The sequence below is a fragment of the Pogona vitticeps genome, chromosome 2 (assembly GCF_051106095.1).
Source record: "Pogona vitticeps strain Pit_001003342236 chromosome 2, PviZW2.1, whole genome shotgun sequence".
Lineage (NCBI taxonomy): Eukaryota > Metazoa > Chordata > Lepidosauria > Squamata > Agamidae > Pogona > Pogona vitticeps.
The window spans coordinates 65,281,835-65,506,190 of NC_135784.1; the positions used below are offsets into that span (position 1 = coordinate 65,281,835).

Here is a 224,356-nt window from a genome sequence, read left to right on the forward strand (position 1 = left end):
AGACACTGCATTTCATATCTCCGTGACCTTTGTCATCTGATCATCAACTGTCTCTGCAGCTTTTTCCGCTCAGTACAGATATTATACAAATATCTCCTGAACAATTATCTTTGTTTTCAACAGCTCTATCAGTTTGCTTTGATGGACTCTGTGAAAGGCCTTCTCTTAGCTAGTAAAGCTTGTACTTTCAAAATGCAATTTTAATTTATTTTATTTATTTATTTACAATATTTTTTAGCCGCACCATTGCCAGTAGCTTCTGGGCGGTGGCGGTTCTGTGTGGTTCTTTTGGATTTAGATCATTTCTTTTAGGTTGAGCAAATCAAGCCTGAAGCAAAAATGATGAAATGGAGGCTATACTAATTTGGGCAGATAACAAGAAGGCAAGACTCGTTGGGAAAACAATAATGCTGGGAAAACCTGAAGGCACCAAGAAATGAGGAAGACCAAGTATGAGATGGATTGGCTCCATCAAGAAAGCCATAGCCTTAAGTTTGCAAGAACTGAGCAATGTGATGAAGTTATCAGGTTCAGGTCCCATTCAAGTCACTCAGACACATTACCCCATTTGTCCTGGAGTGGATGAACCCAGGAAAGTCAAATGTGGTAATAACTAGAAAACCTGCCTGCTTGGTACCTCCCAGCACTCTCGTCTATCCAGAATGGGAGTGCTTCCAGGGAGTTCAGAAACCTACAAAGCGCTCAGAACCACTGCGCCCACCTTGCAAGGTAGAACTGTCACCATACTCACAAAACACCCAAAAACCCCAGTAGGTGGTCAAGGCAAAACCTGGTTGTGGTACCACAAATCCTCTGAGCTAAACAAAATAAAACAAAAACCAAACGGTTGGAGAGATTTTTATATTTTATTAAAGACAGAGAAAAACAAAAAGACAGAAGTTCCAAAAGTTTCAAAAAGCACTTGGAGCGAAAAGGACACTTTGAAACAAAAGCTGAGGCAAAGAAAAGAACACACACAAAAAATGACAAACTTAAGCTAATTTACCTAATACACACTAGTGTAGAGTCAGCATACTTCTAAAGCATACACAGAGTGCATCCTTCCAGGCACAGCATAACAGGTCAGCAGATAAGAATAGCACCCTCTGAGGGGTAAGCTAAGCCAACTAAAGCCACTTCTGAACCCCTTTTTATACATTAAGCATCATATTCTCAATCCTTCCAGACAGTCTGCCCAGCAGGCTTCAAGTTCCCTTGAACGTTCACAATGCCAAGAGCTCTTTCTGCCCCCTCCCATCACACAGCTGAAGTCATTTTCCAATTAGCACAATATCAGGGAACAAGTCAGTTTTACAGCCCCCCTGGCAAAAGATAAGCTGCAGGTGTTACTCCCTGCTTGTGACACTGCCCCTCACATTCCCAGCCAGCTGTTCCAGAAAAGCCTGAGTTTTCCAAATGAATTCCATGTCCCATGTTCCCCCAAGTTCTCAGTTTCTTCACAAACATGACATGATGTTTTGGAAACCACTCATTTCTAGGGTGCCATAAATCAACGGTGACTTGATAGTACTTAAAAACACCATATTTAGGTATCAAAGGACACCATCCTGTTTCGCAGATATGCCAGTTGATATTCATTTACCACCATTCCCCTTAAAACATATAGAATCAAGATCCTTTCTCATACAAAAGCATTTCCAATTGTCAGTGAATATATCCTTATTAGCTTACAAATAAAACAGAAACTTTTAATTTGTTTATCCCCAATGATCTCGAGCGTGGCAAGAACTAAATACATAACATTACTGAGGTTCCAGCTTAAATAATTGGATGGGTTGCATCTAGAAGGTTATAGGATTTGTAGTCTTCAATTTTAAATTATCAGATATCAAAAAATGTAACAAGTAGACACACACATTTTCATATGGATAATACTGAAGTCTCAGCTTACAGTATATAACTGGATAGGTTATCTATTGCTTTATTTATGATTGGAGGATTCTGGAAATTGCTGTCCACTTATCATTATAGTCAGAGCAAGAAATATTAACATTTTAATGAACAGAATTAATTTCCCAACTGATATAACTGGAGAGGTGATATCTCCACAGGCCATGCTGGCAGTGGATGGTGAGAACTGCAGTCCAGAGACATTTACCTGAGGGTAACCAAACTGCTCAGAACTAGGAACATGAAAACGTGCATAGATACTACTGATATTCTGACTTACATCACTGGACAGGTTATGTTACCACTTGCCATAATGTGTGGGAGATTGTGGAATTTGCAGTGCAGAAATATTACATTTCTATACCGTGAATACTAGGCTAAGCGCAGGGGTGAGTCCTGTGCTGCATGATTACTGAGGTAGAAGTGAGGGGTGGGGGAGAGATAAGTCAGAATGGGGCATGTGGTAAAGGAATGGGAAGCAGAATGACACACTGCTGAGGCAGGGTGAAACCAATTTTTTCTAAACCTCTGCCTTTTACAACTGTAAACTGATTGTCTTTTTTTATATTTTGTCCTTCAGTTCTTGCACCAAAATATAGAATGCTGCATGAAGAACATTGTTCAGGCCGCTATCCTAAGCACCTACGAAGTCCAATTGAACTCTACAGTTTACTTCTGATCCCTGTACATGTTTAAGAAATGTACTGTTAGTGACTGAACTTCCTCAGAAATTGGATTAGCTCATTCCACAAGCAAGGGCAGGTGTCAGGTGAGACCTCAATCCATGGTAGCCAAAGATTCTCCTACAATAAAATGTACTGAGTGCATATTGAATAAGAGCCCTCTACGGGAAGTTTTCATTTTATACTGCTGCATTTCCAACTTCAGTTATTCAAACAGAAGATTAACGTTGGCTAAAATGTACATGAGATTAAGAATCTTCTCTTTCTTTTTTACGTCCTTTTTGTCACAATGTTTAAAAGGAACACAATACAGATTAAAAAGCATTATTTATTTTCTCTGTAAAAGTGTCAGTAGAATATGTGATAGTATTCTAGACTGCACAGGAAGACGGTATAAGAGAGTGCTTGAAGGCATTACAATGAAGTCAAGACTACACATAATCTAATTAATTTTGATCTAGGTAATTAACATCAGAACATAATTAATATTTATAGAATGTTTTGCGTTGCCAGCACCATTAATCCACAACAAGAAGAAAAGGAGGCCACTATGAAACAGAGGATGGTGTGCAAGTCATTTCCTGGGTTTTCTGATGCATATTTTGGTTAATGGGAAATGTGCCAAAGATCTTTAATTTAAGACATGTGAATATAAAACAATCCCTTGATTCTCTGGAGTCTTTCTTAAAGTTTAATTATAAGAAAAACTATTTTTAATTTAAATACCCACAATATATGTGTAATCTCTGAACCTTCAAATGTAAATTCTATAATGTGGATTGTAGAATTTGCATTAGCTAATGTAGAATTTAAAATTGGTTTTGTGAAATATGGCTGGATAAAAATATCTTTGTAGACTCTCATAGAATCATAGAAAAGTGAAGTTGGAAGGGGCCTACAAGTCCATCAAGTCCAACCCCCTACTCAATCCAGGAATACAATCAAAGCATGTCTGACAGATGATTATCTAAGTTTTTCTTGAATGCCTCCAATGTTGGAGCACTCATCAACTCCCAAGGTAACTGGTTCTACTGTCGTACTGCTCTAACAGTTAGGAAGTTTTTCCTGATATTCAACCAAAATCTGGCTTCCTGTAAGTTGAGCCCATTGTCTCATGTCCTGCACCCTGTGATGATAGAGAACAGATCTTGCCCCTCCTCTGTATGATAGCCTTTTAAATATTTGAAAAGTGCTATCATATCACCCCTTGGTCTTCTTTTCTCAAGGCTAAACATGCCAATTTCTTTCAACCTTTCCTCATAAGGCTTGGTTTCTAGCCCCCTGTTCATCCTTGTTACGCTCCTCTGAACTTGTTCCAATTTGTTAATATCCTTCTTGATTGTGGTGCCCAGAATTGGACACAATATTCAAGATGAGACTTAACCAGTGCTGAATAGAGCGGAACTAGCATCTCATAGGATTTGGAAACTATACTTCTGTTAATGCAGCCTAAAATAGCATTAGCCTTTTTTGTAGCCACATCACACTGTTGGCTCATATTTAGCTTGTAATCTATGACAATTCCAAGATCCTTCTCATCTGTGGTTTTGCTGAGCCAGGTATCCCCCATCTTGTAATTGTGTAATTCTTTTTCTGAAGTGCAGGACTTTGCACTTATCCCTGTTGAATTTCATTCTGTTGCTTTCAGTCCAGTGCTCCATCCTATCAAGGTCATTTTGAATTTTGTTTCTGTCGTCTAGGGTATTAGCTACTGTATTCCAATTTGTTATGAACTGCAAATTTGACAATCATTCCCTGCACTCCCTCATCCAAGTCATTAATAAAAATATTGAAGAGCACCGGGCCCAGGACTGAGCCTTGGGGAACCCCACTAGTTACCTCCACTAGTTAGAGAAGGACCCATTAATCATCACCCTCTGAGTACGATTCTGTAGCCCAATGGTTCTTAACCTTTGTTACTCAGATGTTTTTGAACTACAACTCCCAGAAACCCCAGCCAGCACAGCTGGTGGTGAAGGCTTCTGGGAGTTGCAGTCCAAAACTCCTGAGTAACCCAAGGTTAAGAACCAGTGCTGTAGCCAATTGTGTATCCGTCTGACACTTGATCTGTCCAGCCCACAGGCTAATCAGGGTATCATGGGGCACTTTGTCAAAAGCTTTACTGAAGTCAATATATACTAAGTCAACAGCATTCCCTCTGTCTATCAAGGAGGTGACCTGATCAAAAAACGAGATCAAATTAGTTTGGCAGGATTGTTCTTGACAAATCTGTGTTGGCTTCTAGTTATTACTGCCTGGTTTTTTAGGTGCTTACACAATTACCGCTTTACGATCTGTTCCAGAATCGTGCCTGGGATTGATGTCAGGCTAACTGGCCTGTAGTTCCCAGGTTTCTCTTTTTTGCCATTTTTGAAGATAGGGACAACATTGGCCAATCCTCTGGCACCTCACCCATTTCCCATGATTTCAAGAAAATAATGGATAGTGGTTCTGAGAGTTCTTCAGACAGTTGTTTCAGTACTCTCAGATGCAGTTCATTTGGAGAGTACTGAACTCATTCAAGGTGGTAAGGTAGTCCTTGACTTTTTGTTTATCTATCTCCAGCTGCAATCCTGTCCCGTCCACTTGCACTTTCAATTTGTTTGAGTGTTCATAGTCTGTCTTATGAGAGAAGACTGAACTAAAGTAGGAATTGAGCACCTCTGGCTTTTCTTTGTCCTTTGTTATCATTTTTCCATCTCCATTGCGGAGCTGTGCCACTATGTCTTTTGTTTGTCTTTTGCTACTCAAATACCTGTCGGTACGACTAGATGGGTGAGCTATAAATGTAATAAATACCTGAAGCGTGTTTTTTAAATTGCTTTTGGTGTCTCTAGCTAACCTCAGCTCATTCTCAGCTTCTGCCCTCTTAATGCCATCCCTGCATTTCTTTGCTGCTTGTCTGTACTCATCCTTGGTGGCCTGGCCTTCTTTCCATTTCCTGTGCATGTCTTTTTTGGTTTTTAGGTTCTCCCTGAGCTTTTTGTGAAGACACACTGGCCTTTTTTGCCACCTCTCATCTTTTTTTCTTGTTGGTGTTGTTTGTAGTTGTGCCTTTAGAATTTATTTTTTTAGAAGCTCCCACCCTTCTTGGACTCCTTTCCTTGTTAGGCTCTCCTGCCATGGGGCCTTACTTACTTATCCTTGTCCTGAGATTATTATATAACCAGTTTTTTTTTAGTCCAGCAGACTGTGTGGCTACACTCTGCTTTCGTTTCCTTTGAAATCAAGAACTCTAGAAGGACATGGTCACTCTCACCTAGAGTTCCCCTTACTGCCACTTCCTCCAACAAGTCACCTCTGTTGGTGAGAATCATGTAGTCAAGGATAGCAAATCCTCTAGTTTCTTTCTCCACCTTTTGTAGAAGAAAATTATAAGCCACACAAGCCAGGAATTTCTTGGAAGGGCCATACTTGGTAGAAATTGCCTCCCAACATATATCTGGATAATAGAACTCTCCCATCACTCTTTGAAAACCCTGTAATTTGTTTCATCCACTTCCTTTCTTTGGTTGGGCAGTCGGTAGTAAACTCCAACTACCAAGTTCCCTTTTTTTGCCCCAACTTGATTGATCCAGATGCTCTTGATGGGACAGTCACTCTCCTCCTCTTGTATTTCTGTGCAGGAATGTGCATATTTGACATATACTGCAACTCCACCTCCCTTTTTATTCTCTCTGTTCTATTTGATCAGTTTATATCCCTCAATTGCTGTATTCCAGCCGTGGGAGTCATCCCACCAAGTTTCAGTTATTCCTATCAAGTCATACTTCCCCTCCTGAATTAAAATTTCCAGTTCTTCTTGTTTCCCATACTCCTGGCATTTGTATACAGGCACAAGAAGGTGTGTGATTTGTGGCCTGTTTGTCTTTGTACATTTTACAGGAGGCAGCAACAAAAACCATCCCAAAGAAAAGGAAATGCAAGAAAGCAAATTGGCTATCCAATGAGGACTGGATATGGAACAACTGATTGGTTCAAAATTGGGAAAGGAGTACAACAAAGCTGTATATTGTCCCCTGGCTTATTTAATTTATATGTAGAATACATCATGCGAAATGCTGGGCTGGAAGAATACCAAGCGGGAATTAAGATTGCCGGAAGAAATATCAACAACCTCAGATATGCAGATGATACCACTCTGATGACAGAAAGTGAGGAGGAATTAAAGAACCTCTTAATGAGGGTGAAAGAGGAGAGTGCAAAAAATGGTTTGAAACTCAACATCAAAAAAACTAAGATCATGGCCACCGGTCCCATCACCTCCTGGCAAATAGAAGGGGAAGATACAGTGGCAGTGATAGATTTAACTTTCTTAGGCTCCATGATCACTGCAGATGTGACAGCAGCCACAAAATCAAAAGACTTCTGCTTCTTGGGAGGAAAGCGATGACAAACCTCGACAGCATCTTAAAAAGCAGAGGCACCACCTTGTTGACAAAGGTCCGCATAGTCAAAGCTATGGTTTTTCCAGTAGTGATGTATGGAAGTGAGAGTTTGACCATAAAGAAAGCTGACCGCTGAAGAACTGAGGCTTTTGAATTGTGGTGCTGGAGGAGGCTCTTGACACTTTGTGAATGGACTGCAAGCAGATAAAACCTATCCATTCTGAAAGAAATCAACCCTGAGTGCTCACTGGAAGGACAGATCCTGAAGCCGAGGTTTCAATATTTTGGCCATCTCATGAGAAGAGAAAACTCCCTGGAAATTGGGAAAGAGTGAAGGCTTGAGGAGAAGGGGACAACAGAGGACGAAATGGTTGGACATTGTCACCGAAGCTACCAACATGAATTTGACCAAACTCATGTGAAGGCAGTGGAAGACAAGGGGGCCTGGCATGCTCTGGTCCATGGAGTCACGAAGAGTTGGACACGACTTAACGACTAAACAGCAACAACACATCATTTTGCAGAAATTATGGTTTCCCAAATCCATACCTAAAATGGACTTTCCACGACTCCACAATAAGCCACTCAGGAAGCTTAGACAGTTATAAAATGCATTCCTCTGTGTGTATTTTTTTAAATTCTGTATCCTGTGCAGGGAAGAGTCCCTCAAGGGATGAGTAAAATGCTCTTAAGTAAATAACTGCCAATTTCAGTACTTGTGAATCATGCATGTGCCATACTGCAGTTATTCTCGATTTATCAAAATTAAATTATTTTAAAAACCTATGGTTTGTGAATGTGAGATATTGTGCTTCTGTATCTATGATTCAAAATGCCAGGAAATGGCCCTCTATATCACGCCCACATTGCCAGCAGGAAAAAGGATGCCAAACTATACATAGCAAAGGGCAGTCTGAATGTTGACAGCAGCAGTCAAGATTGTCTACAGGATACTATTCACACTTGTTGAAAAAGAGATCTGACAATTGCTTTGTGCTTAGGTAAGAAGTGCTTAACTGATGAAAAAAGGAGTTAGCTTCTAGAATTTTCTCCTGTTTGGTGACACTGTGAATGGCAGTGCTATCTGCAGCAAGAAAGACTTGCACTTGATCAATGTGTGCAAAATTTGAAGGCTTTGGCTCTATTTTGAGACTGCCTAGTGTCCAAGTTAACTGGGAAAGCTCTGCAGATGTGCAAAACATAAAACTTTTTCACAGAGAGAAGAGCTGGAAGATGTAAGAAGAGTGAGCAGAGTTGTGATGCTGGCTTGACATTAGTACAAGAAACACATAGAGAAAACCTGGAAGCAATTGATCAGCGTAAGGCACAACTTCCAAAATGACGAGTACAGATAAATACGCTTCACCAACTATTTGCTTTCCTGCAGATCCAGAGATTGTTTGATACTGAAAAAGACGATTTTATCAATTAGCAAATTCAGCACACATATGCTAAGTACAGTATATAGAGCTGAATGTTGCAGGTATGATTGCCGAAATAAATCACCTTTGGCACCATATTTTCTCATATGAGGAAGTGAATCCCAGTAAGCGGATTGCTAAATGGACAGCTTTAGATTTGCTTTGGTCAGTGTTAAAGTGAAAACTGGAAAAAAAGTTTGATTAACTTTGTTGCAACATTAAGAATCTTTTTAACTGACAGTTGTGAAAGAAGTTTCTCAAAACTTAAATGAGAAAGTATCAGAGACCTACAATGAACCACAAAAGATTGAGTAACCTAGCAATACTGTAAATTGAGAGAGATATTTCAATGTAGATTTCAATACTGTTTTGAAAAAAATCCACAAATTAAAACTAGGTGTTTTTAAATAAATTTGAGTATACTAGCATTAAATGCATTTTTTTAATTACATCGGCATTTTCTTAAAATCCAACACAGGTGCTTGGGGGTAAGGGGTTAAATACTGGACTGCTAGGAGGGAGTGCTAATGGTCCACAGGTTAGGGAGCACAATTCTTACCTTGCCCCAGGTGCTGGCAACCCATGCTATGCCACTGCCTAAGCAGAACTTACTGAAAAAGATAATATTGCTAGGAAGTGAAGGGCAGTATGGAAAACAGCCTAATATGAGATGTTATTGATCAGAAAGATGTGAGTAGAGCTATTAATTATAAGACATTTTGTAGGTAATTAACTCATATAGTCACCACACATGAGAAGTGACTTGATGGCTCATAACATAATTGGAGATTAATTACCAGGCAGTTATATACTGATGAATGGAATGGTTGAAACTAATTACAGGATACATGCACCAAAGTTCAATTAACACCGCGGAAGACCATTCCCAGCCACAAAACAAAAAAACAGCAATTTCACAGTTTAAACAATTGAGAATATATATTCTCTGTTTTTTTAAAATATATTTTAAAATATTATTACAACCAGGCACAGAATCCCCTTTGCCAGCACAAATGCCTATTTGTTCAAGAAAGAGTTAAAAAGTTATCCTCCTGAAAGTCAGCTAATTGGGTCCTGACTAACTAGGTCAAATGTTTAGATTTCCCCTTTGAAGACATGTGTTGGGAGGCTTGTTTCAGAAATCATGAGAATGATTACTGGAAGCACTCAGGACTGGGAAAAACATAACTCCTCTGTGCTTTTGTAATTCATAAATGCTTTGAATATGCCTTACAAAACTATATCTGTGAAGATTCTCAGCCATCCAGATGATGTTATCTGGAAGGTGAGTCATGGAAACTGGACTTTTTTTTATTAGGTTGAAACGTTTTACTACTCATCCAAGTAGAAGAATCTACTTGGATGAGTAGTGAAACGTTTCAACCTAATAAGAAGTCCAGTTGCCATGACTCAACTTCCAATTCCCTGGAGATAACTGGTAAAATGTCCCTTTCTGGAAGACTGTTACTCCATTACTTCCTTTAAAAGCAAGCCTGTTATTTTTTTTTTAATTTAAAAATACTCCTTGTCTTTTGAGGATCAATATTTCAGACTCTATAGCCTGGATTCTTCCCCAATTAAAAAAAAGTGGATGAGACAAACCGTTATCTTTCCAGATAAGCAAGACTGGTCTTCTCAATTTGTATAGCTATGTTAAATCTGGAGATATTTACGGTAGCTTGTTTCTATGAGGGAGACCATGAGGGACATGGTCCTATGAGGGAATTGTAACTCAAAAAACTTTTGCCCAAGCTTCTCCAAATATGGTACATCAAGACCATATTGTCTGTGACATGTGTGCCAAATTTCATGTGGATCCGAAGTCCAGTTTAAAGTTGATTTTTTTGTTTGGGTTGCCCCCATTTTTAGAATTGTCTTGCAGAATGTTGGTTTGCTCTGCTACCATGCAGTCATTTGTTGTTGTTGTTTAGTCGTTAAGTCATGTCCAACTCTTTGTGACCCCATGGACAAGAGCACGCCAGGCCCTCCTGTCTTCCACTGGCTCCTGGAGTTTGGTCAAATTCATGTTGATAGCTTCAATGACACCGTCCAACCATCTCATCCTCTGTCATCCCCTTCTCCTCTTGCCCTCACACTTTCCCAATATCAGGGTCTTTTCCAGGGAGTCCTCTTCTCATGAGATGGCCAAAGTATTGGAGCACTCAGGGTTGATTCACTTCAAAATGAATAGGTTGCAGTCCAGGGGACTCTCAAGTGTCTCCTCCAGCACCACAATTCAAAAGCATCAATTCTCCGGTGGTCAACCTTCTTTATGGTCCAGACTATGCAGCTATAATAGAGTGCAATTCTTGACATAATGTACTGTATTGACATTATTTTAGACGATGACAAGCAAGTCTTTCCTCGGTGCAGAGGGCTGGGCCAAAAGCCACGACCTTCAAAACCTTCCCAGGCTTATCCCGAGATGTTTTTTTTAAAAGCTGTGTTCTTTACGTAAGAGGAGAAGCGGCAGGAAGTCCTCTGAGTCCGAACAGGCCAGTGACAAGAGTCGAGCAGACATGATCCCTCTCTCTCTCTTCCCCCCCCCCCACATCTTCCAGTACTATCACACTCTTTAGCCGCAGCGGAGAAAGTCCGGCGAGACTCTTTCGGTTAAGTTTTCTATATTGCACCGTCCTGGCCTGCAGCTTTGGCTCCCTTCTCCCAGCACTCCTCGCTTTGTCTCTCTACACCCCCCCTCCACTCCCCGCTTGGACTCTTCCGTCTCCCTCCTCTCGGGATGCTGTGGATTTTCCCACAGCGGGAGTTGGGGGGGTGAGGTGACGGCGCGGGCCCTAGAGAAATGTGTCACGTGGTCTTTCCTTCCTCCGGGTTGGGGCCAGAACCGGCTCGACCAGCGGCTCAAGGCGAGGAGGAATTCCGGCGGCCGGGCGGCGGCGGCGGGAGCGGCGGCTGCAGCCCGGTCGCTCGCCATGTCTACGAGGAAGCCGGTCGAAGGCGGAAGCGCGAAGCTGGCCGGTTCCCCGGAGGCGGAGGAGCCCGAGGAGTGCGCGCCCGGCCGGGGTTTGCCGCCGCCGCCGACGTCGCCGCTGCTGCCCTGGGACCGCTTCTCGGCCTGGTTGCACTGCGTGTGCGTGGTGGGCTTCGACCTGGAGCTGGGGCAGGCTGTGGAGGTGAGCGGGAGGTCCCCCGAGGGCCAGGTCGGGCAGCCCGCCCGGGGGAGCCCCTCCGAGGGCCCGGCGGGATGTCCTCCGGCGCCACCGCTCCCGCTTCGCAGCGGGGCAGGAAAGTCAGTGAGGTTGAGGAGGGGGAGCTCTGCTTTCTGCTCTCTCTCTCTCTCCACACAAGGCAGCCGCTTCCCCTAACTTTTGGGGCGCGCGGGGCCTGGGATGGAGCCGAGAGACCTTCGGGGCATCCGCCTGGGCGAGTGGACGGAGCCGGCTTGGTCCCTTGGTCCCCTGTGTGGGTTTCTCGCCCAGGGTGCTTGCGCTTGGATGCAAGGGGGCGCCGCCAAGCTATCGGTCGGCCTGGCAGGACCTGGATGACAGCCGCACATACTGTATCTGCTCTCGGCGGTGAGGGGGGCTTCGCTTCCTCCCTTTGTTTCCCTCCGTGGGAAGACAAGCAGGGCAGACCCAGGGGACGCCGCCTTTCCGAATCCGCAGCCCGTGGCGGGAAGGAGGAGGAGGAGGAGGCTCCGCCGGGGCCCTTGCTCGCTTGCTTGCTTGCTTGTTCAGCTGCCGTTTGCAAAGGCGCGGCGGTTCCGAGGAGAGAAGTCGCCTCGTTTCGAAAACGGAAAAGGCGGTGATTAGCAGTGAGGGCCACTTACTTCATCGAGAAATTGATAGTAAAAACAAACAAAAACGGTCTTGTAAGAAAAGGTCCTAAAAATTGCCTGAGAAGACACTGCTCCACCTGGTCCTCTCACCCACATTATCTTTCACTTTGACGTTTTCAGATTGATGGTTGAAATCCTGTTGCTTAGGGTAGTGTCTCCTTAGAGTAGGGCTGGTTGAACTCCTGGGGCTTTGGCAAGCCAACTCCTCCATAAATTTCATTGATTCAAATGAGCCGACTCTGGCTGTAGCATGCTTTAGCATACTGTACTGTACTGCACTAAGCAAGAAGATTCCGGCCAATGAATTGTAACATAAACTTATTAATATATTCTCGAAGGCTTTCACGGCCGGGATCTAATGGTTGTTGTGGGTTTTTCGGGCTCTTTGGCCGTGTTCTGAAGGTTGTTCTTCCTGACCTTTCGCCAGTCTCTGTGGCCAGCATCTTCAGAGGACAGCAACCTGTGCTCTGGTGTAGTTGGCTTGGGAGTGCAGTATTTATGGCTGTGATATAAGCTTTTGTCTTTTTCTGTAGATGGGTGATTAGTGTGTATTGTTGTGGGTGTATTGTTGTGCTAAGGGGAAGAGATTATCTGTTCCTGTGGTTGATGGGTGTCATTAGCTGGTCTTTTGTGTGTAGTGATCCCCTAGTTGCAGATTCGAGCATTAGGTCAGATACAATTTAATACATAAGTAGTTAATCCTAAATTTAATTATCCTGCTCTGTCTAAATATATAGAACAGAGCTGAGAATGTATTCTGATAATTTAGGGATCATGACTGTGTATTAACCATGCTTCTCATTCTTCCTGTAAGGTGCTCAATGTGACTTGTAGAGTTACTTAATAGTATTTTAACATCCCTGTCATTAAAGTTAACCTGAGAGTTAGGGTGACTTGACTGGTACAAGGCCCCACAATGAGATTCCTTCCTGAATCAACATAACATCTACAGTTGATGTAGCATTATAGGAGTACAGCAGGCCTGAAAATTTGAAAGTGATATGTATCAAATCTTCTGATACAAAAAGTGCAGGGGCAGCAGCTTGCAGATGGCCATGATTCTTTCCCATATCATTACTTATGTCTGCAGATATGTGTCTCCACACTCTCCGTGTTTACTGCAGAAAAAAAGGCCTGAAGAAGACACAAGTCTGAATAGCGTTCATGGATCAGAGTGGATCAAAGATGGAAGAGAAACAAATCTAGATTAAAACATTGCAGCTGAATTGTGGAGTAAATTAATTAGAGATACTGTAGTGTTTTTGGAAATTAGGTTTGAATGAAACAAATTAACTTTTGTAAGCCATTTTGATTGGACTAAAGTACCGCTTGAGTATAAGTGATTTAAATAAATATTTTAAAAAGCCAGTGTTATGTGGCATGAGCTGGAGTTTATTACAGCTAAACCAACCTATGATTTGTATAGCAGACGGAAGGATATGTTGGGAAGAATGAAAAGGATACCAATCTGTGTTTTTTATTTGTTACAGACCATGAAGGAAAATAGGGCAGTGAATCAGTCTATGCTGTGCAGCGATTTCAGTTGGGGTTAGGTTTCTTTGCAATACACATCTGACCTTGCTGTCCACATACTGTATGTCTTTTTGTTTCACACATTCTGTTTCTGCCCACCCTCCCCCCTTTACATTACCCATGAGAGTAATTTATAGGCCATACAGTCTCTGTGACCTAATCTATCATACTGGCATGGAATTTTCCCATGGTAATCTGTGGCACTTTATCATTATATCAGCAGACTAGAAATGAAGGACATTCTCATGCAGACGCTACTGGTTCTGAACTCCAGATATGTACGAGGCATACTTAAGAAATTATAGTTGGCCTCAGATTTTTCACTTTAAAGGGAAGATATCTAGTAAAAAATGGTCATTCAGTATTGAATATTGTTCTAGCTCTTGAAAGTTGTTCAGAGTGTGCAGAATTCTGACATGAGCCTACTAAATATGATGAACTAATATGAAAAACTTGTGAGTGTCTTGTGACTGTGCATTACATTTCCGAAGACCAAATCTATCCACGAAACAGGCTGTTTTCTGTAGTCTTCCATAGGAAAGTAAATAAGTGTTTCCCTTCTCTCATTGGAGCCTGCTGTTGTGTCAGTTTCCTTAGTATGATAAGAGTGGCTAATGTCACATCTGAATATATGAAATCAGGATTCAAATCCCTGGCCAGTTGTGAAGGTCACCGAGTAGCCTTTACATAACCCCACTCCCTGGCTCAGCCTAACCTCCCATATAGGGTTGTAGTGATAATTTTTTTTAAAGGGGAGAATTGCATGGATCCATTCTATTTCCTTGGACTACAATAGTAGGTGGAGATATAAATGCAGTAAATTAATAAGTATGCCAAATGTTGTGCATTGGGCTAAATCCAGTACTGCGTCAGTGCTAGGACACCACTGTGATGGAACTTCTTGTCTCTACCTGTTGGCCTTCATCTCTGTGTCACTTGAAAACTGTCTAATTCAGAGCTGAGTTTGAGGCACATGAGAGTGGAGTGGAGTGAGGAGATCATCACTGCCTGTTTCTTTGTGAAAAGCAGAAGCCTAACACTGTACTCTGCCTCTCATAGTTATGGACAGGCCTGAAAGTAATGCGTGTTTATCCAGTCATATGGTAGAGACAGACAGTGTTTAGAGAGAATGACATTTCCATGGATTCCCACCTCAGAGAAACATTTATATGGTCCTTGGGAGGTGTGCAAAGCTCAGCCCTCTGCTTGGGAAAGATCATATTGGTCATATTGGAGATACTGTACGGGGGAATTGTAGCTTAGTGGTAGTCGTTTGCTTAAGACCATTGTTCTAAAAAATGCAGTTCAAACTGAGGGATGCCTGATAAGCAGCTTTTCATCTCTTAACGGGAGGGAATTGCAAATTTTTAGCACCAAGTCAGTAAAATATTTAAATGACATCCTATATGAAACAGTTTTGTATCATTCTTTGTGGGCAAGAGCAAGGTTTCTGTATATGGACATACTGTATATACACAATAGGTTGGATTCAGAGCTGTCCATCCACAATTGAAAGGGCTCCTGTCACTTATGGGGGAGGGGGATAGGATCCTGTTGAATTCCCTTTTCAAAAACGAGAGAGGAACAGTGATTCTCAGTATCCCTGCCTTACCTGCTGCCGCCAAACTTCAGAGTATTTTTTAAAGGAGAACAGGGGCAGCTGGGGGATCCCTGTAGAATCATTCTTTCCTCTATAAATTGTAACAGGTTACTTATAATTCATACATATTTAGAAAAGTATATTCCTGTATTAATTGGAATAACAAAACTGTTAAGTGTATGGATCTTTTCACTGCAATTTTATTGTAGAAAAGTTAATGTATAAACTTTCCTCATATGTACAGTCGTGCCCTGCTTTACGATTGCCCTGCATTACGATGAATCAGCTTCACGACGACGTTTTTGCAATCGCTTTTGCGATCGCAAAATGATGGTCTAAATAGGGTTTTTTCGCTTTGTGATGATCGGTTCCCTGCTTCGGGAACCGATTCTTCGCAAAATGATGTTTTTTTAACAGCTGATCGGCGGTTTCAAAATGACCGCCAGATAATTAAAATGGCTCCCCGCTGTGTTTAGAGACGGATTCCTCGCTATACAGGCACCGGAAATGGCCGCCGTATGGAGGATCTTCGCTGGACAGTGAGTTTTTAGCCCATTGGAACGCATTGAACGGTTTTCAGTGTGTTTTAATGAACTTTCAATTTTTACTTTACGACATTTTCACTTAACAGCGATTTTCCTGGAACGGATTATCGCCATTAAGTGAGGCAGCATTGTGCAGTTAAAACTGAGGTTGTATCCCACATGTACAGTATATTTACTAGAATGGGTATCTTTAAAAAAATGGTTCTGTTCTGCTTTTTTTTTTCTCTATAACTACAGATCTAGGTGTTGGATTTTCACACATGACAGTAGATATGAAGATTTTACGTGTACAGTACAGGATAATGGGATATTCAGCTAAATACTAGTGGAAGGCACAGCTGTGCTGCCATAGTAAGGCAGGGGTGTCTGCTCACCATGGTGCAAATTGGGATTGCCACTGAGGAAATTGTGACATTTGCTAGTACTACAAAGGTCTGGATGCTTTGGAATGCAAGCAGAGAAACTATTAAAGTGCTCACGTTACGAATGACTGTGTGAGCATTTTGATGAAATAGATTACTGGTTAATACCTGTAGTTTCATATGTGAGTGTTCTTTTCTGGAAAATTTTGAATCACAAAATTTTCTGAAAATGACATGTAATTCCCTCAAACTGTTTAAATGTAAAATTTAAACGCACTGTAAATAGTTGACACATGCATTTTAGCAAATAATCATGCATATTACATGGTGACTGTTTACTTATCTACTTAGTGGTTTAACTTTCTTTCCACTAAAGTAGTTAGTTGTTAGCTCTTTAAAGATTCAGATGTTTTGCACAGTGATATTTCCTTTATATGCTGGATTCTTGTTAGATCTCTTTGTTAAAATAGGGAGCTGTCAGTTTTCAAAGTAAATACATTTAGCTGTAGCTGGCATAGATACATCTGGTTCTTTATCTAGGATTTCGTAGAATAATAGTATATCATGTAATGAGAACCTTATTTGTAAAATAAAATTCTTTTCAATAGTTATCCTCACTGGAATATTAAAATGCGGTAAAATCCATGGCTCACTTCGGACATTCTTTCAAATTTTGGAGGACTGAAATATGCTGTGTGCTTGTGTTTGTTATGTCATATGCCATCAAGTTGCTCTGAACAGATGATAACCCTAACAGAGTTCTGAAGGTGAGAGAGATGTTCAGGGAATGGTTTGCCATTGCCACCCCCATGAGGTTCCACGACTAAATGGGAATTTGAGCATAAGTCTCCTGAGAGTTAGTCTGACGCTAGTATACTAGGTCTTGCTTGTATGCTTCCACTTTTACTGTGTGTCCCTCCCTTACTTCTGTTCTAGTATTAGCTGTGATATGTGAATCAAGCAAACTTATCTCTAAAGCAGTGTCTAAATTATGATGTGTAAACATGGTTTGAAAGGATTTGCAAAACATTTATTGGAAGGGGGCACCAACCATTGTTACCTGACCTGAGGCGTTATGGCCAAGTATTGTTTAAAGCAGCGGTCCCCAACCTTTTAAGCCCCGCGGACTGGCCGGGGGAGGCGGGGCACTCCCCTGCACTCGTGTGCATGCGTGAAGGCATGTGTGTATGTGCTTGTGCGCATGCGCAAAGGGTGGCGCAGTGCTCATGTGGGCATGTGTGCTCTTGCGCAAAGGGCAGCGCAGCGCTCGTGCGGGTGCTTGTGCGGTTGCACACAGGCGCAAACAGGCTGTGAGGGGGGTGAGTGTGTGCGGGGATGGGGTGGGAGCTCTCTCTCCGCGGCCCAGTCCGGCTCAGGCCATGGACCGGCACAGGGCTGCGGACTGGGGGTTGGGGGGCCTCTGGTTTAAAGAGTTTAGAAGAGAACTGGCATGTGAAGACAAAACAGAGGAGGCTTTAATGCACTTATTCTTCTGTGATCTGCCTTTCCCCAGCATGATGCCATCCAGATGATTTGGCTTCATACCCCTCCCATCCCAGCAACACTAGCCATTATTTGGAAGTGATGAGAGTGTAATCTGTTTCATCAGGAATGTGCTATACTGGAAAAGCTCTTCTAGTTATGTTTTTTAGTTTGTTTTCTGGCTTGCCCATTCTGGGACAGAGAAGATGATTTTATGCAATGTGTGTAACCTACTTGAAGTCTTTGGGTTTGTGTGTGTTTCTCTTTTCCTCCTCTTGTGTGGCATCCACCCAGGTCATGAATATTAATGTGCTACCTGCATGTACCAATGAGAGTGCTAGAGAGGCGGAGTCACGAGATGTAAGGGTCTCAGCATGAGGAGGAGACTGGAGGATGGTGGATGTGGATTTGTGAAGGAGACAGATTGCTAAGCAAGGGCTGATGTGTAGTGAACCGATGAAGACCATTAAGTTCACAGCAAACGATGTTGGCTTAACCTTTATTCTTTGTTACAATAAACTTATTTCTGCTTTATATAAAATGACACATTGTCTGGACCTCTGTTATTAACATTGAAAGTTGTGAACCACTGGTGGCAGGTGAACAGCTTGTGGCGCGAGCCTTTGTTTGGTGAAACAAGCAAGGGACGCATGGGGAACGCAATCTCTTGCTTCAGTTTTTACTCGATAAAGCTATGGCTGTCCCAACCAGGATTTATAGTTAACATTACTTAATGGTTAATTAAAAGCTAACTTTGAAAATGACATTTTCATAATTGTTTGATATTAAGTAATTTGAAAGTATAGTTCAAGAAAACTCTTTTTTTCCTTGCAGTGCAGGGAGAGTAGAGGAAAGGAGGTATGTGCAAGCCCAGTGTTCTTTATGGCATGTTACAATCAAAACCATGAGTTGCCGTAAGGATGGCATAGCATCAGTTGAAAGTAAATCACAATATGAGAAAGGCTAAATTAGCTATAACATACAGTTCATCTGGTTCAAGTTGCCTGAATACTCTCCCGGATTTGAAAATGTTCAAGTAGCATATAACAAAATAAAATGGGCAGTGCACAAATATGCAGTACAATATACTCGTTGAGTAAATACAGCACAATAATTAACATCCTGTATTTACATGATCAGTGAACAGGTAATTTATAAGGAAAGACTTGCATGTGCCTAAAATTAAAAGTTGCAGGAATGTGTCGTATCTCTGAGAGATGTATGTTCCAGGCACCACAATGGTTCCTAAGAATTATTTATGTTTCAGGTATTATTTACAAGAGCAAGGCATTCTGATACATTGATCTTTACTGTGGATAATGTATGCAGGAGGAAAGAGCTTTCCGTAAAAATCAAATATTACTTAAGTAGTGGGGTTTGTTCCAGAAGTTTCCAACATGTTGTTGCTACTGTTCTGTATCAGACTGGGCTTGAATTTTGCAAATTCTTATAAATATTCAACAGGATGAAGTTTAGGGACCATTGGTCAGAAAAAACGCCTTGGATGGATGGATGCAAATAATCTAAAGTGTGATATGTATTGTTTGTGAAGTTTGTGGATTATAACTGCTGATTACAAATACAGTATAACCATCACCATATGAGAATAATTAAAATGCATGCAAGCGAGTGCCTAGCACTTCATAGAACTTACAATTATCAAATTACTGTACTTTTCCCAACTAATGCAAGCTTTATAATTTTCAGGTAATATACCCTCAGCATGCAAAGCTTACAGATAAAGAGGTGAGTACAAGTTTCAAGAGACTTTTATAAAGTACCTTTCCCTTTCAAAATATAACTTTTATTTTTCTTCCCTAGAAAACCAATATTTGCTATTTGTCTTTCCCAGATTCCAATTCAGGTAATTATTTATTAGATATGCATGTTGTGTATTGATGTAAAATGAAATACTGCTGCTTAAGTTGTGTGCCATTAGTATTTTTATTCCGGTTAATGTTATGTATTAATAAGTGGAATAGGAGGCGTATGATAAAAAATATGCTGTATATATACCTGTTTGTCCCACCTGAGGCATGTAGAGAATTGAGAATAACAATGTGCCGTATGTACAAACAACAGTTGAGGGAGAATTAGGTCGTTGAATTGCTGGAAATGATTATTCCTCTGCTTAGATTTAGAAGTGCTGCACCTGGTATATATTAAAAGAAATTTCTTTAAATATTGGGAACATGGAATTATAAATGGTGACAGAAATTATGTACATGGTGTGTATCTTCTGATGTTTTGTTTCCTAGAACATGTAAAGTTTACTGGAGTCATGTTTTCTCAAAGAAATTCAAAGCCCTTTTCCTAAATTTTTAGTTTATTTTAAAGAAATAGACTTTTAGCCTTTTAATTTATCGAAGTATGCATAAAAGTCATATTACTGCTTCTGTTACGAAGGGATGGCCAAGTTTCTATGATGTGTGCATCTACAGTATTCTCAACTTAATTAACATTCTGCAACCAAAAGAGAAAACAGGTAGTGCATTGAATTATAATTTTGCTACAGATAGTGACCAAAATCTTGTTGCTGAGCATAGTACTGTAAATCATACAAAGGTAGATCCTACAGTGGGGATTTAGTGATTCTGGTCCTCTATAAACTTGGTTGATTCAGTGGGCCCATATTAGTGCTGTTTACTACACTAACAGGATTTTGGCCAGTAAATGAGAAGTAAGTTGAGCCTGAATGATGAGAAGGTTGATAGTATTGCATTTCACACCAAAAAACAGCATCTACCATCACAGTGCTTACACTTGCAGCCAAATAAGGTTGGTTTCTTCCTTTTCCCTTCCTTTTAAAGATAAGATTGTATCTGTACCTTTTTTTCGTCTCCCTCCCATTAAGGTTCTCTTGGTTCTAGAATGCTCCAAACAACCTTTCAAGAGGGTTGGGGGAAGCTACTGAACTTTTTCATCGTGCTGTAGGCTTGCTGGAATTTGGAACATTGTGCAACCACTGCAAGATTTCTCTGTCTAACTTTCAGCTGTTCCTTTCCACTTTATAAGTCCTATAAGACACAACCTACAGTGTTCAGTAGCTGTCTCCACAGTACCCCAAATAAACTTTTCAGAGGACATGCAAACGTTGAAGAAATGAGGAAGGGAAGAGCTTGTTCTGCTGGCTGTATGCAACAATGGTTGTTGCTAATGAATGTTATGAAACAATACACTTACTGACATTTTAAAAATTTGAAAAGAAACAAAACAATGGGAATTTTTTCAGCTCACATTGTTGTTTCAGTGTGCTTAACACTGGTTGGATTGTCCCCAACATGTTAAGTTTTGTATGTAGGGGGTGAACTACTTTCCCAGTATAAATTTATCAATGGAGATTTATGCCAGGCTATCCAATATGTTTTCATCCCATGGCTTTTCATAAAGTAATCAAATAACTTAATTGCTGCATTTGACTACAAAACATCAAGGTGTATTGAAAACATTTTAGACTAGAAGAAAAAAGTGGGATCTGTCACCTTCTGTTCAGATAAAGCCGGGACTGGTACATACTCTGTATGTGCATTGGTTCACACATAACAAGAAGGCAGGATTGATGCTGGTTGCCTGATTGTTTCCTGCTGGATGCTCTTGCCATCGGGAGTGACTAAATAAACTAGGAAGCTCCCTTTTGTGCTTTGTTTAGTGTCGTATCTGAATCAGGATCTCCAGTGTTGTTGTCCTAACAAGCCATAAGCCAAGAACAAATATTTCTTCACTTGCTTGTTTTCAATAAGAATTCTCCAGAATCCTCTCTTACTGTTACATACAAACCAGCAAATTCTTTTTCTGCCCAGAGAGAAAAGTAATATTGGTAATATTTGCTATGGTATGTTGCAGCCCGTGCCCAGTAGGAAATCATGCGGTTGTGCTCAGGCTACCCCAGCAGAAAATAGCAAGCCTACAGCATCCTTTCAAAGCCCTTGGTTTTTCTCCAAGGGCTGTGATTACTCTGCATGTATCATCCCCAAATGATGGTACAATGCTTGATCTCTTCAGTTGGGATTAGTTTAGTTTTTAAAATCCTCAGTATGTCCTGGCAAGTGCCTGCTGAGAACACAGAGGTTATAATATTTTCATCAGACATATTTTGAGTTCAACATAATATATGTTTTTTTCCCCTCCTCTTTCCTTTTTTGGCCTAGGATGCCTTGGAGACACACAGTTTTGTTTTAGGTTTCGGCAATCTTCTAGCAGAAAGCTTTCGTGGCATTGTCTCCTGGACCAGTTTGACAGAGATCTACCCATTTGCTTGAAGGTTGGAAAAGTAATTTGTGGTCGTTTCGACCAGATAGGCGGGGTATAAATAGAATAAATAAATAATAAATAATTTGTTCTCTTTTGGCCAAAGATGGCAGTGTTTTTTTCCCCTCTTTCTGATATATTTGGATCTCTTGTCTTCAGGGAACATTGTCGGCCAGTCAGCCTTTGGTTATTGCAAAGAATTCGAGAAAGACACTAGGGTTAACATTAGTTTGCGTCTCAGTTGGACATAGAACATTACTGAAATTTACCAATGGCAGCAAAATATGGAAGCTTATATGAAAATTTTGCAGCTGTTGCTGTTGACTATTGGTAAATAGCCCAGTAAGAAACTCGGTATTAAAATCTTAGTGGTTTGAATACTGAATGTAATAATTTGGAAGATTTTTTAAAATTTTAAATACATATAAAACATCAAGCTAGATGGGGAGAAAAACATCAATTTTAGTTTGAATCAAATAATGTTATTTATTTCTTAGTAAGCTTGCTAACAAATTTAAGTAGAATGGTCTTTATTCATAGTACATCAGAATTGCTACAGTACAGAAGTCAGAATCCTATTAGGGCTTAAGGGCATGAATGTAATTGCATAAATTGTGATGGAAAATTGTTACTAATTAACAAGTTGCCACTTGCATTTCTGGTTGTGTGGCAGCCACACAATTTGGTGTGCAGTAAATATTAGCCACCATGATGTATGCAGTTATGCTTTTGGTGGCATAAATCTACAGTAGAATTCTGATAAGAGATTGTGTAAAATAAAGCATAATTAAGCAGCAGTTCTACTAAACCACACACACTTTCTTTCCGTCATTTGTTCGATGCAACATCTAGGTGTTGGGAGCTGAATTTACACTGACATAGATAATAGTAATGAAAATTATAATTATCAGGAACTGACAATTTTTTTGAGAACATGTGATAAAGGCATTCATAAGGAACAAATGTGCGATCATCTAAATTTTCAGCCTTGTCCTATAAGTATGAAGCATTATGGAATATTTTTGCTTTTCTTTACAGAGGGATCCTGCATATTATTATGGTTATGTGTATTTCAGACAAGTGCAAGACAAAGCATTAAAAAGAGGTTACTTCCAAAAGGTAATTTTCATTTTAGGAAGAGTAATTATAGTGGCTTAGAACAATATTCAGAAGTAATAGTAATACTTGCAGTACAGCATGGCTGAAATTGTGTTAATACATAAGTAAAAACAAGTAAAAAAATCAGTTTAAATGCAGATTGTGTTATTAGTTGGCAGTTTTACTGTTGGTACATTTTTAAAGCCACCAACATACAAAGTTCCAGGCAAAAGTTAGCAAAAAAAAAAAGGATCTGGAACACTGCAGGAGGAAAAAGCATATGGAAGGGAGTTCAACTAGCTTTCAGAGACACTTTTCATTGCAACCTTGTATGAATTTCACCTTGTGCCCTGCTGAATGATTATAGAAATATTGCGCCATCCAGTTTTTGAATTTTTATGAGTTGACTCTATCTTTGTCATTTTCACTGTTTTTGTCTTGGTTTGTCTGATTTTATCAATTGTTCACAGCCCAGAATAGTGCATTACACTAATGGGGAGGTGTATAAATCAATTCAATTCAATCAAGCAATCAATAATTAAACATGGATTTATTTATTTGTTTCTCCTGTCCAAGTCTTTAGTTCTCATCAGCAAGCTGCCTTATATCCACTTTTTTCATACTGTGCTTGGACAAATTGCACCTGAATATTTTGAGAAGAATGATCCTTATTTGGAAGCAGGTTCGTAATAACTGACTGTGTATTTTTCAAAGGTTCATATTGTTAAATGTATAGTACATTTGTACTAACCTAGAATTTCTGGTAAAAGAAGAATGCCATGAATCTGTGGTTTCCAAATCAGAACATCAGTAAAGATTTGTAGGTCTTTAGGGTACTTGTATGTAGGCTGGCAGGGAGTAATTGGGTAGCAAATAGAGGGAGTGGCCTAGTTGGTTTGATATCATCAGATGGATAAGATTAAACATGGTGACAGTTTATTGTGTGACAGTGATGCTGGTAAAGAGATCTTTCTTCTCTACTCCTGTTGGATCCACTCATCATCCTCCAGAGCTCTCTTGCATGGTTAAAGCCTCTTGTTTATAAGCCCTGGAATGCAGCAGCTTGAATCCTGTTAGTTATCTGCTGTGGATGATCTGTTTGGAGATTATGCAGATTAAGCAGTTTTTTGTATCTGTGACGACATAGATGCTGCTTTTGACAGAGTCTGGCCGTGCTGTTACCTTTCACTTTGTAGACTTAAAGGACATGGACAAAGTGCTTACTTGTAGTCCTGGCTTGTGGACATTAATAAGAGTTTGCCATCCTTGGGCAAGATGTTGGATTATGTGGTAGCCCCTTTCTTCCAGGAAATGTTGGATGCTGCTAATTTCAGACCAAGTTATGAGTCTTTGTTAACATGATTGATGATGTATGTGAAGGAACACGTCATCAATCATGTTAACAATCGTGTGTTGGTTTTTCTGTACTTCTCAGTAGCTTTTGATACCACTCCTCATGGTATGCTCTTGGATCACTTATCTGGGTTGGATTTAAATGGCATGGTCTTACAGCGAGTGGTTCTTGTCCCTATCTGGAGTGGATTGATATTGTGCTAGGAACATGCAGTTTGGACTATTGCACAGTGTTTTATGTGTTAGTGGGGAAAAATGATTGGGCCATATGATACCCGTTCCACATTTGTTCCTGGTTTCAGAGTTCATTTTAAGGTGCTGGCTTAAAAAAATTTAATGTATACCTTACCTTTGTTGGTTTTATATCTCTAGAAAGAAAAGGCACTTTACAATAAATTACAAATACAATACAGTGGTGCCTCGCATAGCGAGGTTAATCCGTTCCGGATTAACCTTCGCTATAGCGAAACATCGCTGAACGGGACAGGGAAAGCCATTGGAACGCATTAAACATCGTTTAATGCGTTCCAAAAGGCTCCTTTACTCACCGTTCAGCGAAGTTTCCTATGGTCGGCAGCCATTTTCGCGCCCTCGTTAAGCGAGGGGAGGGCGCGAAAACGCTGCGCGCGGCCATTTTGGGGCTTCCGGCGGCCATTTTGTCCACCGAACAGCTGATCGTCGGGGCTTCGTTTTGCGAAGATCGGTAAGTGAAACGCTTACCGATCTTCGCAAAGTGAGTTTCGCCCTATCTAAAAGTCGTTGAGCGATCGCATTAGCGATCCCAAAAAAGGGATCGCTATGCGATTTCGCCGTTGTATGGTGCGCTCGTTAAGCGAGGCACCACTGTATAGAACAAGTATAATTAAAAACACATCAGTAAAAAGGAACAACATCTCTGTAGGAAAATTTAAGTGCCAGAGTCCTGCTTGAATTAAACTCTCTTTGTGCCTAGGATTTTACTACAGTCTGGGCTTGAAATGTTTATTGTTGGTTTATATTAATATTATTTTTGTTGTTTTATTAATAGTATATTATTGTGTATGTTTCTATTGCATCAGTTGCCTTGTAAATGGATGTTTTATCTTTTTGGGCAGCTCAGATGTTTACAAACAAAAACAGATTGAATTTTGTTGGTAGAGCTCTTTAACCCTCCTCCATTCTGCTGGGTCATCTTGGCCCACCAAAGTCATGCTTTTTCCATAATTGTATTCAGAACTAGACAGCATAGATGCTTCACAACATTGTCACCTGAAGAGTTGAAAATAAGGTCCTTGGGTTTCAAGCATCATATACTTTTTAAAAAATAAAATAAAAACAGACAAGTAAGAGCTGAGAGCTGCACTTGCACAGGGGGCATGTTGCGCCCCCCCATGAGCGTGGGGGGTATCCCTGCCCCCCTGTGCACAGAGTGCACCCCCCAAACCAGTCCACGGTCTCAAAAATGCCCTCACATAGAGAGCATTACCGTAGTCTATTCTTTAGATTACAAGCACATGGACCAGCGTGGTGAGCGCCCCCACATCTAGATAGGGACGCAGCTGGGAGATCCGCCAAAGATGTAAATGGGCAGATCAAACCACGGATGCTACCTGGATCTCCATGGTAAGCACCAGTTCAAGATGGACCCCCAAACTGTGAACCACATTTTTTGTGGTGAGAGTCGTTCCCCACTGAAGAGAGGGAGTTCCCCAAACCACTGACATTGGGAACACCCACCCGCAAGACCTCTGTCTTATCAGGGTTCAACCTCATACCATTCAACTTCATCCATTGTAGGACAGTCTCCAGGCAGCGTTCAAGGGATGGAACAGCATCCACTGTAGATGGAATAAAGGAGGTGTAGAGCTGGGTGTCATCAGCATATTTGTGACATGAAGCTCCACATCCCTGGATGACACACACACGCACAGACACACAGACACAAACAGACACAGAGAGCCTCATATATATGTTAAACAGCATTAGGGAGATGATCGAACCCTGCAGTACCCTGCAATTGAGGGACCATAGGGCTGATACATTCTCCCCAAGCTGAACTCTCTGGAGCCAACTCTCCAAGAAGGACCAGAGCCAAGCGAGAGCAAGGACACCAGTCCCCAACTCGGAGAGCCTTTCCAGGAGGATACCGTGGTCAACGGTATCAAAGGCAGCCGCGATATCAAGGAGAACCAACAAGGATGTTCCCCCCCCTGTCAGCTTCCCTAAGTAGGTCATCCAGCAGGGCAACCAATGCCATCTCCGTGCCATGGCAGAGCCTGAAGCTGATTGGCCGCCACCCTCTCAACTAACTTGCTGAGGAAAAAAACATTGGTGAACGGGCCTATAATTGCCAGTGTTGTCCTCTGCCAAGCTGGAGTTGCATTTTGGTTCCAGCCAAAACTATCTACAAAATGTCCTGTGCAATTTTGGGGTGGACCATCATGCCAAGAAGCCAAAGTGATGCACTCTGGTTGTCATTAGTTTGGTTCCATTTGAAGGTTGGGTGGGAGATACTGGCATTTGCAGTGAGTTTAGGAAATATAAGACATGTAAATGTAGCATTATAGTTTTTTTGACTGTGGTGTTTTATGTTCAAAACTGGTTAATACTGATAACTGTTTTTAAGCTTGCAGTGATATTGATCGATGGCCACCACCAATCCCAGGGAAAACACTACTTTTGCCCATTATGGGCATTGTAATTAAGGTAAAATTAAAACTCCTGGTTTTGTTGTTTGAGTTCAGACAATTGTTCCTTGATTTTATTGTTTATCTTGTGTGTAACAGTGTCAAGGACCTCTTATTCAAAACCATAGTCCTATACATATACCTCAGCCAGAATCTTGTTAATCTTCACTTAAGGTTTAAGTACCTTATTGCAGCTAATTTTTGGCTGACTGATCAGATGCCAAGACATGGCTCAGTTGTGCACCCCACCACCTCATCAGTTAGTTGGAATTAGCTGTAGCAAGTAATGTAAGCCTCCTTCAACTGTTCATAGGATTCTGGTCATTGATTTCATACTTATAAGAGAAGGAAGAAACAAATATTTCCAAAGAGAGAGTGAGTGAGTGAATGTTTGTGTGTATAAAATTTGCAGTGCTAAGACGGTCAACAACTTGATATTTTTCTGTTTGACTCTTCAATTAAAAGTAGCATTGTTTCCCCTTCTTCCTCAAATGGAGCCAACCACTGTAGGGTGAGCTAAATTTTAGCACATTTAAAATTCAGTTCATTCAAGTGCAGATTATTTAAATGCATGCTTTATACCACTGGTTCTTAACCTTGGGTTACTCAGGAGTTTTGGACTGCAACTCCCAGAAGCCTTCACCACCAACTGTGCTGGCTGGGGTTTCTGGGAGTTGCAGTTCAAAAACATCCGAGTAACAAAGGTTAAGAACCACTGCTTTATATTGTCTGACAGTGAAGTTTGGCTGGATCATGTTGTACACTGTCATTTGTATTCATACTAACAGCATGGTCCAGTATTGGAATTGCTGATTTGGGCTAAGCTCTGCAGGTCTTTTTCCATAAGGGGATGAAGCAGCTGTGTTTTTCCTTTACTTTCCCCCAAAAGTTTGTTTCACAGAAGATAAAAGCTGTCTCTCATTTTAAAGAGTTGAATGGAAAAAAAGTTACACCAACTCCAAGTTCTTCTTTGCGGGCTGACCTGGGCTGATTAATAACACAGATAAGTTTTGTGCCTGCACAGAACTCATTGCAGGATCTTCTAGAGCTGAACAGCTTTGGGAAGGCACCCTGTCTCTCCCCTCTCCTATGTGCAAAAGTGTGCCTTAGCACCTGTTGTAGTCAGTTGCTTTTCATCCACCATACAAGCAGCTTTGAAGGAAGGCTTCTCTGAAGATTTCTGGGTGTTTGCTGAACAATGTGGTTTCTTTGATTTTTTCCATATTTTTCCTCTGGTTCTCAGCTTCTTTCTTGTTATCCTAAAAAAAGTCCCTCCATGCTATTCTCATTGTTTTTGGTCTATATGACTCTTTTCAAAAAAGACTATCATCTGTGGGGAGAATATCCCCTTCTTAGACAGGCACACTTTCTTGAGTGAGGGATGTTCCTCTCTTCAGCACCAAGCCGACATTCTGACACTCAGACATGAAAAGACTGTTCATCACATTCTGGTGTTTGATATTATATCTTGGTACCATCATGATTGCTTGTGTCTCTTGTTATGTACCAACTCATACAACTGGTACACACGGAGGGATACAAGGAACAATGTATTAACGAATGGCAATTCACTGCTGCACTTTATATTGACCCAGCCAACTAGTATGATTCTGGCCAATGTTTAATTCTATCTAGGCTACTAATCTGAAGTATTATGTCTCTTCCATAAGGTGCGGATTCCTACATGCCATGACAAGCCTGGAACAACCCAAGTGTTACAGTCCACACACCAGGTAATTCACCAGCCATGTACTACTTCCTTGAAACAAGAGACTGGCATTAATGTTTCATTTCTAGACATGTCAGTCTATACTTGCAAGGGAGTGTGTATTCTGTGGAGTCACAGTAAAGCAGCATGTACGAAAAAATAGCAGGCCAATCTGAAAGTGGAAACTTTGGCAAATGCTTTTGCAAAAGTAACTTACAGTAAGCATTATTTCATGTTGCCTTCTTTACCAAAACAAAATCCCTGTTGAGCTATACTGTAAAAGGTGCGGAGGAGCATGTTAGCCCTGCCCCTTCCATCTTCTCTTAAAAACTCACCCCTTTCCACATCTTTCTTTTTGCCTGCTTTTTCCCACTCTCTTCTTGCTGCTTTTCTTCTTCCCTGTCTCATTGCTGTACAAGACATCCTATCTTAGTAACATTTAACTTACCAAACCATTTTTACATGCATTCCACTAGTTTTGGATGCCAGTTAATTTACCAGTAGGACAGGAATGGTGAAATTCTGTAGCTTGTTCCTTTCGTATTCCCAGATAGTTTTCTGTATTGCTTTGTCAAATCAAGTATAATTGGGTTCGTTGTGTACCATCAAATAAGACGTACTGTAACTTACAACGTCCGTAAAGGGTTTTCAATGTAATTGAGATATTTAAGGAGTTTTTTGCCAATTCCAACCTCCAGTGAGTTTGTATGGCAGAGCCAGGGAATCAAGCACAGGTCTCTTGAGTCCTAAGCTATTATTCTATCCACTGTACTACACTTGGTAATTAGATTTTCCCTCCCCCAAGCGTGCACTGTGTGGGGATTCAGACATTTCTCTGGAATTAGAAATGTAGACAATGTAGGAAGATACAGTTATGATAGCTATAAAGGCAGCCAGGCATTTTTGTAAACAAATATTACTCTCTGTGGAGAACCAAGTGATTGGCAACCTACATTGTTCTTTCATAGGTTCAGCATAAGAGGTCATAGTTGTTAAATTTGCCTGGTGCACACTGTTTTGGGGTAAATTAGTTCTAGTTTTATTTTTGGTAGAAACCAGTTTTTACCAGCTGGAGCCCGATATAGGAGTTAGAATTTAAAAATTTAGAGCAAAGTCATTTGTTTTAAACACAAGCACTGAACAGGGTTTACAGTACCCTCCATACAAAATTTACCTTCTGCTTGCTTCTAGTTCACTCAGCTTTTTACTTTGTTGTCTGCCAGTGTTCCAATCAAAAGCTGTTGTTTTTTCAGGTGGATACACAGGTTTCCATTGCTTTACCTACAGTCCATGAAGTAGATCTCTTCAGGTAAAAATTTTTAACCATCTTTCCAAAATTCTGAAGCTGACACAGCCCATCCGAGCTGGTTTCAGGAGGGTTTTAATTGCTGAGCTTGCAAAGATGTATTAAATATAAGAGACATATTTGCTGACAGTCTCTTATCAAACATGTTGATGGAGTGTGTGTTTATAGCCATTATTGTAAGTTATGCAATCTCTGTAAGTTATGGATGACAATAATGTCAAGATACTGTTTTAAGGAAAAAAGGAGTGGAGTGGTCATTCCTTCTGAGTAAGCAGAGAAAGTACAGTAGATGCCCATAGATAGTAAAAGAGACCTTTCAACACGTAATTGTAAAATAAACACCTGTTGCAGGCTACCATTGTAGGGTTTGGAAATTGCATTGTACTTGTGCTCTCCTCATGTCTGTGGTCCACACTCTTTGAGTCATATGCAAAGAGCTTTTTACTTCGTTTATAAACTCTTCATGTTGCTGCCAGTGATTCGAATATTTCTGTTTGTGGCTATGGCCTCACCAAAGCAGGAGTGCTGGTGTTTGGCTGGCCTTTGACTCTTAATTCTGCACACAGTTCTGTCTCCATAGTGCTTCCATTCCTGCCTTTTTCACCCTTCAAGAAAGGCATGGTAATCTTGCAAATGTTAGACCTACAAGATGGCGTGACTCAAGGTCACATTTTCAGTTGCACATTTTCTTCTCTCCATGTTTGCTCTTCTTTTCTTTACACAGAGAGCAGGAGCAGAGGGGGGGGGTGAAAATTAAAAGTATTGGTTTTGTCAATCTGTTTCAGATGTTTCTTGCCAGTGTTCTTTCACATCCAGATGCTGTGGGAGCTTGTATTGTTAGGGGAACCGCTTGTTGTCATGGCACCATCTCCATCCGAGTCTTCAGAAACTGTGTTGGCACTTGTAAGGTAAGCATATGGAGGAATTTTAAAAGCTACATGACTCTGATCTCACTATGAATCACAGAATGAGAAGGCTGTAGCAGAATCTTTAATTTTGAGGCTCTTTTTTTAAAAAAAGCTATCCCACAGAATTGAAGGAAGACTTAAACATGTAGGTGGCTTCGTCCTTGTGTTATTGGGAGGAGGAGAGCTGCTGATGGACAGAGGAAACATCTTCCTCGGCTTCCTTGCCCAAATCACTTCACTACTTGCCACCTGTCCCAGAATGGTACTTGCTTCCTCCAAAGGTTTTCCTTCACTGGAAAATAAAAGAATGACGTAGACATTCAGGAAGCTGTAATGTTACCTTCTTTATACTGAGCGAAGTAATCCTTTCTTTTGAATTGTTAAACATAGGCTTTTTAGCACATGTGCATTTTTCCTTTACAGATAATACAGTCAAATGTTATGTAATCGAAGTAGCTGGACTCTCTTTCACCACCAGTATCTGGTAGCCTTAATAAGCTATACTTACTATAGCCATTTTAAATGAAGCTTTTTCAATAATAATATAGCTATCCATGGATGAAGATGATTTAGGATATCTTTTAACTAATTAATTAATTATATTTACATATTACCACATATCTTTCAAGATATGGGGTTAGTTAATGTAATGATAAGTATTTGTCTTCAGTACTTAATAACTGAAGCGAAATATTTATAATTATGTGGCTGAAGTCCAATAGTGAGCTACAGCTGGTGAATCAATGGGGATTTGGTGAGTCAAACCCTCTGTAAGTTCCATTGACTTAAATAGGCCAACTCTAGTAGTGGCTTACTACTGGATTGCAGCCAATAACTGAAAGCTAGCAGCTGTGTGGAAGAGGAAAAGTTACTATGAGCATTTTTAATTACCTAATTACAATCATGTGTCAAAATAATCTGAAAAAAGATAGTTTGTAAGTTTAACTTTCAGTTCTGCTAATTAAAATTGCCACACACTGGTTAATCATCTAAGTCAGATAGTTTATGTTAAAGTATTTATATCTCAGTCCTTCAAGAACAGTGTTCAAAAATAGTACAGTGGACCCTTGACTTACAGACGGCTTGACTTACAGACTTTTTGAGTTACAGACTTCTCTGGCTGCAAAATTTAGGTTTGACTTGCAGACTGAGATTTGACTTAAAGACCAGAAAAAAACCAATATGGAACAAAAACGGCCTGTTACGGGATTAATCGGTTTTCAATGCACTGTAGGTCAATGGAGACTTGACTTACAGACTTTTTGACTTGAGAACCGCCTTCCAATACGGATTAAGTTCTCAAGTCAAGACCCCACTGTACTAAAACAACAAGTGAGGCCAGCGACAGAACACTGCAGTGTGGATTGTTTTTGTTCAGGGCTTTCAGCTAGCTAGCCATCTTCCTTTCGAGGAAAATCCATTCTGATTAAAGATAGGGGTACAGTGGTGCCTCGCAAGACGATGTTAATTTGTTCCGCGAAAATCGCTGTTAAGCGAAAACATCGTCTTGCGAAACACGTTTTCCCATTGAAATGCATTGAAAACCTGATAATCTGTTTCAATGGGAACGGATTGTCATCGTAAAGCAAAAATTGCCATTGGAAACATTGTTAAGCGAAACGCGGTTCCCAAGCGAAGACAGCCGTCTAACGAAACAGAGATCATTAAAAGACTCGTATAGCGAAGCAAGACCAATCTGTCAAAAACATCATAAAGCGAAAAACAGGGACCTAAAATTTAACCGTCTTGCGAGGCAAGGTCCCTAACATCGTTAAGCGAAAATCGCCCATAGGAAACATCATTAAATGAAGCGCAAGATTGTTCCGAAAACCTCATCGTAAAGCGAATTCATTGTCATGCGAAGCAATCGTCTTGCGAGGCAGCACTGTATTCGTATTGTCCACACAGCTGGATGGACTTAACGAGGGTCCACTCACACATCTGGCGGCACTGGTGGCCCCTCTCTTCCTCCCAATCGCGCCCAGAGCGCTGCTTGGCTAGTGACTCAGCAGCCTTGCAGAGGGACTCATCCTCCCTCCTATTGCCAGGAGTGGGGCTAGCTGAGCGGGGCTCTGGGAGCAATTGGAAGCAAGAGAGGGGCTGCTGCTGCCACCGGACATGTGAGTGAATGGTCGAGTGCCAGGGGGCCGGACCCTTGTTAAGTCCAGCTGTGTGGGGGTATTTGTATACAAATAATTCCGATCTCTTCCCTGTAAAGCCCCCCCCCCCCAGTTTTCCATGCATTCCCACTGTATAGGTTAGTTCAGTGGTTCTTAACCTTTGTTACTCGGATGTTTTTGAACTGCAACTCCCAGAAACCCCAGCCAGCACAGTTGGTGGTGAAGGCTTTTGGGAGTTGCAGTCCAAAACTCCTGAGTAACCCAAGGTTAAGAACCGGTGGGTTAGTTGACATTTCGTGGCCACTGCGCATGTGGAAGCCTCTTATTCGGAATGCCAGATTTTCTTCAGTTTCTGTGAACCTTAATTACCCAAAGCCAGTTGGTGACTTTTTTGTGGTGTATGGATGTTTAAAGATGCTTACTTTGAGAATGAGTGTAATAGGTTGACTAGTTCAGCACATCTGTTTTAAAAGATGACAAATAAAACAACCACAGTATAACAGGACTTACCTGGATCAACAGTGTAAGCATCATACAGATGACTTGATTTGACTTCCTGTGTCTTTTCTTCACAGCTGTATCTCACCTTTGAAGTACTACAGTGATTTTAGGCCTTATTTTACAATACATGACAGTGAATTCAAAGAATATACCACTCGTACACAAACCCCGTAAGTAAGGTGAACTACAATTACTGGTTCATTTAGAGTAATTTTTCAGTCATAATTCTGACTTGAGAGAGTATTGTGTGCATCTCTACTAAGATGGATGTCTCATTAGGTTCAATGGGACTTAATCCTGATCAAGTGCATGAAGGACTGCAGCCTTAAAGGAACCAAGGATATGCTAGATACTTTGGCTTTGGAAATCTTAACCAAAGGCTTTGTCCTTCAGTTCTACAGCTCTGCAGCAGTTGACTACATTGAGTCCAGTGTTCAAAAACAGGAAATAGAAAGCAGCTGATTTCTTGATATAACTTTATTATCTTCTACTGTACAGAACTTACAATAATGGGAGTTCTGTGTACATGGCTACTGTGAAATCCTTTATTTAGATCAGGGATACACAATCTCAACAGGACTGAGAAACACTTATCAGATTTATCTGTAGCCTGAGGGCTGCATTCTGAAGAGTATAGAGGTGAGGGGCCATGAACCTCATCAAACTAATATGCTTTTTTAAAAAAAAAAAATAGAAATGTGTGTGGTGGTTATCTACCATGAAGGTTGCAACAATTGATTATTGTTAACTGAAAAAACCTTTCAATTAAAAAGGTGGTTTTTCAGTGAATTTTTTAAAAAAATAAAAATAAAAATTTGAGAATCTTTAGGGGTGCCGGGGTGCCAGAGCAAACTGTTCCCTAGAACAGTGGTGCCCAACCTTTCCTGAGTCGCAGACTGTGGGGGTGGGGTGGGGTCTGTTCACGGGGTGACCCCCCCATGCTCGTGGAGGGGCAGGGCACAGGGGTGGAGCGTGTTCATGGAGGGGCTGGGTGTGCTTGCGCGCATGTATAAAGGGGTGGAATGCGCTTGTGTGCTTGAGTGAAGGGGCAGGGTGCGCTCATGGGTGGGCAGGGCACCCATGCATGCAGGTGGCAGGCTGTGCATGTGGGGTGGGGGGAGAATGTGCACAGGGGGGAGATCTGTCTCCGCAGCCCGGTCCTCCCATGGCCATGGACGCTCACCAGGCCGCAGACCAGGGGTTGGGGACCCATGCCCTAGAGAAGGCCAATGGAGGACTTCTGAGCAAAAAAAATATTATGTGGGGAGGGCTCAGGAATGCTAGGAGGTTATAAATGGACTTACGGCTACATGAAATCTATCCTGATTTTAAGTAAAAATTCTTACCTATAATAAAAGTTAGAATGTCGGTAATGACACCTTGGGCCCTTTTTAAAGAGAAAAGTAGGGTAAAAATTTTGCGTACACATATACATATATGTACTCTCTCTCTCTCTCTCTCTGTCTCTGTGTGTGTGTTCATGTATAGTTATAGAGGGGCATGATAATGCATTAACCCTGTGTTTTTGCTGCAGTATTTCCTTCCCCTATAGTAAATTGATGAGTAAGACTGACTGCCTGAGCTTGACTGGTCCGTCTCAAAAATGTGCAGCAGCTTATGTTGCAACTGTGCCATTTTAAATTCCCATTTTAGCAAGAACATAATGTGCGTGGGGGTGGGGACATCCAAACATAGGAAATAAACCATCTTTGTGAGCAATTTATTTTTAGAATTTAAATGGTGTTATCCCAAACAAGTCTTGCCGAAACAAAGCAGTGTTTGGAATGATGACCCATTCTGGTGCAAAAGATCAGTTTATCATATTTCAGATAGTTTGCTGCCCTCCTCTGTGAATTCTATTGAATATTTTATATTTGGGTCTAAGTTTCCCTGTTTTATAAGCAAAATTCTTTAGCAGTGTCTGTTTTAAGCTTCACTAACCTAAAAGTCAGAAAAATTTTTATGCTTTTATTTGGATCTCTTTGGAATGCTGTCACTTTAAAAAGTTTACAGTAATGTAGTCTTTCCAAACATGGTCTCTTTCAGAGAACTTGGTCTTAGTTGCCACCTGTCTCCCCAGTTGGTATGGCCAGTTGTGGGGAATGTTGGCTGTTCAAAACACCTGAAGAGCAGTAGGTGGGGTAATATTAGAGCAGTGAACTGAGAGATTTAAGAAAGACATGTTAAAGTTCTAAAAATCTAAGAGGGAAAAACAAATCAGAACTTGAAGGATACATGGCCAAACATAAATTCATAAGCGACAGTTCAACATTTTGGAGCTATATACTAGTGTATATATGCGCATGTTTGTTTTGTCCTCTGGTCCTGGTTGTTCCCCAATTTTGCTTGGTCCTTTAGAAATCCCAAACAGTCCCCTAACCTCCATAGGGTTAGGAGACTGTCTAGGAGAGCATAAGAAATTACCCAGAAAGTTGCAAGGGGAAATTAAAAAACCTCTCATTTTCATGAGCATGAGAATTTTTCTGGGTCACAGATCCTTATAGGAATGAAAGGGACCCTAGTGTGCACCACAATCCTCAGTATGCCATGAAAACACCTCTTTGTATTCTTTTTTCCCAGCAGAATTCTTCCTGAATTTAGTAATGTTGAATCTATGGCTAGATTACAGATCTCACGAAAGCGTCTTCTACATTTCAGGCCTTCTGTCATTCTGGGAGTAACAAATCCTTTTTTTGCTAAAACACTGCAGCACTGGCCACACATCATCCGAATAGGAGACCTCAAATTGTCAGGTAAAACAGCAGTTCTAAAGTTGACAGAGAATAATAAAATATAGGTGGTTGCAGATAGCAATATGAGCAGAAGCCCTTCATCAGACTCACATCTTTATAATGTGAAAGAGTGAGTATTTATACCATTATCCAATTTAAGGCAGCACCATATGTAGGTGCTGGGAATCCATCCTGAGGCTTAGGCTGTGGCGTTCTTTGTCCCCCTGCAATGGGGTAAATGGTAACAAATACCATTGATCTGTCGAGCCAAGTATTGTCTGCTCCTGTCTTCTCTGTCTTGTTGCCCTACAGATATGCTAGGCTGCAACTCCCATTGTTGCAAGACTGCATAGGTATGTGAAGGCTGCTCAGTCTTGGGTAGAGTTTCAGCCCTCCTGCCTCAGAACCCTTCATGAAGAATAAGGCAACTTCAGAGGGCCTGCAGTCAGTTTTCTATACCCATAACCTCCTGAAGGCCACACGAGTCCACAAAGTCAGGAAAATTACAAATAAACTAAAACCAAATGTTGCTGTAAGTCCACTTCCACTCTGTTCTTTCATGGATTAGGTGAGGGTTCTTGTGACCCAAACTGCACCTCATTTTGTTGCAGATTTATTGAAGGTTGTTTTGTGTTTGTGTTTTTGGTTGGGGCTCATCTTGGGTTCACAAAAGCAGCTTTGAGGGCTGTGTGTCCCTCTTTGTCCTTCTCCTGCTTTAACTGGAGATAACCAAGGGTTAAAACTATGGCCTCATAGATAAAGTGTTCATGGCCTACTATTGATAAGTGAGGTATGTGTGAAGTTTGCCATGAGAAGTCCTTGGATGGCGGGGACCTCCTCCCACCCAGGCTTGCCATTCTGTTAGGTCTTTAGTGTGTAGGCAGTGAAAAAAGGAAAGTGATTGATGCAAGTTAGTAAATTGCCTTGCTGAGCGAACAGTTATATAAGGCTGCATTCTTAGAGATAACAAACTGGAACTGTAAAATATGTTTGCTTTTTAAAATCCTGGGCTTTTTGAGACAGATGTTTGTTCTGAGATATAGAAACAATGGTTAAAAAACAATCTTTCATTGTTTTAGACAATATTGAAAATTTTTAACTTTCTGTAACTTGCTATTTAAGTAGCACACTGCATTTTAAAACTTCATATACTCAGTCTTATAGTTTTTTGGAGACAGAATCTGTTCACTATATGCTTACATGTGTGTGAATGAATATATTGACACTCCTGCTCCACTGTGTACATGCAAAAGCGTTTTAGGCCTAGGATTTTAAGGCCATGTGCTGGCCTCTTAAGATCCTAGTACCTGTCTCATGTGCCATCTCTTTATTATGGCAGGTGAAATTCCAAAGCAGGTGAAAGTGAAAAAGCTGAAAAACCTAAAGACTTTGGATTCAAAACCTGGTAATAACTTTCATCCTTGCAAACTTACTAGTTGCTATATATTCTTGTGGGTCAAAATTAGAGAAAACCCCTATTTTCTTTTTAGGTGTTTATACATCTTATAAGCCATACTTGAACAGAGATGATGAAATCATAAAACAGTTACAAAAGGTAATATTTGAGAATATTTGTTGAGGCACTGTATTAACAGAGCTAGGGAGGGGGAAGGAAATTTATGGAATGTACTTCTAAAAAAAGCCCACAGATTTTTATCCTCTTCTTTAAGGGAAACCATTTTCTTCTTCCTGTTCTCTTTTGTGCAAAATGGTCTTTCTACTTAATTCTCATACATGATACTTATAAACCTTAAACATGCTCAGTATAAGTCCAGAGAAGGCGACTAACCTATGCTGTGTACCCTGTTACCTGCATATTGGTACACTTCTTTGGATTTATTCACTGGCATTGGTACTGGTATGGTATAGTTGAGTATTGAGTTATCCCATGTTTTCTCGTAACAGTCTTGATGAAGCAGGCGACCATAAGCAGAAACTGGTTAGAATCCTGTGGCTAAGCCTAGTTAATTGAACTAAAGTAGACCCATTGAATTGATAGGGAGTTGGTGAGTCAGTTTCTCCATATGTTCCATGGATCAAAAAAACCCAGCTCTACTTTACTTGCAACTTTTAGTTGTAGGAAGTTGTAATTATAGTAGGAGCATTTGAATCAATGGAAATTAGGGCAGAGTTGAATCATCAAATGTCCACTGATTCAGTGGGCTTACTCTAGTGGAACTTACTAGGCTTAGCCACAAGATTTCATCCACTGTTTTCACTGTGCTGCACCATGTTTCAAGAAAGATATGTTCTGTAAATGCATTTTTTGTTCTATAGGTTTAATGTTAAATAGGTTTCATGATTCCAAATAAGCTGTTGTTACTGATGGAGATTAGTAAAGGAATCATTAAGAGAAAGCCTATTACATCTTGTATGCAGTAATTCATGGAGTGTGACTACAACATGTAGTTTTCAAGAAAGTCAGTTACTTTTTCCAATGTTTTTTTTTTTAAAAAGGGAATACAGCAGAAGCGCCCTGCAGAAGCCCAAAGTATAATCCTTCGCCGTTACTTCTTGGAACTGACTCAGAGCTTCATTATTCCTCTTGTAAGCTACCATGAAATTTGCAGATCTTTGTAATTTAAATGTGATTAATATTAAAAGCTTAGTGGTGTTAGTATATTGTTTTTTAAAATAGGAATTTAGTGTCGAATCTGTTTAAGAAGCAGAATAGTTCCATTAGCGTAGTCTAGTGTAATGAACAACTAGGTATTTTTCGCTCTATAACCAATCATTGTAGTCTGCCCCACATTTCTGCTGCATCTACCTTGTTTTCTTGTCCCAGTGTGCATCACTTTCCTGTCTCTAAGGTATTTGAACCATTTGAAAATTCTGAATATGTTTATATATTTCCTCCAGTTCTCTTGCTTAGTTCTGGATGAGTCTACTGATGAAATATAGAAAGAGCAAGCGGCAGGGACAAGCATCTGCACGCAACATCATTGGTTAATGACACTGATGTTGTCCTTTTTAAGGGGCAGATTTGTTTCAGAGGCTTTTGGCTGCTGATCAGTGATATGTCACATATTACTCTTCTTTGTATCACTACCCTAATTTCCTCTCTTGCTGCTACCACCATGTGTCAGACAAGGCTAATTTTTTATTAGCTAAGTTTAAACTTTTTATTTTGGAAGTTTTAAGGTAATTTCAGATGTCTGAAGTTTTATTTTCATTTTAAGAGTAGTTAGACAACACTTATCTTAGTGTCAAGACATTAACTCACTATAGCAAAAATCCATATAGAAGGCAATCAGAAAGGAAGCATATACTTACTTGGGTCATATTGAAATGGTGCAAAAGTATATATGCTTTTAAGATTCTGCTGAGTGGAAAGTCCTGATAGCATAGAAATACAGGATTGTGCCACTTGCACAAGCGGTACTATTGTACAAGTGGCAATTTCATGAAGAAAACCCACCATCCACTTGTACAACAGTAATGCTTGCGCAGACAAGTAACTCCCTGTTACTACACTAATGAGTCATTCTATTCAGTGGAAGCTCAGTAGAATATTGTCTGCTATTTTTAAAAAAATGCTTTTATTGGGTTGATAACCATCTGTTGCAAGTTGTGCATTGGCAGTGAGGTCAGGCATTAATACATGAGACGTACACATTTGTCGGAGCACAGGGTCCATTTTGAAGTTGTAGGTCTTTTGAAGGAGAAATCTGCAAAGGGTATCAGTTGGGGAGTGAGTGCTGTTTCTCGATTCCAGCAATGAAAGGTGATATGAGAATTCAGAGCTGCTACATTCACCTGTAGCAGTTCGGGCACTCACAGACCCTCCAGTTAAAAGCCAGTGGGAGTTGTGTAATATAGATGTACGTCAGCATAATAAAAAAGATTCTTCTAATCGGTTTACTTTTAAATGCCAAATGGATTGTAATTTTGGGCTTGTCTGGTACTGTACAAGATTTCGTTTGTATATGTGAGTGTGTTTAATCTGTCATTTTTCAGGAACGATATGTGGCAAGTTTGATGCCTTTGCAAAAGAGCATATCACCCTGGAAGGTGAGAGTATCTTTCAACAGAGCATTTGTTTAAGAAACAATTTGACTCTTTTACTAACAGCTATATTTTTTTTGCAGAGTCCACCACAGTTGAAATCATTTAACCAAGAAGAATTTATGAAAACACTTGAGAAAACAGGGCCTCAGCTTACATCTAGATTAAAAGGAGACTGGATAGGACTGTACCGGTAATTTATCTTAAGATACCTGTATTTCTGAGCTTTTTTTTTTTTAAATACATTAAAACCACCAAAACAATCAACCCCCCAAAAAAACTTCCTGTATGCTAACAGAACTGGTATGCAGGGCTATTATTTTATGGTTGCCCTAGCTCATGGAAAGAACAGGTAACTTCCACTGTTCTATGTTTTCATAGAATATTGCTCATCTGTGCTTCTTTTTTTAAAAAAAGATCATTGGTGTTTTTATGATAATATTAATAACATTACATTTTATCATGTGCTATGCTACACAGCTGGAAATTCAAGTCATCCACTCTCTCTCAAACTTCTACATGGCAGGCTTTCCTTGTTTATAATTTGGGAATGAGATCAGCCAGTGACTTTGCAAAAAATAAAATAAAAAACCCCCAATGAATCCAAAGCTGACCTAACATACAGGTGTCCCAAATTTAAGTTAAACATTATTAATCTATGCTAATACATCTGACTCTATGCATTTGTGGCTTATAGTTTCATGTAAATTTCACATAGTAGCCAGTTGTGACATTTATGCTCAGAATGAAAGCAGACAGTTATGGATATGAAAGAATTAATTTTGTCCCTGTCAGAAAGAACTATTTTAATACTGAAAGTAACAAATTGGTGTATTTTTATTTATCTTTAGTAATTGCATACTCATGACTGACAACCTATTGACATGAGACAGAATAGACATACAATGTTTTAACATAAAGATTTTAAAATAAATGTTTGTGGCTAATTACAATGCCTCACTATTAGTACTGGTTACATTTATTTTTAAAATATGTTTTTCTAGAAAGCAACGAATTCCCACAAGATTCCAGTGCATTCTGCTAATATAACTTATTTTTCTTTTTTATCTTAAAGGCATTTTTTGAAATCTCATAACTTTGATGGTTGGTTCAGGACACGTCGCAAAGAAATGACTCAGAAGCTGGAGGCACTGCATTTAGAAGCATTGTGTAATGAGGTTAGAATGATGACTTTGCCCTAAATCTTGCTTTTTAAACTTCCCTTTGGATTTTTAAAATATGAAACTCAATTTATATCTGAAAGCAAAGTATATGAGATGCTCAAAGAGTAGCTTACCATTGCTGCCTCCTAGGGAGTTTCTGTGGCTAAACAGGAATTAGAACCCCGGTCTTTTGAGTCCTAATTTGACACTTTATCTGCATCACCCTGCAATGGTTAGGATATATCAGGGATTTTTCAGTTCATATTGTGAACAGGGATGGTCACAAATTGGCAGCTTATGCCATTTCATTTTTTTCTTTGCAGAACAGGGTGTGGTGCTTCTGAGCCCTGCCTCCTCTGGCAAGCACTCGCTCAAGAGGCAATGCCTGGAAGAGGGAGGGCCAGGAAGCCAGAGTGCTCTCTCTTTCTGAGTGGCTGTCCGCTGGAGGAAGTGGGGCTGGGAAGCACCGAACACCTGTTTGGCAGAAAAACAAACCAGCATGAACTGCCAAGCCAACAGTTCGTGCCTATCTCTAATTGTGAGTAATAGCGACTTTACTTTTCCATCCTGTTTTCTTGTTTCACTGTTTTGTTTTTACTTTTTAAATATTGTTTTCTGGGATGTTTCTGAAGGGCAGTATATAAGTAGTAAGAACGAATAAATAAAGTACAGTGGTGCCTCGCTTAATGGGCGCCCTGTTTAACGACGAATCCGCATAGCGAAGAAGATTTTGTGATTGCTTTTGCGATTGCATTGCGATGTTCCCTATGGACCTTCCGAAGCTCCCGCCGGTCAGCTGGGGAAAATGCTGGCGGGCACTCGGGAGGAGGGCGGGGGAGCCTTCCCCCGCCCTCCTGCCTGAGTACTGGCCCCATTTTCGGCCAGCTGATCGGCAGTTCCAAAATGGCCGCCACAACCATTTTCGCGCGATTTCCTCGCTTACCGAGGGCGCGAAAATGGCAGCGCTATGGAGGATCTTCGCATAACTGAGTTTTCACCCCATAGGAACGTATTAAGTTTAATGCATGGGGGTTTCCCACCCGCATTGCGATGTTTCCGGATAGTGACGATTAATCCGGAACGGGTTAATGTCGCTATGCGAGGTACCACTGTAATTAGTAACCCGATAACAGTCAAACATATTCACTCTGAAAGTTCTGATGTTTGCTTATGTAAAATGTACTATTTTTATTTTATTTTGAGAGCCATATACTGTATAATGCATTGAAGAAATTTGCATGAAGATCCAGGAATATGACATTTGCTTTCTGTGTTAAGTCACAATTAGTTACAGTTCTGACTAATTGTTAGGTGTATTCTTTCTTTAAAAAAATAGGACTTGCTTCTCTGGAGTCAAGAACACACTGAAGTGGAAACAGTGGACCTAGTATTAAAATTAAAGGATAAATTGGTATGTTGATAAGAGTACTCAGAACATTGTTTTTTTTCCCCCTTACCAATGCTTGCATGTCTTCTGTCATTCTAATGACTCTGGGTGAGGACCATCTACTGTTGCTCTCGTTCTGAAACTCAGGGTAACCCCCTTCCAGGGTGTATAAAGAGATTCCAAGGAGGCCTCAAGGCTGGGAGATTTTCTTTGTCTCACTAAATTCATTTTGTCTCTATTGTTTCTTAAGGAAAATTACATTTAATAAAGTTTTGCCGCAAGAGAAATATGTGCTTATTTTTAGTTTAAAATACTTTTAGTATATGTTTGTCTTTATGTTTCATTTTAAATGGCAAGTTTTTGTTAAAGGAGATATTTTGCAGGTACAAGGGAGGTGAGGAGACATTTCTCAAAAATCAAGAGGGGTGTGTGATGCTGAAAAGCACTGGGAAGTGTTGTGCTGATGGGAGCATTTCAGTTTTCTAGAAGGATTTTGAGATGCTTCCCTTTCTCCCCAAGTTTTATTGCTTAGCCTATGCTTCGAAAAAGGACATATTTGGCCATTCTTCAAAAGAATTCTAAGGTGGTCAAAAGCTGATACTCAAAGTGGCCAAAATCTTTTGAGCGCCCCTAGTATTAAGGGAAAATAGCTATTTAAGTAAGTTCAAGTGTAGCTTTTCTAGGAGGTAGGATTGCCCTTCACAGAGAACCTTGGAAACTATAAGCATCTGTAGGGTTCATGCTGTGATTAAAGCTGGGGGAATGTCCAAGAGGCAATCTAGAATATTTCCAGACAGATAGGATGAGTGTGAATCTTACTAAGGTTTTTCCTTAGCTGGACCGCAGGACTACCGTATTTTTCACTCCATAAGAAGCACTCTCCCCCCAAAAAAGTGGGGCAAAAAGTATGTGCATTTTATGGAGCGAATACACTTCTGCAAGGGCTTCTTTCCCCAAGCCATCAGAGACCTCCTCGGGGTCCCCTGCTGCCGCGATTGGACCCCCAGGAGGTCTCTAAGGGCTTTGCCCCGACATCAGAGGGAGCCCTTGCAGACCTCCGAAGGCAAAAAAGCAGGGGGAAAGGATGGGAGATTCTAATTTTTATAGGCTAATGTAGAATTGCCATATTTTTCGCTCCGTAATTAGGTGCTTCTTATGGTCAGGTGCATCTTATGGAGCTAAAAATACGATAGTTTGGCATGAGGACAAATACCCATGGATGGTCTCTCCCTGCCTACCAGGTAGAAGAGAGGAATAACATACTTAGCCAAAATTATTGGGGCGTGCCATGGAAGTCTTAAATTGCTGCACATGTGCATACACTCCTCATATTTTACTAGAAAAGGGTAACAATAGTAAATAGAGTGCTGAGAATCTCTGTTCTGTTCCCCACTGAGACTGGGAGAACTATGACTACAAAGAGAAATTATGCTTGTCCTGATAGTCCATATCCCAAGAGGTTCAGTCTCCTTCCTATTCATCATTGTTACTATAATCCTATACACCTTTCTTCCTGGCATCTTCTTGTGTTTATATAAGGCTTCTTTTGTATGTGGTGGCTCATTCTGATTGGCCTATGAATATACTTGTTGCATTCCAGCTGTTCTAGATAACTTTTTTTGACACATTAAAATAGGAGGGTGTATCACCATTGTACTACGAGCATTTTCTTTAATCTGTAGGTGATATTCAGGAAAGTTGATTCCAGAATAATATGTTTGTTATTAGCTCCCTCTGCTGCTTCTATGCAGATATGGATGGTTTCTTTTGTCAACATTCTTGAGGGAAATACAGTGGTGCCCCGTATAGCGGGGTTAATCCGTTCCGGATTAACCTTCGCTATACGAAAACATCGCTGTGCGGGGCAGGAAAACCTATTGGAACGCATTAAACTTAGTTTAATGCGTTCCAATAAGTGTGTAAACTTACCCCCTCCAGCGATGTTTTCGCTCCGGCGGCCATTTTGGAGCCGCCGATCAGCTGTTCGGCGGCTCCAAAATGGCCGCCGGAGCCCCAATCGTCGCAAAGCGAGTGTGGCGATTGGGGCTGATCCGTATAGCGATCCCCAAAAAGGGATCGCTATACGGATTTTTCGTTAAACGGTGCACTCGTTAAGCGAGGCACCACTGTATTGTAATTGGGGATTTTTCCCAAAATATTTAATGGAACTGAGGAAGCGGTAGTATGGTGTCAGTGTCCAGGGAAGAAGAAACCCAACTTTGGTTGAAGTGAATGAAGTAGAAATTTCAGACAGTAACTGAGCCTGGGGATGTTAGGTATTATGTCTGGGACCTTTTGCTTAGGTTCATTTCTACTACTGAATTATGGCAATTTCCCAATTAGATGACCTATATACAGATACTACTTTTGCAGTATTTGTGACAGCAGTAGCCTTGTTGCTATGTGCTATCAATTTGTTTCAGAGTTATAGTAACCCTATAAATTGATACCCTCCTAAAGGTCCTATTCTTAACAATTCAGATTAGGTCTTCTGCAGTAAAAGCTGTGGCTGTATTTACTGACTCAATCCATCTCATGTTTGGTCTTCCTCTTTTTCTACTACCTTCAGGTCTTCCCAGGATTATTGTCTTTTCCAGTGGGTTTTGTCTTCATATGATACACCCAAACTACAACACCCTTAGTTTAGTCATTTTAGCTTTTAGTGAACATCCAGGCTTACGTATATCTACCAACGTATTTCTGAGTGTCCACTATTGATTCATTTTGAATGAATCCGTTTTTTTCTGGAAGCTTTCTTCATTGTCCAGCTTTCGTGTCTGTGCATGATAATCTAGAACACTGTACCATTGAACAGTATCCCAATGACACATCCTTAACTTGAGGATCTTGTTTAGTTCTTTCATACCTGTCCTTCCAAGTCTCAGTCTTGTTTGGATTTGTTTGTTGTTTCAGTTTCAAAATATGATAGAACTATAAAAACATAGAAGACTATTAACAATTGAAATTGCTTCATTGTCAACGTTAAAGTTATGTACTCTGTTTTCATAATTTTTGTCTAATATTCAACTGCAGTTCCGCTTTTTGAGTGTTCTTTCGTCTTCTTCAGTTGTCATTTCAAATAATTGTTGCATTCTTCCATTCATAAGGTGTAATTTGCATAGCTTAAATTACTTATATTCCACCAATTTTCATTCCTCCTCCACTTGTATTTAACACAGGTTTTCACATGATATTTTGTACGTAGAGGTGAAGCAGATAGAGAGATAAAATATACCTTTGTCTTGCACTTTTATGAATGGAAAACCATTCAGTTTCTTCATGTTCTGTCATAACAGTAGCTTTTTATAGAGTGCAGGTTGTGCATCAGTTGAATGTTGTGGAACACTCATGTTTTTTGAAACAGTTGATCCTTTTCATGATCCCACAGTCAAAGTCTTTAATATAAACTACAAAGCAGAAACTAGTTTTCTTCTAAAATTCTTCTTCTGCTCTAAGTAGATCCAACATATATATGCAATATGGTCTCTGGTGCTTCTTAATTGAATCCAGTTAGTATCTGGTATTTTTTGGTATACATATGGTGCAAATTATTGTAAAATCCTGAGTATCATTGTGCTTATATGCAAAATTAATGTAAAAGTTGTAGTTATGGCCTCCTTTCTTTAGGACTGTATGTTTAAGGTTTCAGTCTATAGCTCATTAATTTGTTGGTTTCATATCATTCCATGGATTGTTCCCCTATTTAATTTCTGACTCCCAGGCAAAGTTCTCTGATGATGTTTGGTTCTGCTTTATTTCCTACCTTTGCATTCCAGTTGCCTATGATTATTAGCACATTCTTTTTGGTGTGTGATTAGTTTCCCCCTAGACACCTACCTAAAGGCTAAGGCTTAAGTTATGTTGGAACTGGTGCATTTGGTGAGGGCTTGAGAGAGGGCCTTCTCTGTTACTGCTCTCTGGCTGTGGAACTCCCTCCCAAAGGATGCCAAGCTGGCCCTGTCTTTGTTATCCTTCTGCAAGCAGACAAATACCTTTCTCTTCAGGCATGCTTTTTCTCAGTAACTGGCTGCTGAAGAGGATGTTCTTTAAAATGGGACTGGTTTTTTTTAATATAGTTTGTTTTAATATTGTAAGCTGCCTTGGGTCCTATTGGGGAGAAAGATGGGATATATTTTACATAACTAACTGATGATAAATAATTATTGGTCTTATCATGAAGGCTAATTAATATTACTCTTTGATCAGATTTTGCCATGGGCCCCTGACTTCTAGCTTCAGTAATAGTCATGGTGCTCCTGGGTTTGTCATTTTCAGTGTGAAACACTTTGTAGTTATCTGATTGGAAATGTCCTGTTGCAGTTCACTTCAGTTTACTCACCCCAAATGCTACTGTATTTAAATATTTCATTTTTTCCTTTGTGATTTCAAGCCTGCTTTGATTCATATTTCTCACATTTTATGTTCCAGCTGCATATGTTGTGCAGTACTGAACCTTACTTTTGCCTCTGAGCACATCAGCAAACCAGATGTCCTTCTGGCTTTAATCCAGTTGCTTTTTAGCAACAGCAGGAGTCATGCACATCCTTTGCTCTCCCTCAGTAGCTGACTGAGGGCAGTCCAACTTGGAGTTTAACTTTTGAGCATTATTTCTTGTTTTGTTTTGGATTGTCTCATCATAGGGTTTCAAAGTGTACCTACTATGGAATGTTTACCAACATCTTTTTCTGTGCCATACTAATGAAAGTTAGTTTGCGTGTCAGTTGTGTTATCTAAGAAAGATCCTCTGACAATATTCTCCCTGTAGTTGCCCTTGAAGAATTTATCTGCTGCCCATCACCATTCAACCTTTTGGTTCTCTTTTGCTGCGTCTTAGTCCGGTACTTTACTTGGATCATTCCATCTAATGTGAACCTGCTGGACTCTAGCTTCCTAACAGTATTGTTCTCAGCTTCTCTGATCCACACATACCCCACTCCCCCTGTTAAGATGTCCATCCGAAACTTTAGAATTGTGGCCTCATTTCTGTGTTTAAAAAACAACAACTCCTCTTTGTTGTCTGCATACATGCCAGATATGGAGCAGAAGAGCAGTTGTGTAGCAGTGATATTTACTTGTACATTTGGTCATCTTACTTTGAGTTTTCATACTGCCACTTTTTTAGTTACCATTTTTATTACTGCTTTATTTATTTATTTATTTATATTTATTTATTTATTGGACTTATATACCGCCCCATAGCGCTACAAGCACTCTCCGGGCGGTTTACAATTTTAATTATACAGGCTACACATTGCCCCCCCAGCAACCTGGGTACTCATTTTACCGACCTCGGAAGGATGGAAGGCTGAGTCAACCTTGAGCCGGCTACCTGGGATTTGAACCCCAGGTCGTGAGCACAGTTTTAGCTGCAGTACAGCGTTTTAACCACTGCGCCACGAGGCTCTTCTTTATTCCTACTCCTTTTTGCTTTTTTGTGTTTTCTGAGGGAGTATTTTTCATCTTTATGTTCTTGGTTTTATTATTTAAGTACAATTTAAAAAAAAATATTAAAAGAGATTATCCTGTACCAGGCAGACAATTTAACACCGATATTGTCATCACCTCCATCTTTGTTAGCACCTTTCTGTCCGTGAGATCCTTGGGTCTGATTGGAATTTCTCATATAATTCCAGGAAAAACAATAAAATATAATAAAAATTTCTCCATGAGAAAATAGTCATGGTCAGTTTAGAAATTCAGAGTAGCTGTAAAAGTTCCTGTAGGGAGAGTAAATAATCTGCTGTATGAACAATAACCAGCATTAAGAGATGGCAATGTGGAGCATACTGGCGGAATAAGATTCCAACTTAAACATTTGCTAAACTCAGCTTGTATGAATTCTAAAAGTAAAGAGATGGTTGTTAATCTCAGTTATGGTATGTAAGAACTAGATGGTTGTACTAACAATGTGTCTGATATATGAATGATCTGTTTTCGATTCTCTCCTGGTGACTTCTCAATGAATGTTGAATTCTCATAGATGCTTCAGAACTTCCACAGATGTTTAATAGCACTTTCTATGATTACAGGCTGATGGAGAAAATTTACCAGTGAAACCTGGCACTATGAAAAAGTTACAGATGCACATTGATGCCATTATACTTGCACAGCCAGAAGATTTACAGGGTATACTGACAAATACTGGTTCAACATAACTAAATTGATTTTTAACACAACTATACGGATTGCATCACACTTTTCAAACATACACAGAAGACCGTTGGAGAATCAAAGAACAGCCGCTGTAAAACATATATTGTAATGGAAATAGACCATGTTAGTATCTCTGAAAACTTTTAAAGATATCTTGACGTTCAGCTTGAACAATAGGAGAATCTGAATGATTTTTTGTCAATTATGTTTTAAACTAAGTGCTCTTATTGTGAATCTGCATGCCTCTTGAAGGAACCCCTGCGTACAAGCCCATAATGCAGTGCAGGCACTGCAGAGCTTTGTTGACATTATGTCCAGCTGTATGAAACTCAGGGGAAGTAATGTTCCTGTTGGTTTCAAAGACTATCCTACTGCAGGTAGCAGCTAGTATCTCTCCAGCAATTTTCTTTTCTTTTGCCTCCCCACCCGCCATCAAAACGCAGTCTACTAAACACTTTCAACTTACTTAAAATATCATGGGCCCGAATTGCCGAGCAGTTGTTCAGCAATTAGAGCACCCTGGTGAGCCAGTGTACTCCTCCTCCTCTTCTTCTTGCTCCTTTGGTTCAAATGGTACCCGTAGTCTTTCTGCTCTCTCTGTGGTTGCTGCCGGTAGAACATTTTCTTTAAATCAAAGATGGAAGTTATTGGTTGAATCCCAGTAGCCATAGCTTGTCCAGTTCAGAGATCATGGCAGGCCACCGTTGTCTTAATTTTGAGTTGCAGTGAGGAAGGAATGGGACACCCGGACCCAAAAGATTAGGACAGTTGTACTCCTATGAGGGTGTTCTTGATCACATCCTCTCTTAACAGTCCGCAAAGTGAGCAGATGGCTTGAGTTGTTTACAGTACAATGGTCCCTAAACTATTTATATAATAGATACTGATTAATTTAAGTATCAAATAATAAATACATTGACTTATGCTTTTTATTCAGATCGTCTGGTTTTTACTAGTTATTAGAAATGAAAACAATCAGTATAAATTCCTTGGGAGAAATTTGTCTTGATTCTCCCACCAACCAGCATATGTACTTTCAAAAATTTAGAATCAGATTAAAGAGTCTTATTAAACATCTGAAATGTATCTGATCATGTTCAATTCATATTTTAATTTCTACTGTACTAAAATAAATAACTAAAACTTTTTATAAAATGGTGAAGTTCCTTCTAGAATATCTCCACTTCTCATTTCTTCTAAACCTCTCCTCAAAATTTACTTTTTTGGGATGGCTTTGGATCACCCCATAGTTCATATATTTTATTGTAACTCAGCCAAAGTATGTGTAATTGAAATAATGGTGTATTTTTCCCCTGCTTCCCATTTCCCTTGTGTTCCTTTGTCTATGTGTTTATTTTACAGTCCCTTAGAATAAACATCTGCCATACTATTTCTTTGTAAAGAGCCATGAACAGCGATGGTACTATATAAATAACAATAAACAATAGTGATAATTCAAAAAAATATCCATAGGCCATGCTGTTAAGATTTTTACAATAGAGCAGACTTCTATATTGAAACATATATGTGTCATGAGGGAACAGAGAAGATGTGTACCCATCTCTTGGGACATCATTAATAAATGTTTGGAGACAGGGTTTCCTCATGTTACATTTTTAAAATTGGGCCACCCATCCACCTTACATGTGAAAAAATGGGAGTTTCTTTTTCATGCACTGTTTCAAATACATGGGGCTGACCTGAAACAACAAGCTATGTCTTTTTGATTTTAGTGTGCTGGCTTAATACCAATTTACTCCAAAATAACATCTATCCCATACTTGCTGTGGGAACATTAACTAGCATTAAACTGTTGTCTGTCCCAATTTTATAAAGCTTTGTCATGTTTTATTTTAATTGCTTTTAATATACAAAGAAGAAAGAGGCTGTCTACTTGTCTGGAGAGTTTTTGCAGATCACAACAATATGTATATTAAAAGCATGCATTAATGAGCCATTTCTCAATAGCAATGAATCATTGTAACTAAATGTGTAACAATTCTAGAACCCAAGAATTGTATAATAAGATTTGGAGGAATCGTTCCAAGCACATTATACCAGCTCTACTGTGTATCAGTATTGTGTATATTACCACAAGGAATGTAAATGGAAAAGAGGGGCCAAGAGTGTAAGAGTGATCAGTAAGAAGGCGTCTTGTGATATCTTAGAGTTTTATTTGGCAGAAGTTGGCTACAGGTTAATGAAAGCTTATGCTGCATAAAACTTTTTGGTTTTTTAAAAGTGCCACAACGCTGTTCTCACTACAGTAGATAAATGCAGGTAGCCTCCAGGAAATGTCTGCTGTATTACTAAACATTTGCTTCATTTGGAGAAATGCATTGTTGTGAAAAATTGCCTTTGTATGATATTTTGTACCAATATTTAGAGTCCTTAATTTTAGCTATAAACTGTCATTTGTATTTTTAAGATGTATTTTTAATACTCATATGAATTCCAAATCAGAAGCTGAAATTAAAAACTGACTTCTGCAATTATGCCACTATTGCATTAATATCTAACACATATTGTTTTGCACAGCTGATATTATGTTTAAAATGAGGCCACTAAATCTTCATTATCTGAAGTGTTGCCTAGTACATCTGAATTAGCTACATTAGCTTATTTTTAAAATGTATTTTTTTAAAATAGAAAATAAAAGTTCATTTTTACAGATACTTTGTTCCTGTTTATTCATTAAATCATATGAGTACAGTGGGGTCTTGACTTAAGAACGGCTTGAGTTAAGAACATTTTGACTTAAGAACCACTCTCATAGGAAAATATTGACTTGACTTACATACTTAGATTTGAGTTAAGAACTGAAAAAAAAACCACATGGGAGGCAGGGAAAGTGCAAAATTTGAACTTTCAGTTAACTGTTGGCCAGTGAAAAGGGTGCCTGTCTGCTTCCTCACTCCTCCCAGCGTTTAGAGAGTGGATTGGGAGACAGTCTTCGGACTGCCTGGTACTGCCTGGACTGTATCTTCCCTGCCTTCCCTGAACCTTTCTTGACCTAAGAAAAAAAGAAACAAAATATTCCCCTCTAGTGGTCAAAGGCGGAATAGCAGCTTCCCATTAGTTTCTATGGACGGAAAAGAGCAAATACGGATCAAATGGTTTTCAATGCATTCCTATGGGAAATGCAGATTTGACCTGAGAACTTTTTGACTTGAGAACCACCTTCCAATACGGATTAAGTTCTCAAGTCAAGACCCCACTTTGTAATGGGATTCTTGAAGCTGTTCAATACCTTATAGAAGTGTGTTCTTGTTGATAATCATTAAGTGCAATCAAATCAATTCTGAATTATGGTGACCCTTTTCAGAGTTTTCCAGAGTATTCAGAAGTGGTTTACCATTTCCTTTTCTGGGGTGCCCTGGGACTTTGCAGCTTGCCCATGACTACATAGGCTGGTTCTACTTGCAGGAGGCACAGTGGGGAAGTCAAACTCCCATCCTCTGGATCCCCAGGCAGATGCCTAAACCATTGAGCTGTCTGGCAAGCATTAATGCTCCACATTCTCATATTTTCTATGCACTGATAAGATGAAACCCTGTGTATATCTGTGTTGGACTCACTTCCTATATACCTACATGCTTATGTAGGTATTTATTTTTCAGTACATTCAGTAAATAGTATGATCCTGAAAAAAATGTGGCATAGGGCACAGATGACTGCAGTGGAAAGGAGTAGATAATGTATTCTTCTATCAGTTTTCTTAAACTTATCCTAGCTGTCTCCAGCTTACAGTTTACCTCCTTTTTCTTTAACAACCAACAAGGATCCATAGAGAATTCCCACTCTCTCATAATAGTATTGATTTTGTGTCTATGGATTTGAATGTTGCCATGGTGATCGCACTGAAATCTGAACAGCACTTAATAAAAAGTCAGTCCCAATAAACACAATACCTTTTGTGATCGGATTCTTTGTTGGTATCTGACAGTTCCTTGTTTTTGGCGCGAAACAACAGGAGATTCTTTGAATAAATTTCTATTAACAAGACTAACAGGTTTTTCTATCACAACGTCAACAGGATCAATAGATTCACCATTAACTGGTAGGTCAGCCCACAACAAGGGCAACGTGGTCTCGTAATTGTCTCTTTTAACAGGACTGACTGAAATGCTCCTGATCTGTCAGCCTTCTCAGATAGCCATTCCTTACCGCACAGATCATCCGGCAGCAAGGATGACGTGACCATTCTCCCTTGGAGGGCTTCTCGTGCGGTTGGACTGGTCCTGGTGGAATCACCCTCTTCCAGTGACCTCTTCCTTGTGGGTATACTAAAACTGTCCATTCCTCCAGTCCCAGCCCTTCAATTATTGGTTTCCCTTCTTCCACCTTTTTCTCTGTCTCTTTCGGACCACGGCTTTCAAAACACCTATTCCCTTTTGCTGGATTTGGAATGCTCTCGGTTCTCCTTCCCCTTTTATTCATTATTCTTCTAACACCACCACCTTTCTTGTCTCCCCTGATTCCTTTCCCTCCTCCAAAGTTAAGAAAAAGTCTATGTCCTTTCTCTCTTTTCTGACTCCTCCCCCTTTTCCCACCTTTAACCCTTTCATCTTATAATTTTTGCAATCTCCTTTTTCAACTTCTCTTTTTCCTCTTTTACAAATGTTTAAGGGGACAGCTCACTCTCACTTTTATATTTTCTTGCTCACACCTTTGCTTACATGTCATTACCGGTTTCTTCCAAAAAGCTGCATTGCCATCCCTGATTAATACATCGATGTGCACCAATTACTCCCAATACAGTGGTGGCAACTAAACAAAACCATGGACAAATGGCGTTCCATGTCTAGTCACACTGGCCACGTGACCATGAAGGATTGTCTGTGGACAAACGCTAGCTCTATGGGTTGGAAATGGGGATGAGTACCGCTGCCTAGAGTTGGACACGACTGGACAAAATTGTCAAGGGGAACCTTTACCTTTACCTTTGTTTAGCATGACAACCAAACGCAGCAGCAGCATTCTGGTTTGATTCCCTCCCAGCAAGCCAGGAAAAACAAGCTCCAAACTGTATATTCTTCTCTCTTGGGCTTGTTAGGGGAGAAGTAATCTATGTCACTGGGCCTTAATCAACAAAATAAAGACCAAAGATCTGTAATTTGTTCAGTCACTCTTGCAGAAAATTGCATGGCAGCTCTCCATAAGTCAGAATCCTTGAGAATTCCAGCTAGTCATGACATGCTGAAACTTTCGTATGAATCTGTTTTGAAGTTATTTTCTTTATGGCAGACCTGAGCAAAGTGCAGCCCGAGGGCCACATACGGCCCGTGAGCTGCTCCTGTCCGGCCCGCCCATCGTCGCTCCAGTCCGGTGTTCAAGCACTTGTTCAAGCCCAAGACAGACTGGATTTCTCTCAGTGAACAAGCTGAGCATCAAAACCATTTATAGCTTTTTGTTTAAAGTTGATCAGTTACTTATCTTTAACATACCGCAAAAAAAAACTCTTTAATATTTGTGAAGATTAACAAGTTTAAAATAAAAACAATCATAACATCACAGTTTCACTTTATTTTTAAGTAAAGTTGGTTCGGCCCCCGAACACAGTTCAGATTTTTTCATGTGGCCCCCTATAGAAATTAATTGCTCACCCCTGCTTTATGGCATATGAGTTGCCCCCTCTTGGATGTACACCATAATGGGAGCGGCTGGGAACAACACTAAACTGTGTTGCAAGTCCAGATTCTTTACAGGGCCACTGAAGATGAAATGTCCAAGCTAAGACACCAGAAGATGCATCCAAACTCTTCAGGAATTGATGGTACAGAAAACAAATAATAGTTCCAATGGTGATGGCAGAGAAATAGAAGCGCAGCTGTTGGGTAGCAACAGCAATGGAAGATAACTCTGGCAGAGGATATTTTCACGGACAATGGCAATGACTCTCAAGCTAATTTTTGCTGGTACTGCACACAAAAAGGCAATGGTAAGCCATTTTTGAAAACTTGATACCAAAGCTGTAACTACGATGGGGCAGAGATCTGAACCAGGATGCCAAAATATAGCGGGTGCAAAAATTTGCCGATGGAAGATGGCAAACATGCCTGTTAACATTTGCTGAAGAAAGGATGTGAACGCAGCTACCATTTCCAGCCTTGCCTACCTAGACAGACAGATATAGAGAACAGGTAGAGGCTCTGGGTGGAATTATTATGGCTGGTCACACAGGCAAACTCACCAGGCCTCCCATTCCCCCGTTCCTCTCCCTCTGTATGTCTGTCTACATGACCCCCGCTTAATCAAACAGGGCCTGTTACCTTGTCTTAGTTCTAACATCTCTGCAACAGCAATTCTGGGCACTGTGTCTGGCCTAATTTAATAGACGATGTTAGAGGGCGATTGGAAAGAATTGTGCAAATTACAAATTCTTCCAGATGAACAAAACTAACATTTTGCAAGGAGCAGAAATTTGGGGCTTTGACATGTAATTTCTACATTACATTTCTCCAGCCACCAAGAAAGCAGAATGAAGTAAGGTCCTAATTTGACGTTATTCTCACAAGACCGATCGAGTCTAACGGCAATGTCTCCATCCAGGCACACTTTCGATACCATCTCTTCACGCCTGGGAGAAAACAGGTCTAGAGCTCTGGCAGTCATAAAGCCATTGTACAGTAAAAGTAGGCCTCGTCCTTCGCGTGGGGCGCATGTGCCTCCCAGAACCCTTCGCAGCATAAAAGGCGGAAGGAAAGCTCAACAATAAGAAGGGGAGGGAAGGTTACTCGTCTTCCCAGCAGCCTGCGCGCCTCCCTCCCCGTTCTCGAGGCGCCGCGTCCTTGCGGGACTACGTTTCCCGTCGTGCCACTCGGCTTCAGCACTTAGGCGCCCAAGGCTGCTGCTCACACTTGGCCCGCTGGGAGTCGTAGTCTTCCGCCCTGTCGGGCGCTGTTCAGCGTTCGTGAGGGTGGTGCCACGGTGAGGATGTGGCGGGCGTGACGCGATTTTGTCCGCGTTGGAGCCGGGGCGGCTGTGACGTGGCAGAGAGAAAGCTCAAGAGCGAAGGCGAGAGCAGCGAGGCCGGGCCCTGTCGGACTTAAAACCAGCCCGCCTGCTGGAGGAAGAGGACGCCGCCGCCGTTGCCTTCCTCCGCGCTCGCTCAGTGGTTTGGGCGTTTCCGCGGCACCGAAAGTCGGCGGGAGAGGAAGGGAAGGGAAGGGAAGAGAAGAGAGAGACCGGGGCCCACGTCGCTGCTTCTGCCTCCCCTTCTCCCCTCACACCGCGCTCGGCCCGCTCTCGCTGCCTCCGCCTCGCCCGGAGCCGCCATGGGCCTCACCATCTCCTCGCTCTTCTCGCGCCTCTTCGGCAAGAAGCAGATGCGCATCCTCATGGGTGAGACCGGCAGGGCACGGACACAGACACAGACACCCACACCCCCCCACACAGAAAGAGAGCAAGAGAGAGGGAGGGAGGGGGGACCCAGAAGGATGGGCGCCTGCCTGCTCTCCCGCCCGCTTCCTTTTTTCCCCCTTCCCGGCCACCCGGCCTGCGGCGACCGCTCCCCGGGCCGAGCCGACGGGCAAAGGGCGGCGGGGGTGAGGCTGCTGAGCGCCGCCCTTTAAAAGAGGGTCCTCTGTCAGGCATAGAAATGGCCTTTTGTTGGGAGGGGGTGGGGTGATGATGATTATGATGATAGCACATCATCATCATCAAACGGGAGCCGAGCGGCGGAGCTGTGGCGAGCAGGCGGGTTCCCCCGCGAGGCCTGCGTGGCCGGGTCTCCCTCCCTCCCCCCTTTCCCGGCCGGCGCTTCTCCCTGCACGACGTGGGCCGGTCGCGTCCACCTCGGAGGAAGTGGCGGGGCCCCGGCGGGTTATCTCGACGAGGCCGGCGGCCTCTTTTCTCAGGATGTGGTTTCGTTTCCCGTGCGATGGGTCGGGGCTTCCTCCCCTCCAAAACAAGCCCCGGAGCCTCCGCTCCGTCTGATCGCCTTTGAGGGTGGCTTTGGGTTTTCCATGTTCTGTTACTCTTTGAGTTTTTAAAAATGCGAGTCTCCCTTCAGAGCAGGGACCACAAACAAGGCGATTTATAAGGACTGCTATAATAAAAATAAGCTAGAGGAAGGGTTCCTCTGGAGGAGTGTGCCCCAAGTGTTCTTACAATTAACGTCATTTATTTATTTTTTTGTGCCCTCAATGCCCCATCTGTTCTGTGCAAGTATCCATGTTGCTTCATTAGTCTTTCAGACAGGATACAGCAGGGCCTTCAGCATGGAGACTGCATCGTTTTAATTGTTTCTAGTGAGGGCAAAGTATTAACTAGGGATATAAAATTATTTTAATGTTATTCATACTACATTTCAGATAATATGGTACTGGAAATTACCAGAGGATATGTATAATACTTATCTGTTAATTGTTGATAGCCTAGTATGTTAATCTAGGGTCTTGCATTGATTACATGTTTATGAAGTATCATTGGCTTTGAATTATCTTTTTTTTCAGCTCACTTAAATTAGCAAAACACGTATTTATAATTTTTTAGTCAGTCACCCTGTGAAGGATGAGTGTAACGCTTTGTCTTTACATTATTTTGCTTATTCCCATCTTGTTTAATTAGATTATAAGGTGATGTGTGCCTCCAGTCCACTAGTCTAGACATAACTTTTTAAAAATTCAGAATTTTAAAAATACTTTGCTTTTCAGCAGTACACAGGGGATTATTTCTGATTAATCAGTTCCTTGCCTTTTCCCCATAGTCATCTATGCTAACGAGACCTGAGATCTGAAATGTTTTCTTGTTATAAAACAAATGTATACACTACATATACAAAGTATCTGTGCATTACTGTTGCTGAAGCTTTCTTCCCCACTCCCAAACATAATTTCAGCATACTGTATACTCAGTGTTTTCACAAACTGTTCTCTGTGTGTGACTATCTTGGTTCCATATAGCATCTGTTCCATTACCTTCTGTATGCCTCTAGAATAGTGTCTTCTGAAGTGACACACTTGAGTACTACCCGAGGAATATATTTATTGCTGCTCAGATTAATGGGCTGAGCAAGGAGGCAGGGGGATACTGTGACATTATTTTCATTTTTTTTCTTCAGTGCTGTCCTGTTCCTTTCCCTCACCATGTGCAAAACTGCCTCCCCCAACAGTCCCTTCTATTTTCCTTCACCAGGATTATTCTTCTGGCTGCAGAGTAGCAAATGCCAGGCTCCATCGCTCATCTTTCAAATGCACACCTTGGAAATAATGCTCTGACAACAAGCCCTGGCCTCACTTTACTCTAATTGTAGTTATATGTTCTAAGAAACAAGGAGGGCTTGCATTGCAAGTTGGTTGGTTGACTGGGTGGGAGAAGTTGGAGCCTTTCTCTGTTCCTCAGCCACACTTTTCAACTGGTTTGTCAGTCTCACTCCTCCTCAATAACAAGAGAAATGCCAGCCCCCTTTATGTCCTCTGCGAATTGATTAAAAATCAAAATAACAGTAACTAAATACTGATTTATGAAGGGAAGCTGCAACAGAGAAGGAGGAAAAATCTGCAGTTGGTGCCATTAGAGGAGCCAGAAAGATAGTCTCAAAATATTAATTTGTAAGGGAAAATGTATATATTATAGGGAACAATACAATCTTTGCTGTATTAAGAATCCCTAATTTTTGCAGGCTGTTATTTGCTGAATAGAAATGAGAAGTTGCCGTGCCTGTATTCAGAGGCACTTTTACTAGATTTTTACTGGCAAATAGAATTAATGTTGGACTACCAAATCCAAGTCTGCTTTTGTCTCCCCTTTTCCTTTGCTCTCATTCAGCCCAACACAACAGTGTTTACAAACTTTCTTATGTAGATGTGTTGAACATTTAAAACCTTTGAAATACGGCAGCTTGCTTACCCCCTACTGATCCAATTTCTGTACTTTCCTATGAAGATTTTATAAGATAAATTGTTCACCTAGTATTGGTTTCTGTGTGTGATGTAATTATTAAATTTACAGCTACTGTCTGCTAGAAAAATTGTGTAACCTTGTCTTGCCTCTGGAATACATGTAGATTAAATCTAGCTTTTCAAAGCAGTTGGAGCTTTCAGATTTTTAACACACATTAAGATGGTTTTCTCACTATGAGAGAATGTATTTACAGGTCACAAGAAGATTAGCATAGGTGTGACTATACTTAATTTTTCTCTCTAAACCTCCCCCCCCCTCAGTTATTATGCTGATTCTCATCTTTGGTCACCTTTTTTCCTGTCCGCTTTCAGAATATATCATTGTCCTAAAAGGCAGGAAAATAAAACAAATATTTTATTTATTTAAAATATTTGTATGCCACTTTTGCCTAATGAATCCAAGGCAGCTTACAATATTAAAAAAACAAAGTTAAAAGTTAAATAATTAATTATTACAATATTATAAAAGCATTAAACAGAAGAAGCTGTAGATTTTTATGTATTTTCTCATGCAAACATGCTGATTTTTCACAAAAATAAAGATGTCATTAATACATGACATTCTTTAGATAACTTCATAGGAAAGCATGTTCAAAGATTAAAGTGCACATGAGCAAAGAGACTCAGGTCTTAAAGGTTTGGTGAATATTGGTTCAGTATCATTCAAGTGTTCTTTGGTTCTTAATGTTTAACTGGGATAGACTATTAAAATATTATTTTTGTATAGTGTACTAATGTTCAGTTCCATATGCATTTCAAAATTTATGCAGTGGCTGAAATTTATAAGGAAGGTTTATGTTTTATTCTAGGTCAGACTTTGCATTTGAATATCTCTTAATTATTACTATTTTGAATGCCAAATACATCCAATGTATGTTGATCTGGTAGTCATCCATGAAATTTCGGGAGGGCATTTTTGCTTTCAACTTGCAGAAGGCTCCTGTACCATTACACTTTGATTTAAGAAGTGGCTGTTAAAAAATGTTGAACTTAATCACCAAATTAACTATATACAGTGGTGCCTCGCTTAACGAGTGCCTCGCTGAGCGATGAAATCGCTTAACGAGGCACTCTGGGCCATCGCCGGAGCATTCGCTCAGCGATGGCCCCTATGGGGTTTTTTCGCTTTGCGAAGATCGCTAAGCGATTCGCTTAGCGATCTTCGCATAACGAAGCCGGGGAGAACAGCTGATCGACGGTTCCAAAATGGCCGCCGGAAGGTCCGCGCCGCATTTTCGCGCCCTGCCCTCGCTTAACGAGGGCGTGAAAATGGCGGCGCTATGAAGAAACATCGCTGAACGGTGAGTTTTCAAGCCATAGGAACGCATTGAACAAAGTTCAATGCGTTTCTATGGCTTTTTTTATTCCGTTTAGCGAAGTTTCGCTATAGCGAAGGTTAATCCGGAACGGATTAACCTCGCTATGCGAGGCACCACTGTATTTTGTTGGTTGGTGGACTAGCAAATCTTAACTTATTACTGTGGAGTGCAAACCTTTGCCATGCCAGATTTTTTGGACTACCACTCCTACCGTTCTTTAACATTGGGAATACAGACTTGGAATTCTGAGAGTTGTAGTCCGCCCATCTGGAGTTCCAAAGGTTTGCCACCTCTGCCCAACAGCACATAAATAATGAGCTTTCTGATAACAGCTGCAACTTAAAGCAAACAGAGTTTTATGTTTAGGAAAAAGCTGTAGCTCACTTTCTTGGTTTTCTTAGCTTTATCAGTGGTGAAAACCCGAGCTTTGAAAATCACTTTAGCAATAAGAATAATATAATTGCTAGGGATGGGATGTCTGGATTTATTTGGACTTAAATTCATTATTAGGTATTCTAGAATTGCTCAGGATTAACAAAGGCAGAATTGGGGAAGCTGCAGCCAAAAAATGAAAAGTCCACAGAGCAGTTTTCTTAACGTACACATGGGCCTCTGTTGCCCTTTTTGGCCTCTGAAGATGGAGGCAACTGCCCTATGTTACAGTATTTGAGAGTGGCAAAGCTGCAGTGATTAATGTGGTGGATAGTTCTTTAAGAGGCACCTTCTATTGAGTCTAATGGCTATTGAGACCACTCATCCTACAAATCATTGTGGCTCCCGTGGAACCTTGCCATTCCTAGGGATTTTTCCTTCTTTGTCAGAGGCAAAAAAATGGGGACAAAGGCTCATGTGTAAGTAAATTTTAGGCTGCATCTCCCACAATTCTGTCTGTGGGAATCCTTAATGAATTCTGGGAATTGCAGTAAAAAGAACCCTGAACGTCCGTCCGTAATAGTTGCCAGACACATGGTTATTGTACTCTGCTGGGATTGACAGTTTCTGTGCTCCCTGAAGATGACTGCGTTGCAACTCCTGCCAACTTTAGCCAATACCCCCAATCTTGAGGTAATCACAGGAGTTGAAGTCCAGCACCATCCCAAGTTGCTCACTCTGTTCTGAATTCCAAACTGGAACATTATTTGGGATTAAGTTAGGAATACATATAACAAATGAAAACTACAATAATATGCCCTTGGGACAAGTGGCCTAAAATAAAGCCTAAAGAGTGCTCCTGTTTCAGTCAAACAAACATTCCTGTACTTCAAAGGCTACTATAGTCTTTCTGATTTCTCCCCTATTCCAGCTAACATCTTTCCATGCTTCCTAAACATTCTTATTGGACTGCTTTGTGAGGGTTATCCCTCTAACTTTAATTTTTATAAAACGTACTTTTGCAGCCATTGCAATTCCCATAAAAGTGGTGGCAAACTCTCTTGTATGCCCCCGCTGAGGTATCACAGCTGTTGGCACTCACCATTTGAATTTGTTCTTCCAGAGGAATTATTTGGAGACCAGACTTTCCCCCGATTAAATCACAACATTTCTTTTTGCTGTTAATGACTATGTGTTTACATCTGCCTTTCCTTTATTCTTATCGACTGACTTGTTCATAGGGTATTAAGGAAGCTACTGAAGATTTTCTGTTTGTTCTACCAGGCATAAGGCTCAGGATGCTAGTCTGTTATTTTGGAAAACACTTCCATGATGACTAGTCCAGAACATCACTGATAGGATTTTGCAGAAATTTAGTTGGATCAAAATGTTATGAAGTCAGAAATTGCAAATTTCAGCTGAATTAATATATTGCTCATCACAGAGAGTGAAAACCTCTGTTGTAAGAAGAACCATGCCTAATCATGATCAAAAAGTATTAAAAAATCCGCAAGTCAGACTAGCAAGATTCTTCCACAAAACAACGGCGGTCAGAACATACAATGTGTCTAGTTTGCTTTGCTTAATTCAAGCTGCCTTGGGTCCCACTTCTGGGAGAAAAATTACATATTAAAAATTTAATGATTAATTTAATTATTAACTTAAATAAATGAATAAAATAGTTTAGTGAGAGATCTGGACCAGTCCTGACAAATAAGATTTATTAGGGTAGAAATTCTAATTTATAGAAAGCAAGTTTAAAGCTGGAGAGTAAATCTTGCTTGAAGGGCAGAACATGTGTTACTTGGTTTCTTGTTTTTTTAATTGATGCTCTATAAGCCAGTGTTTGGATTTGTAATCCTAATAATAAACTTTATTTTTCTAGTTGGTTTGGATGCTGCTGGAAAAACCACCATTCTATATAAACTGAAGTTAGGAGAGATTGTCACTACAATTCCCACAATTGGTAAGAATATAGAGTTATATTAATGTTCTAATGTTATTATAGAAATACTTCATTTAAACTACTTAGGAAAAAATTATATAGAAGCACAAGAGAGATTAGTTCTCCTCAGAGTATGCTGAAATGTAGTCCCTAAGGTTTGTTTCCACTGTAGGTTTATAGTACATGTGGTTGAATTTGCAGACTTTAATGAGAGGGAGATGCTTGTTTTAGATTTTGTTTGCCACGGACACGGATCTCCTACCCCCCCACAAGCGCCATTGCGCACATGCGCACAAGCGTGTTCCGCCCCCTGCGAGTGCAATGTGCACATGCACACAAGTGTGTTCTGCCTCCTGCGAGCGTGCTGTGCGCATGCACACAAGCGCCCCCCCAAGAGCACCACATGCATGCATGTGAGCTCTCCCCCCCCCCGCAGGTGCGCCCCCCCATCGGTCCACGGTTGGGAAAAGGTTGGGGACCACTGATAAAGCCTATCGAATTTGAGGATTTAACCACAGGTTTAATACTCTATTTGCCTAATAAAGAGTTTTGAAGAACTTGAATGCTCATAATATTTAACCTTTGATAGCGATCCAGTAAAAGTATTGCCTTGAAGGCCAGACTCCAACTATTGTTCATGTACGATTTGAGTAACCTGCCACAGATAATTGATGAGGTCCTGGGTTTTGTCTCAGTGTGTTCCTGCTCTTGCCCAGCTTCATTATACAACCAGCATCACTTCAGTTATCCCCAAGTTACACCAACCTTATGTGAACACCAATGGGACTCAGCTCTTGGAAATATATATTTTATTTACTAGGTTTGCATTATGTTTATTCAGTTTTCATTCATATAGGCATTGATTGATTTCATATTTGTGTAGCTTGAACAGTATTGGCCCTGACTTTTATGATAACTATTTCCTATTTCTCTCTAGGTTTTAATGTGGAAACAGTAGAGTATAAAAACATCTGTTTCACTGTTTGGGATGTTGGTGGCCAAGACAAAATTAGACCACTCTGGAGGCATTATTTTCAGAACACACAGGTAATCCTCTGACATATTCCAATCAAGATCTGTTTTAACTCCTATGATAGATTGATATACAGCAGTAATACCCTGTTTCCCCGCAAATAAGACCTAGCCCTAGTATGATTTTTGATGCTTATAATATAAGCCCTACCCCAAAAATAAGCCCTAGTTAAGTGAAACCCCACGCTTCACCATTCTGCAGCAACCAGAAGACATGACTGTGTTTAAATAAATGTAGATTGTTGAACATAAAAAAATAAAACATCCCCTGAAAATAAGCCTAATGCATTTTTGGAGCAAAAATTAATATAAGACCCTGTCTTATATTCGGTAAAATGTGTATACTGTAACCTTCCTTTTTCAATGTGATTGCCTGAGTCCCAACACGTCTTGTCAGTCCTACTTCATAATATTGGAAGTTTCAATGAACAAGTGTAGTGGATTTTGTAATGTCGTTTTACTTTGGACTTAGATAGTAGTGTTCAGAAAAGGCACAGTGTTGCATGCTGTCCCCAGGTCTTGTCTTGTGTCCTCCGGTGTTTCCCAGAATGTTGTTGCTGTAGTTTTAAAGGAAGTGTTACAGTTTAGTACTACAACTTGTTCACATACTACTAAATTAGTTGCTTACCTCAGTAAGGCCAGTATTTACTGAAAGTTTTGCCAATGTTGATTGAAAAATAAAAAAAATTATTACAAGCTTCTTACTCAATATTATTCTTCCATTTTTAAGCAACCAGATATGTTGTGCAAATGTCAAACAAATGGTTTTTGAGGTTAATTTGAAATTATTCTATAATTAATTAACTTCCAGGTTCTTGTACTTTTATTTTTCCCCAGTTAACACAGTCACAGTGAAAGATGCATTAAAAATGGAAGCAAAATTCTCAAGCTTGCCAGTACAGTAGCCTCATCCCCCTTGATCAAAGTCTCAGAACAGGCATATGACTCCTGTTCTTATGCAAAACAATTAGCAGGACTCTGTCAGACACAACTGCATGTATCAAATGCAGGCTTCAGTCCAATTCGAACAATATGCACCCACCACTTCAACCCCTTTTTGATGGGCAACAATGGGCAAAATCTAGCTGGCATAAATTCATGCTGAATAGGGCACCAGAAATATTTAATCTAAACTAATAGACAGCTTCATATCTCCCCCCCTACACACACCGCTTTCAGATTCTGGAGCTCCCTTTTGCCTTAGGAAGACTTTGAAAGCTTCGGGATTGAGATGAACCTTTAATCATCATCACTGCTGCATCACCTGTGCTGGGATCAGGCACACACTGCTAGTGATATGCCAATAATTTTTGATTATTAAAGGCTCCCCTCCTCTGTCCTGCACCCCCAAGGTTTCCCTGGAGCAAAGGGAACCCTAGGGAGCCTTGGAACCTGAAGATAGGAAGTTTTCTGTTAGTTTAAATTAAATATTTATATTCCCCAATCTGCGATATACAGCATAAAATTAGGCAAAGGGATTTTACTCAGTGGTGGGCGGCTTGCAAGAAATCTCTTATTGGGGGTTCTCCTTTACTTATTATTACAATAAGTGAATGCAAGTGGTTCTTGCAGATGTATATGACTTTACTCTCCTTTCCTGAGCACTCCCTCCTTGTCCCTATCTGTCCTCATGGCTTTCTTGCCTGATTTCTTTACTGGGGTCCAATCAGCTCTTTGTACAGCTTCCTGCTCCTGGATAGACACGGGCTATTTTGTATCTCTTGGGATACAAATACATTCCATCCCTCCCCCCCCTCCCCGAACTGGCCAGTCCATTCACTGTGCGGTGCTCAGCTCCATCCTTCTTGTGCCAGTTATGGAAGGAGCCTGGCCGACTCTTCCCCACTTCTCTGCGCAGCCAACCACTACAGCATGGAGGGAGAAAAAAGGAGTCTCCTTGCTCAGCTAATGAGTGGTCGGCCACACGGGGAGGCAGAGAAGAGATGGCTGGGCTCCTTTCACAATTGGTGCAGTGACGATGGAGCCGAGCACTGTGAGGCGAATGGTGAGTGGAATGTTCTTGTTCCCCTCTTTCATTAATACTAATTCATAGGATTCCAGAGGTTCACTATCAGGAATGGACAAAAGAACACACAGGAGCCTGTTTCATTTGTGTTAACCATGGAAATCCCATCCCTAGTATGGACAATATATATTGCCTCTGATACTGAATGATATAGCCATTTTGATCAGCTACTGATAGCTTTCTTGTTATGTGTCGCTGAAGTTGCTAATGATCACCCTAATGATCTCCAGAGAGTCTTGTCATTAACAGCCCTCTCATAGCCTTATCTTCCACAAATTTCTCTCATCCACTTTTGAAAGAGTTCAAGTGAAAGGTTGTGGTAGCATTTTATTGTATCATTTTGTGATAGTAAATTCTGTAGTTCAGCTGTGCAGTGAATAACTGTCTTCGTATTTGTTCTGATTTTTCCATCGTTCAGCATCATTGGCTGCTCTTCTGCATCCTTTCTGGATCTGTAATACCCTTTTTTAGGTGCAGAGAACAACATTGTACACAGTATTGTCATTGTGACATTTAGTTCCTTTTCTGATTATGTGGAGCATCAGATACAGCTGGTATACAAATGAGTGTAATGCCTTAGTTGGATACTGACATTATCTAATTAGGAAGCAGATCTTTGAGGCCCGGGCCAGGGTGAAGAGCCTTCTAGAATTGTACACGCTAGGAGATTAAAGGTTCCTATCTGCTTTGAGGTGCTTGTGGGTTGAGGGAAATTGTGGGCCATCCTCTCTTTGACCTGTTGTTCCAGGCTCCTGACACAGTTCTTCCTATATGCTCTCTGACCAAATTATAGAAGTGCTTCTCTTTCTGTGTAATTAAGAGAAAATGTGTTACTGTTGCATTAATAATAAACACCAATGGTGCATGTTGTTGCTGACATTCCTGGCTATTTTGAGGTGTTGGTCTAGTATGACAGAAGTATGGAACTATGATCTTTGAAGTCAAGCATACAACTTCTTTTTATTCCTTATATATACTCTCATACTATAAATTGTGTTGTGAGGTACAGTCTTTAATGTATCTTGGTAGTAGTTATTTCAAATTTAATTTGAATTATGTGCAAATGTATTTCTTTCCAACTATGTGCAATAATTTCTTTCCAGGGTCTCATTTTTGTGGTAGATAGCAATGACAGGGAGAGAATTCAAGAAGCTGCAGAAGAACTGCAAAAAATGGTAACTGTCTTACTTTTGACCTGAATATTAATACTTTCAATGTCTGTCAGTTGATTTATCTTCCTCTAATAACGAAGTAAGAGCTTACAAAAAAACATAGGGAAACCTAAGTGCTAAATGTCCAGGTGCATTATATCTTTGTAAGCCATCAAACGTGAAGTGCAGTTTTTCAAAAACCTTGTCTGTTCATCTGCAATAAAATTATTCTTGTAGTTGTCATTTTAATTTAACATGCTGTTTCTTTTCTGCAGTACATAAATGCACAGATAGGAACTCAGTGAATTTATGTATCTTAGCATTTAGGTGCCCAACTTTTGAGAATTATTTGGGGAAAGCAGAAAAAATATAGCTAGCCCTGCTGTCTCTTTACAGCTTTGGTTGTGGCAGCTGTAAAAAGGGAAATTAACTGAATGTGATTTCTTCCTTCAGCTCCAAGAAGATGAATTGAGAGACGCAGTGCTGCTTCTCTTTGCTAACAAACAAGACTTGCCAAATGCCATGGCAATCAGTGAAATGACAGACAAACTAGGCCTTCAGTCTCTGCGTAACAGAACTGTAAGTTCTAAGGTTTTCTATGCTTGGTTGAGCTTTACACATTTCCCTAGCTCTGATTTTAATGGGTTTGATCATATAAACAGCAACTGGAGTTGAGCTTTCCTTGTTTGCCCAGAAGCATCAGTGCCTGGAGGTTAGAGATCCTATAAGTTGGCAGGTAAACTTGCAAGAGGGGAGATGGCAAAAAGTGGCCTCCATGCAAGCACTGTGTCCATTTATACAGGGTATCACTAATCTAAGTTTTTGAGTTCCTTTATCAAGATTGCCCTTTAACAAATCTTCCAAGTTGTTCCTAGTGCCTCGCATTGTGATACATTTGATTGGTCTGAAGCATCATTGTTCTGTAAACATGTAGGTAATTTCTGGAGATAACATCTTTCAACATTTTAAAACTTTATTTGGGGTGAAGAAAGTACTACTCAGTTTTGTTCCTCTCCCTTCCTGATCTTTCAGCTAGCAGTCTGATATTTTGGTTAGCAGTTGAGTATGCCTGTATAGCCCTTCAGGAGCCTTTCCTCCACCCACACAAATGTGCCATGAGCCAATCCATCCCTTGCTGAGAGATCAGTACTATATGTCTTTGTGAAACCTGCTTCACTATCCTATCCTGCATTTAGAATTGCCTTACAATGATGAGAGGCATGGAAGTACTTTTTGATTGCCTATAGCAATTCAGCAGGTTGTAACATGTTTTAAAATGAATTGTTTAGTATTAAATTTTTTGTTTCCTTTTATCAACAGTGGTATGTTCAAGCTACCTGTGCTACACAAGGAACTGGCCTGTATGAGGGACTTGACTGGCTGTCAAATGAGCTATCAAAGCGTTAACTGAAACTGGATGACTTTCACACCAGGGACATGTTTGATATAAGTGGTCTAGGCTTGTTACATCAAAATTAGTTTGCATTTTGGTTACTATACAGTATCTGGAGCTGGTTTGGGCAGGATATTACAGCATTTTGACTTATTTTGTTGCCAATTATTGTTCACCAAGCTACATGTTGCCAGGGTAACTTAAGCTTGGGTTTAAAAAAAACTCCTTAATTTGGAAAAAGTGTATCTTCTGATTTTTACCTCTGTTGTTAGCCTAAATGCCTGAAAATAGTTGTGACTTCTGAAATCTGTTTGAATGCTTCTTGAGCCCCAATTAAATTATGTTTTAAAAATTTCCCCTTTTCTTTAAGTTACTGATATCTTATTTCATTCCTTAAGACAGTCTGCTGATGTAATCTAGCATTCCAGTTCTATTTATTTTCTCTTCGTAATGAAACACTTCCAAATAATGTTCATCTGGAAAATGCTCTAAAACACTATTCAGATCTTCTGCACTGAGGAACATTTTATTAACCCATTGGGTTCTGTCAGCCAACTTTTGCCTTTCTCTAAACCGAACCTGGTTGATAGAATACTTCTGTGCTAGTTACAAGAAGTTTCAAGAAGTTTTTAATATCCAGCAGATTGTCTTCCTTTATATTGTATTTTTTGTTGCATGTTGCTTTTTGGTATAGGCCTGTTTTGCCCAGTGTATAATAGTTCTGCTAAAGTTTTACTGTTTATTGGTGAACATATCTTCATGAAAACAAACTTTGGAAATTCTTCAGACTCAATGGATTAATTTCTTCATAACCTATACAGAATTATTCCTAATAAAAATGATACAGATGTATAGCTTTGTGTATGCTCCTTGAATCTTAAGTTTGTGGAACTGATAATATGAATGTGTGACAAATTATTCTTTTTCAATAAACAGGAGTTTTTTCTGTACCTTGGAACACAAACACAAATCTAGATAGCCTTTGAATTGTTTTCAATTTGGCAAAAAATGTGGGCAGTTAAATTTGTGTACAGTGGTTAATCAAGGCTAAAATCCTGTAAAAGTGTTTTGAAGCTGTAAATCTGAACCTTTTAAAGATGCCCAGATATGTGAGCGCTAACAGTTTAAAATTGTAATAAAGTACAAACTGCCCAGAGAATGTCTTTGTTCTTAATTTTACAGAGCATGTGTGTTTGCTGGAAACAATGATTTTTTTTCCATTTAAATTATCATTTTTACAAAAATTTAATTTTGTTAATTTTCTTTTACTTGCATTTACTCTGAGGTTTGGAACCGACGTGTCTCAAATGTTATGTTGGAATTAATATTTCAAATTTATTGAATTAGAATTTTGACTGCCACATAGAATTGACCCAACCTACCTTTTGACATGGGATGTGGTGGTGCTGTGGGTTAAACTGCAGAAGCTTCTATGCTGCAAGGTCAGAAGACCAGCAGTTGTGAGATTGAATCCACGTGACAGAGTGAGCTCCCGTCGCTTGCCCCAGCTCCTTCCAACCTAGCAGTTCGAAAGCATGTAAAAATGAGTACTGTAGATAAATAGGTACAACCAGAGTGGGAAGGTAACAGTGTTCCATGTCTAGTTGTGCTGGCCACGTGACCATGGAAACTGTCTATGGACAAACGCTGGCTCTACAGCTTGGAAACGGGGATGAGCACCATCACCTAGTCAGACATGACTGGACTAAATGTCAAGGGGAAACTTTACCTTACCCTGAGGCAGGTCATGGATTCTTTTGATCAGGAATATTTCATCGTCCATTAGCTTGAGTAACTGTGATTGAATTTGTTGAAGGAATCAGTGTACTTAGGACATAGGCTCTTGCTATGCAAGTATATTGGACATTTGACATTGTTAAAGTTAGCATGCTTTAAAAGCAAAGATATTTATAGCACCTCATGATGGTGTAGTCTAATATATACACTATCAGGCTCCCCACCAACAGAAGATGTAAGTGTGAAGGCAACATCCTCTAATATTTGTCACACTTGAATTGTGCACTCTTTCTAAATGAGGGGAGGACCACCTGTTGAGTCATTTATTCTTACAAAAACTCTGTAGTGCCATGTTCATACTAATGCAGCCATGTGCCTCAACAAGAATGTCATTTTCTGTTCCTCTGTGGTAATCTCTTGAACTTCCACAACAGTTTTTGCATATTATAATCCCAATTACTGCCACTGATGTTGTTAATATTTGCTTCTGTGAAAGTAGATGCCATGTCTTCTGCTCTAGAAACTGCAGAGTACTCTTCATATTTTTAACTTCATCTGCACCCCTTGTAATTACAGTTCATGTTGTACGGTATAAATAACATACTGTAGCCCTCTATGAAAACTGCATTGATGCATGAGAAATGTTAACGTACTAAATTAGGATTTCACCAATTAGAGGATTACGCAAATTTTAAAAGGAGAAGATGGACAATGAAAATTAAAGGTTAGGTATTTATATTAATGTTTATCCCATTTACACTGGGGAAATAAGTCTTGGAAAGAAATATTCTGATAGGCTTGTAACATCAGTTGATACTAGTGATGAGCATGAACTGACAGTTTGTTTCCTGGCCAAAGCTGATTAGATGTTTGGTGCCCTGCCTCCTCCAGCAGGTACCCACTCAGAGGCAGCACCCAGAGGAGGTGGGGCAGGGCACCAAACTGCATCACACCAAACTGGATGTTTATGCCCATATCTAGTTGATGTTCTCCAGCTGGCTTTTTTCAAATAAAAGGAGTATAAAATAAAATCTGTGTTGAAAGTGGTAACAATGTTTAAATTTATGTGACTTGAACAACTTTGATGCTTGCCAATGTGAAGAAAACAAAGTCAAAGGAACATAATGGATGAGGAACATAATGGATGATAAAATTAAAAAATACATTTGTCATTAGAATGAGTGATTGGAATTCGTTTCTCTGAGTTATAACTTTTCTTTGATAGATCTTGAAATGTATCAGTACTATACTGCAGTGGTCCCCAACCATTCCACACTTGTGGAGATGTGGTACGCTTGCATGCGTCGGTGCTCGCATGCACATGTGCGCAGTGCACTTACAGGGGTTGGGGCGTCTTGCGTGCAGCAGTGCTCATGGGGGACCGCTCATGTGCATACGTGCAGCACACTTGCAGGGGGCAGAGCATCCTCACGTACATATGCATGGCTGTGCTCACGGGAGGAGATCTGTGTCTATGGCCTGGTCCTCCCTAGGCCACAGACTGCTGCCGGGTCACGGACCAGGGGGTGGGGACACCTTATATATTGATAAAACTAGTTCCTGTGAACAAACGGCTATCATAGCACCAAACAGCTGAAATCCTGTGGTGCAACAGCAATGTCACCAGCGTTGGCAAATCACCTCCAATTAAGGCTTTCTTTGGCAATTTCAGAGTGCGGGCAACTTCACTCTACTGAGTACGAGTCGTGTGCAGTGCAAAATTCTCTTTAATCGGCAGCAATTTGCTGCCACCATCAATGTTGTGTATACAGAGCTGTGGAACAAAGTTTCAGCCAATATATGGATTTACAAGTAACTCAATACAGAATATGGTATTGGAAATCTGCAGATACCATGAACCACCAGAAAGACATTTAGAGTTGCAGATCAATACCAAATTCACTACAAGCTAAAACAACTATAATGATAATGCTAGGAAAAGTGAAAGGCAGTAAGAAAAGACAACCTACGTTAAGAAGTCAATAAAGGAAATCATGGGCTCTTGTTTCCAATACCTGTATAAGGCTGTAAGTAATACGTGTCTGGAAGTTATTAATCCATAGGTTCATAATTAGTCAAAAGAGAATGCAGTTTTGCTTTCTAGGTAAGAATGCTGCTGGACCTTCCCTTCAAGGAATGGTGACACCTCTTCATACTAGCTCTCTCTCTACAAGTTTACACTAGTAAGAGACAGGGAGAAATCAGCAAATTATCTTTCATGAATGGAGGAAATCCACAAAGGGAGTAATCTTTTGTTACTGGCAAAGTTATCCACATACTGTCGCTTTTCATCCTGCATTTCTTATGCAGTATTCATTTTAACATGCATTTAAAATATGGTTTTCCAAAGCACAGGTTACTTGGCATAGAATAGCCTAAACCTATCATTAAATCTGGTCAGTTAAACTGGATTGGAACCATATCAACAGAAAAGAACTTCCACTTGTGCAAAACAGCCTTTCATATTTCAGAACTTCCTCTCACCTACTGTAGCACCAAACGCCCATCCTGTTATTTCAAAGTATCTGAAAGAAGCTTTAAAATATGCAGTAGGAAATACATCAGGAAGCAATGTTTGCAGGTGGAATGCATCTTATACTTCTCTGGATCCAATCCAAACAGGTTTCTCCAATGGTCAGAGAAATTCTACAGTGCATGTTTCAAGATCTGCACATTTTCTAGTCCAAATGGAACAAAGGTGTTCCTTATGCTATATCGTGGAAATGTGGCGTGGAAATGGGCATTTACCGCATTTTGGTGTGATTTGCAGGATTGGGCCCAAAGATTTTGCATGGGCAACCCAGGATCCACATCCTGCCTCCTCCCACAGGTACTCTCTAAGAGGAGGGGCCACGCAGAGAAGCTCATGGTCACGGCGCTGCTTCTGAAAGGGCATCTGCAGGACGAGAGAGGTGCAGAATATGGGGTGTCCATGCAACACCTGAGGCCCCGATCCTCCAAACCACAGTAACTAGTAGGAAAGAGAAGCCTTTTTATATCTCCCTGAATATTTTTGTAAGTGAAGTACACAACATGAGAAAAAAACAGCCAAACCTAACGAATCCATTGGAAAGGACAAATGTTAAAATGGTGCATACTAAACTAGTACTGGTGAGTACAGTGCAAAACACTTGATTTGAAACTGCAGAGCTCAAATACTTTCACACCCTGAAGCTAAGAGCCCAATATTCTAAGACAAGATTATATTGAATGTGTTTTATGTGTTGATTACAATAATCAGAAGGGCAATGCGATTTTAAACTGTAGCTAAAACATATGTAAACACATTTCTCCTTTCATCAAATGTTTGTTCCAAAGGCAGACAAATTTCATTGGCCAGTAACTATGATTGTAATCAGATCTCGAGCAAACTACAATCTTTGAAGTACTGACAGAGCCAAACCAGCCCATTTGTCCTGCCTACCTTCTTGGTGTATTGAGCAGAAATTTTGAAGGGAAACTTTGTATATGCAGCTATATGTTTCAGGGTTAGGCAAATTATATTTTTCAAACAAAAAACCATAGTTCTCCATATTTAATGAGAAGCTGTTAGTTCATTTGTTAATGGGCTCCACTTTTTAATGTTCTACTTGCTGGGGGGGGGCAATGTGTAGCCTGTATAATTAAAATTGTAAACCGCCCGGAGAGTGCTTGTAGCGCTATGGGGCGGTATATAAGTCCAATAAATAAATAAATAAATAAATATAAATAACTTAATATGCTTCTACACTTACCCACTATTGATTAGTCCATGCTCTAGCCATCTCATCTAGACTTGTTAACTTTTTCTTCCTGATTTACGATCACCTTTTTCAAAATATATATTTAAATTGATGTTGTGTGTACAGACATCTGTCATCCCCACCAGGCTTTATAACAGATAACTAGTACCCAAACAAGTCAATTTTTACAATTTAGACAACATTTTACAGGGACAAGACTTCTGTTTATTTTATGAAACACAGAGTATTTTCTCTGTGTGTTTCAAGACACCTATAAAACTTGTTAATTTACAACATTAATGAGTAAATTAGGAAATCAAAATATATTTTAAATTCCGTTTACATAGCTCTAGATTACAAAATACCAGGACAGATTCTTTACCAACTTTTTGCACATCTCTGTTTCGTATTTGGAAGAAATAGTACATCAGATCCAGTCATGATTTTTACTTTATTTAAACACAATGATTTTGGTTTACATGGACAAGATTTCCCACCCACAGAATACCTGAGAGCAGGTCACTTGCCAAATTACTTTTGGAATGGTTTTATAGGGGTGGCATACATTTACACAATTTTGGCAGGTTGTGCCTTCTCAGAAGACCAATAGCAAGACATTAAAGAGAATGCTCACCACCACAAGACTCTTGGTTGTCAAAACTGTTTCAATTTTTGTATTCATTAAGAAAATACTTTTAGTCACCATTTTAAAACCACCTGAAAAAGGAACACAATCATTCAACTATAAAAGAGCATTCAATGTTGACAGCTTTGCATATTAGAATAGAAAAATGGAACACTGGCTATAAGGCCATTCTGGTTATGAGAATTATGACCATTTGGAAAGAACAAAAACTATGGTATGTAACTAAAAGGCGTGTAACCCTTTTTTATCCAAGACCCCTTTGTAAAAATTTGTGATCAAGTTTCCTCTTAAAGCAAGCAAAGTGCCTTAACTGAAGAGCAAGAGACAGATGCAAGATGTCTTCAGTCTATTTCCATTTTAAGTCACATATTAAAGCTATATGATCTGAGGGGTGTGAAACACTGGGTAAGGCTTGATGAGTAGTTACTTCTTCATGACTCGGCAGTGGAATTACTTGTTCAACCTCCAAAGCATTTGCATCAATAAAAATGTAGTCCAAACATCCATGAAAGCCTCCCACATAATTTGTGTATGCCGGTTCTCCACAAGCACTTTTAAGTTTGAATGGATGTGTTAAAGACATAGAGCAGCACGATTCTTCTCCATCTGAGACCCAATCCTCGTGATCTTCAGCGATGCTGCCATTACTGATAAAACTATACATCCCAGTGGATGGTGTGCTATTGAAATCCCCACAGAATATAAGAGGTGCATCAGGATACATGTCATGCACTACATGCCTAATATGGGCCAATGATATTGCAGTTTGGATTAGACGAATGTTTGGACCTAAAGACAGAAGGGGGAAAAGGCCTGTTGTTAGCATGTTTAGGCAATCATTCAGAAAACTACAGTAGAAAAACTTCAATGTCCTATGAAATTGCTAATTCAACTATTCCTGGAACTCCTTCCCTACCACCTCCAAATTCCATAGGCAACTCAAAGAAACCAAATAGTTACTCTGCTTACAGCTCAGCAGAAATAGTTTCAATATACAGTGGTGCCTCGCATAGCGATCGCTCCATTGAGTGATGAAATCGCTTTGCGATGATGTTTTTGCGCTCGCAAAAGCAATCGCTTTGCAGTGGTCCCTATGGGCTATTTTTGCTTTGCGATGATCGCAGGGAAGCGATCATCACAAAGCCCCCATTTTCGGCCAGCTGATCGGCGGTTTCAAAATGGCCACCGGGTAAACAAAATGGCCACCCACTGTTTTCAGGCACGGATGCCTCGCTTTAGAGGCACCAAAAATGGTGGCACTATGGAGGATTTTTGCTCAAAGGTGAGTTTTAAGCCCATAGGAGTGCATTAATCGCATTTTAATGCGTTTCTATGGGCTTTTTTATTTCGGTTAGCGATGTTATCATTTAGCAGCGATTTTTTCAGAACAAATTAACGAATTAACGAATTAAGGGCCCAAAAGCAAGATCTCAGAATGGCTCACAAACAGTTGTAACAGAATTACCTTTTGGGTGCCAGTAGAGGTGGGTGTTGGCAACACAAATTTTCCTTGAAGGATCACTTGCAGACTGAAGAACAGAGACCTACAAGAAACATTCTATGAATGTTCAAGTAATTGTATCTGCAGTATTAAAAATGGCATCTCAGAACAATTCTCTGGTAAGCAAAGAGCAAGCTAGTACTGCAAAACTAGGTCACATTTTATATTCTCAAAGGCTTTCATGGCTGGGATCTGATGGCTGTTGTAGGTTTTTCGGGCTGTTTGGCCATGTTTTTGAGGTTTTTCTTTCTAACTGCCAGTCTTTGTGGCTGGCATCTTCAGAGGGCAGGAGCTAGAGCTCTGTCTGTGTTCTGGCATAGTGTGTGGGATTGTTGAGTATTTGTAGCTGTGGGATTCAAACACAGTAACAGATCATCTCCTTCCCTTATCACAACAATACACCCATAACAAAAATCACCCTGATTACAGGAATCACCCAGTCTCCTGAAAGAACAAGAACCTGATCTCACAGGTACAGATACTCAACTATCCCACACACTACACCAGAACACAGACAAGCTCCTCTCCTCTGAAGATGCCAGCCACATAGACTGGCAAAATGTTAGGAAGAAAAACTTCAAGAACATGGCCAAACAGCCCAAAAACCCCACAACCACAGGTCACATTTGCTCTTTATTTCATCTTTTATTCAACTGTGTTAATGCCAACCAGCCAAAGAGCATTAAATTTTATTCCTTTTTCCTTCTCCTGGTATCAAGTCCCAAGGGAAAGTCTTCTTTTAAATTAAGTGCTACTCCATTTGATACTGCTAACTGTAACTCAAATCTATCAATTCTTCATCTGACACACACTTACCATGAAACAGGGAACATCTCAGCCTAGAACGCTATGACATGTGATTGCCACCCCAGCTTCTGTCCCCAAGCAGGACCCTTGTGAAGGAGGGCTATACAGGGCTATACTCCTCCTCAGCACAACTCTCAACCACTAATCCTGTCTCTCTCAACATTTAACAGTGGTGGCCCTACCAAACTTCCCAAGCTCATTACCGACCACCCCACCCCCAATGGTCAGTGGCCAAAAACAGATTCTCCCGTAGGTATATTCTCACCTGCAGCACGGAGGAGCGCTGGAGCACTTTCTCCTGCACCTGAGGATGAGAGGCCAGCTTGCCTCGCAGGTCTTCATGCAAGGGATCTTCCAGCAGGGCCTGGTTTAGGGCAATGTCGTGCTGGCTGAGGAGGCGGAACTTGTCCCGTCGATAGAAGGTGGCCAGGCCCTCGTGCTGCTTCTCTTTCAGCTTGAAGAGGCCCTCCAGGCCGAAGGCGTCCAGCGCAGGGCCCAGGCTATCCGTAAAGACCGACTTGTCCACCTCCTGCAGGCAGATGATGTCCGCGTTGTAGCCGGCCAGCTCCTTCTTGAGCAGGTTTTGCCGGTAGTCGAGTTCCAGCGAGTAGGGAGCGCAGTAGGGGTAGAGGACCGTCCGGGAGAGCTCCGTCTGGGCGTAGATGTCGGCCAGGATGTTGTAGGTGACGGTGCGGACGAGGCCCGGGCCGGTCACCCTCTTGGTGTAGAGGTGGCGGGCGTCGAAGGTGCAGGCGCCCGGGCCGGCCTCCACGGGGCCGCTGCTCTCTGCCTCCCGGGGCGGCCCGTGGCGTCCCTGGCGGTCGCTCGGCGTGCAGACCAGCTTGAGGCGGAGCCCGACCAGCGCGTTGCTGGGCGTGAAGACCCGCTCGGAACCGCCGGGGGCTTCCACCCAGCCGCCGCCGCCCCCGCCACCCCCCGAGGTCCCCGCCGCGGCGCCGGGCTCGCCCCTGCGCTCCTGGTACCAGCGGAAGAGGCAGTCGCGGGGGGAGCCGAACTCGACGTGGACCTTGGGGCACACCGGGAAGCCGGCCAGGAGCGAGCGGGGCAGCTGGAGGTGGGTGAGGGAGGGCGGGTTGCGCTCCACGCGGTAGCGGGCCTCGCCGATCTGCAGCACCGTCCCGTCCTGCCAGGCCTCCTCGTTGGGCACGTCCTCGGCCACCGCCCGCCCGTCCGGCGAGTACAGGCACACGGCGGGGAGAGGGAGAGGCGGCGGCAGGAGCGCCGGGTCCGGCCCGGGCTCGGCCCGCCGTGCCTTCTTGCTGCTCTTCTTAGCCGCTTTGCGGCCCCTGCTGGCGTTGAAGGCGATGCGGGCGAGGGCCCGGCCGAGAGGCTCCGCCTGGTCCCGCTGCACTTGCCGGGTGCTGCCGTCGCCCACCGCGAAGGAGACGCTGAGCTTCGGCTCGGACGGGACGCAGCGCACCACGGCCCGCTCCATGGCGGGAAGCGCCACGCCTGCCAGTGCCCCGTCCCCGTTCAGCCCCTTCCTGGTCCTCCGCAGCCCCGGAAGGGCTCGCAACGTTCCCCAGAGCCAGCGCCACATGAACCCGCCGCCGCCGCCGCCGTCAGGTCTCCGCCACCATTCAATCCTTCAATCCCGCCTCCCTCTCCGCTCTTCTTCCGCGGGCAGGCGGCGGTCCGGAGCCACTTTGCCGGCACCGCCCCGCAAAGGCCGATGGGAGACGCCGCGGCGGCGAGAAAAGGAACGCGGGGCCTGCTGGGAAATGAGGGCCTCCCCTTCCTCCGGAGGAGGGAGCACAGAGACAAGAAATAACTCGAGAAGGGGAAAGGTGATGGTTTGGAACGCAAAAGTAACCGGAAGTTGTTTAGGACGGCCGGAAGTCCTAAGTCATTCATCCGACTCACTATTGTTTGCGGGGAAAATACTGAGCAAATTGGGCGTGTACATATAAGCATTTTTTTTTTTTGCAAAACAGATCAGGAAGCCTAAGTGATTAGGTTTCCCAATCACAGGAGCCGTGTGAGCACCTTAAGTCAAAAAAGGCATCAGGCTAACTGCACAAAAGACTTTGGAGAGGATGGCAACATGGGAGGACGGGACTAATGGACCCGCCTCCACCCAAATCAAGACATTTAAGCAACTACTGTAGTTGCTTTTAAGAGCAATGCCTGAATTAGCAGGCATGCATGAAGCGGTACATTAAAGGACTAAAAAACAAATGGACATGTACGGGACGGGTGACACGTGGCTTGAAAGTTGTAAACTGAAAAGGATCGAGGGGGTCTTTGTAAACTGCAAGCTGAACACAAGTTAACAATACAGAAAAAAGATAATGCCGTTCTAGGTTGTATGAATAGAAACGTAATATCCAGATTAAGGGAAGTAGCAGTTGCACTCTGTCCAATTCTGGGCACCATAATTTAAGAGGGATAGCCGGAACACGTCTAGAGGAGGACAACCAAGATGGTAATAAAAGGTCTGGAAACGAAACTTTATCTGCAGTAGGAATTAGGTAAATTTAATTTGAAGCAAAGACTTGAGAGGTAATACGACAGACCTTTTCAAATATCTGATCAAATGGAGGACGGAGCAAGTTTGTTTTCTGTGGTTTCAGAGTATAGATTCAAATTGGGAAGAAGAAGAAGCTTCTGACGAAACATTAGGAAGAACTGTGTGTGTTCTGTGCCATCGAGTCAGAACTGACTCATACTAGGGTTCGCAAGGTGAGAAATTTCAGGAGTGGTTTTACCAATCCGTTCCCCCAGTGAATTTCTGTGGCGAAGTGGGGATTCGAAACCAGTTTCCATCACTCTATCCACACCACCACACTGGAAATCCCTTGAAGAACTACTTGACAATAAAACAAAACAAAACAAAACAGCGCGGTGTGTTGAATACAGTGGGATCCGGGAGTTCAATTTCCTGCTTGGTTATGGAGACTTACTGGGGGATGCTACTGATAAAACCATCCCTTAAAATATCTCACACAGTTTGGAAATCCCACTAGGGTCACACACCACAACTGGGAAGCACACAGCATGTTGATAAGAGCCGTTCGGCAGGGGACCGTTCCCCTTCAGGCGGCGCTGGACTATCGTTCAGTGGAGAAGGGATGCTTGAATCGTCGCTTTCCTCCACCCGGGAGTTGGGCTCGCCGCGACCCTGGAGGTCCCTTCCTGGCCTGCTGTTACTCCACGCGCAGCGAGCGCTTCCACCGGGAAATAATTGCACGGCTTTGTCTGCAGCGTGCCCCTGGGAGTCGCAACACAAGCCGACGCTGCCGGCCTTTGGCACCGCCATTTGGGGCAGCAGCAGCAGCAGCGGCTCCCTTCAGCCAGTCATCTTCCCACAGGGGATGATGCCTGCGCTGCGCCGCGCTGCGCCGCGCCCCACCAGCGCCCGCCCCCAGGCTTCGCCCGCTCTCCTCGCCCCTTCGCCGAGCCCCGCCTCCTCTTTGCGCGGGACGGTGCCGTTCGTCGCCGGATGGCCGGCCGGCTCGCAAAGCAACCTGGGAGAACTGCCCGTGGCCATAGCAACCAGCGCGTCGTGGATTCCGCGAGTGAGCCGAGGAGTCTGCAATTCCCGGGGAGCGTCTTGGCGGCCCCGGTGCTTTTCTCCGTTTCAACCCTGCCGAGTTTTGTCCTCTCCGGAGCGAAGGCTGAGGAATTAACGGGGGTAAAAAAAAAAGGCAGCGTTTAGGGGCTCAGGTGTGGAAATGCCGCGGGGGTCCTCGAGGAGCGCTTTGGATCCGAGTGCGTTTCCTTACTCTGACCATTTGAAACGCTTTGCTCCGGTTTGTTTGTTACTGTAGATGTCAGCTCCAGGTAAATCATCAGACTTCCCCGAGGATGAGGATGAGGATGCATGGAACATCCGTTTGCCACCGATCGCTTTGCCCTCCACGTCCAAGGGTTTGACCGAAAGACAGAAAAAACTGATGAAGTACCGAAGAGTGAAAGAACAGCAAAAGATGCTTAATAAAATCATGTAAGATACTATTATCGTGCTCTCTCTCGCTCTCATATATGTTATGTTTTGGTGACATTAGGGAAGATAGTGGTTCTAGCCGCAGTATATTCTGTTAAAATGGAAACTTCAGAAATTATTGTACCGTGGCGCTCACCGGCCTTTTCCCATCCCACTGTTCAAAACGGCCACTAGATGGCTGAAGGGAGCTTTCAAAAGTCTAAAATATTTGTCTTTAAATAATGTTTTTTGGGGGGAGGTGAGGCACAGGAGTCAAGAGAAAAGGCATGAGCAGCCTTCGGACCCCTGGAAGCTGCTCACCTTCGATTTGGGATTATGCAAACCTCCCCCTCCCGCACAACTAGTCTTCTCTGTTTTGATACAAACAATACAGTACCAGATTATGTATATGCATGTCTACCTACAAGTATAAGGAACTAGATTATCTTGGAAGTAAGCTTCAGCAGTGAATTTTGAGTTTCCAAAATGCTAGACAACCTGAGTAAAACATTAAATTAAACATACTCGGAGGAAAACTGCTGGATTGCTCAGTGGTTAATGTATCTGGTTTGGAGTTTGATTCCCCACTGTGCCTTGCTGAAAAAGGCTAGAGTTGATGAATCACAGGGTCCCATTCAGCTCTGCAGTTCTAAGATGATGACAATGATTCCAAAGGCTGTGTCAGTGCCACAGTTCTCTCTATATGGGAAATTAAATTAAATGGAAGAGGAGAGGGCTGTTGTTTAGGCTGGTCTACACAACTGCGTGAACACATCCCCAGCCTTGATAGAGCCATTTGGCTCTAGCGAGTCGTTCGCAGGCACCTCCTCTTGCATTTTAAAGGATGGGTACCTGCTGATGATCATTGAATCTGCATGCCCATTTTGCTTTCAGAGAGAACAGTTTACTGGGATTCACTACCTTAAAGCCTTGATGGTTTCATTCTGACAGATATGTCCAGCTGTACATGGTGGGCACATACACACACAGTTCATCTAGCCAACCAAAATAAGGTCCTGAATTTAAAAGAAGTGGAATAAAAATGCAAATGTGGCTGCTGGTACAGTGTGTGGCTATGCCACAATTTGAGTAGATAGCTAATGACTGAGTAATAAGCAGCCTCTTTGATGGAGGAGAGGAACATTGCCACCTTGTTTCTATGTTAAAACAGCAAATGGAGATCAGTGCGTATTAAGGCAGCAATCTTGGAAGGCAGCAGATGAAAGATCCTCTTTTTCTGGAGTATCTTCTATTTTTTCAAATTATTATTAGTAACATTTTCACATTATCTTCTTCAAAAATACCAGGCACAGTCAATCAAAATTATAAAAACATTAGCTGGTATTACATAAAAGATACAAGTTTTAACAAAAAACCTTATTATCTGTTAAATATCAATGTCATATATATGCTGTTCCTAATATTGCTGTTTTTTGTAGCTCTGATGATATTATTTCTGGAATCTGCAACTGCTTATAATACTGTGTGAAATTTCTTGATATGATGTTTTTCTCAAAGCCCCAATGATGATGGGGGCCGCTGACGTACAGTATGTTTCATGCACAAGCGATGTGTTTTGATTGGCAGATCTCTGTAGTTTGTCAACTCTTCCAATTGTTTATTTTCAACTCTGGCACCCCCTGGAATTGCAATGTCAATGATCCAGACATTTCTTTCTTCTGTTACTACTATATCTGGTGTGTTATGTTCAGGGTGTCTTATCAGTTTGGATCCGGAAATTTCACAAGATCTTCACCACCACCACCACCACCACTACTATTTCTAAAATACCAGACACAGTCAATCAAATTTATGAAAACATATCACAGTGTGAAATTGCTTGATATTGTTCCCAAAGCCCCAATGGCTATCGGGACCACTGTTTCATCTACAAGCAAGATGTTTCAGTTGTTAGTTTTTCCAACTCTTTATCTTCAACTTGAGTATCCCCTGCAATTGCAATGTCAATGATCCAGATATTTCTTCATTCTGTTACCCTGTTTCCCTGAAAATAAGACCTAACCTGAAAATAAGCCCTAGTATGATTTTTCAGGATGTTCGTAATATAAGCCCTACCCCTAAAATAAGCCCCAGTTAAGTGAAACCCTGCTCCCCACCATTGTGCAGCAACCAGAAGAAGATGACATGACTGTATTTGAATAAATGTAGATTGTTGTGCATGAAAAAAATAAAACATCCCCTGAAAATAAGCCCTAATGCATTTTGGAGCAAAAATTAATATAAGACTCTGTCTTATTTTCGGGGAAACACAGTACCACTATGTCTGTTGTTGTTGTTGTTGTTGTTGTTGTTGTTGTTGTTGTTGTTGTTGTTGTTGTTGTTGTTGTTGTTGTTGTTGTTGTTGTTGTTGTTGTTGTTCACAATATTATTATTATTATTATTATTATTATTATTATTATTATTATTATTATTATTATTATTATTCACATTTTATCTGTACTTTTTGCTGCAGAGTTAATGCAGCCACTAAAGAATACAAAGATACCATTGAAGAATTTGCTAGAAGAGAAAGCCCACCTCCTATTCCACAGCTGCCTTATACTGTAAGTTTCTAATATATTTATATATTTGTAAGTTTACAGTTCTAGTTGTCCCTGTGTATATTATTTGGGTGGTTGGGCAAGCAAGCAGTAAAGTTTCTGGCTTCTCAGTATTGCTTTTTGCCTTGTGTGTATACTGTGCTGTGAAAATTGCCAGTATCTCTCTAGAGTGTATGGAATAGCATGAGGTTCTGCAAGATATTGCTGTTACATTTTTCTTATTGTTATAATACCTTCTGCTGAAGTTACTATAGTCAGACCCACTGTAATTTCAAGGCACTATTGGCTACTTCTGTTGCTTCTAGAATGATTCTTCAATTCAAAGAAGTGTCCCTTCAATCAGAAGGTACTTGAAGAAGTGAATTATAATCCACAAAAACTCACACTAAAACAAATGTGTCAATCAAAAGGTGCCCAAACCCCTTTTTTATTTTTGTCTGCAATCTACAGCATTTTCCTAGCAAAACTCTATATATGTTGCTTTCCTGAACAGATTAATCCTTTTGTTCTTGGAAATTTCCTTTTGTCTTGCAGAACTTTATTATCTAAACGATGCATACTAAAGCAACAATGTGAAACAACAGAGTATTCACTTGTACAATTAATGTAAACTATGCAATTAACATAGACTCCTAGCACTTTGAATAGTTTCATTGCTATCAACTGTGTAGCTAAAATGCATGCATGTTTCAGGAAGACTATTTAACACTCAAAGTCTGGGATTATAAACAACTAGCTATTCAGTGGTGTGGCACAAAGATGGAAGGTAAACATTTATTAATAACTAGTGTAGGTCATAATGGAGGCAGGGAATGTCTCAGTTAACTTGGAGCAATGATGCAGTTACTGTTTACTAGTAGCCCCCACTGGCATCAACAGCCCATATCACTGTTGGGTATTCTGGCCAGTCGGTAAGTGCACACTGGCATGGTGCTAACTTTAACGACCCTCCTACCATGAGTTATCAGTAAAATATACACTTTTATGTCCCTACCCCAATCACTATGAGTCACATCAAGAAATGCTCTCATGGACTGTCATGTCATACAAATTGTGGATTTTCATTTGATTTTTGTAACTTTAATTTTTGTTGTGCTTTTTCAACAGATGAATAGTGAACAGAAAAAAATAAGGGTAAGTGAATCATTTTAGAGACCTATTGCATGGTTGTGAAATTATGTCTAATTCAGAGTCACTGAAATATGGCCAATATCTGTTGTTTTGCCACCCTGGGTCCTTTTAAGGAGAAATTAAAAAAATATTTTAAATAAATGAATAATTAAAATTTGTGGCATTCTGTGAGGGTTCTATTTCGGTCTCCTTTCTCCGTTCAAATAAATCAAGAAATTTATGTGATTTAGAAACAGGTGTAACATTTATTGGTGTATTTAACAAGTAACCAGTGTCTGCAAAATTAGTCCAATGTTTGTCTACTTCCAACAACGGGTCTTCCTCTCCGCCTTGCAAACCTATGAGTTGCTAGAGAATTGACTCTGGAAGATTTCTTTGTACTGCTCAAAGTCCGCAGGGGTCCTTGGTCCACAGTATCCACCCTATTGATCCCTTGCTGATGTGTCCAGGGTAGAAAGGCCTTGCATTCCACATTAAAGATTTGAGTGCTCCTGAGCTGAACACTATTGCATTCAGGAAGCAATAATGTTTAGAAGTATGTTTTACTAATTTTGCCTTCTGCACCAGCTGTGGCCATTTTTTGAGACAACTAACGTATTCATGAGTATTTGTTAGTTACCCTGTTTCCCCGAAAATAAGACCTAACCTGAAAATAAGCCCTAGTATGATTTTTCAGGATGCTTGTAATATAAACCCTACTCTACAAATAAGTCCCAGTTAAGTGAAACTCCACCCTACACCATTGTGCAGCAACCAGAAGAAGATGATATGACTGTATTTGAATAAACGTAGATGCTTGTACCTGAAAAAAATAAAAATTCCCTGAAAATAAGCCCTAATGTGGTTTTTGGAGCAAAAATTAATACAGTGGTGCCTCGCTTTACGATCGCTCATTTTAACGACAAAGCCGCATTACGACGAACTTTTTGCGATCGCTTTACGATGTTTCCTGTGGGGGAATTTCGCTTTGTGATGATCGGTTCCCTGCTGCGGGAACCGATTCTTCGCAAAACAATGATTTTAGAACAGCTGATCTGCGGTTTCAAAATGGCCGCTGGGTAAACAAAATGGCCCCCTGCTGTTTTCTGGGACGGATTCCTCGCTGCACAGGCAGCGAAAATGGCCGTCCTATGGAGGATCTTCACTGGACGGTGAGTTTTAAGCCCATCGGAACGCATTAAACAGGTTTTAATGCGTTTCTATGGGCTTTTTTATTTCACTTTACGATGTTTTCGTTCTACAGTAATTTCGCTGGAATGAATTAACGTCGTAATGTGAGGCACCACTGTATAAGACCCTGTCTTATTTTGGGGGAAACACGGTATTTTCAGCTAGGTTTTAACATAGTCGGAATGAAGTTTCCTTCAGAAAAATAGTAGAAGCTTCAACTGATCTGAAATGCCAGACGTTTATTTATAAATGACTACAGCAAATTACTTCACATTTTTGTTTTCATAGGTTACCTATTTATTCTTATACCCAATTTAAATGACTGGTTCTGCCTTTCTAAAGACCTAAATGATAACACTATCACTATCTTCTTTTTTAAACCCTACTCCCTACCCAAGTATTCTAATCAACATTAGGTTCCTGTTCTAGTTTCCCCCAGTCATATGATGCATGGTGGATATGGATAAGATCAGGACCTTAACAGTTGTGGTTTATGAACTGTGGCTCCCTCTGCCTTGAAAAACCATATTTCTTAGTCTGAAATCAGTTCAGTCATCAAGATTGTTAAGCTGACTTTTGGTATGAGTTGATTTGCTATGACCTTGTACATTGTTATTCTGTTGGGCTGGGAATTGTTGTTTGCTTGTGTGTGTGTGTGTGTGTGTGTGTGTGTGTGTGTGTGTGTGTGTGTGTGTGTGTGTGTGTGTGTGTGTGCGCGTGTGTGCGTGTGTGCGTGTGAGTGACTTTTTGTGTACTAGTACTTTATGGTATTGTTACTTTGATACACTATTATTCTTGTGATTTTTTTTCTTGTTCCAGTTGCTGTTTTGGAGTTGTTGTTTTAAAGTGAAAACTGAGGTAGAAAATGAAAAAACTGACTGCATAAACAATGGTTGGAAGAAGCTGACTTTGGGAGTCAAAATTATGCAGGCTTGTATTATACAACCTGCACTCATCTGTGGGCTTAATAGTGGATTCTGTTGTCTCAACATTACTGAATGTTTAAAGAAAACATAGTGGACTTGTTTATTACTCCGATCCCTTTTGGTACAATGCAACTTTCTTCTTTATTGCTTCTCTCTTCACACAATGCAGAAGGGAACATTACATGTTTTCCAGAAATTCTGTAATTGCTGTACATTATAACTTTAGGAACAACAGTTCCACAAAGTTGTTGAAGTATATTGCCTCTGTTGTAACAGCAATGAAAAATCTGTTGTTTGATCTTCTGTAACAGGAATTAATGTATTCTGACAATAATGTCATTTCAGACCAACTATCTTTTTTTGAAGAAATGTGTTGAAAGTAATCCAGTGGTACCAATTCAGCAGGAGTGGTTAACCTCAATGTTGACTTTGGTACCTCAGCATCTAATGGAAGGAAAGGGCAGAGAAAAACTAGTGGAAGAGCTGTTAGCTGAAATAACAAGTGATTATGAAAACAGCATGAAGAGATATATGGGTAAGTTAATTAGCACTGCTGTATTAAAGTTGTACCAGTTATGTTTCATATAGCTTTGTTGGTCTGTTGCAGCATATATAAGAGCAAAACAGAAAGAAATGTATTGTGAAACCTCTAAGTACAGTGGGGTCTCTACTTAAGAACTTAATCCGTATTGGAAGGTGGTTCTCAAGTTGAAAAGTTCTTATGTTGAATCTGCATTTCCCATAGGAATGCATTGAAAACCATTTAATCCGTATCTGCTCTTTTCCGTCCATAGAAACTACTGTACAGTACTGTGATTTTAAGTGAAGATCTGGGAGTTTTAAAACTGTGATAATACTTTTTATTTGGCTTTGTTTTCATTAAAATATTCTACTTTTCTGTACAAAGTCCTACAAGAGTTTTTGGACCACATAAATCATAGTTTTCTGTTTTATAAAAATTAGTCATAGCAGATAGTTACCATATTTTTCACTCTATAAGACACACTTCTCCCCTCAAAAAAGTGGGGTGAAAAGTATGTGCGTCTTATGGAGCGAATACACTTCTGCGAGGGCTCCCTCTGATGCCGTGGGAAAGCCCTTGGAGACCTTCCGGGGGTCAGATCACAGTGGAGAGGGCCCCCCAGAAGTAACTATTTTCTCCACCATTTTAATTTTCTCAATGCATCCTGACCTTAAATGTCTGTATTCTTAATAATTTATATAGTACCTCATGCAAATATTCTCGTAATATTTGCAACAATATAGGAAGGTACAGCTTTACACTGACATGTCTAAACCCATTTAGTGAGTTCATAACTGAGGCAAAATGTGGACTCAGGATTTCTCAGTTCACAGTCTTCTTAGGCTCTACATTGTACTGGTTCTTGGTGGAGATTTAGTGTAAGTTTTCAAGAACAATGTATTTTGTATATTGTTTTTATTAAAAATTTATGAAAATGAAGAAATTGGAAAGGAAAAGGTATGATAATGTAAAATAGGTAACTCATTTTCAAATACCTCCTGGGGGTACTTTTTAATTTGGGGCAGTGAACCAGTTTTGAGTCCCTTGTTATTCACAGGCTGCATTGGGAGCTAAACCCCAAACATAGCAGGTGTGTTCTCAGTTCCAACTGGCACTGCAGCTAAAGAAGTGGCTTTGTTCCTCCCTTGCCTTCCTCATGTAGTGGGAGGCTAAGAGGGAGTAAAGTGCATGGCAAGCATCAGCTTCAAGAGTGTTTTGCTCTGTATGCCTGCAAACTCTGGATATAGCAAACTCTGAGACTCAAGCACTGGCTTTGCAAACATTTCTGCAGCACTTAGGTCATGAGAGCTTTGTCCTCTTTCTCCAATCAAGGACACCATAATGCAAGTAAAGTTTCCCACTGTCATCTCTATTCCAAAACTGCAGAAGCCAGTAGCAATTATCTTGCTTGCTGCTGACTTCCCCAGTTTGGAAGGTGAATAGTATATGAGGATCACCACTGTCATCTTGGATCTCTATCTGAAGAAGAAAAAATTTGGAGACTGAATCTGTTATGAATTGGGAAGGTCAGCAGAGTGGGAATATTCATGGGGGGCAAGCTTAATTAAGGAAGGGGTTTGGGGGACAGACATTGATTTGACCATTTGTAGACCAAATTATTCCTGTGGGTCACAGAGTCCTCTCCAGAATTTTAAACATTCTAACAGTCCTACTGATTCAGGAAATAATTGTGATAAAAACAGATAGTATTTATAAAGTGTTTACTTGAATCAGAGTAATTTATAATATTGTTGTGCACTTCTAATATGTTCTAGTGCGGAGTGTACTTATCAAACCTGATGTAAAACTGCTTGAATATGAAAAAGAAGAACCTTTGCCAGTTGAACCTGTGTGAGTAAATTATATTAATAAAACATTTTTGGGTCCAGTCAGCCCATCTGTTGCATGTACGCACAGTACAAAACACCTTGCTGCTGTCTTTCTGTAGCTGTTATCGGGATGATCACTGAGTTGGTTCAAATGTTTATTTTCAGAAGAAAACATGATCCTCAGCATCTTTGAATGTCTGCATATTTGAAGTATATTAGGCCCCCTGTATCTGTGGTGGATTGGTTTCAGGGGCCCCCATGGATGCTGAAAACTGTGCTGCTATATACAGCATAATAACAGAAAAAGAAAAAAAATCAGAAAAAAAGTGATTTCACCATGTATGACCAGAAATGGACACTAGAGGGAGTGTGAGGTTCATACCAGCTCCCGCTATTATTTGTATTAGACTCTTTGTTTTTATCAACAGGCAAGGGCTCCATTTTAATTTTAACAGGCGTATTTGAAATAACAAATAACAGTTCTATTTCTCCTTTAACAAGCTCAAGTCTAATATCTCATCTTTAGCGTTCCATAAGTCCTTTCCCACATTCTCTCTCTCTTTTTTTTTTAGCACCAGGTTCAACCAAACAATGGTGGTTTCCGGGCTCTTTGGCCGTGTTCTGAAGGTTGTTCTTCCTAACGTTTCGCCAGTCTCTGTGGCCGGCATCTTCAGAAGACAGCACTCTGTGCTCTGGTGTAGTTGGCTTGGGAGTGGAGTATTTATGGCTGTGAGATGAGCTTTTGTCTTTTTCTGTAGATGGGTGATTAGTGTGTCTTGTTGTGGGTGTATTGTTGTGATAAGGAGAGATTATCTGTCACTGTGGTTGATGGGTGTCATTAGCTGGTCTTTTGTGTGTAGTGATTGCTGGTCCTTGTGGCTGGGTAGAGTTGGTTGACTTTTTGCACGCTTTATTTTTGAGAACTGGGAGCCAAGTTTTGTTGAGTTTCAAACTTTCCTCTTTTTGTTGAAGTTCTGCTGGAGCTTGTAGATTTCAATGGCTTCCCTGTGCAGTCTGACATAATGATTGCTGGTGTGGTCCAGTATTTCGATATTTTGAAATAGAATTTCATGTCCAGTTTGTTTTAGGGCATGTTCAGCTACTGCAAATTTTTCTGGTTGTTTTAGTCTGCAGTGTCCCTGATGTTCTTTGATTCTGGCGTGGATGCTTCGTTTTGTGGTTGCAATATATATCTGGCCACAATTGCAAGGTAGCCGGTTACTCCTGCAGTGGTAAGGCGGTCCCTTCTGTCCTTTCCAAAAAACCCACAACAACCATTAGATCCCGGCCGTGAAAGCCTTCGTGAATACATTCAATCAAACAACTAATTGGCAAGAACATGCCATTGACAGGAGTGGAGAGATTAGGCACAAGCTCATAGGAATTTAAGGCTGAAACACCAAGCCCTCATTGGGTTTCCATATACCTTCTTCCTGATATCATTCTGGAATTTGGGTGGGAATTGGGTTACTACGCAACTGACCTCTTGTTAAAATCTTTCTTTCTTTCTTTCTTTCTTTCTTTCTTTCTTTCTTTCTTTCTTTCTTTCTTTCTTTCTTTCTTTCTTTCTTTCTTTCTTTCTTTCTTTCTTTCTTGCTTGCTTGCTTGCTTGCTTGCTTGCTTGCTTGCTTGCTTGCCTGCCTGCCTGCCTGCCTGCCTGCCTGCCTGCCTGCCTGCCTGCCTGCCTGCCTGCTTGCTTGCTTGCTTGCTTGCTTGCTTGCTTGCTTGCTTGTTTGCTTGCCTGCCTGCCTGCCTGCCTGCCTCCCTCCCTCCCTCTCTGACATCTTTCCCCAGTATGGAGGCTTACAAACTTGTCTTTCCCTCTATTCTCTTTCAGCCAATATACTTTCAAAGGCACCCATTCCCCTGTCCAGGGCTATTATTTTATAATCTCTACTCACTCCTCTTTTAGCATATCCTTCTCCTCCTCAGCCCAGAATCCATTTACCACCAACCACAGTTCTTCTCCTTCCTTTATACCTCCCTCATTTCCTGCCAAAACAGTGCCCCTTAGTGGTCATTCTTTTCCCAGGTTTTCCATGTGCGTTCTGTTTTTTAGAAATACATTTCTTGTTTTTTTCCTCTGTCTTATCCATCAACAGTTCCTTTTCCTCTTGTGAAGTGGATAGCCCACCCTCAGTCTCTACTTATTTCTTACAAGGAGCCAGAGACCGTGTTATGTATTCCAACAACAAGAATATCTAGTATGGTCTGTGGCTCCTTCTAGTGGCCAGTTGTGGTAAATACATTGTGAAAATGAAAATTACTAGTTTTTTTCTTTTAATATTTTTAATATTCCATACTGAAAATAAATGAAATCACATATACCAATCCCACAGATACAGGGATTCTACTGTATACTGTCATATGTACTTCTTTTATCCTTATTCACAGTATTTCAGTTAAAAGACTGAGGTTTTTTGGATTTTACCTTTTGAAATTACATAAACTCTATGTCATCTTAGCTCTGAGTTTAGTGAACAGTGGATACCCTTGCCTGAGATGTATGAATACCTAGATTGACAGGCAAATTGGGGTACTAAGTTCTCATTTTTAGGGGTGCCTTTAAATGTACCAATCTGATGGCAGAATTTTGTGTAATTCCCAGTGAATATATTGAAATTTCCTCTTTAATAAGTGCTTGCAACCTAATTGATAAGCTAGGCATATAGCAGCCACATTCCCACAATGAAATATTTCTGTATTGATATCCTGTTGTCGTTATCCTACATGCCAATGGTGATGACATTCTCCTTGTGAACCTTTTTGTAGGTAAAAATTAGATGTCCACCTATAAAATAGCAGTATTTACAGGCTTTGGGGAATCCCAGTATTTAAAGAACTAGGGACATAATATCTTTTTAAGTCCAGTGCTAAAACTAGACTTCATGGAGGTTTAGGGAAAGCAGACTTCCTGGGGAAGCTTTTGGTTCAACTGTAGTACAGTTCCGTGAGCTGGAACACTCAATTTTTCATTGTGCCGCAAAGGAAGAAGAGCTGGCCTGTCTAGCCTTGGGAAAGTGGCACTATCCTAGGACACCTCCAGAAGAAAGAAGTGGTAAACTACTTCTGAATACACTGTACCTTTTTAAAAAAACTAGAAAGAGGCAGCATAAATAGGAATTGACTTGCAGCCACATAATTATTAATCCCAGATAATAACCCAGATAATCACTGATACAAGATAAGGTGGTTAATACTCCAGATGACTATGTGAAACATATTTTTCCTTTTGTGTTATTATATGTGGTGCTGTTTATTTGTAAAATTTTTATGCTTATTGTATACTTTTTATGGAAGCTGCTCAGAGTGGTCCTGACCCGACCAGATAGGCGGGATATAAATCAAATAAATAAATAAAATAAATAAAATAAAAAACACTGTTCCCCCCCCCCCTCTGACGTATCCAAACACAATTTTGGTGATTAAGACAGGAAATAATGTTTAGTATCTCTTAATCACAAGTATGGCATTTTTTCATTGTTGTTATTGTTGTCCACTGTCATAGCAACCTTATTAGGGTTTTCAAAGTATGTAAGATATTTAAGGAGCAGTTTTACCATTGCTGCCCCCCAGTGAATTTCCACAGCTAAATGGGAGGTTTGAACCTATGTCTCTTGAGATAAACCAAGCTGGCTCACTTTTCGGAAATTTTATTCAGTCATCTTGTTTGTTTGTTTGTTTGTTTATTCTTCTAGTGGTTTAGATTTTTCCAGGCCTTGGCACAAAAGCTTTATACAAGCAAGAAAACAAATTCTTGAAAATTTACACATTCTCCATCCAACTCTAAGAATTTTACTGGATATTGGTTACAAGACATTTTCTAATTTACTTATAGTAGATTTGTCATCTTTCAGGTAAATATATGTATCTAAATTTATATCCTACATATAGAATGTATGCCTGTGTAATTCTAATTAGGTACACTGTGTTCTTAAATTGTAGTTGTGGTTTTTTTTATTAAAAGAAATAAATGTACCATATTGATGGCAGAATTTTGTGCAATTCTCAGTGAATATATTGAAATTTCCTCTTTAATAAGTGCTTGCAACCTAATTGATAAGCTAGGCATACAGCAGCCACATTCCCACAATGAAATATTTCTGTATTGATGTCTTGTCGTTATCCTACATGACATTCTCCTTGTGAACCTTTTTGTAGGTAAAAATTAGATGTCCACCTATAAAATAGCAGTATTTGCAGGCTTTGGGGAATCCCAATATTTAAAGAACTAGGGACATAATATGTTTTATGAACTGATTGCACATTTTTAAACTGCATTTTGTGTATTTTAGCCACATAATATGTTTTATGAATTGGTTGTACATTTTTAAACTGCATTTTGTATATTTTAGCCATAAATATGTTTTATGAGCTGGTAACTGGACTATAATAAATAAATTAAATTAAAAAAAAAACTAGGAAAACCTTTTAGGAAAATTATCCCTAAAGGGACAGGAGAATCCTGAAACAGCAGAGACATTTGAGTACGCTCACTGACTAACTGACGATTGGAGAAAAAGAACGGAAGACCAATGAGGAAGGGGAGTGGAATGGAGATTCTGGATGAGTATGTTACTGGGCAAAATCCTCTTGCATAAATTTGTGCCATTGGAGATTATGATGTCATCTGACTTGAATGGAGAAATTTACGCAAATAGCATTTTGGCCAATTTCTTGTTTGTAACTCAGAAAAGAACATTCCACTTGGTTACATTTTGTTGTAGGTTTTACTTGATTTTGTGTGATAGTAAATCTTTTGCAACAATGTACTTAAAAATATTCTGTTCTTCAGGTAAAATGTGGTCCTTAGCATCTTAATACATATGTATTAAAATGCAAGTTTCTTTGTGGTTTTTGTTTCATTAAGGGTTATGTAACTGGGTTTTGTTTATACAATCTCTATTTTTCAACTCAGACTTTGTTAATGTTTAGATCAAGAGGTCCACTTGAATGTGAATCACTTCAGACTGATGTGTCTATAAACTGCTTAAAAACGGAAGAAAAGATATTAAACACATGGTATCCAAGGGTCATCAATCTCTTCACAAGAAAAGAAGCACTGGAGGGTGTAAAGCATGACAAAATTGATTCTTTTTATAACTGCGTGACTACACTTATGTCTAATCAGGTAAAAAAAAAATTCAGATCACCATGAGAGGCTTGCCATAATAATAATACCCATGTGTGCTCCAGTGCAACTTTATAATTCCTGTGCTTTTCCATTAATTTCAACAGAGGAATGATTTATCAAATGTTGGCAGTTCCTGAACTTTTCAGCATCATAGTTCTATTCTTACTTTGAGAAGCCATTGCGCTTGTCTACTTCTCAGATCTGCTTTCAAAAAATCACAGTTTAACATTAAAAACAAGTACAGAAGTGTACTAAAATTAGTTAAAACTTAAGATAGTACAAATAGTTTTTGTTGAGAAAACTCTGGTAGTTACGTCTGTCACAAAACATTGTTTAAAACAAAATTATTTATAGAAGTCTCATAGGTACATGCTCTAATTATTTATAGAAGTCTCATAGCTACATGCTGTCCTTGGGGGCATGTCCATTTTAAAGTTTGTGAACAAATAGCATATGTAAAGGCATGCACTCTTAGTGCTACACTTTGCTGAAATGAATGAGAAAGGTTGTATGTGGGAAGCAGCACTTAAACTCTGCACCTGCAAGAGATCACTGGATCAGCATGTGAAATAATATAGGTGGCTAACACTAGTTTTTGTTATAGGTCCCATTTGGTATCCCAAATTTTGCTAATAGGACATCATTCTATTTTATTATACTATTTAGGTATGGTTAAATCAGTGTTTTCTTTAATTTGAGTGTTGAGTATTTTAGAAAGAGGTTATAAATGGTTTGAATGAATAAACTAAATGGTATCAGTCTGGTATTGGTATGTCTCTGATCTTATGTGATTTTATCTAAATAATGTATTTTTATCTTCCTGGTCTCTGACCATAATAAATAAAATTCAAGTTTTAAACCACGAATGGTATCAGTGAGGGTCCAGAAACACAAAATTCACAGGCTGCATTGGCTGTCCCCTTATTTGCATGTAACTGCACTAGGTCAATAGTAGTAGGAGATGTTTTATGACTCATAGTATCAGGACTGATGAAACTACCCTCTTTTGGACTGCAACTCTCACGAGCCTTCATCTTTTGGTTATTCTGGCTACAGCTGATGGGAAATGCAGTAAAGCGACATATTGTAGACTGTAGGCTTCTCAACCCTGCTCTAAAGTTCCATCTTTATACACAATTTCAGAATGGTCATTTATATAGAATCTGAAATTCTGCATATTCAACTAGAAATATGGTAGGAGACGGCATTTTAAACTGCAATAGTATAAGATGTTTCTGGATAGTTCCTATCAGTACATATGTAGTTTTTCTGAGTGATGAAAGATAATTTGTTGTCACATGTAACAAAATTATTCTGTAATCTCTCTTTTTAGCTGAAGGAACTATTGAAAAGAACTGTTGAGGCTTATGTGCAATTGTTTGATTTTGAAGATCAAAGGTGGTTGCCTTTGTTTAAGATGGAGCTGACTTTTGATGATGAAAAAATGGACTTCTACCCAAGCTTTCGAGATCTGGAGGATGCTATTTTATTTATAGTCACTTTGATTGCACAAACTTTGCAGGTTAATTTAGATTTATGTTATTTCTTAACAATTCTGACAGAATGGCAAAATGTACTAAATCTTAATAGTCAGCATCTTATTCAGAGCATAAGGACAGTTGTGTAACATTCCCCACTTCTGCCTGGCACCCGATTGTGCAAACTGATCACACAAGCAGTTGCACAACCTATCCTGCAAACAGTGAAAGACTGGGCATACAACAAGGAACCTGCCAGAATATGATGCACACTCTTGTGATCACCCTTCCACAGACATATAACATCACGGAATACTGGTCAATAACTGCCATAGTCTTCAGTTAAATCTTCAAGTTGTATGCAGATGGCACATATCTCACATGTGAGTGCTAGATGCATTTCATGTAAGCATACCCTATGGAAATCAGTAGGACTTTCCCCCATGTAAGAAATGTGCAAGAGATTGTAGTTGCTCAGGATTTATTCATTTATTTAAGTGATTCCAAATTTAGAGGGGGTCTGGTTTCTCCCTGGGTGAGAAAAAAGCCATTACAAAATAAAAATAAACACATTTGAGGCGTAGGGTGCATTCCTCATTTATCTAAAGAATAGGATTGTTCAGAAGCCACACTGGACATTATATATGAGGCAAGGAGAGGAGTGTTTTTGTGTCACTGCCCTCTATCATTGCTTTGCTCACATGAGTGGTCTGAAGCAGGAAGCTTCCTATATCCTGTATGTTAAAATCAGCACTTTGAATTCAGCCCAGAAAAGTAACATAATACTGGCATAATACAATTCTAGTCAGCTGCCATGTTATCTAAGGCCATATAAATTTGAAGTTTTTGCTTTCAGTTAAAGATGTTTTGGGGTGGGGACTCAAATAAGAAGCCCAGGTACAGCAAGTTCAAAATCCAACAACTGCAGGAATCTAGAGAATACATGGTCTGCTAAAATTTCCATAGAGTTTCTCCATGCTCAGGCTGTACAGGGAGAAAGGCACCCAGCCCAGTTCCACCAGCAAAAGCAAGGGCATGTATGCCGTTTCCATCACAGCGAGGTTTCTGATTCAGTGGCAGAACTCTGGATGAAGGACCCATCCCTAAACTAAGTTGCAAGGCGAGTAGGTCTGTTTGAATCAGTGGAACTTATGGAGCAATTGCCTCACCAAGTCTCTACTGATGCAGTGAGTCTACTTCAGATCAACTTACTATGCTAACTAACAGGGTTTCAGCCAATATGTTCTTATTTGTTATGAAATAAATAATTACAGCCCATAGATAACCAACATTTGGGTGTGTTTTTTTTCCAGAATGTCCAGACTATACATTCTTGGTTAGGTGGTACAACCACAATTTCAACTATTGATACTGAACTTCCTGAGCATGTTATATCATGGGCATCTTCTGTGTTGAAGAAAGCAGTTTGTGAAAACTTGAAAGGTGTAAAAGCACATTTTGATTCTTATGGTGAGTGGCTTAAAATCTGGTGTTGTGAAATAATCTCAGATTAAACTTGCAAAATGAAATAACATCTGATTTTTAAAAAAATTGTGACTGTTGCCTTGCAGTAGAGAAGTATGGTTGGCTAGTAGATGGTGCTGCAGATAACCGTATAAGAACATTTGTAGCTGAGGAACATAACTTCGAAGAGTATGCAGAGGTAATTGTTCTGTATAATTTATAAGTGAATCCAGGATGTGTTCTGAAAGCATAAATAATGTACAGTGGTGCCTCGCATAGCAATGTTAATCGGTGCAGCAAAAATCGCTGCAAAGCGATTTTGTCACTGCGATTTTAAAAAGGCCATAGAAATGCATTGAAACCCCTTCAATGCGTTCCTATGGGCTTAAAACCGACCTTTAAGCGAAGATCCTCCATACGGTGGCCATTTTCGCTGCCCGGTAAGCGAGGAATCTGTCCCTAAACACAGGGGGTGGCCATTTTTTTAACCCAGCGGCCATTTTGGAACCGCCGATCAGCTGTTAAAAAATCATCGCTTTGCGATAGTCGGTAAGCAAAACAGGGTACCAATCACCGCAAAGCGATTTTCCCCATTTAAAACATCGCAATGCAATCGCAAAAGCGATCGCAAAAGGTTCGTTGGTATGCGATTTCGTCATTAAATGGGGCGCCTGTTAAGTAAGGCACCACTGTATCCTGACTGCTGTCTGAATTTCTTCACAAATCTGATACAAACCTCTTTCAATTGGTTTGAAGGGCAGTGGAATATCCACAGCTCAACATATTATTCTCTGTGCAACTTGGCTTGTTTTGAAATTGGCATCTTTTAAGAAAAAAAATAATGTCCTGATTTGTATTCTCGAAGGCTTTCACAGCCAGGATCTGATGGTTGTTGTGGGTTTTTCGGGCTCTTTGGCCACGTTCTGAAGGTTGTTCTTCCTAACGTTTCACCAGTCTCTGTGGCCAGCATCTTCAGAGGACTGGAGTAGGAACTCTGTCCATGCTCTGTTGTTGTTTGTTGGATGTCAAAATGTTGCCTTTTCAGCTGGTAGCAATCTGCTTATATGTGTGTACCAAATTGCACCTTTCTTGCTAGCATGAAAGTGCCTCACCCATTGCAGAGTACATTTGAAATCACCCATTTTACAGCATCATAGATTTGTGGAGTTGGAAGGGTCATGGAGCCCAGTTCCCTGCTGAGATGAGGCTCAGTGACCTTTGTGACAGGATAAGGTTGTTTATTATTATTATTATTATTATTATTATTATTATTATTATTATTATTATTATTATTATTATTATTATTATTATTATTATTATTATTATTATTATTATTATTATTACTACTACTACTACTACTACTACTACTACTACTACTACTACTACTATATCCTTTTAGATATTTCTAGTAGTTTAGGTTTTTTTAACTACAGTACATGTTTCCATAATTCAATGGTAAACACTGACCAAAAAACAAAATACAGGTTAAGCTCTGTAATTTGAGATGTATTGAAGTCCAGTTTTCAGAGGCTTCTCTTTTGTTTTGTAAAAAGAAAAATATCTTTTTGATCTTTCTATTGATTGAGATGTCTTGGATTATAAATATCAGACATCACAACAAGAAGGAATTTATTTAGCTTTCATAATTGATGGCCAAAATCCTATTGTTTAGCATAGTAAATTGCACTACAGTAAGCTAATTCAGTCAATGGAGATTTAGTGAACCACCTGCTCAATAGATTCTATTGATTCAAACATGCCTATTCCAACTTACTTGTGCACCGTAAATCGCAATTAGAGCAGGCCCATTTGAATCAGTGGAATTTACAGAGGAGCTGACCCACTAAATCCCATTTCTTATATGGTATAGGGCTATAGGCATTTCTAACTAATGTTTTATGATGCCAGGAAGAACCTAAAGTTCACGTATTTACATTTTCCAAAAGATGGTGCTATATGATTGTACAATATTCATTCCATCACTTGCCTGTTGTTTACAATAATCTTACATATGTTTGCAGAATTTAAGCAAAACATTCTGTGGCTTTGTTTATACAGAGGTGCCTCACTTTACGATTGCCCCGTTTAACGACGAAACCACATTATGATGAACGTTTTGCAATCGCTTTTGCAATCGCAGAATGATGTTTCCTATGGGGGAATTTCACTTTGCGATGATCGGGAACCGATTCTTCGCAAAGCAACGATTTTCCAACAACTGATCGGCCTTGGGAACTTTTAAGGAGAAAGGCAGGGTAAAAAATTATAAACAAACAAACAAACAAACAAAATTAAAAATTACATTGAGTAATGAACTATTTTCTAATTCCATAAAATTACAATGTGTTGAGAATTAGCAGTACAGTTGGAGTTGAGGTTATGTTCAGTTCTCAAGGCACATGTTTTTTTTTTCTTGTATTGTGTTACATTACCTTTGGTGAGCCAAAAAGGCACTCCAGTGGTAAAATGTTATGGGTTTGTTAAGACAGTTTTGTCCTAGTTGTTTTTGTCTATTAAAACACCTTTACTTGGCAAATGGCTGAAATTCCAGGACATTATTTTTAGAGCCCTTTTGGTGAAAATGTCTTAGAGTGCCTACATGACTGTTTCTTTGTCTGCAATAAAATATATGTCATGATCCCCACGTGGCCCCTGTTTGTTTCCCCAAACTAAGAGCTCACACTATGTGCCCCTCAGCTGCCACCAGTTGATTACATCAACATTAACTATTATTATTAATCGAGGTCCATGCCATATGCCATTTTAAAAGAATGAAATAAACATTATTTATTGTTACAGATGTTGATAGGACAAGCAATGTTTAACTCTTAAACAAACATCCTCCTTTATTCCCTCTCAACCACCACTCTCCCGCCCAAACTCCCCAAAACTCTCTCAACCCTCAATCTCCCCATCTCAAAACTCCCTATCTAAATTCCCTCTCCTCCTGCTGAGTCTCTTATATCTCGTGACTCTGCCCCTCCAGCACTCCCATTGGTCTATGCAGATAGCATATGAATAGTCACAATGTACGCGGACGCTACAATATCACTGTTGAAGAGTAAAATGTTTTGTCCTTGTGGAGGAGGGTGAAACATCTAAAAGAGAATCTCAAAGTGGTGCCATAGGAGAGTGAAGATTTTTTAGAACAGATTTGCTATGCCATGAATGAAAAAAAGACAGGATGCTTTCCTAAGATATCAGCTAGTCCAGATAGTTGTAAGTTCCTCTGTTTTGTTTTGTTTTGTTTTGTTTTGTTTTGTTTTTATATTCCATATACAAAATATTGTGTTGGGACACCTTTACAGAGATTAATCTAGATGGATGTAAGTATTTTAATTCAGATTAATTAATCTCCTCATAAGCATGGTGCACTGAGTTCACAGGGACTTACACCTAGGTGAATATTATGAGATTATAGCACTATTTATGTATACAGCTAAAATTTTTAAAAATAATTTTGTTTCCAAGTTTATAGATGAATTCTTGGATCTTGCAAAGGAAATAATGAGCTTGCCAATGATAGCTCATTTTCCCATGGTGCGTTTAGACTGCGAAGATTTAAAACATGGTTTGGCTGAAAAAGCAAAAAGCTTTGCACATAAACTACTGGACGTAATAGTAGGAAATCACAACACAGAAAATAAATCGTGAGTATCTTTCTTGCAATATATATTCTCTTGATTATTAAAAAAATGTATAATGACAGTGCTCAGTGCAGGCTGCTGAAATGCTGGTTCTTTTTCGTGGCCTCTGTGAATGCACACATATGGGTATTGTCCGCGCCTGCGCTGACTCTCTCGGAAGATTCTAGAGCTAAAAGTAACAATTTTATGGTGTGATCCTCCACGAGGTATATGCTCCTCCCACCCACCATCTTCCCCAGTTCCTTTTTTCCGCCGAGCTGAACGGTTCTCAGGAAAGATTGAGCGCTTCGCTATTTGCCTTTTGGCTATTTTTCTAGGCTCCTTTGAGCTTTTGTTTGTTTATCTTTACTTTAAATTACCTACTTAGTAATCCTCCGCATCTTTTGTTTGCCTAATCAGTTCCCCGCGGTCATTTTGTTCCCTTTCCCCCCTTTTTTCCCCTCCCCCCCCTTACCTAGTTTTTTGCTTATGGCCTCACCGTCTCCTTTTAAAAGGTGTATGACCTGTGCGAATAAAATCGCACTTTCTGACGGGCATAACCAGTGCCTTTTTTGTTTGGGTGAGGAACATCCTACCCATTCGTGCCCTGCTTATAAAAGTTTAACCAAGCCGGCACTTAAACAGAGGCTCCAAAGACTTCGGTCTTACCTTTAGCAAACAGCCATGAATCCTCCTACTTTGTCTTTGGAAGCGGCTAGATCTCCTGCTCTCTCAGCCAATAGACTTCCAGCGGGCCAGTCTACTTCTGATTCTACCTCCGTGCTACCAGTTAAGAACACTGCTGAAAAAGCAAAATCGTCTGGTAAGCACAAGCCACCTTCTTCTCAGAAGTCTCGGGCTCACGATCCTAGCTCGAAGAAAAAAACCTAAACCTGCCTCTAAGAGGCCCAGAAAGGAAAACTTCCCAGAATGGAGCCCCCTCAGTCTTCTCTGCCTTTTCCTATCCTCGAGGAATCATCCAGAGAAGCCCCTGGTTTAGCCTCGGACAGAGACGATGCCCATGATGTTCCGCCCCCCCATGATGCCGTCCCAAACCCCGAGCATTGGCCTCAACGTGGCTGCACCACAGTCCAGCCCGGCCTCAGCCCATTCCAACCCTGACTCAGGGTGGGCAGCTGAAAGCTCGGCGTCCGACCTGGAGGTTCCCCCTTCGCCTCTCTGGAAGAGAACGGAGAAATGAAAGCATCTCTCTCCACCGAGGTCGATCCCATTGCAAGGCGACTTATGCCCTTTTCCAATGGTACCATACCGTTTTGACCCCTTCATGTGGCAATCCTGGTACAAGAGATTTCAGCCTAAGCAGGCTAAACAGCCAAAAACGACACCGGAACTCCCCCGTGCCATTCCCTTTGTGGACTCAAGCCACCTCCGTGCAACTGCCTCGGCCCCGGCAGTTTCGGCTCCGCCCTTTCGCCCCCTCGTCCCATCGAAAAGGATGCGAGACAAGGTTCGCGAGGCCCTACCAGTGCATCTTGCACCCTTGATGCTGGACCCGGTAACATCTCAGGGTCCCTTCGAAGACTTGCTACCCCAAGGGCATCAAGCTCCCCCAATGGAAGGCTTTGGCCCATCGGACTACCCTTCGTCTCCAGGCTCCCCTGCATCCTCGGAGGCACAACAATCGCAGTCCTCCCATGAGCCCAACCTCCCCCCTCCTATCCCAGATACGAGGGGCAGCCATGCTTGATCCTCCTCGGATGACTTCTCTTCCTACTCAACCCTCGTCTTTCAGATGGCACAAGCCCTGAATATGAACATTGAACAACCCCCGTCCACTGATGCCGACCCGGTGTTTGATGACATTAATCAGGAGTGTCCCGTTCCTTTGAGCCTCCCCTTCAGTAAGTCTATTCTTCAACTTATCAAGGACACTTGGGGGAAACCCCCTTCAATCATGCAGATCTCTCGCCGCACCGATGGCCTCTGTAGAACCCATGGTGCCGATGCCGAATTCCTAGTGCCTAATTCTATCATCGTTGAGTCTAGTCAAGCTAGAACTCAGGTGACACCAGAGCTAGCCTCCCAGCTTGACTGGTGGACTTGTCCAGACAACCTTCTCATCGGCAGGTTCTTCTCGCCTCAAAGACCTTCCATACAGGTCACAACCGACGCCAGCCCCATGGGGTGGGGTGCTCATTGTCTCCAGCACACAGTTCACGGACTCTGGTCCAAACAAGAGCTGCCACTTCACATAAACCATCTAGAACTGTTGGCAATCATCAAAGCGTTCCATGCCTTCCTTCCCCTCATTCGAGGACAAGTAGTGCAGTTGGCAACAGACAACACCACTGCACTCTTTTATGTCAACAAGCAAGGGGGTACCCATTCCCCTTCCCTGCTCTACCTAGCGGTCGACCTCTGGCAGTGGTGCTATTCCCACCATGTTTTCCCTATTGCTGTCTGCCATGAGTGCTTCCGAAGACCTGGAACCAGAAGGGTTAACTGAGGCTGAAGAGAATGCTGAGAGATCAGAAACACCTGAACCGCCTCCAGATTCTCCTTCCACAGCAGACAAGCTTCGGGCCAGACTTCGGGAAAGACTTAGGACAAGGAGATCAGAGGATCGCTCGAAGGCTGTCCACAGAAACCTACGTTCATCTAGTCCTGAGTATTAACAGGATAGAAAGCTTTCCAGCAGCTCAAGGAGCTGTTTTACTATAAAACAGCTCCCAGTGAAGCCAGAAATTCTGTGGAAGCAAAGAGCCAAAACCTTGGGTTGCATCCATGCTTCTTGAACCATGTTCCTGACTCTGAACTCTGGACTCTGACCCTGGACTACGCTGTGTATCGGACTCTGGACTTTGACGCTGGATTTCATTCTGTGAGTTGATTTATGGACATTGGCTTTGCATTCTTGGTATTCTTGACCTGGGCCTGGTTTATCGGACTTTGGCTGTTGTAACCGCCAGGAACGTGACACCGTCCACATTTCCACCGACGACAACACCTTGGCAGACCGCCTCAGTCGGCTACCGACGAGGACACACGAGTGGACTCTGAATGATGTCATATTTCAACGGTTGTGCGGATGATGGGGCACCCCCTCGATAGACCTCTTTGCAGCTGATGCCAACAAGAAATGTCCCCGGTTCTGCTCCAGAGAGGGATGGGACAGCAACTCTCTGGGAGATGCGTTCCTGACGGACTGGTCTCAGGACCTCCTGTATGTTTTTCCTCCTCTGCCTCTCATCCAGCGGGTGATCGTCCGTCTCCGACAGGACGGAGCCAACGCCATCCTGGTAGCCCCGTACTGGCCCCGCCAGCCATGGTTCACTCACCTGGTCTCGATGTCGTCGGACATGCTCCGCCTTCCTCTCCACCCAGATCTCCTCTCGCTCGACCACGGCCTCGTTCTTCACCCAGATGTCGCCTCTCTCAGTCTTGCGGCATGGAGGATACTCCCGATGTGATGCAGGGTCTTCTTCGAGCCCGAAAACCTTCCACTACCCTCCTATACGAGAACAAATGGAAGTCTTTCTTAAAGTATACTCAGGACAATAACTTGCCTGCTGTACCTGTCTCTTTGAAGACCCTGCTCGCTTATCTCCTGCATCTCTTCAGTTTCGGCCTTTCTCAATCCACATTAAAGGTCTATCTTTCAGCCATCATGGCTCACCAGCCGGATGATTCTCCCTCCTCCAAGTTGTTTTCTCACACAACTGTCAAGAAGTTCCTCAAAGGGCTCAACAACATTCGCCCTCCTCAACAACGCATCACCCCCCAGTGGTCACTGCAGCTGGTTCTCAATGCCTTGATGCGGCCCCCGTTCGAGCCCATGGCGTCCATCGACCTCAAATTCCTGACTCTTAAATCAGCCTTCCTTGTTGCGATCACATCAGCCAAATGGGCTAGTAAACTCGCTGCTCTTCGAGCTGATCCTCCCTTTATCCAGTTTCACCCCGATAAAGTGACTCTTTATTTTGATGTTTCCTTTCTCCTGAAGGTGGTCTCCAACTTCCACCTCAACCAACCCATCATACTCCCTTGCTTCTTCAAGTCTCCTTTGTCGCCCCTAGAACATAAGCTCCATAACCTAGATGTCAGGCGTGCCCTGGCTTTCTACATCGAAAAGACAAAGACCTTTAGAAAGTCCAATAAACTCTTTCTATGCTTCCATGGCCCAAACAAAGGGGCCTCAGCCTCCTCTCAATCCATAGCTTGTTGGATTGTACAGACTATTTCCCTTGCTTACAGCTTATCGGGGAAATCCCCTCCAGAATATTTGACAGCTCATTCCACCAGCATGCTGTCCATCTCTACTGCCTTCTAGCGTGGCACCAAGGTTCCTGACATCTGTCATGCTGCTACGTGGTCCACACTGTCCACATTTGTCAAGCACTACCGGCTCGACGTCAGAGTACACCAAGATGCTGCATCCGGCAGAGCTCTCCTGTCATCCTTCTTACCGTGACGACCCACCAACCGGTAAGTGCAGCTTGCTAGTCACCCATATGTGTGCATTCACGGAGGCCACAAAAAAGAAAAAGAGGTTGCTTACCTGCAACCATAGTTTTTTGAGTGGTCCTCTGTGAATTCACACAACCCGCCCCCTCTATTCGTCATGGGTTAACTATGTAATTATTTAATTAATTATCTCCTTCATACCCAGCGGATAATATTTAGGAACTGGGGAAGATGAAGGGTGGTAGGAGCATATACCTCGTGGAGGATCACACCATAAAATTGTTACTTTTAGCTCTAGAATCTTCCGAGAGAGTCAGTGCAGGTGCAGACAATACCCATATGTGTGAATTCACAGAGGACCACTGAAAGAACTATGGTTACAGGTAAGTAACCTCTTTTTCTAAGCTGTATTATGTAATATCTGATCAGTAGGAGTTTTGATACTAGGGTTCCCAGTGTTCAATACCAGCATAAAGAGCTAGACATGCTCCTAAATGGTGGAGGTTGCAGTAGCAGGGGATGCTTCACACAGTGTAGGAGAGTATGTGAAGAGCTTCTGGAGAAATATAAGGGCTACATGAGAGAAAGATGTAAAACTATAGTGCCTTTGAATATACTTTGGATTGCAACTCCCATAATCTTAATTTTTGGCTGTGCTGGCTGAGATACATGCAAACTGTAATTAAAAACACTCAAATAGCATCCTATAACGGATAACCTATAAAGAGCCTCATGGCGCAGTGGTTAAACCACTGTACTGCAGCCAAAACTGTGCTCATGACCCGGGGTTCAATGCCAGGTAGCCGGCTCAAGGTTGACTCAGCCTTCTATCCTTCCGAGGTCGGTAAGATGAGTACCCAGCTTGCTGGTGGGAGGGATTAATGTGTAGCCTGTATAATTAACCTGCAAACCACCCAGAGAGTTGTTGAAGCACTATGGGGTGGTATATAAGCAAGCACGCTTTGCTTTGCTTTTTTACTATAACCTACCTCAGTGAAAACTGGGACGTGGTGGCACTGTGGGCTAAACCGCAGAAGTCTGTGCTGCAAGGTCAGAAGACCAAGCAGTCGTAAGATCGCATCCACGCGACGGAGTGAGCTCCCGTCGCTTGTCCCAGCTCCCGCCAACCTAGCGGTTCGAAAGCATGCAAATGCAAGTAGATAAATAGGGACCACCTCGGTGGGAAGGTAACAGCATTCCGTGTCTAAGTCGCACTGGCCATGTGACCACGGAAGATTGTCTTCGGACAAAACGCTGGCTCTATGGCTTGGAAACGGGGATGAGCACCGCCGCCTAGAGTCAAACACGACTGGACAAAAATTGTCAAGGGGAACCTTTACCTTTACCTTACCTCAGTGAAAAGGGAGGCAGGGCTGCTTCCTATCCTTACAGTTGCTCCCTAAGTGTAATAGGTGGCCCTATGTCATGACATCTGATTGACCATTAAGGGTAAGTAAAAGGCAAATAAGCAAAAGCTGACTAGCCCTACCTATCCTAAATCTGTCCAGAAAACCTGAACCCCATATGGCAGCCCAAGCCATAAGTGTTTTCCCAGCTGCATTTTTAGTGTATCACTTCCATTATGATCTTGGAGATTTTATAGCAATAAGAGGGATAGTTTTGTTTAGGTCTGCTTTCTTGTTGTTTCTTATCCATGCTTCATGGATATTTTATTATAAAATGCTTCACACCCTTTCAATAGCAATGGAGAAATATGGGAACAAAAAATTAAAATAAATAAAAATAAAATTATAGGCAGGCTCAAAGATTAATTAAAGCTGCATTCCTTTATGTACCTTGGGTGTAAGCCCTACTGAACACTTTTGATTGACCAGGTATAGGAATGCACTATATGCTTCTTAAAAGTTTAAATCTGTCTATTTTTTCTGTCTGACTATTTGTCTATCTGTTTATTTTTAGGATATGCAGTGAATTTGAAACCATTAAAGAACGTGCGTTAAAAGTTCCTGAGACAACAGAAGAAATGATGGAAAGTATAGCCTATATAGATAAGGCTAAGACTGTAGGTATTCAGCAGCTGTACGAAAGGATCAAGGTAAAAACTATTTTAGATTTTCATTTTTTAAAAAAATACAGATTTAGAAATGTGATACTAATGTAATTTCAGTTGATTTTTACTGGATTTTTTGTGTTGGAAGACCAGATACAGTGGTGCCCCGCTTAACGATTACCTCGTTAAATGACGAATCCGCTTGACAATGATTGATTGCAAAACGATGGTTTAATGGGAAAAATTTGCTTTACGATGATTGGTTCCCTGCTTCAGAACCGATTCTTCACATTACGATGATCCGAAAACAGCTGATCGGCGGCTCTCAAAATGGCTTCCCGCTGTGCAAAATGGCTCCCTGCTGTTTTCAGGATTTAATTTTTGCTGTACAGGCACCGGAAAATGGCCGCCCTATGGAGGATCTTCACTGAACGATTAATTCATTGGAACGCAATAACCGGTTTTTAATGTGTTTCAGTGGAGTTTTTTTCTGCTTGATGATGATTTCGCTCTACAGTGATTTCGCTGGAATGGATTAACGTCGTCAAGCGAGGCACCACTGTATGTAAAAAATTATTAGCATCCAACCATCATAACATGTTCTCATGCACAGGCTATATAGCATTGAAAATAGTTCACAATTTGTTCACACATCTGGATTTTTTAACTGTTCATTTTAGATCTGGAGTCAGTTTCTAATCTGATTCTCAGTTATCTTTCATTGTATATAAGGGGTGCTTGAAGTGCCTGAGTTACACAGTATGTACAGACTTCCACATGGTTCATGTATATTAATGCTGTTTTTCTCTCTGTAATCGCTGGCTTGCATCTCCCATTTTGGGAATCTCTTACTTATGAGAATATTCATTTCTTCTGTATTGCAATAGTCCCTTTTTCTGTCTCTCCTTATACACTTGCTCTTTTCTGCCTTCTGTGTTTTCCAAAGTAGATTTTCTTTCACTTTTCCTTTGATAATATTGATTGAATACATATACTAACCATCAGTATATAATCAATCACACATTTCTGTGAAATTGTTGGTTCTGATCTATATTTCAATTCTTGACTTAAAGCCCACCTTCAGTATAATCATATGATAACAAATCATATTGATTAGAGATGGGAGTATTCATACTTGTGTAAGGGAGTAGGGAAGGAGTAAAGGAGAAGAATACGCTAAAGATGAAAGAGCCAGGCATTAAATCTGCTACTTATGCTTTTGCAGAGAACAATGCTGTGAGGGTGGTGGTGGTAGATATGGTAATATCCTAAGAAATGGGAATGCCTGTGTTTCTTTAATGTCAGTTTCTAGTTTATTTAAAAACAGAAACAACTAATTAACTCTGTCTTGCAGGAATGCCAGCGGCGATTGAATTATCTCCTAGATGTATATTTATTTCACCCAGAAGACCTGACACTGAATGCAACTGTCCTATTATGGCCTCAGAATATTAATCCCGTCTTTGATGAAAATGATGATGTAAATATAAACATTTTGGTGTTTGAAAAAATGCATGGAGTTTTGGCCTAGCAAGTTTAAAATGTGGAGGGATAATTTTGTAGATGGCTCTTAGTGATGTTTAGCAGTCTAATTCAACTGGTCATGAGAGGTGGCAGTATTCTTGTAAGATAATAGTGTCATAAATATTGATCCCCACAGATGTGTACCATTAACTTCGTTGCCCCTTACAGATTATTGAAATGGCTAAACGTAAAGGTGAAAATGAGTTGTTGGCCAAACGTGAGAAACTGATTCTGGAAATAGAAAGGCAGACCCGTCGTATGCAGGAGTTCACAGAATACTCTGATCTGGATCGCATGCAACAGGTGTGTGCTAGATGATATCAAGTGATGGTGCTTTGTGTGAGAAATACACAGTACAGTGGTGCCTCGCTTAATGTGCAGCCCGTTTAACGACGAATCCGCATAGCGATTAAGTTTTTGCGATCGCAAAAGCGATTGCATTGCAATGATTTAGATGGAAAAAATCGCTTTGTGATGATCGGTAAGCTGTTTCACTTACCGATTTTCACATAGCGATGTTTTTCCAACAGCTGGTCAGCGGTTCCAAAATTGCCACCAGGTAAAAAAAAAAAAGGCTGCCCATGTGTTTTCTCGCCCATTCCTCGCTTACTGGGCACCGAAAATGGCGGCCGTATGGAGGATTTTCGCTTAAAGGTGAGTTTTTTGCCCATAGGAACGCATTAAATGGTTTTTAATGCATTCCTATGGGCTTTTTATTTAGCATAGCGACGAATCCATATAGCGACGATGTTTGCTGCACGGATTATCGTCGCTATGCAGGGCACCACTGTATTTAAACAACAGTCAATAAACTGTGATGTTGGCAGAGAACAAAACATTAAATCTTTATGTTGCCATGCTAATTAAATTAAACTCTTTCTTGATTCAAAGTTTTGATATTATTTTTAAAGTCTATCGATGCTTGTTTAACATTGTGTCTCCTGGGTTCTGCTTATAATCATTTGTTAATACAGCTACAATACATATTAAGTCCTTAATCTATACAGCGTGCTTCTAGCCATTGATAAAACAGATTCCAAGTTTGATAGTATTCTGAATCTTCCTTCCCTTTGATTTTTAATGTCAGTCTGTCCATTTCTGCTCAGGTCAGTATCTTTTTGATTCTTTCTTCATCTTGAAGTGCTTCTTCATTCTTCCAGTACTGTGCAAATATAATCCATGCGGCTGTTAAAATATGCAGTACAGTGGGGTCTTGACTTAAGAACGGCTCGAGTTAAGAACATTTTGACTTAAGAACCACTCTCATAGGAAAACATTGACTTGACTTACATACTTAGATTTGAGTTAAGAACTAAAAAAAAACACGTGGGAGGCAGGGAAAGTGCAAAATTTGAACTTTCAGTTAACTGTTGGCCAGTGAAAAGGGTGCCTGTCTGCTTCCTCACTCCTCCCAGCGTTTAGAGAGTGGATTGGGAGACAGTCTTCGGACTGCCTGGTACTGTACTGCCTGGACTGTATTTTTCCTGCCTTCCCTGAACCTTTCTTGACCTAAGAAAAAAAGAAACAAAATATCCCCCTCTAGTGGTCGAAGGCGGAATAGCAGCTTCCCATTAGTTTCTATGGACGGAAAAGAGCAGATACGGATCAAATGGTTCTCAATGCATTCCTATGGGAAATGCAGATTTGACCTGAGAACTTTTTGACTTGAGAACCGCCTTCCAATATGGATTAAGTTCTCAAGTCAAGACCCCACTGTATTAAATATACATTTTGTTTATCAACATTTTCTTGTATTATACCTAATAGAAAGAATTCTAGTTTAAAATTTACATTTTAAAAATTATTTTAATAAGCCATATATGTATTTTTACCCAAAATCTTTTTGCTTTATCACATGTCCACCAAAGGTGATTAGTTCCAGTTTTTTAATGACATTTCCAGCATTTACTTGACCTATTAGAAACCATTTTAGCTAGTCTATCAGGTGGCAAATGCCATCTATAGAACATTTTATATAAGTTCTCTCTATAAGATGATGCCATTTAATTAAACTCTTGTTGGTTGTCCCACTATAACAAAATTGTTTGGCTGGTTGGATAGTAGCAGAGGGGTGTAGAACATGTAGCTGTTCAGTTGTTGTTGGGCTGCATTCGCTCCCCTGGCTGGGATTGATGGGAATTGCAATCCAATACCATTTAGAAGGCCAAGCACTCCCTCTCTCTGCATGCACAATTTATGGCCAAAATAACAGCCATAGATGATGTAAGGAGTACAGGATGTATGTTGTAATTATTAACCAAAGTTTTGTTACATGTGCAGAGTGTGTTACATTGTCTGAAACAATTTTATTTGCAAAATAAAATTTTGATGCACTTATTTATTAGTTATGTAGGGTTTTTTGCCCCAGAAACTGACCCTAAGGCTGAAATCCTATATATGCATACTTAACAGAAGTATGTCCCAATGAATTCAATATAGCTTAGCTTCCCATAGGCATGCACAAAAGTTCACTGCAAAGACGTAAATGCATGAGTGGTAAAGGTTACATATGAGCATAACAGCATCTTGTGTGACAATTCACTGGCAGGCTGCAAGGTGCCATCACTTAAAACAGATCAGATGGTTTTGATCAGAGGGTGCCATGGAACCTGGCTGGAGGTAGGGGGCTGCTACTTCTGTACCATGTATGCACTCAGCAGCTATGCTCACACATGATGCTTCCTCCACTTTCATCCTGTGAAACACTCCAAGAGGGACATGAGTTAAATCCTCCTACTCACTCCATTGCACTCAGCAGCAAAGCCTGGGAATTTACCAGCAAATTATTAAATAAACTGCACTTATTAAGTGCTCGATAGCGGGAATCCTGTTGCCAAAGACACACAACCGTAAGGCCAATGATGTCATCAACTATGGTTCTTAATCTTTAAGTTTCCCATCATTCCCCTCCCTCCCTGGCAGATTCTGAGACTCCTTAGGCACCTTTTTTGATCTGGGGAAACCTTTCAGAGCCTCAGGATGGAAGGGGCTTTTAACATCCCCAAATTCTCACAAATTGTTGCAATGCCTATCCTGCATGACAGGATTTCAGCCAGTATCTCTTTAAACCGTGGTTCTATGAAAAGGGTAAGGTTACCTATTCAAATTTATTTGGAAGTAAACTGTACTGAGTTCAGTAGGGTGTATTCCCAAGTAGGTGTCTGTTCTTTTCCTAACATTCTCCCCATTTCCACTTAAAAAGTGTTATTTCTGGTATAATGCTTCATGTTTTTAGAATATTGTGTCTTAATTTGTCTTGTAGTTATATAGAATGATCCATTATTCACTGAATTGCCTAAATATTTCTCAAGAGAGTTAAATCTGTTTTCAGTATGTCACTGACATGAGAACACTGCAGAAACGCATACAAGATGCTGATGAAACTGTTGCATTTATTAATAAAGAAGAGAAGCTTTTAAATTGGGAAATAACGGAATATCCCGATTTGGAAACTTTAAAAGTTAACATCGAGCCATACCAAAAACTTTTTGTTTTTATACTGAAATGGCAACGGACTGAAAAAAGGTAATGAAATAAACAAAATTATGACTGAAAAGTTGTTAATGCTTTGGTTTGTCAAATTAAAAAATACGTGACTGTTTTTCAAAGTTCTGAGCTCATTATTATTCAGTCCTATTTCTATTAATGTACACATTTGTTAACAAAGCTGTGATTTCTAATCTTTGCATGATTTATTATTTATTATTATTTATTATTTATTTATTTATTTTAATTTGGCAAATGTTCAGTTTTGTGTTTTGATGCACTTAATTTACTTTCTACACATAAATAGAGTAAATTGTAGCAAGCAATGGCAGGAAGGTGATACTCTGACAGGAAATTTTTTGATTGTTTGCTAATAGTGTGTATGTCTCTGCCTGGCTCTCTGTCTGTTATGGGTAATTCCTGCCACCTTGATAACAAAAAAAAAGATGTGAAGAGTTTGGTCGCTTACTCATTAAGCCTGTAATTCAAAGCCATTTTATTAATCTGTACTATTTGTGGCTGTGATGCTTCTTTTTTGTGTATACACACAAGACAGAATGTGCCCAGGAAGTTGAAGGACAAGCTACCTTTCATAAATCTTGCATAGGGCCAGCCCTGCCATTAAGCAGAGTGAGGGCATCTTTAGTTGCCCATCTTTGGCTCCCCAGCTCTTTAGCTTTTTTGAAAAACAGAGCATTGTATACCATTAGATTTGTCCAGATTCCTTAAAGTCCTCTGTTGTTAAGTGCAGTAGAGACTGCCATTCGAGCACCAATGCTGAAATGCTTGTACTGTATAGTGATCTCCTGTATGGGAAGGAGGAAGCAGCAAAACATCTTGGAAACGTCCTGTCCTCTTCTCCTCAGAACAAAATGGCCGAAGCAAGGCAGCAAAATGTTTCAGACCAGTACTGGCCTTTTCTTCTCAAAAGTGTTCAACTCCTCTTTCCAGGTGTGCACTTTCCAAGAGCACCATCAAAACTACTCATGGTTGATTCCACTTTTCTTTGTGAAGCAGTCAATTTGTTTTAATATTCATGAGTTGATCTACTGACTGCAAGGGTTTCTTTATCCAGGTTGTGACAAGACCTTCTTCAGCTGTCTACTGTTCTATTGCTCAGGCTGCTTACAAAGGAAATCTTAGTCTCATAAGAATGATTTATGTTTTTTATGTTGAGTTCATTTTTTCTCATCTAACATTCTGAAGATTTCTTTCAATTTTTCTGTGATAAAATATATTTTTATAAAATTTATATGTTGATGCATGTGTGTGAAAGTTAAAAGTATTCCTCTTTAGGATTCACCTTTGCTTTACTTTTTCTAGATGGATGGATGGTGCTTTTTTAGATCTCAATGGGGAAAAGATGGAAAGTGAAGTGGATGAGTTTTTTCGTGAAATTTATAAGACATTAAGGTTCTTTCAACAAAAGCTGAAGAAAGCTGAAATAGAAAGAAAAAAATCAGTGCGCAGAGCCGTTGTGGAAGAGAGGGTAGAGGAAGAAAAAAAGGACAGTCCAACCATTTCAATGTGTTCTGCAGTCATGGAGCAGGTTAAAGATTTCAAAGTTAGTGGATATTTATAATAGTATGCATGACCTGCAGCAGAGACTTGTTTACTTTGTTGTCTGTACGTACAGAAGTGTGTTGGGGAGCAGTTAAGAATATATTGTGTATTGAAGTATATTGCATTAATGTTCTAGTAATAAATTATATATGGACACTTCCATAAAATATAGTTTCATTATAATATAAAAATATGCTGAGCTATCCATCTCTTAAACTACTTTAGGAACTCGCTAAGGCATTAACACCAGTACCAAAGAGTCTAAATGTGTGCAATATAGTTTTTAGGATATTGGTTACAGTAGTGAAACATACAAACATAGCCGCCTAGAGTGGTCACAATCTAGTAGATAGGCGGGGTATAAATGAAATAAATAAATAAATAAATACTTTAATTTTTTTTTTTCTCAACTAGGAAAATATTCCTTTGGTGACTATTCTTTGTAACCCAGGAATACGGGCCCGTCATTGGAAACAAATGTCAGAAATTGTTGGGTATGATTTAACTCCAGATTCTGGAACTACCCTGAGAAAAGTTTTGAAGCAGAACTTAACCCCATACTTAGAACAATTTGAAACCATAAGTATGGGGGCAAGCAAGGTAAGGACAAACTAACTCTTGTATCTGAGCTCTAGACAATTACTTTTATGAGACAATAATTTATTTCCAATCTGCTATAGGAATTCTCATTAGAGAAAGCAATGCACACTATGTTGGAAGTTTGGGAGTCAATTTCCTTCCAAATAAGCTTGTATCGGGAGACTGGAGTGAATATTCTGTGTGCAGTTGATGAAATTCAAACTATTCTGGATGACCAGATTGTGAAAACACAAACAATGAGAGGATCGCCTTTCATCAAACCATTTGAAAAACAAATAAAGGTATTTTTGCATAGTGTTATGTAAGTCATCTTTTAATTCAGAATGTATTCACATATTTAGGTTGATTACAGTGCATTTCTATGCATGGTTATTATTAATTTTTGTTAGCCTTTTGTTAGCCTTAAGGTAAGCACATTATTTTAAATTATTAAATAGCACTAGGATGGCTTGAAATTGTTCTTTATACTGAACTAATTTACTTCGATAAATCAGTTTGATTAAATGCAGACTTAAAAAATTAAGTACAGTTTGAAGGCCCTAATGGAAAGCAACAGTTTCTCTTAAGTGTGAGATCTGTTTGACTTTCCATTCTTTTATTCCTTCATTTTCAGTTTTATATCACATCTACTCTGTGCATAAAAATCGCTCAACGCAGTAAACCTCAAAATCTTAGAAAACCAAGCTATCATGATTCTGAGTGGTTTACACCATTGCAGCTGAAGTATAATCTTGTTTAGGGTTGTGTTTAAAAAATTCTGGTAAGCATTAACTATGCGTAGTTGATGCAGTGCTGATACTAACTATGCTTAAAATAGGCTGATGAATGGCCAGAGTTTCTACACAAATGGTTAGGAGAATGTTTGCTTTTAGCCATAGGTGCAGAGAATACAAAGGAGGAGTGTTAACTAAACTGGGCCCCAAAATGAATGAGTGGAGAGGTTTCTTTGACTCTCCTTCATTTGTATTAGATTTTTTTTGGTAACACAGGCACAAGCTCTTTAAATTCAGTTCTTTGATTTTTGTTTTAACCTACATATTATGAATATCCTACACTAACTTGATTGTATTTTTAAGGAATGGGAGGACCGCTTGATTAGAATTCAAGAAACTATTGATGAGTGGTTGAAAGTGCAGGCTCAGTGGCTGTACTTGGAACCAATCTTTTCTTCTGAGGACATAATGCAACAGATGCCAGAGGAGGGACGCCAGTTCCTGACTGTGGACAGATATTGGAAAGACATTATGAAATACTGTGCCAAAGACCCCAAGGTAAAGTAGTAAGGATTAGCAAGGATTAGTTTAAGCCACCTTGAGACCCAGTTCTGGAAGAAATAATAGTAATAATAATTACATGCCATCTAGTTGATTCCAACTTATGGCAACTCTTTAGTGAGACAAGACACAGCATGAGTAGTTAGAAATTATAAATCAAGGTCTGACCAAATAATATTGAACTTTGTGGATAATCTATGAACATTTCTAACTAGATTCTGAAAAGGAAGAGGAACTAGATATCAGCTTGCATATATGCATTAGCATATCCAATATTTTTAGAGGAAAAGCAGTCTGTGCTTCATAGATAAAAGCAAAACCTCTGACTCTGGGGATTGTGAGAAGCTATGGATCATTCTAAAAGAAAGTGTACGCCACAACACTTGATTGTCCTGATGTGTAACCTATACTCTGGACAAGAGGCTACTATTAGGATAGAATAAGGAGAAACAGAATAGTTTGCCTTTGGCAAAGGTGTTGGACAAGGTTTATTTTATCTTTCTGTGTGTTCAATCTGTATATAGAATATATAATACAAAACACTGGGTTAAATTCAGCTGAAAGGGGTGAAAATTGCATGTACATTTTAGATATGCATATGATCCCATATGATTTGCAGAAAGCAGCAATGATTTGAAATGGCTACTAGGGAAGGAAGAAGAAGGAAGTGCAAAAGCAGGATTAGGGTTAAAAGTTGAAAAGAGAAAAGACATGACTATAGAATAATTATTTAACTTTAATGTTGACAGTGAAGAAATAAAGGATTTCTATACCTTGGTTGAATTATCAGTCCAAATGGACATTGCAGCCTCAAAATCAGACCTAGAAGGGCAGGTGGGAAGAAACTAGGAAAATTTCGTAAGTACTGTATAGGGATTGTCACCAAAGAATAGGGCCAACATCATCCGTATTATGGTATTCTCAATTAGTATGTATGGATGTGAAAACTGGACAGTGGAGAAAGCTGACAGAAAAATAATCAATTTATTCCAAATATGTTGTTGAAAGAGAATATTATGGATACCTTATGGATCCCATTGGCCTCCGCAAGGAAAAGTAAATGGGTTCTAGATAGAGATAGAGCATTTGTATCCAAATACAAATATCCCCCCCACAGGTGCAGATAACGAGGGTCTGGCCCCCGGTGGGACGATTCTGTCACTGCCACGCGATGCCTTTCTTTCTTTCTTTCTTTCCGTTGCTTGTGATGGATTAGCCACTCTGCAAGCTGGTGGAGAGGCTCATCATCCTGCCTTCTCCGAGGACTAGCTAATTTATCACGAGCAACGGAGCAATAGGAAGGGAGCCCGGAGCCCACAGCAGCAGCAGAAGGGTGTAGATAACCCTTGTTATCTACACTTGTGGGGGGATATTCGTATTCCTATACGAATACTCCCATCTCTAGTTCTAGACCAAATCAATCCCGAACTCATTCTAGAAATAAAAATAACTACACGGAGGGTATTGTACTTTGGGTGCATCATAAGAAGACAAGATTCACAATAATGCTGGAAATATTTGAAGACATGAAGAAAAGAGAAAAGTTGAAAATGAGATGGAAGCTATGGCCTTATGTCTTCAAGATGTAAAGAGAGTTATTAATGGCAGGACACCTAGGCAGTCAATAGCTCATAGGTTGCCCTAAATCAGAAGGAAGTTGACAGCACATAATTTCAAGAGCTCTGACACCACTTCTGAAACCCTTTAGAATGAAATCTTCCATAGCATAAGCAGCATTTTGTTGAAGGCTTTAATCACACTTATCTGCAGGCTTTTTGTAAGTCAGGGTATATATAATAATTCAGAAAATGAAGACTGAAAAAAAATTTTCATGCATTTGAGGCTAAAAAGTAGACTAAAGAGAGGGGGAAATGAGAAGAAATATATAGAAGAATAATTAGTTTCAAAGTAGTTATAACACTGGCAAATCAAATAAGCTTTGGGAGCTGGAATCACAGTTAGCTTACCAGAAAAAAGAGGCAGTAGCTTTACAATGTGCAAGTGCCTTGTCTATATCCTCAGGCCTTACTAACTAAAACTTTACAAACCCATTCAATGTAACTCTCCAATTACAGCATTATTTTCTGCAAGTGTGCATAGTGAACATTTTGTAATGTTGTGTTGTGTTGTTTTAGGTTCTTGCTGCTACTTCACTGACAGGCTTGTTAGAAAAGCTTCAGAATTGTAATGAACTTCTGGACAAAATAATGAGAGGACTGAACGCGTATCTTGAGAAAAAGCGGCTCTTCTTTCCCCGGTATGCTGCATATTGTTTGTTGTTAAACTGAAGTGATAACATATGGAGTGGCCAAAATCCTTTTGGTGTTTTGGAAGGTTACTGTAACTTGCCTGAGCTAAATGCAACTGATTGACAAGATGACAAAGAGCTTCTCACTTAAATGCCTGGTCACATGACCAGTTGCATAATTAAGATGCACCCAATACCTTGACTAATAGCTGCATTAGCCATGGCAAATTACAAAAGCCCTATTGATGACCAATTAACTAACACCTAAACATAATAACTTACAACACTTCCTGTTTTATCATATTTTTCAGGTTTTTTTTCTTGTCTAATGATGAAATGCTGGAAATCCTATCAGAGACTAAAGACCCTCTGAGAGTCCAGCCTCACCTGAAAAAGTGCTTTGAGGGCATTGCTAAACTGGAATTTCTTTCAAATCTGGACATTAAGTCAATGTATAGCACTGAAGGTGAACGCGTGGAACTTATTTCAACCATTTCAACTTCTGAAGCCCGAGGGGCTGTGGAGAAGTGGTTAATACAAGTAGAAGATATAATGCTGAAGAGTATACATGATGTCATAACAAGGTCGAGACTGGTATGTTTTGTATTATATTCATGTTGCTAGAATATTCCTACTAGAGGCTCAGAAAAGGAAAAAGTAAGGAAGTGGATAAAATCCAGCTGATGGTACTTCTCAGCAGTAGGCAGAAGGGAAATGAAAAGCTTTCTTCTTAGTAGGTCACTTCAGTTGTTCTGCCTATCCGTGGAATTCTTTTGTCCTAGACCCTGACCCATGAGGTAGCAGAGAACTGTTCCATAGGATAGGCAGTCCAAAGCCACACAGAATAACAGTTGGCTATCAGAGTAATCCAGAAATGCTGGGTCTTCAAGCAACCTGTGCTCAAACATGGTGAAACATTTTGAAAATAGGTGAAGTCTACATAGCAGCAGGATTGTTAGATAAAGCCAAAGCTAAATGTAGCAGAGTGATCCAAGACATTCAGGAGCAAAATAAGGCAGAGACTGAACAAGTTAGGAAACCTGTCCTTAGTTCTAGTTATGCTCTTATTGAATGTCAGTCAGTCCATGTTAAAACAATTGGCATCCCTGATTTGATTATGCATGACAGGGCTAGCCTGGTACTGCTGTAAGGTATCATCCTGTTCAGGTTGATGCCTGGCATTTAGCCTGGCATCAAACTGAACAGGATGATACCTTACATCAGTGGATCTGAACAGAAATCACCCAGTGTCACATTTTAAGTGACCATAATGGTATGAGTGAAACCATTGTAACACTGTGCCACCTACTACCTTTCCACAGAGCCACTCTAGTAAGATACCATGCTTGATACTAACAAAAGACACTGAAATATCTTGGAGAATCAACAGGATGGCATTCCCCTATGTGTCTCTGAAAGCAGTTATAGTAAAGGTTCCCCTTGACATTTAGTCCAGTTGTGTCTGACTCTAGGGCACGGTGCTTATCCCTGTCTCTAAGCCGTAGAGCCAACGTTTGCCTGTAGACAGTTTCTGTGGTCAAATGGCCAGCACAACTAGACATGGAATGCCATTACCTTCCCACCATGGTGGTACCTATTTATCTACTCGCATTTACATGCTTTCGAACCGCTAGGTTGGCAGGAGCTGGGACAAGCGATGGGAGCTCACTCTGTTGCATGGATTCGATCTTACGACTGCTGGTCTTCTGACCTTGCAGCACAGAGGCTTCTGTGCTTTAACCCACACCACCACCACGCCCCTGTTATACCATGTGATTATCCAAGTTGCACTTCATTGTCAACATCAGCTTCATTTCTGCAGGGCAAGTCTGCCTCAGTGTTGATCCTGTTGACATCAAAGAAGGTGATCAAGTTAAAGATCATCTTCTAATCATCCTTTAAGAAAGAAAAAGAAAGAGAAATAATCAGCAACAACTTTTTCTAAAATTTGATTGTTTGCATTGCAATGGAGAAATTATTAGAATATCTAATCCAATGTGAAAGCATGGCCGTTGAGGGGGGAAAAGATTATGAGATGTATCCAAGCAACTACTCCCATTGATAGAACAATTTCTATCATCCAAACAGGGAAGGGGTAATTATTTCTCCAACAAAACTATAATGATAGCTGCAAATTGCTTGAATTTTGATCTAGAAGATTTGGTGAGCCCCTAGAAGAGATTTAGGAGAGGCACAGGGAAGCAAATAAGGGAAAATATGAGTGTATGATCAGAAGTTCATGAAAATTTTATTTCATCCGTTAATTGTTTGAATAAATTCTGTAAAATAACCACCATAGTATTTTCACTTGCTAGCAATAACAATATTGACCAATGTCATTAATTTTCTTAGGCATATCCAGAAAGAGAAAGAAAAGATTGGGTGAGAGAATGGCCTGGTCAAGTGGTTCTGTGTGTCTCGCAGATGTTCTGGACAAGTGAAGTACATGACGCCATAGCTAGTGGCTCACAGGTATTATAACACATATATTTCATATTTTGTTTTAGTATTTCCTTGTTTTATTTTTGTATTTTTCATAATATATTAGATTTGTTATATTATGTTGATGTTATTGAATCACTAGCCATCTTCAATTATTGACATATATCATATTTAAAAATAAGTAGGTAGCACTAAAGTCTCTCCTCTCCCAAAATAAAATATATGCAGCAATTCAACTTGGTTTGCAATTTGGACAGCTAAAGTGAGCCAGGATTTTCTCATTGGCAGCTCTTGTGTGCAATCAAGAGGCGAGAATTTTGTCACCATTCCCAAATCAGTGCTTCGAAGCAGTGCCAATGCAAGCTGTTATGCTGCCTTAGGTGAGAAGAGAAGCACTGCCGGCACTGCTGTGTGCTAGGATGGAACATTTGCTGGGGTTGTGAAAAGGTTGCTTCTCTCCCCCCCACCAGCCTCCGCTCCCTCCATCCCCTGTAGACCAGCAGCTCCTAAGCCTTGAACAGAAGCATTTTTGACAGGAGTGGCCCCCAGAAAAACTACCTAGTCACAGACCATTTTTCTTTGCCACCTGTCTCAATAATGCCTTGGTCCTGAGGATTTCTCAGGCTAGGCATTATTCACATAGCCCATTGAGAAGCAGCTGGTTTATGCAGGCTGATGGAGGACATGGAGAGGAAGGTGCCAATACCATCACTCTCCTCCTCCTTTGAGAACTGATGAGCTATGCAGAAAGCAGCCGGTTGAATAAATGGGCAAGACTGAGCACTCAATCATGTACAGTGGTGCCCCGCATAGTGAGGTTAACCTGTTCCGGATTAACCTTCGCTATGGGGAAACATCGTTACGTGGGAAACCCATTGGAACGCATTAAACTTCGTTTAATGCGTTCCAAATGGGCCCAAAACTCACCAGTCTCCGATGTTTCCCCATGTTGCGGTGGCCATTTTGGGTGTCCCGGCAGCCATTTTGGGTGTCCCGGCAGCCATTTTGAGTGTCCCGGCGGCCATGTTTAGTGTTCCGGTGGCCATTTTGGGTGTCCCGGCGGCCATTTTTAGTGTTCCGGCGGCCATTTTGGGTGTCCGACGGCCATTTTGGAACCGCCGAACAGCTGTTCCCCCATCGCAATGTGAGGATGCCCTCGCATTAGCGATGGGGAAATCCGCATCGGTATGCGGATTCTTCGTTAAACGGTGCACTCGTTATGCGAGGCACCACTGTATATGTCTTATTTTAAGCATCACATTTTGCTTCTTGAATATAGCAAATTGTATAGGTGCCTAAAATTTGGCAGGCTTACTTCTCTCAAATTTATCAGGTCTCCAAATTTCATACATATCAGCACAAAAGCAAAAATGTACAAACTAATTCAGATCTGATGCATAAATCAAATTGGATGACTCTGGATCACTTCAGCCCAAATCCAAGATCCATCCCAATGCACTGAAGTGGCTTCTAAATTTAATCGGGGTTAATGTTCAACCCTAGTCATTTGCTACATTTGGTTTGTACCTGGCAGAACTTTTCAAATGTGTTTTCGTTTTGCAGGGGTTACAGAATTATTACGATAACTTACAGCTTCAGCTAAATGATATTGTAGAACTGGTAAGGGGGAAGTTGTCTAAACAAACAAGAACCACACTGGGTGCTTTGGTCACTATTGATGTGCATGCTAGAGATGTTGTCATGGAAATGATAGAAAGTGGTATGTATTATATCAAATTATCCATATATTGATGTCTATTAGATGCTTCCCTCATTGCTCTCAAAAATGACTTCTTTTACAATTAATCCTCTCATAGTTAGAATGATTTCATTATACTGTACATACAGTATTTGTTTATCACTCCTCAACTTACAGTCCCCCAAAATGATACATAACCATAAAAATACTTTTTAAAATTCCTTAAAACTGATTAAAAACATAATAAGCCCCATTTTAAAAGCCAACGTTTTTTTAAACATAGTCAACATGTACATATTAAGATGAACGGAAAATTGGAGTAGGCAACGGGATCCTATCCAAAATTGGTTCACCTGCCTGCTAGAAGGTGCAGAGGACTGGGACCTCACTGTTTATGTTATTACCACTAGGGGTATCTCATGAAACGGATTTTCAGTGGCTTGCTCAGCTGCGGTATTACTGGGAGTATGAGAATGTTCGTGTGCGCATCATCAACTGCAATGTAAAATATGCTTATGAATATCTTGGCAACTCTCCTCGACTTGTAATTACTCCTCTTACAGACAGATGTTACCGCACTCTGGTATGGCTTTAAAAATAATTTTCTGATAAGAATGATAAGAGATCTCTAGAGAACTATAATTATATCCTCTACTTGCACTTTTGACAGTAGTTTTCAGATATTGTCTTCTTGAGGTCTCAGAATTTGTGGATGAAAAACACAACCTGCACTAAGTTAGACATGCTTGAGTTCATTTGTTTAAATGAAATGTATGCAAAGCATACAGTGGTACCTCGATTTACGAACTTAATCCATTTTGGAGCGGCATGTGTACATCAAAAAGTTTGTAAGTCGAAGTACCATTTCCCGTTGAAATGCATGGGAACGGAATTAATCCATTCCAGTATTTCAAAAGGCAAAAAGGCAGGGGGAAAGGGCTCCCTGCCTTTTTGGCTTCGGAGCTCTCAAAGGGCTTCCTCCGATGTCGGGGGGAAAGCCCTTTGAGAGCTTGGAAGGTCCTGATTGCGGCAGCAGGGACCCCCAGGGAGGTCTCCCAGGGCTTGCCTGCCACCATGGGAGACCTCCCTGGGGGTCCTGCCACCGCGATCGGCACCTTCGGAGCTCTCAAAGGGCTTTCCCCCTGACATCGGAGGAAGCCCTTTGAGAGCTCTGAAGGCAAATAGGGAGAAAGGGCTAGAAATTTGAATTTCCAGGGAAATTTCCAGTTTCTGAAAAACTGAGATACATATGTTTTTTATTAGAATTTAATTTTGCTGTACAAAGATTTCTTTGTGTAATTGTGTTTTTGCAGTGGTACTGGGCAAGCTCACAGGAAGGCAGAATAAATAAATAAATGCTTGTTGCATGAGAGAAAAAGGCATACATTTTTGTGAGAAATGAATGTGTAAAAAAATTGTGGCAGACACTATATGCTTTCTGTGATATTTTATCTCTGTTATTTACAACTGGATGTGATTCTGTTAATATCTAAATAGTTTTATTCCAGTATTTTGATTAACTCTTTTTATCCTTAGATTGGAGCTTTTTATTTAAATCTTGGCGGTGCTCCGGAGGGCCCAGCTGGGACAGGTAAAACAGAGACCACCAAAGATCTGGCTAAAGCTCTTGCTGTGCAGTGTGTTGTCTTCAACTGTTCTGATGGCCTTGATTACCTAGCCATGGGAAAGGTAAAGTGGACCACGTTATGATGATTTAGTTTTCTTTTGTACACCAAATTCTGCTGTTAATTTTATAAACTAGTGACATCTAATGGGATTGCTTGAATACCAGCCATTAAGCAAAGCAAAAAAATTGCATAATCCAGGAGAAGCATGTGCTGTTACAGATACTGCACTCACTTTAGTTAAAATTTTTGCTCCCCAGTCATGGGCTATGTGTAAAGTCTGTTTCTGGCCAAAGTTAATGTAGGTAGGATTGTACTGTGTAAGCACCCAATACTCACTGCTTTTAAAACCTCTTGAGGTATCTAAATATGATTTGTTGTGCATAATATGATCACACACTGTAGTCATATGCTAAAGTGCCCTCAAAACAGTGCCGTGGAAAAACTGATCCATAGACATATGACTGATTTTTCCACAGTGAAAGTATGTTCTTTATTGTCATCTGTTGTCCCAAGACAAATAATAAACTTCCCAGTGATGAAAATATTTTTTAAAACTGCATGTGTGGTGTTGTTATCAAATTGTTTTCCATATTGTTGCATTCAAGAGTACTTGTCTACACACTCATTTGACAGTTTAAAAAGTGCAGAGTCCCATGAGAGTGAAATCAGTTTCCCAGCTCCATCGGCATGTACAGGGCATAAATGAGTGACTGCAAGTGAGAGTAAACAGGAAAAAGAAGAGAATAGACTCTTTTCTCCATAAGGCTGATTATTGTTTCTCTGGTGTTTGTGCATCTGTCAGGCTAACTGCATTGGATCAGGCCTGCATCAGTGGGAAATATTTTCTGTTGCTTCACATAAATAATTGTCTGTACAAATATAGACTGAGCAGCAGTTTTTTTACAATGTCTCCTAGTTGTTGTAGTTCTTCTCCTATTTCAGTCATCTTAGCCTGCGACTACGCTGGCAAGTCAAACCATGGCAATTCCCCTTTGCTGCAGCTTGATTGCACTTCGGCTCAGATGAGATGATCACATGGAGACTGAGGATTGTTTCAGTGCCAGTGTCCACTCTGGCTGATGTGGTTTGACATGTGCCGCAGCCCCACTTCCTTTGATCCCCCCCTTCTGTGGATTCTCAGCTGTCCTTTTATGATTCATTGTGAAGTCAGTGGGCTGTTCAAAGTGTTGCTTGTCATTAGGGGAAAGGGATAGTTTTCCAAAGTTCTCCATAAGATAGAAACACATACGCACATAGCACAGAAACATAATAGTCTACTCACTGTAGTTCACTGGAGTTGTTACTGTTTCATATCAATGTTATCCTTTTTTTCTGTCCAAGCAGAGGTGATAAAGTGCTAAACTTGGTAGTTATTTAATATATACACACTTTGGGGTAATTAGGAAAAAAGATTATGGGACTGGGTATTTCCGTTGTCCAAAAGATCACATCCAGCTTCGTATGTCACCAGAATATCACCTTCAATCATACCTTCCCTTGTTGTTTGAAGAAAGAAACAACTGATCACATGAAGTTCATCATTCTAGTTTGAAAAAAGTAGAAGCCACCAGCGGCAGGAAAAAAAACACTCCACTTTGGAAGCAAAGAGGTCCAGGCTGATTCACATTGGTGTTTGTCTTGATTGGTTTTTTAAAAAATGAATATATCCATTTTATTTCCACAGCAAATCCTTTCCAATGTTATCTTCTAATTGCAGCCTTATTTGTCTAATGCAGCTAGGTTTTATTGTGCGGTTAGTGTTTGTGTAGTAGCAAGCATATATGTCAAAGCATCCTGATACAGCTTCTAAAATGTTTATACATGGTTCTTAGTTTTTCAAGGGTTTGGCCTCTTCAGGTGCTTGGGCCTGCTTTGATGAATTCAATCGCATTGAACTGGAAGTGCTATCTGTGGTGGCTCAGCAGATCCTCTGCATCCAGAGAGCTATCCAGATGAGGCTGGAGACATTTAATTTCGAAGGGACTGAACTGAAACTTAATCCCAACTGTTTTGTTGCTATTACTATGAATCCAGGTTATGCAGGTCGTTCTGAACTGCCAGACAATCTCAAGGTAAAAGATAAGAAACATGTTAAACTAAGTCAGTTCTGATGTTGCCTTGATGTCTTAAAATCATGTCTTGAATAGAGGACATATTAGTGTAAAAAGATCCATGTGATTGGCTTCTATAGCTTTCTCAAATAGGTTATAAAATAAGCATATACCGTATTTTTCTGTGTATAATAGCCCCATGTATAAGATGCCCCTCCATTTTTCCAATCCAAAATTAAGTGGGGCTTAGCAAGTGTAGGGGGAAAGGGATAAAAGCACTGCAGAATTACTTTGATCCCTGATTTCCCCTCCACTTGTTTTTGTTCTCTCCGCAGCTTACTTCTCTGTAGAAGATGACCCTCAATTTTTAGTCTAAAGATTTTAGATAAAAGTATAGTCTTATACAGGGAAAAATATGGTATATGACAACGTAGAATTTGCCTTTACGTTAAAACATTTATTTATTTAACATTTCCATTGGGGGTGGCTGGATTAGTCTGCTGCAGCAAAACCAACAAAAAGACTAATTCATTTTATTTGGTGTAAAGCCTTGTAGACTCCAATCGTAAAAGCTGATGCACCTGTGAGTTTTTAAAGTGCCACAAGATATTTTATCTTAAGACTGAGCTGTCTTGGGGAAAATATAAAAATGTGACAATAGAAATTAACCTAAACAAATTGGTTCCCCTTGACAATTTTTGTCCAGTCGTGTTCGACTCTAGGGGGCAGTGCTCATCCCCTTTTCCAAGCCATAGAGCCAGCGTTTTGTCCGAAGACAATCTTCCGTGGTCACGTGGCCAGTGCGACTTAGACACGGAACGCTGTTACCTTCCCACCGAAGTGGTTCCTATTTATCTACTTGCATTTGCATGCTTTCGAACCGCTAGGTTGGCGGGAGCTGGGACAAGCAACGGGCGCTCACTCCGACGCGTGGATTTGATCTTAGGACTGCTGGTCTTCTGACCCTGCAGCACAGGCTTCTGCAGTTTAGCCCACAGCGCCACCACGTCCCCGTCCTAAACAAATTAAAAAAAGAAAAATAATGCCCTGCATTTTCTTTCCCTTCTGTGGCATATTGCAGACAAAACAGCTCTGTGAAGGGTTTTTTGTTGGTGGTGGTTCAGCTTAAATTGAAAGTCAGTTTCTCAACAAGAGAACGATTGGCATATCTGATATGAAAAATGTAGTTTTAATGAAAGTTTTAATGAAAGTTTATCAAATATTTCCTGGTTTGGGTTTTGTTTGTTTGTTGTTTGATTTAGGAAAGTAAAATGCACATGCTGAAAATATATACTGACCAACTAGCTGCAAGTGCTATAAAAAGAAGGCAAATAATTCACCAAGGGTATTATCAGAGATGCAATATATATATATATATTTTATATGCTTTTTAGGTTCTTTTTCGAACAGTGGCCATGATGGTTCCTAACTATGCCCTCATTGCTGAAATCTCTCTGTACTCTTACGGGTTTCTGAATGCTAAGCCACTATCAGTGAAAATAGTAATGACCTACAGATTGTGCTCTGAACAGCTTTCATCTCAGTTCCATTACGACTATGGTATGCGTGCAGTCAAAGCTGTATTAATAGCTGCTGGTAACCTAAAACTGAAATTCCCATCAGAGAATGAGGATATACTTGTAAGTGTCACATTCATATTATTTTATTCTTGTGCAGTACTCTTGAATTTGGCAGGATGAAGGGCAGTTTGGAAATAAATAATAAATAAGATAGTAATTTGACCTTGCAGACATTTATGAATACTCTATTGGATTTGGACTGTTGCTCATCCTTTTCTAGTAACTTTTGTGTACTTTTTCCCCATTTGTAACATTTGGAAGACTATCTCTGATATCTTGATAGTTCATTTCAATTTCTTTCATTCATTCATTCATGAGATTTCCAGTGTGGTGTAGTGGATGGAGTGACAGAAAAGGGTCTGCCCTCTAGTTTTATTCCAAGATCCTTTCCTTGCACAGGAGAAGCCTCTTTTAGCAGCTCCATTCTGAATTCTCTAGAAATCAATATGTTTGCTTTCACTTTTCAATCTATTTTTTCCTCTTTTTTGTCTTCTTACCTTCTTGCTTCTCTCAAGGAGATTTACAACATATATCCTCTCTTTCTTGCTGAGACCACTACTTACCCCTGTCCTTCTGTCTCTTCTGCCAATTGTAGCTCTTTTTCTTCAGCTCCCATGTTGCCTGGCAAGTCTTCAGTTTGCAAAAAGTAAGCAGAAATACGCTTAGTGTCATTGGCTCCTTAGAACACCCCAAGACCGAATGGGACACTGCTGTCCTGTGGCCAGTCACAAGGAACCTCATAATCTAACATAGACCAAGCTTAGCATTGCCACATGAGGTGTCTTTTCCAACTGCATGCGGGCAACATGAAGGCTAACCATCATGGCTAGTCCCAAGGTTTTGCTAGTCATTTGGACCGCTTAAATGTAGCCTTGGAGCACATAGGAGAGGCTGAGAAACAATATGAAAGCTTGGGAAAAGGGAAAGGAGAGGAAAGGGCACAATAGCTGTTTTTAGCTTCGGTTGTCTTGCACAGTCAGGCACTGGTCATTTTTTGACCTTGAGGTAGCTACTTTACATTTGGATTCAATGCCTTCCAGCTTAGCAGAAAGGCTAGTGCAATCAACACTTACTATCTACTCCCAGCATTAGTCATCACTTTCCAGCTTCTGGAGCTATCCAAGTACTCCTTTATTGGGACTCAGTTCTTTTTCTATGAATAATGTTTTTATACATTTTAAGTACAGTGGGGTCTTGACTTAAGAACGGCTTGAGTTAAGAACATTTTGACTTAAGAACCGCTCTCATAGGAAAATACTGACTTGACTTAAGTACTTAGATTTGAGTTAAGAACTGAAAAAAAACCACATGGGAGGCAGGGAAAGTGCAAAATTTGAACTTTCAGTTAACTGTTGGCCAGTGAAAAGGGTGCCTGTCTGCTTCCTCACTCCTCCCAGCGTTTAGAGAGTGGATTGGGAGACAGTCTTCGGACTGCCTGGTACTGCCTGGACTGTATTTTCCCTGCCTTCCCTGAACCTTTCTTGACCTAAGAAAAAAAGAAACAAAATATCCCCCTCTAGTGGTCGAAGGCGGAACAGCAGCTTCCCATTAGTTTCTATGGACGGAAAAGAGCAGATACGGATCAAATGGTTTTCAATGCATTCCTATGGGAAATGCAGATTTGACTTGAGAACATTTTGACTTGAGAACCGCCTTCCAATACGGATTAAGTTCTCAAGTCAAGACCCCACTGTAAGGCTGCGTCTACATTGGATAGCTGAATTGGAATGATTCAGCTTTGCTGCAATTTTGATTTGTAGCCTGTATTATGTCTGAAATTGCAACCAGTCCTCACATAGGGGTTGTGGATTGATTTGAGAGTTCACCATTCATATGAGAGTTCACCTTCAAGAATACATTCACCATTTATACTTGTTGTGATGGGAGTAGCTTTCCTTGCCTCTGCCGATTCTTTAATGCTTTGCATCCCAGAGGAGTCCCTTATCCCAGAATGAAAGTGAAAGGAGGGGAAGGAAGTGACATCCGTGCAGTGCAGTGACTGCTTCATTCTGACACAAGGGTCAGAATGAAGCAGCTGAAGCCCCCAACTAAACTGTCTCAGAGGTCCCCCAGATTGGGTAGGATTCTTATATGTGCAGCCAGGAAAGAGCCGTGGAGTGGAAAAAGTACTTCATACTCTCAGAATACAGGACATCAAAAGTTTGAAGAGTAATTTTGCAAAGTATATCATGATTCACAATTCAGAATGATTCCACTCAAGATCATTCCCTTACCACCATTCATGTGCTACTTCTTTCCCTTATACTTTCAAGTAACCCATGTAGGAGTTACTGATCACTGGTGACATATAGTTATAAACTTGTTTGGTCACTATATCCCAAATAGTGAACAGGATACTAATGCTTCCTTACACATCCTTGTTACATGCCTCCTTGTTGCTGTCTGTGCTGTCCTTTTGCCCAGATACCAGTTCTAATTCACAAGTCCAGTAAATTTCAGATTATGCTCTAGTTTAGCAGTTTCATTATTTAGCATTGGAGACGGGGAATAAATAGTACACTGCATTTTGCAGAGTTGTATTTACTGATGATTTAGATCAGTGACAAATTATGATATGCATTTCTGCTGTTGCTTTATTTCATTCAGCTCCTCCGATCAATCAAAGATGTGAACGAGCCTAAATTTTTGTCACATGACATACCTCTGTTCATGGGTATTACAAGTGATTTATTCCCAGGTGTTAAACTTCCTGAAGCAGATTACAATGTGAGTGCATCTCCAATTCAGCAACACTGATCTACTGACATTTTTCCTCTTAATTTTTAACAGTCATTTAATTGCATTTTGCAGTGTTTTCAGTTATATGTGTCAGAATCATATTATTTATGCCTGCTGGCATAAATTCAATGTTATAAATATCAGCAGTGAATTGATATTAATTCAGAAGTTGTGATTGTATATCCTGTTGCACAGCAATTGCATGACTGTCAGAACTTGATAAGGATAACTGACTCCCCCAGGAGTGCTACAAAGATTTATAGACCTCCTAGGCAAAGAACAGATTCTATGATTTGTCATAGCTGACATTATCCCAGTAAACAGTTAATCACAGAATGAAACCAGACCATCAGTGGCAAGCTTTTCCCATCACATGAGACTTTCTTTTGTTTCAGTAATTCCAGGCAATTCCAAAACTTGTTAAATATGTAGAAGTTCTATTTATCTACATCATTTCTAGGTTCCAAACTTTTAAAACTAGCAAATCCGAAAATATCAAATACAGTTGTGAGGAAAAACTGTAAGCACATATGCTTTAAAATCATAAAACTGAACTTATGCTTTGGACAAATACTTCAGTCAGAAAATGCATCTCAATGGTCAGCTTGTAATTATACAAAGTCCAGACAAAAATTTTAGTCATGTTTGAATCAAAAAGAAAAAAACACTGAAATACAGGAGCTCATAGTCTATAAAGGCAGAGAATACAACTCTATAATTTCATTTAAAAGTAAAAGGCAGTATAATTCCAAAAGCTTTGAAAACTTTCTTAAAAGTACATTAAATAACATCAGAGTTCTTATAATAAGAAAATACAAAATTAAAAGCATATTTAGTTTTAAGCACGATATTAACACACAGGAAATTATTTTCTCACCAAGCCTTAGCCAGTTTGAATCTGTGACTTATGTTATCTCCATAAGCTGGACGCTCTCAGACTGTCCATGTTGCACATATCCTATTCCCGCTTTCACTCCATGAAAGCAAAATTTATATGCTTTCCATTCCCTTTGGATAAAATGCCTCTCCATTATGTAGCAGTGCACAAGTGCTCTCTATTTATAATCTAATTCTACATCATCACTCAAAACTGTCAGAGTGAAAACTTTTCAACTACTGGAAAGCTCAATGTTGAAGGCCACAGGATCTGCCCATCAACTTCTTGCATCAAGGCCTGACCTGCCCAGTTCCTGACCTTCAAGGTTGGAGTAAAATCCCCCCTCCCTTCTGCTAGTACTTGTTAGAATGCCTAGATTTACTTACAATACAATGCATTTGCATGTTATTTTCATTAATACTACAGAATATACAGTATATCACAGAAGTAAGTACAGCCCCTCACATTTCATAAACATTTTAGTACAGTACAGTGGTGCCCCGCATAGCGACGATAATCCGAAAAATCATCGCTATCCGGATTCGTCGCTATGCGAAATAAAAAAGCCCATAGGAATGCATTAAAACGCGTTTAATGGGTTCCTATGGGCTTAAAACTCACCTTATGCGAAAATCCTCCATAGGGGCGGCCATTTTCGGTGCCTCTAAAACGAGGCAACACAGCAGGCGGCCATTTTGGAACTGCCGATCAGCTGTGCGAAAATGGGGCCTTTGGGAAGACTGCGGGGGAGGGCTCCCCCGGGGTCCTCCCAAAGACCCAGCTGGCATTTCCCCCCAGCTGACTGGTGGGGGCTTCGGAAGGACCTCAGGGGAGCCCTCCCCCGCGGTCCTCGCAATGCCCCAGCCAGCATTTTCCCCCAGCTGACCGGCGGGGGCTTTGAAAGGATGGCACGGGGAACATCTGGGCCTTGCCCTGCCTTCTAGCTCTTCCCCAGCCACCCCCGTCGCCACTGCCAGGAGGAGGGCTGCCGGGAACACCCGGGCCTTGCCCTGCCTCCCGGCTCTCCCTCAGCCACCCCCGTTGCCAGCACCGGCGCTGGAAGGAGGGCCGCCAGGAACACCCGGGCCTTGCCCTGCCTCCCGGCTCTCCCTCAGCCACCCCCTCACCCCCGTCGCTGCCAGCGGGAGGAGGGCCGCTGGGAACACCCAGGCCTTGTCCTGCCTCCCGGCTTTCCCTAAGCCACCCCCGTTGCCGCCGCCACTGCCGGGAGGAGGGCCGCCGGAACACCCGGGCCTTGCCCTGCCTTCCAGCTCTTCCACAGCCACCCCCTCACCCCCATCACCGCCGGCGGGAGGAAGGCCACCAGAAATACCCGAGCCTTGCCCTGCCTCCCGGCTCTCCCTCAGCCACCCCCGTCGCCAGCACCGGCGCTGGAAGGAGGGCCGCCAGGAACACCCGGGCCTTGCCCTGCCTCCCGGCTCTCCCTCAGCCACCCCCTCACCCCCGTCGCTGCCAGCGGGAGGAGGGCCGCTGGGAACACGCAGGCCTTGTCCTGCCTCCCGGCTTTCCCTAAGCCACCCCCGTTGCCGCCGCCACTGCCGGGAGGAGGGCCGCCAGAACACCCGGGCCTTGCCCTGCCTTCCAGCTCTTCCACAGCCACCCCCTCACCCCCATCACCGCCGGCGGGAGGAAGGCCACCAGAAATACCCGAGCCTTGCCCTGCCTCCCGGCTCTCCCCCAGCCACCCCCTCACCCCCATCGCCGCCGCTGGGAGGAGGGCCGCCGGGAACACCTGGTCCTTCCAAAGCCCCCACCTGTCAGCTGGGGGAAAATGGGGAACATCGCAATGCGATCGCAAAAGCGATCACAAAATCTTCATCACAGTGCAGATTCGTCGTTAAACGGGGTGCCTGTTAAGCGAGGAACCACTGTATATCTTTTCATGTGGCAGCACTGAAGAAATAACACTTGGCTACAATGTAAAGCAATGAGTATATGGCTTGTATAACAGTGTAAATATGCTGTCCCCTCAAAATAACACAACACACAGCCATTAATGTCTAGACCGCTGTACACTGTTATACAAGCTGTATACTCACTGCTTTCCATTGTAGCCAAGTGTCATTTCTTCAGTGTGGTCACATGAAAAGATATACTAAAATATTTATGAAATGTGAAGAGGTGTACTCAGTTCTGTGATATACTGTATATTCATATATATCCTTTTCAGAACTCAGTATTAATTATGAGGCTAAAACCTTATAAAATAAACAAAACCTTTGTTTTTCTTCTCTACTTGCTTATCATTAAACAAACTGATTAAAATTACATTCATCCTTTTCTCCTTTTACACCATTCTGTAAAAGCTTGTTGTACAATATATTTTTATTCTCTTTTAACACAAGCAGCAGTTTAAAATGCATTTTCATTTTTCCATGTTCTCTCTATTTCACATAATGTAATAATTCAGTTGTTTACAGTGACTATTATTAACTTTTTTTTGCTAAAAAACTGACACAAAACCGAATGAGCAACTTCTTGCCTTGTTATCTTACCAGTTCTGAGTTCTAAAAACATGTGAATTGTTTTGATTTTGTAATACAGTATTAGCTCTCTTCACATAACACTTTCCAATTATACTTTCGCTTTTAGGGCACCTCTCTGAGGCACATTTTAAAGGCAGTTTTCATTTTTATTAGGGCAATACCTCATCATCCCATAAATTTTTTTTTGAGCTCTAACAACTTCACATACAGTATAACAAGAAATGGAAGTGCTGATTTCATAACTAATGGCAATTTGCTACTGAAAATCACACTGTTCGACTTACACTGGGATTATTCACTTGCAATCTAGCCACGGTTTAAACATCTTGACAGCTATCTCACTCTTAGTATGATTGTCTTACAAGTCTCGCTCTCACCTGTCAGACACTTCTGCCCTTCTCACTATTCTGTCTCAACAGTATAGGATTTCTCATTACAACCTAAGGCTGCAAGCCTATACAAAAATCTTTGGAAATAGGCCTATTCTACTGAGACATAAGGCTCATATGCTGGATAAAGTTTATTGCCAATAAAGGTTTCACAGAATCATGCCATTTCGTTAAGAAACCATATGCCATATGGTTTCTTTAGGATAAATTTCCAAGTCTGCTTTTTGACCTCAAACTACACTGTATTTTCCTTTTGTGAGAAGTTATAATGTGAGTGCATCAATGGCTGAAATCCTGTTGCTTAGCTTTGTAAGACATAACTAGAATAGACACACTGAATCAATACAATTTATAGAAGAGCTGACTCGCCAAATCACCACTGATTCAATTGGGATACTCTAGATGCAACTTAGTACACTAAGCAACAGGATTTCAGCTGATACTTTTCCTGCATTATTTGGCTTGTTTTGTTGGTTCAAGTAATTCAGTAGTTTGTTAAACTGAGATTATTATCCTCTGGCATAGTAAAATTCAATTGGCTTAATAGGCAGTGCTTTGAAGTATGCGATCTGTGATTTAGAAAATAAAATAAAATATGTTAACCATTATATTCTAAAAATAAAATATGTGTTTGTATGAGTGCTTGTTTGCTAGGGGGAGAGAAAATACAGAAGTTAATTTTTAACATTGTATTTTAGGATTTTTTAGAATGTGCAAATGAATGCTGTAAACAACATAATGTCCAGCCTGTTAAAGTTTTTCTAGACAAGATGATACAGACTTATGAAATGATGATAGTTCGACATGGGTAAGTATATTTGAGAACATAGTCTTGTTAAGTATGATATGCCCATTATAATAGATTACATAATGCCATTGTAGAGAATGAAACTTAAGAATTTGTAACTGTGGGATGGAATGTTGCTATACTGTACATACTTCAGTGCTTCATGTATAACATTTCTGAGGGGAGAAAGGCAGGGTAAAAATATTTTAAACTAACTAACTAATTTGACAGTGCCTGTTAACATAAAATGAGGGATTTAACATGGATACTTGTATTTCAAATTTTTTTGGATCCATGACTATTTTGATGTGAGATAATACGTAGATTTCACACATAGGTTATGGAAACATAGACCAGAAAGTTTGCATTTACAGTGGTGCCTCGCTTAACGACGTTAATTTATTTCAGTGAAATCGCTGTAGAGCGAAAATGTCGTAAAGCGAAATAAAAAAGCCCATTGAAACACATTGAAAACCGTTCAGTGCGTTCCAATGGGCTGAAAAACTCACCGTCCAGTGAAGATCGTCCATAAGGGTGGCCATTTTCTTGCATGTAGAGCAAGGAATCCGTCCAAAAACACAGTGGGGAGCCATTTTGAGCACCTGGTGGCCATTTTGAAACCTAACGATCAGCTGTTTTGATTGTCATAATGCGAAGAATCAGTTCCCGAAGCAGGGAACCGATCTTTGCAAAGCAAAAAAAAACCCATTTAAAACATTGTCGTGAAGCGGATTCATTGTTATATGGGGTAATCGTTAAGTGGGGCACGACTATATACAGATGATATCATTCTCTTTCTGACAAACCTAGAGACATCTATTATTAATCGTTAATACATTTTGCATTTAAATAGTAACATCTGTGGCTATAAGATTAATATAATTGTATAACAGAGCTTTGCAATCAGTCTTTCTGCTGAACGCAAACAGACTGAGAGACTAATGACATTTCACTCATAGCTCTGATATAAAGAGAAATAGACAAGAAGATAAAATATCCACTCTCTTAATTGGGCTCAATTTCAGTAATTTCTATGATAGTTTTACTAAAAATTTTGTTCCTTATGTTAACTTTTCTTCTGGAAATAGGGTGAACATATTTAAATGAATGTTGTATGTGGGAGGAGAGATTCATCAGGAATTACAAGCCATGTACAAATACAGTAGTGCCCCGCATAGCGACATTAATCTGTTCTGGATTAATCGTCGCTATGCAGAAACATCGCTAAACGGAACGGAAAAAGCCATAGGAACGCATTAAACTTGGTTTAATGTGTTCCTGTGGCTCCCAAACTCACCGTTCAGCGATGTTCCTCCATAGCGCTGCCATTTTTGCGCCCTCGGTAAGCAAGGGCAGGGCGTGAAAACACTTGCGGTGGCCATTTTGGGCACCCGGCGGCCATTTTGGAACCGCCGATCAGCTGTTTAAAAAAACATCGCAATGCGAAGTTCGGTAAGCGAAACGCTTACAGATCATCGCAATGCGATGTTTTGCCTATTCAGAACATCGCAATGTGGTCGCATTAGCGATCTAAAAAAATAGATCGCTATGTGACTTCGTCGTTAAACGGTGCGCTCGTTAAGCGAGGCACCACTGTAAACAAAATTGTATCAGTAAATAAATAAAGGAGACTGGAGTGCCATATATTGTTTAACATTAATATGCAATTAAATTATCTTCATTGTTGCATTGTTATGCTGGGTGGATAGTCAGTGAATTAGGTATCTGGCCATGGAGTTAGAGGCTGAGAGTTTGATACTCCAATGTGCCTCCTGGGGAAAAGAGCCAGCCTGTGTTGCCTCAGGCAACACAGGTCATCCTGGGAAATGGTAAACCCTACTTATAAACATTCTATACTAGAAGACTCTGGGAAGGGGCACTAGTAAGAATTGCCTTGATGGCATGTAATTATGATTGTTATAATCTATATTTGGTGCAGTGAATAGTGTGACAGACTAAGGAGATCCAAGTTCATATCTCAGTTTAGCTATGGAAAATCATGTGTGTGTGGGAGAGCTGTTGAAATCACTCTTTAAATACTACAAGGATTGCTACAAGTTGGCTCTAATTTGACAAAACATTACATAATAAGACATAATCCAGATAGTGTAGTATCAGCAGAACAAAAATTCTGGAAGAGACAATTTTAAGAATATTTATATTACCAACTCAGAAATATATTTACAATGTCATCTCCAAGGGTAGTTCTAAAGATCTGAAGTAACTTATTTTCAAATTATAAAAATATAATATTTGTTTAATATAATAATTCTTTTTAAAATATTTGTATATTTGGTGTTTTTAACTTTTAAATATTGTCTTTTTAATGAGGTATCCACTGCGAAGCCTAGAGAATCATTTAAGAAAAATGCTTAATTCATTTATAGAGGTGCTTGTATAGTTCATATCTTGTTATACTTGAAGTTTCCTTGAGTTTTTCAGTATAGGAGTTATGTTATATGTAATTTTTTTCTGGCTTCCCTGTGGCTGTGCATATTTCAATTTATGTGGTTTGGATATTATAAACTTTCATACTGTGTGAATATATGTAGATTATCAGAGTATATAAGTACATTCTTGTAGGATATTGTGTTTAGTAAAGCAACATAGGTTTTGTGTATATTGTTAGGCTTCCAGTGCACCATGTTTCTCTTGTTTTGAGGTAGTTTGTAATGAGGTAATTTGCCTTGGGTCCTTTTTAAAGATAAAATATAAATAAATAAGTGTGACGGCTGTGATGATGTCACCTGCCTGTCATTGCTATGGCTGTAGTTCATCTGCCTATAGCAGGACAGGAGGTGGGACTTCAGAGGGAGGAGCTAAGGTATACAAGAGGGAGTGAATGATGTGTGAGTCAGATAGGGACTTGGTTAGGGTCTGGTTAGGGACTTAGGGCATGTGCATGTTATGAGGTACTGTGTTAGTGAAGGTCTGAGAGAGAGTGTATGAGGGGATACTTTATTATATTGATTGCCTTATTTAGTTAATACAGTGATTTACTATTACTTATGTTGTATCAATAAACAATCATTTTATTTTTTTTTAAATCCATACCATTGTCTGAGGAGTCAGATATGTGTATGGTTGGTGGCAGCGTGTAAAGTGTGTATGTAAGAGTGACGTGACACCTCCTTTGTGACGTGAGAGGAGGCTGTTTCTCTTGTTTTGAGGTAGTTTTTAATGAGGTAATTTGCCTTGGGTCCTTTTTAAAGATAAAATATAAATAAATAAGCAATAAACCATATCTGTATTGATGAATGAGAAAACAAAACCTTACTTCATGGATAGAAATGCTCTGTTTTACAAACTTGATATATAATATATGGACATATATTTATTTTACAGTACATGGGCATGTAATAGCCTGTGAATAGTTTGTTACAAAATTAAATCAAGTAAATGTTACTTTATTTCAGTATCTTTAATTCCACCACACTGTGGAAGAAATAACAAATAAATGCAGTGTAACTAGACTTTATATATTTATTGAGATCATAGCTAAAAGCCTCTATGATAAAAAATGTCTAACATTAGTCATGTGCACAGTCCTATTGACTTCTGGTGGAAAGGAAGATCCAGGATAATAAATAAACTTTTCATTTTCAGTTTTATGCTTGTAGGCGAGCCTTTTGCTGGTAAGACCAAAGTTTTGCATGTGTTAGCAGACACTCTTTCCCTTATGAATCAACGAGGGTATGGAGAAGAAGAAAGGGTAATGCACAGAACTGTGAATCCGAAAGCTATAACTATGGGACAACTTTTTGGTCGATTTGACCCAGTATCTCATGAGGTGAGCCTTTATTCAATATACTCAAGTTCTCCCCGGCTAAGACCTTGACAACACTTGTGCATTCCCCAGTAATTCTTGGGTTTTGGGGTGATGTTTAGTTTAAATAAAAAGAAGAGACTGCTGCTAATCATAGTCCCTGACACATCCAGTCCCCTACCTCCAAAACAGAATGACAAGTGGATGTATAAAATTCACAAGAAAAGTGCTGTAATATCAGGCATTCATCATGCAGGATTGTCAGCAATCACAAGGGAGTATTATCAATCTCCAATCTTCAACTTGGTCATTCTTATATACCCGTATTTTTCGCTCCATAAGACGCACCTTTCCATAAGACGCACCAATTTTTTAGGAGAAGAAAACAGGAAAATATAATCTGTTTTCTTCGCTCCATAAGACGCACAGACTTTCCACCCCCCTGTTTTGTGGGAAAAAAGTGCGTCTTATGGTGCGAAAAATACGGTAATCTGGGAGACTCTGCTATGTGCCTGTCTCACACTTGATTGGCAGGAATGAACGATAAGCTATTTTTTGGGTGGTGCTCAGACACTTTAGTTTAGCTCTTTCTGCTGTTTAACCCACAGCGCCATCATGTCCCTTGTTCAGTGCTTACTTTTTGTTTTAAAACATTTTACTTCCACATTTTAGTGGTCAGATGGCATCGTTGCCAACACTTTCCGAGAATTTGCTCTAATGGAGACACCTGATCGTAAATGGGTTGTTTTTGATGGTCCCATCGATACCCTTTGGATAGAGAGCATGAACACGGTGTTGGACGACAACAAAAAGGTAATAACCAAGTGAATAAATGAGTAACGGCAGTTGTAAAATTCTTCAAGGAACATATCCATGGTCAAAAATAAAATCACTTATTGAGCCAATATCCAAAATAAGAGAAATGTAAAATAACCAGATCCAAATTTTAATTCTCAAAGTTCTATTAACAGTTTGAAAGCTGGCAATTAATAGCACTGACAGAATGTAAATACAACAGTCTTTCAATTACAAAATATCAGCCTGACTTTTATTGGGGTTTGCATAGGTTTTATATAACTTCCCACAGCTAACAGTTCCTAACTGATCAGATGCTGCGTCACGTCTCAGTCATGTGTCTGGTCATTTACCCAACTCTGCATCTGAGATACACTCTTGTGCCTCATTGTGATTACGAAATCAAAAGGCTGATGGTTTAGGTGATCACAGAATAAAGAAAGCGATTAACTTTACAGAGAAGTTAATGAAGAGAGTCGACACAGATGTCTGCCAGCGGAGCTCCTTCTGGGGGACGCCCCAAGGGCTCCTTTTATTAACCTTGACAAGCTTACAGATTGTTGCAAGTATTCAGATAGAGTACTGGTTACATAATGGCCATTTAGATTAGCCAGAGAGAGCCTTTGAAGTTATGCTCTCTGAATCTAAGGGAAAAAGGAAGAATGGGCAGCCGCCCTCCTCTCAGAAGTAGTTGTGTCCTCAGCCAGGAGAGTGTGTTCTGCTACTGTTGAACAAATAACAGCTAGCAACCTTGAGAAGAGCTGTCCCCACACCTCATCAGCCAGCAACTGGATACACAACCTTTATACAGACACCAATAGGATTCCAGCCTATTATTATAAAATAGCATTACATAGCAAAGAGAAAGACTATATAAGGAGGGAGGGAGAATCATGTTTTAATTATACATTTTGAAATCTTAGGAATTAAATGAACAAAGCAAATAATGTCATACTAATTCAGAGTTTTCAATAAGGCCCTCCTACCATTTCAGTTCATTGAACAAGTAATGGCAAGTTCTGGTCAATAAAGTTTATAGCAAATTAGTATTCTTATAAAAGTTACATAAATATGAAAGATTCTTAAAATTTATGGTTTGTTTTCAGCTTTGTTTGATGAGTGGAGAAATCATTCAAATGTCCCCTCAGATGAGCCTAATTTTTGAAGCTATGGACCTGTCTCAGGCTTCAGTAAGTTAAATCCACGTTCAGTTAAGTTACCAGGAATATATGTTGGAGGGGTAATAGAATTTTAAGGTTGTGTTACTTTGTCAAGTCAAGGAGTCTTAATGCCTGAACGCCTCCCTAAGAGACGTACAGAACAGGGAAAATTCAGAAGCATGTGTTCATCACAGCTGGCAGTTGTCTCCAGTGAGACCCAGAGAAATATTTTGCATCTTGTACACCTCCTTTTGTATATCCTTCAGCTTATTTGTCCCATGCAACACAGATAAACTGACTGTCCAAGAATATGTCTGCTTTTCTTCTTCAGTGAACAGGCACCTGCAGCTGATATAAATGTGTTATATTTTTATCTAATGTATTATCTATTGATAATCTTTAAAAGTAACATAAAAACTTAATACAATATTTTAAGAATTTAACTGTGAAAACTTAATGAACTAAATGGAAAATATAAGTAAATATTCTAACAAAACTTTATAAAAAACTTTTTCTAACAAAAATTTATATGGTGCTTGCTTAAGAGTGCAATAATAAGACTGTAACTGGATTGTTTCAAATCCTTGATAATAAAAAAGCATTATGAAGGCATAAGCCCCAAATTATATTAAAAAACTCACTCAATTAAGTCACTTCTCTCTAAGTATCCTAGCAAGCTATGTAATTAATAGACTGCGTAAGCAATTATAAAGTCATAACAGCATATAGTAAAAAATATGTTAAATATGCAACAGTGTTTCTTCCCCTCTAACAGTGCTCTACTGACATCGTTTGCTCCTTGCCTGGGCTATCTTTTCTGGACATTGTTTACTCTCTTATTTTCCCTTAATCAAATTTCTACTAGGCCTGGAGGTTCAAGGGCCTGGTGCAGCAACAGAAATTTTACTATAGGCATTTCTATTTTTTTAAACTCCTGTAACTACAAGGGCTTGTAACTCAGAATCTGGCAGGCTGCCACTATGACAATAAATATTCTTATTTTGACTAAATTCACAAAGCCTGGAGGAATAAAGTATAAAATAAAGGATTTAGTACACCAAGGTACTGTAAAACCAGCATATTAATTACAGAGAGTGCCAGTTATAGTACTTGCAAATACCATCTCTCATCATGTTAACTTATTGCAACATTAATATGTTCAATTGCCAGCCATAAAAAATACATTTTGCAAGGTGAGGGTATTGTGCTTCCAGGCTTGACTGGAGAGTTGGATGATTGTTTTGCAGCTACTCTTAATAAACTGTTGTCACCTCATTTTTAAAGTATGATACAATGTACATTTTAAAAATTGCATTTTGTGCAACCCCCTTAACTGTTTAAACACTCTATACATACACAGTTTCTCATTTTGACCATTCTGTTATAGCCTGCTACAGTCAGTCGTTGTGGAATGATCTACTTGGAGCCTTTGCAACTGGGCTGGAAGCCACTTGTGACATCTTGGTTAAGTAATCTTCCTGAACCCCTGGATCAAAAGGAGTATCAAGAACTTTTCCTAGATCTTTTCAACTGGTTAACACCACCTGCATTACGAATACGTCAGAAAAAATGCAAGGTACAGTAGTTTCAGAGTTAATCTTTATAGTTTTACAAGAGGACGCCATGTTAGTCTGCTAGCATATCAAATAAAAATGAAAAGAAAAAAAGACAAAAATGTGGCACCCTAAAGACGAGCTGCTATGTTTTAATGTTAGGATTTATGATTTGAGGAAGTGGACCTGTCCATTAAAGCTCCTGTTAAAATATAGCAGTTAATTTTTAAGGTGCCACAACATTTTGTATTTTTTTTTTTGCTTTTTTTTTTTTGCCTGATCTTCAGAATATAGCATCTGTTTTGAATCAGGCATTTTGAATGCAATGCAGAATCCCATCCAGGTTCATCTTGTTTCTGTCTGCTAATCAAAAGATACTGGTAGAAACCATTTTCAAGTAGAAGGGAGCAAACAGTTTTGATCCAGATGAGTGTTGTGAGCGCAGAGGTCAAAAGCTGTACAGATGGCTCTGGATGGAATTACACTCCCTATATAGAACCAGATGCAAAGCTGGGAAGTGCTCACAGTCTGCACTTACTGTGGATTCACAGATCACATCAGTAGCTAGGAGTACTTTTTAACCAGGTTTGGCTAATTTCACAGCTTTGACATTATCTAGAGCAGTGGTTCCCAACCTTGGGTCCCTAGAATGTTCTTGGACTACAACTCCCAGAAGCCTTCACCATTAGCTGTACTGGTTTTTAAATTTTTAATTTACAGTCAGGTGACCAGCTCATAAAACATATTACTGCATTTTTTCCGTCTATAAGACACTACTTTTTCCTAAAATCATTACCCTAAAAATTGAGGGGTATCTTTTACATGGAAATAAGTTGAGATAGCTGAAGATAGAGCAAAATGGCACATACCTTGCCTCTCTAAACAGTCTTGCTTCAGCCACGAGGCTTAGCTTCCTACAGTCAGGAGACTTACCGACCTCCAATCACGAGCCTTATGGAACTGACATCAGCTGATCCTGAACAAACCAATTGGAATACATCTCCTTGGAAGGGGAGCCTGTAGGCTCAAGATTCAACAGAGACAAAATGTCCTATGTTCTGAGCTCAAAGACTGAATCCTCAAGCCAAGTTTTCTTAATTTTTGAATTCTGCCTCTTCTTACCTACCAATGCAAGGCTCCTATACCCCAGCACAGGGCTCCCCCCCCCCCAGTATTCATATGTACCTCTGTTCCATCATGCTCAAATACATACTTTTCCTTTTATTTCCCTCGTACAGGAGTTAGTTCCCACCAGCAACAGCAATAATGTTGTCGCTCTTACTCGACTATTGGAAATGCTGCTTTGTGATACTGTACAGAAGGATCCTACCAATAAAAACATCTACAAATGGATTATGGTTGGTTTAAAGTTGGATAAATATTTGAAATATAGTCTATATTTCTTTTTGTGCTAAATTTTTGACAGTGAATGTTTAGAAGTGGATGGTAAACAATACAGATTATTTTGAATGTTTAAAGTATCGCTGTTATTGTTGATGGATAACAGAAAACACTTCAAAATATTTAAAATGAAGTTGTTAAGAGTATACAGTTAAGTAGTATAATAACAGGTCAGTGGGAATATGCCATGATGATACTGTTAAACATTTGTTGTCATTTGTTCTGAAAGGGTTGCTTTGCTTTCTCCGTGATTTGGTCCATTGGTGCTACTTGTGATGGTGATGGCCGAAGTGTGTTTGATAACTTCATAAGGGAGATTCTCATAGGGAAGATAGATGAACACCCGGTGCCAGCATCAGTGGGCAAATGGGACCATCCATTTGAAGAGAAAGGCTTGGTGTATGATTATATGTTTGAGGTATGGATTCAGTTATATATCAATCAGTATTTGAAATTAATTTTGCAAACTGTTTTGATCCATGGACCATCTGATCTGTAATCTAATCTTCTGACACTGAGATTTTTGATTTCATTTATATCCTATCTTTCTTCAGAGTTTCATAGTATGCATAAAATTCCCTGGCAATGTCTTTTATATATTCACTATATATTTTTTTCAATATAATTGGTAATTTTATTTTATTTTTTCTGTTAAGATTTTTATTTCTTTCCTTTATGATTCTTTGTTGGTGGTAGGTTTTTCCCTACTCAAAGCTTATAGGATCAGAGGCTGTAAAAACATCTCTGTCTGTCAGATGAAAATTGCTGCTTCAGATGGGCACAACACATTTTAGAAGCAGGTCATAAGACCTTGACCTATAATATTTGCCAATCCTTTTCCAGGCAAACTTGCCAAACTCATAGGGTTTTGTTTAAGCCCAACTACCTGGAAAATATGTTTTGACCACAGATTCTCCTGGCAAAAGTCTTTGATCTGTTAATCATCAGGAGTCCTTGGAATGCTGATCACATCAGTTACCACACTGGCCACTTTGATGCCAAAAGGACTTTCACCATAATTGTCAATGTCTACAGTCTCGGTACCAATTCCGCAGTCAACTGGTTCATCAGTGCTGATCTCCATGGTATCAACTCAAAAAAGATGTGACCACATTAATCAGATGCTAAGAAGAAGCTGAAACTTTCTAGACAGACTGCTGTTGACATCAAGTACTGCCTGTGCGAGTACGGGGCACACATCCTGTATACCTACTGTATCTGACCATCAAGTCTGGGAATGGTGGTATCTATATCACATCTTCCCAGCAGCAGTCCACATAGCTACACACAAAGACTTCCTTGCAGACTATCTCAGTCACCTCACCACAAGGAGACACAAATGGTCCCTAAACAACACAATCTTCGATCTCCTCTGCAACTGTTGGGGCACCCCTTCCATCAATATCTTTGCTTCCTGAGCAAATACCAAGTGCCAACATTACTGGTTGTTGTGGGTTTTTCGGGCTCTTTGGCCGTGTTCTGAAGGTTGTTCTTCCTAACATTTCGCCAGTCTCTGTGGCCGGCATCTTCAGAGGACAGCACTGTTCTTGAGCTGGAATTGACAGGAACTCGATCAGAGACACCTTCATGATAGACTGGGACAAGGACCTAGTCTATCTATTCCCTCCGATACTGCTCATGCAAAGAACCATCATTCAACTTCAACAGTTCCAGTCAAATGCAATCCTTTTTGCTTCATGGTGGCCGTGACAACCATGGTTCACCCACCTGAGGTCGATGTCAACCGACTCGTTCTTGCTTCCACCGATCTCCAACCTTCTCACTCAAGATGACGGGATGATTCACCAACCAGATATATCCTCTCTGAACCTGATAGCGTGGAGGATACTTCCACCATAAAGGATGTAATTGATCAGGCTTGAAAGCCCTTGACCCAGCTTCTATACCAAAACAAATGGAAAGCATTTCTTTCCTTTACTGATTCTCAGAACCTACCTGCAACGCCAGTCTCTTTGAAGAATTTACTTACTTTTGTCCTTTTTCTCTTCAATTTTGGACTATCTCATTCCACCTTGAAAGCTTATATTTCTGCTATTGTAGCTCATCAACCTCCTCATTCTGAATCGGCCATACTTTTTTCTCATCCAACTGTGAAAACATTTCTCAAGGTACTCAACAATATTTGCCCCCACATCAACTTCCTATCCCTCAGTGGTCTTTACAACTTGTCCTCAATCCACCTACTCGACCACCCTTTGAACCGATGGCTACCTGTGATCTTAAACTGCTTTCCTTGAAAAAATATTTCCTTGTGGCAATAACATCTGCTAAGCAGGCTAGCAAACTTGCAACCAATCCGATCTACCCTTCCTTCAGTTCCATCCAGATAAGGTCATCTGGATCAAAATTGTTTGCTCCTTTCTATCCTAAAATGGTTTCCACCACAGCATCTTTTGATTAGCAGACAGAAACAAGATGAACCTAGATGGGTGTTTTTAAAGAGCCAACTCAAGACCTGGATCTTTAGGCAGGCGTTCCTTCCTGCCTGTACTTAATTTATTGTTATCCTTATGGTTTAAATATTGTTGTTTCTTTTATTTTATTATTCTTGTATGTTGTTAGCCACCCAGAGTAGACTTCGGTCTAGATGGGTGGGATATTAATTAATTACTGTTGTGCCTGCCTATCTGCCTTTTGGAGGCCTTTGCAGATAAGTTCACTGGTCCTTGCCTATATCTATGAGTGCACAGAGACCACTAAGAAAAAATAAATAGATTTATTCGCGAAGGCTTTCACGGCCGGGATCTAATGGTTGTTGTGGGTTTTTTCAGGCTCTTTGGCCGTGTTCTGGAGGTTGTTCTTCCTAACGTTTCGCCAGTCTCTGTTGCCGGCATCTTCAGAGGACAGCGCTCTGTGCTCAGAGTGCTGTCTTCTGAAGATGGCGGCTACAGAGACTGGTGAAACGTTACGAAGAACAACCTTCAGAACACGGCCAAAGAGCCTGAAAAACCCACAACAACCAATAAACAGATTGTTTACGTGTAATTTTTGTTTTTCAAGTTGTCATCTGTGAATTCACATGACTTGCCTTATTTTCCTTCTCTGTCACTTGTGCTTGACTGATGTTCTGCTGCCTTGTCAACTGAATGTTTGAACTAACAGCAGCTTACTGACACACATACTGTAGATAAGAGGGGTATGGAAGGTTCCGAATGGTGGCTCTATGCACAGTTGGCCATTCAAAAAAGATATGTTACAGATAAGCCACTTGTTTATTTTGAGATAGGGGGTTTCTTTTTTAATTGCAAGCAGCAACAAGTTGTGAAGTAATAATTTTGAATGTCTTTTGCCAGCACCGTATCTTCTACGAAATTTACTTCTGCATTTCCTCTTAGATGAAAGGCAAAGGCCGTTGGGCACATTGGAATGAGTTCATTAAAACCATCCATTACGGTGATAAGAATCTTAAGATTCAAGATATTATCGTCCCAACGATGGATACAGTCAGATACACTTATTTGATGGACTTGTGCATTCAATATGGAAAGTAAGAAGAGCTGGTTCCCATGCTAGAGTGAATTTATTATTATTATTATTATTATTATTATTATTATTATTATTATTATTATTATTATTATTATTATTATTATTATTATTATTATTATTATTATTATTATTATTATTATAAATCCTGTTATGTAATTATGTATATTTGTTATCATGGCCTAATATATATGGAGTTTCTGAATTTTCTTTCAGAGAATTGTAAAAAGATGGAGCTCACTTTTTAAAAATCATCATCATCGCTATTCTTAGCAATGCTTTTCAGCATGTAGTTAAGAATCATGAATTTCACATGGGATATAAAGCAGATGTGCCTCTTACTGAAGTAAATGAGAAAAGCTATATTGACCAGAGATCTCAAAACACAGTTTAAATTAACTAACTGGTCCATCGGTCCAGATAGGCGGGGTATAAATCAAATAAATAAATAAATAAATAAATAAAATTATATTCCATAGTCATGCCAATAGAAGTGCTATGGTATAATTTGCACCAGTGAATTGTTGTTAATTAATAAGCCTCTGCTTGGATTCCTCATCATGCATCAAACCCCCATACTGACATATTAAGTAGTAACAATTTCCCACCACATATTATGACATTTCCCTTCTGCAAGCATAACTACATAAAAGGATTTGGGCTACTGTCTTAAAGGATCTGTCTATACAATTTGTATTCTAGAATTTAAATGCATGAATTCATACTATTTAATCCTCAAAAGTTAGATGAGAATTGTGAATATCTCTTAATTTAATGTACAGAGTAACTGGCGTTTCTTTTTATAACTGGAAAAGCCATGTTATGAGCGCCATGGTTTAGGGCTTGAAGTTCAAGATTAACTCTTTATATTATACCCTGAGACTAATTATTAGAGATGGGGACAAACTACCAAAATGGCAGTTCATCTTGGTTTGTGTTCCATCCAACCTGCCACCATCCACCACCACCCACTGCGTCAACCTCCGCCATGGCAGTCTGCCTTAAGGGAATCCAGGCTGCCCTTTGCAAAGATGGTAACTGTGTCTTCCTTGCAGTAAGAGAAGACGCAGCTGCTATCTTTGCAAAGGCAGCCCAGATTCTCTTAAGGCAGTCTGCTGCAGTGGGCGGCAATGGATGGGGGTGGCACCAGGTGGTGATGGATGGTGGTGGCGGAGAAGGTAGGGTGAGGAAGGGAAGGGGGCAAGGTGTAGGGCTGGGGAACTGTGGGAGGGAGACATCTGCCTATGGGGCTGCCAATCAGCTGTTTGGGCTAGCCTTCCCTCTCTGCCCATGGGGGAAGAATAAAAATAGAGAAATTTTCATCCCTTTGTATTTGTCAGGGTCTCTGGAACTGACAAATAGAAAGGGACAAATATTAAATGGATCAGCTATTTAATAAATCTTGCAATTCGGTGTTTTATTTGTCCCCATGTCTACTAAATATTATGTATTAGAAAGATAAAAAACTCTGTATTAGCCTGATTTTAGAGAATTTATTCCATTGTAGACATATTTATATTTTATTTATTTATTTATTTATTTATTTATTTATTTGTTTGTTTGTTTATTTATTTATTTATTTATTTATTTATTTATTTATTTATTTATTTATTTAATTTTATTAATTTTATTTATTTATTTATATCCCGCCTATCTGGTCGGTTAAGACCACTCTAGGTGGCTAACAGCATAAAATAGTATCAAAAATTTTAAATAGAAGAAACCTAAGGAGAGGGAGGAAACAATAGGAAAGGGAGAGGAGAGGGCATCAGGAATTGTCTGGAGGGAAGGCCTGCCGAAACATCCATGTTTTTAGTTGATTTTTAAAGATACCCAGCGAGGGTGCCACGCGAATCTCAGGAGACAGGTTGTTCCAAAGGCGAGGAGCCACCGCCGAGAAGGCCCGATTTCTTGTCTTTACCTTCCGGGCCTCCCTCGGCATTAGGCTCCTCAGCCTCACCTCCTGGCTTGCACGAGTGACACGGGTAGATCTTGGTGGGAGTAGGCGTTCCGCCAAGTACAGTGGGGTCTTGACTTAAGAACGGCTTGAGTTAAGAACATTTTGACTTAAGAATCGCTCTCATAGGAAAATATTGACTTGACTTAAGTACTTAGATTTGAGTTAAGAACTGAAAAAAACCCACGTGGGAGGCAGGGAAAGTGCAAAAAGTGAACTTTCAGTTAACTGTTGGCCAGTGAAAAGGGTGCCTGTCTGCTTCCTCACTCCTCCCAGCGTTTAGAGAGTGGATTGGGAGACAGTCTTCAGACTGCCTGGTACTGCCTGGACTGTATTTTCCCTGCCTTCCCTGAACCTTTCTTGACCTAAGAAAAAAAGAAACAAAATGTCCCCCTCTAGTGGTCGAAGGTGGAACAGCAGCTTCCCATTAGTTTCTCTGGACGGAAAAGAGCAGATACGGATCAGATGGTTTTCAATGCATTCCTATGGGAAATGCAGATTTGACTTGAGAACTTTTTGACTTGAGAACCGCTTTCCAATACGGATTAAGTTCTCAAGTCAAGACCCCACTGTATCGAGGCCCTAAACCGTTTAGGGCTTTGTACGTAAGCATCAGCACTTTGAAGTCGATGCGGAACCGGATGGGCAGCCAATGCAATGCAGCCAGAGTGGGTGAAATATGTTGGTCTTTTTTCACTCTACTAAGTAGTCTGGCTGCCGCATTCTGCACCACCTGTAGTTTCCGCAGCAGCCTCAAAGGCAGCCCCACATAGAGCGCATTATAATGTACTCTTCTGAAATACTTACCATTCATATAACTAAAAGAAGCTATGCATGTTTTAGTAAGTACAGTTAAGGGTGTTTCAGTAAACTTGTTGCTCTTTTATGTAGCTTTTAATTTTTGTTGTTGTTTAGTCATTTAGTTGTGTCTGACTCTTTGTGACTCCCATGGACCAGAGCACACCAGGCCCTTCTGTCCTCCACTGCCTCCCAGAGTTGGGTCAAATTCATGTTGGTAGCTTCGATGACAGTGTCCAACCATCTCATCCTCTGTCGTCCCCTTCTCCTCTTTCCTTCACACTTTGCTAACATCAGGGTCTTTTCCAGGGAGTCTTCTCATGATATATGTAATTTTATATGGATGTAATTATATGAACTGGTAACTAAAACTAGGACTAATGCAATATACCTATTTCTTTCCAAGGCCTCTACTTTTTGTTGGACCAACAGGTACTGGGAAATCTGTATATGTGAAAGACAAGCTAATGCACCATTTAGAAAAGGAACTCTATTTCCCTTTCTTTGTCAATTTTTCAGCTCGAACCAGTGCCAATCAGACTCAGGTTGGTAATAATGACTTTTAAATAAATTATTTTGAATAATTTTAATTTAATATAATTATATTTTTTCTTGGCATCTATATTTTCCCTGGCCCTAAATGTGAAGCAAAGTTCATATAGGATGCATATGTCTGGTGGAAAGAAGTGGTGCTGATGCAGTATGTGCCACACACTGTAGGATCTAACTATAGTTTTAATTTGTGAGGCATCACTATAGAACATTTTAACATGCATTTGCTGCTCTGTTCATGCATACGGTGCAGTGTCTACTATGTTTATAATGCATCTAAATGTCAATAAAAAAACAAGACCAACTCACAGATCTGAAGCTGAAGAGTTAACTTGCTACTAATTTGGGAGGCACATGACTTTATAACACACAGATATTGTAGGCTATTAAAAATAATAAACTTAGTGAAGGTAGTGACAGAGAATTAGCATCAGACATTGGGTTCAGGAGTGCCCCGTGTGTGAACTAGATGTTACAGCACTATGGCAAAATGTAGATTGACCTTTAGGGTTGTGTTTTTCTGGCTGTGTTTTGAGACTATCACATGAAAAGAGAAGGGCATTCATTTAGCATACCCTTCTTCCAATAGAAAATTTATCAGATTTACGCTTTGTTAAATTTATACATTGGTAGACCCACTTCTATTTTCTGAGTAAACTTTTCCAAAATGGCTGGAATGCCAATTGAAAGTAATCGTTTCTATCTCTTTTAAACTCTTTTGAAGCTTAAATTACACAGCAGGTAATCTTGTGCATCTTCAGTTTACATGTCTTCCAAAGGGTAATGTTATGATATATCTGTACTTATCTAGAGAAGAGGACTAACATAATCAACTCAAAATTATTTGTAAAAACCGAGTAAGAAGTGTGTATAACTTTTAATTATGTTTTTAATAGCTTTATATCTGATCTGCTAAATATCTACCCCAGCTTCTAACACCATTATTTGTTCTTCTTTTTTAGTATAAGCCTTTAAATATGTCAGGTAGCATCAAAGTAGTGTTTTTTATATACTGGGTTAGAATAAAAGGTTCTCCTTCATGGCCTCTGTGAATATTGTTACTGCGAACCCGCAAAAATCCAGCAGAGTTAAGGTTTTTTCAGGTCCAGAAGGCAAAATAAATCACTCAGACACGTTCCTCCAGCACGACACGTGTATTTACAGCATATATACAAGTGTAGAAAGCGGCAGCATGGCATCATCAAATGAAGGTAGTGGTACAGTTCATATATATACAGTTGAGCCTCTGCCCTTATCCAATCACAGAAGGTGTTGCATCATCCAAGGCACCACCTCTCCAGAGTCACTGTGACTCAGCAAATTACACACCTGTATAACATGGGAGCTCATTATTACTTTTGCTCTGTTCTTTTCTGTTCAGGCCTGTAAATTTTCAATACTCTGACAAATGCACACTAATGGGTTAATCTGCGCTTGAGCAGAGCAATTTTGTTAACTTTCATAGCTTTAAGCACTTAGTGCTGGGACCTCCCCTACACCTGGCTATATAACTCCGCCCCCTGGCACCCTGCTGTAGCAGCAGCAGCTTCGTTCGGAACTTCACAAGTAAAAACAATTATGTTCCTTTCCTTTGTTTGACCTCCTCTTGTTCTTTCTTCACTAGCAAGTTGTTTCTTCTGCCTGGGGAAAGAGCACTAAACAACGTTAGGTGTTCTTTGTGAAAGCTTTACAAAGCTGGCTTTAGAACTCTCCGGGCTTTTCTCTTAAAGAAATAAGGTATCTTCTACCTTAGCAAGGTTACCCCCAGGCTCAAGAACAACAGCTATCCATCTGTTTGCAGTCTTCGTCTTCGTGTCAAGAAAGAAGAGGACAGCATCTGAGCTTTGCCCTTGGAAAGGGCCCCCTGCAGCTCCTGCCGCCATCCCTGTTTGTTAGTGATACTCCTGATTTGAGTAACATCTCTGTGGAGGTTGGTGTGGAACAGCCCTCTTGCATCAAGGGGCCTGTTCATACAGCTGTTAAACCTGCAGTGAGTTGGGTGCCTGTAGCCCTGCCCTTGGAAGAAGCTCTGGTAGCCGTCCCCACCTGTCAGTGATTCTCCTGACATGAGGTAAAAGCCTCTCTGAGAGGTTGACGCGGAACAGCACTCTTGCATCATGGGCTCGTTCATACAGCTGCTAATTCCAGAGAGAGCTGGGTGCCAACACTGAAGATGTTCTGGCAACACGCAGTAAGCCTTGGCTTTGCCTTTGGGGAAAGAAAGGGCCCGCTGCAGCTCCCACTGCCAGCCCTACCTGTCAGTGATATGCCTGCCTGGGGTAACACCTTTTGGTGGTTTGGCATAAAACAGCTCTCATTTATCAATGGGCTCGTTCACACAGCTGCTATTTCCAAAATCAGCTAGGTGCCAATGCAAGAGCTTTCTGGCAACATTTGGCAGCCCTAGCTTTGCCTTTAAAAAGGGGGGAGGGGCTACAGCTCCCACTGCTATCCCTGCTAGTCAGTGATATTCCTGTTTGGGGTAGCACCTGTTTGGTGGCTGATAATTTGGCGCAAAACAACCCTCTTTTATCAATGTTCTTGTTCACATAGTAGCCTGCAGTCCCACCTCAGCTGCCGATGCCTTCATAGCCTCATAGGGAAAGGACTCATAGAAGTCAACCCTAGAACCCTGCTACTCTCAAGTAGACCTGAGTAATTTTCCTCAGGAGGGTCCTATCACGCCGACAAGTTTGTGCAGGACCAGTCCCTTTTATCTGGTACAGGAGCTGTGAGCCTTTTCTGCCACCACCACCACCCCACTCCACCTGGCACTGTCCTGAGCCATGGGCTAAGGAGTGCTTTGTGCCTCCACTTATGCCTCAAAGGTGTAGTGCTCCTTCAAACTCGGCTCCAGCAGCAAAGTGTCTGCGGGTTTGACCTAACCCACTGTTAACCCTTTCAGCCTTCTCTGTTCCAGCAACTGTATTGAGACTGAGCTTGGTCAGGGTCATGCTAAGAAAGACTGCTCCCCTAATCATCAGAAGGACTTACCTTATTCAGCCTGGGACTCACAAGAGTCACAAGGGGAGGAAGATTTCCAACCAATCTTCCTGCTCCCATATAAGTTGCCACAGTTAATCACTCTCCTTTACCGTTAACAGATAAGGAGTTCTTTGGTCAGCATTTTCATTTTCTGGCTGCCATGTAGCCAACTACCCCTCTGCCATGGGTGTTTATCATCACCACTTATGGAATTTGCCATTGCTCATTCTGCGGGTAGCTCCTGTGCACCTTTACAGTTAAGGCTTCCCATATCACTAGGAGGTAATGGGGCAGGCGCGTCACAAGTGCATTGCTGCTCGACATTTATTTATTTATTTATTTATTGCATTTATATGCCGCCCATCTAGACATAGTCTACTCATAGACATGCCTTAAACCTTGTTGGTGTAGGGCTTTTTGGTCGGAAAACTGATGTTATTTTTGGTAGCGTGCTCAAGCTCTGGAAGGTGGCATGGTCATTTGCGGAGTAACAACCGCAAGTACCTGGTGATGTTCCCATCGGCCTAGGGCATCCCAGGAACATCAAAGGCCTCAACCCCAGAGTTACCAGCCGCCATCCCCTAGACATGTGGGTAGGCAGCGCCCTGACCAACAAAACCGCAGGCAGGACCGCAAAATCAAGCGCTCTCTTTAGTGTACCTGACTTCTCTGTCACTGACCAGTCAGGCCTTCTGGCCCCTCATCTTTCCAATTGGTGTTCCTTCACATCTAACATTTCAGTACTCGCTATCATAGCTACCAGCTATGCCACTGAATTTTATGTACCCCCTGACACAGGCCACATTAAGGCCATCCCGATCCCTCCCCAAAAGGATGAACCCCCCCCCATCCTTGATTTTGGAGGGCTGAATTCTTTTATTACTCTACGTAGACTCCGTATGGCTTCCTTGGACTCTGTTATTCACATGTTATGTCCAGGGAGTTGGTTTACCATGAGGTGCTCATTTTTATGCTGGCATCCAGTCACAATGCTTTCTCAGGGTTTCAGTTGGGGGAATCACTGTTTACCCATATTTGGATAACTGGCTCCTGGCCGCTGAGTCCAAGTCACAAGCTTGTAAATACACGTCCTTGACACTGTCTCTTTTGTCAGCGTCAGAACTAAAGGTCAACGTAGAGAAGTCGATTTTGCAACCTACACAATGTGTAGATTGTATTAATGCAACTTTGGATGCTTTCTTGAAGCAGGCTTTTTTCCCCTGACAACAAGTGTGTTAAAATGCATAATTTGTTCTGCTCCTTTTCTTCAGGTGTTTGGTTCCCTGTCCTACAGTTCCAGCGACTTCTGGGGCTGATGGCATCGACCACAGCTTTGGGACAGCATGCTCGACTGAGGATGCGGTCCCTTCAAGCCCAGTTTCTCTCAGTCTTTGAGATTTCTTGTGACCACCCATCCATGTTGCTCCAGGTGACTCTAGAAATTGCTGCACAACTGGACTGGTGGAGATCCCTCCCCCCAACCTACGGATAGGGTGACCCTTTGGTCTCTTGACCCAATTGGTTCAGTCAGTGGTGAATGCCAGCCTACCAGGCTGCAGGGGTTTGTCTATGCCACCACGTTGCCCTTGGCTGCTGGTCCACAATAGTAGCCAGCCTTCATATCATTGTGCTGGAGCTCCTGGCAATCACCAAGGCCTTTCGGGTCTCTGAGCCCCTACTCTGGGTTCGGGTGGTCCAGGTCATATCAGACGATACCACTGCAGTTTATTATATACACAAGCAGGGCGGCACTTATTACACCTTTTTCACACCATTGACCTTTCGGAATGGTGTTATGCTCGCCACATTTATCCAGTGGCTGTACATTGGCAAGCAAGAACAATTCTATGGCAGTCCGTCTCAGCAGACTACAGTCCTGGTCTCGCGAGTGGGCTCTCGATGCTACAATCTTTTATTGCCTCTGTCGTTAATGGGGGACTCCAGACATAGACACTTTCGCATCTCGGATAAACGAGAAGTGTGTCATGTTCAGCTCCTGAGCCGTCATCGGGTGCAACTCCCTAGGGGACACCTTCCTGACGAGATGGTCATGGGACCTCCTCTACATGTTCCCACCTTTCCCCCTTTTCCAAAGGACTGTTGTTTTGAGTCCAACATGAGTGTGCAAACATGCTTGGTCAACTCACTAGCCATGGTTCTCGATCCTGCTCCCGTGAGCTGCGGAATACATCACGCTGCAGCTGGTCCCTCATCTACTGACTGAGTTTAGATATTTCATGTGGTCCTCGAGTCCCTCCGCCTGTTGGCTTGGAGTCTTCCCCGACAGTAACAGACATGCTCAATCATGCTTGCAAACCTTCTACCACCTTGACCTACTCCTATAATGGGTAGGTGTTCTGTCACTTTGCCTCAAGTTGACATTTGCCTACTAGGCCAATGTCTCTGAACGCATTCCTTCAGTTTCTCCTTCACCTCTTTTGCCTGGGACTGGCCAGTTCTACCTGCAAGCTGTTTCTCTGAGGCCTGGAGAATATGCACCCTGCCTATAGACCACTAACATCTCTGTGGTCTCTCCAATCAATTCTCTGGCGGCTTATGAGGCCTCCCTTCAAGCCCTTGGCATCAGCATTGCTCCGCTTGCTAAACCTCAAAATTGCCTTTCTCCTGGTGGTAACCTTAGCTTGCAGGGCTTGGAGGTCTGACTACAATAAGAGCAGATTCTCTTTTCTGCAAGGTAACCTTACAGACAGACCTTACCTTCTTGCCTAAGGTATTTTCTGCCTTCCATTTGAACCAGCCAACTGTCCTTCCTGTTTTCTTTCCCACACCATCTTCACTGCTTGAGACTGCATGCTCTAGATGTGAAGCATGCTCTGTCATATGTGCATGGCATCGTGCCTCTCAATGTCTCTTTGTCACTTATGTTGGCTCCTCCTTCGGAGCACTGGCTTCCTCTCAGACCATCTCTAGTTGAATAGTCAAGACCATCCGTCTCCCTATGATTTGGCGGAGACTCCTCTTCCAAAGTCAGTGAGAGCTCACTATACTAGAGTTGTAGCATCCTCAATGGCCTTTCTCCATGGAGTGGACATAGTGGATGCCGTGCTGCCACATGTGTCACTCCGTCTATCTTCTCGCACTACTGCCTGGAAGTCCAGCCAAAGGCTCAGGCTGCGGTAGGTCAAGCTGCCCTAGCTTCTGCACGTTCGTGACGTCCCTCCTCCTGGTTAGTCAGCTTGCCAGTCACCCATTAGTGTGTATTCACAGAGGCCACGAAGGAGAAAGAAAAGTTACTTACTGTACCTGTAAATCTGGTTCTTCGAGTGGTCATCTGTGAATTCACATGTACCCGCCCTCCTCCCCACTGTCCGTCACATGTGTCATAGCATGCTGGGCAGTGGCGATTGGTTCCTTAGAACTGAGACACTGGGTGCCGGGGGGCGGAGTTATATAGCCAGGTGTAGGGGAGGTCCCAGCACTAAGTGCTTAAAGCTATGAAAGTTTCCAAAACTGCTCTGCTCGAGGGCAGATTAACCCATTAGTGTGAATTCACAGAGGACTACTCAAAGAACCAGAGTTACAAGTAAATAACTTTTATTTTCTTGTTAGATTAGAATGCCTACTCCCACCAAGATCTACCCGTGTCACTCGTGCGAGCCAGGAGGTGAGGTTGAGGAGCCTAACGCCGAGGGAGGTCCGGAAGGAAAAGACAAGAAATTGGGCCTTCTCGGTGATGGCTCCTCGCCTCTGGAACAACATACCTCCTGAGATTCATGAGGCTCCCTCGCTGGGTAACTTTAAAAATCAATTAAAAACATGGATGTTTTGGCAGGCCTTCCCTCCAGACAATTCTTGATGTCCACTTCTCTCTTTTTTCTACCATTAGTTCCCTTCTCGTTTAAATGTTTTTATTATGTAAAAATTGAGTTATCTATATTTTATTGTGTTATTTTATGCTGTTAGCCGCCTAGAGTGGTCTTAACTGACCAGATAAGCAGGATATAAATAAAATAAATTAATAAAATAAATAATAAATAGCCTGATGTAATGCCATAAACTTTTGCATTATGCTTACATGAAACTCTCTAGGGAAACTATGTTGTTTTCATGGGCTGATGTATAGAGACCCTGACTTTCAAGGTAAGATATTTAAGGGCTGGCTTTACCAGTTCAACACTACCAGTGAATTTCCATGGCTGAGTGGGGATTGGAACCCAGGCCTCTTTAGTCCTAGTGTGTCACTCCATCCATTATGTCACACTGGATATTCAGGGAAACTACAGTCGTGCCCCACTTAACTATTACCCCGCATTACGACAAATCTGCTTCACGACGATGTTTTTGTGATCGCAATTGCAATCGCGAAACAATGTTTTAAATTGGGTTTTTTCACTTTGCGAAAATCGGTTCCCTGCTTCGGGAACTGATTCTTCACATTACGAAGATCAAAACAGCTGATCGTCAGGTTTTCAAAATGGCCACGGGGTGTTCAAAATGACTCCCTGCTGTGCTCAGGGACGGATTCCTCGCTATACAGGCACCGAAAATGGCTGCCGTATGGAGGATCTTAGCTGGACGGTGAGTTTTTAGCCCGTTGGAATGCATTAACCAGGTTTTAATGCGTTTCAATGGGTTTTTTATTTTCGCTTTACGATGTTTTTGCTCTACAGCTATTTAGCTGGAACGAATTAATGTCGTTAAGCGAGGCACCACTGCATATACATTTATTTAAATAATTTCTTTCTGTTCTCCACTCTTTTATACAAATGGACCCCCTGGCAGTTATATGTCATAAAACATTAAACACATCTAGCCAACATAAATAATAGAATAAATGAATCTGTTTTGGACCCAGCATCTTTGTTGCAGAAGTTGTGTGAGAGTTCTACAGGTTATTTTGCATCAGCTAATAATCATAAATATGAAAGATAACGTTTTTGTATTTTAGAACATTATCATGGCAAGGCTGGACAAAAGACGTAAAGGAATATTTGGACCACCAATGGGAAAGAAATGTATCATCTTTGTAGATGATATGAATATGCCTGCATTGGAGCAATATGGAGCTCAGCCGCCTATTGAACTTTTAAGACAGTTTTTTGACCATGGAATCTGGTAAATATTGAAGACCACGTTAAGATAATAAAGAAGTAGATGATTAATTCTGCACCTGTATTTTTAAAGATAGTTTATTGACACACATAATATCAAAAGTAAAAATCAGTTAGCTTTTTAGCAATAATACATTTTTAAAGCTATGTTTGTATACATTGAACAAAACATAATTTGGTTTTTGTAGGTTTTTTGGGCTGTTTGGCCATGTTCTGAAGGTTTTTCTTCTTAACGTTTCGCCAGTCTCTGTGGCTGGTATCTTCAGAGGACAGGAGTCAGAACTCTGTCTGTGCTCTGGTGCAGTCTGTTGGATAGTTGAGTATTTATAACTGGGGGATTAGCTTTTTGTCCTTTTCAGGAGATTGGGTGATTATGGCGATCAGCGTGTTTTTTGTTGTGAGTGTATTGTTATGATAAGGGGGAGAGATGATCTGTCACTGTGATTGATGGGTGTTGTTAGCTGGTCTTTTGTGTGCAGTGATCACCAGGCCTTGTGGCTGGGTAGAGTTTGTTGACTCTTTGCAGGCTGTATTTTTCAGTGCTGTGAGCCAGGCTTTGTTGAGTTTTAGACTTATCTAAAAGGAAGAAAAACCTTCAGAACACGGCCAAACAGCCCGAAAAACCTACAACAACCATTGGATCCCAGTAATGAAAGCCTTTGAGAATACATAATACATAATTTATTGATTCTTGGTTATTGATGTTCAAAATACCTGTATATCTTAAATAGTCACCAAAACACATATTTGTAAGAATTTAAGAAATTATATTTAAGATGTTTCCAAATGCAAGTTCTGCTATATTATGTTTATAATTATCTGAAAATCAATCTCATATTTATTTTAAAGGTATGACTTAAAAGACACAAATAAAATTGTACTTGTTGATGTGCAGTTAATGGCTGCCATGGGTCCACCAGGTGGTGGAAGAAACCCAGTTACACCTCGCTTTCTGAGACACTTCAATATTTGCACCATTAACACCTTCAGTGATGAAACAATGGTCCGGATTTTCTCTACTGTTGTGTCTTTCTACCTCAGAGCAAATGAATTTCTTCCAGAATATTTCACAATTGGAAACCAAATTGTTAGTGGCACTATGGAGGTAAGATATATGCACAACATTTCTATTCCAGTTATTCTTGCACATATAGATAATAAAGATGATTTTCATGATAATTCAAATAGTCTCCACTCCTTGGAAACTTGAAGCTGATTTAAAAGCACATAAGAAAACTTCTGAAGTAAAAGATTTGGGGAGTAATTCAAGCACTGTGTGTTTGTTTGTTTGCAACTCATTCCAGGCAATAAGTGGGAAACATATTTAAATTTTTTGTATACTTATACAGTGGTACCTCGCTAGATGATGACCCTGCTGTACAACGAAACCGCATGATGATGACTTTTTGCGATCGCTATAGGGATTCGCAAAACAGTCATTCCTATCGGGGAATTCTGCTTGATGACGATTTGGTCCGAGCTTCGCGGACCGTTTATTCACAAGACGATGATCTTTACAGCTGATCGTCAGGTTCCTAAAATGGCTGCCCTGTGTTTTCCGGACCCATGCTTCGCAGGGCAGCCATTTTAACAGCTGATCGGCGCTCGGAAAATGGCTTCCCTATGGGCGATCTTCGCTGGACAACGAGGTAATTTCCCCATTGGAATGCATTAAATAGGTTTCAATGCATTCCAATGGGGAAAGGCTTTTTCCATGACGACAATTTCACTTAACAGCGATTTTCCCGGAATGGATTATTGTTGTCATGCAGGGCACTACTGTACAGTATATGAATCACTACCACTAATATTTTTATACCTCCTAATGTGGTTTAATTTTGTATTTCTGATTTATATCATAGTCTTAAAAGCTATTTCTCCTGCCTACCTTCATTTTATCATATCATTTAAAAGGAATAATTCAGTGTGCTGAGCTAAGAGAACAGATACATGCTTTACGAGTGCAAAATCCTTTAAAACCTAAATGTTAATACTTTGGTTTTGCTCATTTCTCTTCTATCTTCAAGGTATATAAGAAAGCTATGGAAAATCTATTGCCAACACCCGCCAAATCCCATTATACATTCAATCTGCGTGACTTTTCACGAGTTATCCTAGGCTGTTTGCTTATTAAGAAGGATTCAGTACTAAACAAGCATACAATGGTTCGGCTCTTTGTGCATGAAGTATTTCGAGTATTTTATGACCGCCTTGTGGATGATACTGATAGAGCTTGGTTATTCAAGCTAATGAAAGAAATTGTGAAAGAACATTTCAAAGAAGCATTTGATTCAGTGTTTGCACACCTGAGACAAGGAAATGCACCTGTAAGTGTTCATATTATTCAGTGTTACAAGGCCATCTCTCTTTCTCTCTGTGGGGCAGCTCACATGGGTGTTGGGCCACCCTCTGGGAAGTTGCTTCTAGAAGGTACTTGGTGAATTCATCAAAGGACAAACACACTGTTGCATTTTATTTACCATGAAGGCCCAAAAGCGTCTGTGTATTTTTATTCCTGCAAAAATCCATTAATTTTTATTTAATTTTTAATATTGTTCTTTTTTGTGGATTTCCCCACTGCTGTACATCGCTTTCAGGCAGTGGGAATGTGTTAATCATGGATGTGAAGATGACATAATAGCAAGTGCCTTCTTTTTCCATCTTCTGTCTCTGCCAGTAAGATTTCTGGTTGCCATTCCAATAGCATAAGGATTACTGTTGATAATACTGTCTCTGTTCCTTGGCAGTTTTCTACATACCATGTTTCCTGGAAAATAAGACAGGGTCTTATATTATTTTTTGCTCTCAAAAAAAAAAAACACCACGCATTAGGGCTTATTTTCAGAGGATTTTTTTTTTTCATGTACAACAATCTACATTTATTCAAATACAGTCATGTCATCTTCTTCTGGTTGCTACACAATGGAGAGCAGGGTTTCACTTAACTGGGGCTTATTTTTGGGATAGTTCTTATTTTCAGGGAAACAGGGTATAATCAGTTCTCTCTTTATTTAACCACCCTGGTTGCTTCTAAAACCTTAAATGACCAGAAGAGGTTCCCACACTTCATGATTAATCCATCTAGCGCATTGGGAAAGAATGGAGAGGAAAAGGAGTTACCCCTTGTGGCATTCACACCTCGTGCCCCTTGCTTGACCATCAAGACTCAGAGCACATGAAGGCAAACAATCCCCTCTTTTACACTGCTGCCACCAGGTGATCACTAAATCACCATTACTTCAGGAAGATGAAGATTCAGGTCCACACTTCAGAGTCTTTTCAATATAACTTTGTTTATTGATTAGTTATTGATAGTGATTCATTGATATCTTCTTTAAGTAAATTTATTATTAACAATACACTCCTAACTCTAATCACCTCTCAGATTTCCCCAAACTCCGCACTCTATTCCCTTCTCCACTCTCCCACTCTACTCATACGCTCTGTCTGACTTACGTCACTCTCACTCTCTGACTGCCTTCTCAGGCTCCGCCTCTTATCACGTCTCTCTCAGCTCCGCCTCTCAGCAACATGAATATGCATGAACAATTAACATAACAAAACATGAACCATTGACATAATAAAGGGGAACGCTACACCCCTTATTTCGGTTATGGATTGAATGTATTGGGTGACGTGCACAATGAAGTCCTGGACAGTATGCAAGGTTATTTTTCATTTCATATTGTCTTTACTGTGGAAGAGCAGTATCTGTGGGGAAAGGGGGCACGTCATTATATTCCCGTAGTGTAACTTGAAATGTAGAAACAGATCAGAATCATGCCTATGAAAGAGAGAGGCTGGGCTGCCTCTTGCCTGTGACTGTGTTTCAGCAAATACTCCCATTTAACATTTTGCTGTGAGAAATAGAGCTCTTTATTAATGTGGTGTGTTCCCAAAAGTGTAAACCATGAAAATTCATTGGGCCATTGTTGTTATTCTTGAAAGGTGTTCTCGTGACTTTATTTTTGCTGCTTTAACAACAAATAGGCTATTTATTTTCTGACGAAAGGTAACTGAAGAAGATATGAGAAATCTGCTGTTTGGAGACTACATGAATCCTGATCTTGAAGGAGATGAAAGAATTTATTTTGAAATTCCAAATATACAAATGTTCAGTGATGTTGTGGATCTGTGTTTGGATGAATATAACCAAACACACAAAACAAGAATGAACCTGGTCATTTTTAGGTATATAAATTGTCTTTATACTTATTTCACTAGTATTTTGGCGATACTCTCTTTTAAGGGCTTCTGTAGTTTATTCCTATTAGAATAATGGCATTGAAGGTTGTTTACCCCAAGGATTGTTTCACCCAAAAGCCTGATTGAGCTGATCCTGGCAGCTGCCTATTTTTATTAGCCATTAGCTGGAATATATTTTATCATGTGTTCTAAAGTATGTTCTAGGAAGTAAATGAAACAAAAGCTAAATGTAAGACACTAAAAACAGACTTCTTAACATTGCACCTCCAATAGGTATATGTATCTGCTCATTCTTTCAGATCTGACAAGTACAAGCAAGACAGAATAGAAGTTAAAACACAAAACATTAATCAGCTTTAAATTAAAAACATGATCAGCCTATGAAATTTTGTAACAGCCAATTACTAATAAGGCAGTTTTCTCTCACATTACTCCAGCACCACAATGTTTCTCCATCAGTCTTGTGGATATTACAGTGTTTTACATTCTATTGATATATGTTCTGAGAAAATGTTCAGTTGTAGTTCCCATAAATACATATAGAAGGATACATTTTTTTTACCTGAAGCTATGGTCAGATTATCCTGTGATTCTCCTTGTCAATACAGGCCCATCAATACAGAACAACAATTAAAGCACTTTTTCTGTTAGGCAGACATGAGATGGTTGCCTCAGACCCCAGATTTTGGGTGGCTTGAAAGAGCCACAAATTTGCAATTAGTTTATTATTATTGTTTTTTCTACTTCGAGGGTAGACAGTTTCCCAGGGTTGGAGGGCAGTGTTGAATGCCTCTGAATGTACCAGGGACTACATTTATTTATTTTATTTTATTTTATTTTATTTATACCCCGCCTATCTGGTCGTTTCGACCACTCTAGGCGGCTTACAACATAAAAACATAAGAAAAATAAGAAAATTATAACAATTAAATTACATTGCTGTTAATTTGTTGCCACACCCAACTCTGTGACAAATTTGACAGCAGCATATTTATACAAATCTGTTATCACAGCTGCTTGTAGAATTTAGTGACAGTTGTCGCTGTCCTTTATGGTATAAAAGTTCTCATCTGCGCTATAAGAGAGTAGAGGTGAAACTACACATTTCGGTAAAACCGGGTGGAATTCACAGCAACACTGCATATGGTGCCAGGCCCTACTGCAACTTGAAAATGGCACCAAATCCACACTTGTCTACTGCAGTTCTTACAAAGTGGAAGGTGGGGGTGATGGCAGGCAAAGGGAGCCCCCTCAGACTGCATGGCACAACCAGATGAAAACAAAACAGGCCAAGCAATGCCTTGCCAGGAACTGTTCCCCAAGGCTCCCAAACTCAAGAGGGAGGGGAATGAACTGCAAGCATCTGCAAGAGTGTTTTAGGGCAGGAATTCCCTCCTACAACGTGCATGCCATTCCTGCAGGTAGAAAGGTTCACAGGTAGAGAAGTTCATAGCCCCAGAAGTCAAGGCTCCAACGCACCTGTATTGGGCAAGATAAATGTCTCAGGGAAAAACAGGTGGCAAATGAGCTAGCAGTTATCCTCCCTCTATCCCACTTCAGCTCCCCTTAGAAATCCATTTCCTCCCATTAGTACATATTAAAACAGGGTGTGTGTTGCAAGCAATTTTATGCCTGTTTGCACTTAACCTGTAGTAAATGCCCTTGTTTTGAATAATTGTAGAGGGTGTGGTTTGAGCCTAGAACTGTGGAGCAGAGCATCTTGCATTTTTTCCAGGAGATGCTTTGCATTATAATGTTGATAGCCATTTCAATGGCTGCTGGCTTTTTCCATTGCTTGACTATGTTTGTTTGTTTGTTTCATTTCATTTTATTTCAATTTTTACCCCACTCATCTAGTGGCCAGATCACTACTCTGGGTGGCTTACTGTCAAAATATCTGGATAAAAGAAAACTACATGACAAAACTTAAAGTAGAGAACTAAGGGAATGTCAGTGAAAAGAGTAGATTGCAGCCTGTGACTCCTACTCCACTTTGAGTGAAGGACGTAACCTATCATGAGTTGGTTCCTGCTTGCATCTTCCCAGAATAGACTTTGACAGTGAACGTACAGTATTCCATTCTCACTCGAGTTTAACAAAGGCAAACAGACATCTTCCTACTTGTTTATTTGCTTGCTTGTTAAAGGTCAATATAGTAGAAATGGCATAAAATACCATCAGCTGTTTTATGGATAGATATAGTACGAAAGTGGGAAAACACAACATAAATATGATTTTAATTTGTATTCATAACTATATACAGTATATATAGATATAAATATATATATATTTGCGACAGGTATGTACTGGAACATTTATCTCGCATATGTCGTGTACTCAAGCAGTCAGGAGGTAATGCCTTACTTGTTGGAATGGGAGGAAGTGGGCGCCAATCCTTGACTCGTTTGGCTACATCCATGGCAAAAATGAATATTTTCCAGCCAGAAATCTCAAAGAGCTATGGAATGAATGAGTGGAGGGAAGATGTAAAGGTCAGTCAGCCCTCTGAAATGCAACTGAGAAACATATTTTTCTGTAGTTGTGCGTATGCATGCATATGAATGTGTGTGCTGAAGTGCCATTTATAGTTGTGGAACAAATAAATGTCTTTAGATGATTTTTTTTCTGTGTTACAAATTCTTTTATAGTGAAGGCGTAATCACTTATATATTTAAAAGAGATTTAAGGATGGAATCTTTTAAGAGAGTTGGAGGTGCTAGCATTTTAAATGAATATGTAGGAGTAATATTTAGTAATGAGCCTTCCTTTGACTGTACACTGAAACACTTTTTTTTTTTTGGATTGTTTTCAGACTCTTTTCAGAAGCGCAGGCATGAAGGGCTTGAAAACTGTGTTTCTAATCACAGACACACAGATTAAAGATGAAGGATTTTTGGAAGACATTGATAGCGTGCTTAACACTGGAGAAGTCCCCAACCTTTTTGCAGCTGATGAGAAACAAGAAGTTATGGAGGTATCCTTTACAGAAAATTCTTAATGAATTTAATTTAACAAGATGGCAAGCAAACCTGCCATCTTGCCTGACCATCTGCCCAACCCAAAAAATGATACAGGATTTATCAGGGCTATAATAGGGTCTGTTCAGATGCTCAAGACATTTGGGGAAAGGAATTGGCAGCCTCTTGGCCCCACCACTGCTGAAGTTGGACTGAGATGCATGGACGCTGCAGCACCTGCAAACATGAACCACATGAGATACAGCAAGGCTTCATGACTGTCTAGCAGAGAGGAGAGAGAGACAGAAGGGAAGGCAGGATGGGGCATGGGAAATTTGAAGGTTTAGAATGAAAGAATGGGGATAAAACGATAGGTAATGGTGGATGATAAAGATGATACAGAATAAATGATAAATAGTAATGGACAGTAAAGGGCATCACTGATGTCTTAGAATAGGAGATGGGTTGTCAAAACAAAAGTAGTAATAAAAGCCCAGATCACTTTTTTTTTTACTTTGCTGACCTGTTCTAGTGTTTAAAATGTTTACCATGGCAATTAAAAAGTGTATGAAAAGAAAATTAACACAGTGATACCTCGGCTTGCAGACGTCCCTACTTGCGAACAATTCGAGTTACGAATGGCTCCGTTCACAAAAAGTCACCTCAACCTGTGAACGGAGCCTCGACTTACGAACCCGGGGGGGGGGGGAGAAAACACTTTTCTGCCATTTTTTGACCTAAGTTCACCTTAGGTCAAAAGAAGAATTTTTTTTAAAAAAAACCAAATCACTCCCTAGTGGTAGAGTACGGATTAACCGGCTTTGCATTAGTTCCTATGGGAACTAATAGGCGCCTTGACATACTAACGGAAAACAGCATATGGATTAAATGGTTTTCAATGCATTCTAATGGGAAAGTTTTATGCGACTTACAAACTTTTCGACGTGCAAACTTAATTCCAATACAGATTAAGTTTGCAAGTTGAGGTACCACTGTATTTTAAATATATATTTGTTATTATTGATTATTTATGGCCCTGACCGCTGAGCTAATGGTATGTAATATGTATGAAGAAGCAGTTCTGAGCTTTGATAGAGCAGTCTTTGAATATTTTTCCCTATCCTACTGATCATTTGATGGTTATTCAGGCATAGATCTATGGAATGCTGTGCTCTTGTTAGTAATAGAGTTTATTACTTGATTTATCTATATAGATTTTTTTAAATTTTCTAGCATGAGTAGCTTGTTTATTTAATTAATTAGTTAAAATATTTATGCCATGCCTCTGTCTTCAAGAGGACTCTAGGCAGCTTACAATATTAAAACAAATATTAAGAGCTAAAAACAATTAATTATTCAAATATGAAACAGGTTAACTTATTTATTGATTGGACTTATTTGAAATATTTTAGCCCTCCTTTCTCCTTAAAAAAGACCCAAGGTGTCTTACATCATTAGAACTAACAGATAAAAACATTTTAAAACATTTCCGTAAACACATTAAAATAATACTGTATTCATAATAGTTTATTAACTTTATTAATTGAGTCTTATTAGTATATTAATTATTTAATGATTAAGCACTTAAAATTGTATAATTCATGCACATTTTTCAAACTTTAAATTTGAACAGTGAATGCTGGTAATAACCTCTGAATGAGACATACACTGTCATTTTTGTCATCCTATACATAGTATATATATTTTTTTCAATCTCATTATTGCATAGTAGAGGTTGGGTGTTCAAGTGCCCATTGCTTCCCTAGAAGAGCTAGCCTGTGTGGCCTTGGGAAAGCTGCACAGTCCCAGAAGAAGGGAATGGTAAACCACTTCTGAATATGCTTTACTTAGGAAACCTTGAAAATAATAACTATAAATCAAAATTGACTTGACACCACACACACCACATTTTAGAATGTATGTAAAATGTTAGTTGTTTGTCTTCTAGGGTGTCCGTGCAGTAGCCCAGGCAGGCAGTAAACATGAAGAACTCGGTCCCTTGGCCTTATATGCTTTCTTTGTGAATCGCTGCAAAGACAATCTCCATGTTGTGGTAGCTTTCAGTCCAATTGGAGATGCTTTTCGCAACCGTCTGCGACAGTTCCCATCTCTCATCAACTGCTGTACTATTGACTGGTTCCAGGTTTGTAAGAGAATTTATACTGATGACTCGGTACATTTATTAACTGCCATATAGTCCCACCTATAAATTTCATCTTTTATTCAGAGTACTTTTTCCTTCAAATGTATATATTAAAAATTGTCTCCCCTTCCTAGAAAGCCACCTAACTATTAATGTTGCATGGATATCTGTTGTTTAGGAACTCATCAGTGGAAACTCATATAAATACATAATCTGGTTTGTTTTACACACACACACACACACACACACACACACACACACACACACACACACACACACACACACACACACACACACACACACACACACACACACACACACACACACACACACACACACACACACACACACACACACACACACACACACACACCCCTTCCTCTTAACCTTGAATTTTCATAGTCCCATACTTGTATGTCACCGTGCGAGGGGAAGAGCAACCACGCACTGACTGGTAAAACTATGATGTGTCATGAAATAGGTGATGTGGTATCTTGTTGCCATGTGATGATATATGGAATTAGGGCATGCTTATAGATTGCATATAATGTTTTCCACCCATTTCTCCTTTCTGAATGTCATAGAGAATCGCAGGGATAATAAACTGTTTATTTCCAGGATTGTGCACTTACTAGGCAGACTGTTTAACGTTTTTAACTGGTAGCATTAAGCTCTTACTTAAAATTCTCCCTTTTCTATGAAGTTTTGGCATGATATTTTATTTACCATATTGTATTGCTGCTACATGTAAACATACTTGTAACTTAAAATCACCAAAATAGCATATAAATTATTCCCTATTTGTCTTTCTTTCACTTCCTTTACCCACCTCTGCTTTGAATTGTATAAGCCCTTTGGGGTAGGATCCCAGCCTTTCATAAAAATGTACAAGGGAAAGCAGGCCACAAACCATACAATCTTTGATGTCTATATACAAATGCCATCAGATTGGAAAACAAACAAAAATAACTGAATATCTTAGTTCAGGAGAGTAAATACAACTTGACAGGAATAACTGAAATTTGGCAAGATGATTCCCATGACTGGAATCCAACAATCAAAGGAATTGTTCAAAAGGAACAGAAAAAAACAGAGAGGGAGACAGAGTCACACTATATGTCAAAAATACATATTCTTGTACAGAAATACCGGAGGATAAGCTTGGTTGTCTCATGAAGAGCATCTGGATTAATATAAATGGGGTTAAGAATAAAAGGAACGTAATAGTTGGGGTCTACTGCCAACCACCTAATCAAGAGAGAGGGTGAGGATGAAACCTCTGAAAAACAAATTGCAATGATTTCAAAGAGACATATCCTGATATCTGTTGGGAGGCAAATTGTGCCAAACATGGTCCTTGCAAGACATTCCTGACTCCTATGCCTGATAGTTTTCTCCTACAAAATGTGAAGGAAGAAACTAAAGGAATAGTTACCCTGGACTTGATTCTAATGAATAGTGATGACTTGATGGAAGAAGGAGCAGTAAAGAGAATTCTAGGGAAAAGTGACCATGTTCTATTTGAGTACTTGATTTCAAAAAATCATAACAATGGTAAGTAGATCCCATGACAGGAGATCCTAATAAGAAAAGGAGTCCAAGATGTGTGGGAGTTTCTTTAAAAGGAAATTCTAAAGGCCTAATGATAAACAGTTCCATTAAGAATCAAAGGTGGAAGAAAAGGGAGGAAAGAAAAAAGAAAGAAAGAAAAAAGCTCACTCACACAATAGTTTGGCATCACCAAAAGCTCAGAGTGGACTTGAAAACAAAAAAGGACACATCTAGAAAGTGGAAGGAAATGCAGGCCACAAAGGAAGAGTATGGACATATTAGCACAGAATTACAGAGATGGCCTTAAGAAGGCAAAAGCTGAGAATGAGCTGAGGTTAGCAAGAGACACTAAAAGGCAGAAAGAAACATTCTTCAGATATGTGCATACCAAAATACATAGAAAAGAAATAGAGGCTCAGCTAATTCAGTGGGGATGGGAAAATGATAACAGAGAACAAAGAAAAGGCAGAAATGCTATTTTAGCTTGGTTTTCTCCCAGTCTATGACCCACCAGGCAAATGTGTGAAATACAAAGAATGGGGGCAGGATTGGAGTTTGGGATTAATAAACAAATACAGTGGTGCCTCGCAGAACGAGCGCACCGTAGAGCGATGAATTCGCTCTACGGTGACGCTTTTTCAATCGCTAATGTGATTGCACAGCGACGGCCCCAATGGGCGAAAATTGCAGAGCGAAGGTTGGTAAGCGGTTCGCTTACCGACCTTCACTTTGCGACCCGCCGATCAGCTGTTCCGCGGCAACAAAATGGCCGCTGGAAGCCCCAAAATGGCCACGCGCAGCGTTTTCACGCCCTCTTTAAGCGAGGGGAGGGCGCGAAAATGGCTGCCGGCCATTGAAAAACATCGCTGAACGGTGAGTAAATCAGCCAATTGGAACGCATTAAACTAAGTTTAATGCATTCCAATGGCTTTTTTCTTACCGCTCAGCGATGTTTCACACAGCGAGGGTTAATCCAGGATGGATTAACCACTGTAGTTGGTGAATAGTTGGTGAAGGGAGAAGTGGGTGGCCAGTGTTTTTGGTTTGAACTTTTTAGCTCTTTTTTAGCAGTTATTTAATTGTTTTTTGATCATTGCTTATTTTGAGAAGTTTTAGGTTGATACACAGGTTCTCTCTCTCTCTCTCTCTCTCACACACACACACACACACACACACACACACACACACACACACACACACAATATTAAGGTTGTGGTTAAATGTATTGCATGTTTGTACATTTTTGATTTTATTGGAATGCACTCCGGTGTAGCGCAGCAACAACTTTGAACAAGCTAAAATCTCTGTGGTTCAATGAACCGCACCCAAAAGTATTGAAGGAACTGGCTTTCTCAGAAGCACTGTCTATTATTAAACGTTGGGGGATAATTGGTTGCACTATGCTGTACTAAATTAGGAGCCTCTCATGATGTGAAGTGCAAATCAAAAGTAGAATTTGAATTGGAAGGTGATTTCATGAAGAACAGCCAATGAGGAAACTCAAAAATTATGCAGTGTTTAATACTGAAACAGTCAACACAATTACAATGGATATTCTTATGTTCTCAGCCATGGCCTGAAGATGCTCTTGAACGCGTTGCTGTTAAGTTCTTGGAAAAGCTTGAACTCACGGAAAATGAACGTCAAGAAGTTGTTCCTATCTGTAAACACTTCCATACGTCTGTGTTGTCACTTTCTGAAAGGTTATCTTTCTATATAATTTGTGATGTTGATTAATATAAATACATAAATTTAAATACAGTAATAATATGGAAAAAGGGAAACAGTATTTGTGTTTCTTGTTAAAGAAATGAACCGTGTTGTAAAATTTAGTAAAGATGAGGAAAATTATTCTCCAAACTATTGTCAGAACACAGACTATAGCCTCCTCGTCTTGTCTTGTTTATACTCACAGAATGTACATAGGATAAATAAGTTGTAACTAGCAAATTCATCTGTAGCTCAAAACTAGACTGAATATTAATATATGAGAGATGCACAGATAGTATCTACCCTCTGTCTGTGTGTGTGTGAGTGAGAGAGAGAGAACCTTCCACTCATGCCATTTCATTAATTTATTTATTTTTCTTTCTGTCCGTCTCTCTCTGTCTCACACACACACATGTCTGACCTGTTGCTGAAATCATATAGACACCGACCAATACAGTATTGGTACATTTTCACCTGCAGGGCAAATAGAATTCATGCAATCAGGAAATACAGACAGTGAACACATTACCTAGAGCAATGGCATCAAATGCAGTGGCAAATTGCCTCTATTTAACAAGTCACAATTTGTATTCCTTATCACATGCCAATGTTGGGACAGATGGCCAGTTCAAGAATAGAACAAACATTGGGATTAAAATAGTTGGTAATCTTACCACACTCCCCTTTTTGCTTCATATTATCCTCCACTCTCATCACACTTTACAAGAGCTCAGCATTGTTATTTGGTAATTGACAAGGACCTGCCATCAGATCCATGCCATCATAAATAGCCCCTGAAACTAGATACTTTATGTTAATCAAGCAGGTTAGCTTGGAGAGTTAGATTTCTGGCTAGGAATTCAAATGCCCGCTGTTTGATTCCCAGGAGAAGAGCCAGCCTGTATGGCCTTGGCAAGCTGCAGATCACCTCAGTGCCCCCAGAGGAAGGGAATGGTGAACCTCTTCCGAGCACCTTCTACCTAGAAAACCATGAAAAAATTGATTTAAGGGCATGTGATTATTATTATTAATAACTACTAAATTTGGGGCTTTTCCAGATTATGTCTTTGTGTGACAATCCATCAATCATTGTCTGATAACTGTAATATCCAAACTAATAGATCCTTCTTGAGTTCCATTTGGAATGAAACCTTATTTTCTTATGCCATAGGTTTTTGCATGAGTTAGGACGACATAACTATGTTACTCCTACTTCCTACCTTGAACTCATTGCTTCCTTTCTACAACTTTTGACCCAGAAACGAGATGCTATCATGAAGGCAAAAAGAAGATACACCAATGGCTTAGACAAATTAGCATTTGCTGAATCTCAGGTAAGGCAGCTGTAAAATCAATTTAAAGTCTTGTGGAGTCTTACAGACTAACAAATTTATTATGGTATAAGCCTTTGTAGATAGAGTCCACTTATGTAAAATACTATCCTAACTCAATAGCATTATATACATATGGCTGAAGCGTACAGAAACTGTAAATAGTGAGGTCAAGAAGGAACTGAAATTCAGAAAGTACAGACAGTGATAATTACATTAACAATGACCATTCAAAAATATTTGTGGAGTGATCAAAGCATTGGTGAACTAACTCATGTAGTGGACAGAGACATAGACTAGGGCTCTGGAGAGCAGGGCTCAAATCCCCACTCAGCCTTCAAAACTCACTGGGAGAGTGGAACTGGTAAATCACCCCTCCAAATATCTTACTTACATTGAAAACCCTGTTAGGGTTGCTATAAGTCAGTTCCGACTTGAAAGCAAGTAACAACAACAACAAATAATGTGCTTTGAAAGTCTTTGTTCATATTCAGGCCATGGGAGATCGTAGAAATCATAGAAAACTGAAGTTGAAAGGGGTCAACAAGGCCCTCAAGTCCAACCCCCTGCTCAGTGCAGGAATACAATAAAAGCATGTCTGCCAGGTGATTATCTAAGTTTTTTTTGAATGCCTCCAGTGTTGGAGCACTCACCCACTCCCAAGGTAACTGATTCCACTGTTGCACTGCTCTAACAGTTAGGAAGATTTTCCTGATATTCAACTGAAATCTGGCTTCCGTTAACTTAAGCCCATTGTTGCGGGTCCTGAACACTGGGATGATCGAGACCAGATCCTACCCCTCCTCTGTATGACAGCCTTTCAAATATTTGAAAAGTGCTATCATATCAGATAGAGTTGAACCCCTTAGTGTAGCCATTTTTAATTAGAGAGTGAGTTAATAATTGTGTGAATTTGCAATATGTGAGATATTACAAAAATTATTCTATGATTTTGAAAAGTGCTATCATATCAGATAGAGTTGAACCCCTTAGTTTAGCCATTTCTAATTAGAGAGTGAGTTAATAATTGTGTTAATTTGCAATATGTGAGATATTACAAAAATTATTCTATGATTTTGCTGGAATAGCTAAGATGGCTACCCTATCAATTATAAAGGTTGAGCAGTAGTTTTGCTTTGTGAGCACTGCTTACCGATTTTCTCTAGTACTTTAAATAATAACAATTAGCCCAGATTTTTCACCTTGTTTTAAATATTATTTGCTGTACTTTATGTTCAACTGCAAATTACAGTCTTGTCAATAATATTATAAGTTTCTTTCAGTCTATCAGTCAGTTTATTGTTACCGTTCTTCGACCAATAAGACTTTACAAATTTCCAAAATTCCAGAGTATTTCATAAAAACATTTGGCATTAAAAGACAATTCAAAATCTAGTATCTACCCTGTTTCCCCAAAAATAAGATCTAACCTGAAAATAAGCCCTACTATGATTTTTCAGGATGCTCGTAATATAAGCCCTACCCCCCCCAAAAAGCAAGCCCCAGTTAAGTGAAACCCAGCTCTCCACCACTCTGCAGCAACCAGAAGAAGATGACATGACTGTATCTGAATAAATGTAGATTGTTGTACATGAAAAAATAAAATATCCCTGAAAATAAGCCCTAATGCGTTTTTGGAGCAAACGTTAATATAAGACCGTGTCTTATTTTCGGGGAAACATGGTAGTTACCATACGATTTCTGAGACCCAAGTATATTCATACAAAAAACTGGCTACTTCATACATGATTGTAAGGTCTATATCAGAAAGAAGAAATTCAAGTTGTTTTTTTCTGAACAAGCCAGGAATTTTTTTTGGTCTGTGGGATGATGATCTCCTTACATGCCACCTTGTAATGCAGACAGATGAAGAACATGTTTTGGATGGAGGCCATCACCATAATACTGGGATCTTCTCAATGATATTATAAGTTTCTTTCAGTGAATATAATTAATTAAAATGTAAGTGAATATTTGTATGATATTTGACTAACATCACAGTCTGGAATTTCTACTCAGCTATTAGTCTTGTTCTGTTCACGTGGGTGTCTTTCCTACAGGAGTGCAACTGCAACGTTATGAATAAATGTTTGATTTTTCTTTTTCAAGTCTACTATACTGTAAGCAGCTTGTTACTTATACTGTTGGTTGTAGGTTGGTGAAATGAAGAAAGAACTGGTTAATCTACAGCCTAAACTGGAGCAGGCTAAAGTTGACAATGCAAATATGATGAAGGTACAATTTCTGATCAGAAAAATGTGTATAGTTATTGAAGTTTGCTAGTATATGGAGGGGGATGAGCAACTACAGCTCTCTAACTAATTCTTGGACTGGAGCTCCCAGCAGCCAAAGTTTGTGTGGCCGGTGGTAAGGGATTATAAGAGTAATAGTTCAAGATGATATGCTGTGCCACCCTGGACATCAGTTAAAAGATAAGTGATGAAAATTCAATCTTGCTTCAAGTTATTTGCAGTCCCAATAAGAACCATTTTATTTGCTAACTAATAATTAATGTCCCCCTGTCCCCATTTTTTTATTTTAAGCTAATCTTTCACAATATTTCTTTCAAAAATGCTTTTGTTTTACAGTTAACATAGTAAAACTGTCAATTACAGTTGACACAGACATTTACTGTTACTCACAATAATGGCTTTCCAGCATGCCTCAGGTCATTTGTGAATGGGGTTTCACACCTTCCTCAAATCTTACAGCTGTTCTGAGAAGCAAACTGAAACTCTGTATGTACACGGGTGCATGTATTACACCTGCTTATTAGTTTTTTGTTAATGTCTTGTTGAATGTATCTCTTTTCCCCTGTATAATGAGGAATTCAAGGAACTTGGATGGATAGGCAGGCACCTCCAAAATCCACTACCATGGGTTCCTTTCCGGTAGTGTGGCTGAAGTGCAAATGGAGGGCAGTCACCCATCTAGATCTCTTGTGTCTTGCTTATAGTGTTATGGTGTCTGCAAGGAGGCAGTTTGCTAGCCGGATAGCTCAGTGAGTTAGGTATTTGGCTGAGAGGTCAGTTGCCCACTGTGCATCCCAGGGGAGCCATCTTGTGTGGCCTTGGGCAACGCTGCACAACTCCAGGGTGCCCCCAGAAGAAGAGAATGTTAAACCACTTCTGAGTACTCCCTGTATAGAAAACTCTGAAAAGAATCACTGCAAGCCAGAATTGACTTGACAGCAGGCAATTATTGTTATTAATAATAATTAATTGTAAGAAGGGCAACTGATTTGCATTTATTAAAAAAACCATTCCTCTCCTATGGTCCTGCTGAATCTGTGTACCCGTGCACTTCCACACATGCACGCCTGCGCGCGCGCACACACACACACACACACACACACACACACACACACACACACACACACACACACACACACACACAAATATAACCAAGCCTTCATTTTGGGAGCAAGAGCAGCAAGTATTGCTGACATTTCCATATGATTTCTTATCTGCTTATTCCTGTGTACGTTCCCATAAGGATATTTGTTTGTTTGTTGGTTTTTACCAAGAGCACATTTGAAACTGTCTGTAGAAGGTATATAAATTATTTCCAATTACATCATGTCAGCTGAGTGGATGTATGGCTCAGAATTTTGTATAAACCTCTGCTCTGGACTGCCAACATATCTCTCATATCTCTTCAAAAACTTTTACTTTTTGGAATGTATAGACCTGGTGGTATTTCATAACATACTTTTATTCCTTCCTCAGGTTATAGAGAAAGAGTCTGCAGAAGTTGAAGCAAAAAGCAAAACTGTAAAAATAGATGAAGAGCTTGCTACAGAAAAAGCAGCAGAAGCCCAAGCACTGAAGAATGAATGTGAGAGTGACCTTGCAGAGGCAATTCCGGCCTTGGAGGCAGCACTGTCCGCACTTGACACTCTGAAGGCAAGTTAAATAAGTAGTATAACAGTATGTGAAAGAGAGCTGAAATGGCGTCTTTTCGTTTGGTCAAAAAGGAGGCTCCCCATTGCTCAGCAACAGTGAGATCCTGAATTCGACTGGTGACCTTTCTAATGAACTATTAGGCTGCAGGTAATGGAAAAGGCTTCTGCTTGACACAGTGGAGAAAGCCACTGCCAATCAGAGCAGGCACTGGACAGATGAATACATCAATCTAATATAAAAGTAGATTCCTGTGGCACATCAATGTAATTTGTCGCTTGCCTTTAGTTCCAATGGAATGATCTTTAAAAGAACATAGTGGAAAAGAAAAGATGGGAATATTGTATTTAACCTCTTCCTGCCTCCTCCTTGTCCTAACCATTCCAATAGTATGTATTTTTAACAGTTCACTGCCCTCCTGGAAGTCTCTATTTAGTTGTCTTGTGTGTGAGAGCATGTATGTCTAGACATCAATTTTACTCTAGGAAAAATGTTCATGTTTAATATGTCCCTCCTTCATCCCACTTAAAAAATAATGGCCAAAATCCTGTTGCTTAGTGTGGTAAATACACTAGAGTAGTCCAGTTGGGAATTTAGTGAGTTGCTCCTCCATATGTTCAGTTGATTCAAATGTGCCTACCCTAACTGTGACTTACTTTGCTAAAGTAAGTTATGGTTAGAGTAGGCCCATTTGAATCAATGGGAGTTCCAGAAGAGGTGATTCAACAAATCCTCATTGATTCAATGATCCTACTCTAATGTGATTGATTATCCTAATAACAGAGGTTTGGCCAATATGTCTACAAGATTCTTCTTTACTATATCAGCAATGCAGAGGCATAATCTGTGAGGGGTTTGGTTAGTGTCCTCTGCTTATATTTTCTCGCCAGAACTATAGTATAAATGAAATTCATTGGACTATCAATTTCTTACAGTTTCCAACCACTATAATTTGAGTTGTTCTTTGTTTCTGTTACATAAATGCTAGATATGCATTCAAAACTGAATTTGCTATGAATCCTTTGTGGTCTGTTTATAGTCATTCTCTCTTAAAATATGAACCTTTGTTTTAATCTGTAACATTTTTGGGGAGTGTTATATACTTTAAGTTAAATATATATTATTTTAGCCTGCAGATATTACAATTGTAAAATCAATGAAGAATCCACCTTCAGGTGTTAAACTTGTTATGGCTGCCATCTGTGTCATGAAGGATATAAAACCAGAAAAAGTTGCAGACCCTTCAGGAATTGGAGGCAAGGTAAAAGAGCTAAGAATAAAACTACAGTAGACACTTCTAACTGCAAAGCTCATCCTAATTAGACAGGCTGTATTTTAAGGATGACAGAGTCACATTCTGTATAATTCCTCATTAAGGTAATTTGAGCACCCATCATTTTGTGGGAGATGGTAAAAATGGATTAAACTGTTGCTTCCCTGGATGCTTTAAAAAGCATTATTCTGCATAGAAAAAAACAGTAACAAATTTGTACAAAACCTCCCTGGGAGGTAAGATAATTGTTGTCTTAGCAGCTGCAACTTGTATAAATAGTTGTTGTTGTTTTCTTTTTTCAAATACAGTTTTCCCCCTTGTTGTATACCATCTGTCATTTAGAGTAGGAGTGGTCACAGGACATCTCAGGAACCACTTCTGGGGTCACAATGGACCATGTACATGCCAGGAATTCTTTTCGGAGGTGATGTGCAGAGTGAACCACTAGGTTTTTGCCCACCAAGATCTGTGGGCCCTGAGTATAGTGAAGGTGCTGCCTTTGCTCCATAGTCTGAATATGTATTTTGATTTTAAACTGAAGCCTACCTTCAGTGTAAGGGCAGTTCCTAGTGTGATAACGTAATTTGTCTTGGCAATCTTAGTGCAGTATTGTAGGTCATTGTAGGGAACATTGCCTATGCTAATGATCTCATTTTCAAAAAATTAATTTGCTGCTTCACTGATTTTGTGGCATAGAGTTATAATTATTTTGAAGAAAACCAGTTTTTAAACCAGAACATTCATGGTGGATTGTTAAGTATGACATATGCAGTGCCCAGACAGAGACAATTATTTCATTCTCTGTATATTCTCTCTTTAAATTTTGTGATCCTCTGTGTATAACTGTCTTTATTAGACAATTTTCTCCATGCTCTCACTTTCCTTTGTTTAAAAATATTTTAATTACTTCTTAACTTTGCTTCATAGATTTTAGACTACTGGGGGCCCAGCAAAAAACTTTTGGGTGACATGAATTTCCTAAGAGATTTGAAAGAGTATGATAAGGATAACATTCCTGTAAGTCTTTTGTTCATTTCTCAAATAGTAAATATAATAAATGATTATATAGCAGAAATATCTATTACAGTAAAGAATTTGCTTTTGTCTTTTTAGTGAGACAGCCATAAATGTTCTTCTCACATCACATGTGATTACTGCCCTTCTTTCCACTCACCATGCTGGCTAGATATAGCTACTTATTGCAGGCTAGAGTAGAAAGATTTTCTGGCAGGAACAGGTAACAACAGCTGTGGTGTGAGAGTCCACGAGATGAGAAATGATCATTCAGGAGGCAATTGAACAGTGCAAGGAGAACAGAAGATTTTCCACGTACTGCTTAATGCAGAATCTAAGAAGGCATTTCCATGGGAAAATCAGTGAGACAGGAAGCTCTTGCATCTGCCCTTTCCCTCTACACCTGCTGCCCAGATGATTTTTAATAGTTTTACTCAACTGGGCACCCAAACTGGAAAGAAACAAAGCTGAGGAAACATTTACACAGTGGGCCTTTGCAGAAGAGAATCATAGAGAGGAATTGTGTACTTTTCCATCCCATTTATGAATTCTTTTTTGCAGTGTTCCCTATTTTCAATATACAGAGATTTGTAAAGTATCATTTGCCAAATTACATAGATAAAGGGAGATAGGCAAGGGATAAGTACAGGCTGACAATAACAGATACTCAAGTGGAGTGGTGGGTAATAACAGGTTTTCAGGATGTCTTGTTACTGGCCTATACCGTTTCCAAATATTTATGATGTATTTTTATTTAGGTATCTGTGATGCAGAAGATCCGTTCTGAGTATTTAACTAATCCTGAGTTCGATCCACCCAAAGTGGCTAAAGCATCCTCAGCTGCAGAAGGTTTATGTAAATGGATTATGGCAATGGAAGTTTATGACAGAGTAGCAAAGGTATGTCATAAAAGCCCTGCTAGTAAGAACCCACTTTCACATTCAGAAACAATATACATGAATGTATATGCACATGAGCAGATAGGATACTTATAAAGATATATAAGAAGTGTTAGAATTAAAAGACAGAGATGGGCAAGTGAAGTTCACCAAAGTTTAGAAATCCAGTGGAGGTCTGTCTTTTTTGTCACTGTCAATGCTGATTTCCCACTATGTTCTTGGAATGCAGAAAGCAGCTGTCCTTAAAACCCTACTAATTCCCTTTTGGCTCTCTAGGTTGGATTGAACTTCCTCAAGTGTCCCTTACACTTCAGAAATCTTTGGGTTCTGGCTTGACTTCACAGTCTTAAGCATGTGCACACAGACTTCTCTCTTCAGAACATAATAATCACCAATGTAATTTCTTATTAAAAAGAAAAGAAGAATACTGTACATGGATGCGTTTTTCTAGGTCGCTGGATGGTACAAGCACCTGCAAATTATGTAAACACTAAAAGACTCAACTTCTCTGGGGATCAACGTAAAATTAGAACAAGTGGGGAAGGAAAGCCCTTAGAATATAAAAATCTCTTCTGCCTAGATATCCTAACCTGCTCTCATCTGAAGGTTTCACCATCAAACTCTTTCGAGCAGTGGTTCCCAACCTTGGATCCCCAGATGTTCTTGGACTGAAACTCCCAGAAGCCTTCACCACTAGCTATGCTGGCTAGGATTTGGGGGAGTTATGGCTAAGAATATCTGGAGACCCAAGGTTTGGAACGACAGCTTACTTGCTCGCTCACTTGGGATATATAAATCCTGAGCAAGCTGGCTATAACAGTTAAATCCTAGCAGCTTCATTTAGCACTAATTGAAGCTTCAAGGGCAGCTCAGAGTACAATACATGGTTATAATCCAGTTGGGAATTACCAAAGCATGAATCAACATGATCAAAGTGATTAGGATTTGGAGACCTGGCTTGGCATTCCCACATGGCTACAAAGATCACAGGATGATCTTGGGCAGGACAAAGATCACTGGATGATCTTAGGGAGGTCACATTTTCTTATTCTGAATTATCTCACAAGGGGAGAAGCACATAAGCCTTTTTTAGCTCACTGGGGTGGGCTGCAAATGAAACAAATAAATAATCAATATGGCTATCTCTGCCCAGGCACAGTCATAGCTGGTGAGCCAACCAAAGCTTGTAAGCGGCACTTTATGCCATAGGGTTCACATGAGTCTCATGTAACAGTGCTGGATCTAGGAATATTTCCAGGTTATTTACTTGCTCTTTCAGAAGAAGTGAAACCTATCCAGATTAGGTGGCTGGTCTTTTGAGCATAATAAAGTTTTATCTACCTATCTATCACCCAGATTAGGTTTTTAATTAATTTTAATTAATTCATGGAAATGGAAATTATTCAGGCATACCACCTTCATTTTTTTTAACTAAACCCATTAATTTTTCTAAATTTAATTGTTTCTATTTGTTCTCAATTAATTTATAATTATTTGTTGGCAATTTAGTGAGCTTTTGATGAATATGTCAAATAGGTGGTTGCTCCTAAGAAAGCCCGTTTAGCAGAAGCACAGCAGTCATTAGCGCAGACGATGGCACTACTAAATCAGAAGAGAGATGAACTTAAAGCTGTTGAAGATCGTTTGGACGCTTTACAACAAACTTTTTCTGAGAAAACTGAAGAAAAAGCTCAGCTAGAATTTCAGGTGGATTTATGTGCTAAAAAGCTAGAAAGAGCAGAAAAGCTGATTGGAGGACTTGGTGGAGAAAAATCAAGGTTAGAGAAAAATACAGATTACTTACTTGCAAGTACACACTTTTTTCAATGTTCCTTATGTACAAGGATTTAAAACATTCCTTTTAAAGTAAGCATTCAGTGATTGAAGGCAGCCTAGATTATAACAAAACCAATGTCATAACACACAATATATGAATAATGTGGTCCCTTGAGTTGGAAATTTAATTTGTTCCAGGATGATTGTCGTAACTCAAGTTGGTTGTAACTCAAAGCACCATTTCCCATAGGAATAAATTGAAACGCAATTAATCCATTCAAGCCATTTTTGGGTTGTATCTCAAAGCATTAGTTCCCATAGGAACTAATACAAAAGCGGTTAATCCATCCATCAGGGCGAGACTTTTTTTAACCTAAAATGACCTCTAAGATTAAAAAAGGGGCAGGAAAGGAGGGAAGGAGCCTTTTTTCCAGTCGTATCTCAAAGCGCCGGACACAAGTGAAAGCAAAATTTTGCAACCAGAGCTGGCTGTAACTCAAATTGGTCACAAGTCAAGACGTTCATAAGCCGAGGCACCACTATATACACAGGTCAGTCTCTTGTTACTTTTTATCATGCATGGAGAGAAAATTGTGGAAGCAGCCATGGTTAAGAGATGAGCGAGGCACATCCCAGGCACACAACCAATGCACAGCTGGCACCTCATCAATTAACTGTATCCACTTCCATGATACTTTTCTGAGTGTGATAAAAATGAACAGGACACTGGCCACAGATTTTAAAAGTCAGAGGCCCAAACTATATAAGTCACATAAAATACCTCTGCCTGATAACAAAAAGACCATAGGAATTGTGTTGGGCAAAATGGGAAGGCTGCTCCATAACTTAGAATACTCTTATCCTGACAGTTATCCTCTAATAAGGTCCAAACCCCATCTTAAATCCTTATAACAAAGGAAAAAAGAATTAATATAAGTGAAGTACTCAATAATAAAACATTTTATCCTAATTCTGTCTTGTGTTTTCTCATAGATGGTCTAATGCTGCAAATGATCTTCAAAATACATATGACAATTTAACAGGAGATGTGCTAGTATCAGCTGGAGTAATAGCTTATTTGGGTGCTTTCACTGCTGGCTTTCGCCAAGACTGTACCAAAGACTGGAGCAAACTGTGTAAGGTAGTATTGGTTTAAAATACTTCACTTTTATTTCCAAAAGAGTTTCTGCCAGTTATCTCTCAATCAGAAATAGATTTTGTATCCCTATACAGATCTAGGGGCAACAAAATGGGTGTTGTTGATTTTGGTGTTTGTGCAGCAAATGGTGATGGAGATAATATTGATGCATTTTAATAATGGTTCCTAAATGGTAGGGACCTAACAAAACCAGAAGACATCAAGAAGAGGTGGCAAGAATACACAGAGGAATTATATCAGCAAGATCTGAATGTCCCAGACAACATAGATAGTGTGGTTGCTGACCTTGAGCCAGACATCCTGGAGAGTGAAGTCAAGTGGGCCTTAGAAAGCATGGCAAATAACAAGGCCAGTGGAGGTGATGGCATTCCAGTGGAACTATTTAAAATCTTAAAAGATCATGCTGTTAAGGTGGTACACTCAATATGCCAACAAGTTTGGAAAACTCAGCAGTGGCCAGAGGATTGGAAAACATCAGTCTACATCCCAATCCCAAAGAAGGACAGTGCCAAAAAATGCTCCAGCTACCATACAATTGCACTCATTTCACACGCTAGCTACGTTATGCTCAAAATCTTCCAAGGTAGGCATCAGGAGTATGTGGACCGAGAACTCCCAGAAGTACAAGTTGGATTTCAAAGGGACAGATGAACTCGAGACCATATTGCTAACATACGCTGGATTATAGAGAAAGCCAGAGAGTTCCAGAAAAACATCTACTTCTGCTTCATTGACTAAGCAAAAGCCTTTGACTGTGTGGACCATAACAAACTATGGCAAGTTCTTAAAGAAATGGGAGTACCTGACCACCTTATCTATCTCCTGAGAAATCTATATGTGGGACAGGAAGCAACAGTTAGAACTGCATATGGAACAATTGATTGATTCAAAATTAGGAAAGGAGTACAACAACGCTGTATATTGTCTCCCTGCTTATTTAACTTATATGCAGAATACAGCATGCGAAAGGCCGGACTGGAGGAATCCCAAGCGGGAATTAAGATTGCCGGAAGAAATATCAACAACTTCCGATATGCAGATGATACCACTTTGATGGCAAAAAGTGAGGAGGAATTAAGGAACCTTGTAATGAGGGTGAAAGAAGAGAGTGCAAAAAACGGTCTGAAGCTCAACATCAGAAAAACTAAGATCATGGCCACTGGTCCCATCACCTCCTGGGAAATAGAAGGGGAAGATATGGAGGCAGTGACAGATTTTACTTTCTTGGGCTCCATGATCACTGCAGATGGTGACAGCAGCCACGAAATTTAAAGACGCCATCGAAAGTGATGACAAACCTAGACAGCATCTTAAAAAGCAGAGACATCACTTTCCCGATAAAGGTCCGCATAGTCAAAGCTATGGTTTTTCCAGTAATGATGTATGGAAGTACGAGCCAGGAGGTGAGGCTGAGGAGCCTAACGCCGAGGGAGGCCCGGAAGGAAAGAACATGAAATCGGGCCTTCTCGGCGGTGGCTCCTCGCCTCTGGAACAACCTTCCTCCAGCGATTCGTGCGGCCCCTGCACTGGGCACATTCAAGAATCAGCTAAAAACATGGTTATATGTTCAGGCCTTCCCTCCTGTCAATACTTAATTTTCTTTTATTTTCTATTTAATTTTTGTTTTATTATATGTGGTGTTGTTTATTTGTAATAATTTTTAATGCTTTATTGTATATTTTATGGAAGTCGCTCAGAGTGGTCAATCCGATCAGATGAGCGGGATATAAATCAAATTAATAACAATAACAATAACAATAACAGTAACAATAACAATAACAATAATAATAATAATAATAATAATAATAATAATAATAATAATAATAATAATAATAATAATAATAATAATAATAATAATAATAATAATAATAATAATAAAAGAAGGCTTACTGCCGAAGAATTGATTGTTTTGAATTGTGGTGCTGGAGGAGGCTCTTGAGAGTCCCCTGGACTGCAAGGAGAACAAACCTATCCGTTCTGAAGGAAATTAACCTTGAGTGCTCACTGGAAGGACAGATCCTGAAGCTGAGGCCGCAATACTTTGGACATCTCATGAGAAGAGAAGACTCCCTGGAGAAGACCCTGATGTTGGGAAAGTGTGAAGGCAGGAGGAGAAGGGGACGACAGAGGATGAGATGGTTGGACAGTGTCATCGAAGCAACCAACATGAATTTGACCAAACTCCAGGAGCCAGTGGAAGACAGGAGGGCCTGGTGTGCTTTGGTCCATGGGGTCACGAAGAGTCGGACATAATTTAACGACTAAACAACAATAACAACAACGCTTCATATTGCATAGCGTAATGGGTAATTAGTTACAAACTTCTGTCTCCCACTGTCTCCTCTATTACTAAATCAACACAATTGCAAACATATACTTTGCAAGGAATGTGATGTATGTATGCTCCACCAAATGCAAACAGCATAAATCACTAGGGAGACAGACAATCACAAGATATATTCCTGGGTTACATACGGGTGTCTGCAGTTCTTGGAGCACAGTTCAATTCTCATAAAACACACTCAATGTTTTTTTGTTTTGATTTGGGGGTTTTTAACAGTTGAGATATAGATGTAACAGCTTAAGGGGGAAAATATTGTAATTCAAGAAATCCCACAAGAGGCTAATGTCCATAACATATTCCTGAACATTGGAGTAACTGGGAGAACAAGATCTTCTTTTACCACTGCTTTTACCTTGCCTCTCTCCTTGCCTTGTTAGAAATTGAGAATCCATGCAACTTAATTGATTCTGGAGATATGGCTCATGTGTAGGCATCCTTCAGTCTCGAGAGACTATGGGAACGTGCTCTGAATAGAGGTCTTGGAACAGCGTCTAGTGTAGCTGAGATGGCCAATTTGAGAGTGAGGTGAGGCTGAGGAGCCTGACGCTGAGGGAGGCCTGGAACGAAAAAAACAAGAAACCGGGCCTTCTCGGCAGTGGCTCCTCGCCTCTGGAACAATCTGCCTCCGGAGATTCGCGCAGCTCGCTCGCTGGGTACTTTTAAAAATCAATTAAAAACATGAATGTTTAGGCAGGCCTCCCCCCCCCCCATTTAATTCCTGATATTTCCCCTCCTCTCTCTATTTGATTCATTTCATACGTTTTCCATCTTGTAGAATTGTTTAATTGTGTTATAATTTTTCTTATATTTGTGCTGTATTATATGTTGTAAGCCGCCTAGAGTGGTCACAATGACCAGATAGGCGGGGTATAAATAGAATAAATAAAATAAATAAAGAGTGACAATCGTTTCCACACTGAAGACAAATACAATCCGTCCTCTGTCCAGCTCCCTGATTTTGCTGGTTTCGGGACTGTATTTATTTAACTGTAATACTCTTTGAATATGTTCCTTATGCTAAAGCTTGAGCAATATAAACTGATTCTATCAAACTCTATTTTTCTAATAAAAATTAATTATAAAAAATCCTTACAAAGGATTGATCTCTTGAACAGCAGGGTCTGGCTAAATCCAGGAGGTGGAGAGGGCCACAAACTAGCTATGTTTAAGAGTCCTACCTAACCGAGCTGTTGTGAGTTCTAAGGAATCACAAAGGCCATTTGTCTGTAGTTGCAAAGTACTGGGTAAAAGTGTTCTTTTAAGGTCAGACGTGTTCAAGGGGCTTACACTACGCACTGCTGAGGTCTTGGAACTTGCCTCAGCACAAAGGTGGCAGGTAAGTGGCCTGTCAAACTCTCTGACCAAGTGCTAAGTGCTCCTTAGGGAGATTGGGCAGTACACAAGTGTACTCAGGACACAGGTTCTATATACAGTGGTGCCTCGCACAGCGAGGTTAATCCGTTCCGGATTAACCCTCGCTGTGTGAAACATCGCTGTACGGAAAGAAAAAAGCCATTGGAATGCATTAAACTTAGTTTAATGCGTTCCAGTCGGCTGATTTACTTACCGTACAGCGATGTCCTTCTATGGCCGGCAGCCATTTTCGCACCCTCCCCTCGCTTAATGAGGGCGCGAAAATGGCTGCGATCAGCTGTTCCGCGGCTTCAAAATGGCCGCCGGAACAGCCGAAATGGCCGGCCGCAGCGTTTTCGCACCCTTGGTAAGCGAGGGGAGGGCGCGAAAACGCTGCGCGCAGCCATTTCGGCTGTTCCGGCAGCGTTTTCGCGTCCTCCCCTTGCTTACCAAGGGCGCGAAAACGCTGCGGCCGGCCCTTTCGGCTGTTCCGGTGGCCATTTTGAAGCTGCGGAACAGCTGATCGGCAGGTCGCAAAGCGAAGGTCGGTAAGCGAACCGCTTACCGACCTTCGCTCTGCGATTTTCGCCCATTGGGGGCATCGCTGTGCGATCGCATTAGCAATCGCAAAAGCGTCACCGTAGAGTGAATTCATCGCTCTACGGGGCGCTCGTTCTGCGAGGCACCACTGTACCTGGATCTGCCAATGCGTTTATCCAGCTCGACATCTAGGGAGACTGTCAGAGATTGTTGAGCCAAGGTACACAAATCATGAACAACCTCCATTTCGTGGGTGGAGATGGTAATAGAGGGAGGTGAGGCGACGCCCTGGCCCATGACATGTTTTCTTCAGGCTGATTGTTAATCCAAAATCTTGGCAGGCCTTGCTAAAATGATTCGTAAGTAGTTGATTCAGGTCTTCGGCAGAATGGGCAACAACAGCTGCATCATCAGAGAAGAGGAAGTCCCGCATGCATTTCAGCTGGAATTTGGTCTTCGGTCTCAATCTAGAGAGATGAAAGAGCTTTCCATCTGATCTAGTCCAGAGATAGACACCTTCTGTTGCTGTTCCAAAAGTGTGCTTCAGCATAACAGCAAAAAGGATCCCAAACAAAGTTCGCTGTCCAACTCTTCCAAGACAGGCAGGCACTCGATGTTATTTAGTGCCTCTTCAGTTTCTACATTCTGTCTGGAATATAGTTCAGAGTAGTGCTGCACCCAGCGTTCCATTTGCTGTGCCCAGTCCTGGATGATCAGCCTGTGGCAGACTTCAAAGAGTAGATTTCTTTTGTATTGGACCTAAAGCCTGCTTGATACCGTCATACATTCCCTTGATGTTACCTGTGTCTGCTGCTATCTGTATCTGAGAGCAGAGCTGAAGTCAATAATCATTAGAACATTTCCTGGCAGTCTGTTGGCTACAAGCAACTTGAAGAACCTGCTAGTGGTACTCACTAGGACACTCTTTGTATGCTTCTAGAGCTCTCCTCTTTTCCTTGATGGCTGGCATCAACTCCTCCGAATGGGCTTCGAACCAGTCGGCCATCTTTTTGGTCTTCTTGCCAAATGTGGACTAGGCAATGTTATAAACAGTGTTCCTAAAATGTTCCCATAGTTCAGGTGCATTTGCAACAGCCAGACCTGGAAGAATTTCCTCAAGCGTTTGGGCAAATTCATCCACTTTTCTCTGATCGCGAATCATGCTGATGTCAATACGTGGTCTTCCTTCCTTTTTCATGTGATACAATCTTTTTATTTGCAGTTTTACTCTGCTACACACCAGGGACTGCTCAGTATCACAATCAGTACCCTGATAACTGCATATGATTGTAATACTAGGAAGGCTAGAGTGTCTAGTGAGGATCAAATCGAGCTGATGCCAATGCTTCAATCTTGGAAGTTTCCAAGAGACTCTGTGTTGAAGCTTAGTATTAAAGAACGTGTTGCTGACACAAAGACCATAGTAACACCAAAACACCATCAAGCATTGGCCATTTTATGTCATCTTGCCAGTGCCAAAACAGCCTAGACAAGTGGGCCAAGAATTGTAATTGTAATCAGCACCAACTCTAGAGTTAAAGTCTCCAAGAATGAACAGCAGCTCTTTCTTGGGGACTTTTTAAAATAGTAGCTGCCAGATCTTCATAGAATGACGATCTACGACAATCTAGCTTATAAAGCTTACATGTTAAAAAATCTAGGTAAAAGATATATCTGTTTTGTTTCTATAGGAGAAAAATATACCTTGTTCTGAAGTCTTCTCTTTGAGTAAAACACTTGGTGACCCGATAAAAATAAGAGCCTGGAATATCGCAGGTCTTCCAACAGACCAGTTTTCTATAGATAATGGTGTGATTGTTGACAATTCTAGACGTTGGTAGGTAAACTTTTTAAAATTAAATACACAACCAAAATTTATTGCAGTAATGACTGATAGCTTTTAAAACTTGTTTATGTTTATATTTCACTATATACAGTATGTTCATTATATAGATTACCAGTATTTTTATTTAAGGTGACTAAATTGTGCTCTAGGTAACTTATAAGTTAATTTAAGAGTTCCTTAAGAATAGGAAGGTATCTGTTTCCCTCTTAGGGTACTAAGTGTGCAACATTTTAATACATTTAACATTTTCCACTTCTTTCTCATTCTTGTTGGTGCACTTCTTATTACTCAGTATGTTGTTGGTGCATGGAGGCAGACCAGAGGGTTCTGTTTGAGTACTCTGTTGAAGTACATATTCATGAATGATGATTTCAGTTCCTTCCAATTTATAATGAGATTTTTGTGGATGCTTAGGTTTTTATAGACTTTCTGCTTCTCAAATATTGAATAAACTCTTAATTAGTGAGGTAATTACTACCCTGTGAGAATTTGCCTATTTCAATATAGATAATTGCACATTCATCAACACCAAAATTTATGTTGATATATGTATTATATATAACAAATTCAAAGTGAGATAGGAAATAGATGACAATTAATTTTTAATATACTTTTGTCAAATTCATATCCTATAGTTGTTGCCAGTAGAAGAACAATAATGTAACTAACAGTGGCACTTTGCCACTAATTAACAAGTCACTACTTGGATTCCTTGTCATGTATAAAGCCTCTCAAGTATGTATAAGGAGGAATCAGAGTGGTGATTCCTTAATTAGTGACTGTTTGACCCATGAATTACACCATTGCCCTGCTGATTTAACTGTGTAATAGGATTTTGTCCAGTATATATAAAATATAACAGGATCTAAGAAGTTGTATTTGGATCTATATAGTTTCTATTTTCAGTATGGCTATTTCTATACATACAGTGGCTACAAAACTAGTTTACATCAATGGTATATTTCAGTTTTGTCAATAATTAGTAATTTTTCCTACAGTGTTTTGCCTTTAATATTCATTTAGATTATAAATCCAGAGACAATTCACTCAAATAAAATCATGTGGATTTCATTATAATATTCTCTTTGCTTGCCACTGCAATCATAGTTACAGATTTTTAAAACTAGGCTGTTATATAGTAGATAGCAATTTATTATTAAGCTTTATTTCTTCTATTAAAAAATCTGATGTGTTCTAGGCCATTAATGATTGATCCCCAAGGTCAAGCAAATAAATGGATAAAAAACTCTGAAAGAGAGAACAGGCTGAGTGTCATAAAGTTCACAGACACAGACTACATGAGAACACTAGAAAACTGCATTCAGTTTGGGACTCCACTTCTACTCGAAAATGTTGGGGAAGAAATAGATCCTTCCCTAGAACCACTGCTGTTGAGACAGACTTTTAAACAAGGTATAAGAACAGTTACAACTTCCAAACTATGCACTTGGATATTGGCCTGTTGCATCAATAAATTCTTTTCTTTTTGTCTCTTAAATACTGCTGCCTAGGGACAGTTGAAGGTAAAACATGGAAGGATTTTTTTATTGTTTTGAGTGGGGGGTTGTGACATTATTTGCATGAGACATCTGTAATTGATTTTGATGTTGCACACGGTATTATTTTAGTAAGGGTATGGTAACCCTTATAGGAATAACAGATATATATTATCATATACACTTTTCCCTTCAAGTCTGAGCAAAACAGTTTTGAAGAAATATTTCAGTAAATAAATATTCAATACGTACTGTGCTCCAAGGTGTTCTGGGACTGCAGCTCCAAGAATCCTTCACCGCCAACTGTGCTGGCCAGGGTTGCTGGAGGTCACAGTCCAAGCACACCTGGGCCCCACTATGCTACACCAATGTTTTGAGCTTCCTGCTGTGCTCTCATGCTTTGCCATCCCTTTTTCTCCAACATGGCTGCAAGGAGTAATATACTGTAGAAGCCTCTGCTTTTGAGTAGCTACAGCTTGTCATGCTATGTCAATTTGAACAGTTGTTATTTTGTATTGTCAGACTGCTAAATTTGCTTTAGCTTGAAACTTACTGTCTTTTGATTGCAGAATTAGTATTTTTTGTACACAGAAAATATATATATATATATATTTCTGTTTTCAATACCAGGGGGCATGGATTGCATTCGGCTTGGAGAGACAATTATCGAATACTCCTTTGATTTCAAATTTTATATTACTACCAAATTAAGGAATCCACATTATTTGCCTGAACTGGCTACAAAGGTTTCTTTACTCAACTTCATGATTACTCCTGAAGGACTTGAAGATCAGCTTCTCGGTATTGTTGTTGCAAAAGAGAGGTATGTTTGTGTGTTGTATGCAGGAAGATTTAGAAGTAAATAAAAATGCAATGGATAATTACTGCTGTGAGAGCATATTTAGTGAGTTTTTCAGAGACGTAATAGGTCAAAACATTTCACTGTGGAATTTTAGCCTTTTACAATCTATTAAATATTGTGCATGTTTGTTCGTTGTGTTTTTATTTCTGAAGACAAATTAGTAAATAATGATGGTAGATAATGGGCTACAGAGTGGACTACAGTTATTTTTTGTGCAACATTCAGTAGCAGATAGTAAGAAAAGAAGTAAATAAGAAAGAATGTTTTGGAATTCTGACTAAATGACAAGGGAAGCGGACAAGAGTGCTGTGATATGCAGGATGGCCAATTCAGAGTATACAGTGGTGCCCCTGCATAGCAACAATAATCCACGCAGCAAAAATCGCTGCAAAGTGATTTCGTTGCTATGCGGTTTTAAAAAGCCCATAGGAATGCATTGAAACCCATTCAATGCGTTCCTATGGGCTTAAAACTCACCTTTAAGCAAAAATCCTCCATACGGCAGCCATTTTCGCTGCCCGGTAAGTGAGGAATCTGGGCGAAAACACAGCCGGCGACCATTTTTTTACCCGCTGGCCATTTTGGAACTGCCAATCAGCTGTTGGAAAATCATCGCTATGCGATGATCGGTATGCGAAACGGTACCAATCATCGCAAAGCGATTTTTTCCTATCTAAACCATTGCAATGCGATCGCAAAAGCAATCGCAAAAAATTCATCACTATGCGGATTCGTCGTTAAACGGGGCACCCGTTAAGTGTGGCACCACTGTATTTGCCTGCACCCTGGTGTTCTCTAGGTTCTGCAGGCTAAGTAATAGCTGCCTAGAGTGGTCGCAAGGCCAGTTAGGTGGGATATAAATAGAATGAATGAATGAATGAATGAATGAATGAATGAATGAATGAGTGCAGAAAGAACACAGACTGTTTCAGTGGTTTTCTGAGAAATTTTTAATCCTACGGTATACATCAACATAAATTTTCCCAGCATTTCTGTTGTTTACAAAATATTTGGATGTTATTGGACCATAACAAAATTGTCACAGCAGCTGCATTATATTAAGTATTAATGAGTATTTGTCTTTTCAGACCAGAATTAGAGGAGGAACGGAATGCTCTTATCCTCCAGTCAGCTGCCAATAAGAAACAACTGAAAGATATAGAAAATAAAATTTTAGAAACGTTACAGTCTTCTGAAGTAAATATTTTAGAAGATGAAAGTGCAATTATGATCTTAGACTCAGCCAAAATAATGTCTAATGAAATTACAAAGAAACAGCAGGTAAGCAATTTTGATTTTATAGATGGAGATTGTATAAACTGTTATATATATATCCTAAAGATATATACTGTATAGCTACTATAAGTACAGAAATATTGGTTCCGCAGCACCTCATTTGAGGTAATTAGGATTACAGTGTGGATCTTTTTTTAAATTATGTATGCTAGACTTGAAATTTGAATATATGGCCTACCAAATCCCACCAGAGAAGGAGAAGCACACTTTAAAAATCCCAGACATCTCCAACCAGAATCAAAATAATCAAAGAATTTCCAGCTTCCCTTTGAACCAGTCTTTGCACTCTCCCCCTTCACCTTCTATAGGCAGCACTGGTGGTACAGGAGTAATAAACACCAAAAGAAACTATAAGTGTCTCTGTGTGTCTGGCTCATGAAACCTGACAACTTGACTCCTTCTACATTTAGAGCTCACACTCCATTTCTGTTGTCATGTTATTTAAAGTTCTAATTTATTCTAACATTTTTCTCCAGCTGTTTGTATATTGGTATACAAATAGTATGCATACACACATTAAAATCAAGCCCAATGACTGCCTTCTTATCTGCCTAACAAGAATGGTGTAATCCAATGTTCCTGGACTCTTATAAAGTGCTTGATTCACAATTCAAGTAAATGCTTGATTCCATGTCCTTATTCATTCAGAGTAATGTTTATTGTACAGATACACAAACCTGCCAATTCAATATCCTGAGATGATGGCACATGCCATGGCATCATACCAAACTTTGCAGATCCCAGTTTTGTAAGAAAATACAATGAAAAAATGGGTTAGCATACTATTGTATTGTTTTTTTGAAACTAGGGGAGGTAACGTGTGTGTTTATTTGGATATATTTTGAATAATTTGCTAAGGGAGACATTTTCTTTAGATTGCAGAAAAAACAGAAATTAAAATAGCACAGTCTCGAGAAGGCTATAGACCTATTGCGAAGCATTCCTCTGTTCTGTTCTTCAGTATTGCTGATCTAGCTAATATTGACCCTATGTACCAATATTCTCTCACATGGTTTGTAAACCTTTACATCAACTCTATTCATGACAGGTAAATACTTACTTCATTTGCTTAGTTTCTGCTGGCTTCAAGTTGCAGCCAATCTTTAGATGTGACTTTCTAAATATATTTAATTTTTTTTAAGTTTGTCTGTTTTTGAGCTTGAAAGTATTTGCAGTTGCAAATGTAACGACTTAAGATAACTAGACATTATTAAACTATGAGAACCAATTTTTTATTTAACTTTTTTATAATTGCTTTGTGTGACTACCTCAGCAATGTTTTTGACTACAGTAATTACAGGTATATATGAAAATATAGATCAATATTTTCTGTGTTCTATATATACTTTTTTAATGTATATATATATTTATTTTTTTACAGTAACAAGTCTAAAATCTTGGAAAAAAGGCTTCGATATCTGAATGACCATTTTACATACAACTTGTATTGCAATGTTTGTCGTTCCCTGTTTGAGAAGGATAAGCTGCTATTTTCATTTTTACTTTGCTGTAATCTTCTAATGTAAGAGCTCGTATTTTCTAGAATCTTATAATAAACAGAGATAATTTATTGATTTGTTTTGGCTACCTTAAAAACTAGGAAAGCAACGGTATCTTTCAAGCCCTGGGAAGTTTACAGAGCCAAACTGGTATAGCAACAAAGCCTAAGACCATTGTTTATGCAAATTATGGAAATTAAACTCAGAGTAGAATTGGGCTGAAGGTTAGTAATTAGTCTTTCTAGTTATTTTGTCAGATACCTCATTCTTTTAGAATTTCCTGTTTATTTTTTGCCTTTTTACCTTCCTCCATGTCCCTGTACAGAGGACAACTAGATGGGGTGTTTTGCCCTGCTGTTAGTGCCATTTTTCTTTCAGTATTTGTTCCATTGACTGCACATTATTAGTGCTATTTGCAACTACATCTGATATTTTGGAGTGAGTATGAGGTATATTTCGTTCGGCATGCACGGCATGTGTTTTTGGTTTTTGTGGTTATGAACATTGGGATGCCTGTGTTCTGCCCTGATGGCTGCTAGTGGGTGAATGAGTGGGAAAAGGAATGGGTAAGAGGACAGTAATAATAGTAAAGAAAGGTGAAAAAGAAAGAGGGTCTGTGTGGTCTGTGAACATTTAAAACATACCTTCCCAGGTTAATTAAACATTTCTGTATGAACAATGACAGAAATGTGGCTGTGGAATGGAGAAGTTTGTATCAACCTGCGATACCTTCCATGTGTTCATGACCGCAACTATTCCACCCAGTGGAGTTTAGTAAGGACAGAACAAAAATGTATTGGCAGGTGGGTGTATGGTTTCAGTAAACCCTTGACCAATCACCTAGTAGTTAAAGTGACTGTAGCATAACTTAATGATAAAGGCAGATCCTGAACTCTGACTCACTAGCCCTCAATAGAATGTTTCTTTTTCTGGAGCAGTAAAAGAATATGTTAGGGATTTGTGGGAGAAACTAATATTTTAGGGATTTGTGGGAGAAAGACAAAATATATATTTAGTAATAATATATATTTAGTAATATTTAGTAAATAAATTGAGCTGTACTACACAACTATAATAAGATTTTAAAGTTTTTTTTTGTCTTATACTTGCATTTCAAATTAAAATACTGAAGTATGATAGAAAATATGCTTGGACCTTACTTTTTGAAACAGGGCTAGGAAAGAAATGGAGCATCAAGAATTTATGTTTTTATTAACTGGAGGAGTCGGCCTCAAGAGCAAGTACAAGAATCCCGATCCATCTTGGCTACAAGATAAAAGCTGGGATGAAATATCTCGTGCAAGTGATATGTCTGCTTTCAAAGGACTGCGGTAAAGTAAAATCTGATATGAAACCTTTAATTTGTTTTCTTAGATTACAAGCTGTTAGTGATATAGGTAGAAGGAAAAGAAATACTAAGATACTGTTTTCCTCAGGACCCAAGGCTATTTGCATTTCAGGAGGTAGCAGCTGCTGTGGATGCCTGAGAGACTGCTACAGTTTTGGAGCTCCCAGTATGCCTGACATGCCAGGGCACTGGGCAGATGTCAAAATAGTGTGCTGCCACCCACCACCATTTTTGGTAGACCTAAGCTGGGGAACATAAATGCATGGAGAAGTCCAGTTCAAGGACTAGCGTACCTCTCCAGAACACTAGGTACATCCTCTGGCCTTGTCTAAAGTGATGGATGAAATCACACCCAGAACTGGGGATCCCTGTTTATTTTGCAAGATATTATCTAAATGTCTGGCGACATAAATATAGACCCAAATTAGATCCACTGAATTCCACTACCTACTTTGATGCACTCAAAGAAATCTTCTGTGCTATCACTTCTCCATTCTTTATTACGGCACTACAGTGAGAATGGCATTGGCTCTCAATTTGCAATGAACATGTAAGGCACCTGGCAGAGATCGTGAAAAGCTTAAATATATAGATCCCTATAATTCCCATTGTAAACTGCTTTACAGTCATAATCCACCATCCAAGAACTGAAGGAACTACATTTTCCATTGCTTCTCTGGTAGCATCAGAAATTTATATACCGCGACCTTATTACTATGACAGGATTATATCCTGGGACCTCAGCCACTTCCATTTGCTAAGAATATTTGTTTGTTTGTTTGTTTGTTTCTTTGTTTGTTGCCTTTCTTCTTAAAAAGGACCCCAGGCAGCCTTTGAGATACCTTGGACCCAGGCCATTTAGGGCTTTATTGGTTAAAACCAACATTTTGAATTGTGCCCAGAAATATATTGGCAACCAGTGGAGCTTCTATAATGGGGTGTTATGTCATCCCTGTAACCAGCCCCAGTCAGCAAAGTGGCTGCTGCAAAAAAAGGCAACTGCAAAAAGGGAAAGCTTGGCAGTTAGAGCTCTAATGGAGTGCGGCTGAAACAGATCTGTTTAAGATTGGTCTGGTGACACATGGTTCTAAGCTAGAATTAATTGGGCATTTTGGAGGAAGAACAAGTCCATGAAACTCACTGTTCCACTCCCTTGCTATTTTGTGTCCCACTCCATCTGTAATGTCCTGAGAGAGGAATTGTTCTGCAGATCAAGTAAACATGGTGGAAAGTGCTTGGGAAAATAGGTCCTTCCTTTTGTGTGCATTTAGATCTGCCATTGCTATTTTCAAACAAGGGTAGGTATTACTCTCTGCTGTTTCTGTTGGTTCCTCTTGAGTAGTAAGCATTGACTTGCACTCAGGATTACATGGAACTGGTCTTCTGTTTACTTCTAAAAAATACTATGTCCAGATATCTGGAAGTTGAGTCATAGCAACTGGGCTTCTTTCTTATTAGGTTGAAATGTTTTGCTACTCGTCCAAGTAATTTCTTCCATCTGAGGAGAGTTGGTAGGAGACCCAGATATCCTCCACATTGGTTTCACTTTCCCCTGGTCTGAATAGGTTCGTTAGATGGACAAAGGACAGGGGCTGAGTGAAAATCTCACCTCTGCAGTCCTTCTCCACCCATTGTCATGGGTCATTAAAAATCGTTAACAGTGGTATTTCTGGTGTGTGGTCCTGATCTTTCTGGGGATGGATGAAACAGCAATATGAGAAAGATTGTATCTAAGTGCTCCATTCCATATGCACATGTATGGCCTTCCTGACCCCTCTCTCAAACCACCTATCTTCTTGGTCCAAAATGAGTACATCTTGATCATCAGGACCACACACCAGAAAGACCATTGTGAATGACTAATAATGGTAAGACCAGGGAAAAGTGAAACCAATGTGAAGGATATATCAGGGTCTCCTACTGACTCTCCTCAGACTGAAGAAGCTACTTCAATGAGTAATGAAATGTTTCAACTTAATAAGAAAGAAGTTCAGTTGTCATGACTCATCCTCCAGATAACCTCACCTGGATGACTGAGAATCTTCACAGATGCTATGTCCAGATGTAGTCTACACCGGTAGTACAGGGGTTAGAGAAGTTGACATTTGATTTGCAGGTGAGCCAACATGCTAGTCAGCAATACCATGAAACTCAGAGAAAGTAGACATTTAGAGAAGCTCTTATTTCTAATTTATATTCAAAGTTGACATCTGAATGTTTGTATTTGATGTTTTAATATAGGAATCATGTAGCTGCACAACTCAATGACTGGCGTAAAATCTATGACAGTAAAGAACCACAGAATGTCCCCTTACCAAGACCATGGGATACAAATTTGAATGAGATCAAAAAGATGATTATTCTCAGATGCCTGAGACCTGATAAGGTGAAATATATTAACACAAAATTTCTATAAGCTGATATTGTTTGCTTGCTTCTTTTTGGATTGTCCCATCAAGGGGATTTCAAAATATAAAATATTCAGAAGTTTTTTTATCGTTGTCTTCTTTTGTTAGCTTGAGGCTCACTGCTGTTTCATGTGAGAGATCCTCTGCCAGTATCACCTCCCACTATTGCTGCTGCCCAGTGGCTATCTTTCAGGAACTTCTTCACCCACATCTCTATTGGAACGATCAAGAGATGCATCATACTCAACTTTGTTTCAGCTCTGATCATTCTGCCTAAAATGACCAAACTAGGAGTCCAGACTTCAACAGAGTCTGACATCTTGATAGCATTGCTGTCAGCTTCCTTGACATACACAGCCACCTCACCACATTAATGTATGCATTCAACAGGGGATTTGAAAGCCACGATGAATGACAAACAAAACTCTTGAAATTGCTAATAGAAAACAATCAACAGTAAAAAGTGTCAGAAATTAGGTCAGAATCCTAAATGCAACTGTTTGGCAGCAGTCACATGGAGACAAAGAGAACTATTACAACAATTACTGCAAAGAAATAGAAGAAAACAACGAGAGAGGAAAGTAATAATGATAGGACCATTGCACTAATTGTGCACTCAAGCAAAGTAGTGCTAAAGATTTGCAAGAAGGGGTTTTACCATATAGTAGTATACAGTGGTGCCCCGCATAGCGAGTGCCTTGGTTAACAACGAATCCGCATAGCGATGCATTTTTTGCAATCGCATTGCGATGTTCTCAATGGCTAAAAATCGCTTTGCGATGATCGGTAAGCTGATCGGCGGTTCCAAAATGGCCACTTGCAGTGGTTTCACACCCTTTACTCGCTTACCAGGCAGCGAAAATGGCGGCCGCATGGAGGATTTCCGCATAGCAGTGAGTTTACAGCCCATAGGAACGCATTAAACGTGTTTTAATGCATTCCTATGGGGTTTTTTGCCCTGCATAGTGACGAATCCGGATAGCAACAATTTTTTTTGGAACGGATTATTGTCACTATGCGGGGCACCACTGTACTTTATTACGGTCAAAGACCAGTAAAAACAAATCAATATAAAAGAGATACATATAATTATTGTTTAGTAAAGTCAGGCAGGGTAATAAAATTCCATTAAAACATGATAAAACAACCCCTTCTTTCCAATTAATAACACAATATATCCTTAATATAGGTAAAACCTCAGGTTATGTTAAAAACATATTGTCCATCTAAAATCACCTACCCAAACATCTGTTTACAAATAACCATTGCTGCTGCACAGAATTTTGCGACTTGTCTTGTAATATAAGGGGTATTGTCAGAGAGTAGCCACTGCACATAATCCTCCTCTGATCTCCCAGATTTACAGATAATAGGTGATAAAAGTTCCATGCGAAGATCCTGATAACAACTACAGAAAAGAAGACTATGTTGAGATCAAGTTATCAAGCCAGTAACAAGCAACAATTTCCCTTGCATTCTTCTGAATTTTGTGGCCTATTCACAGTCTATCCTGGCCTTGTAGTTTAATTTAATATAAGCTTAACACCAATCAATAGATACTGCACTGTGAAATGCAAATAGGCTGCAGGTTTCTGTACAGTACTGGAGCCCAGATGCTGTAAAAATGATTTAGCATTGTGTACCTAATGGGCACTGAAAGCTGCTTATCTCAAGCCTTGTTATTTATCCTAAAGGAAACCACAGCTTTAAAAGTGACTTATGGTTAGGTCTGTATGGAACCAGGCATGGTAGCTTGTTTTACCATATACAGAACAAGAAACACTGGTGTCCAAGTTGGATTCTGAAAAATGAGAGACACTAGAGATAATGTTGCAAATATGCATTGGCTACTGGACTGTGCTGAAGAATTTCAGAGAAAATCAACCTACTGTATGCTTTATAGTTTACAGCAGAATTTTTAACTCTGCATATCATAAGAAGCTATGGATTATTCTAAAATAAATGTTTGTGCTACAACACAATGATATGGATTGTAATTTTTGAAAGGTCATTTTGAAGTAGTCTTCAAAGTGTCCTAACTCTTTTATTTTTATTTTTGTTACACATGTTGAAACAAAAACATCTAACTTTGAAAACTACTGAAGTTAGTAGCGTAAGTCTTTGTGGATTGCAACCTTTGATAGAAAACTTAGATTTCTTCAAAATAGTAATTACATGCCACCAAGTTGATTCCAACTTATGTCAACCCCTTCCAGGGTTTTCTAATTGTAGAGTACTCAGGAGTGGTTTACCATTCCTCTCGTTTGGGGGGCACCCTGCGACTATGCAGCATATCCAAGGCCAGACAGGCTGGCTCTTTTCATGGGAGGCATACCTAAATAAAATCCTAGATGATTGGTCCCAAAGAAATACTGTATGTACACTTATGCTGTAAATTATGTATTTACAAATTATTTAATGCTAAACATTTTTTCAACAGATTGCACCAGCTATAACTACATTTGTGACTGACAAACTTGGAAAGAAATTTGTTGAGCCACCCCCATTTGATCTGACAAAAAGTTACTTGGATTCTAATGCTACTATCCCTCTGATCTTTGTGCTGTCTCCTGGGGCAGATCCAATGGCCAGTAAGTTCATATGTTGCAGTGGGTATTTGTTTTTCTTTCTTTGGAAACAACAGCATAATGCTGCAAAATACTGAATGTATCAGTTTTCTCCTTAAGAATTTTGTTATTGTAGTGTTTGGAAGATGATACTTTTTGTCAGGCCAAGCAAAATCTCCTATTTGTAGATTTCAGTTTGTCCTAAAGATTTTCTGTTAAGGTTCATAGAAACAGAAGAAATACACTGACAAAGAATGTGTTTACTGTTGCTACTTGTATAAATCCAAAATCAATATTTACTACATCTGATGTTTGTAGCCGTGAGTTTCCTTGGTCTACGTATGGCTAATGCAAAATACAGTGGTGCCTCACATAGCGATGTTAATTGGTTCCAAAAAAACATCACTATGGGAAAACATCGCTAAGCGAAACACCATTTCCCATAGGAATGCATTGAAAACCAGATAAGCCGTTCCAATGGGAACGGATTACCGTCCTTAAGCAAAAATTGCCATAGGAAACATCGCTAAGCGAAATGCGGTTCCCCTATTGGAATGCATTGAATAGGTTTCAATGCATTTCAATGGTTTTGACAGGTCCGTTTTCGCTATTTTGAAAGTGTCTTAAAATGTTCAGAAACTGTTTAAAATGCTTGGAATGGTTAGTGCGCCCTGTAAAACCTTTGCAAACTTAATTTGGCTTTGTTCTGAGTCTTCGTTAATTTTTGGTGAATTTCCCCCCCCCCCCATTGGAATGCATTGAACTGTAGGTTTGACAGCTGTCAAAAAAAGTCAAGTAAATTGGATTTCATTACATTCCATCTTTTACCATATTCCTCATTGTCTATCTGCTTAGGCTACACTCCACACATTTGAAGCAGTGAGCAGGAATGCACATAAGATTATGCCAAAGAAAACTTATAGTAAATGTTTCTACAAGAGTCATGCTTTTTTGTTTTTTAAAGATTTTCATTTTATATTCTGTAATTAGCATTTTTAAGCTAACTCATGCTATACCTTTCATGCCAGGTCTTCTGAAATTTGCCACTGATAAAAATATGACTGGAAACAAATTTCAGTCCATCTCTCTGGGCCAAGGGCAAGGACCAATAGCTGCAAAAATGATAAGAGAAGGAATGGAGGAGGGAACCTGGGTTTGTCTACAAAACTGCCACCTTGCTGTTTCCTGGATGCCGATGCTAGAGAAAATCTGTGAAGAGTTTAATGGTGAAACTTGCCATCCAGGCTTCAGACTCTGGCTGACAAGTTATCCATCACCTAAGGTATTGTTATGTTATGGAAGTATGGAAGAAAAACCCAGGCCTTTGCAGTTGTTGACCATGTGTATTTTGAATGCAATAATTAATACCTTCAGCAGCATCTATTAAGGGAACCATACAATACCAATCCTTTAAAACACTAAACTATCAGTTCAATTCAGAATACTGCTAATTTTTATTGCCTCAAACAAAGTGCAGGAAATTTGAAGGAGTATCCTTTCTGCAGCTTGATGTTTAACTAACAAATCTTTGCTTAGGATTTTCCTTACTCTGTGATGTGTAGTAAGAAACTATCTGGACTAGGTCCCTCTTGGTGGTACTTTTGTTGGGAACTTTCTACTACTAAAGGTCTTCTGGGCAAATCACATCTCTCCCACAGGAAGTTTATTAGGTTTTTAATGTACTCAGAGCTGTTAAGTCTGTTTTGGTTTTTTCCTTAGGGATTTATTGGATGGATTTGTATATGGACCTCTATGCAGTTGGCTATATGGCAGAAAATACTTAGCTGTGGGTCCAGAGGATGGACGTTCAATTCCCCACTGTACCTCCTGGGAGAAGACCCTTGAGCTAGCTGCACAGTTCTACAGTGCTGCCAAAAGAAGTGACTGGAAAACCACTTCTGGGTCATTCTTGGAGTTCTACCTAATGTACCCATGTCTATAGACACATAAATATGTCTTTTATGGAGAAAAGGCCTAGCTGGGAAGGCTTCAAAGGCCTAGCATTGGCCTAGCTCTGCCATAGCTTCCTCTGCAAAAAGGAAGCTCCCGGATAGCAGTGGGGAGGAGCTAAGCCAATCAAACCTTCCCAGCAAGGCCTTTTCTCTTGGTAAGACACATTTAGGTGTCTGTAGGTATGGATGTACAGTGGTGCCCCGCATAGCGATGTTAATCCTTTCCAGGATTAACGTTGCTATCCGGATTCGCCGTTATGCGGGGGGGAACCCCATAGGAACGCATTAAACTCCGTTTAATGCATTCCTATGGGGGGAAAACTCATCGGTAAGCGAAGATTCCCCCATCCGGCCACCATTTTTGCTGCCCGGTAAGCGAGGGCAGGGCGCGAAAACGCTGCGGGTGGCCATTTTGCTGATCCAGCGGCCATTTTGGAACCGCCGATAAGCTGTTTTCTAAACATCGCAATGCGAAGATTGGTAAGCGAAACACTTACCGATCATCGCAATGCGATGTTTAGCCTATCTAAACATCGCAATGCGATCGTATTAGCGATTGCAAAAAACGCATTGCTATGCGGATTCGCCGTTAAACGGTGCGCTCGTTATGCAAGGCACCACTGTATGAGTATGTGAGGTGGAACTCCCAAAATGGAGAATGATGGGATTTGTACTCCAAGAAAGCAAAAAATCCCTTGCCTGCTTTATACTAGGCTTCCTAGGTAAAGCAGCACACTTTACCTAGTAAACCTAGCAGGGGTTGCCATAAATTGGAATAGACTCAATGGGACATAATTTTTAGTAGTTACATGTATGTGAGAGAAATTTAAATTACAGTGGTGCCCCGCTTGATGATGAAATCACTTGACAATGAGTTTTTTGCGATCGCTATAGCGATTGCTAAACAATGATTCCTATGGGTTTTTTTAACTTTACAATGATTAGGTCCCTGTTTAGTGAACCAATTGTTCGCAATATGACGATTAAAAACAGCCAATCGGCGGTTCGCAAAATGGCTCCCTGCTGTTTTCCGGATCTATTTTCACAAGACAGTGATCAAAAATGGCTTCCCCTATGGAGGATCTTCACTGGACGATGAGGTATTTCCCCAATTGGAACGCATTAACCAGTTATTAATGCATTCCTTTTTTCTTTTTTCTTTGCTTGACGACAATTTTGCTTAACAGCGATTTTCCTGGAATGGATTATCGTCATCAAGCGGGGCACCACTGATTCATTTATTATATTTTGTTGTTTTCAACATGTTGCAACAATAACCCATTGGATAAATGTATAGTGCACTACATTTTAGAAATAAGTAGCAAGAGAGACACAGATGTTATTACATGGTGATATATGCATAATTTTTACAGAATTTACAAGATTAATATGCACACATGAACAGCCATTGAATGTTGAACATTAACATGGCAATGTTTTTATTGGAAGAGAATATAGAATCTAATTTTTAAAATCAAAATTAGGAGACAAAAAGATACTTTTATGTGCATTGTGATAATATGCATTGTGTTTTGAAGATGTAGCAAATCGAAAGAATATTCTGTCTTGAGCTATGGAGCAGAAATTGTAAATAAGAATTAAAAATCTCCTAATACAGTTCTGTTTTTGTATTCTTTTTTCTTTTTCTTTTCTAGTTTCCAGTAACCATTCTACAGAATGGTGTAAAGATGACAAATGAGCCTCCGACAGGTCTTCGGTTAAATATGCTTCAGTCCTACCTCTCTGATCCTCTTTCCGATCCTGCTTTCTTTGCTGGGTGCCCTGGAAAGGAACTGGTAACAATTTGTAAAGATTGTTCTTTGTGATGATTTATTAGCATAGTCATTTAGTCTGGTATTAAATTATATTATGCAATGTGTAGAGGATCTGTATTCTTTAGCAATTTTCAGCAGACAGTTCACAACATTTTCACATGTGCCGTACCATATCAGATAGCCTAAAGCATCAACTGTCTACCCATCAATATTATTGTTTAACTAGCATCCCACCATTCTTCTAAACGGGTCAAGGCAATGATGGTGCTATTCCTTTCTCCTCCCCTTAAATATCAGAATATGATGCTAAATATCAACTACAACCAATTAATTAATTAATTAATCTTTGTCATATAGTGGCACTACAGCCTGAAACCAAAGTCATGTGAGCAGACATACTTCAAGATAACAGGGCTTTCTTTTCATTCTGTCTTCTATCCAGTCCTCTCTGCTGCCCCAAGCTCAGTTCTAAAGAGTTTTCCCCTTTGGAGCAGGTATTCTGGGCACAGGAGGGAATTGTTCTCTCTTAGTTCTGCTGACAGAATCCGTTCACCTTGCCATGTACTGAGCACCAGCCACCCTACTAGCTGCATGTATCCAGTTGAAGGAGGTGCAGATTCCTTTGGCCTTGGACTTCAAAATTTAATAAATAAAGCATGGAGTGTTTACAAACCATAGCAAGTCTCATAAAACATATAAGCACTGAAGGTATGAAGAGTCCAGAGGACCTTCTGTGTTGAACTATAGAGTAGAAATGGCAAATAAGTGTGAAAATCCCCTAACTCAATTCAGTTTTCATATATTCACCTAGTTTCCTATAATTGCTCTATGGAATGGTGTAAAGATGACAAACAATGAGGAATATCATTGTATAGGTTAAAATATCTTGAATCCTAATATATCTGTATGTTATTTTTTCCTCTGCTCTTTTTACATCTTCTCTTTGTTCAACTACGTATTTTGCTTTTTCCCCTGAAGAGATGGGAGAAATTGCTCTTTGGAGTTTGTTTTTTTCATGCTCTTGTTCAAGAAAGGAAGAAGTTTGGGCCTCTTGGATGGAATATTCCATATGGATTCAATGAATCAGACCTGCGTATCAGTGTGAGACAGTTGCAGGTAAATACATCTATTATTCCTTCAGAACAAATATCTAAAGTTATAACAAAAACCCATGAACTGATTTTCCTGTCATATTTCTGTGGATACTAATAATCCAATTTAGTCGACTGCTGCAGAATTCTGCAGTTCTGACTCCTGTCCTCTGAAGATGCCAGCCACAGAGACTGGCAAAACGTTAGGAAGAACAACCTTCAGAACACGGCCAAAGAGCCGAAAAAACCCACAACAACTATACTGCAGAATGATTGCACAAGGTTGATCACAGACTTCACATTGGTGAAGAAGCCACTATTTGATGGTGCCCTGCAAAGGACTGAGCAAAGCCATCGTTTCTTCTGAGGAATCCTGGGGACACCAGAGGAGCGCTAAGTTAAAGTTTTACATTGTTGTTTCGTAGAGGACTTTTATTGGTCTGTGACTACATTTGCCAGATAACAGATTTTGTTTCAGTAGTAACTGGAGACTATAGTTTTGAATCTCATGAAGCTGCACTTTAGCATTAGTTTCACCAGCATTTGAGAGACCCAAGAGAGCCATTGGTGTTGCATGTGCAAGGGTTTTCAAATGTAATGTATACCACAAATGTTGGGACGTGGTGATGCTGTGGGACGTGGTGGCGCTGTGGGACGTGGTGGCGTTGTAGGCTAAACCGCAGAAGCCTGTGCTGCAGGGTCAGAAGACCAGCTATCGTAAGATCGAATCCATGTGGCAGAGTGAGCTCCCGTCGCTTGTCCCAGCTCCCGCCAACCTAGCAGTTCGAAAGCATGCAAATGCAAGTACAGTGGTGCCTCGCTTAACGAGCGCACCGTACAACGAAGAATCCGTATAGCGATCCCTTTTTGGGGATCGCTATACGGAGCTGCCCCAATCGCCGCACTCGCTTTGCGACAATCGGGGCGTCCGGCGGCCATTTTGGAGCCGCCGATCGGCTGATCGGCAGCTCCAAAATGGTCGCTGGATGACCCGAAATGGCCCCCGTCAGTGTTTTCGCGCCCTCCCCTTGCTTACCGAGGTCGTGAAAACGCTGCGGGGGGGCATTTCGGGTCGTCCGCAGCCATTTTAATGGCCGCGGATGATCCGAAATGGCCCCCCGCAGCGTTTTCGCGACCTCGGTAAGCAAGGGGAGGGCGCGAAAACACTGGCGGGGGCCATTTCGGGTCATCCAGCGGCCATTTTGGAGCTGCCGATCAGCTGATCGGCGGCTCCAAAATGGCCGCCGGACCGCAAAAACATCGCTGGAGGGGTAAGTTTTGGCGCCTATTGGAACGCATTAAACTAAGTTTAATGCGTTCCAATAAGCTTTTCCTGCCCCGTACAGCGATGTTTTTGCATAGCGAAGGTTAATCCGGAACGGATTAACCTCGCTATACGGGGCACCACTGTAGATCAATAGGGACCACCTCGGTGGGAAGGTAACAGCGTTCCATGTCTAAGTCGCATTGGCCATGTGACCACGGAAGATTGTCTTCGGAATGCTGGCTCTATGGCTTGGAAACGGGGATGAGCACCACCCCCTAGAGTCAAACATGACTGGACAAAAATTGTCAAGGGGAACCTTTACCTTTACCTTACAAATGTTGTAACCCCATTTTGTCATTTTCTAATGACAGACAATGGAACCAACCCAGTTCTCTCCCTCTTTCTCTGGCAAGCCCTGTTCATAGGTTTAGATACCAGCCTAATCGTATTTAATCATCGTCATCTTAAACTGCAAAGATGGAGGGAACCCTATGGAGTCCAGCCCCTATCAAGGAGGCACAGTGGGAAATTTAACTCCCAACCTCTAGTTCCACAGCCAGAAACCTAAACCACTTAGAGCAGATTGGTAAAAAAACCCCAATAGCAAAATAGCAAAAAATAAATAAATAAATAAAAATCAAGTGTACATTGGTGCCATTCATCATGGTGTCTACTCTAAACATGATTACATCTGGATCTGAACTTCTGAACTCATTGTAGTTCGCATAATTTATACATAAGCTTGATGAAATTTACAGATGTTTTATCTCTGGAAGGGAAAACTATAAAGTGTGAAGTGGAACTACAGTAGTAAATAATTAGAAGTAAGTCCTTTTTTGTTTACATTCATACACAAAGAATCAACTTGGCGTGTCTTCTACAGAAAGAGCAAAACATAGCATAGTTTGGAGTCTTTACAATGTTCTGGTTCTTTTCAATTTCAGCTGTTTATAAATGAATATGAGCATGTCCCATTTGAAGCAATAACTTACCTTACGGGTGAATGCAACTATGGAGGAAGAGTAACAGATGATTGGGACAGACGCCTGCTTCTGACTATGCTTGCTGATTTTTACAACCCAGAAGTAATTGAAAATCCCCGGCATCTCTTTTCTCCTAGTGGCAACTACTATGCTCCACCAAAGGGCACTTACGATGATTACATTGAATTTATTAAGGTATTATTTTCTCTGTATTTGGCTTCATTGCAAGATGACATTCAGGGTATAAAAGCAAACAAGAAAAATGTTATTTTTAAGATGGTACAGCATTCATGTTAAAAGTACTTAAACAAGTGTGCTTTTTTAAAAAAAAATTGACACATTTTCTGTTTAGATATGTGGAATGTATCTTTCTTCTACTTAAAGGTAGCAGTCCAAAATGGTTTCCAAATTGAACACTACTAAGAAAAATCTCTACATGAGACAAATACTTAGTTTCTTACTCTTTTTGTTTATACTAGAGCAAGAGTAGGGATCTGTCAGATAATAATCTGTCCAGTTATTGTCAGACTCCAACTCCTATCATCCCTAACCGGCATGGCCAATGATCAGGGGTTGTATAGTTAAACAGTATCTGGTATGTCAGAGGTCCCAAAACCCTGTAGTAAAGGAAGGAAATGAGAATTTAGGGCAGGGGTCTCCAAACTACAGTCTGTGGGGCACATTTGCCTTTTTATCTGGCCTGGGCATAGGAAGAGGAGGGAAGTGAGACCCAAGCAACCCCCCACCCTCTGTCTTTGCAAAGTCAGTGGGGGTGGGGGATCGCTTGGGTCCCCCTTTCCTCCTTCAGCCTTTGAAATGTGTAAAATATATGATGTGGTCCTCATACTGAAACGTTTGGAGACCCCTGATTTAGGGCATAATAGCTTGCTATTTGGATTGCTTTTGGTGCTGTTTGGTTTACAGTGTCCAAATGCATTCTGATTAGAGAGATCCATCCCAATCTTTTTAAGAGCTGTCTCAATCCATAGTGGTAGGGCTGCATGGTTTTTTGGTATGATTTGGAGCTCCCCTAATGAGCCTGTTCTGTGGCCCATAGCAATAGTTAGTCCACACCAAAATATAGCTGTGGATGGTGTTATCTGAGATGACAATCCTCTGTTTTAATCTATGCTATCATTTTAATTTTGTATGCATATTTTCCTGTTGATGCAGTGCTGTTCTAGATAAATAAGAAATATTGGTGCTATTATGTGACCATGCAAGGTAGATACATTGCTGTTTCGCTATGCCACTTTATTGGTGGATGAAATCCTGTTGCTTAGTCAAGTAAGTTACACTAGGATAGGCCTATTGAATTATTGGAGATTTGGCCAGTGAACCCCTCCCTAGATTCCACTGATTCAAAAGGGCTTACTCTAACTGTGACTTACTTCAACATAGTCAGTTGCAGTTAGAGGAGAAGGAAGACAGGAAGTTGACTCACCAAATCCCCACTGATTCTATGGGCCTACTCTAGTGCAACAAAATTTCAATCTCTATGTTCTGTTCATATAAATTGCTTGCAAGCTTTATTTTTAAGAAAAATACTCCAGAATGGTGCAATCAAATAAGCTTGTTACTTTAAAAGAACCTTTATTATTGCCTTTAACCATGTAAGACTGCATTATTTAAACATCATGGCAATTGCTACATAAGAAAACAATGCTATAACAGCTCCTTTCAAATTGAAACTTGCCCATTTCCAGCTTGTTTCAGAGCAATACAATGATTACGCCTGCTCCCAAATTTATGTCTTCTACTGACATCTAGAGGAATAAAGAGTCACTAACACCAAAATTTGGTGCTTACTGTACAGTTGCTTACTGTAGTACTGTAAGTTGTAACACCTTCACTGAAAGGACAGATCCTGAAGCTGAGGCTCCAATACTTTGGCCATGTCATGAGAAGAGAAGACTCCCTGGAAAAGACCCTGATGTTAGGAAAGTGTGAGGGCAAGAGGAGAAAGGGATGACAGAAGACAAGATGGTTGGACAGTGTCATTGAAATTGCCAACATGAATTTGACCAAATTACAGGAGGCAATGGAAGACAGGAGGGCCTGGCGTGCTCTGGTCCATGGGGTCACGAAGAGTCAGACACGACTTAACGACTAAACAACAAAAACACCAAAATACTGAATATTCCTTTTATTTTATTTCTTCAACCAAACTTGTCTGCTCACTTTGACAAATGTATTTGTTTGTTTATTTAAAATATTTTTTCTGTGACTTTCTTCTTTAAAAAGCCCCAAGGTAGCTTACATTATGAAAAAGACAATATTTATAAAATAAGGATACAAATATTAATTTAGAATTAAACAAATATTTATTAAAAACAGTAAATAAAATCAGTAATAAAAGCACATTTAAAAGCAGCAAGGCAGAACAATCCATTTAAAAACTCCTTTCACACAGCCAATCACTAAGAAGCCTGCCTGAAGAAAAGGTCTTCATCTGCTTGCAGAAGGGCAAATGAATGTTGGAACCTGTACATCTCAGACCTGTAACTGTGCTGGCTGTTTTAAATGCACTATACTTCTTTAGAAGTCAGAGTTTACTCTCTGAGGATGCTTAAGTGTCAGGCATGTAACAATTCAGATTGTTGCTATACTTCTTCTTTATCAGCTTGGCTGGTCATGGGAGTGTACTAAAGACTCAAGCCTAAACATTAGACATGGTCTTAAAAATCTGTGGGTGAGATGACATGTTTACAAAAATCACTGATTTTTGAATGCCAGAAAGCAAATTAGCAGCTATTGGCAATTGTTTTAAATTGGTAACCAAAGATTTTGAAATCACTCCAGCTGCTGAAATTCGTAGGAAGAAGATGGCCTGTGCTTGTTTCCTTATTCTTTTAATTTCTTGCCTCAGTGTTTGCTACTAATTTCATCGTTGCTTACCAGTGTTATCAGCTTGGACATAACTGGGGTTCTCTGCATGTAATGGTTTCTCAAGCCTTACATCCCTGTGCTGTGGGACTTTTGTTAAAGTAGGTTGTTTACTCAGTTGAAAGTTGTAATACTTTTAATCCTTTATAATTTTCTACCATCATTTGATGAATTAGGACTATGTTCCCACAGAAGTAGTCTCCATGTTGACTATTTGACCCATGCATAGATTCTTGAGGTCGACAAGCCTGCAGCCACTCATGTTTCATGACAGGAAGATTCAAGCTTTCTTGTTTAAATAATCAAGGTTGCTGCATGTTCAGCCCACAATTCCAAAAGGATGTATTAATATTGGCGTTGCCTAGTTATTAATAGCAATAACTTTTCATTTTGAATTAACTTCTGTTCTAGAACTGTTTTCAGTCTATCAAAGTAACTGTGCCTGAATAATGATTTCCTTATGGTTTATAATTAAATTTTCTTTGATGCCTAGATAATTATAGGCTCCTCTAAGCATTGGAATTCATGTTGCTATCTGTTCTGTCTCGACAATATTTAGGAGATTATTCATTTTATTAGGAGAGCTTGCAAATAATATCTTCTATTTATATTATTATTTCTCTAATAATTAGTTTTGTAGCCTTGCTCAGCTGTCTAGACAGGGGATTTAAAGAAAGACACAAATGACTTAAAGAATCACCCTGAAAAATACCTGTTCTAATTAGGATACTGTTGGAAAGGAGGACTCTGAACCTTAATTTTGTCCTCCATCATGAGTTTATAAATAAATGATTCTGTTGTCAATTTTGTATATCTTCAAAAATTCAGTAAGCCATTATACCCTTGGACAAGAATGATTACCGTATATTTCTGAAGAGAAAGGGGGCAGGTACAAAATATATAATAAAACAAATAAGTAAATTGGGCCTGAGGGTGGTGGGTAGCAAGGGACAGAACATGTCTGCTATATTTTGTGCTTCTTTTTCTTTTGTTGATGTGTTAGCTGAATTTTCTTTTTGAAGTTCTGTTTTTTGTTGTTTTATTCTCATATTATTGTGTATTCTTAAAACATATTTAACAAAATTCAATAAGCTATGATTGGGACACAAAAACAAATGCATTTTGTTAATCAATATAACAAAGGTCATAATAATAATAACTGTATGCCATCAAGTCAATTCTGACTTATAGCAGTCCTTTTCAACGTTTTCTACTTGGAAGATGTTTACCATTTCCACCTCATGGGGGTGCTCTGGGACTGTGCAGCTTGCTCAAGGCCACACAGGCTAGCTTTTCTGGGATGCACAGTTGGGAACTGAACTCCCAATTTCTGGCTCTGCAGCCAGATACGTAACTCACTGAGCTATCAACTAGATACATTTTTTTAGTTCCTTTTAGCCTGATTCAATATGAAGAAATCAGCAGCCACCAATTTCTTACAACCATAGGATTTCTTTATATAGCGTCTCTGTTGGTCTTTTAAGATGTGATTGCATAAAATTGTAAATATAGGAAATAATTGATGGAAACTATATAAACTATAGGCAAATGGGTCATAGACTGGTAATTTTTAGGGTCAGAATAATCACCAGATCTGGAATAAGACCAGGATTACCAAGGGCTTCATTAAAAAATGAAATAAGGGTAAGTTGAGTTGAAGTCATTTCCCCACCACCACCAAATGTTATGGATCCTGTCCATTTCAGAGGTTTTTGCATTGTGTCTTCTCTGGTGCTTGACATACTGTACATCCCAACATTTGTTTCATGGAAGACCATAGATCACAGAAAACTATAAACTTTATGTTCATATTGGAGCTAGGGGACACTTAAGCTGGGTGTAGTGGCACAAGACCACAGATTTGCCGAGCATTTCTCAAAATTCTCCTTAGGAGGTACAGTGGTTTCTGACTCCTCTCCTGCTTGAGACCAACCGTAGTAAAACTTTCTGGTTTGTTTAGTCTTCACCACTAGCTGTGCTGGCCAAGATTTCTGGGGGTTGTGGTCCAATAACCTCTGAGAACTCAAGGTTGGGAAGCACTGGTTTAGAGCACTGGTTCTTAACCTTGGGTTACTCAGGAGTTTTGGACTGCAACTCCCAGAAGCCTTCACCACCAACTGTGCTGGCTGGGGTTTCTGAGAGTTGCAGTTCAAAAACATCCGAGTAACAAAGGTTAAGAACCACTGGTTTAGAGTATTTATTTATGTGGCTTCAGTAATGAGTTGCATCATTCAACAATGGATTCAATTGGTCTTCTCAGGTTGGAACTGCCAAGAGAAATTAGGCCCATGCGTTTCACATTTCTAAATGCCTGTTGACCATCAGGCTCACAAAACCAAGGTCAGAAACCAGGACTGCAGAAAGTGGGTCAGAGGAAAGCTAGCTGGATTTACACCATTTTATTTCGTATGCCTGTAAAATCTCCATTAAGTGTATCGTCTGCTATTTACATGCAGAGCCATTCAGCCCCACAAAGGCCTGCAAGTTCCTGTATAGTCAGGATACCAATTTTGATCATTGTAAAAATCTTGGTAACTAATCAACCTTTACAGAACTACTTGAAGCATTTCATTTTTGTTTTTTCCCCCCTAGAATCTCCCTGTCAGTCAACAGCCAGAAGTGTTTGGCCTGCATGATAATGTAGATATATCAAAGGATCTCCAACAAACCAAAATCCTCTTTGAGTCTTTGATCCTGACACAAGGAGGAAGCACCCAAGGAGGATCTTCCGGTAGTGGTGACAGTACATTATATGAAATTGCAGATGACATCCTCAGCAAGGTATAACAATATAACAAGAACAACAACAAAATTAACAAAATCAATGTACCGGTATACAGAATCTTTCAGGTTTTTTTTTTTTCAAAATTAGGATTAATACAGAGATAATTTAAAAATTATTTGAAATATGTTCTGTCAACCTTTTTTCCATTTCTCATCTAAATAGGACAGTGCCATCTAAAATGATAAGTGTTTGGGTGCCAGATGGAATATGCCTGGTATCCCCATCATTCACCTTGACTTTTCATAATGTTTATAACATTACAATACAGTAATTAAATTAAACCAATTTGCATTTGTCAAAACTGAAGCAAATATATCAACATTTTTAGCTTCCAGGTGATTATGATATTGAAGCTGCACTGCTTAAATATCCTGTGATATATGAAGAAAGTATGAATACTGTGCTGGTACAAGAAATGGAGCGCTTTAACAAGTGAGGACTGTGCCTTTTCATATATTTACTTATTTGCAAGCCTTCTGGTTTATTTTTCCTAGCATCCATGCATCTCTTGTTGGTTTATCTTCTTTACACTTTTTCTTTAAAAATGGTTTTTGTAGCACCACTGTATCATTTTTATAATACTGTGGTTTCATTTCTGAGATTAGTAGGCAGTGTCACTTGCAATTTGTCTACATATTGTCATGCTATTGACCTCACCATCTCTTTTTGTTTGCTCAGTTTAATATGCACCATACGTACAACTTTGATAAATTTGAAGAAAGCTATTAAAGGACTGGTAGTGATGGATTCAGAGCTAGAAGCCCTTTCTGGCAGTCTCCTTGTTGGAAAAGTTGCGGAAAATTGGGCCAAACGTTCGTACCCAAGCCTGAAACCATTGGGGAGTTATATTCTTGATTTTCTAGCTAGGCTCAAGTTTTTGCAGGTAAAGCAGCACTGGTTATTGTGAATTTCTACTTAATTAATTTAATTAGTAATAAACCATAGCATTTTAAATTTATCAATAAATAAACTTGTTGGCAACATTTGCTAACATGATTTTGTAAAGCATGGTTTTTAAAAATATATTCTTCTATTTTTGTTCCAAGGATTGGTATAACTCTGGAAAGCCCTGTGTGTTCTGGCTGTCAGGATTCTTTTTCACACAAGCATTTTTAACTGGAGCGATGCAGAATTATGCTCGGAAGTATACCATCCCTATTGATCTACTGGGATATGAATTTCAGGTATAACTGAGTTGTAAAAGCTACAATGTATAAATAAGGCATATATTTGTTAAATAATATGTACTAGTGGGGTGCTAGTACATATTTATTTCTGCACTTATTTTGATTGGTATTACAGTGGCAAAATCTGCTCATTTTGACATAAATTATTGTCACAAGCGAAAGAGATATTGACCTTACTGTTGTTAGACAACCTTAGTACGTTTGCAAACCATCTTTGAAATTAAGGTGGTTTATAAGAAGCAGGTGGTTTGACAAAAGAGCTCACTGTCGTGTTTCATACAACATACAATATTGGGTCATTCATAGTGAAAGGCAGGGTAAAAATAATATAGCACAGTATTATGCCACAGTGTCCTTTTCTGTGACTAACATACTTCAATAAAGTTACTCACTTTCAGCAAAGACCTATTCTGAAAATGTCTTCTTGAGGGGCTTACACATTCTGATGCCTCCTTTTGCTCATGACTGAGCAGTTCAGAAATGAATTGCCTTTTAATCACAGATTGAAAACTCTCTTGAAATTACCCTACTGTTTCTGATCCTTTGAATGAGGATCAGGTTTTCCATTTTGGGTTTTCTTGCATTTATTTTCTTTGCCTCTGACACTTTTGACTTATTAAGGGTTGTTTGGGTATAATTCAGTCCAGTTAGAGCTCCTTAACCAAGAGCACTCTGTTTTCTTAACAACACCAGGTTTCCTGTGTCCAGAATGCCATCAAGGTTATGGCACCATCTAGTCTGAAAATTGTGAGCTGAACCATCCAGTCTAGGTCTGCCATATCCAGAGGTAGCTCTTGCTATCTCAGGCTTCATGAGGCTCCTGAAAAGGCCAGCCCATATATAGCCTCTTACTCGGCATGCTGCAGGATCTGATAATTAATCCGTCTTAGATGACATCATGTGTCTCTGACCCATCAGATTCAGATGCCCACATTTCGCAGATGGCCAGGAATGCATTTACACAGTATGAATTAGGGTAGTAAGTGCACCCATTCCTGGAAAAATCTTATCCCCTTACAGTAACATGTGCATAAAGTTACTATAGTGGCATCTTCTGAAACTATTGGGTCAGTTAAGATGGCATTAATTACTGATCTCTGGGGAGAAATTCAATCAGTGCACTATTTGTATGTAATTTATGCCCCACCACATGTACAAAAGAAGATGTAGTAAATGGCCAAGATAACGTTATTGAAGTAGCCCACTTCTGGTTTTTTTAAAAAGTCTATTTTAACATTTTAATCTGTTTTTAATTTTTACTCATATTTCATATATATCCATAATTTTAAATTGTGTAACACTCTGGTATGTGTAAAGACCAATCTCTTATTAAATATGAACAGGAAGTGGGGTCTGGGAACAGGAGACCTTAAATACGCAAGAATCTTTAAAAAAATCCCAGTGGTTTTCAGGTTGAGTGATTTGCACGTGAAACTAGGAATTTATGTGTGCGTTTAGAGTGAGTGCATATATATAATCAAAAATAGGAGGAAGAGGAGCACAAATATTTGAATTAAAGTTGTATGTGCTAAATACAAACTTATAAGCAATTCTTGTAATGCAGAATAATTAAAATATACCTCATTACAATGCAGAAGACTAACTTTATTTATTTATTTATAACCAGTAGGTGGTTAATTTTAAGATGTATGTTCTTCTGTCTTATGGCTATTTATCTTTTATATTGGCTCTACAGACCTAGACTGTACAGCCAGCATAATGCTGACTAGAACAGTGGTTCCCAATTTTGTGTAATCCATGTTTTCTTCAATTGTAATTCCCAGAAACCTCAGCCAACACTGCTGATTGTGAAGGCTTCTGGGAATTGCAGTTGTCCAAGAACGCCCAAGGTTGGGAACCACTGGACTAGAATCCTGGGGCACCTCACTCCAGGCCATCTCACTCATTTGTCTACTCAGTAGATGACTGATGCTGTCAAACACTTAAATAGAGAAACTGCATAAGTCATGTCTTCTTCATCGTGGTCTTCTGTGAATGCACACACAAAAGGGTTAACCAAGCGTCAGCGCTGGTCCTCTCGGAACATTCTCGAGCTGCAAGAGAAATGTAACAATTGTAGGCTGCCTATATTGCGCATGCTCCGCCCACCCGAGCCTCAGTTCCATTTTTCCACGTTGCGGTTGGGACCTCTCGCTTCGAGCTCTCTATCTTCTTCATTGTTATACTTAGAAAATTTTTTGACACGGACTGGCTACGGATTTCGTTTATCACCGTTTCCCTACATTCGGACTGGTTTTAGACCATTCTATTGAGTTTTTTCCCTTCAACTAGGCTGCCTCGGTTTTTCCCGCCTTTTTTCCTACTACCACTAACGGCTGGCTTATGCCTTCTGGGCAGTCGCTGTGTGGACTGTGAGAGGAAGATTCCCCATCAAGATCCGCACGACTGCTGCCTTTTTTGTCTGGGTGAATCCCACCAGACAAAGTCTTGCCGCCACTGTAAAACTTTCACCAAAGCGGCTCTTAAAGCGAGGCAGCAGCGGCTTAAGTTCCATCTCTGGGAATCGACCCTTGCGGCCACAAAACCCACAGATTCAGAAATGGCCTCACCATCGACGTCTCATCAGTCTGAGGCAACGGCTGCCCCTCAGCCTGTTCCATCAAAACCCGTTCCAGCAAAAAAACCGGTCGCTGGAAAAAAGTCTTCCTCGAAGATAAAGTCGGCTGTCTCTTTGAAATCTGCAAAGCCAAAGACAAAAGCCCTTGAGACGGTTAAAGATCTGACTGCTAACCCTCCACCGATCTCGCAGTCTTTACCGTCCCCTTTACTGGAAGACTCCTCTCAGGATCGAGAGTCCTTGTCGGAGACAGCACCCTCTCTGCCTCCTCGACAAGCGGAGCTGTCTTTGCCGCACGGAGCACCCTCTCCGACGCCGAGTCCACTCGCCAGTGTCACGGCGGGTCTGACGTCTGCCCCACACAGCCCATCCTCTAATGGGCGGGGATCTCTGGCTCCTTCGACCTCGTCAGCATCTTCGAGGTCGAAATCACCTAGGAAGAAACGCTCCTCGAAGAGGAAGCGTAGTCCCTCCAATTGACGCCGCGAGAAACGTCGCCGTCGCCGGAGTCCCTCTTCCACCTACTCAGACTCCTCCCATAAGCATCGTCATCATCGACGTCGACGCCGTTCTACCTCGTCGACGTCTTCATCGACGTCTATAGAACGACGTCGGAGGAAGCACAAGACCAAGTACATCTACATCTCTTCCTCTTCGTCCGGTTCCCCTCAGATTCGATATCGACATCGACGTCGACGTCGAGAGAGGGGCTCCAGGAAACACAAGGCACCTCAGCCACAGCCACAGTTGCCGGAGCCTGTTCTACCTACAGCTCCACCCCCTGTGACTATCCCTCCGGTTCAACCCTCGACGTCGAACCTACCTGTCGGGGTCGACAAACCACCTCGACGTCCTAAGAGGGATGTGTTTTCATCGGACCCCGATGAAGTGTCCTCAGTTCTCTCTTCCGACTCGGATCGAGACTTACCAACACAACCGACCCAGGGCACTTTACCCGAAGGAGAAGTGGTTGGGTCTGACATTGGGGATGCTAATGCCTCTTCACCTTCGGAGGACTTTTCATCCTATTCCCAGATGCTGGTTCGCCTGGCACGTGCTCTCAAGCTGGACCTCGACCAGCCTACGCCCCCTACAGAAGACCTCATCTTCGGGGACATAAAGGAGAAATCTCCTCCACCTAGCTTAGCCTTTGTCCCAATCATTATGGACATAATTAAGGAGTATTGGGACCAGCCAGCTAATACACCTACGCTGCCTCGCCGTACTGAGAATTTCTACAGGGTCCATGGACCTGACACTAAATTTCTCCTCAAACATCCGATTCCAAATTCCTTGGTTGTCGAAACAAGCTGTACTAAACCTAGGGGTAAATCTCATGTAACCCCTACTAATAAAGAGGGGAAGAAGCTGGAGATCATTGGGAGGAAGATTTACTCTCTTGTCGCCTTTTTACTCAAGGTCATCAACTACCAAACTGCCCTTGGAGCTTATCAAAAACAACTTTGGCTCAAGATGCTACCTGGACTTAAATTGATCCCAGATGAATTCAGACAGAGTTTCCTCAATTTCTATGAAGAGGCTCAGACAGTGTCTAAGCACCAGAGATTAGCAACCAGACATGCAGCTGAGGCTGCTGCGAGGGTGCTCATGTCTTCAGTAACACTACGTCGGCATGCTTGGCTTAGGGCTGCCAACATTCTAGAGGACGTAAAGAATAAGGTGGAAAGTCTTTCCTTTGACGCAGCCGGCCTCTTCAACGAAAAGACAGATTCTCACTTGGAGGAACTTCACACAGCCAAGAAGACGGCTAAGTCATATTCCATCCAGCCACAACCTCGCTACCATAAGTTCCAATGGCACAGGTCTTATGCACAGTACCAACAATCATTGCAACAATTCAAGCCTTATGCGAACTTACCTCCTCAAAGGTCTTCTCAAGCTTCATCCTCTGCACCCAGCTACAAATCTCTGCAATCTCAACGCAGGCAGTCTTACAAACCTCCTGCAAAAAAAGCAAAACGTTATCTTTGACTCGCCCTTAATTTGCAATCGTTTCACAAGCAACACCAGGCTCTACCCCTTCCTTCCAAATTGGTGCGCCATTACAAGCGACACATGGGTTTTAAACATTATCGAACACGGCTACCTTCTGGAGTTTATAGAGTTACCTCCTTTAGGATATGTAAGTCATACACACTACAACGCAGCCCTAGAGGAAGAAATTCTATCACTTCTACAAAAGGCTGCCATTCATACTGTTCCTATGGCAGATTTAAAGAACGGTTTCTACTCAAGATACTTCGCCGTGTCAAAAAAGGATGGAGGTATAAGGCCTATACTAGATCTAAGGATTTTAAACACTTACCTTCGTCCTCGTCGATTCCGCATGGTGACCTTAGACGCCATAGTTCACCTGTTAAACAAAAACAACTGGTTCACAGTCATAGATTTGAAGGACGCCTATTTTCATGTGACTATCCATCCATCACATTGAAAATACCTCCGCTTTCTCTTTCAAGGGACCATTTACCAGTTTCTGGCTTTACCATTCGGACTCTCCACAGCTCCCAGGACCTTCACGAAGGTGATGGCTCCCGTGGCAGCGTATCTAAGACTCAGGGGTATTCACATCTACCCTTATATAGACGATTCGCTCCTTGTCTCAAGATCCAAGAAACAGGCTCTAAAAGACACAAAGTTCGTACTACGGCTGCTCCCACGCCTGGGCCTTACCGTCAATCTAAAGAAGTCTCATCTTTCACCATCGAGAACAGTACAATATATCGGTGCTCGCCTAGACGCCAACAGGGCAAGGATCTTTCTAACGAAAGAAAGAATTCGAAAGCTTCACAGGGCCATAGAAAGGTTCACTCCAGGAGCACGTGTAACAGCAAGGCATGCACAACACCTCCTAGGCCTTATGGCCTCCACCACGTCAACAGTAGCTCATGCCCGACTCAAGCTACGTTCTCTCCAGACATGGCTTCTCACATTATTCGACCCAGCCACAGACGACCAACGCAAATGTCTCCGGGTAACTCCGGAATTGTCCAGGCAGTTACAGTGGTGGACTTACCCCCCTCATCTGCAAGTTGGCAGGCCTTTCAAGCCACTACAGTTAACAGTACAAGTAACAACAGACGCCAGCCCGACGGGCTGGGGAGCGCATTCAGGCCAACACCAGATGCATGGTCTCTGGCTTCCCACCGAACTTCATCTTCACATCAATCACCTAGAAATGTTAGCAGTCATCAAGGCACTCAGAGCGTTTCTCCCCATGGTGCAGGGTCGTGGTGTCCAATTGATAACAGACAACAGTACGACAATGCACTATATCAACAAACAGGGAGGAACTCGGTCCCAGTCACTGCTTTACCTCACCATACACCTGTGGGAATGGTGTTACATACACCACATTTTCCCTGTAGCTATACACGTGTCGATGACAGAGAATGCACTAGCAGACCATCTCAGTTGCCTTCCCTATCAGACACACGAGTGGCAGCTAAACCCTCAAGTGTTCCAGGACATATGTCACCTCTGGGGAAACCCTGTTGTGGACCTTTTTGCCTCACAGCAAAACACCAAGTGTGTCGCCTATGCATCCAGAGCCGGGATCGGCGACAATTCTCTAGGAGATGCTTTCATGATTCGTTGGGACATGGGCCTACTGTATGCCTTTCCTCCCCTTCCGTTGATACAGAGAACTCTAATCAAGCTTCGGCAGTCCCGGGCAAAAGCGATTCTCATAGCGCCCTATTGGCCTCGACAAGTCTGGTTCCCGACACTACAAAGCATGTCCAGGGCATGCAGGAGGTTGCCAGTACTCCCAAACCTCCTGACCCAGGACACGGGGTCGATACTCCATCCAGATGTGGAAACGCTGCAGTTGACCGCGTGGAGGATCTGCCCTCCATCAAAGAAATATTAGATCGGGCTAAAAAGCCTTCCACTAATAGACTATATCTTCACAAGTGGAAAGGCTTCCTCAAGTTTACACAACAGAGGGGACTTGTTGCATCCCCTGTATCTCTCTCGACGTTACTGTTATATTTACGTAATCTGTTTGACTTCCAGTTATCTTTGTCTACCATCAAAGTTTACTTGGCGGCTATAGTGTCCTTTCAACCTAAAGATTCTACCTCTGCACGGTTGTTCTCTCATCCTACAGTTAAATCCTTTCTTAAGGGTCTGTCTAACCTGCGGCCTTCAGTGAAACCACCAGTACCCCAGTGGTCACTCCAGTTAGTCCTGCGTGCTCTTACCCGTCCTCCCTTTGAGCCCATGGCAACGTGTGACCTTAAATTGTTGTCCTTCAAAACATTATTTCTGGTGGCTGTTACCTCTGCAAGAAGAGTTAGTGAACTGGCTGCACTACGTTCTGACCAGCCCTTTTTACAGTTCTTCAAGGATAAAGTTCAGTTGTACCCAGATATTTCCTTTATTCCCAAGGTTGTATCGGACTTTCATCTCAACCAACCACTTTTGTTACCTACTTTATTTCCTGAACCTACTTCTGACACTGAGTGCATGCTCCACTGCTTGGATGTCAGGAGGGCTCTTGCCTTCTACGTTTCTAGAACCAAGGACATACAGGCTTCCAACAAACTTTTCATATGTTTTTCTGGTCACAAGAAGGGTTCACCTACAGCAAGGTCCACCCTGTCCAGATGGCTCGTCTCCACCATTTTGCTGGCTTATGAACTGCAGCATAAGGTACCACCTGAAGGGTTACGTGCTCACTCCACCAGAGCTGTTGCATCTTCCACAGCCCTAATACGTGGCGTTGATGTCCCAGAGATCTGCAGGGCTGCCACATGGTCAAATGTGTCAACATTTATTACCCATTACAGACTGGACCTTAGGGCCAAACGAGAGACGAGTTTTGGCAGAGCAGTCCTTACTTCTGTCCTGCAGTGACATCCCACCATCCGGTGAGTAAGCTTGCTAATCACCCTTTTGTGTGTGCATTCACAGAAGACCACGATGAAGAAAGAGAGGTTACTTACCTGTAACCATAGTTCTTCAAGTGGTCATTCTGTGAATTCACACACTCCCACCCGGCCTCCCCTCTATCTGTCACTGTGGATGGTTACCTCATGCTCGGGTACCAGTGGCGGATAAATGGAACTAAGGCTCGGGTGGGCGGAGCATGCGCAATATAGGCAGCCTACAATTGTTACATTTCTCTTGCAGCTCGAGAATGTTCCGAGAGGACCAGCGCTGACGCTTGGTTAACCCTTTTGTGTGTGAATTCACAGAATGACCACTTGAAGAACCATGGTTACAGGTAAGTAACCTCTCTTTATATACCAACAAAATATCAAAGTATGAAGTAAAACTGCTTTGAGACTTTATTCGTTTTTTAATTCCATTCCATTCAGGTTATTCCTAAAGACACTTCAAATGTTGCTCCAGAAGATGGTGTTTATATCCACGGATTATTTTTAGATGGGGCTCGCTGGGACAGAGCAAGGTCAGCAAGTCAGTACATGTGTGTGATTGTAAAAAAAATGCTTCCCCACAAGTTTTCTACATGCTAATATTCAACCTGACATCTTTTATTACTAAAATTGTGTTTTAATATCAGAACTTGAAAACAATCCTTTGGAATTAAAGTGAACCTCATTGTTCGGGGGGCCTATTTGATCTTCTAAAAATTATATCTGAAAAGTAATGTATATCAGTTTTTGATAGACATGCTTTAGACAGCAAATTACCCATTTCCAGGTACACTTGTCTGGCTTTGCCCTGTAAGAAGGTGTGGCTGAAAATGCAAGGAACTCTGGCCACAGACATCTCGTGACCCAGTCCAAAGTGCCTTCCAGCCAAAGAAGATGATTTCATTTTGTTGCCTCTCTCTCTGAGCCTCTGTGAATATGACCCCTGTGCAGGGACTCAAGAGAGGGTGTAAGGCGATACTGTTTTGACTGGCTTTTGGATGCTGCTAATTTTACCTGTGTTTCCAACCACTTTGTTGTAATCTGTTTCCTATGTTTTAGACTGTTAAGTCTGTTAGGTTTTGCTATGTTTTGTTGTTTAGTCATGCTGCATGGCATAACGGTCAGGTCTGAGGAAGTGGACTTGTCCACAAAAGCTCACATTAAAATATATCAGTTAGTCTTTAAAGTGCCACAATGTTTTTGTCTTCATTTTTTTTTTTTGCCTGATATAATAACCATGATGACAGCAATAAAAATAGTAACTGCTGAGACACGCTGGTGACCAATTCCTACTGAACTTTAATTGGTTCAAAAGCAGTGTCTATAACTGAAAATAAATATGGGATTTCAAATATGGCTTTGATGGTCTTAGACTGTAAATCCCCAAAACCCTGTGAAATGTTGTAAGTTCTGAATGACTGTAACTAAACCTCCTGGGTACTGTAGTCCTAATGCATTTACAGGGTCGAGCTTGAATTCCTACTATACATTTAATTTTAGAAGGGAGATGTAGAATCATTTCCCTTTGGGGAGGAGAAAATGTTAAATAATATCTCCATTCTACACAAGGGAGGAGAACTAATGATTTTTATTTTTCATTGTTAGTAGTTAATTTTCTCATTTTTAATGTTGAACATTAACTAATTAATTTTTAATACCAAGATTCCAAGCTCTGCTTACTACTCTTCTTCTTTCTTTGACAATTTAAATAGAACAATAAAATAATATTTTTATTTGTTCTGGTGATCAAAACTATTTTATAAATTATAAAATGAAATATTATTTGTTCAGTGAATTTAGAGCCAAATTTCTGCTTTAAATGTAGGAGTATTAGGCATATATCCCAAAGGTAGTAGTACCTTACAGTGCTTACAGTAGCAACTTATACTTTTAAGTTGGTGTGAAGTATCACTGTATGAACACATTCTGAGCTTCCATCTAACATTGTCTGGAGCTTCTTTCACATGGTTCTTTATTTTTCCATTTTCTTATTTCTATTCTTTCGTCAGATTTTCTTACACCATCCCACACAAATTCTATTGCTATGTCTGTTATTTTTAGATTTTTTTCACAGATGATTTGTTTATTTCTCCAGAGGCCTCCTAGGTGAACAACACCCTAAGATACTCTTTGACACGATGCCGATTATTTGGATAAAACCAAGTAAGTAAAATCGAACCATGGCAAATTGTTTACTAGCATTGTTTCATTCTTCTTATTTTATAACAATATGCAGATCCCATTCAGGTTTTCATTCTGTGACTTTGTAATTTTTACTCAAACTGTAGATTTCATTTCAGTGTATCTAAATATTTTGCACAGACTGAAAGTCAGTGGTTTATGTCACCAGAAATTCATGGCTCTGTCAGCAATGCATGTTTCTTCCTTCCTAGACTAGGCTAGGAGAAAGAGAAGTGGCCTGGTCTCTTGTTTGGACCACATTGCAAGCCTCTAAGAGTTGCATGCAGCCATTTTACATGTGAAGTAACTGTTACACATGTGTGAGCTGAGATTACATAGATGCTGCACTCTGTTTCATTGGACATACAGTATATGCTTTAGTGTCAGTGACAAAAAAAAATTGAGCCACCTCATGAAATTGTTGCGCTTAATTTTAGGCTACAGGCAAAGGAATTAATGCCTCCATATGTAAGGATCAGGTTTGCAGTCTGCCAACGTTGTAGGACCCATCACTTATTTTGAATGCCAGGCTGTCCTGTATGGAACAAAAATGCCACTGGCATAGAACGGTTCCCAGTTACTGTACAGATGGGAGGCTTGGTGTAGTTATCCATGGGTGATAATATGCACGTTAGGGTTTTGTTTTTTAAAGGCTGTTTCTGGCCATTTCTAGGCCCAGTGCCACAAAGACAGAAACAAAGACAGAAACCATAAATTGGTTTCCCAGTCTGTCTTAAGCGCTACCCAAGATCTTACTGATGTTAGAAGTTGGCTGTGGTGTGTTCCAGTGTAGTCTATTTCTAGTTGTTCAAATGAAGTTGAACAATGTGCTTGACACAGTTAAAAGGAAGAGAAACACATTTTGTACAAGTACAGTAGTTCCATTTATAATTTGTAACATATTTTTCCCCTTTTGTCCTTAAAGCAAAAAAAGCAGACATAAAGAAAACAAATGCCTACATGTGTCCGCTCTACAAGACAAGTGAACGTAAAGGAACCCTTTCAACCACTGGGCATTCTACTAACTTTGTTATTGCATTAATGCTATTAACTGATAAACCAGTCCAGCACTGGATTAAAAGAGGGGTTGCTCTGCTTTGCCAGCTAGATGACTGATTCTGTAAGATTTGGAATCAAACAAGGCAGGAGTGCATATGTTTGTATCCTTTCGTTAAACAACCAGCTTTTGATAACACGAGTTTCTAAATTTATTGCACTACATAGTCATTATTTCTCTGTAAAAATGTGGGTGTATGTTTCTGTTCTTGTATAATAAAAGAATCAATTTTAGTGTGTATTTTGACTCAGTGTGTCATCAGTGTATTAGTTCTGAAGTTGGTAAAGAACAACCTGCATCCTTCTGCTTCTTTCTCTCAACTTTAACTCTTATACACAGCTAATGGCGTGACTCCAAACCCAGCTTGTATAAATGGATGTTCTTTTCATCTGCAGAAAGGTCTGATCATGCAGAATTTTTCTGCAGAACATACTGTACTGG

The 224,356-nt window shown here is 40.3% G+C and overlaps 4 protein-coding genes and 1 long non-coding RNA gene across 7 annotated transcripts; 3 read left to right on the plus strand and 2 right to left on the minus strand.

Moving 5' to 3' along the window:
- The first annotated feature begins 11,209 nt into the window (after nucleotides 1-11,209).
- DENND6A (DENN domain containing 6A) lies at nucleotides 11,210-51,745 on the plus strand. The gene is made up of 20 exons (XM_072989606.2): nucleotides 11,210-11,537; nucleotides 19,432-19,470; nucleotides 19,546-19,588; nucleotides 21,873-21,985; nucleotides 23,011-23,091; nucleotides 23,647-23,752; nucleotides 27,029-27,108; nucleotides 28,760-28,822; nucleotides 30,051-30,106; nucleotides 30,889-31,011; nucleotides 33,707-33,802; nucleotides 36,291-36,385; nucleotides 37,704-37,769; nucleotides 37,855-37,919; nucleotides 38,822-38,911; nucleotides 40,322-40,375; nucleotides 40,453-40,562; nucleotides 41,445-41,547; nucleotides 42,869-42,943; nucleotides 48,949-51,745. Exons 1-20 carry the CDS (start codon nucleotides 11,337-11,339, stop codon nucleotides 49,072-49,074), a joined length of 1,785 nt encoding a protein of 594 aa, XP_072845707.2. The 5' UTR covers nucleotides 11,210-11,336; the 3' UTR covers nucleotides 49,075-51,745.
- Nucleotides 51,746-56,063: 4,318 nt separating this feature from the next.
- ARF4 (ARF GTPase 4) lies at nucleotides 56,064-69,374 on the plus strand. The gene is made up of 6 exons (XM_020799885.3): nucleotides 56,064-56,416; nucleotides 62,554-62,634; nucleotides 63,551-63,660; nucleotides 66,775-66,846; nucleotides 67,276-67,401; nucleotides 68,143-69,374. Exons 1-6 carry the CDS (start codon nucleotides 56,350-56,352, stop codon nucleotides 68,227-68,229), a joined length of 543 nt encoding a protein of 180 aa, XP_020655544.1. The 5' UTR covers nucleotides 56,064-56,349; the 3' UTR covers nucleotides 68,230-69,374.
- LOC144586694 (uncharacterized) lies at nucleotides 63,538-82,622 on the minus strand. Its single transcript, XR_013541655.1, has 2 exons — nucleotides 82,593-82,622; nucleotides 63,538-63,753 (listed from the first exon to the last, which is right to left on the minus strand). It is a non-coding gene; the product is annotated as an uncharacterized LOC144586694 (long non-coding RNA).
- On the minus strand, nucleotides 74,107-78,325 carry PDE12 (phosphodiesterase 12). Its single transcript, XM_072989610.2, has 3 exons — nucleotides 76,894-78,325; nucleotides 75,786-75,864; nucleotides 74,107-75,109 (listed from the first exon to the last, which is right to left on the minus strand). Exons 1-3 carry the CDS (start codon nucleotides 78,187-78,189, stop codon nucleotides 74,667-74,669), a joined length of 1,818 nt encoding a protein of 605 aa, XP_072845711.2. The 5' UTR covers nucleotides 78,190-78,325; the 3' UTR covers nucleotides 74,107-74,666.
- On the plus strand, nucleotides 80,055-224,155 carry DNAH12 (dynein axonemal heavy chain 12). Of its 3 annotated transcripts, XM_072989607.2 has the most exons (74): nucleotides 80,060-80,283; nucleotides 80,420-80,595; nucleotides 83,048-83,138; nucleotides 84,243-84,269; nucleotides 86,708-86,897; nucleotides 88,661-88,736; nucleotides 92,413-92,571; nucleotides 93,650-93,845; nucleotides 95,182-95,370; nucleotides 96,640-96,796; nucleotides 96,898-96,989; nucleotides 100,262-100,440; nucleotides 106,762-106,897; nucleotides 108,207-108,332; nucleotides 108,545-108,679; nucleotides 111,708-111,901; nucleotides 113,186-113,426; nucleotides 113,840-114,025; nucleotides 114,106-114,306; nucleotides 115,102-115,296; nucleotides 117,435-117,556; nucleotides 117,859-118,141; nucleotides 119,900-120,019; nucleotides 121,553-121,709; nucleotides 122,099-122,271; nucleotides 123,225-123,377; nucleotides 125,149-125,388; nucleotides 126,762-127,007; nucleotides 129,555-129,674; nucleotides 134,158-134,267; nucleotides 137,853-138,036; nucleotides 138,685-138,825; nucleotides 139,914-139,997; nucleotides 141,355-141,543; nucleotides 142,759-142,878; nucleotides 143,151-143,339; nucleotides 146,278-146,429; nucleotides 149,587-149,725; nucleotides 157,627-157,793; nucleotides 158,639-158,894; nucleotides 159,817-160,116; nucleotides 161,802-161,980; nucleotides 164,295-164,487; nucleotides 164,808-164,969; nucleotides 166,901-167,095; nucleotides 170,216-170,349; nucleotides 171,528-171,690; nucleotides 173,842-173,922; nucleotides 175,416-175,592; nucleotides 176,719-176,850; nucleotides 177,790-177,879; nucleotides 178,635-178,775; nucleotides 180,312-180,553; nucleotides 181,545-181,692; nucleotides 187,639-187,784; nucleotides 188,992-189,206; nucleotides 189,920-190,112; nucleotides 191,240-191,432; nucleotides 192,323-192,495; nucleotides 192,829-192,969; nucleotides 194,119-194,277; nucleotides 196,536-196,680; nucleotides 199,143-199,293; nucleotides 200,298-200,551; nucleotides 202,877-203,017; nucleotides 203,975-204,112; nucleotides 206,299-206,532; nucleotides 211,816-212,004; nucleotides 212,337-212,440; nucleotides 212,687-212,891; nucleotides 213,055-213,192; nucleotides 221,119-221,210; nucleotides 222,773-222,840; nucleotides 223,784-224,155. In XM_072989607.2, exons 1-74 carry the CDS (start codon nucleotides 80,092-80,094, stop codon nucleotides 223,972-223,974), a joined length of 12,090 nt encoding a protein of 4,029 aa, XP_072845708.2. In that variant the 5' UTR covers nucleotides 80,060-80,091; the 3' UTR covers nucleotides 223,975-224,155. The 3 variants fall into 3 exon arrangements, 2 of the variants coding, with proteins under 2 accessions (XP_078241448.1, XP_072845708.2); XM_078385322.1 differs by lacking the exon at nucleotides 223,784-224,155 and having other exon boundaries at nucleotides 80,058-80,283; nucleotides 221,119-221,218; XR_013541652.1 differs by lacking the exons at nucleotides 192,829-192,969; nucleotides 202,877-203,017; nucleotides 203,975-204,112; ... (6 more) ...; nucleotides 222,773-222,840; nucleotides 223,784-224,155 and adding an exon at nucleotides 193,048-193,170 and having other exon boundaries at nucleotides 80,055-80,283; nucleotides 200,298-200,390.
- The last annotated feature ends 201 nt before the right edge of the window (nucleotides 224,156-224,356 follow it).

Bases quoted from the DNA above. Each gene is read 5' to 3' on its own strand.
- PDE12 (XM_072989610.2), bottom strand. From the start codon at position 78,189: ATGTGGCGCTGGCTCTGGGGAACGTTGCGAGCCCTTCCGGGGCTGCGG. The intron at 75,865-76,893 runs GTGAGAATATAC...TGTTTCTTGTAG, and splicing joins AGCGCTCCTCCGTGCTGCAG to GTCTCTGTTCTTCAGTCTGC. The intron at 75,110-75,785 runs GTAATTCTGTTA...TTCTGTCTTTAG, and splicing joins CCTCTACTGGCACCCAAAAG to GTCCAAACATTCGTCTAATC.
- DNAH12 (XM_072989607.2), top strand. From the start codon at position 80,092: ATGGCCGGCCGGCTCGCAAAGCAACCTGGGAGAACTGCCCGTGGCCAT. The intron at 114,026-114,105 runs GTAAGGACAAAC...AATCTGCTATAG, and splicing joins TAAGTATGGGGGCAAGCAAG to GAATTCTCATTAGAGAAAGC. The intron at 138,037-138,684 runs GTGAGCCTTTAT...TCCACATTTTAG, and splicing joins TTGACCCAGTATCTCATGAG to TGGTCAGATGGCATCGTTGC.
- ARF4 (XM_020799885.3), top strand. From the start codon at position 56,350: ATGGGCCTCACCATCTCCTCGCTCTTCTCGCGCCTCTTCGGCAAGAAG. The intron at 62,635-63,550 runs GTAAGAATATAG...ATTTCTCTCTAG, and splicing joins CACTACAATTCCCACAATTG to GTTTTAATGTGGAAACAGTA. The intron at 67,402-68,142 runs GTAAGTTCTAAG...TTTTATCAACAG, and splicing joins AGTCTCTGCGTAACAGAACT to TGGTATGTTCAAGCTACCTG.
- DENND6A (XM_072989606.2), top strand. From the start codon at position 11,337: ATGTCTACGAGGAAGCCGGTCGAAGGCGGAAGCGCGAAGCTGGCCGGT. The intron at 37,770-37,854 runs GTAATAACTTTC...TTTTCTTTTTAG, and splicing joins GACTTTGGATTCAAAACCTG to GTGTTTATACATCTTATAAG. The intron at 38,912-40,321 runs GTAAGCTACCAT...GTCATTTTTCAG, and splicing joins AGAGCTTCATTATTCCTCTT to GAACGATATGTGGCAAGTTT.